Below are 288,358 nucleotides of genomic sequence, written 5' to 3'. Positions count from 1 at the left end.
GGTAACATCTCACAGCAAGAACTGGCAAATCTGGTGCAGTCCATGAGGAGGGGATGCACTGCAGTACTTAATGCAGCTGGTGGCCACACCAGATACTGACTGTTACTTTTGATTTTGACCCCACTTTTGTTCAGGGACACATTATTCCATTTCTGTTAGTCACATGTCTGCGTAACTTGTTCAGTTTATGTCTTAGTTGTTGAATCTTATGTTCATACAAATATTTTCACATGCAAAGTTTGCTGAAAATAAATGCAGTTGACAGTGAGAGTTTATTACCTACCTAGCTTACCAAAAAATGCATCATCAGCAAACATTACAGTAGAACTGAACACATGGTGCCCCTGCATTTTAATGCTTGCCTTCCAGGAAACCTAGCCAGGCAGAGACAGGAACAAACAATACGTAGCTAGCTAGCTAACTACACCAGTTTATCTAGCTACAACTAGCTATCTAGGTACACCTGTCCTTGCAGAATACTTGTTGTTCACGTATTCACAACATGTTCAGGGGGCACTGCAAACACTGATCTTGTGCAGTAGTTATCTAGTCAATAATCTAACAGCCAAGCTAGCTAAATTCAATAACTGGGCTGGCTAGTAAGATAGATAACAAGCAGCTCTTCCAAGTCAGCTAGGATTGCGATGTGTCAATGTTTTTTAGCTATCTAAAGCTGAAGTTATTCGAGTTTTATTTTCCTGACATTGTCATAGATTTTAATACAACTCCTCTTTTTTAGGTACAGGTATTCACGTATTCAAACATTCCTGAGTACTGGAAAGACCATATTTTCCAGAATACATTGACACGGTATGTAAATATATTCAAATGTATGTGTGTTTTGATTGTAGCTCACAATAGGGCTTGTAGGGCCCTATGATTTCGGAATCCAGAATACACGGTACCCCTCGGACAGGATACACAGGATATTTTTATTACACTAACCCAAAATTAGTGTGAATAATAGGTATTAGATATATACTGTATTTTAAATCAACAAAATGGATTGAACACGTTAGGCAACAAAAAGTTAACACGGAACTGCAAATGGATTTCATAGGGCCCTATTAGTGGTTTACACAATTCGTTGTCGCCCAGGCAGGTATTGATAATGTGTGTGTCTTCCTTATTTTAGAGTGAGATTGCATATGGACTGTGTTAGTAATAATGTTTAATGCTTATGTGTACACAAAAAAAATGATTTTCTCTTAATTCCATAGGGATCAGGTGCAATGTAAGATCTGTAAGATCTGCAGTTTTGCTGCTTTCAAACAAACAGAACATTTGAAGCACTATATACTGAGACATGGTCATGATCAACCACTGCCCTGCCTCCACCTAGATTGCATTTGTTCCTTCAAAACATGGGGTTCCCTTGAGGTACATTTGTCGAGGCAACATACAGCTGACAAGTCAGTAAGGCCAGGAGAGGTCTTTTCTTTTAAATGTGAAATTTGCAGAGCGTGCAGTTTTTCAATAAAAAACTATTTTTTTAAAACCTTGAAAACCATCGAAAGAAACACGAAACTGTCCTCTGCGTATTTGACAAGTGCGGATTTAGAACAAATGTATATGGTAACTTTGCATCTCATAGGAGCCGAAAAGACAATCCTCATTCTCTGGACGACTGTAGAACCGGAGTCGAACAAAAACATATTGACCATTCAAATACACAAGTCCATGAAGAGGAGGAAACTTTCAAAATGACCAGAACCAGAATTTCAAAATGACATTGAGCAAAAATTGGTCACCTTTTGCTCAAATTGGAAAGTATTTACAACGTGTCAAACAAGTGTAACATCTGAAGAGTAATGGGTGTGGAGTCAGGCGCAGAGAGCAGAAGATACGAGGGAAAAATGCTTTAATGTCCAAAACAACCAGGAACACGGACAAATGGGTGAAGCCAAAACACAGGAGCGAATACAACCCAAGGACCACTGGTAATAACCCGGACAGCGAAAACCCAATACGAAACAATACACCTCTACGTACATAGCAACAAGCCCACACAAACACAAGCGGGCTAAACAAACTTAAATAACACCAACCCCAAAACCCCAACAAGAAACAGGTGAAAACAATTAGACAAAACCAAACGAAAAGGAAAAGGGATCGGTGGCAGCTAGTAGGCTGGCGACGACGACCGCCGAGCACCACCCGAACAGGAAGGGGAGCCACCTTCGGTGATATTCGTGACAACAAGTGGATCAATGAGGTAGTAGAGGAGCTGCAGTTCATATCGTGCTCTGTGTCAGGTCCAGTCATAAAATACATTTTAAATTCCTGTTTAAGGAAACATCGCTGTGTTATTGACAATGATATAATCTCAATTTGGTTCAAGATGTCTGTGAGACAAATCCCATGAGCACAGTTTTAGGGCCGGATGGACCCCTAGCCACACCGTACAAGAGGAAGCCGTTTTTCAAGAATATATTTTCTGTGGTGGAGCCGGTAGAATATACTTGATGCAAAGAAAGGAAGAAGCTGTCAGTATGTTCCTATTCTGCAGTCACCGTTACAAGTATTGAGCAAGAAGGACATTCAGGAGAAAGCTTTAAAAAGTAGACCTATGAGTTTTTCTCGATACAAGTCTTTTTTTATGATGGCAGCCATTTTAAAGAAAATGACTCTTTATCAGGAGATGAATTAACCCTATCTTTAGTTCTCTATGTTGATGACTTTAAAGTGTGCAATCCCCTTGAAACATCCCGCGAAAAGCACAAAATCACAGGAGTCTATTAGGTTTTGGCAAATGTCCCATTACTGTTTAGGTCTGCACTCAAGTCTATTTACTTAGCTGTTCTCTGCAAGGCTGCTGATGTTGAAACATATGGATATGGGAAGGTGCTAGAGACACTTTTGAAAGATCTTGCACAATTGGAGGAGGAAGGACTTTTTATTCCTGTGCTGGGAAAGATACTGAAGGGCACTGTTGTTTGTGTGGTGGCAGATCATCTTGGAGCCCACACTATTGGTGGATTTGTAGAAAGTTTTAGTGCAACGCAGGTTCTGTTTGGCTGAGCTGTCTGAGATCCAGGTAAAATAATTGAGAACTGGGGCATTCAAACCAAGAACAAATACAGACAGTTTTAGAAAATCCCACCTTAATACATTGCTATAGTGTGAAAAAGCAGCTTTGACTGAAAAACATAAACATTTTGATGTGATGTCTGGCTATCCACCAGATGTGCTGCATGACTTCTTTGAGGGAATCCTGCCTCTGGGACTGGCACTGGCTTAAAAGTTTTAATCAAGAATAAATATTTTACTCTGTTGGAACTCAACAATCGTATCACACAGTTCCCCTATAAGTGGAGTGATAAAACTGACTGCCCACAATCAATTCCTCTTGACTTGATGAATCCAAGGAAAATAAGTATTCGAGGAAATGCTCATGAAAACTGGTGCCTACTGCGTCTGCTTCCATTCATTATAGGAACTAAAATACCTGTAGGTGAACCGTCATGGGAAATTCTTATGGACCTCAAAGATATCGTTGAACTTGTGGTTTCGCCAATTCACATAGAAGAATCAATTTGGTACCTTGACAGCAAGATATCTGAGCATAGGCATAGATTGTTAGAGGTTTATCCCCAGGATAGTCTTATCCCGAAACATAATTTCATTGAACACTACCCGCAGCTGATAAAGACATTTGGACCCCTTATGGATTTGTGGACTATGCGCTTTGAAGCTAAACACAGCTTTTTAAAGCGGATTGTTCGACAGACCAAAAGCTTTCGAAACATTTTGCTGTCTCTTGCAGTTAAGCATCAAATAATTTTGTTCAGAAGGCAAACACACTTTCCAGCGTGGTACCAACTAGTCGGTTGGAATGATCCTAACCTACAGATCCACTGGAGGTCTACCAGACTTTGTTGAAATACTTCTAATGGTCGTTGTTCATGGTGAACTTGCTTTTATTGCCAAGTGTCAGAATGATTGGTATAATGAGCACCGTAGGGGATTTGAGCTGGAATCCACACAGAAGCTTAAGGTCATTGAGCAAAAGGAATTGGCAGACATCTACCCACTAACAGCATGCGCTGTTGGCCAAAAGCGCAAGCTAACCATGAACCAGCATATTTGCCTGCAATATTAGGTAAAAATCTTTTAAGATGGAATAGTTTTAAATGTGGTGTATTTATACATGGGTTTAAAAACAATGCATTGTTCATAGAGTTCATGCCAAATTTAGTATTTGGTATAGAATAGAAATGCTTTGGTTTTTTATTATTATGAGATCTAGTAAGCAGCACTTGATATCGATTTAATGGGATACCCATGTTTGACATCATACCCATTTGATACATTTCATGCATTTTTTTCTTGACAGAATCACTTTCACTACAACAGAACAGAAATGTCTGCCAGGCTATGGGTCCTATTGGAGGGCCCTGATATCCGTAAGCTAACATTGCCTTCTGGAATCCCTGCTACTGTGGCTCAGCTTGGCTCAATTGTGCAAGAGACATTTCAGCTTCAAAAACAATTTGTCCTACAGTACATGGACGGTGAATTTGGAGATCAGTTATTTTCTTTGCAAGATACTGAAGACCTAAAGGATAAAGACACCATCAAAAATTGTTGACCTTGACCGCTCACTTCTTATTACCTGAAATGTACAAGAACTCAATAACAGCTCCACAGAGACATCGGATGAGAGGGGCTCCCTTGGATCACGTGATACTGTGATATTGTCCTCTCCAGAAAGTACCTCTTCCCAACGCTCCAGTCCGTGGCCATCCGAGTCTGAAGTTCCTCGCTTTGCTTATGATACAGAGCTCATTCTTGAGGCAGCTAATGAAGCACACATGAAGGATGGAACACTACTCAACAATCTGCCTGTGAAATCAGACGTCCTGTAAAAACTGTCTGAAAGGATCTTCCAGTTAACAGCCTATCCGTCATGTCTACCTATTTGTCAGGTTACAGAAGCTTTGGTAAAAAAGTACCCATGTCTTAAAGAGCCTGGGTCCTTCTCAGGCCTGTATGGATGGCAAACCAGCCTGAAGTATAAGATGGGCAATTACAGATCGAAACAGAGAGGAATTGGTCGCCCAGAACTGAAAGTGAACTCTGTTAAGAGAAAATCACCAGAGGACAGGCCCATTGCCAAGAACATTAAAAAAAACAAAGAAGAAGGAGGTAAATGACCTCCCACCCCACCCTGCTGGAGAAACAGATGAGACCCTGGAGAGGGAGCAAGTGGAGCTACTGGGAGAAGTACAAATACGTGACAACCACAACATTGTGTGTGCCAAAATGGCAAAGACCTTCTCATATCAAAGACAAGATGTCATTCAGGCCCTTCCTGTGAAAGACTTCAAAGAAAGATGGCCAGCCCTGTTTGAGCCCACTCAGGTAAAAAATACAGCTAAATGAAAATAGTCAATGTAGGTAAAAATTGTATATCGATATAAATATTTTGTGTTGTCTTGACCTAATATTCTAATCTACAATTAATATGCATTACAGATGAGTCTGAACATTCTCACTCTGCACAGGCTTTGGGAGGGGTTTCCTAATAGCATTCTGGCTCTCAGATCATCTTCTGTCCTCATCTGTTCAGAATTCTCTCTCTCACTCACTCAGATTAAGGAAGAGTTCAGAAGAATTACAACTGTTGCTCTTGAGTCCACCTTTATCCAGAAGCTGGACGAATATACACCAAAACTATTGGACTTATTTAAGTCCAAAGGAGGTGTTGTAAAGGCGGACATGCAGAACATCCTTGAAGTTCTGTACGGGGTATGCACAGTAACACCTTCACAATAGTATGTAGGTTATACTGTGTATTTAGTTGCCGGTATTAAATGCAAATATTTGTATAACATCATATTACAGTGCGACACCATCCAGAAAAGAAGAGACAGTGTGATCCGTATCACAGAATACATTATTTTTGTTTCCTTATTTATCTCTAAATGAGGTATCTTCCTTTCTTTCCCTCTCCCTCCTCTCAAGTTGCACAGTTAATGTAATAGCCTAGTCTGTTATTTCTTAATTTTTTCACTCAGGATGCTGACGACACCATGATCCGAGAGGACCTTGTTCAGCATGTGATGAAAGTGTTCACTGTGAAGGATCTGCACCAGAATATAGAGCATGGGATCTGCACAGGAATATAGAGCATGGGATCTGCACAGGAATATAGAGCATGGGATCTGCACAGGAATATAGAGCATGGGATCTGCACAGGAATATAGAGCATGGGATCTGCACAGGAATATAGAGCATGGGATCTGCACAGGAATATAGAGCATGGGATCTGCACAGGAATATAGAGCATGGGATCTGCACAGGAATATAGAGCATGGGATCTGCACAGGAATATAGAGCATGGGATCTGCACAGGAATATAGAGCATGGGATCTGCACAGGAATATAGAGCATGGGATCTGCACAGGAATATAGAGCATGGGATCTGCACCAGAATATAGAGCATGGGATCTGCACAGGAATATAGAGCATGGGATCTGCACAGGAATATAGAGCATGGGATCTGCACAGGAATATAGAGCATGGGATCTGCACAGGAATATAGAGCATGGGATCTGCACAGGAATATAGAGCATGGGATCTGCACCAGAATATAGAGCATGGGATCTGCACCAGAATATAGAGCATGGGATCTGCACAGGAATATAGAGCATGGGATCTGCACAGGAATATAGAGCATGGGATCTGCACAGGAATATAGAGCATGGGATCTGCACAGGAATATAGAGCATGGGATCTGCACAGGAATATAGAGCATGGGATCTGCACAGGAATATAGAGCATGGGATCTGCACAGGAATATAGAGCATGGGATCTGCACAGGAATATAGAGCATGGGATCTGCACAGGAATATAGAGCATGGGATCTGCACAGGAATATAGAGCATGGGATCTGCACAGGAATATAGAGCATGGGATCTGCACAGGAATATAGAGCATGGGATCTGCACAGGAATATAGAGCATGGGATCTGCACAGGAATATAGAGCATGGGATCTGCATCGGAATATAGAGCATGGGATCTGCACAGGAATATAGAGCATGGGATCTGCATATAGAGCATGGGATCTGCACAGGAATATAGAGCATGGGATCTGCACAGGAATATAGAGCATGGGATCTGCACAGGAATATAGAGCATGGGATCTGCACAGGAATATAGAGCATGGGATCTGCACAGGAATATAGAGCATGGGATCTGTACCAGAATATAGAGCATGGGATCTGCACAGGAATATAGAGCATGGGATCTGCACAGGAATATAGAGCATGGGATCTGCATCGAAGGAGCAGAGGTCCTGGCTGGTATTCTCAGTCTTACACGGTCATGTGCATTGCTTATTGGCCTCGTCTATGGCTTAAACCTAAGGTACCCCAAAGAACTCAAATATACCTTTGAGGTGTTACAAAAAGTATTCTTGTAACTTGATGATCTCAGGACCTCCCCACGGATCCAAGCTCTAAAGATGAAGTTACTTGTTTTCAGAGATATCTAAATATATCTATGAGATCTCTCACGCGCAAACAAAAAGGAGGTATTTGACATAAATGATGGACTTTATGAACAAATCAAAGGATTTGATGAAGCTGCATCAAAGGTAATGGATTTTTGCTATTTCACTCACAAACGGTGGTCTAAACCCTACTCAGTAAGATGAAAAAATAGTTGCTAGGTGTTAAAGGAGCTACATTTTACATGCTGCTCTTTGTCAGGTGAAATCATAAGAGACATTGTCAATTACTGTTTAAAAAACAGCTTTGTTTTAAAACTTACTCCATATGCACTAGTGGATATCTGAGATTATTTGTCAGGTGCAAGCTGTCTGGATGTAACTTTACCTAAGGAGGCAAGCTGGGGTTATACCCAGAATGCTTATACCTGTCCAAATAATATGTCCATGTGGGCTTCACTAGTGCGTATGGAGTCAGGTTTAACTTGTTAAGGCTGGGAGCAGTATTGAGTAGCTTAGGTGAATAAGGTGCCCAGAGTAAACTGTGTGCTACTCAGGCCCAGTTGCTAATATATGCATATCATTAGTATATTTGGATAGAAAACACTCTGAAGTTTCTAAAACTGTTTGAATGATGTCTGTGAGTATAACAGAACTCGTGAAAAAAATCCAACCAGGAAGTGGGAAATCTGAGGTTTGTAGTTTTTCAATTCATTGCCTATCGAATACACAGTGTCTATGGGGTCATATTGCACTTCCTAAGGCTTCCACTAGATTTAGAACCTTGCTTGATGCTTCTACTGTGAAGTGGGGGTGAATGAGCGGGGAATGAGTCAGAGGTCTGGCAGAGAGGCATGAGCTGACCACGCGCGTTCACGTGATAGTTAGTTTGCGTTCCATTGCAATTCTACAGACAAAGCAATGCTCCGGTTGGAATATTATTGATGATTTATGTTAAAAACATCCTAAAGATTGATTCTATACATTGTTTGACATGTTTCTACGGACTGTGACGGAACTTTTTGACTTTTTGTCTGCACCTAGTGATCGCGCATCATGAATTTGGATTACTGGGCTAAACGCGCAAACAAAAAGGAGGTATTTGGACATAAATGATGGACTTTATCGAACAAATCAAACATTTATTGTGGAACGGAGATTCCTGGGAGTGCATTCTGATGAAGCTCATCAAAGGTAAGTGAATATTTATAATGCTATTTCTGACTTCTGTTGACTACACAACATGGCGGATATCTGTTTGGGTTGTTTTGGTCTCTGAGCGCTGTACTCAGATTATTGCATGGTGTGCTTTTTCGGTAAAGCTTTTTTGAAATCTGACATTGGACTTGCATTAAGGAGAAGTTTATCTAAAGTTCCACACATAACACCTGCATCTTTTATCAATGTTTATTATGAGTGTTTCTGTAAATTGATGTGGCTCTCTGCAAAATCACCGGATGTTTTGGAACTACTGAACATAACGCGCCAATGTATACTGAGATTTTTTTTTATAAATATGAAGTTTATTGAACAAAACATACATGTATTGTGTAACATGAAGTCCTATGAGTGTCATCTGATGAAGATCATCAAAGGTTAGTGATTCATTTATCTCTAGTTCTGCTTTTTGTGACTCCTCTCTTTCGCTGGAAAATGGCTGTGTTTCTCTGTGACTCGGCACTCACCTAACATAATCACTTGGTGTGCTTTCGGCGTAAAGCCTTTTTGAAATCGGACACTGTGGTGGGATTAACAACTGTATCTTTAAAATGGTGTAAAATACTTGTATGTTTGAGGAATTTTAATTATGAGATTTCTGTTGTTTGAAATTGGCGCCCTGCACTTTCACTAGCTGTTGTCATATTGATCCTGTTAGCGGGATCTCAGCCCAAAGGGGATTTAAGGGACAATTTGGCAAATATTTTGTAACAATATGTGCAATGTATGTTTTGAAAACCCATGTTTTGATTAATATAAAACCGTTTGAAAGAGGTTGTATTTGAGCTAAAGTTCATATTGTGCATTGTGTAAAGTCTATTAAGACAAAGGGTAAATTTACGTTTCTGTTCAAATGTCTCTTTGTTGTTAAGGGAAACACGGACCACCAGAGAATTCTTGCCAAGCTGTACAAGATGTGAGGTCAAAGTGATAATCCCAAACTATCACCTAAAATTTGTAGTCAGGTGCAAGCTATCTGGGTGTAACTTTACCAAAGCAGGCAGGGTGTAGTTATACCTAGAATCCTTAAAGATGACAAAATAATGGGCTACCCACAAATGCCCAATGACTAGAGTTTAAGGAGCAATTTGAGATTGAAGTTTGAAGAAATTATGAAATGATAACATTTATTTAATTTAAAATAAAGGTGCTGAAGTTTGAAGTTGAACACTGTTGTTTCTTTTTGCATATTCCCTTGTATTGAAATCATATTTTTTGGTAAATTATCCCATATATTGAGGTAACTATTTGCATCAGCTTTTTAAATATAGTTGTGAGTATACAGTGCCTTGCGAAAGTATTCGGCCCCCTTGAACTTTGCGACCTTTTGCCACATTTCAGGCTTCAAACATAAAGATATAAAACTGTATTTTTTTGTGAAGAATCAACAACAAGTGGGACACAATCATGAAGTGGAACGACATTTATTGGATATTTCAAACTTTTCTAACAAAACAAAACTGAAAAATTGGGCGTGCAAAATTATTCAGCCCCCTTAAGTTAATACTTTGTAGCGCCACCTTTTGCTGCGATTACAGCTGTAAGTCGCTTGGGGTATGTCTCTCAGTTTTGCACATCGAGAGACTGAAATTTTTTCCCATTCCTCCTTGCAAAACAGCTCGAGCTCAGTGAGGTTGGATGGAGAGCATTTGTGAACAGCAGTTTTCATTTCTTTCCACAGATTCTCGATTGGATTCAGGTCTGGACTTTGACTTGGCCATTCTAACACCTGGATATGTTTATTTTTGAACCATTCCATTGTAGATTTTGCTTAATGTTTTGGATCATTGTCTTGGAAGACAAATCTCCGTCCCAGTCTCAGGTCTTTTGCAGACTCCATCAAGTTTTCTTCCAGAATGGTCCTGTATTTGGCTCCATCCATCTTCCCATCAATTTTAACCATCTTCCCTGTCCCTGCTGAAGAAAAGCAGGCCCAAACCATGATGCTGCCACCACCATGTTTGACAGTGAGGATGGTTTGTTCAGGGTGATGAGCTGTGTTGCTTTTACGCCAAACATAACGTTTTGCATTGTTGCCAAAAAGTTCCATTTTGGTTTCATCTGACCAGAGCACCTTTTTCCACATGTTTGGTGTGTCTCCCAGGTGGCTTGTGGCAAACTTTAAACGACACTTTTTATGGATATCTTTAAGAAATGGCTTTCTTCTTGCCACTCTTCCATAAAGGCCAGATTTGTGCAATATACGACTGATTGTTGTCCTATGGACAGAGTCTCCCACCTCAGCTGTAGATCTCTGCAGTTCATCCAGAGTGATCATGGGCCTCTTGGCTGCATCTCTGATCAGTCTTCTCCTTGTATGAGCTGAAAGTTTAGAGGGACGGCCAGGTCTTGGTAGATTTGCAGTGGTCTGATACTCCTTCCATTTCAATATTATCGCTTGCACAGTGCTCCTTGGGATGTTTAAAGCTTGGGAAATCTTTTTGTATCAAATCCGGCTTTAAACTTCTTCACAACAGTATCTCGGACCTGCCTGGTGTGTTCCTTGTTCTTCATGATGCTCTCTGCGCTTTTAACGGACCTCTGAGACTATCACAGTGCAGGTGCATTTATACGGAGACTTGATTACACACAGGTGGATTGTATTTATCATCATTAGTCATTTAGGTCAACATTGGATCATTCAGAGATCCTCACTGAACTTCTGGAGAGAGTTTGCTGCACTGAAAGTAAAAGGGGCTGAATAATTTTGCACGCCCAATTTTTCAGTTTTTGATTTGTTAAAAAAGTTTGAAATATCCAATAAATGTCGTTCCACTTCATGATTGTGTCCCACTTGTTGTTGATTCTTCACAAAAAAATACAGTTTTATATCTTTATGTTTGAAGCCTGAAATGTGGCAAAAGGTCGCAAAGTTCAGGGGGGCCGAATACTTTCGCAAGGCACTGTATATTTGAGTAGTAGGAACCCAATTTAAATCAATTTGACTAACCCGAGTACCATAAGTAACTGAGCAAATAACATTTGTAGATAACCCGTATAATATAAATTACGATACTGAGTAAATTCAGCAAATTAAACATATAATATTAGTTCTGTAACTGATTACATTAAGTATATCAAACTTATAACATTAGTTCTGGGACTTGAGAGGTTTAAGCAGGTCAAACAAGCAAAAACAGTTCTAAACCTGATAAAATGAAGTTGAATTGTGTCACGCCCTGACGTTAGAGCCTTTTTTTATTCTCTTTTTGGTTAGGTCAGCGTGTGACTTGGGTGGGCAAATCTATGTGTTCTATTTCTTTGTTGGCCGGGTATGGTTCCCAATCAGAGGCAGTTGTCTATCGTTGTCTCTGAATGGGGATCATATGTAGGCAGCCTGTTTTCCACCTGAGTTTGTGGGGTCTTGTTTTTGTACAGTTACTGTGTAGCCTGCAGAACGTTATGTTCGTTTATCTTTTTTTTTTTGGTGTTCATCAAAATAAAGAAAGCTGTACGCTTACCATGCTGCACCTTGGTCTCATTCCAATAACGGATGAAACAGAATGAAAGACATTTTTGAGATCCAGTTAGTTGTTTGCACTTCATATATTTGAGTTTGTAACACAATAAAAGTGAAGTTTATTATTTATTAAAATATCCTTCTTGTTGGATTTACATAAAAAGCTGATATTTTATTTAAATGTTTTACAGTTTAAATGTTTAAATGTATTTTAATTGAAAACAATCAGAAGAAGGCACATACAGTTGAAGTCGGAAGTTTGCATACATACACCTTAGACATTTAAACTCTGTTTTTCACAATTCCTGACATTTAAATCCTAGTAAAAATTCCCTGTCTTAGGTCAGTTAGGATCACAACTTTAGTAGAGAGAATGAGTAATAGTAGAGAGAACGTTTTATTTCTTTCATCACATTCCCACTGGGTCAGAAGTTTACATACACTCAATTAGTATTTGGTAACATAGACAATTTAAAGACAAACTTGGGTCAAACGTTTTGGGTAGCCTTCCACAAGCTTCCCACAATAAATTGGGTGAATTTTGGCCCATTCCTCCTGACAGAGCTGGTGTAACTGAGTCAGGTTTGTAGGCCTCCTTGCTCACACATGCTTTTTCAGTTCTGCCCACACATTTTGTATGGGATTGAGGTCAGGGCTTTGTGATGGCCACTCCAACACCTTGACTTTGTTGTCCTTAAGCCATTTTTCCACAACTTTGGAAGTATGCTTGGGGTCATAGTCCATTTGGAAGACCCATTTACGACCAAGCTTTAACTTCCTGACTGATGTCTTGAGATGTTGCTTCAGTATATCCACATCATTTTCCTGCCTCATGATGCCATCTATTTTGTGAAGTGAACCAGTCCCTCCTGAAGCAAAGCACCCCCACAACATGATGCTGCCACCCCCGTGCTTCACGGTTGGGATGGTGTTCTCCCTCTTTTTCCTCCAAACATAATGGTCATTATGGCCAAACAGATCTATTCTTGATTCATCAGACCGGAGGACTGTATGATCTTTGTTCCCATGTGCAGTTGCAAACCGTAGTCTAGCTTTTCTATGGTGGTTTTGGAGCAGTGGCTTCCTCCTTGCTGAGCGGCCTTTCAGGTTATGTCGATATAGGACTCGTTTCGCTATGGATGTAGATACTTTTGTAACTGTTTCCTCCAGCATCTTCACAAGGTCCTTTGCTGTTGTTCAGGGATTGATTTGCAGAACGCGTCTTTTTCCTGAGCGGTATGACGGCTACGTGGTCCCATGGTGTTTATACTTGTGTACTATTGTTTGTACAGATGAACGTGGCACCTTCAGGCATTTGGATATTGCTCACAAGGATGAACCAGACTTGTGGAGGTCTACAACTTTTTTCTGAGATCTTGGCTGATTTCTTTAGATTTTCCCTTGATGTCAAGCAAAGAGGCACTGAGTTCAAATCAAATCAAATCAAATTTTATTTGTCACATACACATGGTTAGCAGATGTTAATGCGAGTGTAGCGAAATGCTTGTGCTTCTAGTTCCGACAATGCAGTGATAACCAACAAGTAATCTAACTAACAATTCCAAAACTACTGTCTTATACACAGTGTAAGGGGATAAGGAATATGTACATAAGGATATATGAATGAGTGATGGTACAGAGCAGCATACAGTAGATGGTATCGAGTACAGTATATACATATGAGATGAGTATGTAGACAAAGTAAACAAAGTGGCATAGTTAAAGTGGCTAGTGACATAAGAATGCAGTCGATGATCTAGAGTACAGTATATACATATGCATATGAGATGAATAATGTAGGGTAAGTAACATTATATAAGGTAGCATTGTTTAAAGTGGCTAGTGATATATTTACATCATTTCCCATCAATTCCCATTATTAAAGTGGCTGGAGTTGGGTCAGTGTCAATGACAGTGTGTTGGCAGCAGCCACTCAATGTTAGTGATTGCTGTTTAACAGTCTGATGGCCTTGAGATAGAAGCTGTTTTTCAGTCTCTCGGTCCCAGCTTTGATGCACCTGTACTGACCTCGCCTTCTGGATGATAGCGGGGTGAACAGGCAGTGGTTCGGGTGGTTGATGTCCTTGATGATCTTTATGGCCTTCCTGTAACATCGGGTGGTGTAGGTGTCCTGGAGGGCAGGTAGTTTGCCCCGGTGATGCGTTGTGCAGACCTCACTACCCTCTGGAGAGCCTTACGGTTGAGGGCGGAGCAGTTGCCGTACCAGGCGGTGATACAGCCCGCCAGGATGCTCTCGATTGTGCATCTGTAGAAGTTTGTGAGTGCTTTTGGTGACAAGCCGAATTTCTTCAGCCTCCTGAGGTTGAAGAGGCGCTGCTGCGCCTTCTTCACGACGCTGTCAGTGTGAGTGGACCAATTCAGTTTGTCTGTGATGTATATGCCGAGGAACTTAAAACTTGCTACCCTCTCCACTACTGATCCATCGATGTGGATAGGGGGTGTTCCCTCTGCTGTTTCCTGAAGTCCACAATCATCTCCTTAGTTTTGTTGACGTTGAGTGTGAGGTTATTTTCCTGACACCACACTCCGAGGGCCCTCACCTCCTCCCTGTAGGCCGTCTCGTCGTTGTTGGTAATCAAGCCTACCACTGTTGTGTCGTCCGCAAACTTGATGATTGAGTTGGAGGCGTGCATGGCCACGCAGTCGTGGGTGAACAGGGAGTACAGGAGAGGGCTCAGAACGCACCTTGTGGGGCCCCGTGTTGAGGATCAGCGGGAGGAGATGTTGTTGCCTACCCTCACCACCTGTGGGCGGCCCGTCAGGAAGTCCAGTACCCAGTTGCACAGGGCGGGTCGAGACCCAGGGTCTCGAGCTTGATGACGAGCTTGGAGGGTACTATGGTATTGAATGCCGAGCTGTAGTCGATGAACAGCATTCTCACATAGGTATTCCTCTTGTCCAGGTGGGTTAGGGCAGTGTGCAGTGTGGTTGAGATTGCATCGTCTGTGGACCTATTTGGGCGGTAAGCAAATTGGAGTGGGTCTAGGGTGTCAGGTAGGGTGGAGGTGATATGGTCCTTGACTAGTCTCTCAAAGCACTTCATGATGACGGAAGTGAGTGCTACGGGGCGGTAGTCGTTTAGCTCAGTTACCTTAGCTTTCTTGGGAACAGGAACAATGGTGGCCCTCTTGAAGCATGTGGGAACAGCAGACTGGTATAGGGATTGATTGAATATGTCCGTAAACACACCGGCCAGCTGGTCTGCGCATGCTCTGAGGGCGCGGCTGGGGATGCCGTCTGGGCCTGCAGCCTTGCGAGGGTTAACACGTTTAACACATGTCTTACTCACCTCGGCTGCAGTGAAGGAGAGACCGCATGTTTTCGTTGCAGGCCGTGTCAGTGGCACTGTATTGTCCTCAAAGCGGGCAAAAAAGTGATTTAGTCTGCCTGGGAGCAAGACATCCTGGTCCGTGACTGGGCTGGGTTTCTTCTTGTAGTCCGTGATTGACTGTAGACCCTGCCACATGCCTCTTGTGTCTGAGCCATTGAATTGAGATTCCACTTTGTCTCTGTACTGACGCTTAGCTTGTTTAATAGCCTTGCGGAGGGAATAGCTGCATTGTTTATATTCGGACATATTACCAGAGTTTGAAGGTAGGCCTTGAAATACATCCACAGGTACTCCTCCAATTGACTCAAATGATGTCAATTTGTCTATCAGAAGCTTCTAAAGCCATGGCATCATTTTCTGGAATTTTCCAAGCTCTTTAAAGGCACAGTCAACTTAGTGTATGTAAACTTCTGACCCACTGGAATTGTGATACAGTGAATTATAAATTAAATAATCTGTCTGTAAACAATTGTTGGAAAAATTACTTGTCATGCACAATGTAAATGCCCTAACCGACTTGCCAAAACTATAGTTTGTTCACAAGAAATTTGTGGAGTTTTGAAAAATGAGTTTTAATGACTCCAACCTATGTGTATGTCAACTTCCGACTTCATCTGTAATTGTTACCCAGAAATGATTTGATATTGAAATTAAAACGTCTACATTGTACCTTTAAAACCATTTTAGATTAATCAAGTGCAGCAAGAACTTGAATGAATTTATCTTTGAATTACAATATACCAAAATGAAGGGAAACTGCATGCTTTTTTGGCAAAACACGCACAGTGAATCACGGTGAGAGAAGAAGAAAGTACAAAATACAGATGAATTCATATTTGCAGGGACACTGATCCATGCTACACCTGTTCTGTTTTATGAATAGATAGAAGATACCTTTTTGTTGTCAAATTGACCTTTAGACAAATAGCACACTGTATGGTCGTCCCACAACAATGGGAGAGGGGACTGTTTGAAAAGGAAAATAACGAGACACATAATGAGAGACACTTTCAGAGGTTTAACTGAAGGATCAAAGCGGTGAACTGTCGTGTGTATTGTTAATTCATGTAGTTGTATTGTACATGCTGTGGAACTCTGTTGTCCAATCATGGCAGCAGGAGAGTCACTCATGGCAACTGTGGTGGGTGTTTCAAACGGATTCCTACTGTTCCATTTGAATGTTTCAATTCATATCTCAACATACACCTACAGTATGTTATCCCTATTTATCTGCGCAAAACATACCGACATCATCTCAACTGAACTACACAGCTGACTTTAATGACAGCAACATCATCTGCCTAGTCAGAGTCATAGTTGATCAGATGATATATCGCTGATTCATAACCTTTACTGCTAAGCATGACACATTCATGGATCAGTTTTCATTTATGATTGACAGAAGTGGTCATATAATATGGTAAATAGACATGTTTATTATAGGACTATTTGTGCTTTATGGTGCGAAGTTCATGTTTCAAGTCATAAAATATATTTTTAGGTCAAGTAAAGATGCGTGATATGTACAACGATATGTGGACACCCCTTCAAATTAGTGGGTTCGGCTATTTCAGCCACACCCGTTGCTGACAGGTGTATAAAATCGAGCACACCGCCATGCAATCTCCACAGACAAACATTGGCAGTAGAATGGCCTCACTGAAGAGCACAGTGACTTTCAACGTGGCACCTTTCCAACAAGTCAGTTTGTCAAATTTCTGCCCTGTTAGAGATGCTCCGGTCAACTGAACGGGACCACCATGTGCTGAACCGCGTAGTGCGTAAAAATAGTGTAAAAAAACAACTAATAATGGTCTGAGGCTGTTTTTCATGGTTCGGGATAGGCCCCTTAGTTCCAGTGAAGGGAAATCTTAACTACAGCATACAATGACATTTTAGACAATTCTGTGCTTCCAACTTTGTGGCAACAGTTTGGGGCCCTTTCCTGTTTCAGCTTAGCAATTCCCCTGTGTACAAGGTGAGGTCCATACAAAAATGATTTGTCGATCGGTGTGGAAGAGCTTGACTGGCCTGCACAGAGCCCTGACCTCAACCCCATCGAACACATTTGGGATGAATTGGAACACTGACTGCGAGCCAGGCTTAATTGCCCAATATAAGCGCCCAACCTCACTAATGCTCTTGTGGCTGAATGGAAGCAAGTCCCCACAGCAATGGTTCAACATCTAGTGGAAAGCCTTCCCAGAAGAGTGGATGCTGTTATTGCAGCAAAGAGGGGACTAACCCCATATTAATGCCCATGATTTTGGAATGAGATGTTCAAACAAACAGTTGTCCACATACTTTTGGTCATATAGTGTATTTTAGATTTTCAGTGCCAGCCACAAGTGCTTGCTAGCTGGGAAATGTAAATAACACCTGTAGAACACACATTACAAAACAACTTACATGCTAAAGTAGAAAGCCATCAGTATTTCCAGTGTTGATACCTGATTCTCAGACTCAGACATTGGCTAGCTCTGTGTTTAAAGTGGGAAATTCTGCCCCATAAACGCCATGCTTGTAATTGCATTACATTGATGTCTATGTCATTAAAGTTGTTCTGCACTCTTATCTCTTTCAGTATCTTCATTGAGTATGGCTGTGGGAGAGGAAGGAGTTCTGTACTTGACGACAGAGTCCGTTTAAACTTCAGTAAACAAATAAGTCAAATTCAAACAGCTCGTAAGAGTTTATGTTGGGAAATATTATTTTGACTCCAATTATGAAGACCCTATCATTATGATTTTCCTGGCAGAGGTTGAAAACAGTCAACATGCCCTCATTATGTAGTATACGGATGTAAAGTTATATTTGGTCTGGTATTTACATTTTCCTAGTTGTGTTTGCATGCAAGTGTGTGTATATGTGTGCATAGGGGTAAGAGCAACATGTTATGATATGGGGGGAAGGTTAGTGTTAGGACATAGACAAACACACTACCCAGGATACACTTCCACACTCCATCCCCTAGGTGGCAGCGACCAGGTCTAGGTGCTGAGCCAAGGTTCGATAAGCACATCAGGTGCTGCCAATAAAGATCATCATTGAGAGTACCAGCTTGCAAGCTGTGAGGCTGCTGGTTTTGTTTGGTAGCCAAGAGGCCTTTCATTTGTTTTTGAGTCTTTAGTTTGGACATGCCTTTGGTATTTTACCTTTTTGTACATATTTATGTTTCATCACCATCTGAACAAATAATAATTTGATTCAACTGGCCGACCAAGAGGTCAAGATAGACAGAGCTGGCCCTGGACCAAGGTAATGTTGCTGTCTCCCTGGGAAAATGTACATTCAACACCTAGGCACATACAAACATTTCTCACAAAATGCACACATTCATTCAGGTTACAGACCACTAATCCTAGGACCCCTGGACAAAGTGTCTAGCTATTGGTTTTGTAACAAACACATGAACAGGAGCTGTGTGTCTATATTGCATTTCAATTCTACCAGGCACAACACAGAGCCAAACAGTCTAAAGATAGACAAACACAGAGCCAAACTGTCAAAGATAGACAAACACAGAGCCAAACTGTCAAAGATAGACAAACACAGAGCCAAACAGACTAAAGATAGACAAACACAGAGCCAAACAGACTAAAGATAGACAAGCACAGAGCCAAACAGTCTAAAGATAGACAAACACAGAGCCAAACAGACTAAAGTTAGACAAACACAGAGCCAAACAGACTAAAGATAGACAAACACAGAGCCAAACAGTCTAAAGATAGACAAACACAGAGCCAAACTGTCAAAGATAGACAAACACAGAGCCAAACTGTCAAAGATAGACAAACACAGAGCCAAACTGTCAAAGATAGACAAACACAGAGCCAAACAGACTAAAGAGACAAACACAGAGCCAAACAGACTAAAGAGACAAACACAGAGCCAAACAGACTAAAGATAGACAAACACAGAGCCAAACTGTCAAAAATAGACAAACACAGAGCCAAACAGACTAAAGATAGACAAACACAGAGCCAAACTGTCAAAGATAGACAAACACAGAGCCAAACTGTCAAAGATAGACAAACACAGAGCCAAACAGACTAAAGATAGACAAACACAGAGCCAAACAGTCTAAAGATAGACAAACACAGAGCCAAACAGTCTAAAGATAGACAAACACAGAGCCAAACAGTCTAAAGATAGACAAACACAGAGCCAAACAGTCTAAAGATAGACAAACACAGAGCCAAACAGTCTAAAGATAGACAATGAAGCACACATACACTAACACTTCAGAAATCCTTCTCTGTTGTTCTTATGCATTTGCTACCCAATGGGGCAACTGGTGAGTAAACTGGAGAAACTTGAATCCAGTATTGTTGCCATGCTGAGGGGTTGCTGTTGACCTGAGTGACTCCTGTCTGGCATGCGATGTGGGCTGCGGGATAAAAAGTGTATGACTGAGTCCTGAGTCACACCCACCTCCCTGCTTGACTAGTGTTAAAGTTTAGTTTAGTTTATTTTTTATTTATTTCACCTTTATTTAACCAGGTAAGCAAGTTGAGAACAAGTTCTCATTTACAATTGCGACCTGGCCAAGATAAAGCAAAGCAGTTCGACACATACAACGACACAGAGTTACACATGGAGTAAAACAAACATACAGTCAATAATACAGTAAAAAAAAATAAGTCTATATACAATGTGAGCAAATTAGGTGAGAAGGGAGGTAAAGGCAAAAAAGGCCATGGTGGCAAAGTAAATACAATATAGCAAGTAAAACACTGGAATGGTAGTTTTGCAATGGAAGAATGTGCAAAGTAGAAATAAAAATAATGGGGTGCAAAGGAGCAAAATAAATAAATAAATTAAATAAAGTTGGGAAAGAGGTAGTTGTTTGGGCTAAATTATAGGTGGGCTATGTACAGGTGCAGTAATCTGTAAGATGCTCTGACAGTTGGTGCTTAAAGCTAGTGAGGGAGATAAGTGTTTCCAATTTAAGAGATTTTTGTAGTTCGTTCCAGTCATTGGCAGCAGAGAACTGGAAGGAGAGGCGGCCAAAGAAAGAATTGGTTTTGGGGGTGACTAGAGAGATATACCTGCTGGAGCGTGTGCTACAGGTGGGAGATGCTATGGTGACCAGCGAGCTGAGATAAGGAGGGACTTTACCTAGCAGGGTCTTGTAGATGACATGGAGCCAGTGGGTTTGGCGACGAGTATGAAGCGAGGGCCAGCCAACGAGAGCGTACAGGTCGCAATGGTGGGTAGTATATGGGGCTTTGGTGACAAAACGGATTGCACTGTGATAGACTGCATCCAATTTGTTGAGTAGGGTATTGGAGGCTATTTTGTAAATGACATCGCCAAAGTCGAGGATTGGTAGGATGGTCAATTTTACAAGGGTATGTTTGGCAGCATGAGTGAAGGATGCTTTGTTGCGAAATAGGAAGCCAATTCTAGATTTAACTTTGGATTGGAGATGTTTGATATGGGTCTGGAAGGAGAGTTTACAGTCTAACCAGACACCTAAGTATTTGTAGTTGTCCACGTATTCTAAGTCAGAGCCGTCCAGAGTAGTGATGTTGGACAGGCGGGTAGGTGCAGGTAGCGATCGATTGAAGAGCATGCATTTAGTTTTACTTGTATTTAAGAGCAATTGGAGGCCACGGAAGGAGAGTTGTATGGCATTGAAGCTTGCCTGGAGGGTTGTTAACACAGTGTCCAAAGAAGGGCCGGAAGTATACAGAATGGTGTCGTCTGCGTAGAGGTGGATCAGAGACTCACCAGCAGCAAGAGCGACCTCATTGATGTATACAGAGAAGAGAGTCGGTCCAAGAATTGAACCCTGTGGCACCCCCATAGAGACTGCCAGAGGTCCGGACAGCAGACCCTCCGATTTGACACACTGAACTCTATCAGAGAAGTAGTTGGTGAACCAGGCGAGGCAATCATTTGAGAAACCAAGGCTGTCGAGTCTGCCGATGAGGATGCGGTGGTTGACAGAGTCGAAAGCCTTGGCCAGATCAATGAATACGGCTGCACAGTAATGTTTCTTATCGATGGCGTTTAAGATATCGTTTAGGACCTTGAGTGTGGCTGAGGTGCACCCATGACCAGCTCTGAAACCAGATTGCATAGCAGAGAAGGTATGGTGAGATTCGAAATGGTCGGTAATCTGTTTGTTGACTTGGCTTTCGAAGACCTTAGAAAGGCATGGTAGGATAGATATAGGTCTGTAGCAGTTTGGGTCAAGAGTGTCCCCCCCTTTGAAGAGGGGGATGACCGCAGCTGCTTTCCAATCTTTGGGAATCTCAGATGACACGAAAGAGAGGTTGAACAGGCTAGTAATAGGGGTGGCAACAATTTCGGCAGATAATTTTAGAAAGAAAGGGTCCAGATTGTCTAGCCCGGCTGATTTGTAGGGGTCCAGATTTTTCAGCTCTTTCAGAACTTCAGCTGAATGGATTTGGGAGAAGGAGAAATGGGGAAGGCTTGGGCGAGTTGCTGTTGGGGGTGCAGTGCTGTTGACCGGGGTAGGAGTTGCCAGGTGGAAAGCATGGCCAGCCGTAGAAAAATGCTTATTGAAATTCTCAATTATGGTGGATTTATCAGTGGCGACAGTGTTTCCTATCTTCAGTGCAGTGGGCAGCTGAGAGGAGGTGTTCTTATTCTCCATGGACTTTACAGTGTCCCAGAACTTTTAGAGTTAGTGTTGCAGGAAGCAAATTTCTGCTTGAAAAAGCTAGCCTTGGCTTTTCTAACTGCCTGTGTATAACGGTTTCTAGCTTCCCTGAACAGCTGCATATCACGGGGCTGTTCGATGCTAATGCAGAACGCCATAGGATGTTTTTGTGTTGGTTAAGGGCAGTCAGGTCTGGGGAGAACCAAGGGCTATATCTGTTCCTGGTTCTAATTTTCTTGAATGGGGCATGTTTATTTAACATTGTTAGGAAGGCATTTTTAAAAATATCCAGGCATCCTCTACTGATGGGATGAGATCAATATCCTTCCAGGACACCCCGGCCAGGTCGATTAGAAAGGCCTGCTCGCTGAAGTGTTTCAGGGAGCGTTTTACAGTGATGAGTGGAGGTCGTTTGACCGCTGACCCATTACGGATGCAGGCAATGAGGCAGTGATCGCTGAGATCTTGGTTGAAGACAGCAGAGGTGTATTTAGAGGGGAAGTTGGTTAGGATGATATCTATGAGGGTGCCCGTGTTTAAGGCTTTGGGGGTACCTGGTAGGTTCATTGATAATTTGTGTGAGATTGAGGGCATCAAGTTTAGATTGTAGGATGGCTGGGGTGTTAAGCATGTTCCAGTTTAGGTCGCCTAGCAGCACGAGCTCTGAAGATAGATGGGGGCAATCAGTTCACATATGGTGTCCAGAGCACAGCTGGGGGCAGAGGGTGGTCTATAGCAGGCGGCAACGGTGAGAGACTTGTTTTTAGAGAGGTGGATTTTTAAAAGTAGAAGTTCAAATTGTTTGGGTACAGACCTGGATAGTAGGACAGAACTCTGCAGGCTATCTTTGCAGTAGATTGCAACACCGCCCCTTTGGCAGTTCTATCTTGTCTGAAAATGTTGTATTTTGGAATTAAAATTTCTGAATTTTTGGTGGTCTTCCTAAGCCAGGATTCAGACACAGCTAGAACATCCGGGTTGGCAGAGTGTGCTAAAGCAGTGAAAAGAACAAACTTAGGGAGGAGGCTTCTAATGTTAACATGCATGAAACCAAGGCTATTACGGTTACAGAAGTCATCAAAAGAGAGCGCCTGGGGAATAGGAGTGGAGCTAGGCACTGCAGGGCCTGGATTCACCTCTACATCGCCAGAGGAACATAGGAGGAGAAGAATAAGGGTACGGCTAAAAGCAATAAGAATTGGTCGTCTAGAACGTCTGGAACAGAGAGTAAAAGGAGGTTTCTGGGGGCGATAAAATAGCATCAAGGTATAATGTACAGACAAAGGTATGTTAGGATGTGAATACAGTGGAGGTAAACCTGGGTATTGAGTGATGAAGAGAGAGATATTGTCTCTAGAAACATCATTGAAACCAGGAGATGTCATTGCATGTGTGGGTGGTGGAACTAATAAGTTGGATAATAAGTTATTAATTCAACCATTTAAAAAACAAGCACACATACAACTTGAAAAGACCATGCATGCATGTAAAATCATGGAGGATAACACATTACATTCTGGGACTTAATTCCATTGTGGTCCTCTTGAAACAAGATGGCTAGGCAAGATCCAACATGGTTGAACACAGTATGACAGCGAGATAATAAAAACAAAGAAGAAGAACATCTATCTCATTATTGCAGTTACATCATAGCGTACATTATGTTTTTATGGGCAAAGGAAACTCATTCCACTCTGAGGCTCTAGTATACAAGAAAGTACCTTTCCCAGCATTACTCCTGAACCTGTATGAGCACACAGTAGCAACACCTGATCTGGTGCTGTGATTGTGTGCATCCCTAACATGGGGAAAGTAATCAGTCAGATATCTGGGCGCAGAACCATAAATACTCCTGTAAACCAAACCCAGTCTAATCTGGGACACCCTAGCCTCAACAGGCAGCCAGTTGGGTTCCTGAAAGTAGCTCCTGCCTATGTGTGTACGTGGACTCACCTTCAATACTACCCTGATCAGCTTATTCTGGGCTATCTGGAGACACCTTCAGAAGCTTAGATAAGCCCCCAAACCAGGAATACAAGCATAGTCAAAATGGCATTGAATGAGGGCAGTGGCTAGCACTCTCATGGAGTCCTTATCAAGCAGCTTGGACTTTCACGCCAAAAACCTAGTCCTGGCATTAACCTTCCCTAGCACTTTAGTGGCCATGCTCACACCTCCAAAGCTTCCATCAAGGATGCATCCCAGGTAGCTAACATAGGTTTTAATTGTCAGCACCTCACCCCCTAACACCACTCTGTTTTCAAAGGACCTACACAATTTAGGTCTGGACCCAAGAATAATTGCCTCAGTTTTACCTATATGCAGAGATAGCTTATTATCTCCAAGCCATTTGCTGATGTTAGTAAGCTATGTGTTAAGTATGCTCTCCAACATAGTTTTACTTTTGTGGGACACCAGAAGTGTAGAGTCATCCGCATAAAGGAAAAGACGGCAAGAACAAGCATCTTTCATATTGTTTATATACAGTAAAAACAGTAGAGGTACAAGCACGCTCCCCTGCGGAATGCCGCAACTCATTGGTTTTGCCTTAGACAGTGAACCATTAACCTCTACTACTTGCTCCCTACCTGACACATAGGACTTTACCCAGTGTAGAGGGTTACCGCTTAACTCCAGTGCCTCCAGTTTGGAGATTTGGAAACGGTGGTTAACTGTATCAAAGGTCTTCCGTAGGTCAAGCAGTACCATTCCACAGAAATTTCCCTCATTAATCTCTTTCCTGAGGAAGTCAGTCAAGTAAAGTAGACAGGAATCAGTGGAGTATGTTTTTCTAAAATCTGACTGAAAATCATACACTGGACTGTGTTTGTTGACATACTCATAAATTTGCTCATGTACAACTCTCTCCAGGATCTTTGATGTTATACGGAGGATAGATACAGGCCTATAATTCCCATGGTTAGACTTTAGCTTGTTCCATGTCCCTGGGAAAGATTCAAGGGAGAGATTAACAATATGCGTAATACAAGGGACAATTTGCTCAGCATAATCTCTAAGAAACATTGCAGGAATATTATCCAGGCCTGTGGCTTTGGAGCATTTAAGCTCTGCTAGTATACTAGCTATTTTGTCTGTTGCTACCTTTGCAAAATAACTGAGAGGACAGAACTGGTGGACAACTTGCTAACCAGCTTGCTGGCAACAGAAGTTTAAAAAATAATAATTGAATTAATTGGAAACTTCTGCTTTTTCATATACCATCTCCCTCCTGATGTTCAATCCAATACTGTTTAGTTTGTTTTTATAGTACTACTACAGCCTAGTTCCATAAATTATTTCCAAAGCTTTTTAGGGTAATTTTTGTTCTCAGTGATTTTATCAGCAAAGTAACCCCTCTTAGCTTCATCCATCCTGCTCTGTGATTCATTTCTGTGATGTTAATATAGGAAAAAATATGGCTTCTCTTGAGAGTTCTTCAATTTCTTAAAGGCCTTATTCCTTGCTTTGATAGATTCTAGAATCTCATGATTAAACCAAGGTCTAGATCTCTGCTTTACCCTGACCCATCTAATGGGAGCCACCACATTCACCACATCAAGGAATCTACATTTAAAGGCTTCCGAGGCACTGTCTACCCCTACACTATCCAGCACAGGTGACCAGTCAATTTTACACACCTGCTGCATAAACATTACATTTACATTTACATTTAAGTCATTTAGCAGACGCTCTTATCCAGAGCGACTTACAAATTGGTGCATTCACCTTATGACCTCCAGTGGAACAGTAGTGCATCTAAATCTTTTCAGGGGGAGGGGGGGTGAGAGGGATTACTTTATCCTATCCTAGGTATTCCTTAAAGAGGTGGGGTTTCAGGTGTCTCCGGAAGGTGGTGATTGACTCCGCTGTCCTGGCGTCGTGAGGGAGTTTGTTCCACCATTGGGGGGCCAGAGCAGCGAACAGTTTTGACTGGGCTGAGCGGGAACTGTACTTCCTCAGTGGTAGGGAGGCGAGCAGGCCAGAGGTGGATGAACGCAGTGCCCTTGTTTGGGTGTAGGGCCTGATCAGAGCCTGGAGGTACTGAGGTGCCGTTCCCCTCACAGCTCCGTAGGCAAGCACCATGGTCTTGTAGCGGATGCGAGCTTCAACTGGAAGCCAGTGGAGGGAGCGGAGGAGCGGGGTGACGTGAGAGAACTTGGGAAGGTTGAACACCAGACGGGCTGCGGCGTTCTGGATGAGTTGTAGGGGTTTAATGGCACAGGCAGGGAGCCCAGCCAACAGCGAGTTGCAGTAATCCAGACGGGAGATGACAAGTGCCTGGATTAGGACCTGCGCCGCTTCCTGTGTGAGGCAGGGTCGTACTCTGCGGATGTTGTAGAGCATGAACCTACAGGAACGGGCCACCGCCTTGATGTTAGTTGAGAACGACAGGGTGTTGTCCAGGATCACGCCAAGGTTCTTAGCGCTCTGGGAGGAGGACACAATGGAGTTGTCAACCGTGATGGCGAGATCATGGAACGGGCAGTCCTTCCCCGGGAGGAAGAGCAGCTCCGTCTTGCCGAGGTTCAGCTTGAGGTGGTGATCCGTCATCCACACGGATATGTCTGCCAGACATGCAGAGATGCGATTCGCCACCTGGTCATCAGAAGGGGGAAAGGAGAAGATTAATTGTGTGTCGTCTGCATAGCAATGATAGGAGAGACCATGTGAGGTTATGACAGAGCCAAGTGACTTGGTGTATAGCGAGAATAGGAGAGGGCCTAGAACAGAGCCCTGGGGGACACCAGTGGTGAGAGCACGTGGTGTGGAGACGGATTCTCGCCACGCCACCTGGTAGGAGCGACCTGTCAGGTAGGACGCAATCCAAGCGTGGGCCGCGCCGGAGATGCCCAACTCGGAGAGGGTGGAGAGGAGGATCTGATGGTTCACAGTATCGAAGGCAGCCGATAGGTCTAGAAGGATGAGAGCAGAGGAGAGAGAGTTAGCTTTAGCAGTGCGGAGCGCCTCCGTGATACAGAGAAGAGCAGTCTCAGTTGAATGACTAGTCTTGAAACCTGACTGATTTGGATCAAGAAGGTCATTCTGAGAGAGATAGCGGGAGAGCTGGCCAAGGACGGCACGTTCAAGAGTTTTGGAGAGAAAAGAAAGAAGGGATACTGGTCTGTAGTTGTTGACATCGGAGGGATCGAGTGTAGGTTTTGTCAGAAGGGTGCAACTCTCGCTCTCTTGAAGACGGAAGGGACGTAGCCAGCGGTCAGGGATGAGTTGATGAGCGAGGTGAGGTAAGGGAGGAGGTCTCCGGAAATGGTCTGGAGAAGAGAGGAGGGGATAGGGTCAAGCGGGCAGGTTGTGGGGGGCGGCCGTCCGTCACAAGACGCGAGATTTCATCTGGAGAGAGGGGAGAAAGAGGTCAGAGCACAGGGTAGGGCAGTGTGAGCAGAACCAGCGGTGTCGTTTGACTTAGCAAACGAGGATCGGATGTCGTCGACCTTCTTTTCAAAATGGTTGACGAAGTCATCTGCAGAGAGGAGGAGGGGGAGGGGGAGGAGGATTCAGGAGGGAGGAGAAGGTTGCAAAGAGCTTCCTAGGGTTAGAGGCAGATGCTTGGAATTTAGAGTGGTAGAAAGTGGCTTTAGCAGCAGAGAGAGAAGAGGAAAATGTAGAGAGGAGGGAGTGAAAGGATGTCAGGTCCGCAGGGAGGCGAGTTTTCCTCCATTTCCGCTCGGCTGCCCGGAGTCCTGTTCTGTGAGCTCGCAATGAGTCGTCGAGCCACGGAGCGGGAGGGGAGGACCGAGCCGGCCTGGAGGATAGGGGACATAGAGAGTCAAAGGATGCAGAAAGGGAGGAGAGGAGGGTTGAGGAGGCAGAATCAGGAGATAGGTTGGAGAAGGTTTGAGCAGAGGGAAGAGATGATAGGATGGAAGAGGAGAGAGTAGCGGGGAGAGAGAGCGAAGGTTGGGACGGCGCGATACCATCCGAGTAGGGGCAGTGTGGGAAGTGTTGGATGAGAGCGAGAGGGAAAAGGATACAAGGTAGTGGTCGGAGACTTGGAGGGGAGTTGCAACGAGGTTAGTGGAAGAACAGCATCTAGTAAAGATGAGGTCGAGCGTATTTCCTGCCTTGTGAGTAGGGGGAAGGTGAGAGGGTGAGGTCAAAAGAGGAGAGGAGTGGAAAGAAGGAGGCAGAGAGGAATGAGTCAAAGGTAGGCGTGGGGAGGTTAAAGTCGCCCAGAACTGTGAGAGGTGAGCCGTCCTCAGGAAAGGAGCTTATCAAGGCATCAAGCTCATTGATGAACTCTCCGAGGAACCTGGAGGGCGATAAATGATAAGGATGTTAAGCTTGAAAGGGCTGGTAACTGTGACAGCATGGAATTCAAAGGAGGCGATAGACAGATGGGTAAGGGGAGAAAGAGAGAATGACCACTTGGGAGAGATGAGGATCCCGGTGCCACCACCCCGCTGACCAGAAGCTCTCGGGGTGTGCGAGAACACGTGGGCAGACGAAGAGAGAGCAGTAGGAGTAGCAGTGTTGTCTGTGGTGATCCATGTTTCCGTCAGTGCCAAGAAGTCGAGGGACTGGAGGGAGACATAGGCGGAGATGAACTCTGCCTTGTTGGCCGCAGATCGGCAGTTCCAGAGGCTACCGGAGACCTGGAACTCCACGTGGGTCGTGCGCGCTGGGACCACCAGATTAGGGTGGCCGCGGCCACGCGGTGTGGAGCGTTTGTATGGTCTGTGCAGAGAGGAGAGAACAGGGATAGACAGACACATAGTTGACAGGCTACACAAGAGGCTACGCTAATGCAAAGGAGATTGGAATGACAAGTGGACTACACGTCACGAGTGTTCAGAGAGTTAAGCTTACGTAGCAAGAATCTTATTGACTAAAATGATTAAAATTATACAGTACTGCTGAAGTAGGCTAGCTGGCAGAGGCTGCGTTGTTGACTAAGTAGGCTAGTTGGCATTGGCTGCGTTGTTGACACTACACTAATCAAGTCGTTCCGTTGAGTGTAATAGTTTCTACTGTGCTGCTATTCGGGGCTAGCTGGCTAGCTAGCAGTGTTGATTACGTTACGTTGCGTTAAAAGAACGACAATAGCTGGCTAACTAACCTAGGAAATCACTCTAGACTACACAATTATCTTTGATACAAAGACGGCTATGTAGCTAGCTATATAGCTAGCTACGATCAAACAAATCAAGCCGTTGTACTGTAATGAAATGAAATGAAAAATGTGATACTACCTGTGGAGCGAAGCGAAATGCGACCGGATTGTTGAGTGCAGAAGTTCTGTTCGGTAGACGTTGGCTAGCTGTTGGCTAGCTAGCAGAGTCTCCTATGTTAAGGACAACATAAAACTACACACTCTAAACTACACAATTATCTTGGGTACGAAGACAGCAAAGACAACTATGTAGCTAGCTAACACTACACTAATCAAGTCGTTCAGTTGAGTGTAATAGTTGTGCTGCTAATCGGTAGACGGTGGACTAGCTAACGGTGGACGTTAGCTAGCTGGCTAGCTGCAGGGCAGTGTAGACTGCGTTAGGACGACGAAGTACGATAATTACGCAATTATCTATGATACAAAGACGGCTGTGTAGCTAGCTAAGAAGAAATTGATAAGATTAGACAAATCAAACCGTTGTACTATAATGAAATGTAATGAAATGTAATACTACCTGCGGACCGAGTGCAGATGCGACCGCTCGCTCCAACCCGGAAGTGGGAAGTCATTACAACACAGTATTTTTGAATCCCCTGATTCTAACAGTTTTGTGACACTTAAATATATATTTAAATACCCTCCTTGTGCAAAACAGTAACTCTGGGTAGATGTACACAAGGAGACCACCATCGGGTGTTTTCTACAGTAGTTGGCAACCTAGAGCTCCCCAGAGAGATATAGTAACACCAGGTCTGAACTCACTGACCCATTTCTTAGTAAACGTATATCATCTTAAGTAATAGTCAAAAATAGATCCCATGGGGGAGTTGATATGGTAAAATCAAGATGCTCATGATTGTGACCCACTGGATTAGCGGTCACAGTCATCTGTAACCTAAGAATTTAAACCCTTACATAATGAGGACTGGGATCATGTTCATTGTGTGTCAATGAGGTTGGGACCCATGCTTAGCACATACAGAGACCTGGTGGAATAGGATTCTAACAGAGCTGGTGACAAGTCCTATGGGATTATGACGTGGACACCAGCCTACATAGGTATGCTTGTTCTTGCACAACACCTGTGATGGCTAGCATGTGTCTCTCTATAGGTGGTCATTAGGGAGTTGACACAGCAATAATGGAGGATACTGTCTTTCTGTTACTGTTTGATCTAATAGTGGGACAGTTGAGCGGGGCGGCTCCCTTACTGGTCTATTTTCCGTGGATGCTGATTCAGAACACGTGACGTTTACCGTTTACAAGCAGGAATTGTGTTCTAGCTTTTAGTGGACAAATAGGATGTAACTTCATCCATGTTTGTAAAAGTGGGACTTTTTGTTCTTTCATTCTTGTATTTTTAAAGATAATTTTAATTGATATATTTAAGACAAGTTTAACTCGTAATAACGGTTTGGGGTTAAAGTCACAACTTGAATAGGTGAGTGTGAAGATGGCATTTTATTGAATTCAATGCATCTTCCCTTATACAGTATATTTTAAATGTCCAATTTTGTTACATGTGTGTTAATTGGGCCCAAAACAGTGTTTTATTATTCAAGCCATTTCATATACTGTACAGTATGTACCTGTATACATTTACCATCAACTTAATTCTCAACAATCTGTAGTTTGTCTTGTAAATTTAAGTGTGTTACGTGTGTTGGCCGTGCCTAGTAATTGGCCGCACATGATCTTAATTACACACTGAGAAAAGAGGGTTCCTCAAGGGTTCTTTGGGAAGGGTAATGGTTCTATGTGGAACCATACTGACACAAAGAACCCATTGAGCCCCTGGAACCATAAGTGTGTGTCATTCCAGATAATCTAATCTGTTGTGTTATCCCATTACATTGTTTTATATGACTATGGCCTGTGAAGGTGGCTGGTGAAAGACTCACATATGACCTTGTGTCAATTGAGAACGGTTCACTAAGTCAGTGGTTCTCAATTCTCTGCTCGGCGACCCCCAGCTGTTCCAGAGCTAGCACACCTGATTCAACTTGTCAAATAACACAGTAACATTTTAACAATATAAAATGGCTAACCAGAATAAAGAATCCTGTATGGTTCTTCAAAAGGATCTAAAAAGAACCTTAGGGTTTAAAAAGAGGTTAAAATACAGACCGTGCTAAAAGGTTATTAAAACAACAAAAACCTTTCCTTCAAAGCATATAAAGGATTTAAATATATAGCATGTCTACCTCTTCCAATCATTTTTCCCACTGTTCAAACAAACACCTTTTCAAGACACACAAACATTACACACTAAAAACAAATGGTGTATCTTAATGGACTCAGTATGGCGCTATAAAGAACCCATTCCTAAGGTTCTATAAAGAAGCTTAATGGACTCAGTATGGCGCTATAAAGAACCCATTCCTAAGGTTCTATAAAGAAGCTTAATGGAATCTGTATGGCACTATAAAGAACCCATTCCTAAGGTTCTATAAAGAAGCTTAATGGACTCAGTATGGCGCTATAAAGAACCCATTCCTAAGGTTCTATAAAGAAGCTTAATGGACTCAGTATGGCGCTATAAAGAACCCATTCCTAAGGTTCTATAAAGAAGCTTAATGGAATCTGTATGGCACTATAAAGAACCCATTCCTAAGGTTCTATAAAGAAGCTTAATGGACTCAGTATGGCGCTATAAAGAACCCATTCTATAAAGAAGCTTAATGGACTCAAGGTTCTATAAAGAAGCTTAATGGACTCAGTATGGCGCTATAAAGAACCCATTCCTAAGGTTCTATAAAGAAGCTTAATGGACTCAGTATGGCGCTATAAAGAACCCATTCCTAAGGTTCTATAAAGAAGCTTAATGGAATCTGTATGGCACTATAAAGAACCCATTCCTAAGATTCTATAAAGAAGCTTAATGGACTCAGTATGGCGCTATAAAGAACCCATTCCTAAGGTTCTATAAAGAAGCTTAATGGACTCAGTATGGCGCTATAAAGAACCCATTCCTAAGATTCTATAAAGAAGCATGAATCAATAAAATCTATATAACACCAAGAAAGGGTTTCGCTATGGTTACAACCTTTTGTTGGTGCTATATAGAACACTTTTTTATGGATCTTTATAGAACCCAAGGAATCTGTTCTTTATAGCACCATACAGATTCCATTCATATCCACAATTTGTTATTAGTGTGTAGTGTTTGTGTGTCTTGAAAAGGAGTCGGTTCTGCCCTTTAATAATGTCATCCTGTGTGGGGATATAGCAGAGATCCCACTCTGAAGCTGTGATATGCCCATAGAGTATATATTGAACATTTAGCCAAATGAAAAATGGTTCATAAACTAATGTAAGAAAATTGTTATTGAAGTCATAGTTGTGCCCATATTACAGAGCAAACTGTAAAACTTCATATGACACCAATATTTGCTTATTTGCACCTACAGATTATTATTGAGTCTTTAGGGAGGTCTAGGTAAGTCCAAAATTCCAAAACTATACTAACTTTGATTCAGTGTTTCTCTATTATGCTTTAAGATACAAATGTCAAAGATATGTCAACAAACCTTTCTCCAAAGTTAAATATTGATTACATTTCATGAAAATCCCCCAAATCATCGTCTTTTTTTTCTTTCTGGTTTCGTGAGGAATTTACTGCATATGTGCCAGTCAAACCAGAAAAAAAATGAATTGCATATGTTACAAATTCATACAGACTGTGCCTGTTTATTCATACATGTGTATGGTGAACATACCTGCTAATACCATATTGAGAAATCCATTTATTTTGAAATACTGTTTATATCCAAAGACCTTTCATCTGCCATAAAACAGCTTTGTCATTGCAAGGAAGTTCACAATAAGTACTAAAAATAGCACGTTACAGGAAATATTGATTTGGCCATTGACCTGCAATTAGTAACCAAGTACAATAAATGTGTGTAAGATACTAGGTTTATCAGCAGTAAAATAATAGTCACAGAATTGCTGAGGAACTGTTCATCAATAGAGGATGTGTCAATAGTGTTCCTTAGAGTTACAGTGGAAATAATGACAGTTTGTGTTTGCTGCATACTCATACATGGAACTACTTTACTGTGTGTTGTAAAAGTGTATAGTAATTCCCCTGATCGTATAAAGATAGCAATGTCTGGATAGAGTTTTATATGATCAATCAGGACAATGGCTGAACATTCTCATTCTGATGGTATCATACAATGATGTGCAATGATTTCTTTATCTCAAGGTCACCTAAAGCTAGAGAAAATGGGGACCTTTGACTCAGGGTCATTGTACATTGATAAAACAGACTATATCAGGCGTACTTAATTTCATATTTTTTTACAACGTGCCAATGAGAATTTCTGAAGTAGTTGTCCTATCTACTGTCTGGTGTTCTATGAAATGCAATAAAACAAAGAATAAAACTATTATGGTGTGTGTTTGTGTGCCGCATGTGTGTTTGAGAAATAGAGTGAGATTTAGTATGTGATGAGTGTGTGAGGGGCTTCTTGTTAACTCTTTTCACAGCTGAAAACACCAGCGAGGCCTTTCCCACCTCCTGACAGCTGTGTTCTGCTCTGTCACGCCATGGAGGCTGGTCCTACCACTGTTCCCGAGCAGCTTCATGGAGGCCAGCCCTAACACTAACCATGTTCCCGAAGTTCCACTGTCCCCTAGCTCCACTGTTCCCGAGCAGCTTCATGGAGGCCAGCCCTAACACTAACCATGTTCCCGAGCAGCTTCATGGAGGCCAGCCCTAACACTAACCATGTTCCCGAGCAGCTTCATGGAGGCCAGCCCTAACACTAACCATGTTCCCGAGCAGCTTCATGGAGGCCAGCCCTAACACTAACAATGTTCCTGAAGTTCCACTGTCCCCTAGCTCCACTGCTCTCCAGCTCCTACAAGAGAGACCTAGACCCTTCTATTCCTCTCCCTCCATTTCTGACTTCTCCTTCTTCTCCTCCTATGTCTTCTGATCTCAGTCTTATCTCGTTTATCATTTACCTCTTTGATACTGTGCTCATTTCAAAAGTTTCCTGTTCCCCTGTCAGAGCTCACAGAGTACTCACGGAGTTATATTGCTCACATCAAAAGGAAGCCACTGGGTCCCTATGTGTCCCTTTGGGCAGAGATCTTAATCATTTCTTAGAGTGCTTGATGACCGGCCTGTCAGGGTCATTTGCATGGGTGTGTTCCCCCACTTAAGGCAGAGTACACTTGATAGTGACACACAGTAAGTACACTTGAGAGACTAACTGCTGTTGTATAGCCTTAAATAACAGCCTAAGTTAGTATATTACATTGGTTGAACAATAGCCTTTACAAAGTGATGGCTTTCAGTGGTTGATGACTTCGTACAGTAAAGTTCAACTGTCAATGTGCGTCAGTGAAAAGAGAAAAAGGTGTTACCTAAGTATGGATGTATATCAATTATCAAACATTTTGAGGTAGTTTCTGGCAACAACAAAAAATGTTTCCAACTGATTGTCAGTGCAGTGCGTGTTACCAACGTGTTTGTTTCCAGGAGTTACATTTGGATTTTGTACGTAGTGAAATGTCCCAAATTTTCTCTCAGGTCATTTTGTAATTTCCCAATGTACTCCATTCCACTTTGTTCCCTGTCAAATCGAACTGCCGTTACAGCTCATTAGCAGCTAAAATGAGACCATTCTCAGAACGTATGTTCTGTCAATAGAATCCCCAACGGGTGTCTTCTCTTCACATAAGCTTGTTGTGACAGAGTTACTCCTGCGTATCAAAAGAAGGCCGGGGTAGATAAGATGCAAGGTGTGCCATTGAACTCAACCACATGGATATTAGCGCTGCAGGGTCTTCCTGGAACACTGTGTGGACGTCTCAGCACTGAGGAGGTGTTGACTGAGATCTGTATAGCCTTGCCAAGAGAGCAGTAGAGGAATCTACTGAGCCAGACAGCAATGAAACTAACGTGGCCAGGTCAAATAGAGGTTATACTGTAGGAGAGAGTTGGGATGAGAGAAAGCACTTTGAGATGTGTGAATGCAGTTAAGAGTAGGAAGGTGAAGTTTGGGCTTCTTCATTGGTGGCCACCTTCGGACGATCTGGAGGGCAGATCTACACACACATATTCACGCACATGCACACGGACACGGACATATACACACAGGATGTCCCCATCCTTGCCAGTTCCTGCCCTGTTCCACCAGCTACTCGCTCACAACTGATGTGGCTGACATACTTGACACCTGGCAGTCCTTTACTCACGTTCCACTGTTCCTGGTTACCAGAGCAGCCTGGCTGTCTCATAACAACAACACCCACAGTGGCAATTACAGACCACTCTGCCTAGTGAAGCTCTGTGGCAGGGAAAGGAGAGGGCAAAAGATGAAGATGATGGGGAGCAAAACCTGGATGGGGAGCAAAACCTGCAGTTACTAAACAATAATCTGTGAAAGCTCACATGGGTGGTGGCCACTTGACAATGCATAAAAAGGTATCAGTGATTAGGAGATGAGTGGCTGTACATTTACTGTGTGAACAAGATACTGACCCTTGCAGCGAATATCCACTCAAAAACCTTTGGTATTTTTGAAATTAGTCCACTGTTGATACAGTCCCGATATGTTTTGCATGTCAGCAGTCAAGTTTTCAAGATATTGGACCTTCAAGAAGGAATGTGTCACCGACCACATCCTCATGATCATGCAAAATGCTGCATTTTGATGTGGCTGGTGAAACTTTGCTTCTTGAAAGTATACCAACGTTTTTGGGGTCAGTGTCTCGTTCACACAGTAAATGTGCAGCCATCCCTTTAAATATGGTGTACCTTTTAGACAGAGTTTTATCGACAGACTCACTAGAATACATCGAGAGAAGAGGTTCAGAATATTAGGGATCAATGAAAGAAAGACATCTAAATATATGCATATGTCTCTGTTTTCTTGGAGAGAGAGAGAGAGAGAGAGAGAGAGAGAGAGAGAGAGAGAGAGAGAGAGAGAGAGAGAGAGAGAGAGAGAGAGAGAGAGAGAGAGAGAGAGAGAGAGAGAGAGAGAGAGAGAGAGAGAGAGAGAGAGAGAGAGAGAGAGAGAGAGAGAGAGAGAGATGTTTATACTAAACAGTATGACTCCATATGAGGGAGGGGGAGAGAGGAAAGATATTTATGTTGGAAGAGTACTGTGAGCTGTTGAAACATCAGGTGAGCTTGACTGTTGGCCAATAGTAAAGGTTAGATGAGTCACTACACATTACGTTGGAGGGACACAAACAACACCAATAGGAAGGACGAAACCAAAACATTGACACATCTTTCAATAGGAAAATGGTACGGAGGTGGAGTTCCCTCTGTTTATTAGCCCGACTCCCGGAACTATGAGATAAAGGCAAAGACAGTATAAATACTGTCTAGACAACACTTTACAATAAATGTTGTTAAAAAGATGTTACAATAGAAGCTCTACTCATGTTTCATAACTTAGCTACATGAAGGCACCATTTGCATCCACACACAGATGTTCTGATATGATATCACTATTATTACCCACCTGCAATAATAAAAATCAAATCAAATTATATTTGTCACATGCGCCGATTACAACAGGTGTAGACTTTACCGTGAAATGCTTACTACATGCCCTTAACCAACAATGCAGTTCAATAAATGGAGTTAATTAAGAAAATATTTACTAGATAAAGTTAAAAAATTAAATAAAAAGTAACACAATATGATAACAATAACGAGGCTATATACATGGGGTACCGGTACCGAGTCAATGTGCAGGGTACAGGTTAGTCGAGGTCATTTGTACATGTAGTAGGGGTGAAGTGACTATGCATAGATAATTAACAGCAGTGTGTCAACAGAAATAGTCCGGGTGGCCATTTGACTACTGTGCGGTAGCAGAAAGAACAGTCCATGACTTGGGTGACTGGAGTCTTTGACAATTCTTGACGACTCCTCTGACACTGCCTAGTACATACGTTCTGGATGGCAGGAAGGTTGGCCCCAGTGAAGGAATGTGTCACCGACCACATCATCATGCAAAATGCTGCATTTTGATGTGGCTGGTGAAATGGGGGCCTGTTCGGCACTCCTTTTCCTGTAGTCCATGATCAGCTCCTTTGTCTCACATTGAGGGAGAGGTTGTTGTCCTGACACCACACTGCCAGGACAACAACATGCATTAAAGCGTATCCACTGCTTCACTATGGATCAACCCACTTTAGTGTGATCTCCCTCTGCTGTGATAGAAACAGGCAGGTCAGGTTCTGGTTGTCTAGACTCTAATGCATGTAAATGAGTGAATATGTCTGTGCTGTTCCCAGGGAGAGAGGGACAGTAGTGCCACTAAAGATGAGAGGGAAGATACTGGCAGCACACACAAATAAAGTCTGTCTTTATAGGGTATAAGTGGGTGATTTACAGGGTTGAGTTGGATTATCTAAATGAACAACAGAGACTGTCCTCTGGTAACGTGTGATAGTGTGTAGTGTGGGTAAGGATGAGAATTCTCTACCAGCCTAAGGCCATTGATCTAGCCATCTAAAATGTCAGTGGCACTGTCCTATGTATACCTTTTCACTCTATACACTAGTGTATTGTGATGTGTATGAGGTGCGAATTGTTCTGATTGTTTGCTGTGATTCGTTCTCACAGTGGTCTTATAACAGTGTTCATTCACACCCCCTACTGGGCATCAGAAGAATGATGGGTAGATGAATGCTGTGCATCAACTGGATTGGCCAATAATTGCATTATATTAAGCCCTTATTTAATGTGTGGGATAATTTCATTCAATAATATGTTTGCTATACAACAGAATCAAGGTTCGTAGAAGAATATGAGCATGAACCTCTGTTTTATTCAACAGGTGTTTAATTTAACAGTTTTAATGTAACGGTTTAACACATTTCACATTATTGTCCTTCACCTACTTGCCACTTACAGGAAAAAAAGGAAATATTCCCTGTGAAAATGATGATTCAGAACAAATGTATATAAAAAATACAAATTCCTTCCTACACAATCCCTCCATTCACATTGAACAATAGCTGGCCTCTTTCCTAATCTAGCTCATTATCACACAGCAAATGAATCTACTGTAAGTAAGAAACAAACACTCAATGTTCACCTAACCATAACCATATGTCAGCAGGGAGTGTTAAGGTTAGTTCCCACCGATGTTTCAGCGGGGACATGTAAAGCTGTGGAACAGGACCAGGGTCTTTCTAGGACCATACCAGGCCCGAGCCCCAGCTTTATTGTTCTAACCGAGATTGTTAAAACCTCCATGTTTCTGTGAAAAATAAGTCTCCCAGAGTGCTAGAGGTGGTCCTAATGCTATGCTGGACAGAGGCTGTAAGTCTTGCTTAATGGAAGGTCAATATTAGTGCAAAGAGCCAGCACTGTGTCCTTTTCATTTCTATACCTCTGAGAAAGGCAATACACACACACACACATTCACACTGTTACGCTCATTGATGGAAAGATCGGACCAAGGTGCAGCGTGGTTGGCGTACATCGTACATCTTACTTTACTTTATAACCACAGGGTAGCCTAGTGGTTAGAGCGTTGGACTAGTAACCGGAAGGTTGCAAGTTCAAACCCCCGAGCTGACAAGGTACAAATCTGTCGTTCTGCCCCTGAACAGGCAGTTAACCCACTGTTCCTAGGCCGTCATTGAAAATAAGAATTTGTTCTTAACTGACTTGCCTAGTTAAATAAAAGGTTAAAAAAAATAAAAATGAAATGAACACTGAAAAAAAAACAAATCGAAATGTAAAGTATAGTAGGGCTAAACAGCACAATACCAAAACAAGACCCCACAAACTACAGGTGGGAAAAGGCTGCCTAAGTATGATCCCCAATCAGAGACAACGATAGACAGCTGCCTCTGATTGGGAACCACCAACAAAGAAATAGAAAACATAGATTGCCCACCATAGTTACACACAGGTCAGGGCGTGACACACACAGCTGTCTGAAGTGGTATAAAGTGTAAGATCAGATGGACTATAGCTATTTCTGATTGGTCTGTCTATCTGTTAACTTATAGTATGTCTACGTGATGTAACAGGCTTAGTGGCGAAGGGCTCTCTCAGTCAGAACTCTAAGCCACAGGTTTTCTATTGTATTCTTCGAGGACTTCCAAGAGCATGATGGCATGGTTCCCCCTCTTGTCTCTCTTGTATCTCTATGGCTAGTCATTGTGTTCAGATTTTGATCCAGGATTCTCACAGACCAAAATCCACATTTTGATACCGAGCTCTGAAAATCATCTGGGATGATCCAATACTGACAAAATTACGTCACCATCAAAATCTACCTTTCTTTCAAGAAACGTACGGCCATAGAGTCCTATAATTCACGGCATCTCTATGCATACAGCATCGGTATACAAAGTCCTATTCATGACACAGAAAAGTCAACTTTACCCTCAGTACCCATAGTAACTGCTCTTAAAAATAGATAATACCCATGATAACCTATGCAAGCAATGAAAATGACACTCCTTGCTTTGACTGACAAACCGTTCTTCTACAGGGCCAGCTCAAAATGAACCGCAGCAAACATCTCTTGCTCTGTTTACATTCTGTTCCTGTAGCTCTGAGTAAAGGGTTAGATTCCCTACTCCACTGTTTATACTGCCTGTTTCCTGTGTGGCTGCCTGGTCAGGAGCAGGAGCCTATGGGGGGAAGACTCTCAGATACAAACCAATCAAACATAAACACCAAACAATGGGCTGAGGAATAAAGAGGTTAGGCTACAATCCCTTCTTCCCCACGCCTGATCCGACCCATCCACTGGGGGGTGTCTGTGACAGTGCCATACAAGGACGTCTGGACAGATGCCATGCCTCCATGATGCTTCTATCAGCTCATTCTGGTAGTATCCAACAACTGGACTGAAGGCCATAATTTAGCTTTCTAAGAGACCACCAGCGTAGTTGACTGAGTTCTGTGTCAGGACTCCAGAGAGTGCCTAGAATCACTAGAATCTGCAGTGTCCTTCTAGAATCTAGATACAGGCATGTGGAAATCTAATTTCCCAGTTATCCCTCCCTAGCATTGGTAAAATGGACCAAAATCAACAGATTTTTCCTGACTGCCTCCTGTGTGAGTCAGGGTCATTAATCAATATGGTGGTAATATCCCTGTTGGCATTTAGTGGCCGTGCTTGGTGTGAACGTGCCTTTAATGACAGAACTCCATGACTCTCTTGGGTCATTATGCTAAGTTGTATGTTTATGTTCACTAACTGGCCCCATGATGCCTTGCCACTAACCACAGCAGACCAGGGTTCAAATACTATTTGTTTTCTTTCAAATACGTAAGCTGTGCTTGATTGAGTTTGCCTGCTGTAATGGAGCCAGCAGTACAGTCTGCAAAAGTGCAAATCCCCCCCATTTGGCACTCCAGGCAGGCTAAAGTAAACGATAAACGTTTTTGAAAGATTTCAAATACTATTTCAACCCAATCATGGTATGGGCTTGGGCCAGGGACACATTACATTAAAACAGGGTGAATGCCATGCCAGGCAACTCTGTCAGATTGTCAGAAAAACCCAGGCAGCAGCATTAGAGAACTGTCTCTCTCTATACACCTAGGAGAACGGTTGTCTTTCTTATCAAAGCAGTAAGGACTCTGTCCACTGACTCGGTCTCTGCAGCACTCAGCAGGAGCTCAGTCTCAGTGCTTGGGTGGTCCCAGGCTTAGCCTCTGTAATGGTGGTGGAGGGGAGTCGTTCCCAGAACAAGTGGAAATGCAGTGAGAATGGTTCATTTAAAACCGAGAGGGATAACCTGATAAAACTGATGGGGCTGATAAGGCAAAGGTCGGACTTGTTTCTTGAAATGAACTGGGGGAGACAGAGAGCAAGAGAGGCATGTTAACAGCCTACACACTGCATATTTCAGAGAGGGTGTGGGGGGATGTAAACAGTAGAGGGGAAAAGAGGACAAAGGGGCTCCCCCTGCACCTTCTGTTGACCATTTCAGAACAAAGATCTCTCACTCTCCTAAAGTACTCTCCTTTCTCATAGTTTAGGATGCACAGGATGTAATGTATTTTTCTCATCCCAGAGAAATAGTTGTATACATTGTGTTTGTTTAGTTTATCACGACAGAGTTGACTCTGTTGGAGTGACCGTGTGGACCATTTCACAGGAAACCATTGTTTACTTACCATAGCTCTCTGCTAAGTCTGGAGAGCCCAGCTATCGTCACCCAGGAGCAGCTAGCTACGGGGAGCACTGGGGTCAGGTACGGGGTCAGGTAATAGGGAGCAGGGGATGATTGAGAGGGGGAGGCGAAGGTTTAGGGGTTTAGGCATTACTTGCTTCTGCTCAGCGTCTTTCCTGTCACATTCCCGTGTCCCTGACCCTAATCCAGGACACTGTTTAGGGGGGTGGGGATCGAGGAGAAAGGGTTGTTCCTTGTTCCCTACCACATTTCCTGCCGTCTACACTATGCTGGCTCTAATTGGAAATATGGGTGGCCCTGTTTATTTGCTCGGTAGAAATGCGAAAAGCGAGGTTGTATTTATATTTTCGTGGCGCGTTCTCAGCAGTGCAGCATTACAGGGCCTTCCCCAGAGATTCCATAGGGGGGGTGTGGGGGCTAGGTTCGATTAGGTCGATTTGTGTCTGTCAGGGAGTAGAAGGATAGGGGGTGGGAGGGACTAATAAAGGGGGTAAAAAGGGTTGAATGATGTCTTGGAGTCATATTGATCATTGTCACCTGTTTAGCTAGATGGATTTCTGGAATAAGATTTGGCTTTGTGAGAAGTGAGACTGCAACCAGAACAGGGTGCATCGTGGTACACCGGCAATTATCATCCATATGATTCTACATGACTAAGCATTTTCACAGAGCAAAGAATGAGTGGTTTTCTCTAAGAACATTTAGAAGGACATTTAAAAAAGAGAGGAAGGAAATGAGGGTCCCTTATTATGTCCTTGACTGGCCATGTTCTGTATACAGTACATGACATTAACACACCAATCTAAATCTATTAGAGAAGGTAATTATTCTTCACATTCTACCCCAGAATCTCTCTCTCTAATACCATAGGCACCTTATACACTACTGTACATGCGGCACCTAAGCATCAGCCCTAAGGACAGGAATAAAAGACATGTTGAGAAGAGCCATATGAGTAACTTGTTTGGTGTGTAGAACTTTGTGTATTTATCCTCTGTACAGCAGAGCCAGGACCAGGGGCTGCTGCTGCTACTGAGTGGCTTAAAAGCAGGGCTGTCCGCTGGGGCTGAGGCTGCCAAGTGCCTGGGCCAGGCTCTGGATAAAGTAAACACACACACACACTGGGGCTCTTTCCCTCTCCCATCCTCCTCCCCGGCCTGCCCATCAGCTGGAGACCACACAGCCAGACCACACAGAATCTGAGCTCGACCCAGGCCCCTCTCACGCAAAACGACCCGCAACCCGCGAGCTGTCACTCTGACCCCCCTACACACACACACACACAGACAGACAGACAGACAGACAGACAGACAGACAGACAGACAGACAGACAGACAGACAGACAGACAGACAGACAGACAGACAGACAGACAGACAGACAGACAGACAGACAGACAGACAGACAGACAGACAGACAGACAGACAGACAGACAGACAGAGACACACACACACACGTATGAGAGGAAGAGAGTGGTAGTGTATGTATTTCTGTGGTCATTACACATTGAAAAAAGTTATGAATCAGTCTATTGAAGTTGTTGTGTTGGGATTTCCTCACAAATCTATATGTCAATTCTGTCAAATATGGCCCAGAGCAGAGCTTTGGTGTTGACAGGAGAACCTCTCTTCTTGATTGATTTCATGGTCCTTCCTTTCTCTCTCTGTTTCATGGTCACATGCGAGTGGTTTCACTTGACTCATGGACCAAGAACAAATATACAACCATTGGGCTAAAATTAATTTCAAGCGTCAGATGCCGATATCTGTGATATGTAATTGGGCATCTTATTTTAAAGAGATGTTTAATTGAAGGAATTAGATTCGAAATGTGATATTTGAATAAAAATGTCACAATTTTATTATACTGGAAATGTTAGTTATATTAATACCGTAACTGGAGTACTGTGTGTGAGTATGTGCATGTAGATGATTATGTGTGGGCTTGTGTGCTGGAGGTCAGGGTGTTAGCAGACGCAGGGCTATGGGTCATTAGCAGAGATCAGAGGCTGTGTAAATGCGTTGATTGTGGGGCTCTGGCGGTCTCAGCGTAGGCTCTCATGGTGGTCATTCTGCCGCAGGGGTGCTTGTTTCTTCTCTCTCTCCAACTGTCTTTTTTACCACAGCTGACTAATCACATACTGTATCACTCCCTGCTGGTGATACCGTGTATTGCACCAGTCTTCATCTATAACACTACTGAAGAAAAACAGGATGAAATACTTCCTGACCAATTAAAGGGTAGAATCAATGTAGGGTCACTGTCCTTATAGTGTACTGTAAGGACAGTAAGTGAGTTCTGGAGTTCCTCCCACCTTATCCAAAGAGAAATCTTCTATTTTAATGAATACATTTCTGATATCACCGAGTAACTCTCCCCAAGCTCTCCACTGGCCTCAATGGACCCACATATTTTTCCCACAGTGTTTACAGAAACATCCTTCTCCTCCTCCAAAAGCCCCTGCCATCCCTTCCTAACTCTAAACAGGCAGGAGCCGGCCCCAGTCTGCACTTCTCTCTGCCAGGTAGACTAGTCTACAGTATTGTTCTGCCTGACTATCATTCCATCTGTATACACAGAGGCCTGTGGTCATTTGCGTCTTTCCCATTACATTACTGTTTTTATTATCTTCCGACAACTGTTATTGCTTTCCTGACGTTGCAGTGGAGTGGTTTGCTTTCATTGTTATCTGAAGTGGGTCAAATAAACAATCAGCGTCTGCATAACAATGCAAGGTGGTTAATTGTGGCGATAAAGTTTTGTTTGTTTCTAGTGAATTCATCATAAAGTGCCGGAGACTATTCTCATGCCACTCAGAGCTCGCTCTACAAGGGAAACATTTGTGATTCGATGAAGGAAAGTAAGAAAGGTACTTTTAACCACCGGTTTGATAACCACTGCTGTGATGTCAAACAGCTCACATTAATGCATAACTCAACACATGTAATGTATGTGCCATTACCCATCACCCACTGCTTCATGGGAGCAGGACATCTGTGATTGGCTGGTAGGTGTTGACAGGGGGGCATGTAATGTCAGACTCAGGGGTCAGAGATCATGAGCAGGGTAATGGGGTCAAGAGGTGTCAACGACCCCCTCTGACTCTGGGGCCAGCCAGACTGTTCTGGGGTTAGAGGGGATTGGTCATTTTGTCAGCACCCTGGATGTGAAACTGTGAGAAGTGTCTCGCCCTTCACCGACCCTAAACACACAGAGGTTAGTGACACAAGGGTTCAGACATACACCCACATTCATCCAAGAGGTACATGTACCTGGGTCCTCTTTATTTTGTCATCCCTGGATCAAGAAGTCCATCAACCAATCAGACAATAGTCTGCCTTGTGACATCATCAACACTTGCAGTGCTACCTGCCCCACCCCATTAATGAATTTAATATTCAAATCCGAGCCAATGTGATGATCTGTGAACAACCCAGATAAATGGCGATGGATGATCAACACACCTAAATGATGATCAAGGATCAACACTTATATGTTTATCCTATATATCAACACTAAATTAAGATCCAGTTGGTCGACTGGGCCCTGAACATTGTGTGTGTGTGTGTGTGTGTGTGTGGCTGGTATAGCTTGTACAGTTCAGGTACAGTTCAAGTTCAAGACAGTTCAAGTCTTTAACCTACAGTTCCTGTACCTTTAGAAAATCCTCTCACTGAGTGAAAGGGTTGTCTCACTCTCACTCTATTTCTCTCTGTATGTGTAGTCACCAACCATTCATGTGGTTAAGTTAAAGGTCTAGTCCAGATGGTGGATACAGAAGGGTAAAAAGTGTCCCCATACAGCCCTGTAATTTGCCATGTGTTTTGGTGCTGCTGTGACCACCCATGGAGGTATGAAAATGAAATGCAAACCACCCAGTAAGATGTCGTTCCTCCTTCACATACACAGACATGCTGTACACACACACACACATGCACGCAATTGTTCCCCTCGAATCAATTTCTGGATATTCAAGTAATTGTTACAAGCTCTTATTGAAGTATTTCTTTAAAAAAAATAACAAAAAGAGTTTCTCAGCGTAGATCGTTTGACATCTGTCATATCCAGCAGAGGTCAGTAATGTACAAACCAAATCAGTATTTAAAGAGAATCTGAATAATCTGTATCACCTTAATTGTTTTGCAATCCTTGTCTTTATCAGTAAACCATTCAGGTCACTATTAAGATGTATATTTTTTTATCACTCAGATATACATTTTTGGTTACGTTATTTATGTCAGCAGTTTATATGATAGTTTAAGAAATTGCATTGGAAATAGGAAATTACATGGTAACAGCCTTCGTAGCCTACTTCATTTTATTACATTGGGATTTTCTGAATAAAAAAACATGTTGTACCAAACAATTCCCATGCATTTTAACACATAATTTCATAGTTCGAATGAGGATATTTGCCAATGCATTGACAATAATTTCTAAAGCAATCAAAAGTCAGTACGTGGTTATCTTGTATTTCCACCAAGACATGTTTCTCTAAGATTTGAGTTATTAGCATATTAAAAGCCTCTACAGGATCGGTGCCCCCCCCCCTAATGTGATTAGCATGAGGTTGTAAATAACATGAACATTTCCCAGGATATAGACATATCTGATACGGGCAGAAAGCTTAAATTCTTGTTAATCTAACTGCACTGTCCAATTTACAGTAGCTATTACAGTGAAAGAATACTGTTTGAGGAGAGTGCACAATTATTAACTTTAAATTGTATTAATAAACCAATTAGGCACATTTGGGCAGTCTTGATACAATATTTTGAACACATATGAAATGATTCATTGGATCAGTCTAAGACTTTGCACACACATATTGCTGCCATCTAGTGGCTAAAATCTCAATTGTGCCCGGGCTGCAATAATACATTATGGCATTTCTCTTGCACTTCAAAGATGATAGTACAAATGTGTTATATTCTCCTACATTAATTTGACATTTCCACAAACACAAAAGCGTTTCCTTTCAAATGCTATGAAGAATATGCATATCTCTGCTTCAGGTCCTGAGCTACAGACAGTTAGATTTGGGCGAAAATTGAAAAGGGGTGGATCCTTAAGACATTTTAACAGCCATGGGTTAGAGACTAGTTAGAGACCGAGTCGCCCACACAGTACAGACAGTGTAATTTCTCTGTAAAGCCTGATGTGTTATGATGGTGGAACAGGTCTCTGGTCTCTGGTGCTAATGCTCTGTATCCTGTCTGTCTGTCCTTCTCAGTAACCTTGATTGAGGTGAGAGGTGTCAGGGCAGCTCATAGATGGAAAAACTCAAGCCTCAGTCTTTGCTTCCTGCGAAGGGGGGGGAAGCACCCTCTCCCCTTTGTTAGTCTGCTTGCGTTCAATCATATTCTGTAGACTAGCTGAATATAATCAGATGTGGTTGTAGATAAAATTAGATATGGTGTATTTATCGCAAGTATGTTCGAATTTCAATCAAATCCTCTCATGCTCCATCATCATAGATTGATATGTTTTTTTCTTTAAGATTTTCAGTTATTTTTGGAGAGTCGGTTTCTTTTTCTTTTTGAGTCAGTAATCTGGCAACTTTTGAAATGTATGGCTTGGGATGTTCCAAATGCATTATTTTACTGTACATTAATTAGTGTGTGTGTGTAAATCACTGATGTGACCAGATTATTACCTAGCATGTAGGTGGGGGAGTCACATGTGTTCTCCTTTCTCCTCAAATGTCAAGCTCTTAGAGCTGTGCTAGTGGTCCACCACACACACACACACACACACACATCAAGCAACAGCGACTGGGGGTCAGACCCAAACACAGACTTTTACAAGAGCAATATGAGTCTACATCAGTCAGATGGCTCTGGTTCATTTAAGTTCATACAACTTGGTAATTCCCTAAGTGTAGTCCAAATATGAACTAAATAACATTTTATTTTAGCCCAGAGAATGAGGGAGAGTGATTGGAAGAGGGGGTGGCGATTGGGGTTTCTGAATCACAGTGAGTTTGGTTTTGACGGCCCACAGTGAAAGTAAAGTGGTTAAAGTGTGAAGGAACTCACTCTTAGGGACCGAAACTGGACAGTGAGAGCGAGAGAAAAAACAGGACCCTCATCGTTACTCACACTTCAATGTACAGAACTGTCTAATTTCATGTTATTGTATGTTTATGTAGTTATGTCTACTCCTGTAGTGAGCATTGTCCACATGGGTAACACTTTAGTCAGATAACCCATGTATAGTTGCTCAACAAATTATCAATAGAGTATCAGTAGCATGTGAACTGCATGTATGTGGACTTGTAACAAGGAAGCATCTCCTTGTGTGATGCTAGCTCAGAGTGGGAAGGGAACCAACCTGAAAGCTCCTGTCTTGGCTGGCCCTACTGTACATGGAAACCACAGATAGTTTTCCTTCCCGTTAGCCTGCCCACCGGTTTCGAGTCATGGGGAAGAGGTGTGGTTTCTTCCCATCAGTGAAACATGACAATGGTGATGCTTTCCTGACAATCCTGTTCTGACAGTCACTGTCTGTACATTTGACATTACAATAACCGGTTCATAATAGCTGCTTCATACAGTAACAACCTATCGGTCAGTGTCCAAAGTTTCCAAATCATTACTTTGTACAAAATATTTTCAGTATTGATAGTAAACCTGTAAACCTTGGCTAATGGGTCAAAGACGAGAAGTGTAAATTTGGTGTCCAAAGGCCATCGATTTAACATAAAATGATAAATATATATAAATATAATATTAAATCACTCAACTCTTACCCTTCTTTTAACCCAGAAATATTTATGTTGCAAACTATTAAATAAGTCTAAGGAATGACGCTGGAGATGAGAAGCAGGTACAGGGATTCAAATATTTAATCTGGAACAGACATAGAACAAGACAGGAACTGCGTCAGCACACGGGTAACACGGACATATGACAAACAATGCAGCAGAGCTGGGGAACTGATAAATATAGGAGAGGTAATAAACAGGTAGTTGAGTGAGTCCAGGTGAGTCCAATATTGCTGAAGTGTGTGACGAGCGAAGGCAGGAATCAAACTGGACCTAAAGACAAAGGCCCAGAGTGGAGTTGTAAGTACAACCTGTCTCTTTCATATTTTAGGATCGCGCTCTCTCTCTCATATTTTAGGAGGGTAATTATTACATTTGGGCTTCACTCGATCCGAGTGACCCATTCATTTGTGTGTTTGCGTGTAGTCTGGCAATATAAGCCTCATGTCTAGGCCCTAGCGCCTCAGGGCTGAGCAGGACAGTCAAAATGGCTGACTCACTGTCTGTCTGTTGGTGGTGTTTGTCTGTCTGTCTGGCAGACTGTTTAACTCAGCTTGGTACATCACTGTCTATCTGACTAGAATCTCCTTATACGTTAGAACAAAATGGATCCCGCTCATAGCATTGCTGTTCCCTGAAACTGTCATTGTCCTCTCTTAAAAGTGTTAGGGGTAGCATTGCTCTGTGCAGGATTATTTAGGTTGGTGTGTCATTATCTTCATCTAATTTTCACCTGTACACATGTTGGATATGTATATTTCCAGTTTGGATAACTAATGTAACTCTCCCTCTGACTAAATTCAATCGCCAAGAAGGCTTCATGACATACACTTTACTTGGACTTCTCCGAAAATCCAACCTTACCTTGTAAAATGAGATTGTACTGCTCTGATTCACAGTTCAAACACGTTGGTGCAGAGTTGGTGTCTCTGGTATACAATATGTAAATGGACATCTGATCTTTCTGAAAGCGTATTGGTGTCTCTAGGTATACAATATGTAAATGGACATCTGATCTTTCTGAAAGCGTGTTGGTGTCTCTGGTATACAATATGTAAATGGACATCTGATCTTTCTGAAAGCGTGTTGGTGTCTCTGGTATACAATATGTAAATGGACATCTGATCTTTCTGAAAGCGTGTTGAGGTCTCTGGTATACAATATGTAAATGGACATCTGATCTTTCTGAAAGGGTGTTGGTGTCTCTGGTATACAATATGTAAATGGACACCTGATCTTTCTGAAAGCGTGTTGGTGTCTCTGGTATACAATATGTAAATGGCCATCTGATCTTTCTGAAAGCGTGTTGGTGTCTCTGGTATACAATATGTAAATGGACATCTGATCTTTCTGAAAGCGTGTTGGTGTCTCTGGTATACAATATGTAAATGGACATCTGATCTTTCTGAAAGCGTGTTGGTGTCTCTGGTATACAATATGTAAATGGACATCTGATCTTTCTGAAAGCGTGTTGGTGTCTCTGGTATACAATATGTAAATGGACACCTAATCTTTCTGAAAGCGTGTTGGTGTCTCTGGTATACAATATGTAAATGGACATCTGATCTTTCTGAAAGCGTGTTGGTGTCTCTGGTATACAATATGTAAATGGACACCTGATCTTTCTGAAAGCGTGTTGGTGTCTCTGGTATACAATATGATAAATAGAGAGGTATAGAGCGGGAGAGGGAGATAAATAGAGAGGTATATATAGAGAGAAATAAAGGAGGTAGATATAGAGAGGTAGAGAAATAGAGAGGTATATATTGGGATAAATAAAGGAGGTAGATATAGGGAGGAGGGATAGAGGGAGAGAGAGGTAGATCAATAGATGTATAACTTTTCATTACATTTCATTATAGTACAACGGTTTGATTTGTCTAATCTTAGCAATTTCTTCTTAGCTAGCTACATAGCCGTCTTTGTATCAAAGATAATTGCGTAATTATCGTATTTCGTCGTCCTAACGTAGTCTACACTGCTATCTGCCCAGCAGCTAGCCAGCTAGCCAGCTAGCAAACGTCCACCGTCTTCCGAATAGCAGCACTGTAAAAACTATTACACTCAACTGAACGACTTGATTAGTGTAGTGTTAGCTAGCTACATAGTTGTCTTTGCTGTCTTCGTATCCAAGATAATTGTGTAGTTTAGAGTGTGTAGTCTTAGAGTGATTATCTTAATTTACCGAGGTTAGCTAGCCAGCTATTTGTCGTCCTTAACGTAGGAGACACTGCTAGCTAGCCAACAGCTAGCCAACGTCTACCGAATAGAACTTCCTCACTCAACAACCCGGTCGCATTCCGCTTCGCTCCACAGGTAGTATCACATTTTCATCTCATTTCATTACAGTACAACGGTTTGATTTGTTTGATCGTAGCTAGCTACATAGCTAGCTACATAGCCGTCTTTGTATCAAAGATAATTGTGTAGTCTAGAGCGATTTTCTAGGTTAGCTAGCCAGCTATTGTCGTTCTTTTAACGCAACGTAACGTAATCAACACTGCTAGCTAGCCAGCTAGCCCCGAATAGCAGCACTGTAGAAACTATCACACTCAACGGAACGACTTGATTAGTGTAGTGCCAACAACGCAGCCACTGCCAGCTAGCCTACAAAGTCAACAACGCAGCCACTGCCAGCTAGCCTACTTCAGCAGTACTGTATCATTTTAATCATTTTAGTCAATAAGATTCTTGCTACGTAAGCTTAACTTTCTGAACATTCGAGACGTGTAGTCCACTTGTCATTCCAATCTCCTTTGCATTAGCGTAGCCTCTTCTGTAGCCTGTCAACTATGTGTCTGTCTATCCCTGTTCTCTCCTCTCTGCACAGACCATACAAACGCTCCACACCGCGTGGCGCGGCCACCCTAATCTGGTGGTCCCAGCGCGCACGACCCACGTGGAGTTCCAGGTCTCCGGTAGCCTCTGGAACTGGCGATCTGCGGCCAACAAGGCAGAGTTCATCTCAGCCTATGCCTCCCTCCAGTCCCTCGACTTCTTGGCACTGACGGAAACATGGATCACCACAGATAACACTGCTACTCCTACTGCTCTCTCTTCGTCCGCCCACGTGTTCTCGCACACCCCGAGAGCTTCTGGTCAGCGGGGTGGTGGCACCGGGATCCTCATCTCTCCCAAGTGGTCATTCTCTCTTTCTCCCTTACCCATCTGTCTATCGCCTCCTTTGAATTCCATGCTGTCACAGTTACCAGCCCTTTCAAGCTTAACATCCTTATCATTTATCGCCCTCCAGGTTCCCTCGGAGAGTTCATCAATGAGCTTGATGCCTTGATAAGCTCCTTTCCTGAGGACGGCTCACCTCTCACAGTTCTGGGCGACTTTAACCTCCCCACGTCTACCTTTGACTCATTCCTCTCTGCCTCCTTCTTTCCACTCCTCTCCTCTTTTGACCTCACCCTCTCACCTTCCCCCCCTACTCACAAGGCAGGCAATACGCTCGACCTCATCTTTACTAGATGCTGTTCTTCCACTAACCTCACTGCAACTCCCCTCCAAGTCTCCGACCACTACCTTGTATCCTTTTCCCTCTCGCTCTCATCCAACACTTCCCACACTGCCACTACTCGGATGGTGCCGTCCCAACCTTCGCTCTCTCTCTCCCGCTACTCTCTCCTCTTCCATCCTATCATCTCTTCCCTCTGCTCAAACCTTCTCCAACCTATCTCCTGATTCTGCCTCCTCAACCCTCCTCTCCTCCCTTTCTGCATCCTTTGACTCTCTATGTCCCCTATCCTCCAGGCCGGCTCGGTCCTCCCCTCCCGCTCCGTGGCTCGACGACTCATTGCGAGCTCACAGAACAGGGCTCCGGGCAGCCGAGCGGAAATGGGAGGAAAACTCGCCTCCCTGCGGACCTGGCATCCTTTCACTCCCTCCTCTCTACATTTTCCTCTTCTGTCTCTGCTGCTAAAGCCACTTTCTACCACTCTAAATTCCAAGCATCTGCCTCTAACCCTAGGAAGCTCTTTGCCACCTTCTCCTCCCTCCTGAATCCTCCTCCCCCTCCTCCCTCTCTGCAGATGACTTCGTCAACCATTTTGAAAAGAAGGTCGACGACATCCGATCCTCGTTTGCTAAGTCAAACGACACCGCTGGTTCTGCTCACACTGCCCTACCCTGTGCTCTGACCTCTTTCTCCCTCTCTCTCCAGATGAAATCTCGCGTCTTGTGACGGCCGGCCGCCCAACAACCTGCCCGCTTGACCCTATCCCCTCCTCTCTTCTCCAGACCATTTCCGGAGACCTTCTCCTTACCTCACCTCGCTCATCAACTCATCCCTGACCGCTGGCTACGTCCCTTCCGTCTTCAAGAGAGCGAGAGTTGCACCCTCCTGAAAAAACCTACACTCGATCCCTCCGATGTCAACAACTACAGACCAGTATCCCTTCTTTCTTTTCTCTCCAAAACTCTTGAACGTGCCGTCCTTGGCCAGCTCTCCCGCTATCTCTCTCAGAATGACCTTCTTGATCCAAATCAGTCAGGTTTCAAGACTAGTCATTCAACTGAGACTGCTCTTCTCTGTATCACGGAGGCGCTCCGCACTGCTAAAGCTAACTCTCTCTCCTCTGCTCTCATCCTTCTAGACCTATCGGCTGCCTTCGATACTGTGAACCATCAGATCCTCCTCTCCACCCTCTCCGAGTTGGGCATCTCCGGCGCGGCCCACGCTTGGATTGCGTCCTACCTGACAGGTCGCTCCTACCAGGTGGCGTGGCGAGAATCTGTCTCCTCACCACGCGCTCTCACCACTGGTGTCCCCAGGGCTCTGTTCTAGGCCCTCTCCTATTCTCGCTATACACCAAGTCACTTGGCTCTGTCATAACCTCACATGGTCTCTCCTATCATTGCTATGCAGACGACACACAATTAATCTTCTCCTTTCCCCCTTCTGATGACCAGGTGGAGAATCGCATCTCTGCATGTCTGGCAGACATATCAGTGTGGATGACGGATCACCACCTCAAGCTGAACCTCGGCAAGACGGAGCTGCTCTTCCTCCCGGGAAGGACTGCCCGTTCCATGATCTCGCCATCACGGTTGACAACTCCATTGTGTCCTCCTCCCAGAGCGCTAAGAACCTTGGCGTGATCCTGGACAACACCCTGTCGTTCTCAACTAACATCAAGGCGGTGGCCCGTTCCTGTAGGTTCATGCTCTACAACATCCGCAGAGTACGACCCTGCCTCACACAGGAAGCGGCGCAGGTCCTAATCCAGGCACTTGTCATCTCCCGTCTGGATTACTGCAACTCGCTGTTGGCTGGGCTCCCTGCCTGTGCCATTAAACCCCTACAACTCATCCAGAACGCCGCAGCCCGTCTGGTGTTCAACCTTCCCAAGTTCTCTCACGTCACCCCGCTCCTCCGCTCTCTCCACTGGCTTCCAGTTGAAGCTCGCATCCGCTACAAGACCATGGTGCTTGCCTACGGAGCTGTGAGGGGAACGGCACCTCAGTACCTCCAGGCTCTGATCAGGCCCTACACCCAAACAAGGGCACTGCGTTCATCCACCTCTGGCCTGCTCGCCTCCCTACCACTGAGGAAGTACAGTTCCCGCGCAGCCCAGTCAAAACTGTTCGCTGCTCTGGCCCCCAATGGTGGAACAAACTCCCTCACGACGCCAGGACAGCGGAGTCAATCACCACCTTCCGGAGACACCTGAAACCCCACCTCTTTAAGGAATACCTAGGATAGGATAAAGTAATCCTTCTCACCCCCCCTTAAAAGATCTAGATGCACTATTGTAAAGTGGCTGTTCCACTGGATGTCTTAAGGTGAACGCACCAATTTGTAAGTCGCTCTGGATAAGAGCGTCTGCTAAATGACTTAAATGTAAATGTAAATGTAACTGATGGTAGCAGGAGCAGGCATGACAGTACCCCCCTCACCCGGCGATACATGGGCGCTGGGCAAGCCGGCTGGGGGTAAACTCCCCACGAACCGGCAGGGGCGTGGGAGCCTGGCGAGGCGGCTGAGGCATAGGAGCCTGACGATCCAGCTGAGGCATGAACGCCTGTCGATCTCACTGTGGCGTGGAAGCCCGATGATCCGACGGAGCATGACGTGGGATGGGAACCTATGGAGCCAACCAAGGCAAGCAAACCTCTCAAGCCAGCTAGGGCGTGGAAGCCCAACGAGCTCAGCTGCGGAATCCAAGCCCGACTTCACCAACAAAACAAGAAAACTCCTGGACCGGCAGGGAGAACAAGACCTGACGATCCGGCTGAGGCCCAACGTGGGATGGGCACCTTCCGAGCCAACTGGGGCAAGGAAACCTCTCGAGCCAGCTAGGGCGTGGAAGCCCGACGAGCTGGCTAGGCACCCATGGTTCCATCAGCAGCGACCCAGGACCGACGTCACCACCAACCGGAACACCAGTACTCCCCGATGCTTTGTGTGACGGCTGAGGCATTCTGTAAGGAAAGACGCTGGAGATGAGAAGCAGGTACAGGGAGTCAAACATTTAATCGGGAACAGACATAGAACAAGACAGGAACAGCATCAGCACACGGGTAACACGGACATATGACAAACAATGCAGCAGTGGGGAACAGAGCTGGGGAACTGACACATATAGGAGATCAAATCAAAGTGTATTTGTCACGTACACCGAATACAACAGTACAATACTTACAGTGAAATGCTTACTTACAGGCTCTAACCAATAGTGCACAAAAGGTATTAGGTGAACAATAGGTAAGTAAAGAAATAAAAACAACAGTGAATAAACACTGAAAAACTGTAGCGGTAATAGACAGGTGATTGAGTGAGTCCAGTTGAGTCCAATATTGCTGAAGCGTGTGACGAGGCAAGGCAGGTGTGCGTACATGATGGTGGCAGGAGTACGTAATGCAGTACAGCCTGGTGCCCTCGAGTGTCAGGGGGGAAGAGCGGGAGCAGGCGTGACATTAAGGGAGTTATTGAGCTCTAAAGTGTCAATATATCCTCCAGTGTAATTGTCTGGGTTAAAATTCCAACAAAAAAAGTTTTTTAAATTTAGAAATTCCTCCTAAAAATATAAATGAAAACCAATAATTGTGTTAGTGTTTGTAACAATATATAGATTAATTGTATCACATACTGTATCTAAAAATTATTTTAAACTTTGATAACTTTTGTCCGGACTTTTGCGCTTCATCAATGTCATTCAGTATAACAAAGATAAAAAAACATTTTAAAGCATATCACATGATGGTAATCATGGGACAGTGTGAAGACCCATTGAAGACCCTCTATCAATGTGATGAGGTGAGTAAATCTCTCTGAAATATTTGATTTCACCTTTTCACTCTCTAGTAACAAACTTGAATGTTATTATTTTATGAAAAGCTATATTAAATATGAAAAGTAAGGATAATCTTTATAGGTCAAGGTCATTACTTTATATAGGTGGCCAAGGAACAGCCTGTTATATGTTTATGTATGAAATCCATCCTTCAGTATTACGCTTTTGTCCTTCAGCACAACAAACGTTTCGTGTTATACCACTTATACCATTTAATTTTGGATTGGAGATTATTAATGTGAGTCTGGAAGGAGAGTTTACAGTCTATTCAGACACCTAGGTATTTGTACTTGTCCACATATTCTAAGTCAGAACCGTCCAGAGTAGTGATGCTTGACGGGCGGTGGGTGTGGGCAGCGATCAGTTGAAGAGCATGCATTTAGTTTTACTAGCATTTAAGAGCAGTTAGAGGCCACGGAAGGAGTGCTCTATGGCATTGAAGATCGCTTGGAGGTTTGTTAACACAGTCCAAAGAAGGGCCATTGTCAAGGCTGTGGGTAACTGGTGAAGGAGTCAGGCGCAGGAGAGCTGAGATGCGTGGACAAGGTATTTAATACAGGATAACACCAGTATAAACACAATACTATGGTGCGGGAAAAATACCGGTACCACGAAATAAACGGGCGTAATAATAGAACCCGGCAACAATAATACCAGCCTTACAATAAAACAAACACACGCACACAAATATGGGGGAAACCAGAGGGTTAAATAATGAATATGTAATGGGGGAATTGAAACCAGGTGTGTAGAAAACAAAGACAAAACAAATGGAAAATGAAAAGTAGATCGGTGATGGCTAGACGGTCGGTGACATTGACCGCCGAACGCCGCTCGAACAAGGAGAGGGACCAAATCCGGCGGAAGTCGTGACAGTCATAAGTATACAGAATGGTGTCATCTGCGTAGAGGCGGATCAGAGAATCACCAGCAGCAAGAATTGAACCCTGTGGCACCCCACAGTAATGTCATGATATTACTTTGAGAAAGATATCCACTGTTTCGTGATGATTTTAAGCAAAACTACAGTTTTTTTGCACAATGTTTATGGAATGTTTTTAAATTAATGCTTTGTTTGAAATGTTCAATGCTGATTTAATCCTGTTGCTGCTACTAATAATAGTTTAACGGATCATTGTTGTTATTGCTGAAGGAATCATATTAAATGAATATTTGTGGGCCGTAGTGATATGTGTCATTCAGGGTAACAAAATATTGTCATACAGTATGACACCTGAATTTTATAATAAAATACAATAACTTCACTTTGTTTACTCAGAAGGACAAAAACAAATCTCAAAAGATAAGGTGAAAGATATTTTCATAGATATGTGCATTTCTTCAGTGTAAGGCAGGATGATTTTGTAAAAAACCTTCAACAAATTTTGAGATGTACCTGTGACACATCAAATATGTAGTATTCATTTTTTCTGGGTAGTTATATTTCTACCAGTCTAAGCATGGATATATAACCTTCTGATTATGAAAAAGGGCATAGAATATATATTTTTAAACAGTGTAAATCTCAATAAAAATGAATTATTATTGAATATAACTAATATAAGGGCATAGGAGACACTTTAACATAAAAACAATCCTTTTAGGGAATTGTAATAGCTATTTAATTTTTTTGCTACTTTGAAAACGTTATAGGTCTTTGACCCAAATACAGACAAACCACTAATTTCTTATATGACTAGCTAAATATTGCCTGGTGGGCTAGCTAGTTAGGCACCTTGGTTGGCTAGTTGGCTACATTACTGAATGTTTTCTAGCTAACGTTGCATCGTATCTATCTGGGGTGTAGTCAGACTTTTCCGAATGAGCTATTAGCACTAATTAGCTCAAGTTAAATATCCCTGCACTGGTGAACAAGCTAGCATGTGACCACCCGTGGGGTCTGGGGAAAGGTCTGACAACATGAACGATGAGCTAACATAACTACCTTCCGTTAGCTAAATATCCCTACCCTGGAGGGCTAACATTAGCTAGCATGTCACCATGTGGAAAGGCGAATGGTGAGCTAACATTAACTAGCCGAATAGCTAGCTCACAAAGGACAGGTGGCCACAATGTTTTTCCATACAAAACACAAATGGTTTTGTTCCACGTGTGCTTCTGTTATATATGACTAATCAAATGACCTGTGAAGTCAGTTAAACATGTCAACAGGAATGGAAATTAAGCTAGCCAAAGGCTAGTACTCTTCATACTGGGCTAGTAGACAATTTGTCAAACTAGACTGACACAGCAGTGAAATGGCTATCAGAAAATGTGGCAAACTAGCCAGACACTGCAGTGAAATTTTGTCTTTACAAACATTGCATGGCACAGAATTAGGACCTGAATGTTACCCGGGCTAGTATAAATTGCAGTCTGCTGGCCAGTGCACAAAATCCTTATTGCTGCATGTCAATACCTATCAAACGATCCCACTATCACTGTTAGTCCTCCTTAGTGACCTCACAGCTGACGGTTTTAACTTTACTCTTGAGAATTAGAATCATAGGTAGAGTTATATAGCTCATCTCAATACACCATCTCGTTGGGCAAGTAGGATTTTAGATGTGCACATAGACCAAAGCCAGGTCTATTTTACCTTTACTATAATCAAGTCTGTGGGTTATTGTTTTTTAATATAGATGTTAACATTTTAGTAATCAACTTAGCTAGCTAGTAAACATATACTTATTTTTGTCTTTCAGATGGGTGGATCAGAAACCCAGTGACAAAACTCGGGTCTGCATCTGCCATTTTCCAGTGGGAAAGAGAAATTGCCCTATATTTATCAGAAACAGTAGCTAGCTCATCCACCATGGCAGAAGAGGAAGATCCAGACTGTTGATTGGGAAACAAGAACAAACAATGAGGCATGAGGATTGGGTGTTGAGGGATCACTTGTCACATTGTCCAAGGTGGGTTTGTGTTATGATAAACAATGCATTTTCTGTCCAGATAAAGATGTTGATACGGCATTGAAAAAGACCCACCACTGACCAAATGTCCCTTTGTTTTCCAGTCCAACAGGAGTGCATCCCTCGGGCCATCCGGTGCATGGACATCCTGTGCCAGTGTGATCGGAGCACAAGCCTCCAGTTGTAGAGACTACAGCAGATCGAGCCTGTGGACGGACAGCTCATCAAATGTGATACAATATTGTGTAAAACATTGAATTTGTCGATGCATCGAAATTTTGACTATATTACCTCTTTTCCAAATGTTTTAGACATGACACGTGAAATAGGGAGCATCAGGCTCACTCCACAAGAAGCAGTGTATGATCAACACTACCCTCAGCAAGGAGATCTGATGGAAGTGATCTCTCTCTTTCACTCTGGGGGTAAGACATCATTTAAACATCACATATATATAAAGTCCCACTGTGCATTACTTTAGTTGGCTGCTTTGATGAAGACTTCTATGCAATATAACCTATTCTAGAAGCCTAGTGTGTGTATGATTTCTATTCATTGTTCACTTGTTTTTCAACAATGTCAGATACAGGCAGGGATGACTGGGGCCTTCAGCAAGTAAAACACATGGGGTAAGAAATAATTTGAACATCACAGATGTAAAATCCCACTGTGCCCATGATAAAGCTAATTACAGTGCGTTACTTTAGTTAGCTGCTTTGAGCAACACTTTAATGTAATATAACCTATTCTGGGAGCGTTGTGTGTGTATGAACTATGTGGAATATTTTTAGACCATTGGAAAAAACAGGTACTGACAGGAGGAGCAATATGAGTCTGTCAGAGGTCATCACCCTGGATGGGGATGGTGATGGTGTCGCGGCTTTCGTCGGAAGAAGAAGAGGAGTCATTGGACCAAAATGCAGTGGGGTACGTGTTCATCTTTATTACCTTAACTGACTGAACACTGAATACAAAATAACAAAAGAATACCCGAAACAGTTCAGCAAGGTGCAACCAACACTAAACAGAAAATAACCACCCACAACTAACAGTGGGAAAACAGGCTACCTAAGTATGGTTCTCAATCAGAGACAACGAAAGACAGCTGTCCCTGACAAAACATAGACATATAAACATAGAATGCCCACCCACATCACACCCTGACCAAAGAAAAAATAGAAACATACAAAGCAATCTATGGTCAGGGCGTGACAGTAGCCCCCAAAGGTGCGGACTCCGGCCGCAAAACCTGAACCTATAGGGGAGGGTCTGGGTGGGCATTACTCCGCGGTGGTGGTTCTGGTGAGGGACGTGGACGTGGACCCTGCCCCACTTCTGGCTCGGCCCACTTTAGTAATGCCTCTGGAGCGGGAACCCTCACCGCTGACCCCAGACTAAAGGACGCCACTGGACTGATGGTCGAGTCTGGAGTGAGTGGCGCCTCTGGACTGACGGGCGGCTCTTGTGCCTCTGGACTGACGGGCTACTCTAGCAGCTCCGGACTGATGGGCGGCTCTGGTAGCTCCGGACTGACGGGCAGCTCTGGCAGCTCCGGACAGGAGGGAGACTCTGGTGGCTCCGGACTGACGGGCAGCTCTGGCAGCTCCGGACAGGAGGGAGACTCTGGTGGCTCCGGACTGGAGGGAGAACCTGGAGGGAGTGGACAGAGAGACAGCCTGGTGCATGGGGTTGCCACAGGGCCCACCAGGCTGGAGAGACCTACAGGAGGCCTGGTGCGTGGAGGAGGCACCGGATGGACCGGGCTGTGGAGGAGCACTGAAGCTCTGGTATTCGCACCACTCCTCCAGGCTGGATGACCACTTTAGCCCGGACCCTCCAGAGTGCAGGCACAGGTCGAACCGGGCTGTGGGGGAGCACTGTAGGACTGGTGCATACCCCTCGCACCTCTCCCTTAGGCTCAATGCCCACATTTGCCCGGCACGGGCGGAGTGCAGGCATAGGGCGAACTGCACGAACTGTAGAGCTCAGAGACAGGATTGTGTCAAGGCACAGATCTGGGGAAAGGTACAAAAACATTTCTGCAGCATCAAACGTCCCCAGGAACACAGTGGCCTTCATCATTCTTAAATTGAAGAGGTTTGGAACCACCAAGACTCTTCCTAGAGCTGGCCATCCGCCCAAACTTAACAATCAGGGGAGAAAGGCCTTGGTCAGGGAGGTGACCAAGAACCTGCTAGTCACTCCAGAGTTTCTCTGTTGAGATGGGAGAACCTTCTAGAAGGACAACCATCTCTGCAGCACACCACCGATCAGGCCTTTATGGTAGAGTGGCCAGAAGGAACCCACTCCTCAGGAAAAAGCACATGACAGCCCGCTTGGAGTTTGCCCAAAGGCACCTAAAGGACTCTCAGACCATTACAAACAATATTCTCTGGTCTGATGAAACTAAGATTGAACACGTTGGCATGAATGCCAAGCGTCACGTCTGGAGGAAACCTGGCACCATCCCTGCTGTGAATTATGGTGGTGGCAGCATCAAGGTGCTTCAACAAAGTACTGAGTGAAGGGTCTGAATACTTCCGTAAATGCTTTTTTTTTTTTTTTTGTAAAAATATGCAAGATTTCTAAAAACCTGCTTTTGCTTTGTAATTGTGGGGTATTGTGTGTAGATTGATGAGGGGAAAAAACAATTTAATCAATTTTAGAATAAGGCTGTAACATAACATATAATGTTTAAAAGGTCAAGGGGTCTGAATACTTTCCAAATGCATTGTAGGTTCTACACTGACTGCACCTGGTTGGGCACGGCTGGCTTCCTCCACTCGCATTCCACATCCGTACGGCCGATATTGTGAACCGACACATTTGGCTGCATAGCTATACTTTTGAGCTCCACAGAGGCATTCATTCGTATGTGGTAGAGAGAATACCCTGGTCACCTATAGAGACCTGCCAAGAGGAAGGATGTGCTATATAAATAAATAAATCAAATGTATTTGATTGATGACATTACAGCTGTAGAATATTTAATAACATTTAACATAACATTTAAGTCATTTAGCAGACGCTCTTATCCAGAGCGACTTACAAATTGGTGCGTTCACCTTAAGACATCCAGTGGAACAGCCACTTTACAATAGTGCATCTAAATCTTTTAAGGGGGGGTGAGAAGGATTACTTTATCCTATCCTAGGTATTCCTGAAAGAGGTGGTTTCCGACTGGTATTATGACAGAACACTTTCCTACCTAAAAAAAACAGAGCCTAGATTGAACTACAATGCCATATTCAATGTAATCTATGTCCAAATGGTTAAACGGTTATAATTTCTAAATGACAATTCCAAGATACTGTACTTTATCATAACTTTTGATACTTACCCAGTATTTTTTTTTTTAAGGAAAAAAATAATATGCAATTTGACAGAAACAATAAGTTTTGTAATCATCAGTCAAAGAAATACATTGACAGCCAGAAAATAACTGGGTTTGTTATATATAGTCACAGTATTGTACTTACAGAGTAGGAGGTCAGAGGTCAACCCTGTTGGCTGATGGTACCGCTCAGACCAGCTCAGACCACCCCTCGGCCCTACAGACAACCTACGTTCCTTCCGTTGGGTAAACTAACAGAACAATGCATGGGCAGAGCAAAAATAAAAATACGACTTTTGCATGTCACGTTCTTTTATAGTATCAAAAGGCCAGGAAACGAGGACAAGTGCAGTTTTTCCATAAACGTTTAATTAATAACTTGGGATTTTATTACTTGACATATCAATCGTATAGTGGGAAGGATCCTATAAATCAAGACTGTGTGAATGCATGTAGCACTCGGAATAAATAAATACTGTGTCTCTGATGATTTGTCTCTAGTCATGAAACTACAATACAGATGTCTAAATAAAGTCAATTCTGAATGTCAATAGATGTTTAGGTTCATTCTCATCAATGACAACATCCCAGAACTGAATTAAGACTCATCTGTCTGGTATCCTTGGTGATCTGGTTTATGATTATATAATTGAATAAGTGGCTCTATCCTTGTAGAATGTTGTCGGCAGCATAGAACACATTGTATTGCTAAGATGCTCAAACTTAAACTTAATAGAGCTACACTCACTGACACAGGATAAACTTTATCCCTCATACCTACACTCACTGACACAGGATAACTTTAACCCTCATGCTTGCCCTCTCCAAACCGGTAAGTTGCCCCTCACTATAGCTGCACTTCTCCACATGGCCAGACTTATAGTCTTCTCCCCTTTTAATGCTCTTATGCTCATCCTTCAAAAATCCTTCATAAGGTCTGAAATAGACACCAAAGTTGACATACTGTACAAATAATGATCTAGGCTAAGTAATACTAAAATATATCTACTGCTCTGCTAACTAGCCAGCCTAAGTGTAGTCAGTGGCTAGCTAAGACCGAGAAAAGGGACGGAAGAAGTTCCACACTGTAACGTCTGCGTCCAACTCACATTCCCAAACACTTCGATCCCGGAAACGCAGACCACTTTCCATCTCACTCTCCAGATCCCAATCACTGGTATTCTAATCACCTGTTCACACACCTGCATGTCATCATCCCACACTATCTAGTTCAGTTCCTTGCACCCCATCACTGTGAGGTGTTGTTTTTTCGGAGCGCTGTTTTTTCCCGTCCTTCTCTCCTCCCGTTTTTGCCTGCCTCACTCACGACATATTTGAACTACAATTCATATTCTACCAGGCAGATGGAGTTGACAGTTTAAGGTTGTGACCATGGTGATTCCAATATTGTTGGTTTAAATCTATCAAAAGTAAGGAGCTTTACATACAGACCATGAGTGGTCTTGTTGCACTACATGTAATGATGAAATGAATAACGAGTCCAAATGTATCAAATCTCCAGACACATCCTTTAGGAACCACAGTTCTGAGATAAATATTCTTTAAGAGTCAGAAAGGGCTATTGCAAGACACTACATAAGATCATTTTCCAGTTAATATCCATTATTGACAGTTTTTGGAATTTTAAACACTTTTTTGGAGAGTTTAATATTGGGATCCTTTGCGCCGGACAAGGGCATTTCCAGGCATAGAGCTGACGTGGAATGTATAATGTTCAAAGTGTTTTTGGGGGCAAAGCTTGTGGGCCCCATGTGGTGTGTGCTACGCCAGTGTCCTCCATCACATCTAGCTGCCAAGGGGAAACAATTTGTTATAACAGCTTCCTCCCCTCCACCACTAGACAACTGATAACAACAATTTCTCTCGAATTGGAGTTGTATATTACTGGTACATGTACAGTGCATTCGGAAAGTATTCATACCCCTTGACTTTTTCCACTTTTTGTTACGTTATAGCCTTAGTATAAAATTAATATAATTGTGTTTTCCCCTCATCAATCTACACACAATAAATACCCCATAATGACAAGCAAAAAAAGAGATGTTCGATAGGGTTCAATTCCGGGTTCTGGCTGGCCCACTCAAGGACATTCAGAGACTTGTCCCGAAGCCCCTCCTGCATTGTCTTGGCTGTGTGCTTAGGGTTGTTGTCCTGTTGGAAGGTGAACCTTCGTCCCAGTCTGAGGTCCTGAGCGCTATGGAGCAGGTTTTCATCAAGGATCTCTCTGTGCTTTGCTCCATTCATCTTTCCCTCGATCCTGACTAGTCTCCCAGTACCTGCCGCTGAAAAACATCCCCACAGCATGATGCTGCCACCACCATGCTTCACAGCAGGGATGGTGCCATGTTTCCTCCAGATGTGACGCTTGGCATTCATGCCAAAGAGTTCAATCTTGGTTTCATCAGATCAGAGAATATCGTTTGTCATGGTCTGAGAGTCCTTTAGGTGCCTTTGGGCAAACTCCAAGTGGGCTGTCATGTGCCTTTTACTGAGGACTGGCTTCCTTCTGGCCAGTCTACCATAAAGGCCTGATTGGTGGAGTGCTGCATAGATGTTTGTCCTTCTGGAAGGTTCTCCCATTTCCACAAAGTAACTCTGAGCTCTGTCAAAGTGACAATCGGGTTCTTGGTCACCTCCCTGACCAAGGCCCTTTCCTCCGATTGCTCAGTTTGGCCAGGAGGCCAGCTCTAGGAAGAGTCTTGGAGGTTCCAAACCTCTTCCATTTAAGAATGATGGAGGCCACTGTGTTCTTGGGGACGTTCGATGCTGCAGAAATGTTTTTGTACCCTTCCCCAGATCTGTGCCTCGACACAATCGTCTCTGAGCTCTGAGGACAATTTCTTCAACCTCATGGCTTGGTTTTTACTCTGACATGCACTATCAACTGTGGGACTGTAGACAATTCGCCAATTTCAAGTGTCATATTAAAGGGTCTGTTTTGTATTGTGTGTAGATTCATAAGAAATAAATAATAATTGAAAACATTTTAGAATAAGGCTGTAACGTTACAAAATGTGGGAAAAGTAAAGGGGTCTGACTACTTTCCGAAAGCACTGTACACCAGGGTTGCCCTTTTTTCAATCAGTTGTGAGATGGTGAAGTAGTAGACAATAGACATATATGATTGGAAGATTATGGAGCCGGATAATCAAGAAAATAGACGAATACAATAATCGTTATTCAGTTAGGTTGCATCAAAGTTACCTATTGTTGTTCATAAATAATCAAAATATGTCAAGGGATTTGTATTCAGTGCCTGGCCTTAAGTGGAGTGAACCACTTTCATAGATTGTTTGATAAATGGGTGAAAATATACTACACAGAAATTCTCTCTGTGTGAGACACTTCAATATATCAATGATCCATTTGTATTCTTCATTCATATACATTTGGCTTCTTCTTCCTTCTCAAGTCTTAATTTCTCATAAGGGCTACTCTTCTTCCTATGCACCTGTGACTTGTGCTTCCTGCTTCTGACAGTCCCTCTCTGCTTCACATTGGTCCCCCATCACCCACCCTAAACCCTCTACCCCAAACCACATCCTATACACTGTCACCATGTCACATGCACACAAATACACATGCATCCCCCTCTCGTTGAAAGAAAATGAGAGAGAGGAGAACGAGAGAGGCTAAGTAGTGGGGTTCTCCCTCTCACACCACTATCACAGGTTAGGAGCTTTCCCATCAGCACCCACAGATGTCACAGGAATACGAGTAACACACATCACCTCATGTGATAGGCCTGCACGCCACCTCTTGTGATAGGTATTCACTTTTTCATATCATTTCATAGAACAACAAAAAAAATAGTTGATTACAAAAATAATTGTAAGGCTGTACAAACTAGGGTAGATTCTTTAAGCGCCCCCATTTTTAACATTGATCATTGGCTCAAACTGCTGACACTGACGATGGAGGCACAGTCCAGTCCTACGTTAAAATTACAGTAAGGTATTTTAGTCCAAGACCTCAGTATACTGTACACTATTCAGGAGAAGCGATGTAAAGCTCATTGGTCAATCTACATTCATGTCCATGGCTCCTGGGGCCTGTTTGTGTGTTACTCCTGCATGTGTTGCAGGGTCCTCTGGTAGTCTCCTGGAGCTAGAGTGGAGCTCTGTTGAAGGGTCCTCTGGTAGTCTCCTGGAGCTAAAGGGGAGCTCTGTTGAAGGGTCCTCTGGTAGACTCCTGGAGCCGGAAGGGAGATCTCTGTGTGTCCCTGTAGCTCATAGTCCCTCAGGCAGTGACTGCTGCTCTGCTGGCTGAAGTATATCATGCCCCTGGCAAACATGGGCTCCACCTGCAACACATGCAGGGGTCACACCATGAATGATGAAAAATGAATAAAGATTGCTCCCATTTACCTAATCTCTCTTGGGCAGATTCTGTGTGTAAACCGAGAGAATCTGTCAGGGCTGTAATCGAATGGCTGAGATAACTAGTAGCAGTTGTTTCTGTTTTGGGGTTTTCGTCTCTATTTGAAAAAATCACAATTGGGCGAAGGCGGTGCTTCAATATATACATGGGAGGGGCGGGGGGGGGATTTCAAACCTGTGTGCGCAGTAGTTAATCAGTGGAGGGGGAGACTTTCCTTTACGAGGATGGAGACATTGCTTTCTCCCTGGTACAATGGAACTTTCAATTGTTAACACGTATTGACCCAGAAGTAAATAAGGAAGCTGACCAAATTTCGCAATAATTTATTTCTGGGTAACCAAGAATAGCAAATACCAAATCTCTCCCTTCCCCTCCCCCTTGGGCCTCATTTTCAGTTTCTGAAAATGTGTAAGGTATAAGCAATATGCACTGCACTTCTTATACCTATCCAGATCCTACAGATTTGCAAACATCGATGGGATAGGGCCAAGAGAGTGGGGGAAGAATCGATTTGGACGTCTTGGTAGAGTCCTTTGTTTATCATCATGAGTAACAAGGCTATATTTTGTTTTCTTTTTATTCCAGCCTTTATCATGTTGGACTGTTATTTTAATGCACTGTTGATTCCAACCATAATAAGATAGCGAGAGTCTGTAATGTACTGTACCTGTGCTGTGATCATCTTGGCCTGGCGCTGGGTGTCCGGGTACTCGTCTCCGAAACACAGCACCACCTGGTGCCTGGGCATGGGACGGCCATGGTGGGCATACCCCTGCAGCTCTGGAAGGCAGGATGGAGGGAGTGTACAATGATTTTATCACCTTATTTCACCCACAATTCACCAATTCGACCCCCTAACAGCTGAAAACATCTACTTTGCTCATGAAGGAAGGACGTTCAGCTTGAGAGAGATGGGTATTGTGATTCAGTATCACTGCATAGAAAATGCTCAAAATAAAAGGTTCACAGAATGAGAAAGAGGAGTCAGAGAAAGCTTTTTCCAGTCATTTGCAAGGAAGTCGTTGGTGTGAAAAATGAGTGGTTCACATGTAAACTGCAGCTAGACCACAGGAGGTGGGCGGGGGCTGTTTCATGGAGACTCCACTGACAGGCCGCCGCTGAGAACGTGACAGGTCGCATACCCACTGATACCACAGCATGGAGAGGGACTTCACATTCTACAGTAGGTATCCTCACCACCATCATCAACGTTCAGCACCATCATCATCATCACAATCAGCTCACAATCAAAATACTGTTTCTCACCAGTGAGGAACTGCTGGGTGTCAAACAGCTTGCAGGTCTGTTCTTTCTCCAATTTATTGGGTTTGTCCGTGTAGGGTGCCAGCGGGCCTTCCCAGTACACTCGGCTCTGGCACAGCCGCTTGGCATAGAGCCCATCTAACGTCATCCACAGGAGCACGCCCCTCTCCAGGACGTTGGGTAGCTTCTCTGCCCCTCTCCTCTGAGACTGGGGGTAAGGGGAGGGGAACTGCACCGTCTCTGCACCACTGTACAGCCTGTCCTCGTGGCAGAGGGAGGACGGAGAGGAAGATGAGGAGGAAGAAGAGGTGATCCGGCAGCCTTCAGGACTAGAGGTGGTTACCTTCTTGACCAGAGACTCACGGTAGAACAGGGATACGTGCAGTCGGAAGTCTGGAGGAAAGAGGGGGGAAGATGTTAGAGAATGAACCAGTAAGTAAAAGTATTCAAAATGAAAGAAGATTGACAGCTGTCTGAAAACAAATGCATTCTTTCCATGTGTGAAGTCGTAATAAACATCTGAATCCATTTCTGTCCCTGCAGTCACCCATCTAAAATATCAACAACATACAGTTGAAGTCAGAAGTTTACATACACTTAAATTGTAGTCATTAAAACTCGTTTTTCAACCAATCCACACATTTCTTGTTAACAAACTGTAGTTTTGGCAAGTCGGTTAGGACATCTACTTTGTTTATGACACAAGTAATTTTTCCAACAATTGTTTACAGACCGATTATTTCACTTATAATTAACTGTATCACAATTCCAGTGGGTCAGAAGTTTACATACACTAAGCTGACTGTGCCTTTAAACAGCTTGGGAAATTCCATAAAATGATGTCATGGCTTTAGAAGCTTCTGATAGGCTAATTGACATCATTTGAGTCAATTGGAGGTGTAACTGTGGATGTATTTCAAGGCCTACCTTCAAACTCAGTGTCTCGTTGCTTGACATCAGGGGAAAATCAAAAGTAATCACCCAAAAATCAGAAAGACAATTGTAGACCTCCACAAGTCTGGTGCATCCTTGGGAGGAATTTCCAAACGCCTGAAGGTACCACGTTCATCTGCACAAACAATGGTACGCAAGTATAAACACCATGGGACCACGCAGCCGTCATACCGCTCAGGAAGGAGACACATTCTGTCTCCTAGAGATGAACGTACTTTGGTGCAAAAAGTGCAAATCAATCCCAGAACAACAGCAAAGGACCTTGTGAAGATGCTGGAGTTAACAGGTACAAAAGTATCTATATCCACAGTAAAACGAGTCCTATATCAACATAACCTGAAAGGCCTCACAGCAAGGAAGAAGCCACTGCTCCAAAACCACCATAAAAAAAAAGCCAGACTACGGTTTTCAACTGCACATGGGGACAAAGATCATACTTTTTGGAGAAATGTCCTCTGGTCTGATGAAACAAAAGTAGAACTGTTTGGCCATAATGACCATCGTTATGTTTGGAGGAAAAAGGGGGAGGCTTGCAAGCCAAAGAACACCATCCCGACTGTGAAGCATGGGGGTGGCAGCATCATGTTGTGGGAGTGCATTGCTGCAGGAGGGACTGGTGCACTTCACAAAATAGATGGCATCATGAGGTAGGAAAATGATGTGGCGATATGGAAGCAACATCTCAAGACAACAGTCAGGAAGTTAAAGCGTGGTCGCAAATGTGTCTTCCAAATGGACAATGACCCCAAGCATACTTCCAAAGTTGTGGCAAAATGGCTTAAGGACAACAAAGTCAAGGTATTGGAGTGGCCACCACAAAGCCCTGACCTCAATTCTATAGAAAATGTGTTAGCAGAACTGAAAAAGCATGTGTGAGCAAGGAGTCCTACAAACCTGACTCAGTTACACCAGCTCTGTCAGGAGGAATGGGCCAAAATTCACCCAATTTATTGTGGGAAGCTTGTGGAAGGCTACCCGAAACGTTTGACCCAAATTAGACAATTTAAAGGCGATGCTACCAAATACTAATTGAGTGCATGTAAACTTCTGACCCACTGGGAATGTGATGAAATAAATAAAAGCTGAAATAAATAATTGTCTCTACTATTATTCTGACATTTCACATTCTTAAAATAACGTGGTGATCCTAACTGACCTAAAACAGGGCATTTTTACTAGCATTAAATGTCAGGAATTGTGAAAAACTGAGTTTAAATGTATTTGTCTAAGCTGTATGTAAACTTCCGACTTCAACTGTATATGAATAGAATATCATTAATATGAGCTCTGTTTCCAGTTCCAACACTGACAAATACCTGACCATATTAAAAGCCAGATTAGGGAAGTAATTGTCCTATAGAAACAGCTTTTAGTTTCTGGTGGTTGGCAACACGAGATAATAATTCAGTACGCTCCACTACATCGTACTAATCTTGTCTTTGTGTCTATCTGTCATTATCACTGGTCAGTGGTGTGGAATTACAATACAATACACACATGCCGTGTGCACAATAACTGAAAAAGGTGTTTCGGGAATAATTCCATGATATCTTGAAGGAAATGAAAAGACTAGCAAGAAATGGTAGCAGTAGTAGCAGTAGTAGAAGTAGTAGCAGCAGTAGTAGTAGTAGTAGAAGTAGTAGCAGCAGTAGTATTAGTAGTATAGTTAGCAGTAGTAGTAGTACAAGTAGTAGGAGCAGTCGTAGCAGAAGTGGGAGTAGTAGCAGAGGCAGCAGTAGTAAATTAGTCATCTAGAAGTATAGAATAGCATGTACCAGAAAGGGTAGACATGTTGTGGTCCATTTTAAATGCTGTGGGGTGAGACTCTGAGGAAGAGTAGGAACAGAAGGAGCCAGTAAACTGATAACCTGAGGGGAGAAGATAAATAAATACTGTTGTTAACCAATGAATGGGTTTTTTCAGTGTACATATCATGGAGGATGAATTACTAGACCTTGTCTAAATAATTTCCTATCAGGAGGAACCTGACTAAAGACTATTAAATGAAGTCCTCATTATTTTGGAGAACTGGGGGTCACCAAAGCATTCACTGTCAAACTGTAGCTGTTTTAACAACTTGTGTGAGTGTGCGTCACTCAGATTAACATATGTCAAAATTTGTCATACAGACCACTGACCTATACTATAGCCTTTCATTATCTGAAACCAAGTTAACATGATAAGTAGTGAAGTATGGTGTTCACATGGCTTCATCTCTACCTGGCTCCTCTGTACTTGCACTGAAGGACATATACTGTGGAGTCTTATCTCTCCATGATATTTTCATTCCTATAATCAGTGTCTTCCCCATGGCGATGCCATATCTCACCGTTATCTGTGTGTGGCCCGGTGTGCCATGGTCGGCTGAGTGGCTGTGGGTAGTGGCACTGGCTGTACTGCAGCTCAGTGTGGGGTGGCTGGTGAAGCTGAGGCTGGTCCAGTGTGTGGCTGTAATCCCTCCACTCCTTCCTCTCCTGAGGAATCATGAATCCGCCAGACACCTGGGGACAGGCCAGGGGGAGAGGAGACAGCTGTTAGTCAGGTAGTGGTGGGTTCCTGATTCACACCCAGCAGGGAGAGAGCTGTGAAGATCTTTGAAGGTACAATTGAAGTCAGAAGTTTACATACACTGTAGTTTTGGCAAGTCGGTTAGGACAACTACTTTGTGCATGACACAAGTAATTTTTCCATCAATTGTTTAAAGAAAGATTATTTCACTTATAATTCACTGTATCACAATTCCAGTGGGTCAGAAGTTTACAAACACTAAGTTGACTGTACATTTAAACAGCTTGGAAAATTCCAGAAAAGGATGTCGTGGCTTTAGAAGCTTCCGATAGGCTAATTGACATAATTTGAGTCAATTGGAGGTGCACCTGTGGATGTATTTCAATGCCTACCTTCAAACTCAGTGTCTCTTTGCTTGACATCATGGGAAAATCAAAAGAAATCAGCCAAGACCTCAGAAAAAAATTGTAGACCTCCACAAGTCTGGTTCATCCTTGGGAGCAATTTCCAAATGCCTGAAGGTACCACGTTCATCTGTACAAACAATAGTACACAAGTATAAACACCATGGGACCACACAGCCGTCATACCGCTCAGGAAGGAGACGCGTTCTGTCTCCTAGAGATGAACGTACTTTGGACCTTGTGAAGATGCTGGAGGTAACAGGTACAAAAGTATCTAATATCCACAGTAAAACGAGTCCTATATCGACATATCCTGAAAAACCTCTCAGCAAGGAAGAAGCCACTGCTCCAAAATCGCCATAAAAAAGCCAGACTGCGGTTTTCAACTGCACATGGAGACAAAGATCGTACTCTTTGGTGAAATGTCATCTGGTCTGATGAAAAAAAATAGAACTGTTTGGCCATCATGACCATCGTTATGTTTGGAGGAAAAAGGGGGAGGCTTGCAAGCCGAAAAACACCATCCCAACCGTGAAGCACGGAGTGGCAGCATCATGTTGTGGAGGCGCATTGCTGCAGGAGGGCTTGGTGCACTTCACAAAATAGACGGCATCATGAGGTAGGAAAATGATGTGGCGATATTGAAGCAACATCTCAAGACATCATTCAGGAAGTTAATTAAAAGCTTGGTCGCAAATGGGTCTTCCAAATGGACAATGACCCCAAGCATACTTCCAAAGTTGTGGCAAAATGGCTTAAGGACAACAAAGTCAAGGTATTGGAGTGGCCATCACAAAGCCCTGACCTCAATCCCATAGAACATTTGTGGGCAGAACTGAAAAAGTGTGTGCAAGCAAGGAGGCCTACAAACCTAATTCAGTTACACCAGCTCTGTCAGGAGGAATGGGCCAAAATTCACCCAACTTATTGTTGGGAGCTTGTGGAAGGCTACCCAAAACGTTTGACCCAAGTTAAACAATTTAAAGGCACTGCTACCAAATACTAATTGAGTGTATGTAAACTTCTGACCCACTGGAAATGTGATGAAATAAATAAAAGCTGAAATAAATCATTATCTTTAATATTATTCTGACATTTCACATTCTTAAAATAAAGTGGTGACTGATCTAAGACAGGGAATTCTTTTACTTGGATTAAATGTCAGGAAAAACTGAGTTTAAATGTATTTGGCTAAGGTGTATGTAAACTTCCGACTTCAACTGTACCTGTTGCAGGGGTAAACACATGACCTTACCTGGCTCTGTAGAGATGGGTATAGAGAGTGCATAGGGTAGCTGTTGACTGAGCTCATGTGGGACGTTGTCTCTGCCATCTTGATCCCTACATTACAGAAACGTAACATTAGACATCACATCATAGAACTCTCTATGGTCTAATGCGACATTATGTGGTGGTCCCTGCAGAAATATGTATGTCCTCAATAAGAAGTCAAATCAAATTCAATTGTATTCATCTGTCAACTGTCATCCTTACAATTAGAGCCTTTTCAACAGAGTTCAAGGCCATTCAGCCTCTTCAAACAGTTGAATACAGAAACTACAGAGCCACGCGATAACAACATGTGTAAAGTGTCTCAACCCCTAGGTTGCAGGTTTGGCCTCGAAGAGTCAATCCTAACTGAGACTGCCATGTGAGAGTGACAAAGGATTCTTCTGATGGTGGAGCATTCAGCCTTTGTTATGCAAGCCTGGAGGTTAAGTATGTATGCTGTGCATTCTGCACTGGGTAACTGAAGCCTTCTAAAAAAAGTGTCAAGGCCTTTTTGGTACACACATTGGCTTCCTCTCTGCTTCCTGCCTCATCAGACGATGGGGGCTAAATGAAACATTGCCGGCTGTGTGTGTGTGTCTGCTCGGCTAGGTTCAGAGTCAGACAGCATGAGTTTGGGCTCACCCTCTATGTAAGCAGGGGGGGGGGGGGTTCTTGGGAGGGGTAGACTACAGCACTTCTCAGAAGCACAAGTTACGGCAACGCAGGTGTAACTTGAACCCTAGTGCATTATTACCTTTGACACATGAAATCTCTATCAACTGCCAGTAGCCTATATCACTTCACTATGGTACAGTACAGTACAGTCAGAACAGTAGGCATTCATGACATGGACTTCACTTTGGTAATACTACAATAAGATGAACAAAACGTGCCTCTCTTAGCTCCCTCCGGTATGATTCTGTAGACTTTGAAAGGATCGGATATGTCCAGTTGGCTTCGCTCCACCAGCTCATCAAAGTCATTGCTTTTGTTCAGAGCACATCGCAGTCTGGTCTTCCATGTGGGGGGGTCTGGTTTGTCCACTCCTTCCCTATGTTTCCCTTTGAACAATGCCCAGGCCTGCAATAATCAACAACATAATGATTTGACTTCCTCTCTGCATTCAATTTCAATTTACCTGGCGATTAGTAAGGCATTATGGGCCTGCATCAAAATCACCATGTCATGGTCTCTGCCTTGAATAAATATCCACTGCCTTGAACAAAGATCATCACTTGCTATACTGTAGTAAAAATCAACAGGTAGTCTATAGCAAATACTGTAAATTACACCAGACCAACTAGACTTGGTTTGGAGATAAATAAGTATGAATATGATTGAGTTAGCTATACTTTATGGGGTTCCTGCACACTATATTCTATATTCACGAGTTGTAAATAGTAACTTAAAAGTAGAAGAAAAACAATAGGAGAAGTCGGGTAAAGTGAAGGTGTGGGTCCTAACGCACCTTGAAGAGTGCAGCATCCTCGTCACGATTGTAATCCTGTTTGCCCGCATGTTTCCACGGAATCCTGAAAATGCTTTTCTCTTCATTCTCCCAAACCAGTCCGGGATAGATGCTGCTGTCAATCTGATCGATCAGCCACTGTCTAAGTTTCCCATTGCCACAAATCACTGACAGGCCGCTGTCCCCCTCGAAGTTCATCTCTTTCGAAAAACGCATGCAATAGAAGGATGGGCATAGTGGTTATGTGGGACCAATGAGTCGGTTATGCAATGCAAAAAAAAAAAATACATTGTTAGTTGGTGTTGAGTGATGGTGGTTAATGTTATTAGGTAAATCATGTTTTTATCAAATGTAATGCATTCATATATTATCACTGATAATTTGAGAGTATAATCATTGAGATTATTACATATGTTTAATCCCCTCCAAAAATCACAAACAATAAATAGGCCTAATTTAAGAATTAAACACTTCTGGATTTGTTGGTCATCTTGATTCAAATACAATTAAATTAATATTTTGTAGACTCATAATTGCAATCCGAAAAAAATAATGTTATAACACATGCATAAAATAAATAACGTAATAGCCTAGTGTTAACTGCATCAACATCACTGCGTTAATTTCAGGACGTTTACCCTCTCGTATGTTCACTATGAATGAGAATAAACTCCTTACCTCTAACCATGTGAGCGTCTCTGAAAAGTAATGAAATCGATCTCACCGACACTGTTCTCAAGAGAGAGCATGGGATGACCTATTCTTAAATATCTTTATGGCGGTGTCTTGACTAGGAGGAGCCTATTCACTTTATGCGTGCAGCACTATGCGCTACATTTCTTTGAAGCTTATCAGAGAACAACCTACATACAGTAAGTAGCCTACAGTAAGTGGATGGGGAATCCCTCTCGACTGGCAAACACAGGATGCAAACACAGCCATGGAATGGAACAATTACCTGCGCTCAATATCAAAACAGAAACTCCCTAAAATCGTCATTATATCAATAGATTGCGTTACCATTCTATGTTTATACTTTGAATAGTCTACTGTATTATGAATCCTAAAATATAATGTTATTGAGTTTACAGGGCATTTGGAAAGTATTCAGACCCCTTGACTTTTCCCACATTTTGTTAGTTACAGAAGTATTCTAAAATGTATTAAATGAGTTGTTTTCCTCATCAATCTACAAACAATACCCCATAAATTAAATTGATTGGACATGATTGGACAGGAAAGGCACACACCTGTCTATGTGAGGCCCCACAGTTGATAGTGCATGTCAGAGCAAAAACCAGCCATGAGGTTGAAAGGAATTGTCTGTTGAGCTCTGAGACCGGATTGTGTCAAGGCATAGGGAAGGGTACCGAAACATTTCTGTAACATTGAAGGTCCCCAATTACACAGTGGCCTCCATCATTCTTAAATGGAAGAAGTTTGGAACCACCAAGACTCTTCCTAGAGCTGGCCGCCCAGCCAAACTGAGCAATCGGGGGAGAAGAACTTGGTCAGGGAGGTGACCAAGAACCTGATGGTCACTCGGACAGAGGTCCAAAGTTCCTCTGTGGAGATGGGAGAACCTTCCAGAAAGACAACCATCTCTGCAGCACTCCACCAATCAGGCCTTTAAGGAAGAGTTGCCAGACTGAAGCCACTCCTCAGTAAAAGGCACATGACCGTTCGCTTACAGTTTGCCAAAAGCCACCTAAAGACTCTCAGACCATGAGAAACAATATTCTCTGGTCTGATGAAACCAAGATTGCACTCTTTGGCCTGAATGCCAAGCGTCACGGAAACCTGGCACAAAATCCCTACAGTGAGGCATGGTGGTGCCCACATCATGCTGTGGGGATATTTTTCAGCGGCAGGGGCTGGGAGACTAGTCAGGCACGAGGGAAAGATGAACAGAGCAAAGAACAGAGAGATCCTTGATGAAAACCTGCTCCAGAGCGCTCAGGACCTCAGACACCTTCCAACAGGACAACAACCCTAAGCACACAGCCAAGACAACGCAGGAGAGGCTTCAGCACAAGTCTCTGAACGTCCTCGAGTGGCCCAGCCAGAGCCGGGACTTGAACCCGATTAAACTGAGGAGACTTGAAAATAACTGTGCAGCGACGACGCTCCCCATCCTTCATGACAGAGCTTGAGAGGATCTGTAGAGAAGAATGGGAGAAACTCCCCAAATACAGGTGTGCAGGATTGTAGCGTCATACCCAAGAAGATTTGAGGCTGTAATAGCTGCCAAAGGTACTTCAACAAGGTACTGAGTAAAAGGTCTGAAAACCTAAGTAAATGTTGTATTTCATTTTTTATATATATATATACATTTGAAAAAAAATCTAAAAACCTGTTTTTGCTTTGTTATTATGGGGTATTGTATGTAAATTGATGAGGCGGGGAAACAATTGAATCCATTTTAGAACAAGGCTGTAACGTAACAAAATGTGGAAAAAGTCAAGGGGTCTGAACACTATCAGAATGCACTGTATATATTTTTCATAACTTTGTTATATTGCTTTTAAAATTGAATTTCTATTTAATTTAGTCAACCCTCCTGATATGGGATTACAGTATTACACTGATATAGTATATTTTAGTGGAGAAGAGTGGATTAATTTAATTAACAAATAGCCTACAATATAGCCTAAATTGGTTCTACTATGGCAATACTGCTGCCCTCCAGTGGTTGTGAAATGTGCATAACCTTAAATATCATCTGGGTCTATTTCATAGACTGTGTGATATATCTATTGGAGGTCTACACTATAGGTAAGCTGATGGGTAAGCTACAGACAAATTAAATGTAGTTACTTTTCAGAACTAGTTGCACACATGCCCAGCCCTCTCTATCCCTCCGATGCTGACAGTGAAAGTTGGCTGAAAAGGTTGTTTTTACTGCTGTCATGCAAGGCTTCCTTTGCATTAGACAAACAGGAAATAGACCCGAAACAGAGAGCACAGAGAATGTCTTTCTGTCATCACATGGTATCTGACAGCACACACAGCAGTTAATAACCATTTAATCACACAGTGACTTGAATCATTTTATTATTGCACAAAAAGCTCACAAATGGCTTCAAGAAGAAACAAATGACATGGTAACAATATTATACATTTTGAAGATTTAGAAAAGCAAGTACAAATACAGAACGTGGTATACATAGCTATATACATAAAATAGGGGTAATGAAACCAGTAGTATTAGCCATAATAAAACATCAATAAACCTTCTCAAAATGGTGCATCAATCGGCCCATCCTCCCCCAGTCTTCTCCAGCAAAGGGACAACAACAGAGAGAGAGACTGGTCCAACGGCGTACTGACAGAGAGAGAACCCCCCCCCCCCTGTTGGGACCAGAGTGGTATCATCCCACAATGCAAGACTTAAGACCTAGATAAGGGGTCTCAGGTACCCTGCAATCCTGGAGGGGTGGGCGGCTCAATATTCACCTCCACCGCCACCCCGTTGGGTTTGAGACTCCTTGTCAACAGGATGCGGATGTCGTCCTCGTCATTGAAGGGACTCTCTTTGTACTCCTGCCGAAGCCACTCCCTGTACTGGAGAGACAGACAGCAACATACAGTATGTCAATACTCTTGTCTGTTGAGACCGCTGTATTCTCTTCCTCAAGTAACTACAAGGCTACTCCACTCTCTGAAGTCTTTAATGCTTAACACATACATTTTTTATGATAAGAAACTCCTTTTTATTGAACTTCCATTCCCTCCAAGAGTGCCTGCATCTCTTACACTGCCACGTGTACCTAGACTGTACCTCCCCTGTCCTCCCTCTATCCCCCTCTGTATTGACCTGGTCAGCGTGAGTGGTCTCAAACTCCTGGAGCTGGCGCTGAAACCCCAGGTTGGGGCCAGCGCAGGGCCGGGCCACCCTCACAGCAGCCAGGGCCTCCTGCCAGCCCAGCCCTGTCACTGTCATGATGTAGGCCACCACCAGGGAGACACTCCGAGACACACCCGCCAGACTGCATGGAGAGAGGAATGGATGGTTAACCTCTTAAATGTAATGGCAAAATGTAGATTCCCGCCTAAATAGACTTACCCAAAAGTAACTGCTATTCATGTGTAATTACATGATTCCGACATGCAAAAACGTGGCATATTTGGAAAGAAGACATCTGGGAGATTTTGAGGAAATGATCAGAAGATATATAGGAGTACACAAGATCAAGTGCACACAAAATAACAGTTTTTAAAATTTTATTGACAAGCTATAAGTGAATAATTCATGACTAGAGCTGAAACACATCAGATGGCTTCTACAACATGTGAACAATATCAGAAAGCAAATGGGTTTGATAGACCTCACAACTAGAAATGGGCAGATGTTTTAGTAAGTGGTGTCAGGTGTGGACGTTTCCAAGTGTCCCTAAACCTCTCCAAAGTGGCATATGTCTGTAAATTAGATCATTCCACTGCTAGTACATATTTTCAATCCTTAAATGCTATTTGTTCATTATAAAAACACAATATCTACCATATCAACATTCAACTGTCCTTTCAACCTCTCCAAAGTGTCTGAATGCGGTAAATGCCGTTTTTGCACACTGGGGGTGCCTAAAAGTTATTGTTCTTTATAAAAACAAAATTTCTTAAACACCATCCTCTCTCAAACATTGTGGTGGTTTTGGGGGACATACAGGGGATTTCAAGTGTTTTTGTAGCCTCTCCAAAGTGCCTGAACGTTTAGCCTAGGCATATCCAATGTATTGGTCTGTGGTGGTTGTGAGGTTGCTTTGGGCCCCCAATTCAACACCAGCTGCTGTTGGAAGGCCAACTGGGAGAGAGGGATTTGACCTTTGCTTTGGCCATCTGCTTGTGGAGAATACAAGTATTTACTGTAGCAATGTCCACAAAGTGGTAAAAGAAAAGTATTATACCACTTCCTGGTCTTGTGGAGGACCTGGTAGTAGCCTATCAGAGCATCAGATAGGTCGACACCCCTCATGCTGGCATTGTAGTCCTTCACAGAAACAGGAATAGGGACATTCTTCCTCACCCATCACCCATTGACATTTTTCACGCTTCTTGAGACATGGTCGTTATTGAATTCCTTATGCTGTGTGGTGAGCATAGTTACTTCCGTAGCAGCTTGTTAGTGCTGATCCAACGTATGCCCCCCCTCTCTGCAGTCTTTTCATGTTGTTTACCTTGGTCTTGGGGAAAACGAGTCTGTTAGGACGAATGGTGACACAAGATCCTATTTTCTTTTTCAAGAGGTCTATGAAAACTATGGGCCTAGAATAAAAATGGTCCACTAAGAGCTTGTACCCACCGCCAAGTAACGGGAAGCCCATCAACTGCATAACAGAAATGGAATAATGTGTCCCTGAACCAAGGAGGGGTCAAAATCAAAAGTATCAGTCAGTATCTGGTGTGGCCACCAGCTGCATTAAGTACTGCAGTGCATCTCCTTCTAATGGACTGCACCAGATTTGCCAGTTCTTGCTGTGAGATGTTACCCCACTCTTCGACCAAGGCACCTGCAAGTTCCCAGACATTTCTGGGGGGAATGGCCCTAGCCCTCACCCTCCGATCCAACAGGTCCCAGACTTGCTCAATGGGATTGAGATCTGGGCTCTTCACTGGCCATGGCAGAACACTGACATTCCTGTCTTGCAGGAAATCGCACACAGAACGAGCAGTATGGCTGGTGGTATTGTCAGGCTGGAGGGTCATGTCAGGATGAGCCTTCAGGAAGGGTACCACATGAGGGAAGAGGATGTCTTCCCTGTAATGCACAGTGTTGAGATTGCCTTCAATGACAACATGCTCAATCTGATGATGCTGTGACACACCCCAGACCATGACGGACCCTCCACCTCCAAATCGATCTCGCTCCAAAGTACAGGCCTCGGTGTAACGCTCTTTCCTTCGACGATAAGCGTGAATCCAACCATCAACCCTGGTGAGATGAAACCGCAACTCTTCAGTGAAGAGCACTTTCTGCCAGGCCTGTCTGGTCCAGCAACGGTGGGTTTGTGCCCATAGGCGACGTTGCTGCTGGTGATGTCAGGTGAGGACCTGCCTTACAACTACAACAGGCCTACAAGCCCTCAGTCCAGCCTCTCTCAGCCTATTGCGGACAGTCTGAGCACTGATGGAGGAATTGTGCGTTCCTGGTGTAACTCGGGCAGTTGTTGTTGCCATTCTGTACCTGTCCCGCAGGTGTGATGTTCAGATGTACCGATCTTGTGCAGGTGTTGTTACACGTGGTCTGCCACTGCGAGGATGATCAGCTGTCCGTCCTGTCTCCTTATAGCACTGTCTTAGGTACGGACATTGCACAGTACGGACATTGCAATTTATTGCCCTGGCCACATCTGCAGTCCTCATGCCTCCTTGCAGCATGCCTAAGGCACGTTCACGCAGATAAGCAGGGACCCTGGGCATCTTTCTTTTGGTGTTTTTCAGAGTCAGTAGAAGGGCCTCTTTTAGTGTCCTACGTTTTCATAACTGTGACCTTAGTTGCCTACCATCTGTAAGCTGTTAGTGTCATAACGACCGTTCCACAGGTGCATGTTCATTATTTTTTTATGGTTCATTGAACAAGCATGGGAAACAGTGTTTAAACGCTTTACAATGAAGATCTGTGAGGTTATTTGGATTTTTACGAATGATCTTTGAAAGACAGGGTCCTGAAAAAGGGTTTAGATGAAAAAGTTCCACGTGTAGGCAGAGGCTGAATCATCTAGCACAAAGACCTTGTAGCCCCATTTGGTCTGCTTATTTTTCATATATCGCTTCAAGCCAATTCAAGCCTTTGAGGCAACCATGCGCTCATCTATAGATAGATTTTGAGCAGGCTGGAAGTAAGTTTTGCATACCTCCACCATGTCATGATACAGGTGCTTGACTCTTGCAAGACGATCATACCCTGCAGTCCCCTTCTGGTCATTCTCCTGATACTTTTGTGGGTCACTCATGTGAATAGTATGGTTGATGACCAAGAATCGGGTTTCACTCATGATGGAGGTGGGAAACTCGAACCGATTGAGTGGGGACTTGCTCCAGTTGTCAACTAGTCTTGATACCTTTACCAGTCCCATGTAAATCACCAATGAAGTGTAGTTGAGCATGTCACCCAAGGTGACAGGTTTTCAGGACATCTTCCTTCCCCCCTGCTGCTTCTTGTCCCCATACTTGTTGGTATTACTAATTAGTGTTCCCAGTACAGAGGTTGTAAAGTAGAGCTGAAACAGCTGTAAGGGGCTGTATGTTTCATCACTAACCAACTGTGGGCCTTTGGGTTTAAACCAAAATTGGGTTTGGGTTTAAACCAAAATTGTTCTGGTTCCTCATCATCTTCAAAGACCGTATGCCACCTGTCCTCAGTTTCCTCTCCCTCTGTTGTGCTGCTTCCACTGCCTCTCCCTCTTCTCTATTGAGGCCTAGATCTCCTCCCTGCCCCCTCACCTCCAGATTAACTTGCACAGAGGGGACTGGTGCCAGGGCCTGCAGTGGGGGTGGTAAAAGAGGAGTGGGGTCTTTGCGGAGTAGTTGTAGTAGAATCATCAGACGGGGTGATTGACACAGCAGTGGGGGTGGTAAAAGAGGAGTGGGGTCTTTGCAGAGTAGTGGTAGTAGAATCATCAGACGGGGTGATTGACACTGCAGTGGGGGTGGTTGAAGAGGAGTGGAGTCTTTGCGGAGTAGTGGTAGTAGAATCATCAGACGGGGTGATTGACACTGCAGTGGGGGTGGTAAAAGAGGAGTGGGGTCTTTGCAGAGTAGTGGTAGTAGAATCATCAGATGGGGTGATTGACACTGCAGTGGGGGTGGTAAAAGAGGAGTGGGGTCTTTGCAGAGTAGTGGTAGTAGAATCATCAGACGGGGTGATTGACACAGCAGTGGGGGTGGTAAAAGAGGAGTGGGGTCTTTGCAGAGTAGTGGTAGTAGAATCATCAGACGGGGTGATTGACACTGCAGTGGGGGTGGTAAAAGAGGAGTGGGGTCTTTGCAGAGTAGTGGTAGTAGAATCATCAGACGGGGTGATTGACACTGCAGTGGGGGTGGTTGAAGAGGAGTGGGGTCTTTGCAGAGTAGTGGTAGTAGAATCATCAGATGGGGTGATTGACACAGCACTGGGGGTGGTTGAAGAGGAGTGGGGTCTTTGCGGAGTAGTGGTAGTAGAATCATCAGACGGGGTGATTGACACTGCAGTGGGGGTGGTAAAAGAGGAGTGGGGTCTTTACGGAGTAGTGGTAGTAGAATCATCAGACGGGGGGATTGACACTGCAGTGGGGGTGGTTGAAGAGGAGTGGGGTCTTTGCAGAGTAGTGGTAGTAGAATCATCAGACGGGGTGATTGACACTGCAGTGGGGGTGGTAAAAGAGGAGTGGGGTCTTTACGGAGTAATGGTAGTAGAATTATCAGACGGGGTGATTGACACTGCAGTGGGGGTGGTTGAAGAGGAGTGGGGTCTTTGCAGAGTAGTGGTAGTAGAATCATCAGACGGGGTGATTGACACTGCAGTGGGGGTGGTAAAAGAGGAGTGGGGTCTTTACGGAGTAATGGTAGTAGAATTATCAGACGGGGTGATTGACACTGCAGTGGGGGTGGTTGAAGAGGAGTGGGGTCTTTGCAGAGTAGTGGTAGTAGAATCATCAGACGGGGTGATTGACACTGCAGTGGGGGTGGTAAAGAGGAGTGGGGTCTTTACGGAGTAATGGTAGTAGAATTATCAGACGGGGTGATTGACACTGCAGTGGGGGTGGTTGAAGAGGAGTGGGGTCTTTGCAGAGTAGTGGTAGTAGAATCATCAGACGGGGTGATTGACACTGCAGTGGGGGTGGTAAAAGAGGAGTGGGGTCTTTACGGAGTAATGGTAGTAGAATTATCAGACGGGGTGATTGACACTGCAGTGGGGGTGGTTGAAGAGGAGTGGGGTCTTTGCAGAGTAGTGGTAGTAGAATCATCAGACGGGGTGATTGACACAGCAGTGGGGGTGGTAAAAGAGGAGTGGGGTCTTTGCAGAGTAGTGGTAATAGAATCATCAGACGGGGTGATTGACACTGCAGTGGGGGTGGTAAAAGAGGAGTGGGGTCTTTACGGAGTAATGGTAGTAGAATTATCAGACGGGGTGATTGACACTGCAGTGGGGGTGGTTGAAGAGGAGTGGGGTCTTTGCAGAGTAGTGGTAGTAGAATCATCAGACGGGGTGATTGACACAGCAGTGGGGGTGGTAAAAGAGGAGTGGGGTCTTTGCAGAGTAGTGGTAGTAGAATCATCAGACGGGGTGATTGACACTGCAGTGGGGGTGGTAAAAGAGGAGTGGGGTCTTTGCAGAGTAGTGGTAGTAGAATCATCAGACGGGGTGATTGACACAGCAGTGGGGGTGGTAAAAGAGGAGTGGGGTCTTTGCAGAGTAGTGGTAGTAGAATCATCAGACGGGGTGATTGACACTGCAGTGGGGGTGGTAAAAGAGGAGTGGGGTCTTTGCAGAGTAGTGGTAGTAGAATCATCAGACGGGGTGATTGACACTGCAGTGGGGGTGGTTGAAGAGAAGTGGGGTCTTTGCAGAGTAGTGGTAGTAGAATCATCAGACGGGGTGATTGACACAGCAGTGGGGGTGGTAAAAGAGGAGTGGGGTCTTTGCAGAGTAGTGGTAGTAGAATCATCAGACGGGGTGATTGACACAGCAGTGGGGGTGGTTGAAGAGGAGTGGGGTCTTTGCAGAGTAGTGGTAGTAGAATCATCAGACGGGGTGATTGACACAGCAGTGGGGGTGGTAAAAGAGGAGTGGGGTCTTTGCAGAGTAGTGGTAATAGAATCATCAGACGGGGTGATTGACACTGCAGTGGGGGTGGTAAAAGAGGAGTGGGGTCTTTACGGAGTAATGGTAGTAGAATTATCAGACGGGGTGATTGACACTGCAGTGGGGGTGGTTGAAGAGGAGTGGGGTCTTTGCAGAGTAGTGGTAGTAGAATCATCAGGCGGGGTGATTGACACAGCAGTGGGGGTGGTAAAAGAGGAGTGGGGTCTTTGCAGAGTAGTGGTAGTAGAATCATCAGACGGGGTGATTGACACTGCAGTGGGGGTGGTAAAAGAGGAGTGGGGTCTTTGCAGAGTAGTGGTAGTAGAATCATCAGACGGGGTGATTGACACAGCAGTGGGGGTGGTAAAAGAGGAGTGGGGTCTTTGCAGAGTAGTGGTAGTAGAATCATCAGACGGGGTGATTGACACTGCAGTGGGGGTGGTAAAAGAGGAGTGGGGTCTTTGCAGAGTAGTGGTAGTAGAATCATCAGACGGGGTGATTGACACTGCAGTGGGGGTGGTAAAAGAGGAGTGGGGTCTTTGCAGAGTAGTGGTAGTAGAATCATCAGATGGGGTGATTGACACTGCAGTGGGGGTGGTTGAAGAGGAGTGGGGTCTTTGCAGAGTAGTGGTAGTAGAATCATCAGACGGGGTGATTGACACAGCAGTGGGGGTGGTAAAAGAGGAGTGGGGTCTTTACGGAGTAATGGTAGTAGAATTATCAGACGGGGTGATTGACACTGCAGTGGGGGTGGTTGAAGAGAAGTGGGGTCTTTGCAGAGTAGTGGTAGTAGAATCATCAGACGGGGTGATTGACACAGCAGTGGGGGTGGTAAAAGAGGAGTGGGGTCTTTGCAGAGTAGTGGTAGTAGAATCATCAGACGGGGTGATTGACACAGCAGTGGGGGTGGTTGAAGAGGAGTGGGGTCTTTACGGAGTAGTGGTAGTAGAATCATCAGACGGGGTGATTGACACAGCAGTGGGGGTGGTTGAAGAGGAGTGGGGTCTTTGCAGAGTAGTGGTAGTAGAATCATCAGACGGGGTGATTGACACAGCAGTGGGGGTGGTAAAAGAGGAGTGGGGTCTTTGCAGAGTAGTGGTAGTAGAATCATCAGACGGGGTGATTGACACTGCAGTGGGGGTGGTTGAAGAGGAGTGGGGTCTTTGCGGAGTAGTGGTAGTAGAATCATCAGACGGGGTGATTGACACAGCAGTGGGGTTGGTTGAAGAGGAGTGGGGTCTTTGCGGAGTAGTGGTAGTAGAATCATCAGATGGGGTGATTGACACTGCAGTGGGGGTGGTAAAAGAGGAGTGGGGTCTTTACGGAGTAGTGGTAGTAGAATCATCAGACGGGGTGATTGACACTGCAGTGGGGGTGGTAAAAGAGGAATGGGGTCTTTGCAGAGTAGTGGTAGTAGAATCATCAGATGGGGTGATTGACACTGCAGTGGGGGTGGTTGAAGAGGAGTGGGGTCTTTGCAGAGTAGTGGTAGTAGAATCATCAGACGGGGTGATTGACACAGCAGTGGGGGTGGTAAAAGAGGAGTGGGGTCTTTGCAGAGTAGTGGTAGTAGAATCATCAGACGGGGTGATTGACACTGCAGTGGGGGTGGTTGAAGAGGAGTGGGGTCTTTGCGGAGTAGTGGTAGTAGAATCATCAGACGGGGTGATTGACACAGCAGTGGGGTTGGTTGAAGAGGAGTGGGGTCTTTGCGGAGTAGTGGTAGTAGAATCATCAGATGGGGTGATTGACACTGCAGTGGGGGTGGTAAAAGAGGAGTGGGGTCTTTACGGAGTAGTGGTAGTAGAATCATCAGACGGGGTGATTGACACTGCAGTGGGGGTGGTAAAAGAGGAATGGGGTCTTTGCAGAGTAGTGGTAGTAGAATCATCAGATGGGGTGATTGACACTGCAGTGGGGGTGGTTGAAGAGGAGTGGGGTCTTTGTAGAGTAGTGGTAGTAGAATTATCAGACGGGGTGATTGACACTGCAGTGGGGGTGGTTGAAGAGGAGTGGGGTCTTTGCAGAGTAGTGGTAGTAGAATTATCAGACGGGGTGATTGACACTGCAGTGGGGGGTGGTTGAAGAGGAGTGGGGTCTTTGCAGAGTAGTGGTAGTAGAATCATCAGACGGGGTGATTGACACAGCAGTGGGGGTGGTAAAAGAGGAGTGGGGTCTTTGCAGAGTAGTGGTAGTAGAATCATCAGACGGGGTGATTGACACTGCAGTGGGGGTGGTAAAGAGGAGTGGGGTCTTTACGGAGTAGTGGTAGTAGAATCATCAGACGGGGTGATTGACACTGCAGTGGGGGTGGTAAAAGAGGAGTGGGGTCTTTACGGAGTAATGGTAGTAGAATTATCAGACGGGGTGATTGACACTGCAGTGGGGGTGGTTGAAGAGGAATGGGGTCTTTGCAGAGTAGTGGTAGTAGAATCATCAGACGGGGTGATTGACACAGCAGTGGGGGTGGTTGAAGAGGAGTGGGGTCTTTGCGGAGTAGTGGTAGTAGAATCATCAGACGGGGTGATTGACACTGCAGTGGGGGTGGTAAAAGAGGAGTGGGGTCTTTACGGAGTAATGGTAGTAGAATTATCAGACGGGGTGATTGACACTGCAGTGGGGGTGGTTGAAGAGGAGTGGGGTCTTTGCAGAGTAGTGGTAGTAGAATCATCAGACGGGGTGATTGACACTGCAGTGGGGGTGGTAAAAGAGGAGTGGGGTCTTTGCAGAGTAGTGGTAGTAGAATCATCAGACGGGGTGATTGACACAGCAGTGGGGGTGGTAAAAGAGGAGTGGGGTCTTTGCAGAGTAGTGGTAGTAGAATCATCAGACGGGGTGATTGACACTGCAGTGGGGGTGGTTGAAGAGGAGTGGGGTCTTTGCAGAGTAGTGGTAGTAGAATCATCAGACGGGGTGATTGACACAGCAGTGGGGGTGGTAAAAGAGGAGTGGGGTCTTTGCAGAGTAGTGGTAGTAGAATCATCAGACGGGGTGATTGACACTGCAGTGGGGGTGGTAAAAGAGGAGTGGGGTCTTTACGGAGTAATGGTAGTAGAATTATCAGACGGGGTGATTGACACTGCAGTGGGGGTGGTTGAAGAGGAGTGGGGTCTTTGCAGAGTAGTGGTAGTAGAATCATCAGACGGGGTGATTGACACAGCAGTGGGGGTGGTAAAAGAGGAGTGGGGTCTTTGCAGAGTAGTGGTAGTAGAATCATCAGACGGGGTGATTGACACTGCAGTGGGGGTGGTAAAAGAGGAGTGGGGTCTTTACGGAGTAGTGGTAGTAGAATTATCAGACGGGGTGATTGACACAGCAGTGGGGGTGGTTGAAGAGGAGTGGGGTCTTTGCAGAGTAGTGGTAGTAGAATCATCAGACGGGGTGATTGACACAGCAGTGGGGGTGGTAAAAAGGAGTGGGGTCTTTGCAGAGTAGTGGTAGTAGAATCATCAGACGGGGTGATTGACACAGCAGTGGGGGTGGTAAAAGAGGAGTGGGGTCTTTGCAGAGTAGTGGTAGTAGAATCATCAGACGGGGTGATTGACACTGCAGTGGGGGTGGTAAAAGAGGAGTGGGGTCTTTGCAGAGTAGTGGTAGTAGAATCATCAGACGGGGTGATTGACACTGCAGTGGGGGTGGTTGAAGAGGAGTGGGGTCTTTGCAGAGTAGTGGTAGTAGAATCATCAGATGGGGTGATTGACACTGCAGTGGGGGTGGTTGAAGAGGAGTGGGGTCTTTGCAGAGTAGTGGTAGTAGAATCATCAGATGGGGTGATTGACACAGCAGTGGGGGTGGTAAAAGAGGAGTGGGGTCTTTACGGAGTAATGGTAGTAGAATTATCAGACGGGGTGATTGACACTGCAGTGGGGGTGGTTGAAGAGGAGTGGGGTCTTTGCAGAGTAGTGGTAGTAGAATCATCAGACGGGGTGATTGACACAGCAGTGGGGGTGGTTGAAGAGGAGTGGGGTCTTTACGGAGTAGTGGTAGTAGAATCATCAGACGGGGTGATTGACACAGCAGTGGGGGTGGTTGAAGAGGAGTGGGGTCTTTGCAGAGTAGTGGTAGTAGAATCATCAGACAGGGTGATTGACACAGCAGTGGGGGTGGTAAAAGAGGAGTGGGGTCTTTGCAGAGTAGTGGTAGTAGAATCATCAGACGGGGTGATTGACACTGCAGTGGGGGTGGTTGAAGAGGAGTGGGGTCTTTGCAGAGTAGTGGTAGTAGAATCATCAGACGGGGTGATTGACACAGCAGTGGGGTTGGTTGAAGAGGAGTGGGGTCTTTGCGGAGTAGTGGTAGTAGAATCATCAGATGGGGTGATTGACACTGCAGTGGGGGTGGTAAAAGAGGAGTGGGGTCTTTACGGAGTAGTGGTAGTAGAATCATCAGACGGGGTGATTGACACTGCAGTGGGGGTGGTAAAGAGGAATGGGGTCTTTGCAGAGTAGTGGTAGTAGAATCATCAGATGGGGTGATTGACACTGCAGTGGGGGTGGTTGAAGAGGAGTGGGGTCTTTGCAGAGTAGTGGTAGTAGAATCATCAGACGGGGTGATTGACACAGCAGTGGGGGTGGTAAAAGAGGAGTGGGGTCTTTGCAGAGTAGTGGTAGTAGAATCATCAGACGGGGTGATTGACACTGCAGTGGGGGTGGTTGAAGAGGAGTGGGGTCTTTGCGGAGTAGTGGTAGTAGAATCATCAGACGGGGTGATTGACACAGCAGTGGGGTTGGTTGAAGAGGAGTGGGGTCTTTGCGGAGTAGTGGTAGTAGAATCATCAGATGGGGTGATTGACACTGCAGTGGGGGTGGTAAAAGAGGAGTGGGGTCTTTACGGAGTAGTGGTAGTAGAATCATCAGACGGGGTGATTGACACTGCAGTGGGGGTGGTAAAGAGGAATGGGGTCTTTGCAGAGTAGTGGTAGTAGAATCATCAGATGGGGTGATTGACACTGCAGTGGGGGTGGTTGAAGAGGAGTGGGGTCTTTGTAGAGTAGTGGTAGTAGAATTATCAGACGGGGTGATTGACACTGCAGTGGGGGTGGTTGAAGAGGAGTGGGGTCTTTGCAGAGTAGTGGTAGTAGAATCATCAGACGGGGTGATTGACACTGCAGTGGGGGTGGTTGAAGAGGAGTGGGGTCTTTGCAGAGTAGTGGTAGTAGAATCATCAGACGGGGTGATTGACACAGCAGTGGGGGTGGTAAAAGAGGAGTGGGGTCTTTGCAGAGTAGTGGTAGTAGAATCATCAGACGGGGTGATTGACACAGCAGTGGGGTTGGTTGAAGAGGAGTGGGGTCTTTGCGGAGTAGTGGTAGTAGAATCATCAGATGGGGTGATTGACACTGCAGTGGGGGTGGTAAAAGAGGAGTGGGGTCTTTACGGAGTAGTGGTAGTAGAATCATCAGACGGGGTGATTGACACTGCAGTGGGGGTGGTAAAAGAGGAGTGGGGTCTTTGCAGAGTAGTGGTAGTAGAATCATCAGACGGGGTGATTGACACAGCAGTGGGGGTGGTTGAAGAGGAGTGGGGTCTTTACGGAGTAGTGGTAGTAGAATCATCAGACGGGGTGATTGACACAGCAGTGGGGGTGGTTGAAGAGGAGTGGGGTCTTTGCAGAGTAGTGGTAGTAGAATCATCAGACGGGGTGATTGACACAGCAGTGGGGGTGGTAAAAGAGGAGTGGGGTCTTTGCAGAGTAGTGGTAGTAGAATCATCAGACGGGGTGATTGACACTGCAGTGGGGGTGGTTGAAGAGGAGTGGGGTCTTTGCGGAGTAGTGGTAGTAGAATCATCAGACGGGGTGATTGACACAGCAGTGGGGTTGGTTGAAGAGGAGTGGGGTCTTTGCAGAGTAGTGGTAGTAGAATCATCAGATGGGGTGATTGACACTGCAGTGGGGGTGGTAAAAGAGGAGTGGGGTCTTTACGGAGTAGTGGTAGTAGAATCATCAGACGGGGTGATTGACACAGCAGTGGGGGTGGTTGAAGAGGAGTGGGGTCTTTGCGGAGTAGTGGTAGTAGAATCATCAGACGGGGTGATTGACACAGCAGTGGGGGTGGTTGAAGAGGAGTGGGGTCTTTGCAGAGTAGTGGTAGTAGAATCATCAGACGGGGTGATTGACACAGCAGTGGGGGTGGTAAAAGAGGAGTGGGGTCTTTGCAGAGTAGTGGTAGTAGAATCATCAGACGGGGTGATTGACACAGCAGTGGGGGGTGGTTGAAGAGGAGTGGGGTCTTTACGGAGTAGTGGTAGTAGAATCATCAGATGGGGTGATTGACACAGCAGTGGGGGTGGTTGAAGAGGAGTGGGGTCTTTGCAGAGTAGTGGTAGTAGAATCATCAGACGGGGTGATTGACACAGCAGTGGGGGTGGTAAAAGAGGAGTGGGGTCTTTGCAGAGTAGTGGTAGTAGAATCATCAGACGGGTGATTGACACTGCAGTGGGGGTGGTTGAAGAGGAGTGGGGTCTTTGCGGAGTAGTGGTAGTAGAATCATCAGACGGGGTGATTGACACAGCAGTGGGGTTGGTTGAAGAGGAGTGGGGTCTTTGCGGAGTAGTGGTAGTAGAATCATCAGATGGGGTGATTGACACTGCAGTGGGGGTGGTAAAAGAGGAGTGGGGTCTTTACGGAGTAGTGGTAGTAGAATCATCAGACGGGGTGATTGACACTGCAGTGGGGGTGGTAAAAGAGGAATGGGGTCTTTGCAGAGTAGTGGTAGTAGAATCATCAGATGGGGTGATTGACACTGCAGTGGGGGTGGTTGAAGAGGAGTGGGGTCTTTGCAGAGTAGTGGTAGTAGAATCATCAGACGGGGTGATTGACACAGCAGTGGGGGTGGTAAAAGAGGAGTGGGGTCTTTGCAGAGTAGTGGTAGTAGAATCATCAGACGGGGTGATTGACACTGCAGTGGGGGTGGTTGAAGAGGAGTGGGGTCTTTGCGGAGTAGTGGTAGTAGAATCATCAGACGGGGTGATTGACACAGCAGTGGGGTTGGTTGAAGAGGAGTGGGGTCTTTGCGGAGTAGTGGTAGTAGAATCATCAGATGGGGTGATTGACACTGCAGTGGGGGTGGTAAAAGAGGAGTGGGGTCTTTACGGAGTAGTGGTAGTAGAATCATCAGACGGGGTGATTGACACTGCAGTGGGGGTGGTAAAAGAGGAATGGGGTCTTTGCAGAGTAGTGGTAGTAGAATCATCAGATGGGGTGATTGACACTGCAGTGGGGGTGGTTGAAGAGGAGTGGGGTCTTTGTAGAGTAGTGGTAGTAGAATTATCAGACGGGGTGATTGACACTGCAGTGGGGGTGGTTGAAGAGGAGTGGGGTCTTTGCAGAGTAGTGGTAGTAGAATTATCAGACGGGGTGATTGACACTGCAGTGGGGGTGGTTGAAGAGGAGTGGGGTCTTTGCAGAGTAGTGGTAGTAGAATCATCAGACGGGGTGATTGACACAGCAGTGGGGGTGGTAAAAGAGGAGTGGGGTCTTTGCAGAGTAGTGGTAGTAGAATCATCAGACGGGGTGATTGACACTGCAGTGGGGGTGGTAAAAGAGGAGTGGGGTCTTTACGGAGTAGTGGTAGTAGAATCATCAGACGGGGTGATTGACACTGCAGTGGGGGTGGTAAAAGAGGAGTGGGGTCTTTACGGAGTAATGGTAGTAGAATTATCAGACGGGGTGATTGACACTGCAGTGGGGGTGGTTGAAGAGGAGTGGGGTCTTTGCAGAGTAGTGGTAGTAGAATCATCAGACGGGGTGATTGACACAGCAGTGGGGGTGGTTGAAGAGGAGTGGGGTCTTTGCGGAGTAGTGGTAGTAGAATCATCAGACGGGGTGATTGACACTGCAGTGGGGTGGTAAAAGAGGAGTGGGGTCTTTACGGAGTAATGGTAGTAGAATTATCAGACGGGGTGATTGACACTGCAGTGGGGGTGGTAAAAGAGGAGTGGGGTCTTTGCAGAGTAGTGGTAGTAGAATCATCAGACGGGGTGATTGACACAGCAGTGGGGGTGGTAAAAAGAGGAGTGGGGTCTTTGCAGAGTAGTGGTAGTAGAATCATCAGACGGGGTGATTGACACTGCAGTGGGGGTGGTTGAAGAGGAGTGGGGTCTTTGCAGAGTAGTGGTAGTAGAATCATCAGACGGGGTGATTGACACAGCAGTGGGGGTGGTAAAAGAGGAATGGGGTCTTTGCAGAGTAGTGGTAGTAGAATCATCAGACGGGGTGATTGACACAGCAGTGGGGGTGGTTGAAGAGGAGTGGGGCCTTTGTCGAGTGGTGGATGTAGAACCACCAGAAAGGGTGATTGACACAGCAGTGGGGGGGGGGGGGGGGGACCTTGACCGTCGGGGTGGCGCTTGCAGGGAAGGGGTGGCTCCCAAAAGTCATCATCCAAATCTTCTGCATCCTCCACTCTGTGGTGAATAAAATAAAGGGATATATTGTTGTAAGACACAGAATTACAGTTGACTAAATGTACAAAACGGCATTACTGTAAAGTAAAAACACCAAGCCTAAACTTTATCTGTACAGTGACTCTCATAGAAGGTGTGAAGCACACACACAATGCAAACAGTAACACAAAGGCAGAGGTGACAACCACAAATAAACAATGGCCATGAGAGTTTAGTGGCCTCTCCAAAGTTACAAAGATGAAACTTAGAACAGCAAACAGTGAACTAATATGAAACATGGACAATAACTACTTTGGAAATATATAACATTGAAATGACTTGTTACATAGGCCTATGGTAACTAAATCCAAAGCATTTGTAAAAAAAAAAACAATACCTATAGTAAATATATAAAGTCATGAAAATAATTTACTTACAGATCTAAAAGTGGATCCAATCCTTCTAGAAAGAAATCTTCGTCGGCCAAGTCGAAATCTTCGTTCCCCTTTTTTATACACATTTTTTATTTCACCTTTATTTAACCAGGTAGGCAAGTTGAGAACACCTTTATTTAACCAGGTAGGCAAGTTGAGAACACCTTTATTTAACCAGGTAGGCAAGTTGAGAACACCTTTATTTAACCAGGTAGGCAAGTTGAGAACAAGTTCTCATTTACAATTGTGACCTGGCCAAGATAAAGCAAAGCAGTTCGACACATACAAAACAGAGTTACACATGGAGTAAAACAAACATACAGTCAATAATACAGTAGAAAAATAAGTCTATATACGACGTGAGCAAATGAGGTGAGATAGGGGAGGTAAAGGCAAAGAAAGACCATGGTGGCGAAGTAAATACAATATAGCAAGTAAAACACTGGAATGGTAGATTTGCAGTGGAAGAATGTGCGAAGTAGAAATAGAAATAATGTGGTGCAAAGGAGCAAAATAAATAAATTAATAAATATAGTAGGGGAAGAGGTACTAAATTATAGATGGGCTACGTACAGGTGCAGTAAACTGTGAGCTGCTCTGACAGCTGGTGCTGAAAGCTAGTGAGGAAGATAAGTGTTTTCAGTTTCAGAGATTTTTGTGGTTCATTCCAGTGACTGGCAGCAGAGAACTGGAATGAGAGGCGTCCAAAGGAAGAATTGGTTTTGGGGGTGACCAGAGAGATATACCTGCTGGAACATGTGCTACAGTTGGGTGGTGCTATGGTGACCAGTGAGCTGAGATAAGGGGGACTTTACCTAGCAGGGTCTTGTAGATGTCCTGGAGCCAGTGGGTTTTGTGACGAGTGTGAAGCGAGGGCCAGCCAACGAGAGCGTACACGTCGCAGTGGTGGGTAGTATATGGGGCTTTGGTGACAAAACGGATGGCACTGTGATAGACTGCATCCAATTTATTGAGTAGAGTATTGGAGGCTATTTTGTAAATGACATCGCCGAAGTCGAGGATCGATAGGATGGTCAGTTTTATGAGGCTATGTTTGGCAGCATGAGTGAAGGATGCTTTGTTGCGAAATAGGAAGCCAATTCTAGATTTAACTTTGGATTGGAGATGTTTGATGTGAGTCTGGAAGGAGAGTTTACAGTCTAACCAGACACCTAGGTATTTGTAGTTGTCCACATATTCTAAGTTAGAACCGTCCAGAGTAGTGATGCTGGACGGGCGGGCAGGTGCAGGCAGCGATCGGTTGAAGAGCATACATTTGGTTTTACTTGTAATTAAGAGCAGTTGGAGGCCACGGAAGGAGAGTTGTATGGCATTGAAGCTCGTCTGGTGGGTTGTTAACACAGTGTCCAAAGAAGGGCCAGAAGTATACAGAATGGTGTCGTCTGCGTAGAGGTGGATCAGAGACTCACCAGCAGCAAGAGCGACATCATTGATGTATACAGAGAAGAGAGTTGGCCCCAGAATTGAACCCTGTGGCACCAACATAGAGACTGCCAGACGCCCGGACAACAGGCCCGGCTGGGGGCAGAGGGTGGTCTATAGCAGGCGGCAACGGTGAGAGACTTGTTTTTAGAGAGGTGGATTTTTAAAAGTAGAAGCTCAAGTTGTTTGGGTACAGACCTGGATAGTAGGAGAGAACTCTGCAGGCTATCTCTGCAGTAGATTGCAACATCGCCCCCTTCGGCTCTTCAAATCAAATCAAATCAAATGTATTTATATAGCCCTTCGTACATCAGCTGATATCTCAAAGTGCTGTACAGAAACCCAGCCTAAAACCCCAAACAGCAAGCAATGCAGGTGTAGAAGCACAGTGGCTAGGAAAAACTCCCTAGAAAGGCCAAAACCTAGGAAGAAACCTAGAGAGGAACCAGGCTATGTGGGGTGGCCAGTCCTCTTCTGGCTGTGCCAGGTGGAGAGTATAACAGAACATGGCCAAGATGTTCAAATGTTCATAAATGACCAGCATGGTCGAATAATAATAAGGCAGAACAATTGAAACTGGAGCAGCAGCACGGCCAGGTGGACCGGGGACAGCAAGGAGTCATCATGTCAGGCTCTTCTATCTTGTCTGAAAATGTTGTAGTTAGGGATGGAGATTTCAGAGTTTTTGGTGGTCTTCCTAAGCCAGGATTGGCAGAGTGTGCTAAAGCAGTGAATAAAACAAACTTAGGGAAGAGGTTTCTAATGTTAACATGCATGAAACCAAGGCTATTACGGTTACATAAGTCATCAAAAGAGAGCGCCTGGGGAATAGGAGTGGAGCTAGGCACTGCAGGGTCTGAATTCACCTCTACATCACCAGAGTAACAGAGGAGGAGTAGGATAAGGGCACGGCTAAAAGCTATGAGAATTGGTCGTCTAGGACGTCCGGAACAGAGAGTAAAAGGAGGTTTCTGGGGGCGATAAAATAGCTATAAGATATAATGTACAGACAAAGGTATGGTAGGATGTGAATACAGTGGAGGTAAATGTAGGCATTGAGTGATGATGAGAGAGATATTGTCTCTAGAAACATAATTGAAACCAGGTGATTTCATCGCATGTGTGGGTGGTGGAACTGAAAGGTTGGATAAGGTATAATGAGCAGGGCTAGAGGCTCTACAGTAAAATAAGTCAATAAACACTAACAAGAACAGCAATGGACAAGGCATATTGACATTAAGGAGAGGCATGCTTAGTCGAGTGATCATAAGGGTCCAGTGAGTAGTGAGGTTGGTTGGGGTCACGGCGATTCAGACAGCTAGCCGGGCCATCGGTAGCAAACTGGCAGAGGATGGAGGTCTGTTTTTAGCCACCTTGTGCGTTTCCATCGGTAGATTAGTGGGGTACCGTGTGGTAGAGGGGAACAATCCAATTGGCAAAATAGATATAGTTATAGTGACCCAAGAAAATTGTCCGATAGACCTATTCAGATAGCAGCCGATAAAACAGCTAACGATTAGCGGGCCGCAGATGGGTGTTCAGGTAACGTCGCGACGGAGGGGCCAGTTGGATAACTCCCTCGGGCAGATAACGTCCGTAGTCCAGTCGTGAAGGCCCGGTGGGGCTCTGCATCGGCAGTAAAACGGGTCCGGATAGGTGATTGTAGTCCAGGAGTGGCTGATGGAACTCTTCACCTGGCTAGCTCCAGAATAATTGATGTTTGCTCCGGGACTGACGTAAGCCAATAGTCACTCGGATAGAAGCTAGCTAGCTGCAAGATCCAGGTGTAAATGTCCAGAGCTTGCGGTAGAAATCCGGGGATATGGAGAGAAAATTGGTCCGGTATGCTCTGGTCTGAGTCGCGCTATACAAAACTGGTGATAGCTTTTCGAGCTAAAGGATAGCTGATGACCACCAACCGTGGTTAGCTGAATACTAACGTTAGCCAGTAAACTGGATATCTTCTGGCTAGCTTCTATTATGAATTTCAGATTTGAGGTGAATAATACTTTTTTTTTTATTGGTGAGGCGGGTTGCAGGAGAGTGTTTTGAAGTTGAGATTTTTAGAAAAAAAGATACATAAAAAGATATGCGAAGAAAAGATGTAAATATATATTTACACGGGACACGACAAGACGAGGACAAAGGACGTCTGACTGCTATGCCATCTTGGGAATGAAGGATCCGAGTCCGACTCCAGTATTTTATTCAAAGCTTCTATGTCGGTATACTTATTCATAGTTGCTTTCTTTTTAGGTTTCTGTTCGATATTCTTAGTTTTTACCTTTTTTTACCCCTTGAGAAGCATTTTATGTTAAAGTGATGAAATCTTTTTACAATGTAATGTAGTGTGCGTCTCGTCTCTGATCCAGGTAGCAGTAGTTCGCATTTCGCATAAAAGGTTATAGGCCTTGCTTTGTCCCATCCAGGTCAACTGCATATCCCTGGAAAGCTTACCTCATTGGCTACAACACTGTCAAGGTGCCATTGTAGCCAATTCCCTGTGTAATGGATGCCTACAGCGCGTCAGCCGGCAACATCATAGTTGCCGGCTATAGTCATTCGGTGGACATTGGCCATTCGATCTTGCCATTAAGTCATACATCATCAGATAACATTGGCAATAAGCTAGATTTGCTCCTACCAACCTAGTGATTCATTTCTAATGCCCCGTGTAGCGAAAGCACAGACCAAATCAAAGCTTACCTTGTAAGACCCATGAGGATTTGGCATGGGTCCCCGTAAACCGCTACAGAGGGTAGTGCGTACGGCCCAGTACACCACTGGTGGGCAAGCTTCCTGCCATCCAGGACCTATATGACCTCGGGTGGCAGGTATCCTAGTGGTCAGAGCATTGGACTAGTAACCGGAAGGTTGCAAGATCGAATCCCCGAGCTGACAAGGTAAAAATCTGTAGTTCTGCCCCTGAACAAGGCAGTTAACCCACTGTTCCTAGGCCGTCATTGAAAATAAGAATTTGTTCTTAACTGACTTGCCAGGTAAAATAAATATAATAGGTGGTGTCAGAAGAAAGTCCATAAAATTGTCACAGACTCCAGTCACCCAAGTCATAGACTGTTTTCTCTGCTACCGCACGGCAAGCGGTACTAGGACCAAAAGGCTCCTTAACAGCCTCTACCCCCAAGCCATAAGACTGCTGAACAAATAATCAAATAGCCACCTGGACTATTACATTGACCCCCTCCATTTGTTTTTACACTGCTGCTACTCTGTTTATTATCTAAGCATAGTCACTTCACCTCTACCTACATGTACAAATTACCTCGACTAACCTGTACCCCCTCACACTGACTCGGTACCGGTACCCCCTGTATATAGCCTCGTTATTGTGTTACTTTTTATTATTTTTCCTTTACTTTATTTTGTAAATATTTTCTTAACTCATTTCAAGCATTTCACGGTAAGGTCTACACTTGTATTCGACCCATGTGACAAATAAAGTTTGATTCGATTATAATTTGTTTGATGAAAACGTTGGGTAAAATAAACATTTTGACTCTCGGCACTGGTGATCAATAACGGTAGGTCACAGGCAGATGAATAACATATCCTTATGATCTGCGGAGTCCCGGCTTTTGGTGTTTATCAGTGTATTCCGTGTTTATTCCGTTTATGCTTCACAACGCTAACCGGAATGAAGGTAGCAGCCATCTTGAAATGAGGTTATCGGCTCGGCCTGCCCTTATAAATTCGTATGCCCATATATGGTAGTAAGTCACACCAAAGACTTGAAGGCGACGATCAATAGCCAAGATACTCAGCTTTCCGCAGACGTCCTGGTTTTGCAGATAGGGTCTACCATTCTCATACCAGCCCTCAATTCAATAAAACAAATCAAATAGGGTCCCCAAATATGGGGACTTTACATTTAAGAGGGAGGGATGGATAGGAGCTGGCATGGCCATGATAGAGATAAAGGACATGGACATCTGCAGGTCATATTAATAGACAATACATTTACTTGACTTGGAAGTCAAAAATAGAGACTGTGGAGGCAACATTAGAACATTTATTTAACGGAAGGGTCTTCTGTATTCTCAGAAGACCCTCACCAGAGATACCTCAGATAGTTGAACAACACAACACATTCAAATCAAGATTGTTGTTTGGGGAAGTTCAAGAATAGCCTTCTGTGTTATCTGTCTATGTGCTGCTTACCATAGTCACACATGGGTTAACTTGTGAGCACTCAGAGATACAGAGATACAGTAACAGATGGACAAAGTTTATGACTCACCAGTGGACCAGACAGCCCTCTCCTTTCAGCCGGGACTCGTGCATGAACATGATGCTCTGTTTGAAGTGCTGTGTCCTGAGAATGACACACATACAGGTTATGTACAGTCATAAGCAGGTCATAACACAATAACAAACCAGTTACCATTCCCACAGTAGTAACACCATTGTATTTGTTGTGGAAGACAAAGCATATAGGACAAGTAACATTACATTTGCCAAAAAAGCTGTAAAACGGGCCCTCCACCCCAGTCATAGAAAGTGGGGGGATGAGTGGGTAACGACTCATAATGCTGAGAGGAGAACGACTCTTAATAATGGCTGGAGTGGAGTGAATGGAAAGGTGGAAAAACACACATGGAAACCATGTGTTTGATGTGTTCGATACTATTCCATTTATTCCCTTCCAGCCATTACTATGAGCCCATCCTCCCTAATTATGGTGCCATCAGCCACCTGTGGTGTGCGAGCAGTGAAGGGTATGGGTGAGGGGAGGGCTGTAGGGGTGAGCATTGGTGTGTTCTTCTAGGCCCTAGGGCCATCTATCTATCCTCCTGACAGGACCAGGATGAGCAAGTGGTGTCTGTCCATCTCTGGCTAGCCAGGGCCAGTTTAACATTTCACCTGCAGGTTTCACACACCTTGCTGGAGAGGCAAGGTGTGGGAGTAACAGGGGAGTTGACAGCGACATCTGGGTGCCTGGGTGTTAGTGTGTGCGTGAGTCTTTTTCGGGGGTGTTATAAAAATAGAGGCGCAGTGCAGACGGACGTGGCAACTCATAGAGAAGCAGAGACTTCCTGTTCCTTCCTGCATAGAGGACCAGGCCACCTGAACTCTATGCACTTAACCAGAGGAAATGTGTGTGTGCATTTGTGCATGTTTTTACAGCATCTATCTATCCACCTATTTATGTATGCATATGTTGGTATGTCGGTGCTCACTACATCTCTGCATGTTTATTGTCTTAATCCTAATGAGTAAAAAGCATTCCATGATTTCTCATTAGGGAAATAAGAAGCCGAATCGCCTAGTCAGCTGGTGATTTATTCAGTGCTTTGATTCACAGTCAACTGGTGAGCATGTGAAGCATATCATTTTCATATCAGGAGAACATGAACTAGAGACGCCCACACAGAGTGTGTGTGCTAGATAGAATGGATCTGACTGGTCTAGTCTGCTTCAGTCCGGTGCTGTCCTGTTCTGTATGATAGCCTTGTGTACTGTGTGGTGCTGTGTGTTGGGCTACTTACAGGTTTTGTGTGGGCAGGTCCGCTGCTGAGATGCATAGATAGGTAATCTCCTGCAGGAAAACATACAACTGTTATACGCTCTAACACAATTACAATCTAACAGGCAAAGCATGCCGACAGGATCGTTGTAAACACCACTCTGTACACACTATTACATAATGCTCTCAGTCTTACAATAACAACCATTATGTAAGCTTACACACCAGGTCCTATCCTATAGACTGTGTTTCTGATGTGGTGATTGCAGCTGTAGTAGGGAAGTAAAGGAACGGGACAGACTGTGCTAGTTTCTATAGGGAGTAGTAGAATATGAGAACACCAAATCCCACACAAGCTAGAGCCAGAGCACTGGGTCAGAAACTAAAAAGAATACTCCTCTCTACCGCCTACACCCTCCCACAGAGCTCATACAGGCTCCAACAAATGATTTCTATTGATGTAATGTGAACCTGTTTTGTTTGGGATGGGGCCTAGTCTAATATTACACACTAAGCCACATTCCCATACTGCTGTCCGGAATTTTCTGACAGGCTGGTCCAGGGGCAAACATATACCATGCTCTTATAGGAAGAGCAGTCATGGGGACTGTCAATTTATTTGCTTAACCAAACTGTGTCCGCATTCTTGAATGCAAATCTTGATTTGTCACATTAACATCCATCCAAATTGGATTTTGAAACTGGATTTTGTGTGTGCATATGCTACAGACAGGCATTAAGGAACGTGTGTTAATGCATGTGTCAGGTGTCATTAGATCACGTACATTCATATAATATCATGCTGAAAGGAGGTCTGACGCGGTATTTAGCCATTTTGATCTAGCGAATGGTCCACTGGGAATTGTTTTCTTACCGGCAGGATAGGGGCTGCACTGTCATGGATGGAGAGGATGTGTGTGATGTTGTTCCTCGCTAACTGCTCTCTGTCCCTCGCATCTAAAGGAAAACAAGTATTGAATGACAAAACACATGAATCATCTATTAAATATTCATGGAATGTTCTCAAATATGAATGTGCCACTGAAATGTACTGGAAGGGAACATGGTGAAGGGGTGTCTTCATTGGTCTTATCCTTAGCTCAAGCCTTTGACCAGTACAGCTGGGAAAAAAACACTTACCTTTGAAGTTTCCCAAGTACAAGTCAGGCAGGACCTATGGGAAGGTAAGAATTGAATATTATTGTGTGACCTGTTGTTTACATTCACCAGTGTTCTTAAACCTGACATAATTACAACAAGCATTTCATTCATTACACAAATAACTAGGCTAAGCAACAATATTACTACTTAAAACACAAGCCCCTGGGCCTATACTCCTGTGCCACTATTGACAGCAAATATATAGCCTGTGTTCTCAAGGAAAGACAACATGGAGGTGCAGAGACTGGTATTTGGTGTCAAACTAAATATACAGAGGCGAGTGAGCTCACATAACCGACACAGTTCACTCGCTACCTGCACCTACCCGCCTGTCCAACATCACTACTCTGGACGGCTCTGACTTAGAATATGTGGACAACTACAAATACTTAGGTGTCTGGTTAGACTGTAAACTCTCCTTTCAGACCCATATCAAACATCTCCAATCCAAAGTTAAATCTAGAATTGGCTTCCTATTTCGCAACAAAGCATCCTTCACTCATGCTGCCAAACATACCCTTGTAAAACTGACCATCCTACCAATCCTCGACTTTGGCGATGTCATTTACAAAATAGCCTCCAATACCCTACTCAACAAATTGGATGCAGTCTATCACAGTGCAATCCGTTTTGTCACCAAAGCCCCATATACTACCCACCATTGCGACCTGTACGCTCTCGTTGGCTGGCCCTCGCTTCATACTCGTCGCCAAACCCACTGGCTCCATGTCATCTACAAGACCCTGCTAGGTAAAGTCCCCCCTTATCTCAGCTCGCTGGTCACCATAGCATCTCCCACCTGTAGCACACGTTCCAGCAGGTATATCTCTCTAGTCACCCCCAAAACCAATTCTTTCTTTGGCCGCTTCTCCTTCCAGTTCTCTGCTGCCAATGACTGGAACGAACTACAAAAATCTCTGAAACTGGAAACACTTATCTCCCTCACTAGCTTTAAGCACTAACTGTCAGAGCAGCTTACAGATTACTGCACCTGTACATAACCCACCTATAATTTAGCCCAAACAACTACCTCTTTCCCTGCTGTATTTATTTTATTTATTTATTTTGCTCCTTTGCACCCCATTATTTTTATTTCTACTTTGCACATTCTTCCATTGCAAAACTACCATTCCAGTGTTTTACTTGCTATATTGTATTTACTTTGCCACCATGGCCTTTTTTGCCTTTACCTCCCTTCTCACCTCATTTTCTCACATTGTATATAGACTTGTTTATTATTGACTGTATGTTTGTTTTACTCCATGTGTAACTCTGTGTCGTTGTATCTGTCGAACTGCTTTGCTTTATCTTGGCCAGGTCGCAATTGTAAATGAGAACTTGTTCTCAACTTGCCTACCTGGTTAAATAAAGGTGTTCTCAACTTGCCTACCTGGTTAAATAAAGGTGTTCTCAACTTGCCTACCTGGTTAAATAAAGGTGTTCTCAACTTGCCTACCTGGTTAAATAAAGGTGAAATAAATAAATAAATAAAAAACTCTGATGATAGTGATAATAAGACATGTTAATGTAGGATCTGTGTGTGTGTGTGTATACTACCATTCAAAAGTTTGGGGTCACTTAGAAATGTCCTTGTTTTTGAAAGAAAAGCATTTTTTTGGTCCATTAAAATAACATAAAATTGATCAGAAATACAGTTGTAGACATTGTTAATGTTGTAGATGACTATTGTAGCTGGAAACGTCGTACGTCGTAATAATACTTGAAAGTACTACTTAAGTCGTTTTTTGGGTTATCTATACTTTTTACTCCATACATTTTCCATGTCACCCAAAAGTACTCGTTACATTTTGAATGCTTAGTAGAACAGGAAAATGGTTCAATTCACACACTTATCACCCCGACTGCCTCTGATCTGGAAGGCTCACTAAACACAAATGCTTTGTTTGTAAATTATGTCTGAGTGTTGGAGTGTGACCCTGGCTATCCATAACATTCCCTTTTACTTGAGTCATTGGGTACTTTTTCATCCACTGTGTGTGTGTGTGTGTGTGTTTATGTGTGCGCGTGTGTTTCTGTGTGCGTGTGTGTTTATGTGTGTGTTTGTGTTTATGTGTGTGTGTGTGTGCATGTGTGTGCGTGTGTGTGTGTTTATGTGTGTGTTTCTGTGTGCGTGTGTGTTTGTGTTTATGTGTGCATGTGTGCCTGCGTCCCTCATACCTGTCCTCCCCCATCTCAAACCCAGCTGGAATAACAGTGATGAGAGGTGCAGAAAGCGTTTCCAATTGAAATGAGTTGATGACACCTGTTGTGTACACCAAGTACCAAGCCAACATTTGAGAAGGTCAATTGCTAAAGTATCCATGATGACACGGAGCCTACAGTATGTGATAAGACACAGCAATGCATTACACCCATAAGTAATATCATCAAATGTAGCATGCTTTGATCATTTTCAACAGAAATCTGTCCAACGTGTAGCCAAGGAGTTTGTATGTAAAAGCACAACGCCTACACACCGGGTGTGTCTACTTTGATAGACAGCTAGTCATTAAAGTGTACATTGTACAGTAGCATACATACAGCGACAAACAGACACTCTTATGGCAGATGGCCTGAAGTGGAATATGCTATTATGCAATTGTGCACCGATTCAATATAAATTAGACGCAATACGTGTTCATAACACCAATAGAACACACGCATTAAACACATTTGACTACACGCGTTTGATTGACATTCTATATTCATTGAAACCCCATGTCTACAAAACTACTGTAGCCTACTCAGCGACCATGCGTAAACTTTGCTTTAGGAGCGCATGCATAGGCTGTATATCAACGAATAACATACCTTATTGAGCCCATTACCCATTCTAAACGAAGAATTCTGTAAAACCAACAAATGGAAATTACGGCATTTATTGTTGTACTCTTGTTTCGAGAAGTAGGTCTCCAACGGCTTTCCCGAGAGCTCCCCAAATTGCGAGCGATCGAGTACTCACACAGTCTGCAGCAGCGCTGTTCCCTAAAGCTCCCGATGTTTTCAATGCTTCCTGGGATATGTAGTTTTTTCTCATCTAGAGAGGCATGGTCTCTGTAAATGAAGGATGCAGGCCTACGCTTATTTTTATATTCACAATTTGTATACAGTCTATGCCACAGACTCTATGGGTAGACTTCACCGACAGTGGGCTCCAAAATGACTGGCGCCCCTGACTGACAACTCACAAACAATACTTAAATATATTTAAAATATAATTAGAGATAAACTCAAAATACCAACATGTGAGAAATACTGTACATTATTAATGTTTCAATGGAACTAACCAAAATCATACAATTATTTAATACAAAATACATTTCACCAAAATCAAGGTTTCATAATTATTAGCACTCCCCTCTCAGTTCTTAGAGCAACCACCTCTGGCAAGTATAACAGCAAGGTTAAGTAACACATTTGGAGGGATTTTGGACCATTCCTCTACACAGATCCTTTCAAGATCCTTCACATTTTTGGGTTTCGCTTATCAACTGACCTCTTCAACTCAGCCCACAGGTTTTTGATTGGATTGAGTTCCGGCGACTGAGATGGCCATGGCAGAACATTGATTTTGTTGTCACAGAACCATTTCTGTGTGGATCTTGAGGTATATTTTGGGTCATTGTCTTGTTGGAAAGTCCACCTACGGACAAGTCCCAGCCTTCTGGCAGAGGCAACCAGATTGTCAGCCAAAATGGCCTGATACTTGGTGGAATTCATTATGCCATCAATATTAACATGTGCCCCTGTACCTCTGGAATTAAAACAGCCCCAAAACCCACCACCATATTTCACCATGGGTATGAGGTGCCTCTCCTTGTATGCATCTCTGTTTTGACGCCAAACATGCAGATGCTGTATCTGACCAAAACGTTCAATTTTGGTCTCATCTGACCAGAGCACCTACTTCCAGTCATAATTGAAATGAAGTTGGGCAAACTCCAAGCGCTTGCGTCTGTGTCTTGCGGTCAGAAAGGTCTGACCCCAAGAAGCCACCAAGGCCTGCAATTATTTCACAGTGATTCTTGGGGATTTTATTGCTTCTCTCACCATCCACCTCCCTATCCTGGGGGGGGGGGTGCATTTCCATCTACCCGTGAGGCTTTCAACTGATCCATATTTTTTATCTTTAAAAAAATAATTGCCCTGACAATGCTCAGTGGTATAATACATAATTTGTGAATCTTCTTGTAGCCATTACCAGATTTATGAAGGTCTATGACCATCTGTCTCTTTTGAACTGCCAGTTATTTTGTTTTTCTTCATGGTGTTGGATGACAAAAGGATATTGCATACGTGTTACCTCATTTTTATACCCTAGTGAAACAGGAAGTGATGTAATGGCTCAATATAGTTCCTTAAGACTTAGATAAACATAAATAAGTCGAATTTAATTCCTGGTTTAATTTTGGTAGATGTCATTTACAATAATCTTTAAGGGTGCCATTAATTGTGAAACCTTGATTTGGAGGACATTGATTTTTAATTAAAACAATACATTATTTTGGTGGGTTCCATTGAAACATTAATAAAGTACAGTATTTCTCACATGTTGGTATTTTGAGTTTATCTCCATAATTATTTTCTTTATATTTTTTAAGTATTGTTTGTGCATTGCCAGTCAGGGGTGCCAGTCATTTTGGAGCCCACTGTATAGGCAATAGGCATACAGTCAAAGATCTCTCAACTCATGAATGAAGGAATGGACATAGAGTTGTTTTCTCTTGTGTCAAAACAAAAGTATTCTAATTTCACAACATACATACTCATGGGTAAAAGCCACTCACTGAACATTTTTGTTTATGATTTAAAAAAAAATAATAATAATTTCGCCTTTATTTAACCAGGTAGGCCAGTTGAGAACCAGTATTCATTTACAACTGCGACCTGGCCAAGATAACGCAAAGCAGTGTGATAAAAACAACAACACAGAGTTACAAATGGGATATACAAACGTACAGTCAATGACACAACTGAAAAATCTGTATACTGTGTGTGCAAATGAAGTAAGGAGGTAAGGCAATAAATCGGCCATAGTGGCGAAGTAATTACAATTGAGATTTTACACTGGAGTGATATGTGTGCAGATGAGGATGTGCAAGTAGAAATACTGGTGTACAAAAGAGCAGAAAAACAAAAACAAATATGGGGATGAGGTTGGTACAGTTGAAGTCAGAATTAACATACTGTACACCTTAGCAAAATACATTTCAACTCAGTTTTTCACAATTCCTGACATTTAATCCAAGTAAAAATTCCCTGTCTTAAGTCAGTTATGATCACCACTTTATTTTAAGAATGTGAAATGTCAGAATAATAGTAGAGAGAATGATTTATTTCAGCTTTTCTTTCATCACATTCCCAGTAGGTCAGAAGTTTACATACACTGAATTAGTATTTGGCAGCATTGCCTTTAAAGTTTTTAACTTGGGTCAAACGTTTCAGGCAGCCCTTCACAAGCTCCCACAATAAATTGGGTGAATTTTGGCCCATTCCTCCTGACAGAGATGGTGTAACTGAGTCAGGTTGTAAGGCCTCCTTCTGCCCACACTTTTTCTATAGGATTGAGGTCAGGACTTTGGTGATGGCCATTCCAATACCTTGACTTTGTTGTACTTAAGCCATTTTGCCTCAACTTTGGAAGTATGCTTGGGGTCATTGTCCATTTGGAAGACCCATTTGCGACCAAGCTTTAACTTCATGACCGATGTCTTGAGATGTTGCTTCAATATATCCACATAATTGTTGTTCCTCATGATGCCATCTATTTTGTGAAGTGCACCAGTCCCTCCTGCAGCAATGCAATGCTACTCCTTGCTTCACGGTTGAAATGGTAATCTTTGGCTTGCAAGCCTCCCCCTTTTTGCTTAGAACATAACGATGGTCATTATGGCCAAACAGTTCTATTTTTGTTTCATCAGACCAGAGGACAAAAAAGTACGATCTTTGTCCCCATGTGCAGTTGCAAACCATAGTCAGGCTTTTTTATGGTGGTTTTGGAGCAGTGGCTTCTTCCTTGCTGAGCGGCCTTTCAGTTTATGTCGATATACGACTCGTTTTACCATGGATATAGATACTTTTGTACCTGTTTCCTCCAGTATCTTCACAAGGTCTTTTGCTGTTGTTCCTGGATTGATTTGCACTTTTCGCACCAAAGTACATTCATCTCTAGGAGGCAGAATGCGTCTCCTTTCTGAGCGGTATGACGGCTGCATGGTCCCATGGTGTTTATACTTGCATACTATTGTTTGTACAGATTAATGTGGTACCTTCAGGCGTTTGGAAATTGCTCCCAAGGATGAACCAGACTTGTGGAGGTCTACAATTTATTTTCTGAGGTCTTGGCTGATTTATTTTGATTTTCCCATTTTCCCACTGAGTTTGAAGGTAGGCCTTGAAATACATCCACGGGTACACCTCCAATTGTCTCAAATGATGTCAATTAGCCTATCATAAGCTTCTAAAGCCATGACATAATTTTCTGTAATTTTCCAAGCTGTTTAAAGGCACAGTCAACTTAGTGTATGTAAACTCCTGAGCCACTGGAATTGTGACACAGTGAATTATAAGTTAAATAATCTGTCTGTAAACAACTGTTGGAAAAATGTATTGTGTCATGCACAAAGTAGATGTCCTAACCAACTTGCCAAAACTATAGTTTGTTAACAAGAAATGTGTGAAGTGGTTGAAAAACGAGTTTGAATGACTCCAACCTAAGTGTATGTTAACTTCCAACTTCAACTGTAGTTGATTGGATGGGCTATTTACAGATGGACTGTGTACAGCTGCAGCGATTGGTAAGCTGCTCTGACAGCTGATGCTTAAAGTTAATGAGGGAGATATAAGTCTCCAACTTCAGTGATTTTTGCAATTGGCAGCAGAGAACTGGAAGGAAAGGCGGTCAAAGGAGGTTTTGGCTTTGAGGATGACCAGTGAAATATACCTGCTGGAGTGCGTGCTACAGGTGGGTGTTGCTATGGTGACCAGTGAGCTGAGATAAGGCGGGGCTTTACCTAGCAAAGACTTATAGATGACCTGTAGCCAGTGGGTTTGGCGACGAATATGTAGCGAGGACCAGCCAACGAGAGCATACAGGTCGCAGTGGTAGGTAGTATATTGGGCTTTGGAGACAAAATGGATGGCACTGTGATAGACCGCATCCAATTTTCTGAGTAGTGTTGGAGCATTTTTGGAAAAGGAAGTCAAGTCAAGGATCGGTAGGATAGTCAGTTTTACAAGGGTATGTTTGGCAGCATGAGTGAAGGAGGCTTTGTTGTGAAATAAGAAGCCGATTCTAGATTTAATTTTGGATTGGAGATGCTTAATATGAGTCTGGAAGGAGAGTTTACAGTCTAGCCAGACACCTAGGTATTTGTAGTTGTTCACATATTCTAAGTCTGAACCGTCCAGAGTGGTGATGCTAGTCGGGGGGGGGGGGGGGGGCGGGAGCAGGCAGCGATCGGTTGATGAGCATGCATTTCATTTAACTAGCATTTAAGAGCAGTTGGATGCCACAGAAGGAGTGTTGTATGGCGTTGAAGCTAGTTTGGAGGTTTGTTAACACAGTGTCCAAAGAAGGGCCAGATGTATACAGAATGGTGCCGTCTGCTTAGAGGTGGATCAAAGAATGACCTGCAGCAAGAACGACATCATTGACATATACAGAGAAAAGAGTCTGAGAATTGAATCCTGTGGCAACCCAATAGAGACTGACAGAGTTACGGATAACAGGCCCTCCGATTTGACACACTGAACTCTATCTGAGAAGAAGTTAGTGAACCAGGCAAGGCAGTCATTAGAGAAACCAAGGCTGTTGAGTCTGCTGCTTTTGACAGAGTCTGGCCTTGGCCAGGTCGATGAAGACGGCTGCACAGTACTGTCTTTTATCGATGGCGGTTATGATATTGTTTAGGACCTTGAGTGTGGCTGAGGTGCACCCGTGACCAGCTCAGAAACCGGATTGCATAACGGAGATGTCACGACTTCCACCGAAGTTGGTCCCTCTCCTTGTTCGGGCACCGTGCGGCGGTCAAAGTCACCGACCTTCTAGCCATCGCTGCTCCTCTTTTCATGTTCCTTTGGTTTTGTCTTTTGTCTTCCATCACACCTGGTTCCAATCCCATCAATTACACGTTGTGTATTTAACCCTCTGTTCCACCTCATGTCCTTGTCGGTGATTGTTAATTGCAAGAGCTTGTGCACGTCTGTCCTGGTGTGCGTCGGGTTATGTACCCATTATTTGATTGTTCTGCTTTTCGGTTTGTGTTTAATTATTAAACTGCGCTGTTTGGAAACACAGTTTTGCTCTCCTGCGTCTGACTTCTCTGCCGCCAGTATGCAGCCTATACAGAATCACCGACCCGACTATGGAGTCAGCAGGAGCAGGTACCCCGGGTATAGGGGTGGAGGACCGCCTCCGGGAGCACGTAGGAATGCTCCACCATCTTGGCACCGCCATGGACCGCGTTGTCCAGACTATGGACCACTGGGAGTTCTTCCAGCACCTTCACCAGCACAACCGGGGTCTCCTCTGAGCGCCCCTCTTCCTCCTGGTGCCAGTGGGATTCGTCTCTCCCTGCCCCAGGAATACGACGGAAAGGCTGCAAACTGCCAGGGTTTCCTTCTTCAACTGGACCTATACCTGGCCACCGTCCACCCGGCTCCATCAGGCCATGAGAGGGTGTCCGCCCTCGTCTCGTGCCTCACCGGGAAAGCCCTGGAGTGGACCAACGCCGTGTGGAGAGAGGGAGATGCGGCGTTGGACCAGTTTGGGGAGTTCACCCGCTGTTTCCAGGGAATCTTTGACCAACCGCCCGAGGGTAGAGCGGTGGGTGAGCGCCTCTTCCATCTGAGGCAGGAGACGAGGAGCGCCCAAGAGTTCACCCTGGAGTTTAGGACCATGGCTGCCGGCGCGGGATGGAGCGACAGGGCCCTGATCGACCATTACCACTGCAGTCTGCGCGAGGATGTCCGTCGGGAGTTGGCCTGCAGAGACACAACTCTCATGTTCGACCAGCTGGTGGACTTGTCCGTCCGGCTGGTGACTTATCCGTCCGGCTGGACAACCTGCTGGCTACCCGTGGACGTTCTGATCGGGGTCTGGTGGTTCCATACTCCCGCACCCCCTCTCCAATACCCATGGAGCTAGGAGGGGCGGTGCACAGGGAGACTGGAGGGGGTTCCAGCTCGTGAAACATCTGTGGCCGCAGATGTCACACTGCCGGTCGGTGCCAGGTTGGTTCCTCTGGGGATCGAGGCAGCAGGTAGGGCGCTCTGGCATCACCCCAGGTGAGCCGGCACCATTCTCACCCAGAGCCCTCTGTTGCACAAATGTTTGTGTATGTCACTTTCCCTGAGTTTTCCCCGCATTCCCAGCATAAGGCACTCGTCGATTCCGGCGCGGCTGGGAATTTTATTGATAGAGCGTTAGCCTATAGTTCAGGGATCCCCATTGTTCCCGTGGCTGTGCCTTTCCCCGTTCACGCCTTAGATAGTCGACCATTAGGGTCAGGGTGGATTAGGGAGGTCACCGCTCCTTTGGGCATGGTGATGCAGGGGGGTCACAAGGAGAGAATTAGTCTCTTCCATATTGACTTTCCTGCGTTTCCCGTGGTGCTGGGCCTACCCTGGTTAGCTTGTCATAACCCCACTGTTTCTTGGCCACAGAGGGCTCTCACGGTGTGGTCGCGAGAGTGCTCAGGTAGGTGTTTAGGGGTTTCTGTTGGTGCTACTACGGTGGAGAGTCCAGACCAGGTCTCCACCGTGCGCATTCCCCCTGAATATGCTGATTTGGCTCTCGCCTTCTCTAAAAAGAAGGCGAATCAAATTACCACCTCATCGATGGGGCGATTGTGCGATAAATCTCCTGGTAGACGCTGCACTTGCCAGGAGTAACGTGTATCCCCTCTCACAGGCGGAGACGGAGGCTATGGAAACATATATCTCAGAATCCCTGCGTCAGGGGTACATTCGGCCCTCCAATTCACCCTCCTCCGAGTTTCTTTTTTTGTGAGGGAGATCTGCGTCCGTGTATTGACTATCGGGGTCTGAATCAGATCACTGTGAGGTATAGTTACCCGCTACCGCTCATAGCCACAGTGATTGAGTCAATGAACGCTTCTTCACCAAACTAGATCTCAGGAGCGCTTACAACCTGGTGCATATCCGGGAGGGAGACGAGTTGAAGACGGCTTTCAGTACCACCTCAGGGCACTATGAGTACCTCATCATGCCGTACGGGTTGATGAATGCGCCATCAGTCTTCCAAGCCTTTGTAGACGAGATATTCAGGGACCTGCACGGGAAGGGTGTGGTGGTGTATATTGATGACATTTTGATATACTCCGCTACACGTGCCGAGCATGTATCCCGCAGGGTGCTTTGTTGCGTGTTGGTGCATGACCTGTACGTCAAGGCTGATAAGTGCCTGTTCTTCCAACAGTCCGTCTCCTTCCTAGGGTATCGCATTTCCACCTCAGGGGTGGAGATGGAGAGTGACTGCATTTCAGCCGTGCGTAATTGGCCGACTCCCACCACGGTAAAGGAGGTGCAGCGGTTCTTAGGGTTTGCCAACTACTACCGGGGGTTTATCCGGGGTTTTGGTCAGGTAGCGGCTCCCATTACCTCACTGCTGAAGGGGGGCCCGGTACGCTTGCAGTGGTCAGCTGAGGCAGACAGGGCCTTTAGTCACCTGAGGGCTCTGTTTACCTCAGCTCCCGTGCTGGCCCATCCAGATCCCTCTTTGGCATTCATAGTGGAGGTGGATGTGTCCGAGGCTGGGATAGGAGCTGTGCTCTCTCAGCGCTCAGGTACGCCACCAAAGGTCCACCCCTGTGCCTTCTTCTCGAAGAAGCTCAGCACGGCGGAGCGAAACTATGATGTGGGGGACCGGAAGCTGTTGGCTGTCGCCAAGGCCTTGAAGGCGTGGAGACATTGGCTTGAGGGCGCTTGACACCCTTTTCTCATCTCGACTGTCCACCGCAATCTGGAGTACATCCGGGCAGCGAGGAGACTGAACCCTCGCCAGGCAAGTTGGGCCATGTTTTTCATCCGTTTTGTGTTTACCGTTTCCTACAGACCAGGCTCCCAGAACGTTAAAGCAGACGCATTGTCCCGGCTGTGTGACACAGAGGAGCAGCCCGTGGATCCCACTCCCATACTCCCCACCTCCTGCCTGGTGGCGCCGGTAGTGTGGGAGCTGGACACGGACATTGAGCAGGCGTTACGTGCGGAGCCCGCTCCCTTCCAGTGTCCCACTGGGCATCTGTACATCCCATCTGCTGTTCGTGACTGGTTGATATATTGGGCCCACATGTCACCCTCCTCTGGTCATCCTGGGATCGGTCGGACAGTGCGCTGTTTGAGCGGGAGGTACTGGTGGGCTACCTTGGCTAAGGACTTGAGTGTTTATGTTTCCTCCTGCTCGGTGTGCGCCCAGTGTAAGGCTCCGAGGCACCTACCCAGAGATAAGCTACACCCCTTACCCGTTCCACAGCGGCCTTGGTCGTACCTGTCGGTGGATTTTCTGACTGATCTTCCACTCTCACAGGGTATCACCGTGATCCTGGTCATTGTGGATAGTTTCTCTAAGTCCTGTCGTCTCCTCTCTCTGCCAGGTACCAGGCCTTGTTTACACACATCTTCCGGCACTACGGGGTGCCTGAGGATATAGTGTCTGATCGGGGTCCCCAGCTCAAGTCTAGGGTCTGGAAGGCGTTCATGGAATGTCTGGGGGTCTTGATCAGTCTTACTTCAGGGTTTCACCCTGAGAGTAATGGGCAGGTGAGAGAGTGAACCAGGATGTCGGTAGGTTTATGCGGTCCTATTACCAGTACCGGCCGGGGGAGTGGGCGGCGTTCGTGCCCTGGGCCGAGATTGTTATGCAGGTGAGTGAGGACCCAAAAGCGATTTAACAGAAACAGTGTCTTTTAATGTCCAAACAGGGAAAACATAAATCCTCAATCTTTACAGGAGATGTCCAAACAGGGAAAACATAAATCCTCTATCTTTACAGGAGAGTCCTCCTTTTAGTAGTAGAGGAGAATAGCAGGGCTAGCGGCAACAGACTGCTGGTCCCTCCGGGTAGGCGCGGGCCGTAGAGGACAGAGACACCTGCTCACACGCAGCATCTGATGAAGAGGCAGATTACGACAGGACGGGACAAGGGCAAAGCAAACAAGAATCCGACAAGGACAGAAGCAGAAACAGAGAGAGAAATAGAGACTTAATCAGAGGGCAAAAGAGGGGACAGGTGTGAGAGAGTAAACGAGGTCGTTAGGAGAATGAGGAACAGCTGGGAGCAGGAACGGAACGATAGAGAGAGAGAGAGATAGAGAGAGAGAAAGTAACCTAATATGACCAGCAGGGGGAAACAAAGAGAAGAGAAAGCACAGGGACAAGACATAACATGACAATACATGGCAGTACCCCCCCACTCACCGAGCGCCTCCTGGCGCACTCGAGGAGGAAACCTGGCGGCAACGGAGGAAATCATCGATCAGCGAACGGTCCAGCACGTCCCGAGATGGAACCCAACTCCTTTCCTCAGGACCGTACCCCTCCCAATCCACTAGGTACTGATGACCACGGCCCCGAGGACGCATGTCCATAATCTTCCGGACCCTGTAGATAGGTGCGCCCTCGACAAGGACGGGGGGGGAGACGAACGGGGGCGCGAAGAAAAGGCTTGACACAGGAGACATGGAAGACCGGGTGGACGCGACGAAGATGTCGCGGAAGAAGAAGTCGCACTGCGACAGGATTAACGACCTGAGAAATACGGAACGGACCAATGAACCGCGGGGTCAATTTGCGAGAAGCTGTCATAAGGGGAAGGTTACGAGTGGAGAGCCATACTCTCTGACCGCGACAATACCTAGGACTCTTAGTCCTACGCTTATTAGCGGCTCTCACAGTCTGCGCCCTATAACGGCAAAGTGCAGACCTGACCCTCTTCCAGGTGCGCTCGAAAACGTTGGACAAAAGCCTGAGCGGAGGGGACGCTGGACTCGGCGAGCTGGGACGAGAACAGAGGAGGCCGGTACCCGAGGCTACTCTGAAAAGGAGATCGCCCGGTCGCAGACGAAGGAAGCGAGTTGTGAGCGTATTCTGCCCAGGGGAGCTGTTCTGCCCAAGACGCAGGGTTTCGAAAGGAAAGACTGCGTAAGATGCGACCAATAGTCTGATTGGCCCGTTCTGCTTGACCGTTAGACTGGGGGTGAAAACCGGAAGAGAGACTGACGGAAGCCCCAATCAAACGGCAAAACTCCCTCCAAAATTGAGACGTGAATTGCGGACCCCTGTCCGAAACGGCGTCTGACGGAAGGCCATGAATTCTGAAAACATTCTCAATGATGATTTGTGCCGTCTCTTTAGCAGAAGGAAGCTTAGCGAGGGGAATAAAATGAGCCGCCTTAGAGAACCTATCGACAACCGTTAGAATAACAGTCTTCCCCGCTGACGAAGGCAGACCGGTAATAAAGTCTAAGGCGATGTGAGACCACGGTCGAGAGGGAATGGAAAGCGGTCTGAGACGGCCGGCAGGAGGAGAGTTACCGGACTTAGTCTGCGCGCAGTCCGAACAAGCAGCCACGAAACGACGCGTGTCACGCTCCTGAGTGGGCCACCAAAAACGCTGGCGAATAGAAGCAAGCGTACCCCGAACGCCGGGGTGGCCGGCTAACTTGGCAGAGTGAGCCCACTGGAGAACGGCCAGACGAGTAGGAACGGGAACGAAAAGAAGGTTCCTAGGACAAGCGCGCGGCGACGGAGTGTGAGTGAGTGCTTGCTTTACCTGCCTCTCAATTCCCCAGACAGTCAACCCGACAACACGCCCCTCAGGGAGAATCCCCTCGGGGTCGGTGGAGGCTACTGAAGAACTGAAGAGACGGGATAAAGCATCAGGCTTGGTGTTCTTTGAGCCCGGACGATAAGAAATAACGAACTCGAAACGAGCGAAAAACAGCGCCCAACGAGCCTGACGCGCATTAAGTCGTTTGGCAGAACGGATGTACTCAAGGTTCTTATGGTCAGTCCAAACGACAAAAGGAACGGTCGCCCCCTCCAACCACTGTCGCCATTCGCCTAGGGCTAAGCGGATGGCGAGCAGTTCGCGGTTTCCCACATCATAGTTACTATCTGACGGCGACAGGCGATGAGAAAAATACGCGCAAGGGTGGACCTTATCGTCAGAATGGGAGCGCTGGGACAGAATGGCTCCCACGCCCATCTCTGACGCGTCAACCTCGACAATGAACTGTCTAGAGACGTCAGGTGTAACAAGGATAGGAGCGGATGTAAAACGCTTCTTGAGGAGATCAAAAGCTCCCTGGGCGGAAACGGACCACTTAAAGCACGTCTTGACAGAAGTAAGGGCTGTGAGAGGAGCTGCCACCTGACCGAAATTACGAATGAAACGACAATAGAAATTCGCGAAACCGAGAAAGCGCTGCAGCTCGACACGTGACTTAGGGACGGGCCAATCGCTGACAGCTTGGACCTTAGCGGGATCCATCTGAATGCCTTCAGCGGAAATAACAGAACCGAGAAATGTGACGGAGGAGACATGAAAAGCGCACTTCTCAGCCTTCACATAAAGACAATTCTCTAAAAGGCGCTGGAGGACACGTCGAACGTGCTGAACATGAATCTGGAGTGACGGTGAAAAAATCAGGATATCGTCAAGGTAAACGAAAACAAAGATGTTCAGCATGTCTCTCAGTACATCATTAACTAATGCCTGAAAGACAGCTGGAGCGTAAGCGAGACCGAACGGCAGAACCCGGTATTCAAAGTGCCCTAACGGAGTGTTAAACGCCGTTTTCCACTCGTCCCCCTCCCTGATGCGCACGAGATGGTAAGCGTTACGAAGGTCCAACTTAGTGAAAAACCTGGCTCCCTGCAGGATCTCGAAGGCTGAAGACATAAGGGGAAGCGGATAACGATTCTTAACCGTTATGTCATTCAGCCTCGATAATCCACGCAGGGGCGCAGGGTCCCGTCCTTTTCTTAACAAAAAAACCCCGCTCCGGCGGGAGGGGAGGAAGGGACTACAGTACCGGCGTCGAGAGCTACAGACAAATAATCTTCGAGAGCCTTACGTTCGGGAGCCGACAGAGAGTATAGTCTACCCCGGGGGGGGAGTGGTACCCGGAAGGAGATCAATACTACAATCATACGACCGGTGAGGAGGAAGGGAGGTGGCCCTGGACCGACTGAAGACCGTGCGCAGATCATGATATTCCTCCGGCACCCTGTCAAATCACCAGGCTCCTCCTGTGAAGAGGGGGCAGAAGAAACAGGTGGAATAGCAGACATTAAACACTTCACATGACAAGAGACGTTCCAGGAGAGGATAGAGTTACTAGACCAATTAATAGAAGGATTATGACACACTAGCCAGGGATGGCCCAAAACAACAGGTGTAAAAGGTGAACGAAAAATCAAAAAAGAAATGGTTTCGCTATGATTACCAGAGACAGTGAGGGTTAAAGGTAGCGTTTCACGCTGAATCCTGGGGAGAGGACTACCATCCAAGGCGAACATGGCCGTGGGCTCCCTAACTGTCTGAGAGGAATGTCATGTTCCCGAGCCCAGGCTTCGTCCATAAAACAGCCCTCCGCCCCAGAGTCTATCAAGGCACTGCAGGAAGCTGCCGAACCGGTCCAGCGTAGATGGACCGACAAGGTAGTACAGGATCTTGAAGGAGAGACCTGAGTAGTAGCGCTCACCAGTAGCCCTCCGCTTACTGATGAGCTCTGGCTTTTACTGGACATGAAATGACAAAATGACCAGCGGAACCGCAATAGAGACAGAGGCGGTTGGTGATTCTCCGTTCCCTCTCCTTAGTCGAGATGCGAATACCCCCCAGCTGCATGGGCTCAGCACTTGAGCCAGTGGAGGAAGATGGTAGTGATGCGGAGAGGGGGGAAACGGATAACGCGAGCTCTCTTCCACGAGCTCGGTGACGAAGATCTACCCGTCGTTCTATGCGAATAGCGAGTTCAATCAAAGAATCCACGCTGGAAGGAACCTCCCGGGAGAGAATCTCATCCTTTACCTCCGCGTGGAGACCCTCCAGAAAACGAGCGAGCAACGCCGGCTCGTTCCAGTCACTGGAGGCAGCAAGAGTGCGAAACTCTATAGAGTAATCCGTTATGGATCGATTACCTTGACATAGGGAAGACAGGGCCCTGGAAGCTTCTTTACCAAAAACTGAACGATCAAAAACCCGTATCATCTCCTCCTTAAAGTTCTGATACTGGTTAGTACACTCAGCCCTTGCCTCCCAGATTGCCGTGCCCCACTCACGAGCCCGTCCAGTAAGGAGAGATATGACGTAGGCGATACGAGCTGTACCCCTGGAGTACGTGTTGGGCTGGAGAGAGAACACAATATCACACTGGGTGAGGAACGAGCGGCATTCAGTGGGCTCCCCAGAGTAACACGGTGGGTTATTAATTCTGGGCTCCGGAGACTCGGAAGCCCTGGAAGTAGCCGGTGGATCGAGGCGGAGATTGTGAATATGTTTCGAGAGATCGGAGACTTGGGCGGCCAGGGTCTCAACGGCATGTCGAGCAGCAGACAATTCCTGCTCGTGTCTGCCTAGCATCGCTCCCTGGATCTCGACGGCAGAGTAGAGAGGATCCGAAGTCGCTGGGTCCATTCTTGGTCGGATTCTTCTGTTATGCAGGTGAGTGAGGACCCAAAAGCGATTTAACAGAAACAGTGTCTTTTAATGTCCAAACAGGGAAAACATAAATCCTCAATCTTTACAGGAGATGTCCAAACAGGGAAAACATAAATCCTCTATCTTTACAGGAGAGTCCCCCTTTTAGTAGTAGAGGAGAATAGCAGGGCTAGCGGCAACAGACTGCTGGTCCCTCCGGGTAGGCGCGGGCCGTAGAGGACAGAGACACCTGCTCACACGCAGCATCTGATGAAGAGGCAGATTACGACAGGACGGGACAAGGGCAAAGCAAACAAGAATCCGACAAGGACAGAAGCAGAAACAGAGAGAGAAATAGAGACTTAATCAGAGGGCAAAAGAGGGGACAGGTGTGAGAGAGTAAACGAGGTCGTTAGGAGAATGAGGAACAGCTGGGAGCAGGAACGGAACGATAGAGAGAGAGAGAGATAGAGAGAGAGAAAGTAACCTAATACGACCAGCAGGGGGAAACGAAGAGAAGAGAAAGCACAGGGACAAGACATAACATGACAATACATGACAGAGATGGCACAGAACTCGCTCCGCCACTCCTCCACTAACCTCTCTCCCTTCCAGTGCTTACCGCGGTACCAGCAGGCCTTGGCATCAGGGTCAGACCGAGGTTCCTGCGGTGGACGACTGGATCAGGTGCACGGAGGAGACATGGGAAGCCGTCCGTGTCCACCTTCAGCAGGCCATGACGCTCCAAAAGAGGAATGCAGATCGCCACCGCAGTGAGACCCCGGTGTTCGCACCCCGGTGTTCTGTTTTCTGGTGGGTTTCTTGTTATTAAACTGCGCCGTTTGGAAACACCGTTTTTGCTCTCCTGGTTCTGACTTCTCTGCCGCCAGTACGCAGCCCATACAGGAGAAGATACGGTGGGATTCGAAATGGTCGGTTATCTGGCCTGTTATTAATTACAGGACTTATTTCTTATTATTTTGGAGATGAGGAAAGCAGTGAGATACTGCAAACTTATTTTATCTGTCTTCACATAAACCATTATATATATATCGTTGAATAATTGCAATCACATATCATGACCAGTAATAACATATAGAGGGATATTTGCTTTGAATGAAAGGCTTACCAAATTTATTGAGCTTTGCTGTGGGCAGAAATTGTTACAATGCTGGCCTATACAAAATAGGCATCAGGCCAGATAATAGTACATTTAGGCCTATTGCACCCATACAGTTATTGATTAAACCACTCATTCACCCAGACTCTATTACAGGCAGACAATAAGATCCAGTTAAAACAGTGGATGCCAGGGTTACTTACTGTAATGACCATGAAAGAGAACCCAGAGAAATGGCAAATGATGATGTGAAATACTTTGTTGTGGCTTTAGTGTGTGAGGACAGGCAAAGAATATAGTGAAGGTCGGGGGCATTTACAGAATATAGGCCTACTCCAGATGCATTGTAGGCTTTGGCCTAACTCTGCACATTCAGTGTAGTCTAGTCACTTCACCCAAAACCATCAGAAGCCCAAAACCTTCAGAAGTGCTACAATTCAGGTGGTTTCCCATTCTGGTTTCAGAGAAAATCTGACTTTATCAATGGATCATAATCTCTTTGTTTTTGTGAGTATGTTGCTTTAATTCAGTGTGGTTTGGCTGTGTTGAGTCATTGTGCCGGTAAGGGAAAGTGTCTTGTTATTTCCTTTTTAGTGTCTGTAAAGTACTCTGAGGTAGATTATGAAAAATGTTCAGGTTATTTCGAGGGTAGTTATTTTTACCTTTAACATATTATTGTATTTTACCTGCTGCCTGTGGGTTTCACTGCCATAGGTTTTATTGATGTACTGTATGTCATTACTTGAGAAGTCAAAAAAGTGAAAGAAGTCTTAAAAAGTCAAATTGAGACTGTCCAAAAACTAAACCATCTGGTGACAATCCTTATAAAAAATAATCTAGTGCAGTCTTTCACAATGCCATGGCTGACATATCCTTGCTCAGCACAAACCATTGTCCATCAATGGCAACTTACTTCCAGGAACAGCCAGGCTATAAGGGTAAAGTGGCCTACATGTTTCACATGTCTCTCTCTGTCTCTCTCTGTTTCTCTCTCTCTCTTTGTTTCTCTCTGTCTCTCTCTCTCTGTCTCTCTCTCTCTCTGTTTATCTCTCTCTCTCTCTCTCTCTCTCTCTCTGTCTCTCTCTCTCTCTGTTTCTCTCTCTCTCTCTCTGTCTCTCTCTCTCTCTGTTTCTCTCTCTCTCTCTCTCTTTCTCTGTCTCTCTCTGTTTCTCTCTCTCTCTGTTTCTCTCTCTCTCTGTTTCTCTGTTTCTCTCTCTCTCTCTCTCTCTCTCTCTTTCTCTGTCTCTCTCTCTCTCTGTTTCTCTCTCTCTCTCTCTCTCTCTCTGTTTCTCTCTCTCTCTCTCTCTGTTTCTCTCTCTCTCTGTTTATCTCTCTCAACACACACACAAACAAAGGGTAAAGCCCCCCAAAAGTCAGGCGATACTTGGTTGTGAATAAGGTAATGATGATCCATGTTCTCTTCTTTGGAAGATGAGCTGTGATAGAGGCATACCTCCAGTAGGCGGTGATAGTGCTTTATGTTACTGGACTATTTTTTACTTTTATGGGCTTTTGCCTCCCGATCTGACATTGGCTACTACACAATTTTATGAACATGTGAGTTGTTTTGTGACAAAAAAGTTGTCCAACTGTGTTATCATTGAGTTTAGCCTAGCCTATTGCCCAGGCTAGGAATCCGTCTTTGAACAAAATGTTCAACTCCATTCACACTTTATAATATAAACCGCAGAACAAAAACGTTGAAAATGGTAAAATAATGTTTTTCTCCTTGGACTTGTGGTTAGAGTGCCTTCCCTAAAGTCAATCCCTGGCCGAGTCAAACCAAATACTGTACAAATGGGACCTGATGTGTCGCCTCCAAACTCCAAACTCGTCATCAAGCTCGAGACCCTGGGTCTCGACCCCGCCCTGTGAAACTGGGTACTGGACTTCCTGACGGGCCGCCCCCAGGTGGTGAGGGTAGGTAACAACATCTCCACCCCGCTGATCCTCAACACTGCGGCCCCACAAGGGTGCGTTCTGAGCCCTCTCCTGTACTCCCTGTTCACCCACGACTGCGTGGCCATGCACACCTCCAACTCAATCATCAAGTTTACGGACGACAATACAGTGGAAGGCTTGATTACCAACAACGACGAGACGGCCTACAGGGAGGAGGTGAGGGCCCTCGGAGTGTGGTGTCAGGAAAATAACCTCACACTCAACGTCAACAAAACTAAGGAGATGATTGTGGACTTCAGGAAACAGCAGAGGGAGCACCCCCCTATCCACATCGATGGGACAGTAGTGGAGAGGGTAGTAAGTTTTACATTCCTCGGCGTACACAGACAAACTGAATTGGTCCACCCACACAGACAGTGTTGTGAAGAAGGCGCAGCAGTGCCTCTTCAACCTCAGGAGGCTGAAGAAATGTGGCTTGTCACCAAAAGCACTCACAAGCTTCTACAGATGCACAATCGAGAGCATCCTGCCGGGCTGTATCACCACCTGGTATGGCAACTGCTCCGCCCACAACCGTAAGGCTCTCCAGAGGGTAGTGAGGTCTGCACAACGCATCACCGGGGGCAAACTCCCTGCCCTCCAGGACACCTACACCACCCGCTGTCACATAAAGATCATCAAGGACAACAACCACCCGAGCCACTGCCTGTTCACCCCGCTATCATCCAGAAGGTGAGGTCAGTACAGGTGCATCAAAGCAGGGACTGAGAGACTGAAAAACAGCTTCTATCTCAAGGCCATCAGACTGTTAAACAGCCACCACTAACATTGAGTGGCTGCTGCCAACACGCTGACTCAACTCCAGCCACTGTAATAATGGGAATTGATGGAAATTGATGGAAAATATATCACTAGCCAATTTGAACAATGCTACTTAATATAATGTTTACTTACCCTACATTACTCATCTCATATGTATATGTATATACTGTACTCTATATCATCTACTGCCTCTTTATGTAATACATGTATCAATAGCCACTTTAAACGATGCCACTTTGTTTACATACCCTACATTACTCATCTCATATGTATGTACTGTACTCGATACCATCTACTGCATCTTGCCTATGCCGTTCTGTACCATCACTCATTCATATATCTTGATGTACATATTCTTTATCCCTTTACACTTGTGTGTATAAGGTAGTAGTTTTGGAATTGTTAGGTTAGATTACTCGTTGGTTATTACTGCATTGTCGGAACTAGAAGCACAAGCATTTCGCTACACTCGCATTAACATGTGTATGTGACAAATACATTTGATTTTTGATTTGATTCTTGGCACTCAGCATTAAGGATATAGATTGGGGGTGAAGGCCCTGCGATAGACTAGCACCCTGTCCATTCACCAAGCTCCCTCACGCTACAGAAACAGGATTTGTAGGCTCCTGCCCTATGAGCCGTTCCGGCTCGCACACGGCTACTTAAGTGCTGTAGTCAGTGACTATTTGCATATAAATCATATGCTCCTTTCTCGATTAGCTACACTGGTCTGCAACTAACTTCCACAACATATTTTTTAGTTGTTTCACTATTGCGGAAGTAAGGCAAATCCCAGAAGTATACGCCTACCCGTGGAATGAAAAGGTAGGTTATTTATCTATAATTAACGATGTAACCTACATATTTTATCCTATTGAATACATAGACCTATTTACCTTGAATATTAAACTGGATACATTATTGATGTTATCCATCCTATGTGTTGACAACTATTTAACAGAACAAGTTACAGTATTGGATTTCCGACTACGTCTTTCACCTCCATATTCAGTTTTGTATTTCGAGTCAATGTAACGCCGCTGAAGCTCCTCAGCCTACTCCTCCATTCGTTCGGAAATATATTATTGTTACTATTTACATGATGGGAGATTGTGATTGACCAGTAATAGAGCAATGTATCCATTAGTCTCGTATCAACGCTAGAAGGAAATACCCGACCGAGGACCGGGTAGCAAGCCATGGCTACTGCGCAGGACTCCATCTACATGAAATCCGCGGACCTTATCAAAAAGGAGCCTCTGGACTACGGTGGATTCGGTACAGTGTATCTGTGCTATCACAAAACCCTCGGCCAGGTGGTTATGAAGACCATCTACACCGGGCCACCGCGTAATGAGTGAGTATAATGGGCTATGGTAGAGAGGATGCCCCCTGTGTCTGTAAGTGTTGTGACTGTCACGCTCTACTGAGTTTCATATTGCAGTCTAAACCAGGGATTCCTAAACTTTTTCACTCAGGGACTCCCTTCCAGCATTGGGAGTACCAGCGGGTAGTTCTAGGCTACACTTATCCTTTCCTGTGACAGAAAGGAAGATAAAACCAGAGAAATTGGGTGTCTAAGACATGTTCCTGTAATGTCTATAGTGATAAAGTAGGCTACAGTAGGCGGCCCAGTTAATACGTAGGGATACATCTCCAAGTGAACATATTTCCCTAGCTCGTAGTCTTGACCTTGCCTTCCTCCCTCTCTCCCTCAGGGGCAGTAAGCAGTCCCTGCTAGAGGAGGGCAGCCTGATGAGCAGACTGAACCATGAACGGGTGGTCAAGCTGCTGGGGGTGATCCTGGAGGATGGGGACTACTCTCTGGTCATGGAGCTCCTCCCTAAAGGCAACCTGCTGGCTATGCTGGACCGGGTGAGAGGAGATCACAAAAACAGTTAACTTAGTCTACAATGTCACTATATGAATGAGGTTAGGTCCTGGACTCACTGCAGAGATGGAAGGTTTTCAAACAGAACTCCATATCAGATTTTCTCTATGTAATATCAACAAGCTATTTTCTCTCTGGGCAAACAACTTGAATATATGCCTGTCTTTTCTCCAGGTACCTGTGCTGATATCCATCAAGGGCAGGATCATACTGGAGATTCTGGAGGGGATGGTGTACTTGATGAAGAACCGTGTCATACACAAAGATCTCAAACCAGAAAACATACTGGTGGACAAGGATTTTCACATCAAGGTACAGCACACACTGTATAATATGCTTTATTACTGTTTATATCATTGACTTTACGGTGTGTGTGTGTGTGAAGTCCCACAAGAATAGTAAACAAAGACAAATTTGACCAATTGGTCAAATGCTATTTCTAGGTGGTTACGGTTAGAATTAGGTTTAGTGTTAGGTGAGCTAGGGTTAGGAGCTAGGGTTAAGGGTTAGGGAAAATAGGATTTTGGGACTGAATTGTGGGTCCCCCACAAGGTTAGTTATGCAAGACTGTGTGTGTGTGTATCCATGTGCATCTGTGTATTGATGTCTCTGTGTTCGATGTATGTGTATGTAATCTGTGTATGCAATGCATGTACATGTATGAATATGCATGTCTGTATCTGTGCTCCAGATTGCAGACCTGGGCCTGGCCACCTGTCAGACGTGGAGCAGGCTGACTAAGGAGGAGTCTCGCAGGCAGAGCCGGCTGGCGCGTCCTGGAGCTGGGGGAGTGGGGGGCAGGGCAGCCGGTACTCTGTGCTACATGGCTCCTGAGCACCTGGACAGCATCCACACACGCTCCTCTGAGAAGTCTGACGTCTATAGCTTCGCTATTGTCGTATGGGTCATCCTCACTGGCAGTGAGCCATATGAAAGTGAGTGTTGCTCACTCACTCTACAGAGGACTGTTGCATTCAAATGAATCTGATGCGATTTCAGCCATATATATACTGAACAAAAATGTAAATGCAACACGCAACAATTTCAAAGATTTTACTGAATTACAGTTCGTGTAAGGAAATCAATCAATTTAAATTAATTTACTGGGCCGTAATCTATAGATTTCACATGACTGGGAATACAGATATGCATCTATTCATCAGAGATACCTTCAAAAAAAACTGGTTGTGAGTATGCAGGCCATGGAAGAACTGTGACATTTTCAGCTTCCAGGAATTGTGTAGAGATCCTTGCGACATGGGGATGTGAATTATCATGCTGAAACATGAGGTGATGGCAACGGATGAATGGCACGGCAATGGGCCTCAGGATCTTTTCACAGTATCTCTGTGCATTCAAATTGCCATCGATAAAATGCAATTATGTTCATTTTCCGTAGCTTATGCCTGCCCATGCCATAACCCCATTGCCACCATGGGGCACTTTGTTCACAATGTTGACATCAGAAAACCACTAACCCACACATCGCCATACATGTGGTCTGCAGTTGTGAGGCCGGTTGGACGTACCGTCAAATGTTCTAAAACGACATTAGAGGCGGCTTATTGTGGAGAAATTAACATTTAATTATCTGGCAACAGCTCGGGTGGGCATTCATGCAGTCAGCATTGCAATTGCACACTTCCTCAACACTTGAGACATCTCTGGCGTTGTGTTGTGTGACAAAACTTCAAATTTGAGTGTGGCCGTTTATTCTCCCCAGCACAAGGTGCACCTGTGTAATGATCATGCTGTCTAATCAGCTTCTTGATATGCCACACCTGTCAGGCGGATGGATTATCTTGTCAAAGGAGAAATGCTCACTAACAGGGATAAAAAGACCATTTGTGCACATTTGAGAGAAATAAGCTTTTTGTGCGTATGGAAACTTTCTGGGATCTTTTATTTTAGCTCATGAAACCAACACTTGACATGTTGAGTACATTTTTTTGTTCAGTGTAGTTTGTGAACTCAGATATATTTTATAGTAAGAGGTCCTTTGTTCTTTTTTTTTGAATGGATAAGATTTGAGATACAATTTGAATGCACTGAATTAATATTGGATAAGTGGATTTCAGATGCTCGGAGTGAGGACCATATCTGCCAGTGTGTCCGTAAAGGTGATCGTCCTGATGAAGACCTCATCTCTGCTGATACTCCTGTAGAGATCACAGAGCTAATGAAGAGATGCTGGCATCAGGATCCAGAACTACGACCAACATTCCAAGGTGCGTGTGCATGTGTGTAGTGAGATTGAGGTACGGGAATTCCTAAACACAGTACAATGTATTACAGTATACACAATGCCAATCAATACAATGTTATTTGTATAGCACTTTGTCCCAGCATAAATCATGAAACCCAAACCTAACCCCCTTGAATAGCAAGCTCAGGTCAACAGAAGCTTGGTATCTGAAAGGTCTGGCAATAGGTAACGATGCTTCGTGGGAGGCAGGGTCACTGTTTCGAGCCGAGGTTGGGGCAAGGAGAGGGACGGAAGCAATACTGTTACACGTGTACAGACATGGCATTAAAAGGGGTGTATGTTTCTCTCACATACATACACACACACACGCACAAACGCACAAACACACACGTGTATATACACATACATACATACATACATACATACATACATACATACATACATACAGTGGGGCAAAAAAGTATTTAGTCAGCCACCAATTGTGCAAGTTCTCCCACTTAAAAAGATGAGAGGCCTGTAATTTTCATCATAGGTACACTTCAACTATGACAGACAAAATGAGGGAAAAAAATCCAGAAAATCACATTGTAGGATTTTTAATGAATTGATTTGCAAATTATGGTGGAAAATAAGTATTTGGTCAATAACAAAAGTTTATCTCAATACTTTGTTATATACCCTTTGTCATTGCCAACAGAGGTCAAACGTTTTCTGTAAGTCTTCACAAGGTTTTCACACACTGTTGCTGGTATTTTGGCCCATTCCTCCATGCAGATCTCCTCTAGAGCAGTGATGTTTTGGGGCTGTTGCTGGGCAACATGGACTTTTAACTCCCTCCAAAGATTTTCTATGGGGTTGAGATCTGGAGACTGGCTAGGCCACTCCAGGACCTTGAAATGCTTCTTACGAAGCCACACCTTCGTTGCCCGGGCGGTGTGTTTGGGATCATTGTCATGCAGAAAGACCCAGCCACGTTTCATCTTCAATGCCCTTGCTGATGGAAGGAGGTTTTCACTCAAAATCTCACGATACATGGCCCCATTCATTATTTCCTTTACACGGATCAGTCGTCCTGGTCCCTTTGCAGAAAAACAGCCCCAAAGCATGATGTTTCCACCCCCATGCTTCACAGTAGGTATGGTGTTCTTTGGATGCAACTCAGCATTCTTTGTCCTCCAAACACGACGAGTTGAGTTTTTACCAAAAAGTTATATTTTGGTTTAATCTGACTGTTACGTTTTTCTTCCGTCGAAGGAGAGTCGGACCAAAATGCAGCGTGGTAATTTCCATACATGTTTATTGAACGACAAAAACACGAACAATACAAAACAACAAACGGAACGTGAAAACCTATACAGCCTATCTGGTGACTACAAACACAGAGACAGGAACAATCACCCACAAAATACTCAAAGAATATGGCTGCCTAAATATGGTCCCCAATCAGAGACAACGAGAATCACCTGCCTCTGATTGAGAACCGCCTCAGGCAACCATAGACTTTGCTAGAACACCCCACTACGCCACAATCCCAAAACCTATGAAAAACCCCCATACATAAACACAACACAAAAAACCCATGTCACACCCTGGCCTGACCAAATAAATGAAGACAAACATAATATATTTCTACCAGGGCGTGACAGAACCTCCCCCCTAAGGTGCGGACTCCCGGACGCACATCAAAACAATAGGGAGGGTCCGGGTGGGCGTCTGTCCATGGTGGCGGCTCCGGCGCGGGACGTGGACCCCACTCTATCAATGTCTTAGTCCCTCCTCCTCGCGTCCTAGGATAGTCCACCCTCGCCGCCGACCATGGCCTAGTAGTCCTCACCCAGAACCCCACTGGACTGAGGGGCAGCTCGGGACTGAGGGTTAGCTCGGGACTGAGGGGCAGCTCGGGACTGAGGGGAAGCTCAGCACTGAGGGGAAGCTCAGCACTGAGGGGAAGCTCACACTGAGAGGAAGCCCAGCACTGAGAGGAAGCTCAGCACTGAGAGGAAGCTCAGGCAGGTAGTTGGATCCGGCAGATCCTGGCTGGCGGTTCTGGCAGATCCTGGCTGACTGGCGGATCTGGAAGAGTCTGGTTGACTGGCGGATCTGGAAGAGTCTGGTTGACTGGCGGATCTGGAAGAGTCTGGTTGACTGGCAGATCTGGAAGAGTCTGGCTGACTGGCAGATCTGGAAGAGTCTGGCTGACTGGCGGATCCTGGCAGACTGACGGATCTGGCTGCTCCATGCTGACTGGCGGCTCTGGCTGCTCCATGTAGACTGACAGCTCTGGCGGCTTCTTGCAGACTGGCATCTCTTTGCAGACTGGCAGCTCCATGCAGAATGGCAGCTCTGGCTGCTCCATGCAGACTGACAGCTCCTTGCAGACTGACAGCTCTGGCTGCTCCATGCAGACTGGCAGCTCTGGCTGCTGCATGCAGACTGACATCTCAGGCTGCTCCATGCAGACTGACAGCTCAGGCTGCTCCATGTAGGCTGACATCTCTGGCTGCTCCATGCAGACTGACATCTCTGGCTGCTCCATGCAGACTGACAGCTCTGGCTGCTCCATGCAGACTGACAGCTCTGGCTGCTCCATGCAGACTGACAGCTCAGGCTGCTCCATGCAGACTGACAGCTCAGGCTGCTCCATGCAGGCTGGCAGCTCTGGCTGCGCTGAACAGGCAGGAGACTCCAGCAGCGCTGTAGAGGAGGAAGGCTCTGGCTGCGCTGAACAGGCAGGAGACTCCAGCAGCGCTGTAGAGGAGGAAGGCTCTGACAGCACTGAACAGGCGTGAGACTCCGGTAGCACAGGAGAGGAGAAAGGCTCTGGCAGCGCTGAACAGGCGGGAGACTCCGGCAGCGCTGGAGAGGAGAAAGGCTCCGGCTGCGCTGATCAGGCGGGAGACTCCGGCAGCGCAGGAGAAGAGAAAGGCTCCGGTTGCGCTGAACAGGCGGGAGACTCCGGCAGCGCAGGAGAAGAGAAAGGCTCCGGCTGCGCTGAACAGGCGGGAGACTCCCGTCAGTGCTGGAGAGGCGAGGTGCACTGTAGGCCTGATGCGTGGTGCTGGCACTGGTGGTACTGGGCCGAGGACACGCACAGGAAGCCTGGTGCGGGGAGCTGCCACCGGAGGGCTGATGTGTGGAGGTGGCACAGGATGGGCTAGACCGTGAAGGCGTACTGGAGATCTTGAGAGCAGTGCTGGCACAGGACGTGCAAGGCTAGGGATGTGCACAGGAGGCCTGGTGCGTGAGGCTGGCACCAACTTCACCAGCCGACTAACACGCACCTCAGGACGAGTATGAAGCGCTGACCCAGGTGCCATCAAATCCCCGACACGATCAGTCGGGCGAATATCGTACCTAAAGCACCAACACAGCAACTCCCTCATAACTCTCTCCTCCACTTTCCCCATTAACTCCTTCACAGTCTCTGCTTCGCTCACCTCCAACACCGGCTCTGGTTCTGGTCTCCTCCTTGGCTCCTCACGATAAACAGGGGGAGTTGGCTCAGGTCTGAACCCTGACTCTGCCACACTCTCCCTGAGCCCCCCCCCAAGAAATGTTTGGGGCTGACTCTCGGGCTTCCTTCCGCGCCGCCGTGCTTGTCTCTCCAACTCCATTCTCATATAACCTTCTTCACACTGCTCCAGCGAATCCCAGGCGGGCTCCGGCACTCTCCCAGACCGACCACCTGTCTATTTCCTCCCAAGTAGTGTAGTCCCGATATTGTTGCTCCTGCTGCCGCTGTTGCTTCTCCTCATACCAGCGCCTCTCAGCTCTCGCCGCCTCCAGTTCTTCTTTGGGGCGGCGATATTCTCCAGGCTGATCCCAGGGTCCTTCTCTAAACAATTTGTCCTCCCATGTCCATTCCTTTTTTCGCTGCTTTTTGGTCCTGTTGTGGTGGGTGATTCTGTTACGTTTTTCTTCCGTCGAAGGAGAGTCGGACCAAAATGCAGCGTGGTAATTTCCATACATGTTTATTGAACGACAAAAACACGAACAATACAAAACAACAAACGGAACGTGAAAACCTATACAGCCTATCTGGTGACTACAAACACAGAGACAGGAACAATCACCCACAAAAAAATGTTTTTAAATAAAAAATAATTTATTATCTTCAATACCATTCATTCTTTACAACTCAAAATTTTCATACATACTCAAATAATGGTATTTTAATTTAACTAATTTAACTAAACATAAACCACAAACAAAACCTCAGGGGAGCATCTTCCCTCCCCGTCACCCTACAAAATACCTTTCCCTATCTCCCCGTCCCTAATCTATCCCCTTACAAATCTAAATGACACCCAGCCCTAAACCCCCTTCCACCTCTCCCGAGCAGCATGCTGCCCCCACTTCCTCTCCTCCCTCTTCATCCTCCCCCTCAAATCTCCTTCCACCCTCCTCACTATCCCTTCCACCCCCCAATCTTTCACTGTCTTCACCATGTTCTGCATGGCTTCCCACAGCCCCCGTTTAAAGAGACTCATGAGAAGCCAGAGCAGAAACCTGTCCCTATCCGTCCCTCTCGCTCTCCCTACACCTCTCTCTAACCTGGCCCACGTCAATACAAAATCCCCCCTTACCAAACCTAACAACACCCGTGCCCTAGCCCATACTACTCCGGCAAAGGCACAGTCCCAAAAGACATGGCGCACAGTCTCCTCCCTGCCACAAGAGGATCTTGGACAGGTGGGGGATTGCACCAAACTATACCGGTACATGATGGAACGTACCGGCAAGCACTTATGGAGGCTCAACCAATTCAGGTCCTTGAGCCTGTTGTCCAGACCCCGCGCCTGCACTCCCTCCCAGATCACTTCCGAGATGCCCACTACAGGCGTCGGACTCCCTGCCTTTCTGACCTCCTCGTACAGGTGCCTGTGATCTAAACCTACTTGGGCAACTTCAACCTCAGGGTGCGCACGCAGCCACTTGGCCGCATGACCAAAATGCCACGGCAGCTGTTCCGCCCGAGGACTCTTGTTAGACCACACCATTACGCTTCTCGCCTGATACGAGAAGAACACCCGCAGGAGGTAACCGGATGGGTGTATCACTGGATGAGCAAGCTCCGTTAACAAGAAAGAAACAAAAATTGTGTCCAGCTTGAGGGGGAAATGTGGTACCCCCCTACCTCCCTCCCCGATGGGACAGATCATGCGTGCCCTGGCGACCCACTCACACCTGCCACTCCACATGAACTGAAACACAAGCCTCACTAGTGGCCTCCTCAGACAAGCCGGCAATGGGTAGATGTACGCCAAATACAAAAGAGACGGCAACACATCCACCTTTAGGACCAGGACTTTGCCCATAAAAGACATACCTAGCCTTTCACATTGCTAGCTTCCTCTGTACCACTGCGATTCGCATGTTCCAGTTTAGCGTCGCTGAGCCGGAGGTCTCAAAATGGACCCCGAGAATCCTCAGGGCCCCCTCACAGAGAGAACCCCCCAGGCACATCCGTTCTACCACGCCATCTTCCGAAAAACTTGACGGAAGACTTTGCATGGTTCAGAACTGCTCCCGACGCTCGGGTGAAATCCCCAAAGATGGCAAGGGACCTTGTCAGGCACGAGTCCTTGCACAGCAGCAAGGAATCGACCTAACACTCTGAATAAAAAGGATCTATTCACGCGATCAAAGGCTTTCGCCTGATCTAGCGCTGCTACCATTAAAACCTGTTAGGGAAGTTGCGAATTTTCGCAGCTTTTTGTTAAAAATCGCGCAACATTTCAGCGCCCTGCTATTCATGCCAGGAATATAGTATACGCATATGATTAGTATGTGTGGATAGAAAACACTCAGACGTTTCTAAAACTGGTTAAATCACGGCTGTGACTATAACAGAACGTGCGTTTCATCGAAAAGTGCAGGAAAATCTGATCACTGAAAATGGAAATAAATATCCATGCGCTACTTCCAGGAATTGTTCAAGGTGAACCGGATTAAATGAGGCCGAGGTTGCAGTACCTACAGCTTCCACACGATGTCTAGAGTCTTGTCATTTGCTTCGGCTTTGATTCTTGGTCAAACCGACACAAGGGAACCGATTCCCTCCGGTCTCCGACCGGATGTTTTGGTTGAGATTTCTCCGGACATTTTTCCGAGACGGACACCTATAGAATTTACATCGCCTCCTGATGAATTTTATCGCTTATTAACGTGTACTAATACCTAAAGTTGCATTACAAAAGTATTTCGAAGTGTTTTGTGAAAGTTTATCATCGACTTTTTTAATTTAAAAAAATGACGTTACGTTCTAAAATGCTATTTTTTTCCGTTGTTCACACAGTATTCATAGATCGATATCTAGGCTATATTTGGACCGATTTAATCGAAAAAAGACCCAAAATGATGTTTATGGGACATCTAGGAGTGCCAAGAAAGAAGCTCGTCAAAGGTAATGAATGTTTTATATTTTATTTCTGCGTTTTGAGTAGCCCCCGGCTATCGCAAAATCTGTCGTTAGGTGACGTTGAAAAGCATTTTACAAATCTGACTCGGTGGATAGATTCACAACGAGTGTAGCTTTAATTCAGTACATTGTATGTCCATTTTAATGAAAGTTTGAGTTTTATCAACCACTATAGGTGGCGCTCTTGAACATTTCCGCTGATTGATGTTCCTACCACGGGACCACGGCCCTAACAAGTTTTAAAGGCAGTCCTCTATCTTCAACCCAAGCGATGGAGTCCCTGATTAACTGTAGGTTCCATCTAATAGAGCGGCCCTCTACCCCGCACGTCTGATCCTCATGGACGACGTAGGGAAGGGCTGTGCGCAACCGGTCTGCTAAAACCTTTGCAAGTAGCTTGTAATCTACACACAGCATGGTCAACGGCCGCCAGTTGCCAAGGTCTGTTACTTCCCCCTTCTTATATAAAAGTGACAGCACACCAACAGCCATTGATCCCCCCGGGACCCCCGTCTCAAGGATGGCCTTCAAGACTTCGAAGACCACTGGTCCAAGTATACCCCAAAACATGAGATAAAACTCAGCCGGCAGCCCATCCATCCCAGGCACCTTCCCTTTTCCCATCCTCCTAAGAGCGCTCTCAACCTCTTCTAGTGAAATCTGGGCCTCCATCACTTCTCTAATGTCCTCCGGCAACCGCCTGGACAAGTGTTCTAAAAACACATTTCCCTGCTCTACATCTATTTCCCTTTCCTTAAATAAACCTTGGAAATGATCAGTTGTCACCCTGACCATATCCTCTGGTTCTCTAACTATACTACCATTTTCTTCCCTAACGCCATGCATTACCTTCCTACTCTGTCTGGCCCTAACCGACTTAAATAACATAGCAAAACAAGTCTCATTATGTTCTAGAAAGCCACTATGCGCACGCTCCAGGAAAGCTCGAGCCTTCCGCTCCTGCAACTCCCTGAGCTGCGCCTTTAGGGTTGCGGATCTCTCCCAGTCAAACGACCCGCCGAGGTTGCCTGCCTCGTATTGGAGTTAAATTAACCTTTGGATACGATCCACCTCCCTCCTCTCCTCCCTTTTTTTCCTCTTGCAATACCCTCTTATAAAAGCCCTAATCCTCACCTTAACTAATTCCCACCACTCTAACACCCCCTCGCACATGGACCGGAGGCCTTCAAGCCTCCAAAAGAAACCATTAAACCCGTCAACAAAAGCCTGCTCCTCCAGCACATCCCGATCTAACTTCCAGTACCCCCTACCAAAGAGGCAGACTGGCGACCCCACCTGCAGGAGCACCCCGTCGTGATCCGAAAAGAAAACAGGCAACAGCCGCCCAGACAACCTACCCAAAGACCTGGGTACAAAAATATAGTCGAGCCTCCGCTCAACCCCCCTGGAGTTGCGCCATGTTGGACCGTTGTTAGGAACGCCAGCTAATACGGAGTTTTTTGTGACAAAATGTACCTTTCGATAATCCGTACATAACCTGGACATACCATCAGGTTTAGGAACTCCAAGGGCTTGAGAACTCCAAGGGCTTGAACTTGGCTTAGCCAGGTCATTCTCCAACAAATATCTCACCTCATCCCTCATTATCTTCCTCTTGGAAGCGTTGATACGATATGGGTGTTGCTTGATAGGTGCATTTCCAACATTAATGTCATGTTCCAACACATTTGTGCGATTAGGAACGTCATTAAAGAGACATGGAAAACTGTGTAGTAGCCTCACAATATCATTGGCCTGTCCATCCGTTAAATGAACCAGACCGGATTGGATAGACAGCAGCATTTCTGAGTTGGGCAATCTAACACACTGCTGCTGAGTATTGCGCAACTCCAAGCCATCAACATCATCAATATGACAGTCCACTATCATAGCAGTAGTAGCAGAGGAGACAGCAGTACCTTCCTCTGTTTTTGAACTCTCTAACTGTGTGATGGGTCGGGTGTGGTAAGCTTTCAACATGTTAATGTGACACACATGAGATTGGCGTTGTCTATCAGGAGTTTGAAGCACATAGTCAGTTTCACTTATTTTCTTTTCAATTAAATAAGGACCCGAGAAACGAGCTGACAGTGAAGATCCTGGAACAGGTAATAACACCAGTACTTGGTCACCTGGCTGTAGTGGACAAGAAACAGCCTCTTTATCATAGTGTCTTTTCATGCTCCTCTGTGAGGAAGACAGAGCTTCCTTTGCGAGAGCACAAGCTTGGTGTAGGCGCTCACGAAAGCGACTAACGTAGTCCAACACATTCTCATCTCTGGTACACAACTCTTGGGACAAGAACTGTTCTTTAAGGACTTTCATTGGTCCTCTCACTGTGTGACCAAACACCAGTTCAGCCGGGCTGAAACCTAGGGACTCCTGCACAGTTTCACGAGCAGCAAACAAAACTAGAGGAACTCCCTCATCCCAATCTTTCTCAGATTCCAAACAATATTTACGTAGCATAGACTTCAGTGTCTGATGCCATCTTTCAAGTGCACCCCGAGACTCTGGGTGATAGGCGCTTGACACACGGTGCGTAATTGAAAAGGATTTTAACACCTGCCTGAAGAGCTTGGATAGGAAATTGGTTCCTTGATCGCTTTGTACCACCCTAGGTAACCCGAATGTCGTGAAGAATTTTATTAAGGCTTTACTCACTACCGGGGCTGTAATCCTTCTCAGAGGAATGGCCTCGGGGTATCTTGTAGCCATACACATTATCGTTAACAAAAACTGGGTACCCGATTTTGTCTTCGGTAATGGTCCGACACAATCAACCACCACATGCTCGAATGGTTCACCTATGACAGGTATGGGACAAAGAGGAGCGGGAGGAATAACCTGATTTGGTTTTCCTGTTATCTGACATGTGTGGCATGTCCGACAGAACTGAGCCACATCTTGTTTTAAACCCGGCCAAAAGAAATGTCGAAGGATCCGATCATAAGTTTTTGTGATTCCTAAATGACCAGACCACTGGTGATCATGAGCAAGGGATAACACATTTTGTCGAAAGGCTGTAGGAATCACTATTTGGTAAACAGCATTCCAATCTCCATCCGCGTCAACATGGGATTTCCATTTACGCATGAGGAGATTACCATCAATGAAGTAAGCCACGTTCTTCTTCTTCACATCTTCCAATGAGACAACACTAGAAAAACATTTAGCAAGCTTTTTGTCAACCTTTTGGTTAGCAATCAGCTGCTCACGAGTGACTGGTAACTGTATTGCATCAGCAATAAGTTCAACATTCTTTGCTTCTTTCCTGGGCTGTTTGTCAGAGGTGATCAGCTTCTCAGAGGTATCACACAATCCATCTTCTTGATCAACCTCTTTGAACAGAACAGTGTTTGACAAATCTATCACGTCACCCTCTTGTCGTGCCTGAGCACGAGTGACAGCACAAGCGGGGAACACATGTGGATAACTCTGTGCCAGCTCAGTCGAGAGAGAGTGGTCACTTTTATCCAATACTTCCAATACGGGTACTACCTTTCCTCCGGCAATATCGGTACCCATTATAAAGGTCACACCTTTCACTGGCAACATAGGACGTACCCCCACTCTGAATATTCCACTGATTAACTCAGAGTGTACTTTCACAAAGTGCAATGGCACTGGGACAAAACCCATTTCAATACCCTGCACTAACACACTGGAACCACAGTATGTATCGTCAGATAAGGGCAACACATCAGACAATATAAACGACTGCGCCGCACCAGTATCTCTAAGGATTTTAACCGGTCGTTGAGACGCTTCGTCATTCGTTAGGGACACAAACCCCTCGAAAATGAATGGTTCATAACTGCGGTCGGGGACTGAGACTTTCAAACTACAGTTACCCTGAGGCACCTGTTTTGTTGCAGACCTCACAACCGTACGAATTAGAGCAACACCTGTTGGTGGCTTGGCACGAAGAGGCATCCCTTGTTTGCGTTTAAGCAGGAAGCAATCATTAATCATATGTCCTACTTTATGACAATAGAAACAGGGACGCTCATTCTTCTGGCGTGCTTGATATACTACTGCTGGCCGACTAGGGCTAAAGGTAGGAAACTCAGTGGCTCTACTCTCAGTTTGAGCCGAAAACACACTCTTGTGCGTCAACACAAACTCGTCTGCCAACACAGACGCTTCTGCCAGGGAGGATACTTTCTGTTCGTTTAGGTAAACTACAATGCGTTCGGGTAAGCAATTTTTAAACTCTTCCAACAAGATTAACTACCGGAGAGAGTTGAAATCAGTTACCTTACTAGCAGCATGCCATTTATCAAACAGATTTCCCTTGTCTCTAGCAAATTCCACATAAGTCTTACTAGAAGACTTTCTATGAGACCTAAATCTCTGTCGGTATGGCTCAGGCACAAGCTCATAGGCACGAAGAACAGTAGCTTTGACCACTTCATAATTCAAACTGTCCTCCAGAGGTAGCGCTGACAAAACCTCTTGGGCTTTACCAGTTAATTTACACTGAAGTAATAGGCACCATACCTCTTCAGGCCATTTCAATGCTATGGCTATACGCTCAAATACACAAAAATAGGAGTCAACCTCTGACTCTCTGAACAAAGGTACTAAGGCAATCTGCCTACTAATGTCAAATGTGTTTGAGGACACAGCAGGTGAGGACGGCTCACAAACAGGCATAGTAGGACCGGAGGCTAGCCTCGCTGTCTCTGCCTCCAGTTCCATCTGGCGCATTTTGAACTCCAACTGCCTTTGTTCTCTGTCTGCCTCAATTTTACACATCTCCAAATGCCGTTGTTCTCGTTCTTTTTCTGCCTCTATTTTACACATCTCCAACTGGAGAGTCTCTCGCCTAATTTGGGCTCTCTCTTCCACCTCCAGTTGGAACTGTGCTAAACGGACATCCCTCCTGGCATCACCATTTGACAGTGGGGAGAGTGGATCAAAACGGGACAATGTGGCTGGTGTCAGACACCAATGGGCTTACAGGAGCAGCAACATCCCCTACAGGGGTAGTAGGCTCAGGCAGCGGTAACACAAGCACCTGCTCTTCCAACAATACATTTAATACTAGCCATTTAACCTCCGCCTTAACTAAACTCTGCGGAATCGATACTGAATAATGGTCAGCCAAGGTCATTAAATCAACTCTACGACATTTGTCAAAAACCTCCCACGAAGGGTTATCCAAAAAGGATCTCAAATCAAAAGTAGTCATTTTACACTACTTCACAAGTGCCAAAGAAAATAGCAAACACTAATGCTACTTCAGCTATGACGCTCAACACTGAACTATACCACTACAACAATCTACATGAGCGGCATGGGTGTCAGTTATGACAGATCCCGGACGAGCCCCCACTTATGTTACGAATCCCTTTTGGCCCGACAGTCTAGGGGGGATGGTAATGAGACCCGTAACATAACTCATGCAAATTATTATTGTGACAAAGTAAAAGTGTGAACGAAATAACCACGACAACAGAAATCTACCGTCAAACTCCAGGTTTATTTATAAACACACGGTAATGGGGGGAGCAGGAAAAGGGGCTGAGCTGGACCCAAGAAAAGAAACAATAAGTATTCAAAAACACCCCTAAGCTAGACTAGCCTACTTTAACAACAGCTAACTAACTAACCAAAAATACAGTGGGTGGTCCGCCCAGTTCTAACTAGTGTATTTAACAAAGTTCACCTACGGGTAGTGTATGCCCATGGGCGACTTGTCTTGGTTTCCCCCTTTTCCCACCAGCAACAAACAAACACCATAACCAAAAACAATACTCACAGGTGATGACAAAGTGCTATGGAGGTGCTTAAACAAAAGAGAGGTTAAGACACAAAGCGAGAGTGAAACACAGAGACCTACAGACATGGCATTTACAGAGAGATTGAGCTAGAGATTGAGCTAGAGATTGAGCTTCAGAACAAACAAATGATGGGGTTTTTAAACCATGGGGAAGGAACTGTGATAGGGTAGGAAATAGGAGGAGGTGTGTCTTCTGATTGATGATTGATTGTTGACTGATTGGGGAGTGATGATTTTCACCTGTGAGGGGAGAAGGAGAGAAAAGAAACACACACACAGGATACACACACACACAGGATAACTGTATCCGTAACAACCGTCCATTTTCGGAGTAGTGTGCAGACCACCATCTACCAGACCATGGCAAGCCATTAGCCCGGCAATGGCACCTGCACTGCTATCCCCCCCATTCCTAAATCTGTATTAAAATCCCCCCCTATCACTAATTTCCTATTTGTGACACACAGGGGCGTCAGACAGTCCACCATCTCCCTCCTGTCTGCCACCATCTGTGGCCCATACACCACCACTAATCTAAATTTACAATCCCTTATCATGACATCCACCCCTATAACCCTCCCCTGCATTACCACAAAAGAATCCTCCACTTTTACCTCCCTGTGCCCACACAAAATCCCTACCCCCGATGAGTGCACCCCCAATACCCCAAACCGACTCCCCTTTGTCCCACTCCCTCTTAAACCTATTAACATCCCCTCCATCCCTCAGGTGAACCTCCTGTAAAAAACAAAAATCAAACCCCACACCCTCCAAATAACTAAAAACCGCCCTCCTCTTAACACAATCCCTTAAACCCCTTACATTTAAACTAACAAAAGTAAAATTAGACCCCATGAAAGAATAAAATAAAAACATGTAATACACTCAAATTCTAAACCCAGACAGAAAAAAAACAAAAACAGGAGACTCACCCGATGCTCCATATCTACCGGTGAGAACACCATCCGTACTCCCGACATCCCCCCCTCTTCCTCCATCTCACCAACCCAGGATGCAGGAATAGTGTTTGGCTCCCCACACTCCCCCCCCCCCCCCCCAGTGCTGCAGCTGGTTTGGAAAAAAATCGGGGAGGCTGAGTCCCCAAACAAAAAACTCCCCACCTCCTCCTGTACCCAGTCCTGAGTCTTGTTAGGTGTGTCCCCACCCAACAAAAATTGAGGGCCTGGGGAAACCAGCAGCAACCCAGAGGTTTCTCCCACCCCCATCACTCTCTTGGCCATCCCCTCCCTCTCACTGTCGGCCAATCGCACCCTCCTCTTCATTCTCTTCTTTGGTGATGGCGGCAGTGGCGAGATACCACCCTCCCCCCCCCGCCAGCTCCTCCACCATACCCCTCATCTCTTCCACCAGGGCACTTTTCCCCCAGTCCACTTGCTCTTCCACCGTCTCCTTCTCCAACACTCCTCCCTCGCTTTCTTCTCTCTCATGCTCCTCCACTCGGTTGCCTTCTTCCGCCGCTTTTCCTGGTTCTCCTACTCCCGTGCCTTCCGTTTCCTTCTCTCTTCCATCCGCCGCTTCTTGCTCCTCCTCCTTCCTTGCGGCCTTCCCCTCTGGACCTGTACTCTGGTCATGAGGCGTGCTTCCTTCCCCTCCTCTTCTTCCCCCATCCTCCGCTCCTGCTACCCCCCAGCCGCAGACGCATATGACCTCTGACGAGCCGGGCACCCCCGCCACAGGTGTGCTGACGAGCCACACCCGTGGCACGCCTTAGGCTTGTCACAATCCCTCACCTCGTGTTCCTCAGATGCACAAAATCTGCATTTTCTTGTGCTGCACGAGGCGAATATGTGGCCGTAGGCCATACAGCGCCTGCAAAATGGGGGCTGAGGTGCATAAAACAACGTCCCCCTGTCAGCCCCTAGGGAGAACATAGCAGGAGGATGGAGGTAGCCACCATGTCCCTTTGGGTCCTCCCTGAGGAAGGCCTGGAAGCCTCTCCTCCCATTCCAAAACCCTAGGGAGTCTTTGAGGTGCCTTGCTGAGGAGACGTTATCCATGTATCTCCCCAGAAAGGCCCTCACCTCTTCGTCCTTAACGTAAGGGTTGTAAATGTTGACAGTTACAACCCTAAAGTTATTCTTCGCCAGGCTCGTTATTTCATAGTGGCTCATCGGCCTCTCACCTCCCACTGCTCTTGCCCTTCTCAGGATATCATCGTGTTTCTCCTCTGTATATAGTGCCACGTCGTATGCTCCCTCCAACGAGTTGCCTTGGAAACAAAACACGTCCTTCACCGTCAGCTTTAAAATCCCCATCAATATTATCCTTCCAAAAGTTTCCCGTCCTAAAGGCTCCAACTCCTTTTCCTTCCAAGCAAACCGAATCGTGTTGGCCAGCCCAATCCCAGGGACCGACCGTGTTGATGTATTTAGCACCATCTCCGCAAGGAGAATGGCGCTCGTTCTCTTCTCTTCCAAAACAATTGAAAATAAAAAACCAAAGTGACTGAGCCTAATCTTTTTTTTTTTTTTTTTTTATAAAAATAGTTTATTATCTTCAATACCATTCATTCTTTACAACTCATAATTTACATACATACACAAATAATGGTATTTTAAATAAACTAATTAAACTAAAACATAAACCACAAACAAAACCTCAGGGGAGCATCTTCCCTCCCCGTTACCCTACAAAATACCTCTCCCTATCTCCCCGTCCCTAATCTATCCTCTTACAAATCTAAATGACACCCAGCCCTAAACCCCCCTTCCACCTCTCCCGAGCAGCATGCTGCCCCCACTTCCTCTCCTCCCTCTTCATCCTCCCCCTCAAATCTCCTTCCACCCTCCTCACTATCCCTTCCACCCCCAATCTTTCCCTGTCTTCACCATGTTCTGCCTTGCTTCCCACAGCCCCGTTTAAAGAGACTCATGAGAAGCCAGAGCAGAAACCTGTCCCTATCCGTCCCTCTCGCTCTCCCTACACCCCTCTCTAACCTGGCCCACGTCAATACAAAATCCCCTTTACCAAACCTAACAACACCCGTGCCCTAGCCCATACTACTCCGGCAAAGGCACAGTCCCAAAAGACATGGCGCACAGTCTCCTCCCTGCCACAAGAGGATCTTAGACAGGTGGGGGATTGCACCAAATTATACCGGTACAAGATGGAACGTACCGGCAAACACTTATGAAGGCTCAACCAATTCAGGTCCTTGAGCCTGTTATCCAGACCCCGCGCCTGCACTCCCTCCCAGACCACTTCCGAGATGCCCACTACAGGCGCCGGACTCCCTGCCTTTCTGACCTCCTCGTACAGGTGCCTGTGATCTAAACCTACTCGGGCAACTTCGACCTCAGGGTGCGCACGCAGCCACTTGGCCGCATGACCAAAGTGCCACGGCAGCTGTTCCGCCCGAGGACCCGTGTTAGACCACACCATTATGCTTCTCGCCTGATACGAGAAAAACACCCGCAGGAGGTAACCGGACGGGTGTATCACTGGCTGAGCAAGCTCCGTTAACAAGAAGGAAACAAAAATTGAGTCCAGCTTGAGGGGAAATGTGGTACCCCCTACCTCCCTCCCCGATGGGACAGATCATGCGTGCCCTGGCGACCCACTCGCACCTGCCACTCCACATAAACTGAAACACAAGCCTCACTAGAGGCCTCCTCAGACAAGCCGGCAATGGGTAGATGTATGCCAAATACAAAAGAGACGGCAACACATCCACCTTTAGGACCAGGACTTTGCCCATAAAAGACAAATACCTAGCTTTCCACATTGCTAGCTTCCTCTGTACCACTGCGATACGCATGTTCCAGTTTAGCGTCGCTGAGCCGGAGGTCTCAAAATGGACCCCGAGAATCCTCAGGGCCCCTCACAGAGAGATAACCCCCAGGCACATCCGTTCTACCGCGCCATCTTCCGAAAAACTTGACTGAAGACTTTGCATGGTTCAGAACTGCTCCCGACGCTCGGGTGAAATCCCCAAAGATGGCAAGGGACCTTGTCAGGCACGAGTCCTTGCACAACAGCAAGGAAGTGTCGTCGGCGTACTGCGTCATCTTAACACGCAGCCCACCACTTCCAGGGATCAGCAAACCTTCCACCCCTGTGTCTGCCCTAATGGCAGCCCCCAGAGGCTCCATGTACAGAACGAAGAGGAGAGCCGAGTGGGCACCCTGCCTGACCCCAGACGAGAGGTCAAAAACATCACCCAAGTGACTATTTACACTAACTCGGCACCCCGCTCCGACATATAATGTACGAATCCATCCTATAAACTTCTCCCCAAATCCTAATCGACCTAACACTCTGAATAAAAGGATCTATTCACGCGATCGAAGGCTTTCGCCTGATCTAGCGCTGCTACCATTAAAGGCAGACCTCTATCTTCAACCCAAGCGATGGAGTCCCTGATTAACTGTAGGTTCCATCGAATAGAGCGGCCCCTCTACCCCGCACGTCTGATCCTCATGAACGACGTAGGGAAGGGCTGTCGCAACCGGTCTGCTAAAACCTTTGCAAGTAGCTTGTAATCTACACACAGCATGGTCAACGGCCGCCAGTTGCCAAGGTCTGTTACTTCCCCTTCTTATATAAAAGTGACAGCACACCAACAGCCATTGATCCCCGGGACCCCCGTCTCAAGGATGGCCTTCAAGACTTCGAGGACCACTGGTCCAAGTATACCCCAAAACTTGAGATAAAACTCAGCCGGCAGCCCATCTATCCCAGGCACCTTCCCTTTTCCCATCCTCCTAAGAGCGCTCTCAACCTCTTCTAGTGAGATCTGGGCCTCCATCACTTCTCTAATGTCCTCCGGCAACCGCCTGGACAAGTGTTCTAAAAACACATTTCCCTGCTCTACATCTATTTCCCTTTCCTTAAATAAACCTTGGAAATGATCAGTTGTCACCCTGACCATATCCTCTGGTTCTCTAACTATACTACCATTTTCTTCCCTAACACCATGCATTACCTTCCTACTCTGTCTTGCCCTAACCAACTTAAAGAACATAGCAGAACAAGTCTCATTATGTTCTAGAAAGCCACTATGCGCTCGCTCAAGGAAAGCTCGAGCCTTCCGCTCCTGCAACTCCCTGAGCTGCGCCTTTAGGGTTGCGGATCTCTCCCAGTCAAACGACCCGCCGAGGTTGCCTGCCTCGTATTCGAGTTCAATTAACCTCTGGATACGATCCACCTCCCTCCTCTCCTCCCTTTTTTCCTCTTGCAATACCCTATTATAAAAGCCCTAATCCTCACCTTAACTAATTCCCACCACTCTAACACCCCTCGCACATGGACCGGAGGCCCTCAAGCCTCCAAAAGAAACCATAAAACCCGTCAACAAAAGCCTGCTCCTCCAGCACATCCCGATCTAGCTTCCAGTACCCTCTACCAAAGAGGCAGACTGGCGACCCCACCTGCAGGAGCACCCCGTCGTGATCCGAAAAGAAAACAGGCAACAGCCGCCCAGACAACTTACCCAAAGACCTGGGTACAAAAATATAGTCGAGCCTCCGCTCAACCCCCCTGGAGTTACGCCATGTAGGACCGTCCATTTTCGGAGTAGTGTGCAGACCACCATCTACCAGACCATGGCAAGCCATTAGCCTGGCAATGGCGCCCGCACTGCTATCCCCCCCTCTTCCTAAATCTGTATTAAAATCCCCCCTATCACTAATTTCCTATTTGTGACACACAGGGGCGTCAGACAGTCCACCATCTCCCTTCTGTCTGCCACCACCTGTGGCCCATACACCACCACTAATCTAAATTTACAATCCCTTATCGTGACATCCACCCCTATAACCCTCCCCTGCATTACCACGAAAGAATCCTCCACTTTTACCTCCCTGTGCCCACACAAAATCCCTACCCCCGATGAGTGCACCCCCCCAACACCCCAAACCGACTCCCCTTGTCCCACTCCCTCTTAAACCTAATAACATCCCCTCCATCCCTCAGGTGAACCTCCTGTAAAAACAAAAATCAAACCCCACACCCTCCAAATAACTAAAAACCGCCCTCCTCTTAACAAAATCCCTTAAACCCTTACATTTAAACTAACAAAAGTAAAATTAGACTCCATGAAAAATAAATACATGTAATACACTCAAATTCTAAACCCAGACAGAAAAAAACATAAAACAGGAGACTCACCCGATGCTCCCCTGCTCCATATCTACCGGTGAGAACACCATCCGTAATCCCGACATCCCCCTCTTCCTCCATCACACCCTCCCAGGATGCAGGAATAGTGTTTGGCTCGGAGTGCCCTGCACCCTGGGTCTACCCCGCAATCCTCCCCCTCCCCAGTGTTGCAGCTGGTTTGGAAAAAATTGGGAGGCTGAGTCCCCAAACAAAAACTCCCCACCTCCTCTTGTACCCAGTCCTGAGTCTTGTTATGTGTGTCCCCACCCAACAGAAGTTGAGGGCCTGGGGAAACCAGCAGCAACCCAGAGGTTTCTCCCGCCCCCATCACTCTCTTGGCCATCCCTTCCCCCTCACTGTCGGCCAATCGCCCCCTCCTCTTCATACTCTTCTTTGGTGATGGCGGCAGTGAAGAGATACCACCCTCCCCCTGCCAGCTCCTCCACCATACCCCTCATCTCTTCCACCATGGCACTTTCCCCCAGTCCACTTTCTCTTCCACCGTCTCCTTCTCCACCACTCCTCCCTCGCTTTCTTCTCTCTCATGCTCCTCCACTCGGTTGCCTTCTTCCGCCGCTTTTTCTGGTTCTCCTACTCCCGTGCCTTCCGTTTCCTTCTCTCTTCCATCCGCCGCTTCTGGCTCCTCCTCCTTCCTTGTGGCCTTCCCCTCTGGACCTGATCTCTGGTCATGAGGCGTGCTTCCTTCCCCTCCTCTTCTTCCCCCATCCCCCGCTCCTGCTCCCCCCCCAGCAGCAGACGCATATGACCTCTGACGGGCCGGGCACCCCCTCCACAGATGTGCTGACGAGCCACACCCATGGCACGTCTTAGGCTTGTCACAATCCCTCGCCTCGTGATCCTCAGATGCACAAAATCTGCATTTTCTTGCACTGCATGAGGCGAATATGTGACCATAGGCCATACAGCGTCTGCAAAATGGGGGCTGACGTGCATAATACAACGTCCCCTGTCAGCCCCTAGGGAGAACATAGCAGGAGGATGGAGGTAGCCACCATGTCCCCTTGGGTCCTCTCTGAGGAGGGCCTGGAAGCCTCTCCTCCCATTCCAAAACCCAAGGGAGTCTTTGAGGTGCCTAGCTGAGGAGACGTTATCCATGTATCTCCCCAGAAAAGCCCTCACCTCTTCGTCCTTAACGTAAGGGTTGTAAATGTTCACAGTTACAACCCTAAAGTTATTCTTCGCCAGGCTTGTTATTTCGTAGTGGCACATCGGCCTCTCACCTCCCACTGCTCTTGCCCTTCTCAGGATATCATCGTGTTTTTCCTCTGTATATAGTGCAACGTCGTATGCTCCCTCCAACGAGTTGCCTTGGAAACAAAACACGTCCTTCACCGTCAGCTTTAGAATCCCCATCAATATTATCCTTCCAAAGGATTCCCGTCCTAAAGGCTCAAACTCCTTTTCCTTCCAAGCAAACCGAATCGTGTTGGCCAGCCCAATCCCAGGGACCGACCGTGTTGATGTATTTAGCACCATCTCCGCAAGGAGAATGGCGCTCGTTCTCTTCTCTTCCAAAACAATTGAAAAGAAAAAACCAAGTGACTGAGCCTATCTGGTGAACTACACAGAGACAGGAACAATCACCCACGCAATACTCAAAGAATATGGCTGCCTAAATATGGTTCCCAATCAGAGACAACGAGAATCACCTGCCTCTGATTGAGAACCGCCTCAGGCAACCATAGACTTTGCTAGAACACCCCACTACGCCACAATCCCAAAACCTATGAAAAACCCCCATACATAAACACAACACAAAAAACCCATGTCACACCCTGGCCTGACCAAATAAATGAAGACAAACATAATATATTTCTACCAGGGCGTGACACTGACCATAGGACATTCTCCTAATCTTAATCTCCTAATCCAAATGCTCTCTAGCAAACTTCAGACGGGCCTGGACATGTACTGGCTTAAGCAGGGGGACACGTCTGGCACTGCAGGATTTGAGTCCCTGGCGGCGTAGTGTGTTACTGATGGTAGGCTTTGTTACTTTGGTCCCAGCTCTCTGCAGGTCATTCACTAGGTCCCCCCGTGTGGTTCTGGGATTTTTGCTCACCGTTCTTGTGATCGTTTTGACCCCACGGGGTGAGATCTTGCGTGGAGCCCCAGATCGAGGGAGATTATCAGTGGTCTTGTATGTCTTCCATTTCCTAATAATTGCTCCCACTGTTGATTTCTTCAAACCAAGCTGCTTACCTATTGCAGATTCAGTCTTCCCAGCCTGGTGCAGGTCTACAATTTTGTTTCTGGTGTCCTTAGACAGCTCTTTGGTCTTGGCCATAGTAGAGTTTGGAGTGTGACTGTTTGAGGTTGTGGACAGGTGTCTTTTATACTGATAACAAGTTCAAACAGGTGCCATTTATACAGGTAACGAGTGGAGGACAGAGGAGCCTCTTAAAGAAGAAGTTACAGGTCTGTGAGAGCCAGAAATCTTGCTTGTTTGTAGGTGACCAAATACTTATTTTCCACCATAATTTGCAAATAAATTCATTAAAAAATCCTACAATTTTTTTTCTAATTTTATCTGTCATAGTTGAAGTCTACCTATGATGAAAATTACAGGCCTCTCATCTTTTTAAGTGGGAGAATTTGCACAATTGGTGGCTGACTAAATACTTTTTTGCCCCACTATATATACATACATACATACATACATGCATACATACATACATACATACATACATACATACATACACACCGTTGAAGTTGAGAAGTTTACATACAGTTAGGTTTGAGTCATTAAAACACATTTTTCAACCACTCAACCACAACCAATTTTTTCAACAATTGTTTACAGAAAGATTATTTAACTTATAATTCACTGTATCACAATTCCAGTGGGTCAGAAGTTTACATACACTAAGTTGACTGTGCCTATAAACAGCATGAACAATTCCAGAAAATGACGTCATGGCTTTAGAAGCTTCTGATAAGCTAATTGACATCATTTGAGTCAATTGGAGGTGTACCTGTGGATGGATTTCAAGGTCTACCTTCAAACTCAGTGCTTCTTTGCTTGACATTATGGGAAAATCAAAATAAATCAACCAAGACCTCAGAAAAAATTGTAGACCTCCACAAGTCTTGTTCATCCTTGGCAGCAATTTCAAAATGCCTGAAGGTGCCACGTTCATCTGTACAAACAATAGTACGCAAGTATAAACACCATGGGACCACGTAGCCGTCATACCGCTCAGGAAGAAGACGCGTTCTCCAAATCAATCCCAGAACAACAGCAAAGGACCTTGTGAAGGTGCTGGAGGAAATATCCACAGTAAAAACGAGTCCTATATCGACATAACCTGAAAGGCCGCTCAGCAAGGAAAAAGCCACTGCTCCAAAACCTCCATAAAAAAGCCAGACTACGGTTTGCAACTGCACATGGTGACAAAGATCAACTTTTTTTCAGAAATATCCTCTTGTCTGATGAAACAAGAATACAACTGTTTGGCCAAAATGACCATCGTTATGTTTGGAGGAAAAAGGGGGAGGCTTGCTATCTGAAGAACACCATACCAACCATAAAGCACAGGGGTGTTAGCGTCATGTTGTGGGGGTGCATTGCTGCAGGCGGGCCTTCACAAAATAGATGGCATCATGAGGGAGGAAAATTACGTGGATATATGGAAGCAACATCTCAAGATATCAGCCAGGAAGTTAAAGCTTGGTCGCAAATGGGTCTTCCAAATGGACAATGACCCCAAGCATACTTCCAAAGTTGTGGCAAAATGGCTTAAGTACAACAGAGTTAAGGTATTGGAGTACCATCAAAGCCCTGACCTCAATCAAAGCCCTGACCTCACACAAAAAGTGTGGGCAGAACTGAAAAAGCGTGTGCGAGCAAGGCGGCCTACAAACCTGACTCAGTTACACCAGCTCTGTCAGGAGGAATGGGACAAAATTCACCCAATTTATTGTGGGGAGCGTGTGGAAGGCTACCCAAAATGTTTGACCCTTTTCACCTTGGAAGTAGACCAAAGTGCAGCGTGGTGAGCATACATTTCTCCTTTTATTTAAAATGTCGCCAACAAAACGAGAAACAAAAAAACAACCATGAAGCTCACAGGGCTATAGTGCCACTAACAAAGATAACTACCCACATTGAAAGGAGAGAAAAAGGGCTACCTAATATGATTCCCAATCAGAAACAATGATTGACAGCTGCCCCTGATTGAGAACCATACCCGGCCATCACATAGAAACACAAATCATAGAAATAAAGGACATATTATGCCCACACAAACCACACCCTGACCAAACCAAAAAGAGACATAAAAAAGGTTCTCTAAGGTCAGGGCGTGACAGTTACCCCCCCCCCAAAGGTGCAGACTCCGGCCGCAAAACCTGAACCTGTAGGGGAGGGTCTGGGTGGGCATCTATCCGCGGTGGCGGCTCTGGTGCGGGACGTAGAGCCCGCTCCACCTCTGGCTCACCCCGCTTTGGTGGCGCCTCTGGTGTGAGGACCCTTGCCGCCGACCCCGGACTGGGGACCCTCGCTGCGGGCCCCGGACTGGGCGCCGATGCTGGGGGCTCCGGACTGGAGGCCGACGCTGGGGGCTCTGGACTGGAGGCCGTCGCTGGAGGCTCCGGACTGGAGGCCGTCGCTGGGGGCTCCGGACTGGAGGCTCCGGACTGGAGGCCGTTGGTGGAGGCTTCGTGCCATGACTCACTGGGGGTTTCTTGCCATGGATCATCACTGGAGGCTTCGTGCCATGGATCATCACTGGAGGCTTCTTGCCATGGATCATCACTGGAGGCTTCTTGCCATGGATCATCACTGGAGGCTTCGTGCCATGGATCATCACTGGAGGCTTCGTGCCATGGATCATCACTGGAGGCTTCGTGCCATGGATCATCACTGGAGGCTTCGTGCCATGGATCATCACTGGAGGCTTCTTGCCATCGATCATCACTGGAGGCGTCTTGCCATGGATCATCACTGGAGGCTTCGTGCCATGGATCATCACTGGAGGCTTCTTGCCATGGATCATCACTGGAGGCTTCTTGCCATGGATCATCACTGGAGGCTTCTTGCCATGGATCATCACTGGAGGCTTCTTGCCATGGATCATCACTGGAGGCTGTCCCTGATATATAGAGAGAGAGACTCTCTACTCGGCACAGCATGAAGAGGACTGGCCACTCCTCAGCCTTGTTCCTCTAGGTTTCTTCCTAGGTTCCTGCCTTTCTAGGGAGTTTTCCCTAGCCACTGTGCTTCTGTAATGCTTGCTGTTTGGGGTTTTAGGCTGGGTTTCTGTATAAGCACTTTGTGACATCTGCTGATGTAAAAAGGGCTTTATAAATACATGTGATTGAATTTGCAGAGCACTTATAACTTGTACATTTCAACACATATTCAAAACTACTGCAATATGCAGCATATTGGTACATGCAGATATCTTCACAAGTCAACCTTGGACCTACGAATCAATTAGTACTGCAACAAGCATCAATTCAAGCGAGCCCATGGCATTCACAAGTCTAATGTTGCATCATGATCTAATACTGTCATGAGAATTTTCAATCCCAATGAAAATCAAATCAAATCAAATGTTATTTGTCACATACACATGGTTAGCAGATGTTAGTGCGAGTGTAGCGAAATGCTTGTGCTTCTAGTTCCGACAATGCAGTAATAACCAACAAGTAATCTAGCTAACAATTCCAAAACTACTACATTATAGACACAAGTGTAAGGGGATATGAATATGTACATAAGATATATGAATGAGTGATGGTACAGAGCGGCAAAGGCAAGATACAGTAGATGGTATTGAGTGCATCCTAAGCTACGCCTTGCTCAGACAGTCTGTGTTTTTCCACTATACAGATACATAGTTTAATCTAATTCTGACTAAAACTACACACATCATCAGATTATAATTTTATGATTCTAATAAATTTCATACAATTATAAGGTTTCAGAGTGGAATTATTTTATCATTATCTTTTATCAGACTATTCTGTGGCTGTTGCTATGTTAGTCATATGACTGCTCTGCTTTCACATGTTCTCTATACAGAGGGCTACAACACCTTCCTGCCCGTCTACAGGGAGAAGTTAGAGCCAGATGTAGAGAGGGACTCACTTGGTCTCAGAGTAAGTTGCTTGTGTGAACAAAGTGACAGCATTGTCATGAGTACATTATCGAATGAACCAAGTGCACAACAAATCAAAGACCAAAACAAATACAGTAACTAAATGAAAGATATTAATGGGTGTTTAATATTACCATAATATTACCAAATATATCATAAGGTCCATACCACTTTTTTAAACTGATCTGTTTCATTGGCATGCAGGACTTGTACGAGGGGCCAGAGGAGCTGGTGGAGAAGATGAAATCTTTATCCATGTCCCCCGAGAGCCTTAAAGCAGGTGAGCAGTCTGAGCACAACGTGAGGCAGGCTTCATGACCCTGGCCCTCTATAGCTCTCAGTCTTAGAAGTCTACACCGCTCTCTGCATCTTTATACATGACGTACACCTCCAGACCACTATGTCTTACAACTCCACTCACTGCCTTGTTAAACAGTGTCGGCGTGGTGTAGGCTTTGTCCAGTTTAATATATAATATACTTTGCCTGAGCCCACGGATCCAAAAGTTTGGACAAAGTGCACTGAACTATTGGACATGAAAGAAAAGGGATACAACAATTCAATGGGATGGGATGCACAAAGACCTTTACTTGAATTTTTCCAGTATTTTATAGGTTCGGCAAATCCCCTTATAGTTTGGGATATCTTTAAATGTACCTTCAGGGGTCATTCAATATTTATCAATAATAAAAATATGTTTCTGGCTAAAGAAACAAGACTAATAAGGGAAATCTATTAACTAATAGTACAGGTAGATTGCAATAAAAATGATAGTACAGAGATACAAAATAAGTTAGAGGAAAAACAAAAAGAACTTGTGGAACTTATTCAAGAACGATCTAATGTAATCTATTACAAAAATAAAGCAAACTGGATGGAATATGGAGAAAAATGCACAAAATTCTTCCCGAATCTCCAATACAGGAACGCTAACAAAAAGAACTGCAGAAACTCGTTACTGATGACGGAGTCATCTATGATTCTCCGAATTGTATTTTATAAGAGGAAACTAATTATTTTAGGCAGATGTTCTCTTTTCCGTCTCATCCTCTCCCACTGAATGAAGATTACGGTAAGGAATTCTTTCATAATAATATAAAAAATGGAAAATTAACAAAAATGTACAGAAAGATCAGTGCAAAGGCCAAATTACAGAGGAATAACTTTTTGAGGCTATTAAATCATTTCAGTCTGGAAAAACCCCAGGGCTTGATGGCATACCGGCAGAGGTATATCAAGTATTTTTTGATATACTAAAAGCTCCATTGTTAGATTGTTTTAACTACTCCTATAGAAATGGTAGTCTGTCAGGTACTCAGCAGGAAGGTCCGATTTCTCTATTATTAAAACAAGACCCAAATATAAAGACCCGATCTATCTAAAAAACTGGAGGCCCCTTACACTTGCAAAATGCATAGCACTCAGAGTTAAAAGGGTTTTTACCAGGTATTGTTCATCCTGATCAGACAGGTTTGTTACATGAATGATACATTGGAGATAATATACTACAACTACTAGAAATAACAGAACATCATGAAACCTATAAGCAGCCAGGAATTATATTTATAGCAGATTTTGATAAAGTAAGACTGGATTTTATTTATAAATGCCTGGATGTTTTCAATTTCATTCATTCTCTTGTAAAATGGGTAAAAAATAATGTATAGTAACCCCAGGTGTAAAATAGTAAATAACAGCTACTTCTCAGAGAGTTTTGAATTGTCAAGAGGAGTTAAACATGGGTGTCCGCTGTCACCATATATATTCATTATGGTCATCGAAATGCTAGCTATTAAAATCAGATCCAATAACAACATTAGAGGATTAGAAATCCAGGGCTTAAAAACAAAGGTGTCCATGTATGCCGATGACTCAAGTTTCATGTTAAGTCCGCAAGATAGATCCCTGCAATGTCTCATTAAAGATCTAGATAACTTTTCTGCACTCTCTGGACTACAACCTAATTATGAAATGAATTATGAAGTGTACAATATTACGTATTGGATCCTTAAAAATAAAACTTTTACATTACCTTGCAGCTTACTTATAAAATGGGCAAAATGGGCATATCACAAAAGATAGAAATAAATAAGCTCTACACAATGAATTTCAATAGAAAACTTGTAAAAATAGACAAGATCCTGCAACCATGGAGAGGTAAATAACTGTCTATTTATGGAAAAATTGCCCCGATTAACTCCTTAGTCATCTCAGTTTATTCACTTACTTATGGTGCTGCCTACTCCTGATGATTTGTTGAGCTTTTTTTCTCGCTTTATCTGGGACGCTAAACCAGACAAAATAAAACGTACCTATCTATATAATGCATAGGAATTGGGTGGGTTGAGATTGTTAATTATAAAAGCACTAAACCTCTCTCTAAAAGCTTCATTCATTCAAAAGTTTTATTTGAACCCTAAATGGTTTTCAAGTAGATTAATAAGAAAAACTCATCCATTGTTTAAAAATGGTCTTTTTGCCTTTGTGCAGATTGCCATGTCTCATTTTCGTTTAATTGAAAATGATACTTTTTTCAAAGTATCTGTCTTTTTCAAACAAGCATTGCAGAGCTGGCTACAATTTCAATTTCATCCTCCTGAAAAGATAGAACAAATATTATGGCTGAACTCAAATGTGCTGGGTGATAAAATATCTGTATTTATGGGAAAGATGATTGAAAAGGGTATTTTGTTCTTAAATGATATTGTAATGGTAGAGTTATGTCCTTCATGGAGTTATCAGAATTGTATTGGAAGGTCTGCTCATTCCAAGAGTACAACCAATTGAATACAGCATTGCCCCAAAAATGGAGGAGGCGGGTGGCAGCGGGGGGAGGTAGCGAACTGGTCTGTTTGCCCAATATAAAGGATCAAAACTGGCGGAGGAATAAAAATAGCATAAATAGGAAAGTATACCAGTTTCATTTGAGGACCAGGATGTTGACAACTGTGCCATACAGATGACAAAATAGTTGGGAAGAGATTTTTGATGTACCGATTCCATGGTACAGGGTGTATGAGTTGATATATAAAACAATGCAAGAATTCAAGACTTCGTGCTTTTCAGCTAAAATTATTTACAGAATTCTTGCCACCAATTTTTTTTTTTATATTTGGGGCGTAAAATCATCGAAGCGCCACTCTTAGTAAAAGTATTTATCTTCAACACGCAATCTGTAGATTCTATTCGATTAGATAGATTGAAATTGTACGTTAAACATATGTGAAAGATATTTGTTGTGTAGAAACACAAAGTGGGTGGCCAGCAGAGATAGATGGGATGGGCTGAGGGAAGCTGAGGGTTGGTATGTGGAATTGGAGACAAGTGGGAGTGGAGTTGTTGTGTGTGAGAGAGAATGATGGTCAAAAGATAAAGGGGGGGAAAAAAGTCTAAATAAAACATAATAAAAGTAGATTTGAATGAAACTAAGTGGTAGTGTTTTATACAACTAATCTCAAATGGTTGAGGGACAGCTATTGGGGAACTGTGGGGGGATCTTGGAGGGTTCGGGTTTCACAAGATTGTGATCATGAAAAAGGAAATGAAGACATTTTATATCACTATCATGCACACGCACCCTCACACATAAGGATGGCTCTGTTGCATGTTTGATACATGTTTGATAGTAGTAGTAGACACCCTCACACATAAGGATGGCTCTGTTGCATGTTTGATACATGTTTGATAGTGTCTTGATGCTGTAGTGTTTGTCCTTCATGTTATAATACTTTAATGTTACCACTTCCTTGTGTTTTTTGTAATAAATAATAAAACAAAATTTAAAAGACCTTTACTTGAGATCTTTGCCCGTTTCTAGATTTTCCATTCAAATCTCTCACTCTCATCAATAATCAAACCATTAATACGACAAATTGGATCTTTATACGACAACACATGGATCTTAATTTAGAATTCAGCTATTCAAAATGAACCCTCTACCCCTTCTCCCTATAGACCGGCTGGCTCCCTTACTGAGCTCAGACAGTGCTAGGGCTGTTCGTATAGAGGCTGGTCCAGTGGAGGCCTGCATCGAGGACCTGAACCTCTTCCTCCCCTGTGAGCACTCCCTTATCCAGCCAGATGTCCGGGCCCTCAGCCCCACCTCGGGCATGGAGCTCAAAATGGTCAACGAACTCTCTGCCCTGGAAGTCAAACTAGCCCAGCAGTTGGAATATCACAAATACGCCAGCTACAGCCAGATGGACCAGCTTGACTTCAGCCCCTACCATAATCCTCACCCTTCCACCCCACAGCGCCTCAGCTCACAGGACCCCACCGCCAACAGAGGGCTCCCCAAAACCCAGGCCGTCCAGCCCAGCAGCGTGGAGATGAACCCCCACCGCCGTCTTTCTAGCCTAGGAGTGTACAAGGCTGCGGACCCCTCAGGGGCCACCACACCCAGGTGCCAGCTTTCCAGCCACATGCCTGAGTCCTCCAGCAGCCCCTCTCTAAGCCAGGGCAAGTACTCCCTCCAGCAGCAGTATCCCAACGCCCAGTACCACCGCCTCCAGTCCTGGCCAGCCTACCCAGTGCCAGAGTCAGCTGCCCCAGACCTCACTGCAGAGCTGCGCCTGAACTCGTGTGCCATGGTTAGACCTCCACAGGACCCAGGTAGGGGTGAAGCACAGAGATTACAGTGCTTGATACCACTATTACCATTACTAAAGCTGATGCAGATTCCCCAATCAGCGTGATAGCGATCTACCACTTCAATTAGAAAAGCATTTATGAGAAACAGTGTGTGTGTGTGTGTGTGTGTTGGTTTCAGGAGGCCTGTTCATCCAGAATGCAAGAGGGATCCAGATAGGGAGCAACAACATACTCAGCATCAGGGACCACAAGTCTTACAGCAGGTCAGCCAGCTCTCTCTCCAATGGGGCAAACTCACACTCTCTACTCAAAGAGACCCTACAGATGAACGGTAAGAATAGAAACCTGCAAAGAGGAGCCTACTTCCTGAAAATAGACATCTTCCTATTTTTCTATGTCATGTTTTCTACTTTTAGTCCCATATTTTGTTATCTAGCCACAATATAAGGGTTCTTACATTGTTTGTTTACTGGAATGAATGGAAAGGCATCAAACACGTTGTTTCCATGTGTTTGATACCATACCAGCCATTTCAATGAGCCTGCCCTCCTATATCTCTTCCCAACAGCCTCCTCTGTTGGGGTTATAGTTGGGTTGGATAGTTCAACTAAGACCATGGGGCATTTATAACTGGTATTATTTAACAGTAAATTGCTATGTATCATTAATTGACATTAAATGATCAAAAACCCTTATATCACAGACAAGGGTCTTTAACTTCCATTTTACACAATATGTTCTGTTGTGTCCTGTCCCGTGTTCAGAGGACCAGGCAGTGACTGAAGAGCACCTTGATCTCCTGAGAGAAAACATCGGGAAGGAATGGAAGCGCTGTGCCCGTCGTCTGGGCCTGAGCGAGGTGGAGGTGGACACCATCGACCAGGACTACCATCGTGACGGATTGCCTGAGAAGGTTCACCAGATGCTGGAGCGCTGGAGGATGAAGGAGGGCTATGTGGGCTGCACAGTGGGCCAGCTCTGCAGAGCACTGGAGAACTGTGTCAAAGTAGACCTGGTAAAGAAGCTTCTTCATGCCTGCAGGACCAATACTTTTCCATAGGTACAGTAGACTATCTATTCCAGTATCCCCTACCCCTAACCCAGAGAGACTTTCTACTCCAGCACCCACCCATGAGTGTACGGGTTATATGGAACCAAACCGGCTGCACACGTGTGCCATCATGCATACATTTATTTTGTCCCCCCACATCAAATGTGATTACGACACGCAGGTTAAAATATCAAAAACTCTGAACCAATTACATTAATTTGGGGACAGGTCGAAAAGCTTTAAACATTTATGGCAATTTAGCTAGCTAGCTTACACTTGCTGTTGCTAGCTAATTTGTCCTGGGATATAAACATTGAGTTGTTAATTTATCTGAAATCCACAAGGTCCTCTACTTCGACAATTAATCTACAAATAAAAACGGTCAACCGAATCATTTCTAGTCATCTCTCCTGTCATGCCCTGACCTTAGAGATCCTTTTATGTCTCTATTTTGGTTGGGGTGGGCATTCTATGTTTTGTGTTTCTATGATTTTATATTTATATGTTTTGGCCGGGTATGGTTCTCAATCAGGGACAGCTGTCTATCGTTGTCTCTGATTGGGAACCATACTTTAGGTACCCTTTTTCCCACCTTCGTTTGTGGGAAGTTGTCTTTGTTTGTTGGCACTATTGCCTTTAGCTTCACGGTTTGTATGGTTTATTGTTGGCGTCATTCTTAAATAAAGTAAAATGTACGCTCACCACGCTGCACCTTTGTCCTCATCCTTCAACAGCCGTGACATCTCCTCCTTCTAGGCCTTTTCTTGTCTTGACTTTATATTGCGATTGGCAAGTTTCATAAATTAGGTGCATTACAGCCACTGACCTCGTTTGTCTTTCAGTAACCCACGTAGGTATAACCAAATGAGGAGATGGCACGTGGGTACCTGCTTCTATAAACCATTGAGGAGATGGGAGAGGCAGGACTTGCAGCGCAATCTGCGTCACAAATAGGACTGACTTCTATTTTAGCCCTTGGCAACGCAGACGCTCATTGGCGCGCACAAGCAGTGTGGGTGCAATAATTGAATAATATAGATTTCTAAAATGTATTTTATAACGCTTGCATTCGCAACGAGAGCGGTGTAGTCAGCCTATTATTATTTGACCATGCTGGTCATTTATGAACATTTGAACATCTTGGCCATGTTCTGTTATAATCTCCACCCGGCACAGCCAGAAGAGGACTCGCCACCCCTCAGCCTGGCTCCTCTCTAGGTTTCTTCCTAGGTTTTGGCCTTTCTAGGGAGTTTTTCCTAGCCACCATGCTTTTACACCTGCATTGCTTGCTGTTTGGGGTTTTAGGCTGGGTTTCTGTACAACACTTTGAGATATCAGCTGATGTAAGAAGTAGAGGTCGACCGATTATTATTTTCCAACGCCGATACCGATTATTGGAGGACCAAAATAAATATTTATTTATTTGTAACCAAAATAAATATTTATTTATTTGTAATAATGACAATTACAACACTACTGAATGAACACTTAACTTAATATAATACATCAATAAAATCAAGTTAGCCTGAAATAATTAAACATGTTCAATTTGGTTTAAATAATGCAAAAACAAAGTGTTGGAGAAGAAAGTAAAAGTGCAATATGTGCCATGTAAGAAAGCTAACGTTTAAGCTCCTTGCTCAGAACATGAGAATATATGAAAGCTGGTGGTTCCTTTTAACACGAGTCTTCAATATTCCCAGGTAAGAAGTTTTAGGTTGTAGTTATTATAGGACTATTTATCTCTATACCATTTGTATTTCATTAACCTTTGACTATTGGGTGTTCTTATAGACACTTTAGTATTGCCAGTGTAACAGTATAGCTTCCGTCCCTCCCCTCGCTCCTACCTGGGCTCGAACCAGGAACACCACGACAACAGCCACCCTCGAAGCAGAGCAAGGGGAATAACTACTCCAAGTCTCAGAGCGAGTGACGTTTGAAACGCTATTAGCGAGCACCCCGCTAACTAGCTAGCCATTTCACATCGGTTACACCAGCCTAATCTCGGGAGTTGGTAGGCTTGAAGTCATAAACAGCTGCTGGCAAACGCACGAAAGTGCTGTTTGAATGAATGCTTACGAGCCTGCTGCTGCCTACCATCGCTCAGTCAGACTGCTCTATCAAATCATAGACTTAGTTATAACATGATAACACACAGAAATACGAGCCTTAGATCATTAATATGGTTGATTCCGGAAACCATCGTCTCGAAAACAAGACGTTTATTCTTTCAGTGAAATATGGAACCGTTCCTTATTTTATCTAACGGGTGGCATCCATAAGTCAAAATATTCCTGTTACATTGCACAACCTTCAATGTTATGTCATAATTACGTAAAATTCTGGCAAATTAGTCGGCCCAAACTGTTGCATATACACCGACTCTGCGTGCAATGAACGCAAGAGAAGTGACACAATTTCACCTGGTTAATATTGCCTGCTAACCTGGATTTCTTTTAGCTAAATATGCAGGTTTAAAAACATATACTTCTGTGTATTGATTTTAAGAAAGGCATTGATGGTTAGGTACACATTGGAGCAACGATACGCACCGCATCGATTATATGCAATGCAGGACACGCTAGATAAACTAGTAATATCATCAACCATGTGTAGTTAACTAGTGATTATGATTGATTGATTGTTTTTTATAAGATAAGTTTAATGCTAGGTAGCAACTTACCTTGGCTTACTGCATTCGCGTAACAGGCAGGCTCCTCGTGAGGCAGGTGGTTAGAGCGTTGGACTAGTTAACTGTAAGGTTGCAAGATTGAATCCCCCGAGCTGACAAGGTACAAATCTGTCGTTCTGCCCCTGAACGAGGCAGTTAACCCACTGTTCCTAGGCCGTCATTGAAAATAAGAATGTGTTCTTAACTGACTTTCCTAGTTAAATAAAGATGTAAAAAAAAAAAAAAGCCAAATCAGTGTCCAAAAATACCGATTTCCGTTTTGTTATGAAAACTTGAAATCGACCCTAATTAATCGGCCATTCCGATTAATCGGTCGACCTCTAGTAAGAAGGGCTATATAAATACATTTGATTTGTAATTCTCAGCCCGAACCCGACAGGACCAGACCTCAAATTCTGTGAATTGATTTGGGCCGGGTGGGTTCCCGTGCTGTATTAAGAGAAAATGTACTTTGCGTGTCTGTGCATCTTTTAGCTCTTTCTCAGCACCAGCAGAGCCTGGATTCCAATATTGGCTGCGCCAGAGAAATTTGTGGCCATGATGAAACTTTTTTTCTGATGATTGAAATTTTTCTAACTTGCAATACAAATAAGCTGGAGTGTAGTCAGGAGAATGGTAATCCACAATACCACGACAGGCAGCACATCTCAGTATCAGGAGAAGCCCATATTCCAATGGCATCTTTTAATGCCTATACATTCTAACAAAATACACCCTTTGACTGCCCTGCTAATGTGCCTTGCAGGACCTTGTAAACTATCAAAAGTAGGCCAAATGTTTTCCTAATCAAACATGCATTCAAAACACGGGGCTTTTGAGTGATTATTCAAATGGATGTTTGGCAGAAAATCTAGTTATTTATTTATTGTTTAATTATTCAAGGCTCCCTTTGTTATTTCTTTTTTTTTAAATGCTTGATTGTATTTAAAGGCATGAATGACTTGTATGCTGTGGAATGACTTGAATGAATGATTGAAGTAGGCTGTTACGTTAAGACATAAAACAGGACACACTCTCACGGCTCAATGGTGGATAGATCATCTTATAAGGCTTAGGCTACTACGTGAGGCAAGAGCAAAATAATAGTCTACATTGATTAAACCCTGTTAAACTCTGAGTGGTGGTTTTGGGCCCTTACCGGGCCTGGTGAAAATAAATAATCAGAAAATAGAAAGTGACAGGCATTTTTTGGGGGGGGAAATCGAACTCAAATCTTACTGCTGGCAATGTCATAACAATCTTCTCCCCACCGCCCCCCTTAAAAGGCCATAAATCATGGTCAAGTCACCAAAAATACAAACATTTAGTTTGCATCGAAAGGGTACACCCTGATGGTCATTGTAAAGCAATGCCTTTCCTTCTCCATCCACATGACCTTCTATACATCCTCCACGCGCACCGTTTAGCTAGCTCATTGTTTACAATAGGAACAGTGAATGGGACAAGAAGTTTGAAGGTTCTTCACCTGTCTGGTTCTTATAGATATATATTTTTAAAAACTAACTTCAAAGCCTGATTGCTAAGGTAATTTTAAGATGTCAGGCTTGAAAATCCATTCAGCCATTTTGGCACAGCGACTCACTACCCAAACCAGACACAACTGGTTTTAAGTGGCAAAGAGACATATGATCTACTGCACGAACTGAGAATCAGACAGAGGATACAGTGGGGCAAAAAAGTATTTAGTCAGCCAACAATTATGTAAGTTCTCCCACTTAAAAAGATGAGAGGCCTGTAATTTAGATGCACTACTGTTCCACTGGATGTCATAAGGTGAATGCACCAATTTGTAAGTCGCTCTGGATAAGAGCGTCTGCTAAATGACTTAAATGTAAATGTAATGTAAATGTAATTTATCATAGGTACACTTCAACTATGAAAGACAAAATGAGAAAAAAATCCAGAAAATCACATTGTAGGATTTTTAATGAATTTATTTGCAAATTATGGTGGAAAATAAGTATTTGGTCAATAACGTTTATCTCAATACTTTGTTATATACCCTTTGGTGGCAATGACAGAGGTCAAACGTTTTCTGTAAGTCATCACAAGGTTTTCACGCACTTTTGCTGGTATTTTGTCCCATTCCTCCATGCAGATCTCCTCTAGAGCAGTGATGTTTTGGGGCTGTTGCTGGGCAACACGGACTTTCAACTCCTTCCAAAGATTTTCTTTGGGGTTGAGATCTGGAGACTGGCTAGGCCACTCCAGGACCTTGAAATGCTTCTTACGAAGCCACTCCTTCGTTGCCCGGGCAGTGTGTTTGGGATCATTGTCATGCTGAAAGACCCAGCCACGTTTCATCTTCAATGCCCTTGCTGATGGAAAGAGGTTTTCACTCAAAATCTCACAATACATGGCCCCATTCATTCTTTCCTTTACATGGATCAGTCGTCCTGGTCCCTTTGCAGAAAAACAGCTCCAAAGCATGATGTTTCCTCCCCCATTATTCACAGTAGGTATGGTGTTCTTTGGGTGCAACTCAGCATTCTTTGTCCTCCAAACACGACGAGTTGAGTTTTTACCAAAAAGTTATATTTTGGTTTCATCTGACCATATGACATTCTCCCAATCTTCTTCTGGATCATCCAAATGCTCTCTAGCAAACTTCAGACGGGCCTGGACATGTACTGGCTTAAAATGGGGGACACGTCTGGCACTGCAAGATTTGAGTCCCTGGCGGCGTAGTGTGTTACTGATGGTAGGCTTTGTTACTTTGGTCCCAGCTCTCTGCAGGTCATTCACTAGGTCCCCCCGTGTGGTTCTGGGATTTTTGCTCACCATTCTTGTGATCATTTTGACCCCATGGGGTGAGATCTTGCGTGGAGCCCCAGATCGAGGGAGATTATCAGTGGTCTTGTATGTCTTCCATTTCCTAATAATTGCTCCCGCTGTTGATTTCTTCAAACCAAGCTGCTTACCTATTGCAGATTCAGTCTTCCCAGCCTGGTGCAGGTCTACCATTTTATTTCTGGTGTCCTTTGACAGCTCTTTGGTCTTGGCCATAGTGGAGTTTGGAATGTGACTGTTTTGAGGTTGTGGACAGGTGTCTTTTATACTGATAACACTTTCAAACAGGTGCCATTAATACAGGTAACGAGTGGAGGACAGAAGAGCCTCTTAAAGAAGAAGATGTGATTGTCTGGATTTTTTTCTCATTTTGTCTTTCATAGTTGAAGTGTACCTATGATGAAAATTACAGGCCTCTCTCATCTTTTTAAGTGGGAGAACTTGCACAATTGGTGGCTGACTAAATACTTTTTTGACCCATTGTATATGGTATGGCAAATTGCCTAAACACTGCGTTCCAATGGGAATTGGTCCATGTTTAGAGCACCACCATTAGGTAAAAGTTTGAACAACATTTTTCTTAACTTTTTAAAAATTCCTTTTGGAACAGTAATTGGTTGAATAAAAAACATCAGCTGGCACACACCCAGAGAAAATTATTTTATGTAGACAGCAAATAAACTATAAGCTATAACAATAGAGTTGCACACTATATATAAACTCCCAGTAATTTATTGGGTGATTTCTTTTTATAGCTTATCGAACAGTAATTGGTGACATATTTATCTCAGAACTAGACGTTCAAATCTCTTATTCCTCAAAATGTGGGACCCTCCGAAAAGAAAAAGTACATTAAAGTTTTTGGGGGTCTGCTGTATCTCAGGTTCTGTAGTAGTCACATTGTTTATGATACCTGTATCTGAATCCCAGTTCTTATCTTTCTAACAGTACTATATGTGTTTGTAGGTCTTATAATTTTGAAACCGAAATGTACTTTGAGGGTAGTATACAATAGTGTGTGTCGTTTAGAAAATGCTACTAGAGGGGGTCAGAGTTTAACATTCGATAGGCTGCACTTGATTTAGACTACATTATTGCATGCTAAATTTTTCTGATCAGTGAGAGATGACCAAACAAATAAATGAGCTACCACCTTCTCTTGCCCAGCCAGAGATCAATTGACCAAATATACAGACAGAGATTCAGTGATATAAAATCACATTGATTAATTATCAGTCACAGCCTTTTGGTAGGGAGTAGGACACTGTTCATACTGTAATTATTGGTATGTTACTTTTACCATAATTCTTTTTGAATACCCAGTTATTTTTGAGTTAGCATTAAACATTGTACTCTCCCCTTTATTTTAGATTTGGACAAATAAACATTATTTGGAAAAATATGAATGTCTAACATCTGTTTCATGCTACATAGCCATGTACAGCTTAAATAAATATATTCTGTGAATCCATAAAGACAGACAAATTTTGAGGCTTGATCGAAAAGATCCATATTTAATATTTGGTCCTTTATCCTGTGTAGGTACACAGGCAATGGTGGGCTGTGGAAGCAGAGTGCTTGTGGCGAATGATCTTCTTCCGTCTGCAGTGTACAAAGATTTGCTGATACTGCACGTCTCCTGGAAAGACATGGTTGTGGTGTTACCATTTGACACTTTTGTGGAAGGGACGTAGGGAAACACACCTTTGTTGGTATCAGTGTCAACCGATTGGGACCTACAGTAAGTGTTTAGAGACAGACTAGTGTATTGTTTAGGGACAATGAGGGACTTTAGGTGCTGCTTTTGAATGGAAAGATCAGTCAACATCTGGGGGGGCTGCAGAAGTTGCCTTAGAAGGGCAGTTTTTACACATTATGTATTGTTGTGTATGGGAGATTGGGGAGAAATTGCACCATTCAATCCTTCTCATATACAACTTTACATTTACTGTCTCTAAGCGCAACCCCCTTCCTCATCTCAAAAACCTATTTGTAATCCTCCCCCAGCCCAATTACTTTGACAGATCATTCTTGTCAATTTTTGTAGACGTGTCTTTGCATTGTGTTTTGAGAATCTGCAAAGAATGAAATGGTTGTGTCATTACTATTGTCTTGATTTAATACCTTTCAGTGTCCCTTGCTTGTTTTTGTCCCACAATCTTGTTGCACTCCATAAGTGCAAGGGGTGTCCCCTCCCTCATGCCGACGCTTTGGGGTATTTTTCAGCAGGGCCTGTGGAAGGACTCCAAGTAACCGGAGTTTTACAAAGAGAAAAAGGTAAGAAGAGAACAGGGGTAGTACACTAAATTGATCACTTGGACTGGAAGGTACTCTGTGGTCCTCAGGCTAACCACCTGTAACCCCATAACACAAACAATACTCAATTCATGTTTATGCCATGTTTACTATAAATTGAGCTATTTTAGCTGTCAGCTTGTAAATATTTTTGCCACCATCCTTCACCTTGGGGTTGGAATTACATTATGTACCACCTACAACAACAATAATACACAATTGAACCACCCCACCAGTTGTATTGATCTCTATTAGACTGGCGTGCTTACCATACCTAACATGGACATCGCAATATTGTCAACATGCTGTTAGCTAGTTAGCATCACTAAATTGGCAGGATTGCTAGCCAGCTGAGAACCAACCATAAACAATTTATACACATTCATCATTACTACCAACACACCGACAGTGAGTTAGTTATATCGGCAATTCTATTTGGCTACCAGATTGAGTTAGTCTTATTTGCTAACGTTTGCTATCTTACGTTAGCCAACATTAGTCAGAGTGCAAAACTGATAGAGACATACCCCAAGCGAATTACAGCTGTAATCGCAGCAAAAGGTGGTGCTACAAAGTATTAACTTAAGGGGGCTGAATAATTTTGCACGCCCAATTTTTCAGTTTTTGATTTGTTAAAAAAGTTTGAAATATCCAATAAATGTCGTTCCACTTCATGATTGTGTCCCACTTGTTGTTGATTCTTCACAAAAAATACAGTTTTATATCTTTATATTTGAAGCCTGAAATGTGACAAAAGGTCGCAAAGTTCAAGGGGGCCGAATACTTTCGCAAGGCACTGTATGTAGCTTGTTTTTGGTCACAGGTTCATAAATGGCTGAAGAATTGCAACATTTACCTAGAGCTTTTATAGCACTGCTGGGTGATTTTAAAAAGCCATAGTCAAATCAATAACATTAATACTCTTAGCAAAAAGGTTTATTTAATTTACAATCGGTAGAAACTATTAGAATAGAAAAGGTTCAGAACTTTTGTGAAACATTAAAGCACAGCTGAAAAATATATGGCATATAGAAATCAAAACTGGATGGTGTTCAGAGATGGATGCGAGGGGTTGAGTGGGGCTGAAGGGTGGGACTAAAAACATAACAAGATAAATAATGTAAAATATATTGTGTCCGTAAAATGTGTATAGTATGTATAACATGGAAATGGAAGCCTAAGTGTTGTTGTCCATCCGTTTACTCCAATTAGGGGAGGTGTGGTAGGGTTAGGGAAAAATAAAAGGAAAATATATTTAAATATTTGATATATACTGTATATTTACCAAAAATATATGGGGAACTGGAAATGATGCAGACAATTACTTTGATGGAAGCCACAATCTATTTGCAATATTAAAGCTGATCTACCAACAAATAACAAATAAAACACATTAAGGATGGTAAAGGAAGATATCGCATTACTTCTCAGCTGATGTCTAAAATCCGTTCAGCCTGCAAATCCCTCTGATAATCTTTGCTCACCATAAGCATTATAGCCGCAAACCAATGACAGCATCTGGTTAAATCTCTGGTAGGTAGAACGGTAAAAAATAAATCATTTTCACGCTTGTTTGTAATTAGCACAGCCAGACACACCACATGGGCATGATGAAACGTTAACGAAAAACAAACAAACAAAAAAATCACTAGAGAAGTTCTGATATTACTATGTTTTGGTTTGTTTGAAGTAAACGCCATGAACCAAGTTCGTGGACATGCCCCATCTACCTAATCGAGCGGTATCTGCATTCGCTGTGAGTGCTGAACTTTGTGGTTCACTATGAGCAGTTGAATACACAGGAAGTCACGGACTACAAAAAGAAAACCAGCCAAGTCACGGACACCGACGTCACACTTCCAGCCAAACTAAACACCTTCTTTGCCCGCTTTGAAGATAATACAGTGCCACCGTCGCGGCCCGCTAACAAGGACTGCCCCCCCCCCCCCCCTTCGATGGCTGACGTGAGTAAAACATTTAAACATGTTAACCCTCGCAAGGATGCTGGCCCAGACGGCATCCCTAGCCTCATCAGAGCATGCGCAAAGCAGCTGGCTGGTGTGTTTACGGACATATTCAACCGCTCCCTATCCCAGGCTGTTGTCCCCACATGCTTCAAGATGGCTAACATTGTTCCTGTACCCAAGAAGGCAAAGAACTGCACTAAATGACTACTGCCCCGTAGCACTCACTTGTCATCATGAAGTGCTTTGAGAGACTAATCAAGGATCATATCACCTCCCCCTTACCGGCCACTCTAGACCCACTTCTGTTTGCATACCGCCCCAACAGGTCCACAGACGATGCAATCGCCATTGCACTGCACTATCCCATCTGGACAAGAGGAATACCTATGTAAGACTGCTGTTCATTGACTACAGCTCAGCATTCAACACCATAGTGCCCTCCAAGCTCATCATCAAGCTGGAGGCCCTGGCTCAACCCTGCCCTGTGCAATTGGATTCTGGACTTCCTGACGGGCCGTCCCAGATGGTGAAGGTAGGACACCTCCACTTCACTGACCCTCAACACTGGGGCCCCATAAGGGTGCGTGCTCAACCCCCTCCTGTACTCCCTGTTTACCCATGACTGTGTGGCCATGCACGCCTCCAACTCAATCATCAAGTTTGCAGACGACACAACAGTAGTGGGCTTGATTACCAACAACTACGAGACAGCCTACAGGGAGGTGAGGGCACTCGGAGTGTGGTGTCAGGAAAACAACCTCTCACTCAACTTCAACAAAACAAAAGGAGATGATTGTGGACTTCAGGAAACAGCAGAGGGAGCACCCCCCTATCCACATCGAAGGGACAGCAGTGGAGAAGGTGGAAAGTTTGATGTTCCTCGGCGTACACATCACAGACAAACTGAAATGATCCACCCACACAGACAGTGTGGTGAAGAAGGCGCAACAGTGCCTCTTCAACCGCAGGAGGCTGAAGAAATTTGGCTTGTCACCCAAAACCCTGAAACTTTTACAGATGCACAATCGAGAGCATCCTGTCGGGCTGTATCACAGCCTGGTCCGGCAATTGCACAGCCCTCAACCGCAAGGCTCTCCAGAGGGTGGTGCGATGTGCACAATGCATCACCAGGGGCAAGTACCTGCCCTCCATGACACCTACACCACCCGATGTCACAGGAAGGACAAAAAGATCAAGGACATCAACCACCCGAGCAACTGCCAGTTCACACCGCTACTGTCCAGAAGGCGAGGTCAGTACTGGTGCATCAAAGCTGGGACCGAGAGACAGCTTCTATCGCAAGGCCATCAGACTGCTTAACAGCATTCACTAACTCAGAGAGGCTGCTGCCTACATTGAGACAATCACAAGTCACTTTATACAATGCCACTCTAAATAATGCCACTTTAATAATGTTTACATTTCTTACATTACTTATCACGTTTTACAGTATTTTATACCATCTATTGCACCTTACCAATGCCGCTCGGCCATCGCTCATCCATATACTTACATGTACATATTTTCATTCACCCCTTTTAGATTTGTGTGTATTAGGTAGTTGTTGGGGAATTGTTAGATATTACTGCACTGTCGGAACTAGAAGAACAAGCATTTCGCTACACTTGCATTAACATCTGCTAACCATGTGTATATGTGACAAATAACATTTGATTTGAAGTTGAAACCGGTCCTATCTGGCCAGCCGACCGACCCTATCTGGCTTGCCGACTGTTCTTATCTTGCTGGCCGATTGGTCCAATCTGGCTACTACATGAGGGAAGAGCAAAATCCACTTGTTAAACTATATCACAACCGGCCGTGATTGGGAGTAGGGCAGCGCACAATTGGCCCAGCCGGGTTTGGCCGGTGTAGGCAGTCATTGTAAATATGAATTTGTTCTTAACTGACTTGACTAGTTAAATAAAAGGTTCAATTAAAAATGGAAAACTACATAACATTCTAATAAAATGTTCGGATCAGCTAGTATGAGCCAGCTAGAATAAAGATGATCTTGAGCACCCACCTCAACTTAGATGACATTTTGCCAGGCTAATTATGACCAAATATCCAAAAGGAGATTCGGTGAAAAATCTATCAATGTCAGATTTTGGTTATCAAGAAGAGTCTGCATGCTTGTCTCAAAGCAGCACGATGGCTCCGGCCCAACCAAAACGGTTCTGAGGTAACCACACACGACTTTGCTGTAAATTAGTATATCGGTTGGAAATGACTTTGGGAGTTTTAGTAAGCAACAATTTGATACATGCCTTCAATTGCATTAGCCTACTTTATTCCAATGTTGTCATCATTCAGTTGACTATAACAAAAGTGAGTTTCTCGCTCTGCATTTTTTTCTTGGCACAATGGCTGTTTCCTCATCTCCTCACTCTGCTGCCACTCGCCTCTGACGCATTGTTCTCAACAAAAGTTTAAAACAAATATAATCTGTTTTATAGAAATCAGGCTTTTTTTACAGGTTCGGGCTCATTTATTTTATGTAATGTCGGACCGGGGCTCAGGCTGCATTCAACTCACCGGGCTTGGTTCGGACAGGACAAAATCAGTGGTTGAGAACTCTACTAAAAGGTGTACAATCTTAATTTGTGCCAGTTTGCTACAGCAAGAAAATAATCATTACGCAGCAAAAAAATGTGAATTATTGGAATAATGTCTCAGCACCAAAGGAGTGGAATTGTGTCATTATTCTGCCAGTATAACTGACCTTGGTCTAGGAGAGCTACATGGTTTGCAGTCAGTGCACATAGAAATAATATGAACTCATTCTAATTCTATGGGTGTGCAGCCATTTGTTCTAGCTCAGCACCAACGCACTCTGATTTAAACTAATCGCGCAATCATTCAAATTGGAGACGTTGATTATTTGGGTCAGCATTAGTACAAAATTACACCATGTAAAGTAGCTTTCTAAGAACTGAAAAGAGAAGTAGAGATCCTGTGTACAACAAGCCTGTGACCAATATAGACGTTGTTGCTGTCGCCCTGCTCTCTGCTAGAGGACAGTAGACTGCATATTCCCTGCCAGTTTCCTTTCATAATCATGACGCACTGGAGGACTCCAACCTTACACTCTTTATCCAGATACAGCTGCCAGTTAGGAATTGGCTTCTCCATCCATGGACGTTTTTTTCTCCCAGTGTACGGCTAATGAAATATGAATGCTTATGAATTGAGGCAATTGCCTATTCGACAGATTAAAGGTCCTACCAATGAGCCACTGTTATTAAATCCTCTGTCTCTAGGCTAGTTTAAATGAATCGTTGTAGTGTGTTTGTAATACAGATCAGCAGACATGCATTGCAGTGGCCTCATGGGTGGAATGTTATTCATATATTTCATAACTAATAAAACATTAACACTGAAATACCAGTGTTATGTCAAACAGTTTTGTTTTATTTGAGTCTGTGATAAAGTATATACAAGTGTAATATCGGGATGCAAATTCAAAATGGAATACATTTCAACTATATTTGACATGGTACAAGAAGTTATTTTTTGTAAGCCCATAACCATGTGTGTGAGGTGTATACTTTTGTTTCAAATTAGATTTGTTTAAGACTACCAAGAAAAGGGTCACAGTTTATTTAGCACACTGCACTAAAAGGTTCATGTCTGCTATTGGACATGCGTGTCAGTGAAGTGTTTATTATGGTGTGTATGTGTTTTTACTCGTATTTGTGTGAGAGGTATCTCAAAAAGAGCTGGTGGTGCCACTTTTCACTGTCTTGTTAAATAAAGTCTGTTCCAGGAAGGTGTGTTTTGTCATAATTATGCTCACATCTAGTGGTTTGCAGTCCATGACTCACTAAACACCCCTCAGTCCTTGTAGTGAAGAAAACATTTACTTTACTGGAAATTAATTTTTGCATGATATTGTTTTTTTTCCCTTTAACAATTATTTAAAACTAACACTTATGTTAAATGTGGATCTCCCATTCTACATTACATGGGGACACAATTGTTTTTCCTGTCCCGGACAAACTCCTGGCCCCGCCCCTAATGATGAACTAGTGTGCCCAGACAGCAATAACAGAACAGGATTTGGGTAGAGCCTAGATTAACTAGTTTGCCTAGGCAGCAAAAACAGAAAATTGGGTAGAGCCCAGATTATGAAATAGTTTGCTCAGACAGCAAAAGAAACTTGGGTAGAGTGCAGATGCATGAGATTAGAAGACCATAGAGCAGCTGTGTTCAAGAAGCTTCTCCTTGGGGGTCAGACTCAACCAATCCCAGATCTATCCAACCCCAGTGGAACTCTAACCACCACATGGTTGCTGCTGTGAAACGCTTTTAATTTAATGTTTTAAAAAGGATTCGGGATAAGTAAGCGATAAGATCAACACATTGTTTAAAGACATTGATTTATGTTTCGTGGCAACCTTCCCATATTGTAATACTAATATTCTAATCAAGGCTGGAGCCTGTTGCTTTCATGAATTCCCTACGTAAACAGGATCAAATTAATCTCTGCATGAATGACTGATGACTAGATCAGCTAATGCAAACGTGGATTAGCGTCAGTTCTCCACCCAATAATTACATCCATCAATTTTAAGGTTGTTTAAATCAACATTGTTTCAGTTGCACCCAAATGATTCACTCTAAGTACAACCGTTTACTTTAACCAAGACTACAAAACAATATTTTTTTTATCTTTGCATCATTATATTCTCAAATAGGAAGTTAGTAATTAAATTAATGATTAAAACACCAGAGTTCAATAGTTACCCAGAGATAGAAGGTGCATGGCAAGTTAGTTAAGTTGTGGAAAACGGGAGGAAGGTTCAATTGCTTTGTAACAGGATTGGAGGGAATCGACATCTTGTAGATATTTTTTGGGGGGGGGACCTGTGTGATGGAAGACATCCCATGCAGATGACTGTCATGCATATTTAACAACCAGTTCACACACACACACAATGAGTCAATACCAGAAAACACATCCGTTTCTGCTTATTTTGTCCTCCCCACTCTCTGGTTGACTTTGAATTGGACTATTTGTTTAATTGCCTTGCTCACGCTCTCCCCTCTGTGTTGCACTTTTATACAGTTGTTGAATGAGTTGTTGAGTGAGTAGCGAATTCACTCATCTATTGTCATCTCTTAAAGTATCAGTATGTACATCTGTTTGATTCTCTCATCTCTTTTATACATCCAGACAACAATGTCGTTTCATGTTGAGTAAAGCCACGCTGTACTAAACCAACCTGTTATCTACATTAGTAATCCAGCATCCATGTACCTGCATTAGCAACGTGTAAACAATGGTTTAAATTGGGGTGTAGAGGAAGTTGGACTGATGTGAAAGTTGGTTCGGCTTTCCATCGTCATGTGTCCAACCAATTATTACCGCACACAGAAAACAGTATTGTACCGGTTCTTGCCAAACCATCAGGTCCTTCACTTCTGTTCCACTGTAATCTCCTCCAGCCCCCATGAATCCCTGAGGGACATCCCAAGTTTTTAATGTAGTATGTTTTAACAAAGAGTCAATGTCTATCTCGACAGATAAACACATTTTAAATTATGGAATTTATTTATATATCAACTGCAAAATATAGACCAGAGATGTAAAAAAAACTATAAAACCAGAATGAATATTTAACATTTTAGGGCCAGGCCACTTTAGCGTGTCCCGGCACCATCTCAAAGTTAATCCGAAGGTTGTCGATTTCTGAGGTCCTTTTGCTGTGCTTGGTGGCTCGCAGGGACTTCTTATGACACGCTTCCTGCTTTTTCTGCTTCCGCATCTGTTTTTGCGTCATCGACTGCAGCTGGGGCTCTGTTGAGAGCGGATCCTGAGGTGCATAAACTTTGGCTGAGGAGCTGGGGATGTTGGTACCGCCATGGCAACCTCTTGGGTAGTGTCTGAAGCACTCGAAGGCATCGCTGCACTTCTCGCAGGCGCTAGTGCAACCTCTGGACCCGCCCGGGGCTTGGCGGGCGGACGAGGTGGGGGAACAGGACTGGCCGTGGCCCGGACGTCTACAGAATGATTGGAGGCTGACCCGGACCACCAAGTGGGAGTGGCACTTCCCCACAGCGCCCGGGGAGCAGGAGCACAGGCAGCCCTTCAGAAAGGCCCTGCAAAGGCTCACTAGGTCTCGGTACATCACCCTGCGGAAGTTAGGCCTGAGCAGCAGGTAGATAATGGGGTTGTAGATGGTGGAGGACTTAGCAAACATGGCAGGCACGGCGAATGCCAAAGGTGGGATGTTATCCATGTGTCCGAACGCTGCCCACATCGACACCACGGCATAAGGGCTCCACGCTGCGAAGAAACCGATACAGACAGCGACACTCAGCTGGAGAAAAAAACATACAAAAGAAAAGGGGGGGGGAAGGAAAGAGAGCACAAATGTAAACAGTTCAACAAGGTCTATTGGCAGATGGCACTCCATACCCAACTGGCTGACTCCCAAGGATTAAATGATTGAAACAGGCCATTGAGATTCTTTTAACGTCAAGGTTTAAAGCACGGGACATCAGAGCCTACCTGACTGCCATTGATTGGATGGAGAGAGTAAAAAAACATATAGGTGAAGCATTGTTGTATGGAGCACGGCATGGCCGGGGGTTGCTGAGGAGTATTTTTCACCCCTAATAAAAGGCCTAGTTCACAGATTTTTGAAAAAAATAAAATGTAAAAGCTTTGCGGGTGAGCAGTCAATAAGTTTTGCGTTCAGCCAGTGTGATACTCTGGCTCAATTTATTTTATCTCTACATTTCCATATACGTAGGAGATTCATTTTTTTTGTTTCGGCTCATTCCAAGGGGAGGAGAGTTATAGAAGCATATGTGAGTTTTTCAAAAACTTGTGAATTTTAGACAACTATAAAAATAAATAAATATATGTATAAAAAAATAATAATAATTAAGAATTAACCCATACACACACACAATGCATTCAGCAAGTATTCAGACCTTGACCTTTTTCACATTTTGTAATAGCCTTATTCTAAAATTGATAAAATATCCCCCCATCATCATCTACACACATTACCCAATAATGACAAAGCAAAAGCAGGTTTCTCAAATGTATAAAAAAGCGGAAATACCGTATTTACATAAGTATTCTGACCCTTTGCTATGAGACTCCAAATTGAGCTCAGGTGCATCCTGTTTCCATTGATCATCCTTGAGATGTTTCTACAACTTGATTGGAGTCCACCTGTGGTAAATTCAATTGATTGGACATGATTTGGAAAAGGCACACACAGTTGACAGTTCATGTCAGAGCAAAAACCAAGCCATGAGGTCGAAGGAATTGTCTGTAGAGCTCCGAAATAGGATTGTGTCAAGGCAGAGATCCGGGGAAGAGTACCAAAAATGTCTGCGTCATTTAAGGTCCGCAAGAACACAGTGGCCTCCATCATTCTTAAATTGAAGTTTGAAACCACCAAAACTCACCCTAGAGCTGGCTGCCTGGCCAATCTGAGCAATCAGGGGAGAGGTACCTTGGTCAGGGAGGTGACCAAGAACCCGATGATCACTCTGACAGAGCTTCAGCGGTCCTCTTTGGAGATGGGAGAACCTTCCAGAAGGACAACCAACTCTGCAACACTCAACCAATCAGGCCTTTATGGTAGAGTGGCCAGACGGTAGCCACTCCTCAGTAAAAGGCACATGACACCCACTTGGAGTTTGCCAAAAGGCACCTAATGGACTCTCAGACCATGAGAATCAAGATTCTCTGGTCTGTTGAAACCAAGCATGAACTCTTTGGCATGAATGTGAAGCGTCACGTCTGGAGGAAACCAGGCACCATCCCTACGGTGAAGCATGGTGGTAGCAGCATGTTTTTCAACAGCTGCAGGGACTAATCATGGCTAGTCAGGATCGAGGTAAAGATGAATGGAGCAAAGTACAGAAAGATCCTTGATGAAAACCTGCTCCAGGGCGCTCAGGACCTCAGACCGGTGTGAAGTTTCACCTTCCAACAGGACAAGGACCCTAAGGACACATCCAAGATGACGCAGGAGTTGCTTCGGGACAAGTCTCTGAATGTCCTTGAGTGGCCCAGCCAGAGCCCCTTGAACAATGTCGAACATCTCTGTAGAGACCTGAAAATAGCTGTGCAGCAACACTCCCCATCCAACCTGACAGAGCTTGATAGGATTTGAAGAGAAGAGTGGGAGAAACTCCCAAATACAGGTGTGCCAAACTTGTAGCATCATACCCAAGAAGACTCGAGGCTGTAATCACTGCCAAAGGTGCTTCAACAAAGTACTGAGTAAAGCGTCTGAATATTTATGTAAGTGATATTTCAGTTCTTTATTTTTAATACATTTGCAAAAATGTCAACCTGTTTTGCTTTATCATTATGGGGTATTGTGTGTAGATTGAGTAAAAAAAACAATTTAATACCTTTTAGAATAAGGCTGTAACGTAACAAAATGTGGAGGAAGTCAAGGGGACTGATCACTTTCTCATAAAAGCATGTCTGACATGTATTGGTATGCACAATCGTGGATTGATTTAAACCAGTAGGAGAATCTTAAAAGTAATTATAAAACTCACAAGCAGCCAGTGCAGAGACCTTAAATCGGTATAATGTGTGTTCTCCATCTTGTCTTGGTCAGTACCCATGCTGCAGAATTCTGTATGCTTTGCAGTGTACCAATAGCTTTCTTGGATAGACCAGACACGGCCTGACTCTCCCTGTGCTTTGGCTCCAACAATAAGTACCTCAGTCTTGTCTTGATTTAGCTGGAGAAGCTTCCAGGATTTAAATCACATATACAGTCTAATTTTTCCATGGAGCTAAAATCCTCTGAAGTTCTGTATTGTCTGCGTAGCAGTGAAAATGAATGCTGTGCTTTCTGAACAGTACCAGACCCAAAATCAAACCTTGTGGAACACCACATGCGATATGCATTTGAGTTATGTTCACTAAGTGAGACAACACACAACAAATAGGTCCCGAAACCAATTTAGAACAGGACCGGAGAGGCCAACCCACCTCTCCAGTCTGTCCAGAAGGACATCATGGTCAACAGTGTTGAATGCAGCACTTAAAGTACAAGGAGAGAGAGCCGTTTGGCAAACAGTGTTGGCTCTAAGATCATTTACTTTAAGGCTGTCTCTGTGATGTGGTGGGCCCAAAAACCTGATAGGATTTTTTCTACAGTTGGCACTTAAATAATGTAGCTGTTTGAAAACCAATTGATCCAGAACTTTGCTTAAGAATGGAAGGTTGGCGATTTAGCCATTTTTTACCAGAGCTGAAGAATATAGATTACTTTTGGAGAGAGAAACAGAGGGAGATGGGGCTGAGCACTACAACGAGTCCCCTGTCTCTGAGATGCTTTGATTTGGATGGCTAGTAGATTATCCCCCAGCAGATCTGTCCTATCGCTTTGTTCCTCCAAATTAGTTTTATTCTGACCCCTGGGCCCTCTTTTTAATATGCCGATGGCGTTGGAATCAAGCCTCAGATAAGAGAGTCCCCAGCCAGTGTGTTTCCCGATAATATTTGCACCAATAATCACAGGTATGAATGGATGAGCCAGGGCCGTCACCCCTGAAGCAGGGCTGGTAGCAAGGTGAAGGTGTGTGTGTGTTCTATTGGCACATACTGTACAGGACGGAGAGGATGAGTGCTCTTATAAAGCTCTTATGGGGTGATTATACAGGAACACAGTAATGCAGGAGAGGGAGCAAAAGGACAAAATGAAGCATCATTATTGTTAGCCATTTTCTGCAGTATTAATTAGGGAATGTCTTGAGTGTACTGACTGAGCGTCCTATTCATGACATTAACCCAGACAGGACACGATACATCTGTATAGTGCCATTCTCCTATTCTCTGTCCAACTTCAAACCTCCTATTACAATATGTGAAGTGGCCCTAGTTGTGAGTATACAATAGGCAATTTAATTACTTTCCCAAAATGGATCAACCAATCATATGTATTTATCCCTTTTTAAATCAACAGTTGTCACAGCATGCTTTTACAGTACCCCTGTGAGACCACACCATGCTCACCTTCACAATAACATCCTGGATGTTGCTCATCTTGGTCTGCCGGGCCTCGTGATGCTCCATGGCCTTATGGGAGGCTCGGACCGTCATCAGGATGCCCGTGTAGGACGCCACAATGGCACAGCAGGGCACGATGTAGCACAAGACAAAGAGCACCGCCGTGTAGGAGCGGGCCACGGGATGCAGGTTGGACAGGCGCCAGTCGATGCAGCAGGCTGTGCCGTAGGGCTCCGGACCATACTCACCCCAGTGGGCCAGAGGGGAGCAGGCGAACACCAGGGCCCAAGCCCATGCACAGGCTATCAGTAGACGGCCGTGGACGGCGTTGAACCGGTTACCTGGACGGATGGATGGGGATATGGACAGTCAGTTTAAAGCTGCAATATGTAACTTATTTGGCGACCCGACCCTATTCACATAATTAGTTATAGATCTGTCATTCGCATAGAAAACAAGTCAAAGAATCCATCCATCGGTTCTATGCTTTCTGTTTCATTTTAACGGCTTTTACTTTCAGCTTTGTACACCAGCTTCAAACAGCTGAAAATATAATATTTTGGGTTATTGAAAATATATATTTCACAGCGCTTTAGATGGTGCAATGATTATCATAAACTGAAATTAGGCAAACCATTCGCATTTTAGCAACCAGGAAGTGGCAGCGTGATTTCTGCATATTGCACCTTTAATAGGGTAGCATGGTCATCATTAGAGAATCTGGGGTGGATTTGCGGAGGAACATGATGTTTCTCAAAGTGAACATGTCATAGGGTAATATTTTGAGAAGTACACATTTTTCTGAACTGTTTAATGCTACGAGGGGTTATTTCCCAATTCACAGGCCTGGATATGTATAGTGCACATGGAATTTACTAAATATATGGATAACTAACCCATGATATTACATACTAGGCCCATTTCAGAACAGCAATGAATAACTAAATTGTTCAAATTGGTTAAGTGTGTCTCGGGCTAAAACATCCAAGCAGATGCAATTTCAGTACCATTGCAAAAAATGACATTCTCAGAATTTAAAACTGAATAGCACTGTTTTTTGGCAACATCATAAGCCACACTAATTGAGTGTTGGCTAGTCGCTAGTGGACACTCATTAGGCATCATGAGTGTTTGGACACTGTGGAATTATGTAGTTCTTACATTTTCACAGTCAAATCAAAAGTCACCCACTTAGGATCAGTACATTTCAAAACTATGTCAATTCCATGGGCAAGACTAAGGCCAGGCTATTTGATAACTTACCGTAGAGAGGATAACATACTTTCACAAAACACACCATGCTCAACAGGGTGAGAGTTGTCAGACTGCAGACTCCAAACAACATGCCGCAGAACGCGTAGATCAAACACACTGTTTTCCCAAACAGCCACCTGAGAGAGGGAAGGGAGAGGAGCGAAAGGGGTAGAGGGGTAGAGACCGAGAGACGGGAGGGAGTGAAAGAGGAAAAGGAGGAAGAAAGTGTGAGAATGACCGAGACAGAAAGAAAGAGTCGGAGATGGAACACTAGTAATTTGTTTAGCACTTCACTGTGGCTTGGCAGTACTGTAAGTGGTCTTTCATGCTGAACCGAACTGCACTGTGCTGGCTTGGACATTTCCTTTTCACTTGATCCTTTCCAGGAGGTTCTAGTGGATAAGTAACCAGGTCAGCACAGTTCAGCTTGGCTGGAGTGTAAAATTGCATACAGTACCAGACCTGGGTACTTCCTAATTTTACTGTTATTTGTACAGTACCTGTGGTAGATATTTGCTAGGCTTGGCTATGTAGTGTAAACAGGTGTGTGCAGTACCTATGGTAGATGCTGGATGTGATGGCCATGGGGTAGAGGGACAGGGTTAGACTCATGTCGCTGATGGCCAGGTTGATTATGAAGAACTCAGCAGGTTTAAGCAGGTGCTTCTTCTTGTAGGAGATGTATAGCAGTGTGCTGTTGCTAAACAGAGAGCATATGCCTGCAGACCAGAGAGAGATATCACTCAGTATCCTGCTATGAGAATTACCACAGACAGACAGCTGAAGACAACAACTAGAGGTGTATACTGTTGAGGTCGGAAGTTTACATACACCTTAGCCAAATGCATTTAAACTCAGTTTCACAATTCCTGACATTCCTGTCAGAATAATAGAGTGATTTATTTCAGCTTTTATTTATTTAGTCACATTCCCAATGGGTCAGAAGTTTAAATACACGCAATTATTATTTGGTAGCATTGCCTTTAAATTGTTTAACTTGGGTCAAATGTTTTGGGTAGCCTTCCACAAGCTTCCCACAATAAGTTGGGTGAATTTTGGCCCATTCTTCCTGGCAGAGCTGGTGTAACTGAGTCAGGTTTGTTGGTCTCCTTGCTCGCACACGCTTTTTCAGTTCTGCCCACACATTTTCTATAGGATTGAGGTCAGGGCTTTGTGATGGGCACTCCAATACCTTGACTTTATTGTCCTTAAGCCATTTTGCCACAACTTTGGAAGTATGCTTGGGGTCATTGTCCATTTGGCAGACCCATTTGCGACCAAGCTTTTAACTTCCTGACTGATTTAAGATGTTGCTTCAATATATCCACATCATTTTCCTGCCTCATGATCCCATCTATTTTGTGAAGTGGACCAGTCCCTCCTGCAGCAAAGCACCCTCACAACATGATGCTGCCACCCCCTGCTTCACGGTTGGGATGGTGTTCCTCAGCTTGCAAGCCTCCCCCTTTTTCCTCCAAACATAACGATGGTCATTATGGACAAACAGTTCTATTTTTGTTTCATCAGACCAGAGGACATTTCTCAAAAAAGTACAATCTTTGTCACCACGTGCAGTTGCAAACCGTAGTCTGACTTTTTATGGCAGTTTTGGAGCAGTGACTTCTTCCTTGCAGGGCGGCCTTTCAGGTTATGTGGTTATAGACAATTTTGTACTCGTTTCCTCCAGCATCTTCACAAGGTCCTTTGCTGTTCATCTGGGATTGATTTGCACTTTTCGCACCAAAGTACGTTAATCTCTAGGAGACAGAACGTGTCTACTTCCTGGGCAGTAAAAAGACTGCGTGGTCCCATGGTGTTTATACTGGCATACTATTGTTTGTACAGATGAACGTGGTACCGTCGTGCGTTTGGAAATTGCTTCCAAGGATGAACAAGACCTGTGGAGGCCTACAAAAAAAATGCTGAGATCTTGGCTAATTTCTTTTGATTTTCCCATGATGTCAAGCAAAGAGGCACCGAGTTTGAAGGTAGGCCTTGAAAGACATCCACAGGTACACCTCCAATTGACTTAAATTGTCATTTAACCTATCAGAAGCTTCTAAAGCCATGACATAATTTGGGGGAATTTTCCAAGCTGTTTAAAGGCACAGTCAACTTAGTGTATGTAAACTTCTGACCCACTGGAATTGTGATACAGTGAATTATTAGTGAAATCTGTAAACAATTGTTGCAAAAATTACTTGCGTCACGCACAAAGTAGATGTCTTAACCGACTTGCCAAAACTAGAGTTTGTTAACAAGAAATGTGGAGTGGTTGACAAATGAGTTTTAATGACTCCAACCTAAGTGTATGTAAATTTTCAACTTCAATTGTACATACGTAGAACTAAAAATACTAGAACAGGAATGGATGTCCATTCTAGTAAATCTATTTATATGCCTAAAATCAGTACAATTAAGGAACATGTTTGAAATAAATACAAATAAATCCCAGTGTTCAGAAGAAATATTAAGTGAAGTGTTCAGAGACACTGATATGTTTTAACAGATCTCTTCAGAGCTTAATGCTATAGTCTGTATTAGATATGAAACGTTTCCAGTAATGCTTTCAAGATCAAAGCCGTCGGTGGAAAGCTAGCTAGTCAATCTGGGTGAGATTTCTACAGCGTTGTGGCCTTGGCGCACAACTCAACCATCGACAGAACTAACGCCCCACGGCCTCATCTCTTTTCAGAACCCAAGATGAGACACGTGTATTTCTGTGTGTCTTGGGGAATACAGATTCCCTCCACACTCTTACACACAAACTTAGTCCCACTGTATAGTCTGGCATCATGTTGAGTTGGTGGACATGTCTCAGCTGAAGCAGAATGATCCTCACAGCAGGAAGCTGACAGAGTAGGTCATGTTACAGTACAATAAGATTCTTCATCCTCTTGTTTCTGCCTACAGTACATTTATTTGAATTAAAGCAGCGTGGCTCTGTTTGCCGTCACAGGTGGCTAACTGGGGGTGTAAGTTAATACTTTTTGAAGAGAGAGCTTTCTTACCAAACACTGCATACACTATGGCTACTGTTATATCTGCTGCCACAGGTATGTTTGAATGGAATGCAATGTCATCAATGCTCGCTAACATGCCCATCTGAAATGGAAGAGAAGAGAGAGTTACATAGGTGTACTGAACATGATCAATACCCTCTCTCTCACCAATACGTGGAGTTGACTACATCAAAACAAGTTGGTTTCAATAAAATAAAATAAATCTATCTATCTACATCCATTCATCCTCCAAGTCATGTGGTCCAGTGATGTAAGGAAAGGCCTAGTTAAGCTGCAGCTGGCCCAGAACAGTGGCATGTCTGGCTCTTTATTGTAATCAGAGGGCTAATATAAATACTATGCATGCCAGTCTCTCTTGGCTAAGAGTTGAGGAGAGTGACTGTTTCTTATAAAAGTAGTGATGTAATGTGTTTCATGTTGTGTGCACCCCAGGAAGAGTAGCTGCTGCTTTCACAACAGCTAATGGGGATCCTGATAAAGGTTGAATACCTCACATGTCCAGTCTGTTTTCACCTTGGTTTACTGACAAGTTTCCCCTTTTCCCCCCAGTGTTGCATGCAAGCAAATCAGAGAACATCCATGACCATACATCACCAAAATGTTGTATTGTTAACAGAAAGATGACTAAGAACTATGAGTACATCCATTTCTCTGTGTATGTGAAACCATTTTTTATATATTTTTTTTACATGTATTCAATTTAGAGTTCACATGTTAACAACTACTTGTCATCTATGCATAGTCACTTGAATTAACTCTACGTGTACATACTACCTCTACTATAACCGGTGCCCCCGCACAGGCACCCACCTGTATATATTGTTACTTTTTACTGCTGCTCTTTAACAGGCAATAGCTGACACCCCCATAGCTGATGTTTTGCCGGTGTGGGATGTGGAACTGCATTGGAGGAGCTTTCCAATCGGGGAGCAACTGCTCTTGTGATTGTAATGAAGTCACACCCTCACTCGTGTTAGAAATTCAGAACGAGAACGTGTAGGTTATAGGCCTATAGAAATAATGACGCTCAAATAGAAATGAATTATTTCGTTTAATGATTTTCAATCAGCCTAATTGAGGTGTACATTACACATCCGTGTTCAACTTGTAAACAAGGATGCATTGGATGTATTATTTACTTGCAACCTCTTGGTTACTAGTCAAACGTTCTTAACCACTTGGCTACCTGCCGCCCCAAATGAGTGTTCGATGGATTTATTGGACAGAAGTCAATGCAGCTACTCTATCAAATTGGATATTTAATGTAAAGTGTAGACCATAACACGCGATTTAGAACACTGCTTTAAATCAGTCACCCTGGGGATATGTTTAATTGAAATGTCTTTACTTACAATCCAATTTAGCTCTGTTCAAGCCTTGAACGTCAACTCTGAAAGGTAATTAATTGCAGCCATGTGCTAACTCGGATTTGATGGATCTTAATGTTTTGCAGCGGAGTTTGTCACACCTGCTGTGAATAACTTTAATCCCACCGCCTATATTTTTTTCAATTCAGCGGAACTGAGATGATATGGAGTGATATTTAATATTGTGTGGGGTCTTTTTTATTAATGGCTATCCTGACAAAACAAAACTCCGTGGTTCAGATTTTTGCAAGTGTTTCGTGGAATCCTGGATTGGTTTATTATTTGAGGCATAAACCCGGTCTAGTAGTGCAAGACTTCAGGATCAGCGCTCAATTGGGTCATTATTCTCGAAGCATCAGCCCCAGTGGTGCTTGAATGAACAGCAAAACAGTTATTTTATTGACATGAAAAAATTATTCGATACCAACTCGTGCATATTCAGCTTTTAAAACTCGATGCTACAGAACTATTGAATCCCAATTTCAATAATTTCGCATGCAACAACAAAAGACGAGTAAAGTCTATTTCAAGTTCGTACCTTGTCAGAGTGTGCTGCTGGATTTAAGGTATGTTGCTTGAAAGCCCCGGAAAGTTACCTGAAAATGCTGTTATTTAGCCTCCATAATACCACATTGGTCAAGTCCAGCCGTGTGGTTACCCAGGTGGTAATTCAATTGGTTGTCAAATATGCGCAGACACAACAATAAGCTACACGGGTCTCCGAAAGGCTGAGCGCTCATAAGTGAACGGTCCTTGCGAATGTGGCATAGCACATGTATGTGAATTGGGCTATACTCATCGAAATCAGTCCTGTCCACCTTTTTAAGCTTACTAGACTTGATTTGTCAAAACATCATACTGAATTAATTTAACAGCATGAGGCTTCTGTTCATTGCTGACGTCCAGTGCAAATTCGTAGAATTCTGGAGCAACTGGGAGCCCGGGCTTTTACGCTCATTGATACTGATTCTCCAATTACCTCCCTGTGAAATCGTTTCCTGCATGCTGTGCGAGTATCTTCTGTCATATACTATGGATGTTAACACTAGTCTAATTATTCCTACAGGCCGTGTGTACTGGTCCATCACTATTTAATTGCATTCTAAATGGATTTTAATGTTCTGTAATTACATTGGACAACATTCCTAGAGGGTTCAATTGGTCAACAACTAGGGTGTTCAATACATGTTCAACTTTATAAATACATTTAAGTATTCTGATTAGGGACTATACATGATTGCGGCAGGTAGCCTAGTGGTTAGAGCGTTGGACTAGTAACAGACAGGTTAAAAAGGTAGAAATATTGTTTTTGTTCTTAACTTTTATTTATTTAACCTTTTATTTAACTAGGCAAGTCAGTTCTTCCAGTTCTCTGTTGCCAAATGATGGGAACGAACTACAAACATCTCTGAAACTGGAAACACATCTCCCTCACTAGCTTTAAGCACCAGCTGTCAGAGCATCTCACAGATTACTGCATCTGTACATAGCCCATCTATAATTTAGGCCAAACAACTACCTCTCCCCCTACTGTATTTATTTAGCTCCTTTGCACCCCATTCTCTACCTTGCACATTCTTCCACTGAAAATCTACCATTCCAGTGTTTTACTTGCTATATTGTATTTACTTCGCCACCATGGCCTTTTTTTTGCCTTTACTTCCCTTATCTCACCTCATTTGCTCACATTGTATATAGTACTTTTCTACTGTATTATTGACTGTTTGTTTTACTCCATGTGTAACTCTGTTGTGTGTCGAACTGCTTTGCTTTCTTGGCCAGGTCGCAATTGTAAATGAGAACTTGTTCTTAACTTGCCTACCTGGTTAAAAAAAAATCTAATTGGCTGACAGAAACATACCATTGACAGGGTGTTAAGGCTTCATTTATAATTTCAAACAATGCATGCAGTCATCCTCCACCCACGTCCCCACTCGATTCGAAAAACATTGACTGTATTCAATGGTTTGATCATTTTCTTTGAAATGTGCATCCCTGGGTTGCTCCTCTTTTCAGTTCGCTGCAGGTAGCGACTGGAACGAGCTGCAACAAACACTCAAACGGGACAGTTATCAATTTCTTCATTCAAGGACTCAATCACGGACACTCTTACTGACAGTTGTCTGCTTTGCGTCATGTATTGTTGTCGCTACCTTCTTGCCCTTTGTGCTGTTGTCTGTGCCCAATGTTTGTACCATATTTTGTGCCGTTACCATGTTTTGTTGCTGCCTTGCTAGTCATAGGTCTTACGTTGTCTCGTCGTGATGTGTTTTGTCCTATTTTTATTTTATTTATTATTTTCAATCCCAGCCCCCGTCCCGGCAGGAGGGCTTCGGACGTTTGGTAGGCTGGCATTACAAGAATTTGTTCGTAACCTTTATTTAACTTGGCAAATCAGTTAAAAATAATTAGGCTACAACAGAAGTTAATTGCATATCCCCCCACTTAAATCGATTCGAATGTAAGTCAAAAGCGCATACATTTTCAATTTGCCACAGAAAACGACATTGGTCATACTTTGAAATATAAGATTAATTATACTGAAACAAATTGCATCTATGGAGACCGGGGGAAGTTACCGGTTTTAAAGGTGCCACATGGTCAAGCTGACGTCTGCATTGACCGTGGAGCATTTACAGTGATATGGCTTCTGTAGAAGTCAGGCATTCTTCCTTCTTGCGCTTCCCAGCGCAGAGCTGTTGGGAAGGAAGTGAAAGTGTTTACAGGACCTCCCGCCCTCACTTGCGGTCAACCAATAATTCGTCTGCATTGTCAGTTCTATTTGTGACGCAAATCGCGCTGCAAGTCCTGCCTCTCCTTTCCCTCATTGGTTTATAGAAGCAGATGTGCCAATTCCTCATTGGTTTATACCCACGTGGGTGACTGAAAGATGAGTGAGGTCTGTGGCGGTAATGCACCTAATTTATGAAAGTTGCCAATCGCAATATAAAGTCAAGAGAAGAAAAAGCCTAGAAGGAAGAGCGATGACTAGAAATGATTCAGTTGACCATTTTATGTGTGGATTAATTGTCGGAGTAGAGGACCTTGTGCATTTCAGGTAAAGTAACAACTCAATATTTATATCCCAGGACAAATTAGCTAGCGACAGCAAGCTAGCTACAAAGGACAAATTAGCTAGCAAGTGCAAGCTAGCTAAATTGCCATAAATGTTTAATGCTTTTCGACCTGTCCCCAAATTAATATAATTGGTTCAGAGTTTGTTTTGATATATATATATATTTTTTTTTACCCCTTTTTCTCCCCAATTTCGTGGTATCCAATTGTTTTTTTAGTAGCTACTATCTTGTCTCATCGCTACAACTCCCGTACGGGCTCGGGAGAGACGAAGGTTGAAAGTCATGCGTCCTCCGATACACAATCCAACCAAGCCGCACTGCTTCTTAATACAGCGAGCATCCAACCCGGAAGCCAGCAGCACCAATGTGTCGGAGGAAACAACGTGCACCTGGCAACCTTGGTTAGCGTGCACTGCGCCCGGCCCGCCACAGGAGTCGCTGGTGCGCGATGAGACAAGGATATCCCTACCGGCCAAGCCCTCCCTAACCCGGACGACGCTAGGCCAATTGTGCGTCGTCCCACGGACCTCCCAGTCGCAGCCGGTTGCGACAGAGCCTGGACGCGAACCCAGGGTCTCTGGTGGCACAGCTGTTGTTTTGATATTTTAACCTGCGTGTTGTGATCGTGTTTGGTGTGGCGGGACAAAATACATTTATGCACGATGGCACATGCGCGCAGCCGGTTTGGGTTCCGTGTTAGCCCTTGGCAACGCAGACGCTCGCAAGCAGAGTGGGTGCAATAATTGAATAATATAGATTTCTAAATGTATTTTGCAACGCTCACGCACGCAACGCGAGTGGTGTAGTCAGCCTGTAAGGCACTGCATTGCAGTAATAGCTGTGCTACAAGAGATCCTGGTTTGAGTCCAGGCTCTGTCGCAGCCGGCCTCAACCGGGAGACGCATGGGACGGCGCACAATTGGCCAAGCGTCGTCCGGGTTTGGCCAGCAGGGATGTTTTTGTCCTTTGTCCCATCGTGCACTAGCGACTCCTATGGCGGGCCAGGCACAGTGCATGCTGACAGTCACCTGGTGTACAGTGCTCCCTCCGACTCTTTTGTGCGACTAGCTTCCGGGTTAAGCGGGCATTGTTGGTTGTGTTTCGGGGGATGCACGGCTCTCAACCTTCGCCTCTCCCGAGTCCAGACGGGAGTGGCAGAGATGGGACGAGACTGTACCAATTGGATGCCACGTAATTGGGGAGAAAATATGGAAGACCGGGGTTAAATTCCTCCAATCCTTCAATTAGTTTCTCGCACCTATTTGTATCCCCTCAGTTATGAAATGACAGTCTCAATAAAATGTCAAAATACCTCAAATGTATTTAAAATAATTTACGCAGTCATATCAATGATTTGTTAAATACATTTTACCAAAATAATGTAAGAATAAATCCAACTTAATATGTTGCTCAAAATGTCAGTATCTTTCATGACAATAACAAAAGAGAGCAAATGAGTGATTTAACTCATTAGAACTTTAGACTTTATGGTTCTTTCACACAATGTTGTATGCATGTTCTGAGGACAGACCGCTCTGGAGCTCACAGCATAGGAATAAAACCCTTTAGATACCACGATTGGATGCTAAGGCTTGAATTCACCCGCTTAGACACAGCTACTCATGCGTAGCTTGGGTAGAAAAGGATTTCTTTGTCTTCAAACTTGTTGCGTTCTGGGTTCGTTGACTTTTTAGACCTTGGCTGCAGCTTGGGTCACGTAGTCTTGTCTATAAATTCTATACTCACAGGTTTTATACCCTTGGGTCAGAAGTGGGCGTAATCACCTTTAGGGCAATTCTCCTGGCATACCAAGTTAATGAGGCAAGGTCTAGATTTGACTCAAATCCAATTTTCGACAACTAACTTCACATTTCATCTTTACCAAAACATTCCCTTTGATTTTGACATTTTCTACACAACGTACAATGTACAAACATCAAACATATACTAGGAAAACACTTCACATTACAATGTTTTCGTAATAACGTCATCTATTAACCTTCAATAACAAAACAAAAATGACATACATTTTCATATTCCATCTATTGTCATGACCACCATTGTGGCTGACAGAAACCATTGTTCCAAAGTCCCTTTAGTTAATGTTTAATGTTCTGAGGCTGGTTCTCCATAGTAACAGGACAATGGAATTTGTCTGTGGCCTAAACAGTATAAAATGGCAAATTATCAAATACATAAAACAATGTTACACACTGAGACACTTCAGAAAAATTGATCTAATTAACTAATAATGCCCAAGAAGCTGGTGTTTGGCGGATATATTGGCACAGGTGTTGTCTGTCTCAGGCCTGCAAAACGTGTCAATATTTCCTAAAAACACTGGCTTCGAGGGCATTATCACTTTTATACAACGGGTTATTAACATATTTTCATTCATGTTATTTTGATGAATTTATTCATACTATTTCTACCTTCCACAAGACATAGTCGCAAAACAAATCTACGGTTGCTACCCAAGCCGGCTGGTTGTTCGTTCTATTGGTTCGGTTGACGGAGACGCGACCCAATCGTTCAGTCTTTTGTTCTGTATCTATCGGTGCGACCCAGTCGTTCGTTCTAAATGTTTCATTGCCATACTGGCTAGCAACGTTCTTATACCTTGCTTGCTAGCTAGCCAACTACGGCTCATCTACAGTTACGTCAAACATTGCAGACAGAATAATAACAGTTGTTGCATTTGTTTAAGCTGTTTTCTAACGTTAGTGACATTTATTTGGATTCATCCATAACAGTGACCGAAAGCGGCGCGATTTCGCCTGGCATAGAAAATGTGCTCTCTCGTAAGGACAGTGTTGTTCAGAGGAGCTAGCCAACAACACAGCTAACACTAACTTCAAACTCATGCTGGAAAGACTGCAAACTAGCTGCACTTCATTTCGTTTGGCCATTTTCAATTGACATTTCTTTGTATATCCATAAAAACAATGCCAGCTGATTCATGATTTTGACTGGCTGATAAACTCTGATAAACTTTACCCATTCAGGATTAGACCCGCCTGTTGTATAATTCTGCACTAGACAGGATTCAAAACATCAGATGGGTGTTTAGAAGCTGTAGAGTGAGGAAACACCAAAGGAGAAGGTATCTAATTCTGCACTTAACAGGACTGGAAACACCTAAATAGTTTTTTTCAACCTTTCCTGTGAGTGCCCCCAGTCCCTGGAAAGGTGTTGCACAACACTTGATGAAGTGGGGTTACAACACACCATGTAATGTTTCAAAACATCTCAGGATAATGTGTACAATACTCCAGCAAAATTAAAGTTTTGTCTCCTTCAAGCTGGTGGCAGCTCAGTTTCAACTAGTTGTTACAAAGCACCTAATTTTAACAGTGTACTTGGCATTGCAGCTAAACACTGTTTGCTGAACTACACACCCTTATGTATTTATTTGGACAGTGAAGCTTAAACTTTTAATTTGGATGTATACTCCCGCCTTTTGGATTTGAGATCAAATGTTTTATATGAGGCGACCAATACAGAATGCCACTTTTGATTTTAGGGTATTTTCATATCAGCGCCTCTCTATCTCTCTACGTGTAGGCCATCTTTTTGAGGCTGTCTGGTCCAAACGAGTATGACATTGTTGTCGCCAGTAGCATTAAAGGCAAGGGAAGCCAGCGAGCATCTGGCCTCCCTTGACCAAAAAATTTTATTAAAAATGTGCCTATCAGTGTGGAGCTAAACTGAGCAAGCTCGACTGTGAATGGTCCTGGTGCACCAAAAAGTGTAAAGCGAAGCCAGCTTGGTTTTGGCATCACTCCTATCAAATCGCATTGAGAGCATACGTCATTCACAGAACTTGAATTGTTGTATCTTGTTGTGTGGTCCTGTGGTAGCTAGCTAAAATAGGCCCTTTCCTAAATTAGCCATGGATGGAAATATGGATTCGGACTTATGGTTTTACTTCATTCTCCATACTCGCCAATTATTATAATGACAATTTTGAACCAACCATTAATTCCTACATTGTTGTCCCGCTGGCCTGAGAGGATGGAAGTTCAATATGTAGCTAGATTTAGAAGGCTAATGTTAACTAGCTAAAGTTTCCCATGAATGGAAGTTTGGCTAGCGAGCAAGCATTTTAGCCAGGTAGCCTAGGACAACAAAAAATAAAAGCATTCTACTGTATGACAGAGTGATAGACCGTTTTATCAACATGAAAAAGAGGTTTGCATTAGTGTTTTTCTACAAGTAGGATGAGACATATTATTCTACTTGCAAGAACGCACATGCACACAGAAATCAGAACCATGGACAGCCACATCATATTTAGCTTACATTGATTGGCCAAAATTGTTTTGGGTATATTTTAGTTGTCACTGGATTAGACTAAGTAGAGGTGATTTGATGTTGAAATGGTGCTGGAATAGTGGAGGCAGCTCCTGTTTTCTTAGCCACTTGCAGTAACTCTGTGGTTCTTAATCAATAGTTGTTTAGTGGTCCGACAATGTCGGCAACATTAATTAACTTGCTTGGCCATGCTGTAGGTCATGTTACTGTACATGCAAATGTTTTGTGGACTTCATTGGACAAAGGTTGCTATCTGGTTTTGTGATAAAACCAAAAAGGTGTGGTTGAATTTATTCTGTCACTGTGGTTTCTTATTGTCTCTGCCTTTTAGGCCCATATATCACAGTGATTTTTACCCATGCACCGCTACTGGCTAGATGGAGACAAAATTGGAACTGCAGTACATTGTTGCAAGTGATTCTCTGCCATTGGGTGTGTTCGAGTCAAAACACCAAGATCCTGGGTCAGGCCAGCGTCTAGGATAGTCATGTATGTGCCCCTGGTTTCCAGCTAAACAGACTCAAGAAGAGTTTTCACTTATCAGTAGGATTGCAAAATTGAAAAATGAAGTAAGATTCCTGCTACATCTTTCTCAGTGTGGACCCATCACACCTTTTTTATTTGCAAAATTCCAGTAACTTTTCTAAACTTCCCAGGTTTTACAGAAATCCTAGTTGGAGGATTCCGGATTTCATCTTTATCCCATTTATTCCCTCCTGATTCAGGGAGTCTTTCAACCAGGGTTTCTGAAAAACATGGGAACTTAGAAAACATTTCTACTTGTCAGTGATTCTCCCAATTACATAATGTTAGACTAAAGTAACTAACCAGAGGGAGAGCTATCAAAAAATTTCTGGTAATTTATTCAGCAAGCAGTGGCATGCATTGATCTCTATAATGAGATGTATTCACTGACACGAGTACTGAATTTTCTCTTAAGACAGATCTGTGTGAGAACCAGTTCCAACAGGATGTGGATCCTACAGTATGATTTGTATGAAGTCCTCATCACTGTGAATTAAACATATGGCTGATCAAAATGTCTCAAGAATCCCAACTCAAATTAATATATGTTTAATTTAGTATATATCAACTGAACAAAGTTTGCATTTTTAATGTGTCCAGTGGCGAATTTAGCATGTCAATCTTTGTGGGAAAAACTTCCCAACATTGTGTTACATGCACGCCAGCAAAGCCACTACACAACACTAAACAATACATTAATTGGACTATAATGATGGCCACAAACTGGTAAGGCCTACATAAGTCCCAACAACCATCCCAACACCTTACCAATGTTACACCTGGCTAACAGCGGAGCCTTGTCTGGCAGCGAAATATTTAATTCAGCCTCATTTACTGCTTTTTACAAAAACATAGCTGATATGGCTGACTTGCTTTAACAAATGTGGTTTCTACTGACAATTGAGATGTACAACTATGTCATACGGGGACGACGAGCAGATCATTTTAAAAATGTAACTAGGCAAGTCGGTTAAGAACACATTCTTATTTACAGTGACGACCTACCTCGGCCAAACCCTTAACCAGACGACTTTGGGCCAATTGTGCGTCGCCCTATGGGACTCCCAATCACGGCCGGTTGTGATACAGCCTGGAATTGAACCAGTGTCTGTAGTGATGCCTCCAGCAATGAGATGCAATGCCTTAAACCGCTGCGCCACTTGGGAGACAAGCCGTAATTTTGATTAAGTCAATGAGTGAGCTAGGGCGGACGTAGTCAATATAACTATTTGTTCAGCACTTTTGAAATGTACAGCAACAGAATTCTGAACATGGGCCGTTCTTACAGTATTCTCCCTGTACACCAAGTCAAAACCGTAGGATAAATAAAGGGGGAATATAAGCAGACAATGAAAAATCTTACAATATAGCATGATGACATTACTCTAAAATAGGCTAGATGTGCACCACCAAGTCAGAACAGTAGGCTAAATTATGAGGGGGAAAAGGGACCAAATTCTTAGGGTGGCACATGGGCTACTAACAGCTTACTACACAACATACACTTAGTATTACTTTCTTAGCTACAGTATACATATCTCCCTGGCATAATACATAATTTATCCAGCAGCATACAAGACATTTTTGGACTCCCCTTGTTGTGCTCACTTGAACAGGATTGTGGCGTGGTGGTCCTTCGTGGGAAAAACGTTTCATCAAAGTCTGGCATTCTCTGGATTTGTGGTGCATTCAAGACAACTGGGAGCACAGAAAAACCAGGTTGAATCATAACGTTAGTGATCTTCAGGTCGGAGCTTTAGAAAGAGGCCAGAGTTCCCGACTTGGAATTCTGAGTTGCATGACCATTCAAAATGTATTTTCCCCAGTCGGAGCTCCCCCCCCCCCCGTTCCCAGTTGTTTTGAACTCAGTAGAAATCATGCTGGATTGACAGCATGGCCAATGTTGAATGTTTATCTTTTTAAACTTGGAAAGGAGACCCTTTAAACCCAGACTTGGACCACACATCCACTCCACTGAATAGCAGGCTAATGATTGCTTTGCAATGCTTGCAGTTAGCCACTGATTTCTTCCAAACCACACATTGTTGAATTTGCGATTTCCTACTTTTTGTCTAACGTTTATTTCCAATGGCCGATGAGCACCGATACATTTTATCTTTAAGTTCTCTTCATAATTTCTCTTCATACGTAAAGGATTGAAAAGGATTTGCCAGTAGTTTTTCAACTTGATTCATGATGATGATGATGACTGCTAGCTATGATTTTGAAAGTATGATGTTGACATGTTATATCTACAGTAGCTTTTGATTGGCCGTGATTTGATGTCATTTTGTCTGTGGCCAATGACCTTGAGCCGCCTTGGATGGGCATTTCTGTAACTATGGCAGTACCCAAGGTGCTTGAATTTTCGAGCTCTCCCTGTAGATTTTGCGGTGACTTAGGGTCCCCATGAGTGACACAACACTGAGCCAATCACAGCGGAACCTGAGAACATTACCAACCACTACACTCCGTATTTTCCGCTGGCTGTCCCACCACCACAGAAATCACTGAGCTAGGCTGAAACACATGCATTTTGGAGCTACCTTACTCAAGAAAAAAAGAGACCATGTTTGTCTGCGGTTTTATCACCTCAATGATTATTTTTTTTAATGCCAAAATAACATGCAAAACAGGCAAAAAAATATATTTAGTAAAAAAAAAATGTAATTTAGCTAAACTGGTGGGGCCCTCCAATGACGGGTCACCACTATTTGTGTTTCTGTTCACCAATTGATCTGCCCTTTTATTACTTAAAAATTCACAAGTTTTCATTTGAATTTGGCAAGTCAGAATTTAAATCTGACAAGACAAACATTCTGACCATCTAAAATACATTGGAGTAGCCTTTCACCCTGTTTATAAGTGCACTGCAGCCTTAGTCAAGACGTCTGAGCCATTTGGCACAGGTGGAAGTGCACTCACTATGATTCCACTCACTCTTGTTCAGACCCCACATCGACTTTTCCTCCTCAATCACTACATTACGGTAGAAAGATTTTTTTCCCCAATGTACTGCATCACAGGTATATCCCCCAGTTGTTCTACATATGGGCTGCATTTTCCACATGTCATACTAAATGCATGCCTTCAGCTAACGGCTCATGCTCCTACATGGGACCTCCATCTGCAGAACCCAAACAGCCAAGGACTAACCATGTGAAATAACCAGGGCTTTTTGAGACTGCTCATTTAAACAGCCTCCTGCCTGCCTGATCCATAGGGCTGCTGGTGAGTATATTGGGAACGGTCAGTTAATGATGGTGTGTTTTGAATACAAAGTGTCTTCTTTTAAAGGAGGCCCTCTCCGTCTCCCCTGAGTATCTCGTGCTGCTCTCCTGATTTGAAACTATCAATATTGTAGCAAACTAGGTCAAGAAAGACTAGAAGCTGTGTTTAAGAGTATAAGAGTCTGGTTTCAGTATTAGGGGTGAGGGATTTAAGGTCTTTACTATCACCTCACCCCTCACATAAAAATCATAGGTGTGACAAGAAGACAGAGCATATGAAGATTTTTCACTCTAAAGATGTGCTAAGTATGCTAAGCATTACACTCTAATGTATAGTACCAGTAGTCTGTTATTTTTGTATCTATATTATAACAAGAAATCCCTGCTGTCATGCATGTCCAGAACCTTATAGCATGTTTTATGAATGATGTTCTAAGAATAAGATGTGCTTTCTTTACTTTCGTCTGTATGCCTATGTCTTGGCTCTGTAGCCTATAGCAGTTACAGTAGGTCAAAGTGGAGAGACACAATGCCAGACGATGGTTTTCAGTAAAGGGGTTATCCTTTCTCCTCTACCCTCACAGACAATTATAGAGGTGTGAAGAAGACAGGGAAATAATGATTGGGGGTGTGACGGAAGGAGGTCATTCCGTGTTGATTGTAGGATCATTACTACATTAATATGCCAGGACTTACCACTCGGTTGAATTGAGCAGTTTTATTAGTGTATAAAAAAAGTTAAACAATTAGTCACAGTGGAAAAACATGTTGACTGCCATTCAAGGTGGAGTACGAATGAGGTTAACATCCAGAACACACAAACCTTGGCTTAGTTTGTATCCTTGGAATGACATACTGTACAAGACATACATTTCTGAGAATGACTTACTATATAGTCTAATCGGTCTTTTGAATAATAGATCGTCAAGGTAAAAGGAGATACTATAATGTACTATTGTCTCACTCCAGCCTCTCATTTGTTCTCATTCACTGTCTGTTCAACAGCAAGGCTGTTTAGGAAAACCTCCCTCCCACTCTGCAAGGCAAAGAAGGTAGTGGAATGTGTGCATTTCTTATCAACAGAATTTAAATTACAGCATTTCAGCATTTCTCACAGCGTATTTGTTATGCTACAGTTTAAAAGTAGTTACAGTCAACCTCCAAGGCTTTCTTTGGAGCTCAATATACACGTCGCATGTGGATGAGAGAAAAAGACTAGCTTATAGCCCAATTTAGAGGTTCTGTCAATGCAAATACTACAGATACTAAGTTAACAAAAGTTTGTCTCTTTCAAAACGTGTTACAATTACACAGTTTGAGGAAAAACAAATTAACTGTTTCAAAAATTATTTAAATGAAGTAAGTAATGGACTACATTTACAAACACCTTTGCTTTTTTTATCTGTGGTTTGTTACATAAAGATGCAACCACGTTTTTAAACGGAGTACATAACTTTAAATCAAATATTCACTTTGAAAGAGAACGTTACATTTTTCCTATTTATGTTTGCTGAATATGAGTACCATTTATCCATCTGCTATTGTGTCTATAAATTCCATATGGTAACTGATTGCTTTGTTCTTGTTATAACTGCTTGTGAAGCTAATCATAGGATGTAGCCAGCTTGCTTTTAATAATGTTTTTACTGAACTGGCTAGCCAGCTAGTAATGTTCTTTCTTCATTAGAATTTCAATTGTGAAACCAAAATAACACACACAGGTAGGTAGTCTAGCGGTTAGCGTGTTCGCCCAGTAACCAATAAATCGCTAGTTTGATTCCCCAAGCCGACAAGGTGAAAATTCGTACAATGTGCCCTTGAGCAAGGAACTTAACCTTAATTGTGGGGGGTGCGTGCAACTCAATATTAGGAAAGTGTTCCTAATGTTTGGTATACTCTGGATAAGCACCTACAGAATTATTAACATTACACACACGTGCAAGGACGCAGGCATGCAAATACACAAACACCCCACCTTTTTGTGACTCACTCTGTCCAAGTTTTTGAGGGGTAATAATGGCACTACATTTAGTGTTTCAAACTAATATCATTTAAGATGACGAATTGACCACACAGCACAACACAACAGAGCAAAGAATGTGCCTGTTCATGTACACTGAAAAGCAATTAACCATAAACGGAGTGGAATTTGTCACAAAGCAAACTCGGGTCCAATATCTTCAACCACAAAGAGAATTCTTTTAACAGAGTGTTTTCCATTAGTACAACAGCTTCTTCTTTTTCTTCAATCACTGTTTCCATTGTTGTGTCAGGAGTTCTATGCAAAGGAGTGCCAGCACAACAAAATCATCAGTCACAGCAAAGCCCTGGCAGAATGAAATAGACTTAAATCTTTGCTCACTACACACTGATTATACACCTGAATGAGGAGAGGAGCCAGAGGAGCACTAGGACTGACATGTAAAGGAAAAGGCAACCGGCTGTTTGTTTCGACTACTTTTGTTCATGCTGATGTTTCAGATGAAGCAAAGACATGCATTCTCTGCGTGCCTACATTTCATTCCATGGCTCATTTCACTGAAGATTCATACATAGTCTACTATTAATGGTAAAATGGCTGCTGTGCTACTAGCTCTTAGGGAACTTTGCAGTATTTTGTTATTTTATGTGTTATTCCTACATTACTGGGCCTGGACATCGTTTGTTATTACATACAGCCGGGAAGAACTTTTGGATATCAGAGCAGTGGTATTTCACCAGCATTATGACCAGGATTATGACTTTCCCGAATCGGATCCTTTGTTCGTACCCCCCAGGGCAATTGAATTGATTCCAGAGACTGATTTTAAAACACAGCCAGCGAAAAATAAGTACTCTGAGTGGACTTCTAGTCCGACTCAGGAGGCGCACACCACCCACCGCTTCTGAGTATATTACTCGCTAATGTTCAGTCTCTGGATAATAAAGTTGATGAGGTCAGGGTGAGGATTTCCTTCCAGAGAGATCCGCGATTGTAACACTCTGTTTCACGGAAACATGGCTCTCTCGGGATATACTGTCTGAGCCTGCACATCCAGTTGGGTTCTCAGTTCATTGCGCAGACAAGAATAAATATCTCTCCGGGAAGGAGGGTGGGGTGTATTAAATACTCATGGTGTGATTGAGATAACAACATACAGGATCTCAAGTCGTTTTGTTCACCCGACCTAGAATACCTCACAATTAAATGCAGATCGTATTACCTCCAAAGCGAATTCTCTCCGGTTATAGTCACAACCGTGTATATTGCCCCTCAAGCCGATACCACGACGGCCCTCAAAGAACTTCACTGGACTTTATGCAAACTGGAAACCACATTTCCTGAGGCCGCATTTTATTGTAGCTGGGGATTTTAACAAATTTGAGAAACGTTACAGGAGTTCTATTGACACATTGACTGTAGTACTCGCGCTGCTAAAACACTCAAACACTGCTACTCCAACTTCCGGGATGCCTACAAGAACCTCCCCCATCCTCCCTTCAGCAAATCTGATCACGACTCAATTTTGCTCCTCCCTTCCTATAGGCAGAAACTCAAAAAGGAAGTACCCATGCTAAGGACTATTCAACGCTAGTCTGACCAAAAAGGAATGCACGCTTCAAGATGGTTTTGAGCATGCTGACTGGATAGCTTCTGGGAACAACATAGACGAACACACTAATACGGTGACTGAGTTTATCAGGAAGTGTAAAGGAGATTGTACCCACAGACTATTTAAACCTACCCTAAACCAGAAACCATGAATAGATGGCAACATTCGCGCAAAACTGAAAGCGTGAACCATAGAATTTAACCATGGCAAGGTGACTGGGAATATGCCCGAATACAAACAGTGTAGTTATTCCCTCTAAGGAAATCAAACAGGCAAAATGTCAGTATAGACCGAGAGGAGTTGCAATTCAACAGCTCCGACATGAGATGCAGGGTCTACAGACAATCACAGACTACAAAGGGAAAATAAGCCACGTCGCGGACACTGACGTCTTTCTTCCAGACAAGCTAAACACCTTCTTTTCCCACTTTGAGGATAACACAGTGCCACCGACATGGCCCGCTACCAAGGACTGTGGGCTCTCCTCCATGGCCGACGTGAGTAAGATATTTAAGAGTGTTAACCCTCGCGAGGCTGCTGGCCCAGACATCATCCCTAGTCGCATCCTCAGACCATGCGGAGACCAGCTGGCTGGAGTGGTTACGGACATATTCAATCTCTCCCTATTCCAGTCTGCTGTCCCCACATGCTTCAAGATTTCCACCATTATTCCTGTACTCAACAAAGCACCGTAGCACTCACTTCTGTCATCATGAAGTGCTTTGAGAGACTAGTCAAGGATCATATCACCTCTACCTTACCTGTCACCATAGACCCACTTCAATTTGCTTACCGCCCCAATAGATCCACAGATGATGCAATCGCTTGCACGCCTTATCCCATCTGACAAGAGGAATACCTATGTAAGAATGCTGTTCTTTGACTTTAGCGCAGCATTCAACATCATAGTACCCTCCAAGCTCATCATTATGCTTGAGGCCCTGGGTCTGAACCCCACCCTTTGCAACTGGGTCCTGGACTTCCTGACGGGTCACCCCCAGGAGGTGAAGGCAGGAAACAACCCCTCCACTTCGCTGACCCTCAACACTGGGACCCTGCAAGGATTCGTGCTCAGCCCCTTCCCGTACTCCCTGTTCACCCATGATTGCGTGGCCACGCATGCCTCCAACTCAATCAACAGATGACGTTTGCAGACGACACAACAGTAGCAAGCCTGATTAGGTGAGGGCCCTGGGAATGTGGTGCAGGAAAATAACCTCTCACCCAACATCAAACAACAAAGGAGCTGATCGTGAACTTCAGGAAACAAAAAAATTACCCCCCCCCATCCACATTGACTGGACCGCAGCGAAGGTGGAAAGCTTCAAGTTACCTCAGCGTACATATCACTGACAAACTGAAATGGCCCACCCACACAGACAGTGTGGCGAAGAAGCTCAGGAGGTTGAAATTTGGCTTGGCTCCTAAAACCCGAAAACTTTTTTACAGATGTACAATTGAGAGCATCCTGACGGACTGTATCACCGTCTGGTACAGCAACTGCACCGGCTGCAACTGCAGGGCTCTCCAGAGGGTGGTGCTGTCTGCCCAACGCATTACCGGGGGCAAACTACCTGCCCTCCAGGACACCTACAGCACCTGGTGTCACAGGAAGGGCAAAAATATCAAGGACAATAACCACTCAAGCCACTGCCTGTTCACCCCGCTATCATTCAGAAGGCGAGGTCAGTACAGGTGCATCAAAGTTGGGACTGAGAGACTGAAAAACAGCTTCCTTATCAAGGTCATCAGACTGTTAAATAGCCATCACTAGCACGTTAGAGGCTAATGCCCTATATACATAGACTTGAAATCACTGGCCACTTTAATAACGGAACACTAGTCACTTTCATGTTTACATAGTTTGCATTACTCATCTCATATGTGTTTATACTGTATTCTATCCTATTCTACTGTATCTTAGTCTATGCCACTGACATTGCTCGTCCAAATATTTAAATATTCTTAATTCCATTCCTTTACTTCGATATGTGTGTGTATTGTTGTGAAATTGTTAGATATTACTTCTTAGATATTACTGCACTGTTGGAGCTAGAAAAATAAACATTTCGCTACACCCGCAAAAACATCTGCTAAACACGTGTATGTGACAAATAAAATTTGATAACTGGAGAGGTCCTTTGAAGATATCTTTAGATCTCTCAGATTCAGTGCTCTGACTGGACAAAGATAACAATTCCTGATTTTTGTTTAGATGTTTCCCTCAAGTAAATTCCCTTTTACTGAAATAGTGAGTTGCATGTTCTCAAGAGTCATTTAACAAAAGTCTTTTTACTTTGATTCTTTCCACTCAATGATCTTTACAAGGGAATGTTTTACAAGGGAATTTGACAATGCTCGTTATATCCCTTAACAACATCAGTGAGTAAGGATTTGACACGTGACCATGGTGGGATTTTAAACCAAAAATAGGATTCGATGAGTTCTAGCGTCTGTTGCTAGAACTTGCAAAATTCTGACTGGATCACGTAATGAACCAAAGCGTCCGTTGCTATGCTGGTTGCTTGGATCTATTTTACCTCGTAGTGGTAGCGAAGGAAGGAGGACCGGGGCAGTTCTAGTTCGATTGCACCTCTTAAACGCTCGCTCAGTTCGCGCAAAGTTATTACCTCAGAATAGCCCTTATGCACATTCAATGAACAAACGTTCTAAACACACTTCCTACCGGTGTTGCAATTTCCGGTGGCGCATACAATAGAACAGAAGTCAGTCTAGTTGTTATCGACGAAATAACGTTACCTAGAAAAAAACTGAGATAGTGGTAGTGTCTTCGGGACTTGCCTCAAATTAATATTAATGATGTACATCGAATTGTTAAATCAGACTCTAGCTAGCAAGAATTAAAACGGGTTCAAGATGTATATAGGACAATCTACCTGAGAATGTGTGTATTTTCGTTAGCAAGGCTAAGTTATGCCTGCTAGCTATATTTGCAAGATAAAAAATAATTGTTATTCATGTCTTCTACACAGTAATGTTATCTAACAAAGATACATTGACAGGGGAGATCACCGTGAGGGCTGCCTGCCACAGGTCCATGAGGAAGAGTGAAAGGCCGCACAGCATGAGAGTAGGGAAAGGTTATAGATAGCAACTAGGGACCTTGTTTAACATCTCCTGTGGGACACTGTCATCATGGTCAAAATGTGTTGGAGACAGTGTCAATGTGTAATCTTAACAATAGATAGATATTAATGATGGGTCTCAATCCCAATTTAGAATTGCCCACTTAACAGGTTATTTGGTAACGATCTGTTGATGCGGGGTGTGGTAATTTTGTTACTGAGACAATGTACTCCTGTATAGTTAAATGAACCCCAAGTTAAGAAGACTAGACACTACTATGTTAATTGTTATTTATGGGCTGCATTCAGGCCAAAGAGTTCAACCTTGATTTCATCAGACCAGAGAATCTTATCTTTAGGTGACTTTTGGCAAACATCAAGCAGGCTGTCATATGCCTTTTACTGAGGAGTGGCTTCCATCTGGCCACTCAACCATAAAGGCCTAATTGATGGAGTGCTGCAGAGATGAATGTCCTTCTGGAAGGTTCTCCCATCTCCAAAGAGGACCGCTGAAGCTCTGTCAGAGTGGCCATCAGGTTCTTGGTCACCTCCCTGACCAAGGTACCTCTCCCCTGATTGCTCAGATTGGCCAGGCAGCCAACTCTAGGGTGAGTTTTGGTGGCCACTGTGTTCTTGCGGACCTTAAATGATGCAGACATTTTTTGGTACCCTTCCCCGGATCTCTGCCTCGACACAATCCTATTTCGGAGCTCTACAGACAATTCCTTCGACCTCATGGCTTGGTTTTTGCTCTGACATGCACTGTCAACTGTAGGACCTTATATAGACAGGTGTGCTTTTCCAAATCATGTCCAATCAATTGAATTTACCACAGGTGGACTCCAATCAAGTTGTAGAAACATCAAGGATGATCAATGAAAACAGGATTGCACCTGAGCTTAATTTCAAGTCTCATAGCAAAGGTTCTGAATACTTTTGTAAATATGGTATTTTTTAATACATTTGCAAAAATGTACTTTTTTTTGCCACGCAATTGTTGTTTACCAGCTCTTTCATTATTTATTACTTTTATATCAAAAACTTTTGTAGGTATTTTTCTTAACTGCATTGATGGTTTTAAGGGCTTGTAAGTAAGCATTTCACTAAGGTCTACTACACATTTTGTATTCGGCGCATGTGAGAAATAAAATTTTATTTGACAAACATTGGCAGTATGGCCTTACTGAAGAGCTCAGTGACTTTCAATGTGGCATCATCATAGGATGCCACCTTTCCAACAATTCACTTTGTCAAATATCTGCCCTGATAGAGCTGCCCGATCAATTGTAACTGCTGTTATTGTGAAGTGGAAATGTCTAGGCACACAACAGCTCAGCATCAGTGGTAGGCCACACAAGCTCACAGAACAGGGTCGCTGATTGCTGAAACGCGTAGCACGTGTAAATTGCCTGTCCATGGTTGCAACATTCACTACCGATCTCCAAAGTGCCTCTGGAAGCAACTTCAGCACAATAACTGTTAGTCGGGATCTTCATGAAATGGGTTTCCATGGCCGAGCAGCTGCACACAAGCCTAAAATCACCATGCGCAATGCCAAGAGCCAACTGGAGTGGTGTAAAGCTGTTGGACTCTAGAGCAGTGGAAATGCATTCTCTGGAGTGATGAATCACGCTTCACCATCTGACAGTTCGTTGGACAAATCTGGGTTTGGGGGATGCCAGGAGAATGCTACCTTCTCAAATGCATAGTGCCAACGGTAAAGTTCGGTGGAGAAGGAATAATGGCCTGGGGCTGTTTTTCATGGTTCGGGCTATGCGTCTTAGTTCCAGTGAAGGGGAATCTTAACATTACAGCATACAATTATATTCTAGACGGTTCTGAACTTCCAACTTGTGGCAACTGTTTGGGGAAGGCCCTTCCTGTTTCAGCATGACAATGCCCCCTTGCACAAAGCGAGATCTATACAGAAGTGGTTTGTTGAGATTGGTGTGGAAGAACCCTGACCTTAGATGGGTTTATCACCTTTGGGATGAATTAGAACACTGACTGCGAGCCAGGCCTAATCGCCCAACATCAGTGCCCAACCTCACAAATGCTCTTGTGGCTGAATGGAAACAAGTTCCCACATCTAGTGGAAAGCCTTCCCAGAAGGCCTATCTTGTCCATATTTCAACTACCTGACTTTGTTTGAAGTAGTACTAGACCCTGCGGTTCTCAAGTGTATTTTTAAGTCAGCAAATTTCTCTGATTGTCAAATTCAAAAGTTGGTGTTTTTCTCCTAGATGTGTTTATATAGTACATTATATCAAATTCTGCATGTGGTTTATTCTACACTGAGTACACAATATTAAGAACACCTGCTTTGGCCTTACTGTTATGGTTTTTGTTGTCCTTGATGTCTTGTTTTTTTGCACTGTTTTCCTTTTGTCTTTCTCTTTTGTTGATTTTGTTGGTGGATTTTTTTCTCCCTTGGGGTGGGGGGAGGGGTCTCAGATGGTTGAGTGGTTAAAGCTAATCCAGGTGCAGGCTATGATCCCTTATTGATGTCACTTGTTAAATCCACTTCAATCAGTGTGGATGAAGGGGAGGAGACAGGTTAAATATTTTAAGCCTTGAGACAATTAAGACATGGATTTTGTACGTAAGAAATTCAGAGGGTGAATGGGCAAGACAAAAGATTGAAGTGCCTTTGAACGGGGTTTGGTAGTAGGTACCGTTTGTGTCAAACTGCAATGTTACTGGATTTTTCACGCTCAACACTATCAAGAACGGTCCACCACCCAAAGGACATCCAGGCAACTTGGCACAACAATGGGAATCATAGTCAACATGGGTCAGCATCCCTGTGGAACGCATTTGACACGAATTGAGGCTGTTCTGAGGGAAAAAGGGTGAAGGTGTTCCTAATGTTTATTATAAAACTGGTTGTTTGGATCCTGGATGCTGATTAGATGAGCAACGTTCCAAGCCGTGCCATATTGGCCAAAGACACACCTATGGTTGCTAACAGTTCAATCTGAAAATGATCACTGCGCCTCCATCAGAATATCATGTTCATGTTGCTGTCCGAATCATCTCTTGTATTTATCTCAACTCACACATTTGTCATGACTGTCCTGATCAGGTCAGGTTACAGGAGACCACAGCCCTTCAGATTATCTCTCAACCTCAACAGAGGAGAGATCTAGGGGTCTGAAGATGTGGTCTCCTGTAACCTGACCTGATCAGGTTTTATGACCCCTCACGCCCCTGGTAAATCTTAGGCCACAGACAAATTCATTTTGTCCTGTTACTATGGAGAACCAGCCTCAGAACATTAAACATGAAATAAAGGGACTTTGGAACAATAGTTTCCGTCAGCCACAATGGTGGTCATGACGATAGATGGAATATGAAAATGTATGTTGTTTTGTTATTAAAGGTTAATAGATTAATACATTATAACGCCAACAGAATTTACCTAGAATATGTTTGATGTTTATACATTGTACGTTGTGTGGAAAATGTCCAAATCAAAGAGAATGTTTTGGTAAAGATGAAATGTGAAGTTCTAGACCTTGCCTCTTAACTAGGTACGCCCAGAGAAGGGCCCTAAAGGTGGTTATGCCCACTTCTGACACGAGGGTATAAAACATGTGAGTAAAGAGTTTACAGATTAGACGACGTGACTCAAGCTGCAGCCGAGGTCTAAAAAGTCAACGAACCCAGAACACAACACAAGTTTGAAGACAAAAATATTTTTCTACCCAAGCTACGGATGAGTAGCTGTGTCCTAAGCGGGTGTCAAACCACCTAGCCTCCACCTCCCATCGAATCGTGGTATCTACACTGTTACATTCCTAAGCTGTGAGCTCTTAGCTACAGAGATGTCTGTCCTCAGAAAAGCCCTTCCAGAACAAGGGCGAGGGAACAGACTCCTAAGCCAAAAGGACACTGACATCGTGAGGACGACCAGAGAGGTGCGCCTGAGAAGTGCGTCATTGAGCAGCCTGGACGGTCTACACGGAGAATCCACAGAGACCTTTCCCACGTAATTACATCCTTATATTCTCACCCATAAGAGCAGCAGTTTGGGGCAAGGCTAGGGTTAGAATAAGCATAGCTGACAAATTCACCCAAATGTATATTTCTCTTGTATACTTTATCTTTTTCTCTCTTTTAAATCTCAATTTTTGGGTAACACGTTCCATAGTGTGTTGGCCCGTTATACTAAGTTCTAAGCAATAGCCTAGAATGTGTTTTTGTGTATCTTTTATCATCATTTTAGCTTTCTAGTAAATAAATACTCAACTAAGATTGGTGTGGTACGAACTCATTGGTGAGACCCGGGTCCGTGCAGATTCTCGGATTATACTATACGACGTTCAGAACGAGATTGTAGAGGTAACTGATTAATTAGCGGCTGTTGTAAAATCGATAATCTGATATTCTTTCAGTTCATTTGGGAAATAGAAACTCAATAAAAACGTATTTTCCCATGGTGCCCCAGGTTAATGAGTTAATAATTGCTTGATTCAGTTAATCACGCAATTAGAAACTTTTAATCATTCGATGAGCAACAGTCGTCACATTAACTAATACAATGTCACGACACATGATTTCCCCTTTTTTCCAGCCTAGCATTTATTTTGGTACAGTGGGTATTAATAAAGCCTTGCTGTCTGCCTGTTGGACCTCGGAAACAATGTTTCCTTTTGAATTTCGATCTCTGTGGAAAAGACAATTTTTTTTTTAAACCCAAACTAAATCACAAATGACCGTCAATAACATGGAAATATCCAAGTAAATGCCAGTAAGCTAGTCAACTTTAGCCAGCTAGCTTGGGTACTTGACTGCCATTGAGGTCAGAACGCTCGGATCAACCCAGTGTGCGCTCTGAACGCTCAGAGAGCGAAACTCTACATTTACAAAATAGACAATCTGACCACGCTCTGAATTGACGAACAACCCAGAGTGCACTCTAATACACTGGAGGCAATTTAGGAACGCACCCCATATCTTCTGATGGAAAAATGAAATTGTATGAATTGATTTAGGAAAATATGTAAAATGTTGCTAACAGTTTTATAAAAGCAATAAGGCACACCAGGCAGTGCTGTATCATGAATACAGTCACAGGTAAATGGGACTGTACTTATGATACAGCATTGCCTGGCGTGCTTTATTGCTTAAGTATCCTCAATATCTCAATCCAACAGTGTTTTGTATTCTGTAACTCAATTTGATTGTGCTACAGTTCCAGGGCATCACCATTCAAACACCTGGTCTTGATATGTTGGCCATCTGCTGTAGGCAGTGGTTGCTGAGCCAATAATATTTTCACATGGCAGTTCCGTTGACTACAGCATATTCATGAGGCCTATATAGGCCTAACCCATACCAGAACACACAGCAGTTCGATTTCCAACTTTCACAGCACTGCCAAGCAGATAGGACCACAGCTACCCACTGAGCTAGGCCACAACTCCGGATGTCACCAAACTACAGTGGTGATGAAACCTCCATCCACTCCCCATTACACATTCATGTAAAAATGAAGATTAATGGAAAGAATAGAGGACAAGTCCACCAGCATCCTTCCATCTACTGATCACAAGATCAATAAAAAGAGAGTGAACTGAACACACAATCAATGGCGATATAGAGGGAATGAGTGAGGCCTGGCTGAGTTAGCCTCCACACTGCAGGACTGACCGCTTGCAATTAGAGAAGACGTTATTAATATACATGAGCTGGAATCTTAAATGGCCAGATATTGACTCCAAGGCTGGCAGATAACATAGTAGCTGTAAAATATTTTCTCTGAAAATGAGGGCACTGTTTTGATATTGAACTTTAAAGCAGCCCAAGCACACAGTGTAGCTTGGAGTCAATGCAGGGTGTTCAGCAGTCACTTCTCTATAGGTATTAACTAAATAACAGTATCTCTCAGAGGCTGTGGGCTGAATGTCTAACAGTTCTCATTCCCTTACTGGTGAATAATAAATGGGAGTAAAACAAAATAAACATTGCCAGAAAATTTCAGTTTCACTTTCTGAACAGAGGAGCCTTTTTCTAAACTGTGATAATTCATAAAAGTCCCTCTTTACCGTATCAGTTAGTCTCTGTGGATGGTTTGTCCTTTTGAGTTTCAGTGTTCCTCAAGGTTCCGTTTTAGGATCACTATTGTTTTCACTATATATTCTACTTCTCGGTGATGTCATTCGGACACACAATGTCAACTTTCACTGCTATGTGGACAACACACAGCTGTACATTTAGATTAAATATGATGAAGCCCAAAAATTGCCTACCTTGGAAGCCTGTGTTTCAGACATAAGGAAGTGGATGGCGACAAAACAGAGATGTTAGTTCTAGGTCCCACGAAACAATTTTGACAATCTTTATGGTTGTACAGTTGTCTCAAATAAAACTGTGAAGGACCTCAGGGTTGCTCTGGACCCTGCTCTCTATTTTGACGAACATATCAAGAATATTTCAAGGACAGATTTTTGTCAAAAAATGCAGAAAAGCTAATCAATGCTTTTGTCACTATTAAATTAGTCTACTGCAATGCTCTACTCTCCGGCTACCTGGATAAAGCACTAAATAAATTTCAGTTGGTGCTAAACACAGCTGCTAGAATTTTGACTAGAACCAAAAAATGTGATCATATTACCCCAGTGCTAGCCTCTCTCTACACTGGCTTCCTGTTAAGGCTAGGGCTGATTTCAAGGTTTAACTGCTAACCTAAAAAATAATTACATGGGCTTCTTCCTACCTATCTATTCGATTTGTTCCTGCCGTACATACCTACACGTACGCTACGGTCACAAGACACAATTCTCCTTATTGTCCCTAGAATTTCTAAGCAAACCGCTGGAGGCTTTCTCCTATAGAGCTCAATTTGGATGGAATGGTGTGCCTACCCATGTGAGAGACACAGACTTGGTGTCAACCTTTAAGTCTTTAAATTGGCCTTAATTGCCATGTACTCTTATATTCTCCACCCGGCACAGCCAGAAGAGGACTGGCCACCCCTCATAGCCTGGTTCCTCTCTAGGTTTCTCCCTAGGTTCCTGCCTTTCCCAGAGAGTTTTTCCTAGCCACCATGCTTCTACATCTGCATTGCTTGCTGTTTGTGGTTTTAGGCTGGCTTTCTGTATAGCACTTTGACATCTGCTGAGCTCCTTAGGCCCATTGTCATGCCATACATCCACCGCTATCACCCCATGTTTCATCATGACAATGCATGGTCCCATGTCGCAAGGATCTGTACACATTTCCTCGAAGCTGAAAATGTCCCAGTTCTTCCATGGCCTGCATACTCACCAGACATGTCACCCATTGAGCATGTTTCAGTTCCTACGACAGCGTGTTTCAGTTCCTGACAATATCCAGCAACTTCTCACAGTCATTAAAGAGAAGTGGGACCACATTCCACAGGCCACAATCAACAGCCTGATCAACTCTATGCGAAGGAGATGTGTTGCGCTGCATAAGGCAAATGGTGGCCACACCAGATACTGACTGGTTTTCTGATCCACGCCTTACCTTTTTTCTTTTAAGGTATCTGTTCTCTCAATTCTCTCATGATTGTAGACCAAGGTAAACCCGATTGACGCCTACAAGAGGAAGTTGACCTCCACAGCATATCTGTCATGTGAAATCCATATTTTAGGGCCTGTTAGTTTTTTACTCTGTTTGTCAGAGAACTAGTTAAAGCTCAAACCAAGTTGATTCACCAAATGGGTCAAACAGCTGAAAAGACAGACATGTTTCCACCAGCGCAAGTATTTATACCCTCCTTTAGGCGAAGTCTCCTCCTTGCACCTCTAAATGCTACATCTTTGTTGCTAGACAGGACGTTAAGTGATGTGTAATAAAACTGTTCCTTCTCCGTTCATCTAACCTGACCTGACCCCGGCCCACCTTCGCTGTTGCACCTTCTTCCTCAAAGTCTGTGTGGGTGGACCATTTCAGTTTGTCAGTGGTGTACGCCAAGGAACTTAAAACTTCCCACCTTCTCCACTGCTGTCCTGTCAATGTGTAATGAATAGCATTCTTACATACAGTGGCTTGCGAATGTATTCACCCCCTTGGCATTTTTCCTATTTTGTTGCCTTACATCCTGGAATTAAAATATATATTTTTTTGTGGGTTTTTATTGTGAAACAAGAAACAAGACAAAAAAAACAGAACTTGAGTGTGCCTGGGGGTAGGTTTATGACAGTCATAAATACCTCTTTCCCCCTTTTTCCTCTCTACCCTACTGATGTTACATTTGCAAACCTCTGGTTAACAGAGATTCTGGGAACATCAGAAGGTGGTGGGAAATGAACTATATTCTGGTAATCCGACCAATTGAACATATGCGGTGGTACTTAATGAATATGATGTCAGTTCGGTTGTCATCTGAGACATTCTCATCAATGATAAGATGACAAACTCTACAGTGGAAAGTTTACGCATCAGAGTTATCGGATTCCCATTGAATTGTTATTCAATTTAAATGTTTGAATATGAAATTATTAGTGATGGGATGAAATGTAATTTTAGCTTCTACAATGTGAGATTTGATTTGGGTTTTCATAAGGTAGGGCTCTGCTCAATCAGTGGCCCGCTCCTGTGAAGGGACATGGGCTATAAAACCTTTCAAACACGCCCTCCTCTCCCTTCCTATATAAAGCCTTGATGACAATGTAACCTCCTGTTCCGAGGACGGTCCGCTGTCAGAATGGTTCAGATAATAACTACAGAACGAAGCCAACATCAGCGTGAGCTTTGGTTGCGAATGGTATGAACTTTGAACTCTTATTCACTACAGAAGTGATACCTCCTAGCCTTTGAGTTAGCAACAGCCGCTGCAAACGAGGGTTAGGACGGAACAGACAGAGTATCCCGTCTACCACACAACGATGTTACTACAACATATTCAATTTACCAGCAGAGACATTCTTCAAAGGACTCTGTTGGGCAACACGGACTTCCATCTACCACCAACCTACCGAAGAGTAAATATTTATTGCATTTTCCTTTTCCAAATGGGCGGTAATTTAGAATGCATAAGATACTGTATTTACGATAGCACAGCTTCGCCCTTTGTTCCTCAGTCTTCCCGCTCTTTCACTCAAACCCAGCCCCTTTTCTTTTATGTAACCAGCTTTCATATCTGTTCCGCCCGCTAGGGACCTTTTTCCTATGACGTAATTTGTAATCAAGTCATGATTTAAATATGTGTATGTGTAATTCTGTGTGATTAGTTAGGTATTTAGTAAATAAATAATTAAACCCAATTTTGTATTGCTGATTCAACTTGTTAGCCAGGGTTTGTGCAGATAACCAAGAATTTACAACTTTCAGATGAGACTGAATTAAGATGACAATTAATATTGACTGCTATTGATGTAAAATATTACTAGGTCTTTAAGAGTTTATTCGAAAGATAACAGCTCTATAAATATTATTTTGTGGTGCCCGACTCTCTAGTTAATTACATTTATATGATTAGCTCAATCAGGTAATATTAATTACGGAGAAATTATTTTATAGAATAGCATGTCATATCACTTAATCCAGGATATCCAAAGACACGACAATACTTTGTAGAGCAACCTTTTGCAGCAATTACAGCAGCAAGACTCTTGGGGTATGTCTCTATCAGCTTGGCACATCAAGCCACTTGGATTTTTGCCCATTCTTCAAGGCTAAACTGCTCCAGCTCCTTCAAGTTGGATGGGTTCCGCTGGTCTACAGAAATCTTTAAGACATACCACAGATTCTCAATCGGATTGGGGTCTGGGCTTCGACTAGGCCATTCCAAGTGATTTATATTTTTCCCCACTCAAGTGTTTCTTTAGCAGTATGCTTAGGGTCTCAGTCTCAAATCTCTGGGAGACTGAAACAGATTTCCCCCAATTTCCCTGTTCAGCGCCATCCACCATTCCTTCAATTCTGACCAGTTTCCCAGTCCCGCTGATGAAAAACATCCCCACAGCATGATGCTGCCACCACCATGCTTCACTGTGAGGATGGAGTTATCGGGATGATGAGAGGTGTTGGGTTTGTGCCTGACATAGCGTTTTCATTGATGGCCAAAAAGCTACATTTTAGTCTCATCTGAGTCTCCCACATGCCTTTTGGCATACACCAAATGTGTTTGCTTATTTTTTTCTTTAAGGAAGGGCTTTTTTATCTGGTCACTCTTCTGTAAAGCCCAGCTCTGTGGAGTGTATGGCTTAAAGTGGTCCTATGGAGTATCTGTCCAATCTCCGCTGTGGAGCTTTGCAGCTCCTTCAGGGTTATCTTTGGTCTCTTTGTTGCCTCTCTGATTAACGCCCTTCTTGCCTGGTCTGTGAGTTTTGGTGGGCGGCCCTCTCTTGGCAGGTTTGTTGTGGTGCCATATTCTTTAAAACATTTTATAATGGATTTAATGGTGCTCTGTGGGATGTTCAAAGTTTCTGATATTTTTTTTATAACCCAACCCTGATCTGTACTTCTCCAGAACTTTGTCTCTGACCTTTTTGGAGAGCTCCTTGGTCTTGATGGTGCCGCTTGCTTGGTGGTGCCCCTTGCTTTAGTGGTGTTGCAGACTTTGAGGCCTTTCAGAATACATATGCACGCACCACTTTACCTTTAAAAAAAATAAATCATTTCACTTCACCAATTTGGACTATTTTGTGTATGGGGAAAAAGAAAACTCCAAGGGGGAAGAATAATTTTGCAAGGCACTGTAGGCATTCCTCTTGTGCAGATGGGATAGGGCAGTGTGATGGCGATTGCATCGTCTGTGGACCTATTGGGGCAGTTAGCAAATTGAAGTGGGTATAGGGTGACAGGTAAGGATATGATCCTTGACTAGTTTCACGGATCCCTCTTGAACTTTCATTACGCACACCTGTTCCCTATTCCCACTGATTAGTACCTGTATAAGTATGCCTTTTGGTTTCCATCGGGCTGTCCATTATTGTTACAATGTCCGTTGCTGCGTTTGAGTACCTGTGCTGTGTATTTTGGCTTTCGTGCCATTGTGGATTGCGCAGATGATTACGGGTCTCGTCCCGTGTGTTAATGTGCGCGTGTGTTATTTATTCAAGGTACCCCTCGCTCTTTTGTTTTGGATTCCTACCCTGTGTGTTATGTGTTTGTTTGGTCTTCGTCCCCGTGCCTTTTACATTGCCTTAATTTGGGCTTAATAAAAACCTTAGGCGCAGGAATGCGTAATGTCTTGCAAATTTCTTCATACCAACATGACAAACAGTTATTTTGTTCAGTTACCTTTGCATTCTTGTGTACAGGAACAATAGTGGCCATCTTGAAACATGTGGAGCTTGAATTTGTCCATAAACACACCAGCCAGCTGGTCTGCGCATGCCTGAGGACGCGGCTACGAATGCCGTCTGGGCCGGCAGCCTTGCTAGGATTAACACGTTTAAATGTCTTACTCACATCGGCCATGGAGGAGGAGAGCTCACAGTCCTTAGTAGCTGGCCTCGTTGGTGGCACTGTGTTATCCTCAAAGCGGGCAAAGAACGTGTTTAGCTTGTCTGGCAGCAAGAAGTTGGTGGTTGTCCTTTTGTAGTCTGTGATTGTCTGGAGACCCTGTAGACCCTGCCACATATGTCTCATGTCTGAGCTGAATTGCGACTCCACTTTGTCTCGGTATTGATGTTTTGCCTGTTTGATTTCTTTACGGAGGGAATAGGAGGAATACACTGTTTGTATTCTGCCATATTCCCCATCACCTTGCCATGGTTAAATGCGGTGCTTCGTGCTTTCAGTTTTGCGTGAATGCTGCCATCTATCCACGGTTGCTCGTTAGGGTAGGTTTTAATAGTCACAATGGGTACAACACATCCTATACACTTCTTGATAAACTCAGTGAACGTCTCTGTGTACACGTCCATATTATTCCCAGAAGCTACCCGGAACATATTCCAGTCAGCGTGATCAAAACAATCTTGAAGTGTGGATTCTGATTGGTCAGACCAGCGTTGAATAGTCCTTAGCAAGGGCGCTTCCTGTTTTAGTTTCTGCCTATAGGAAGGGAGGAGCAAAATGGAGTCTTGGTCAGATTTGCCAAAAGGAGGGCAGGGGAGGGCCTTGTATGCATCCCGGAAATTAAAATAAGAATGGTCCAGTGTTTTTCCAGCACGAGTGCTACAGTCAATATGCTGAAAGAATTTAGGTAGCCTTTTCCTCAATTTGCTTTGTTAAAATCCCCAGCTACAATAAATGCAGCCTCAAGGTAAATGGTTTCCAGTTTGCATAAAGTCCAGTGAAGTTCCTTGAGGGATGTCGTGGTATCGGCTTGAGGGGGGATATACACGGCTGTGACAATAACCGAGATAATTCATTCGGCATATGATTGCCAGGAATTCTAAGTCAGCTGAACAAAAAGACTTGAGTTCTTGCATGTTCTTACAATTACACCATGAGTCATTAACCATGAAGCATACACTCCCCGCCCTTCTTCTTCCCAGAGAGATATTTATTCCTGTCAGCACGATGCACTGAGAATGTAGGTGGCTGTACAGACTGACAATATATCCCGAGAGAGCCATGTTTCCGTGAAACAGAGTATTTTACAATCCCCGATGTCTCTCTGGAAAGCAGCCCTTGCCCCGATCTCGTCAACTTTGTTATCTAGGTACTGGACATTAGCGAGTAATATACTCAGAAGCGGTGGGTGGTATGTGCGCATCCTAAGTCTGACTAGAAGACCTCTCCGACTCCCTCTTCTCCGGCGATGTTGTTTTGGGTCGGCCTCTTGAATCTGTTCAAATGCTCTAGGTGGTGCAGACAAAGGATCCACTTCGGGAAAGTCGTATTCATGGTTGCAGTGTTGGTAAGTTGACGCCGCTCTGATATCCTATAATTCTTCCCGGCTGTGTGTAATAACACATAAGATTGGGTTGAGGTCAGCTAATCACTCTCCTTCTTGGTCAAATAGCCCATACACAGCTTGGAGGTGTTTTGGGTCATTGTCCTGTTGAAAAACAAATGATAGTCCCACTAAGTGCAAACCAAATGGGATAGCGTATCACTGCAGAATGCTGTGGTAGCCATGCTGGTTAAGTGTAACTTGAATTCTAAATAAATCACTGACAGTGTCACCGGCAAAGCACCCCCACAGCATCACACCTCCTCTTCCATGCTTCATGGTGGGAACCACACATGCAGAGAACATCCGTTCACCTACTCTACGTCTCACAAAGACACGGTGGTTCGAACCAAAAATATCAAATTTGGTGTCATCAGACCAAAAGACAGATTTCCACTGGTCTAATGTTCATTGCTTGTGTTTCTCGGCCCAAGCATGTGTCTTCTTATTATTGGTGTCCTTTAGGAGTGGTTTCTTTGCATCAATTCGACCATGAAGGCCTGAACAGTTGATGTTGAGATGTGTCTGTTACTTGAACTCTGAAGCACTTATTTTGGCTGCAATCTGAGGTGCAGTTAAATGTTGATTTCTGAGGCTGGTAACTCTAATGAACTTATCCTATGCAGTAGATGTTAACTCTGGATCTTCCTTTCCTGTGGTGGTCCTTATGAGAGCCAGTTTCATCATAGCGCTTGATGGTTTTTGCGACTGCGTTTAAAGAAACTTTCAAAGTCCTTTTCCACATTCCACATCACATTTCCACATTGACTGAACTTCATGTCTTAAATTAATTATCAATTGTCGTTTCTCTTTGCTTATTTGAGCTGTTCTTGCCATAATATGGACAAATAGGGCTATTTTCTGTATAACACCCCTACCTTGTCACAACACAAATGATTGGCTCACATGCATTAAAAAGGAAGAAATTCCACAAATGAACTTTTAACAAGTCACACCTGTTAATTTAAATGCATTTCAGGTGACTACCTCAAAGCTGGTTGAGAGAATGCCAAGAGTGTGCAAAACTGTCAAGGCAAAGGGTGGCTACTTTGAAGAATCTCAAATATAAAATACACTGCTCAAAAAAATTAAGGGAACACTAAAATAGCACATCCTAGATCTGAATGAATGAAATATTCTTATTAAATACGTTTTTCTTTACATAGTTGAATGTGCTGACAACAAAATCACATGAAAAATTATCAATAGAAATCAAATTTATCAACCCATGGAGGTCTGGATTTGGAGTCACACTCAAAATTAAAGTGGAAAACCACACTACAGGCTGATCCAACTTTGATGTAATGTCCTTAAAACAAGTCAAAATGAGGCTCAGTAGTGTGTGTGGCCTCCACGTGCCTGTATGACCTCCCTACATCGCCTGGGCATGCTCCTGATGAGGTGGCGGATGGTCTCCTGAGGGATCTCCTCCCAGACCTGGACTAAAGCATCCGCCAACTCCTGGACAGTCTGTGGTGCAATGTGTCGTTGGTGGATGGAGCGAGACATGATGTCCCAGATGTGCTCAATTGGATTCAGGTCTGGGGAACGTGAGGGCCAGGCCATAGCATCAATGCCTTCCTCTTGCAGGAACTGCTGACACACTCCAGCCACATGAGGTCTAGCATTGTCTTGCATTAGGAGGAACCCAGGGCCAACCACACCAGCATATGGTCTCACAAGGGGTCTGAGGATCTCATCTCGGTACCTAATGGCAGTCAGGCTACCTCTGGCGAGCACATGGAGGGCTGGGCGGCCCCCAAAGAAATGCCACCCCACACCATGACTGACCCACCGCTAAACCGGTCATGCTGGAGGATGTTTCAGGCAGCAGAACGTTCTCCACGGCGTCTCCAGACTGTCACGTCTGTCACATGTGCACAGTGTGAACCTGCTTTCATCTGTGAAGAGCACAGGGCGCCAGTGGCGAATTTGCCAATCTTGGTGTTCTCTGGCAAATGAAAAACGTCCTGCACGGTGTTTGGCTGTATGCACAACCCCCACCTGTGGACGTCGGGCCCTCATACCACCCCCATGGAGTCTGTTTCTGACCATTTGAGCAGACGCATGCACATTTGTGGCCTGCTGGAGGTCATTTTGCAGGGCTCTGGCAGTGCTCCTCCTGCTCCTCCTTGCACAAAGGCAGAGGTAGTGGTCCTGCTGCTGGGTTGTTGCCCTCCTACGGCCTCCTCCACGTCTCCTGATGTACTGGCCTGTCTCCTGGTAGCTCCTCCATGCTCTGGACACTACGCTGACAGACACAGCAAACCTTCTTGCCACATCTCGCATTGATGTGCCATCCTGGATGACCTGAGCCACTTGTGTGGGTTGTAGACTCCGTCTCATGCTACCACTAGAGTGAAAGCACCAGCAGCATTCAAAAGTGACCAAAACATCAGCCAGGAAGCATAGGAACTGAGAAGTGGTCTGTGGTCCCCACCTGCAGAACCACTACTTTATTGGGGGTGTCCTGCTAAATGCCTATAATTTCCACCTGTTGTCTATTCCATTTGCACAACATCATGTGAAATTTATTGTCAATCAGTGTTGCTTCCTAAGTGGACAGTTTGATTTCACAGAAGTGTGATTGACTTGGAGTTACATTGTGTTGTTTAAGTGTTCCCTTTATTTTTTTGAGCAGTGTATATTTTTTATTTGTTTAACACTTTTTTTTTGGTTACTACATGATTCCATATGTGTTATTTCATAGTTTTGATGTCTTCACTATTATTCTACAATGTAGAAAATAGTAAAATACAGAAAAACCCTTGAGTTTGCGTGTCCAAACTGTACCTTCCTCATGCATGTAAATATTAACTTCTAGTATAGCAAGTATTTCAAACTAGAACCCAACAGGCCTCATTATGTATTTAAAATGTATTTAAACTTTTACTCAACTAGGCAAGTCACCCTCCCCTAACCCGGATGGCGCTGGGCCAAATGTGCTCCGCCCTATGGGACTCCTGATGATAGCCAGCTGTGATACAGCCTGGGATCGCACCAGGATCTGTAGTGACATCTCGAGCACTGAGATGCAGTGCCTTAGACTGCTGCGCCACTCGGGAGTCAATTTACTGATTTCCTTATATGAACTGTAACAGTAACTCGTGAAAATCTGAAATTGTCGCATGTTGAGTTTTATATTTTTGTTCAGTGTAAAAATAATTGGGATGTGCATTAGGATGTGCTGTTTGTTCTGTTTGGGAAGTCACCCCCTCTCTCCTCTAGGTGTGTCCCATCTGTGCTGACACTGTTTGGGGCAATGCTAGTTACTGCAGCCGAAACCTCATTGGTCACCTGGCTATCAGGCATTATTTCAGCTCTGACACCTACACGGTGAGTGTCTCATAATCTCTCTGAAGTTATGCCAAGGAGTTCCATAGAAAAAAAAATGGATGGTAAAATGGATGGTAGCCTAGAACACAATAGCCAATTTCCCTTCTAATTGCTGTGTCGTGTATTTTGTACATACCATAAACAAAGATGGTTCATGTTTGTTGATGTCCTACTTTTTACGGAATCCTCCTGTATGTTCCCAGAATGTAGGGGAGGACGATTACACCCAACTCTGCCTTGCCATTCAGCAGTCACTGCGACAAGGCACCGGCATCACAGAGTGACAACAAGGCCCTAAGAGAGCTACACATTATGTTCCAACACAATACATACCTCTTCAACCATTCCTTGCCACATCAATGATGTCTATGATGTTACTTATTGTGTGTGTATCCTGTTTCTTTTCTCTCCTTCTCCCCTCACAGGTGGCAATCATCATCATTCCCCAATCAGAAGACACACCTCCTCCTGTTTCCATTACCCAATCACATCCCCTTTCCCTTGGTTTAAAAGCCCATTCAGTTGTTTCCTCTGTGTCTCGCTCTCTGTGTCTCGCTCTCTGTGTCTCGCTCTCTGTCTCGCTCTCTGTCTCGCTCTTTGGATTGAGCTCTCTTTTGTTTTTGCAACTACATGTCACTTTGTCCCCACCTGTGAGTTTTGTTATGGTGTTTGACTGTTTGTTTGATGGTGGGAAAAGGGGGAACCAAGACAAGTTGCCTATGGGCCTACATTACCCGTAGGAAAGGGATTCGTAACAGTGTCGTATGTTCCTGGAAAGCAATTGCATATCCCGTCTGTGAGTTATTTCTCTGTATTCGATTTTCATTCCACTTTCACACAATGTGTCCATTACAGTAGGTCTAGTTCTTGGTGGGTTCTTCAAGTTAAAGTGTACAATAGAGTATGTGATTATTTACAGTTAGTCAGGCAGATCTATGTAAAGGTTCTACTCATAAAATCATGTTCACAGACCAGTTTTGCTGTGGGGCATCCAATGCTCATAGAACATGGATCTGTACCGAGTGGACAAACCATTAGGGACACTTCTTTCCATGACCTAGACTGACCAGGTGAGTACAGGTGAAAGCTATCATCCCTTATTTCACCTGTTATATCCACTTCAATCCGTGTAGATGATTTGATTAGGATCTCTTGTAGTTATAATTTGGACTAATCTTCCAAGATTCCCTAAACATTAAAATACAATTTATAATATCATCACATTTTCACATATAAAACACTGTTACAAACAACAGACAAAATACACTGACATATTGACCAGATAAATACTCTACTAGAATGATTCCTTCATCTACCATAGTATTACACAACCTTACGGTTTATTGTAATTAAATGGTTCTAAAGTATTAAGAGGAGGAAGGGGAGTGCTACTAAGGTACACAATAGTACATTTTGGTAGACAGAAGGTGCTATTTGATAAAAGGGGTGAATAAGTCATCAAAAAGAAAGGACCAAGGCACTCTTCATATAATTAATTAAAATGCCTTTATTTGTATGGCATGTTCAATAGAAACAAAGTTTTACAAATCTGACGTGTTTCGGCTGCATGGCCTTCGTCAGGGAGTACAACGAAATAATACAAGGCAGGTAGCCTTGTGGTCAATGTTGGGCAAGTAACAAAAGGTTGCTAGATCAAATCCCAGAGCTGATAAGGTACAAATCTGTCGTTCTGCCCCTGAACGTTCTGCCCCACTGTTCCTAGGCTGTCATTGTAAATAAGAATTTGTTTTTAACTGACTTGCCTAGTTAAATGAAGGTTAAATAAATAAAATATGTGTCTACTCACAATAACCTCCAATATCTTACTGAGTGAAGGGAGTAGACTAATTGGTTGACTATTGGCACGAGTAATGGGTTCTTTGCTATTGGGATTGGACACAGTTTAGCATGCTTCCATACATTTGGAAATGTCCCCCTTTCCAGTGACTAATTAAATATGTATTTCAGTGGAGCTGCAATCTGGGGAGCAGCATAGCGAAGTAAAAAATTGAAGGGGTGGAGGAAAGTTAAAGATGGATTTTTAAGCCTTGCGAACTTTTGAGACATGGCTTGTGTATGTGTGCAATTGCGGGTGAACGGGCAAGAAAATATAATTAAGTGCCTTTGAACGGGGTATGGTAGTAGGTGCCAGGCACACCGGTTTGAGTGTGTCAGGAAACTGCAACGCTGTTTTTTCCACACTCAACAGTTTCCTGTGTGTATCAAGAATGGTCCAACACCCAAAGGACATCCAGCCAACTTGAAACAACTGTGGGAAGCATTGGAATCAACATGGGCCAGCATCCCTGTGGAATGTTTTCAACATCTTGTAGAGCCTGACAAATTGAGGCTGTTCTGAGGGCAAAAGAGGGAGCAACATAACATTAGGAAGGCGTTCCTAATATGTTGTATACTCGGTGTATATTATAGAGGCTATTGCAGCACCTATCAACCAAACAGACTTTCTCTCCCTTGAGGTTCCCAATAACTGCCAGTGTGATATGCTTGTTAGCAACTGTCCTGCCATACATGTTGCTTTATTTATGTATGTCTGGTATGTGTTAGACAAATCATATAGCTAAACTGGCAAACTATTACTAATGCTGTCAATCTGGTGGTATAAAGTAGTGTCACCGTCCAGTATAAGTATTGATAATTGCAATGTAGGTTGTGACTGTTCATAACGATCTGACACTTTTTAATGATAAGACATGATTAAACACAACTAAATGTTTCCCTGTTTGAGCTTTGTGAACAATAATGCAGCAGTGTGATTTCAAATGTGATTGTTCAAGTGTATTTTGCATTAAACACTTACTTCCCTCAAACGGTTTTCTTAAATAGTATCAAGTGTCTTCACCTATATCATCTGCATATACAGTAAGGTAAAAAATGATTGTCCCCCTTAATAAAGATGAGCAAGAAAGACTGTATAAAATAAATAATACAAATATTGAGCTATGTTGTGTGCTGGAACAAATGTGGAAATTATATTTCGTACTAATAAACTCAGCAAAAAAATAAATGTCCCTTTTTCAGGACCCTGTCTTTCAAAGATAATTCGTAAAAATCCAAATAACTTCACTGATCAAGTGTAAAGGTTTCAAACACTGTTTCCCATGCTTGTTCAATTAACCATAAACAATTAATGAACATGCACCTGTGGAACGGTCATTAAGACACTAACAGCTTACAGACGTTAGGCAATTAAGGTCACAGTTACAAAAACTTAGGACACTAAAGGGGCCTTTCTACTGACTCTGGAAAAACACCAAAAGAAAGATGCCCAGGGTCCCTGCTCATCTGCGTGAATGTGCCTTAGGCATGCTGCAAGGAGGCATGAGTACTGCAGATGTGACCAGGGCAATAAATTGCAATGTCCGTACTGTGAGACACCTAAGACAGCGCTACAGGATGGACAGCTGATCGTCCTCACAAAGGCAGACCACGTGTAACAACACCTGCACAGAATCGGTACATCCGAACATCACACCTGCGGGACAGGTACAGGATGGCAACAACAACTGCCCGAGTTACACCAGGAACACACAATTCCTCCATCAGTGCTCAGACTGTCCGCAATAGGCTGAGAGAGGCTGGACTGAGGGCTTGTAGGCCTGTTGTAAGGCAGGTCCTCACCAGACATCTCCGGCAGCAACGTCGCCTGTGGGCACAAACCCATTGACGCTGGACCAGACAGGCCTGGCAAAAAGTGCTCTTCACTGATGAGTCGCGGTTTTGTCTCACCAGGAGTGATGGTCGGATTCATCTTTATAGTCGAAGGAATGAGCATTACACCGAGGCCTGTACTCTGGAGCGGGATCGATTTGGAGGTGGAGGGTCCGTCATGGTCTGGGGCGGTGTGTCACAGCATCATCGGACTGAGCTTGTTGTCATTGAAGGCAATCTCAATGCTGTGTGTAACAGGGAAGCCATCCTTCTCCCTCATGTGGTACCCTCCCTGCTGGCTCATCCTGACATGACCCTCCAGCATGACAATGCCACCAGCCATACTGCTCGTTCTGTGTGTGATTTCCTGCAAGACAGGAATGTCAGTGTTCTGCCATGGCCAGCGAAGAGCCCGGATTTCAAACCCATTGAGTACGTCTGGGACCTGTTGGATCGGAGGGTGAGGGCTAGGGCCATTACCCCCAGAAATGCCACACCAGATACTGACTGTTACTTTGATTTTGACCCCCCCCCTTTGTTCAGCGACACATTATTTCATTTATTTTAGTCACATGTCTGTGGAGACATAAAATGTATGTCTCAGTTGTTGAATCTTGTTATGTTCATACAAATATTTACACGTGAAGTTTGCTGAAAATAAATGCAGTTGACAGTGAGAGGACGTTTTTTTTTTTTTTTTTTTTTTAAAGATAGGGCTCAATTATTTTCAATAGCTTTCAATACCTCACCTTACGAGGACAACGGCACTGAGCCTTTTCATCAAATATTTTATGAGAATAGAGGTTTTGGCATCGAAAAATGGGAACAAATGCAGAAAAGTACCTCATACCTACTGGATCTTTGATGTTATGGAGCTATTTTGCTTCCACTGGCCCTGGGGCCTTTAAGGTCAACGGCATCATGAACGTTACTCAGTACCAGGACATTTTAACCAAAAACCTGGTTGCCTCTGCCAGGAGTGGATCTCCCAGTGAGACAATAACCCAAAACATACAGTACCTGTCAAAAGTTTGGACACACCTACTCATTCAAGGGTCTTCTTTATTTTGACTATTTTCTACATTGTATAATAATAGTGAAGACATCAAAACTATGAAATAACACATATGGAATCATGTAGTAACCAAACAAGTGTTAAACAAATCAAAGATATATTTCATTTCTGAGATTCTTCCAAGTAGCCACCCTTTGCCTTGATGACAGCTTTGCACACTCTTGGCATTCTCTCAATCAGCGTTATGAGGTAGTCACCTGGAATGCAATTCAAATAGCAGGTGTGCCTTGTTAAAAGTTCATTTGTGGAATTGATTTCCTTCTTAATGCGTTTGAGCTAATCAGTTGTTGTGACAAGGTTTTTTTTTTTTTATGTAACAAGTTCTTAATTCCAAACCCGGACGACTCTGGCACAATTGTGTGCCACCCTATGGGTCTCCCAATACAGCCTGGAATCTCCACCCAGCACAGCCAGAAGAGGACTGCCCACCCATCAGAGCCTGGTTCCTCTCTAGGTTTCTTCCTGGGTTCCTGACTTTCTAGAGAGTTTTTCCAAGCCACTGTGCTTCTACATCTGCATTGCTTGCTGTTTGGGGTTTAAGGCTGGGTTTCTGTACCAGGGCCTGTAATTGCGCCTAGCACTAATATGCAGTGCCGTAGACTGCTACGCCACTCGGGAGCGACAGGTAGGGGTGGTATACAGAAGATAGTTCTATTTGGTAAAAGACCCAAGTCCATATTATGGCAAGAACAGCTCAAATAAGCAAAGAGAAACAACAGTCCATCATTACTTTAAGACATGAATGTCAGTCAATCCGGAAAATGTCAAAAACTTTGAAAGTTTCTTCAAGTGCAGTCGCAAAAACCATCAAGCGCTATGATGAAACTGGCTCTCATAAGGACAGCCACAGGAAAGGAAGATCCAGTGTTACCTCTGCTGCAGAGGATAAGTTCATTAGACTTACCAGCCTCAGAAATCAGCATTTAACTGCACCTCAGACTGCAGCCAAAATAAATTCTTCACAGAGTTCAAGTAACAGACACATCTCAACATCAACTGTTCAGAGGAGACTGCGTGAATCAGGCCTTCATGGTCGAATTGATGCAAAGAAACCACTACTAAATGGCATCAATAAGAAGAAGAAAACTTGCTTGGGCCGGGAAACACGAGCGATGGAAATTAGACTGATGGAAATCTGTCCTTTGGTCCGATTAATCCAAATTTGAGTTTTGTTGGTTCCAACCGCCTTGTCTTTGTGATCTCTGCATGTGTGGTTCCCACCATGAAGCATGGAGGAGGAAGGGTGATGGTGTGCAGGTGCCCTGCTGGTAAGGAACACTTAACCAGCATGGCTACCACAGCATTCTGCAGGGATACGCCATCCCATCTGGTTTGCCCTTAGTGGGACTATAATTAGTTTTTCAACATGGCAATGACCCAAACCACACCTCCAGGCTGTGTAAGGGCTATTTGACCAAGAAGGAGAGTGATGGAATGCTGCATCAGATGACCTGGCCTCCACAATCACTCGACCTCAACCCAATTGAAATGGGCAGAGTGAAGGAAAGAGTGAAGGAAAAGCAGCCAACAAGTGCTCAGCAGATGTGGAAACTCCTTCAAGACTGTTGGAAAAGCATTCCAGGTTAAGTGACTACCTCATGAAGCTGGTTGAGAGAATGCCAAGAGTGTGCAAAGCTGTAAATGTTTTATTTGACCTTTATTTAACCAGGTAGGCCATTTGAGAAGTTCTCATTTACAAGTGCGACCTGGCCAAGATAAAGCAAAGCAGTGCGACAAAAACAACAACACACAGTTCCACATGGGATAAACAAACGTACAGTCAATAAAACAATAGAAAATCTGTATACTGTGTGTGCAAGTGAAGTAAGGAGGTAAGGCAATAAATAGGCCATAGTGGTGAAATAATTACAATTTTGCTATTTACACTGGAGTAATAGATGTGCAGGTGAAGATGTGCAAGTAGAAATACTGGTGTGTAAAAGAGCAGAAAAAACTTAAACAAATATGGGGATGAGGTAGGTAGTTGGATGGGGTATTTACAGATGGGCTGTGAACAGCTGCAGCGAGCGGTAAGCTGCTCTGACAGCCGATGCTTGAAGTTAGTGAGGGAGATATAAGTCTCCAACTTCAGTGATTTTTGAAATTCGTTCCAGTCATTGGCAGCAGAGAACTGGAAGGAAAGGCGGCCAAGGAGGTGTTGGCTTTGGGGAAGACCAGTTAAATATGCCTGCTGGAGCGCATGCTACAGGTGGGTGTTGCTATGGTGACCAGTGAGCTGAGATAAGGCAGAGATTTACCTAGCAAAGACTTATAGATGACCTGGAGCCAGTGGGTTTGGCGACGAATATGTAGTGAGGACCAGCCAACGAGAGCATACAGGTCGCAATGGTGGGTAGTATATGGGGCTTTGGTGACAAAACGGATGGCATTGTGATAGACTGCATCCAATTTGCTGAGTAGAGTGTTGGAGGCTAATTTGTAAATGACATCGCCGAAGACAAGGATCGGCAGGATATTCAGTTGTACAAGGGTATGTTTGGCAGCATGAGTGAAGGATGCTTTGTTGCGAAATAGGAAGCCAATTCTAGATTTAAAAAAATAATAATTGGAGATGCTTAAATGAGTCTTGAAGGAGAGTTTACAGTCTAGCCAGACACCTAGGGTACTTGTAGTTGTCCACATATTCTAAGTCAGAACCGTCCAGAGTAGTGATGCTAGTTGGGCGGGCGGGTGAGGGCAGCGATTGGTTAAAGAGCATGCATTTAGTTTTATTAGCATTTAAGAGCAGTTTGAGGCCACGGAAGGAGTGTTGTATGGCATTGAAGCTTGTTTGGAGGTTTATTAACACAGTGTCCTAACAAGGGCCAGATGTATACAGAATGGTGTCGTCTGCATAGAGGTGGATCAAGGACTCACCCGCAAGAAGAGCGACATCATTGATATATACAGAGAAAAGAGTCGGCCCGAGAATTGAACCCTGTGGCACCCCTATAGAGACTGACAGAGGTCCGGACAACAGGCCCTCCGATTTGACACACTGAACTCTATCTGAGAAGTAGTTAGTGAACCAGGCGAGGCAGTCATTAGAGAAACCAAGGCTATTGAGTCTGCCGATAAGAATACGATGATTGACAGAGTCTAAAGCCTTGGCCAGGTCGATGAAGAAGGCTGCAAAGTACTGTCTTTTATCGATGGCGGTTATGATATCGTTCATCAAGGAAAAGGGTGGCTACTTTGAAGAATCTCAAACATAAAATGTTTTTTTATTCATTTTTTGGTAACTACATGATTCCGTAGATGTTGTTTCATAATTTGCAAATAAATTCATAAAAAATCCTACAATGTGATTTTCTGGATTTTTTTTCTCATTTTGTCTGTCATAGTTGGAAGTGTACCTATGATTAAAATTACAGGCCTCTCTAATCTTTTTAAGTGGGAGAACTTGCACAATTGGTGGCTGACTAAATACTTTTTTTGCCCCACTGTGTGTATATATATATATATATATATATATATATATGTATATATATATATATAAAGTATACCATTTTTATTTGAGCGTACAATATAGCTCCGTATTTGTATGAAGTATTTTATACAATTTTTTGATCATCTTTATCAAGGGGGACAATCATTCTGGACCTGACTGTACATGTGTGTATGTAGAGGTGTGTGTTTATGTGCGTGTGAAAAGGTGTGTGGACAAGTCATCTGAGTCGACTGTAGGTGAATTATGACACTTTGTTTCTTGCTCTGTCAATTATTGATCTTGCCATCACATGTACTTTTATCTGGTCCATCGGACTAGCTTAGCAGCTTTTACAAGTCTGTCTGAGAGGCCAAGGCTACTAATTCTTAGTGTTCCATACTAAGGGATTCTTTGACTAGGGAGTAAACATGGGGAGGAGAACTACATATTTAGTCATCCTCCATATGTCATGGATCTTATGTGAAAATGTCTTATCTCTGGTAAGGTTATGTTGCATTTATCTGTTTATTTGTATATTGGTGAAAATGAAATACATGTCTCAAAGAAACATCAATATAGCTTTAGTACTGGTATTGACTGGTTTTATTTGTTATTGAGATACTGTAATATGATTTATGTTGACCTAATTTGCATTTTCATTTAGAATTAGTATAATGCCTCATTTGCATTGTTACAATGTTCACTCACTTTCTCTAAACAATGGTACGTTTTCCCTCTGTTGCTTGTCAGCCTGCACCAAGAGTTTTAGGTTAAGTGGATTTTCTTATTTTCTTTTCAATATTTCAAATAGAATGTCACCTATTCAAAGCTGTCATTTACTGTATGTCCTTTACATTTATTCTACAGAATATGATGTGGATGGTGGAAGGGACATGGACATCTTTGATATCAATGAAGGTTTGTCAGTTAGGATGTTACTTAATCTTGTTTCTAATAACTCACTGGGAGTTTCATAGCTGTGTGTGTGTGTGTGTGTGTGTGTGTGTGTGTGTGTGTGTGTGTGTGTGTGTGTGTGTGTGTGTGTGTGTGTGTGTGTGTGTGTGTGTGTGTGCTTGGTCCTAACAGAGGCTGGGTTAAACCTGGTGGAGGGGGATATTGAGCTTGATGAGGTGAGTTAATAAGTACTTCTGCTGGTCTTCACTTTAACAATGACATGTTATATCAAGCATAGAAATAGAAAGACAATAATGGGGAAGTTCCATTGATTGCAGACCACAGCAATTTAACTGCACCCTCATGGGCTTGGGCAATTATATTTCTATGATATCAGCTCACTGCCCAGGCTTAACAGAACTAAATGATTTATTATTTCTTTTTTTGTCAAATGTAATCTACGGCTGACTCAGAAACAAGGCCGGAATTCTATAATAGGGGATCAATACAGATGGCCAAAGACTGTTCCCTACTACTTTGAGGATGACTTGGGTAAGACCATATATGTAGATACAATATAATACATACAGTGCATTCGGAAAGTATTCAGACCCCTTGATGTTACAACCTTATTCTAAAATTAATTAATTAATAGATTAAATTACTTATTTTCCTCATCAATCTACACACAATAACCCATAATGACAAAGCGAAAACATGTTCTTAGAATTTTTTGCAAATGTATAAAAACGTACAAAACAGAAATACCTTATTTACATAACTATTCAGACCCTTTGCTACGAGACACGATATTGAGCTCAGGTGCATCCTGTTTCCATTGATCATCCTTGAGATGTTTCTACAACTTGATTGGAGTCCACCTGTGGTAAATTCAAATGATTGGACATGATTTGGAAAGACACACACCTGTTTATATAAGGTCCCACAGTTGACAGTGAAAGTCGGAGCAAAAACCAAGCCATGAGGTCAAAGGAATTGTCCGTAGAGTGCCGAGACAGGATTATTTCGAGGCACAAGGGTACCAACATTTTTCGCAGCATTGAAGTTCCCCAAGAGCACAGTGGCATCCATCATTCTTGAATGATAGAAGTTTGGAACCACCAAGAACTCTTCCTAGAGCTGGCTGCCCGGCCAAACTGAGCAATCAGGGGAGAAGGGCCTTGGTCAGGGAGGTGACCAAGAACCCGATGGTCACTCTGACAGAGCTCCAGAGTTCCTCTGTGGAGTTGGGAGAACCTTCCAGATGGACAACAAACTCTGCAGCACTCCACTCCAGGCCTTTATGGTAGAATGGCCAGACGGAAGCCTCTCCTCACTAAAAGGTACATGACAGCCTGCTTGGAGTTTGCCAAAAGGCACCTAAAGGACTCTCAGACCATGAAAAACAAGATTCTCTGGTCTGATGAAACCAATATTGAACTCTTTGCCCTGAATGCCAAGTGTCACGTTTGGAGGAAATCTGGTACCATCCCTACGGTGAAGCATTGTGGTGGTAGCATTATGCTGTGGGGATGTTTGTCAGCGGCAGGGACTGGGAGACTAGTCAGTATCAAGCGAAAGATGAAATAAGCAAAGTACAGAGAGATCCTTGATGAAAACCTTCTCCAGAGTACTCAGGACTTCAGACTGGGGCGAAGGTTCACCTTCCAACAGGACAACAACCCTAAGCACACAGTCAAGACAATGCAGGAGTGGCTTCGGAACAAGTCTCTGAATGTCCTTGAGTGGCCCAGCCAGAGCCTGGACTTGAACCCGATCTAACATCTCTGGAGAGACCTGAAAATCGCTGTGTAGTGACGCTCTCCATCCAACCTGACAGAGCTTGAGAGGATCTGCAAAGAAGAATGGGAGAAACTCCCCAAATACAGGTGTGCCAAGCTTGTAGCATCATACCCAAGGAGACCCGAGGCTGTAATCACTGCTAAAGGTGTTTTAACCAAGTACTGAGTAAAAGGTCTGAATACTTATGTAAATGTGACATTTCAGATTTACATTTGTAATATATTTGCAATTTAAAAAAAATAAATAACTGTTTTTGCTTTGTCATTATGGGGTATTGTGTGTAGCTTGATAAGGCGGAAAAAACGATTTAAACAATTTTAGAATAAGGCTGTAACGTAGGGGTCTGAATACTTTCCGAATGCACTGTACATCTACACTGAACAAAAATATAAACACATCATTTAAAGTGTTGCTTCCATGTTTCATGAGCTGAAATAAAAGATCCCAGAAATGTTGCATACGCATAAAAAGCTTATTTCTCTCAAGTTTTGTGCACAAATTTGTTTAAATCAAATCAAATGTATTTATATAGCCCTTCGTACATCAGCTGATATCTCAAAGTGCTGTACAGAAACCCAGCCTAAAACACCAAACAGTAAGCAATGCAGGTGTAGAAGCATGGCGGCTAGGAAAAACTCCCTAGAAAGGCCAAAACCTAGGAGGAAACCTAGAGAGGAACCAGGCTATGAGGGGTGGCCAGTCCTCTTCTGGCTGTGCCGGGTGGAGATTATAACAGAACATGGCCAAGATGTTCAAATGTTCATAAATGACCAGCATGGTCAAATAATAATAATCACAGTAGTTGTCGAGGGTGCAGCAAGTCAGCACCTCAGGAGTAAATGTCAGTTGGCTTTTCATAGCTGATCATTAAGAGCATCTCTACCACTCCTACTGTCTCTAGAGAGTTGAAAACAGCAGGTCTGGGACAGGTAGCACGTTCGGTGAGCACATCCCTGTTAGTGAGCATTTCTCCTTTGCCAAGATAATCTATACACCTGACAGGTGTAGCATATCAAGAAGCTGATTAAACAGCCTGATCATCACACAAGTGCACCTCGTGCTGGAGACAACAAAAGGTCACTCTAAAATGTGCTGTTTTATCCTACATGGCAATGCCACAGATTTCTCAAATTTTGAGGGAGAGTGCAATTGGCATGCTGACTGTAGGAATGTCCACCAGAGCTGTTGCCAGAGAATTCAATTTGAATTTCTTTACCATAAGCCGCCTCCAACGTTGTTTTGGAGAACATGGCAGTATGCCCAACCAGCCTCACAACCACAGACCACTTGTATGGCGTTGTGTGGGCGAGCGGTTTGCTGATGTCAATGTTGTGAACAGAGTGCCCCATGGTGGTGGGGTTAAGATATAGGCAGTTATTAGCTACAGACAACAAACACAATTGCATTTTATCAATGGCAATATGTATGCACAGAGATACCGTGATGAGATCCTGAGAGGCCATTGTTGTGCCATTCATCCACCGCTATCATGTTTCAGCATGATAATGCACAGCTCCATGTTGCAAGGATCTGTACACAATTCCTGGAAGCTGAAAATATCCCAGTTCTTCCATGGCCTGTGTACTCACCAGACATGTCACCCATTGAGCACGTTTTGGATGCTCTGGATCGATGTGTACTACAGCATGTCCCAGTTCCCGCCAATATCCAGCAACTTTGCACAGTTATTGAAGAGGAGTGGGACAACATTCCACAGGACACAGTAAACAGCCTGATCAACTCTGTGCGAAGGAGATGTGTTGCGCTGCATGAGGTAAATGGTGGTACATGCACCAGATACTGACTGGTTCTGATCCACACCCCTACCTTTTTAAAGGTATCTATGACCAACAGATGCATATCTGTCTTCTCAGTCATGTGAAATCCATAGATTAGTAAATGTTTTCAATTGACTGATTTCTTTATATGAACTGTAACTCAGTAAAGTCTTTGAGATTGCTGCGTTTATATTTTTGCTTAGTATAATACACATTCACTTTCTGAGACATGTTTTTGGTTCTAAAGGTTGACTATTTAAGAGGGGCAATACATGAATTTACGCAATGATACTATTTTATGGTCCATTGCTCGAAATAGGTCATGTGGCGTAGTCTTCAATTGAATGTGTAATTTCATGGTTACAAGACATATCTTCTATTCACAACACAGAGATCAATGCAAAAGGTGTTATCCTGAAGGCCTTTGAACAGTACCGGCTGAAGACCTGTATCGACTTCAAACCTTGGGAGGGAGAGCAGAACTACATTTCCATTTTCAAAGGAAGCGGGTACTGTAAGCTGTTATGGACTGCTCTGTTTTTATGTTGATTTATAATGTTTCTACATTGTGCTTTCAAGATACTGAACATACATGACTGCATAAAATGTATATACAGTACTAGTCAAAAGCATTCCAAGTGAAGCTGGTTGAGAGAATGCCAAGAGTGTGCAAAGCTGTCATCAAGGCAAAGGGTGGCTACTTTGAAGAATCTCAAATATAAAATATATTTTGAATTGTTTAACACATTTTTGGTTACTACATGATTCCATATGTGTTATTTCATAGTTTTGATGTCTTCACTATTATTCTACAATGTAGAAAATATTTAAAATAAAGAAGACCCTTGAATGAGTAGGTGTGTCCAAACTTTTGACAGGTACTGTATGTTTGGTGTTATTGTCTTACTAGGAGATCCACTCCTGGCAGTACACTACCGTTAAAAAGTTTGGGGTCACTTAGAAATGTCCTTGTTTTTTAAAGAAATGCATATTTTTTGGCCATTGAAATAACATAAATTTGATCAGAAATACAGTGTAGACATTGTTAATGTTGTAAATGACTATGACTGAGAAACAGACGCCTCACAAGTCGTCAACTGGCAGCTTCATTAAATAGTACCCGCAAAACACCAGTCTCAACGTCAACAGTGAAGACGCGACTTCGGGATGCTGGCCTTCTACTCCGGGATGCTGTCTGTTTTCTTTTGCCCATTAATCTTTTATTTTTATTGGCCAGTCTGAGAGATGGCTTTTTCTTTGAAACTCTGCCTAGAAGGCCAACATCCCGGAGTTGCCTCTTCACGGTTGATGTTGAGACTGGTGTTTTGCGGGAACTATTTAAAGAAGCTGCCAGTTGACGACTTGTGAGGCGTCTGTTTCTCAAACTAGATGCCCTAATGTACTTGTCCTCTTGCTCAGTTGTGCACCGGGGCCTTCCACTCCTTGTTCCATTATGGTTAGAGCCAGTGCTGTTCTGTGAAGGGAGTAGTACACAGCGTTGTACGAGATTTTCAGTTTCTTGGAAATTTCTCGCATGGAATAGCCTTAATTTCTCAGAACAAGAATAGACTGATGAGTTTCAGAAGAAAGGGCTTTGTTTCTGGCCAGTTTGTGCCTGTAGTCGAACCCACAAATGCTGATGCTCCAGATACTCAACTAGACTAAAGAAGGCCAGTTCAATTGCTTCTTTAATCAGAACAATAGTTTTCAGCTTTGCTAACATAATTGCAAAAGGGTTTTCTAATGATCAATTAGCCTTTTAAAATGATAAACTTGGATTAGCTAACACAATGTGCCATTGGAACACAGGAGTGATGGTTGCTGATAATGGGCCTCTGTATGCCTATATACATATTCCATGAAAAATCTTCAGTTTCCAGCCACAATGGTCATTTTCAACATTAACAATATCTACACTGTATTTCTGATCAATTTTATGTTATTTTAATGGACAAAAAAATGATTTTTTTTTCCAGAACAAGGACATTTCTACGTGATCCCAAACTTTTGAACGGTAGAGTATATATTTTATTTTGGAAGGATGTGCCCATGGAAAAAAAGGTTAGGCTGTAGTATAGCCTTTGAGTTTGTATTATATTAACGCTCAACAATGATTTCTGGTTGTCGCTCTTTCAGTTGTTTCTCATCTGTGGGTAACCAACATGTGGGGAAACAGAGGTTGTCCATCGGGACCAATTGTGACCGCATTGCGACCATCGAACACGAATTCCTCCATGCACTGGGTTTCTGGCATGAGCAGTCACGGTCGGACCGCGATGACTACGTCACCATCCTGTGGGACCACATCTCTGAGGGTACTGAACCTCTAAACCTATGGTAACCCTAACCATAATGCTTACCCCTAACCCTCTGACCCCAAAATGTAGGGGTTAAGGTTATGGCTAAGGTTAGGGTTGTACCAGGTAAGAGCTGTCAAATACACAAGCAGCTCCCGGCATTATACCTAAAGCAGACCTTGCCATTGGCTGCACGGAGTCGCATTAAGAGAGCCATGCAGCCTTGATTACAAGTCCGACTGTAATGTGAGATGTAATCTACACCTTGATTGTTTAGTTAAATGTTTTTCGATTTGAATGTCATTTTTTCTTTCTCGTTCTGATCTTCTGACGCGAGTGGGACGAGTGTAGTTTCGTGACAATAACCATTTTGACAGCTCTAACACAGTTACACCAGCTAAGCAAGTGTCGGATATCGCCGATTAACGCTTGATCTGATTGAATCTAGGCTATTCCCACTGGGTAAAATGGGTTTAATCAACATTTTTCCATGTCATGATTACATTTACATTTACATTTAAGTCATTTAGCAGACGCTCTTATCCAGAGCGACTTACAAATTGGTGCATTCACCTTATGACATCCAGTGGAGCAGCCACTTTACAATAGTGCATCTAAATCTTTTAAGGGGGGTGAGAAGGATTACTTTATCCTATCCTAGGTATTCCTTAAAGAGGTGGGGTTTCAGGTGTCTCCGGAAGGTGGTGATTGACTCCGCTGTCCTGGCGTCGTGAGGGAGTTTGTTCCACCATTGGGGGGCCAGAGCAGCGAACAGTTTTGACTGGGCTGAGCGGGAACTGTACTTCCTCAGTGGTAGGGAGGCGAGCAGGCCAGAGGTGGATGAACGCAGTGCCCTTGTTTGGGTGTAGGGCCTGATCAGAGCCTGGAGGTACTGAGGTGCCGTTCCCCTCACAGCTCCGTAGGCAAGCACCATGGTCTTGTAGCGGATGCGAGCTTCAACTGGAAGCCAGTGGAGAGAGCGGAGGAGCGGGGTGACGTGAGAGAACTTGGGAAGGTTGAACACCAGACGGGCTGCGGCGTTCTGGATGAGTTGTAGGGGTTTAATGGCACAGGCAGGGAGCCCAGCCAACAGCGAGTTGCAGTAATCCAGACGGGAGATGACAAGTGCCTGGATTAGGACCTGCGCCGCTTCCTGTTTGAGGCAGGGTCGTACTCTGCGGATGTTGTAGAGCATGAACCTACAGGAACGGGCCACCGCCTTGATGTTAGTTGAGAACGACAGGGTGTTGTCCAGGATCACGCCAAGGTTCTTAGCGCTCTGGGAGGAGGACACAGTGGAGTTGTCAACCGTGATGGCGAGATCATGGAACGGGCAGTCCTTCCCCGGGAGGAAGAGCAGCTCCGTCTTGCCGAGGTTCAGCTTGAGGTGGTGATCCGTCATCCACACTGATATGTCTGCCAGACATGCAGAGATGTGATTCGCCACCTGGTCATCAGAAGGGGGAAAGGAGAAGATGAATTGTGTGTCGTCTGCATAGCAGTGATAGGAGAGACCATGTGAGGTTATGACAGAGCCAAGTGACTTGGTGTATAGCGAGAATAGGAGAGGGCCTAGAACAGAGCCCTGGGGACACCAGTGGTGAGAGCACGTGGTGAGGAGACGGATTCTCGCCACGCCACCTGGTAGGAGCGACCTGTCAGGTAGGACGCAATCCAAGCGTGGGCCGCGCCGGAGATGCCCAACTCGGAGAGGGTGGAGAGGAGGATCTGATGGTTCACAGTATCGAAGGCAGCCGATAGGTCTAGAAGGATGAGAGCAGAGGAGAGAGAGTTAGCTTTAGCAGTGCGGAGCCCCTCCATGATACAGAGAAGAGCAGTCTCAGTTGAATGACTAGTCTTGAAACCTGACTGATTTGGATCAAGAAGGTCATTCTGAGAGAGATAGCGGGAGAGCTGGCCAAGGACGGCACGTTCAAGAGTTTTGGAGAGAAAAGAAAGAAGGGATACTGGTCTGTAGTTGTTGACATCGGAGGGATCGAGTGTAGTTTTTTTCAGAAGGGTGCAACTCTCGCTCTCTTGAAGACGGAAGGGACGTAGCCAGCGGTCAGGGATGAGTTGATGAGCGAGGTGAGGTAAGGGAGAAGGTCTCCGGAAATGGTCTGGAGAAGAGAGGAGGGGATAGGGTCAAGCGGGCAGGTTGTTGGGCGGCCGGCCGTCACAAGACGCGAGATTTCATCTGGAGAGAGGGGAGAAAGAGGTCAGAGCACAGGGTAGGGCAGTGTGAACCAGAACCAGCGGTGTCGTTTGACTTAGCAAACGAGGATCGGATGTCGTCGACCTTCTTTTCAAAATGGTTGACGAAGTCATCTGCAGAGAGGGAGGAGGGCGGGGGAGGGGAGGAGGATTCAGGAGGGAGGAGAAGGTGGCAAAGAGCTTCCTAGGGTTAGAGGCAGATGCTTGGAATTTAGAGTGGTAGAAAGTGGCTTTAGCAGCAGCGACAGAAGAGGAAAATGTAGAGAGGAGGGAGTGAAAGGATGCCAGGTCCGCAGGGAGGCGAGTTTTCCTCCATTTCCGCTCGGCTGCCCGGAGCCCTGTTCTGTGAGCTCGCAATGAGTCGTCGAGCCACGGAGCGGGAGGGGAGGACCGAGCCGGCCTGGAGGATAGGGGACATAGAGAGTCAAAGGATGCAGAAAGGGAGGAGAGGAGGGTTGAGGAGGCAGAATCAGGAGATAGGTTGGAGAAGGTTTGAGCAGAGGGAAGAGATGATAGGATGGAAGAGGAGAGAGTAGCGGGGAGAGAGAGCGAAGGTTGGGACGGCGCGATACCATCCGAGTAGGGGCAGTGTGGGAAGTGTTGGATGAGAGCGAGAGGGAAAAGGATACAAGGTAGTGGTCGGAGACTTGGAGGGGAGTTGCAATGAGGTTAGTGGAAGAACAGCATCTAGTAAAGATGAGGTCGAGCATATTGCCTGCCTTGTGAGTAGGGGGGAAGGTGAGAGGGTGAGGTCAAAAGAGGAGAGGAGTGGAAAGAAGGAGGCAGAGAGGAATGAGTCAAAGGTAGACGTGGGGAGGAGTTCATTCATCCAGGACCATGAGTCAAGGTCAAAACGTGGGGATGGTGGAACAAACTTCACGACGCCAGGACAAGTCAATCACCACCTTCCGGAGACACCTGAAACCCCACCTCTTTCAGGAAACTGATAAAGTAATCCTTCTCACCCCCCTTAAAAGATTTAGATGCACTATTGTAAAGTGGCTGTTCCACTGGATGTCTTAAGGTGAACCTCAGGATAAGAGCTAAATGACTTAAATGTAAATGTAAATTAAAGTCGCCCAGAACTGTGAGAGGTGAGCATCTCAGGAAAGGAGCTTATCAAGGCATCAAGCTCATTGATGAACTCTCCGAGGAACCTGGAGGGCGATAAATGATAAGGATGTTAAGCTTGAAAGGGCTGGTAACTGTGACAGCATGGAATTCAAAGGAGGCGATAGACAGATGGGTAAGGGGAGAAAGAGAGAATGACCACTTGGGAGAGATGAGGATCCCGGTGCCACCACCCCGCTGACCAGAAGCTCTCGGGGTGTGCGAGAACACATGGGCGGACGAAGAGAGAGCAGTAGGAGTAGCAGTGTTATCTGTGGTGATCCATGTTTCCGTCAGTGCCAAGAAGTCGAGGGACTGGAGGGAGGCATAGGCTGAGATGAACTCTGCCTTGTTGGCCGCAGATCGGCAGTTCCAGAGGCTACCGGAGACCTGGAACTCCACGTGGGTCGTGCGCGCTGGGATCACCAGATTAGGGTGGCCGCGGCCACGCGGTGTGGAGCGTTTGTATGGTCTGTGCAGAGAGGAGAGAACAGGGATAGACAGACACATAGTTGACAGGCTACAGAAGAGGCTACGCTAATGCAAAGGAGATTGGAATGACAAGTGGACTACACGTCTCGAATGTTCAGAAAGTTGAGCTTACGTAGCGAGAATCTTATTGACTAAAATGATTAAAAATGATACAGTACTGCTGAAGTAGGCTAGCTGGCAGTGGCTGCGTTGTTGACTTAGTAGGCTAGCTGGCAGTGGCTGCGTTGTTGATTCGGGGGCTAGCTGGCTAGCTAGCAGTGTTGATTACGTTACGTTGCGTTAAAAGAACGACAATAGCTGGCTAGGTAACCTAGAAAATCGCTCTAGACTACACAATTATCTTTGATACAGAGACGGCTATGTAGCTAGCTATGTAGCTAGCTACGATCAAACAAATCAAACCGTTGTACTGTAATGAAATGAAATGAAAATGTGATACTACCTGTGGAGCGAGGCGGAATGCGACCGGGTTGTTGAGTTCTATTCGGTAGACGTTGGCTAGCTGTTGGCTAGCTAGCAGTGTCTCCTACGTTAAGGACGACAAATAGCTGGCTAGCTAACCTCGGTAAATTAAGATAATCACTCTAAAACTACACACTCTAAACTACACAATTATCTTGGATACGAAGACAGCAAAGACAACTATGTAGCTAGCTAACACTACACTAATCAAGTCGTTCAGTTGAGGGTAATAGTTTCTACCGTGCTGCTAGTCGGTAGACGGTGGACGTTAGCTAGCTGGCTAGCTGCTGGGCAGATAGCAGTGTAGACTACGTTAGGACGACGAAATACGATAATTACGCAATTATCTTTGATACAAAGACGGCTATGTAGCTAGCTAAGAAGAAATTGCTAAGATTAGACAAATCAAACCGTTGTACTATAATGAAATGTAATGAAAAGTTATACTAGCTGCAGACCGAAGTGCGGATGCGACTGCTCGCTCCAACCCGGAAGTTGTTGGACTGAACGTGGAAAACTGATTGAATTTGTAAAAAGTCATCAACATAAATATATTTTTTTTACTCAACTTTGAACCTAAATCCAATGACATGGTGATTTCACGTTAGTTGAAAATTCAACCAAATGTAAATCAAAACTAGAAGTTGAGCTGAGGTCTGTTCTCAGTGGGGTGTTTCTTACTGTGCATGCCTGCATGTATTTGTCATCAGAAACATGGTGATTGGATTTCTCTGAATAATTTATCATCTGGACAAACAGTAATCTGTTTTCTTCCCACAAGCATATTACAATATGTCAACATAAAGTCAGATTAGTGTTAGCCTGACCAAACAGGCCCATCCACAGTGTACACTACTTGTTCATTAATCTTGACCTTTCCCAAGAGCTATAAGCTATGTGATCAGGACAAACAAATGACTTCTTGCGCTGATCGACTACCTAATTCTCTCAGACAAACAGGCAAAGGGCACCATATAAGCATCAATGGAAATTTAAAGTGAAATTTGAGATTAGTGCATGGTCTAAGTCATTAATATCAAGTCATTCATTTTGTATAATTGAAGGTGAAAGAGTAGCGATATGATTCTTAAGATTCCAGTCAGCATCTTGTCATCCACATGAAGCCCTAACCCTACAGATCTGCCATTGGAGACGTTCTTTGTCTCGCTAACATTTTGGGGTTGAAGGCTTATTACAGTACATGTCAATTCAGGAGACGAATTGAAATTCCAAGGCTAGATTTGAAGAAGTGAGTAAACTGGCTGATTTGACCTCTCCAACCCAACTGAACTCTCTCTCTCCCTCTCCCCCTCCCTCCCTCAATCAATCAATCTCCAGGTAAGGAACACAACTTCAACACGTACAATGACACCATGTCCAGTTCTCTGGGTGTCCCCTACGACTACGGTTCCATGATGCACTACAGTAAGACTGCGTTCAGGAACGGTACCGAGCCCACAATCGTCACCAAGATCCCCGCCTTCGCTGATGTCATCGGTCAGCGCATGGAGTTCAGTGATAATGACCTGCTCAAGCTACGGCGCCTCTACAACTGCAGTAAGGCTCAGTCACTTTAGGCCTCTACAACTGCAGTAAGGCTCAGTCACTTTAGGCCTCTACAACTGCAGTAAGGCTCAGTCACTTTAGGCCTCTACAACTGCAGTAAGGCTCAGTCACTTTAGGCATCTACAACTGCAGTACGACTCAGACACTTTAGGCCTCTACAACTGCAGTAAGGCTCAGTCACTTTAGGCCTCTACAACTGCAGTAAGGCTCAGTCACTTTAGGCCTCTACAACTGCAGTAAGGCTCAGTCACTTTAGGCATCTACAACTGCAGTAAGGCTCAGTCACTTACGGCCTCTACACCTGCAGTAAGGCTCAGTCACCTTAGGCCTCTACAACTGCAGTAAGGCTCAGTCACCTTAGGCCTCTACAACTGCAGTAAGGCTCAGTCACTTTAGGCCTCTACAACTGCAGTAAGGCTCAGTCACTTTAGGCATCTACAACTGCAGTAAGGCTCAGTCACTTAAGGCCTCTACACCTGCAGTAAGGCTCAGTCACTTTAGGCATCTACAACTGCAGTAAGGCTCAGTCACTTAAGGCCTCTACAGCTGCTGTAAGGCTCAGTCACTTTAGGCCTCTACAACTGTCGTAAGGCATAGGAACATTGGGCTGTATAACTGCAGTAAGACTCAGGCCATGTTCAAGAGCATCGGTCTTCTCAGTCAGTGATCAACGACTGTCTGAGCAGACTGACTGATCTATCAAGTAAGTAGTAAGACATACTCACATTGACCTGCTGATCTACTGATTTATTTGATGGAGACTGTAATTTAGTCAAACCCACAGTGCAGGAGACTTCCTTTGCTGGAATGTCACATTTCTGCTATAAAACTTGAATTACAGTGATTAGTTAGGTGATATGTTCAAAGCGAAACTCAGGATCTTTCTGCAGTGTATATTTGATTGAGAACCCTGGTGGATTATCAAACGTGGTTGGGTACATGGTACTGCATAGGTACATGGTAAACCTAGATAAAAAATGTTTACAGCAGGTCAAAGTTTTCCTATAATTGCTGTTCAGCTGATGGCGATTGCATATACGTGTCCTTTGATCCAGCACGCTCCTCCACTTTCCTGGACACCTGCGACTTTGAGAGGGAGAACATCTGTGGTATGATCCAGGGGCCGGGGGATCAGGCAGAATGGACAAGGGTGACCCAGGCGCCTGGCGGGCCCAACACGGACTACTCCAACATGGGCAAATGCACCGGTGAGCACCCCCTCAGTACACACCACAAAACAACACTATCAACCTCCCATCCTCAGTCCCTGACAGGGCAGATCACTATCAGCTCTCTTCTTATCTTACAGTCCAAAGGGTGATCAAGGTCCAGTTACAAATAACACCTAGAGTTTTCCCTGACTGTTACCTGGTTAGTAAAACTCTGAGCCCTAGTTATAGGCTAAAGTTATAGGCTGACCCTACTTAACAATCCAATGGAAAATGTATACTGGTGTCCATTGTTCACAGGCTCAGGCTACTTCATGCACTTGAGCACTGCCACAGGCAAACCAGCAGACACAGCCAGGCTGGAGAGCAGACTGCTCTACCCCAAGAGAGGCTACCAGTGCCTGCAGTTCTTCCTCTACAATGGTGGTGGCGCCAACGATCAGCTGGTGATCCTTGTCCGAGAGTACGATGAAGCCCACCCCAACGGAACCCTGCGTGTTATTCAGCCCATAGTTGGTAACATCTCTAACATATTGTCTCTAACATCTCTAACATATGGTCTCTAACATCTCTAACATATGGTCTCTAACATAGCTAACATCTCTAACATATGGTCTCTAACATAGCTAACATCTCTAACATATTGTCTCTAACATAGCTAACATCTCTAACATATGGTCTCTAACATAGCTAACATCTCTAACATATGGTCTCTAACATAGCTAACATCTCTAACATATTGTCTCTAACATCTCTAACATATGGTCTCTAACATATTGTCTCTAACATCTCTAACATATTGTCTCTAACATAGCTAACATCTCTAACATATGGTTCTAACATAGCTAACATCTCTAACATATTGTCTCTAACATCTCTAACATATGGTCTCTAACATATGGTCTCTAACATATGGTCTCTAACATAGCTAACATCTCTAACATATTGTCTCTAACATATGGTCTCTAACATAGCTAACATCTCTAACATATTGTCTCTAACATCTCTAACATATGGTCTCTAACATATGGCCTCTAACATATGGTCTCTAACATAGCTAACATCTCTAACATATTGTCTCTAACATATGGTCTCTAACATAGCTAACATCTCTAACATATTGTCTCTAACATCTCTAACATATGGTCTCTAACATCTCTAACATATGGTCTCTAACATAGCTAACATCTCTAACATATTGTCTCTAACATAGCTAACATCTCTAACATATGGTCTCTAACATAGCTAACATCTCTAACATATGGTCTCTAACATAGCTAACATCTCTAACATATGGTCTCTAACATAGCTAACATCTCTAACATATGGTCTCTGAACATAGCTAACTTCTCTAACATATTGTCTCTAACATAGCTAACATCTCTAACATATGGTCTCTAACATAGCTAACATCTCTAACATATGGTCTCTAACATATGGTCTCTAACATAGCTAACATCTCTAACATATGGTCTCTAACATAGCTAACATCTCTAACATATGGTCTCTAACATAGCTAACATCTGTTACATCAATCTATAGACATTCAAATAATCTGTTATTGGTTTACACCCATCATATTGGTTTTTCTTAACCTGTATAATGCGTATAACATATGATATACTGTAAATTCTACACAACAATATTCTCTGTAAACTTAATGGTTTCCTCTTTCTCCCAGCACCACCTCAAGACCTATGGCAACTGCACCATGTGAGCCTGAACGTGGTCAAGAAGTTCCGGGTGGTGTTCGAGGGCATCAAGGGCGACGCCCCCTCCACAGGTGGTCTCTCCCTGGACGACATCAACCTCTCTGAGACTACCTGCCCCGACCACGTGTGGCGGGTGAAGAACTTCAGCGACATCATGGAGACCACTCCTAACGACAAACCCATCTACAGCCCCCCGTTCAAGTCCAGAGAGGGCTACACCTTCCAGATGGGGCTCTACCCCAGTGGGAAGGAGGGCTATGCGGGGGAGCTTTCTGCCTACGCCCACCTGGTGACCATGTCCGGTGACACAGAGGTGCGGAAGTGGCCGTGTCCGTGGAAACAGATGACCATGATGCTGTTCGATCAGAACCCAGACATCATGAGGCGTATGAACAACCAGCGCAGTGTCACCACCGATCCTACTAAGAAACTCAGTGGTCAGTCCAGGTCCAGTATTCATTAAGCATCTTAGACTGGGAGTGTTGATCTAGGATCAGGTTCCCTCTCTCCATGTAATCTTTTTCATTATTATCTGAAAGGCTAAACTGATCCTAGGTCAGTGCCCTTCTGAAATGCCTAATTAATATAGACCAAGACAAGTGCAGAACGATTTGAAACCCAGGGATTTACTTTAACATATGGAGTTAAATTCCATTTTCAAATTAATGGAATTACCATTTTTTTCTGAGATGTTCCACCTGGTTTTGCATGGACTTAAAGTAGTAGTCTTCTTATTTCATAGATAAAGTCATGTAGAGTATATTGAGAAAGATCTGTGTTTTTACCTTTCAGGGACTTCAGAGCTGTTCTTCTGGGATGACCCTCGTAAGGTGGGCATTGAAGTGTCAGCGGCGGACGGGACCAAATATTTCCGTGGGCCGGGTGCCGGGACAACCGCGTACCTCACCCATGGCAGGGCCAAGAGCAGGGACTTCATCAAGGGGGGAGACGCCATCTTCCTGCTTACCATGGAGGGTAAGAAGTTCTGAAATGTTCCCCTGGTCCCAGATTTGTTTGTGCTGTATTGCCAACTCCTATGGTTAGCCATGACAAAATTTAGCCTGGTTCCAGATCTGTTCGTGCTGTATTGCCAACTCCTATGGTCAGTCCTGACAAAAGTTAGCCTGGTTCCAGATCTGTTCGTGCTGTATTGCCAACTCCTATGGTCAGTCCTGACAAAAGTTAGCCTGGTTCCAGATCTGTTCGTGCTGTATTGCCAACTCCTATGGTCAGTCCTGACAAAAGTTAGCCTGGTTCCAGATCTGTTCATGCTGTATTACCAACTCCTATGGTCAGTCATGACAGAAGTTAGCCTGGTTCCAGATCTGTTCGTGCTGTATTGCCAACTCCTATGGTCAGTCATGACAAAAGTTAGCCTGGTTCCAGATCTGTTCGTGCTGTATTGCCAACTCCTATGGTCAGTCCTGACAAAAGTTAGCCTGGTTCCAGATCTGTTCGTGCTGTATTGCCAACTCCTATGGTCAGTCCTGACAAAAGTTAGCCTGGTTCCATATCTGTTCTTGCTGTATTACCAACTCCTATGGTCAGTCATGACAGAAGTTAGCCTGGTTCCAGATCTGTTTGTGCTGTATTGCCAACTCCTATGGTCAGTCATGACAGAAGTTAGCCTGGTTCCAGATCTGTTCGTGCTGTATTGCCAACTCCTATGGTCAGTCCTGACAAAAGTTAGCCTGGTTCCAGATCTGTTCGTGCTGTATTGCCAACTCCTATGGTCAGTCCTGACAAAAGTTAGCCTGGTTCCAGATCTGTTTGGTCATTGTCAGTGGTGTAAGTAAAAATACTTGAAAGTAATACTTAAGTATTTTTGGGGGGTATCTGTACAACTTTGGACTTTTACTTCACTACATTCCTAAAGACAATTATGTACTTTTTACACCATACATTTTCCCTGACACCCAAAAGTACTCGTTACATTGTGAATGATTAACAGGACAGGAAAACTGTCTAATTTAAACAGGCAGAACATCCCTTCTGCCTCTGATCTGGTGGACTCACTCAACACATGGTTTGTAAATGATGTCTGAGTGTTAGAGCATGACCCTGGCTATCCGTTAAAAAACAAACAAGGAAAATGATGCCGTCTGGTTTGCGTTTATATAAGGAATTTTATATTATTTCTACTTTTACTTTTGATGCTTAAGTATATTTTAGTCATTACATTTACTTTTGACACAAATATATTTAAAACCAAGTACTTTTACTTAAGTAGTATTTTACTGGGTGACATTTTCTATTAAGGTATCTTTACTTTTACTCAAGTATGTCAATTGGGTACTTTTTTCCACCAATGGTCATTGCTGCGTTTGACACGATCACACAAACAGATCTGGGACCAGGCTACTGAAAATACCTTTTTATCAAAAACAAAAGCATTCTCTACATTCTTTGAAATCATGATACATTGTCTCTCTGTTTTTGCATAATCATGTTCAAATATACTCATCTGTATGATCCCACCAGTGGAGGCTGCTGAGGGGAGAACGGCTCATAATAATGGCTGGAACGGAACGGCATCAAACTATGTGTTTGATACAATTCCACTCATTCCTCTACAGCCATAACCACAAGCATGTCCTCCCCTATTAAGATGCCACCAGCCTCCTGTGGATCCACCATCATATCCCATTAAGGCCTAGATTCAATCAGATCAAGTTTTAACACCCGCAAGTTGCCGTTTCGGCGGTGTCAGAAGTGTTACTGCGCTAGAGCTGCTGCTCGTGTGGTCATTGTCACAAAGCCACACTTGTCCCACTCGGGTTAGAAGTTCTGCATAAGTTAGTGTAGGCTATATAGAAATAATGACACTCAAGTTGAAAATCATTAAACAAAATAAAGAGGATTTCTATCAGCCTAATCAAGTTTTAGATAACATCTCACAATTCTATTGCAAACTTGTAAATAAGGCTGCATGGGATTTCTGTTAATGCGACTCTGTGCAGCCAATGGCAATGTCCACTTTAGGTATAATGCCAGGAGCCACAGAGGTCCACAGCAGTTCCACCTCCGACACCACCAAAACAACCGCTATGAAGTGGGTCAGCTAGCCCTTACACTGCCTTGTTGATTATCATCACACTCATTCAAATAAAATCATGGGTTGTGGTTTTCCATCTATTTAAAGGTTGGCTTTGGGAAAAAATGCAAAAATAATGGCTTTAAACTACAATGGATCAATCCACCATCATACCAGGGAATTTAATGCTTAAACCCTCAAATGTATGAATAAGATATTTGGCTACAGAAGTGCCATTCTTACCAACCTCTACAGCTTCCATCCAAAAACAAATCCTTTGAAATGACGTCAACACATACTGGAAGAGTTACTGGCTAGCTAACTAACTAGCTATGCGCATGACCAGAATGACACATCGACGAACCACCAAAGGAACACTTTATTTCTGTTTGAAAATTGAGAAAGGGGCGGAGTTGGATTGTTTTTCGTGGCCAAAGTCGAATGTGATGTCCACATCACGTGATTCATTACCAATTCACGCCCATTCGCCATTTCTATAATCAATCATGCTACCCAATCCCATCCCAGTGTCTGTAGGCCAACATTAATTTCTATGTTAGTACTATGTGTACTGTACCTCATTCTCATTACATACATGCCCCCTCCCCCCAATCTTTGTCTTCAGATGTTTCACATCTTACGGTGACCCAGCCCGTACCCTCCTCCACATTGCCACCAGTCACCACGGTTACCACCGCCATATTGCCACCTACTGACCCCTGCACTAAGGTCACATGTGGGAATGAGGGCGTCTGTGTGGTGGATGCTGGAAATGCTCTTTGCAGGTGAGGACACGTTATTATCGAGGCTTGTCGCTTACACAATACAATGGTCTGAATTATATTTCTCTCTCTTTCGCTCTGTTCTTCTCTCTGCATTGATAACCACAGCTTGATTCTTTCCTTTTATTATCTTGCACCAGCTGTGCAGATACAAATAGTTCCCTCTGTTTCCTCAGAATGCTCAGTCTTACCCTTTACACATACACACAGCCCAGCAGGCAAAACTGGTTGTATAATGACATCATTACAACCAGTGTTGCCTGTGTATAGACTCCCACTTTCTTCCCCTCTGTATAGGTGAACCGTGTTAGAGCTATATTTCTCTCTCCCTATCCAGATGTGCAGTGGGTAGATAGGTGACTCTCTCTCTCGGTCCCTCTCTAGGTGTGCAGTTGGTGACGACTGGTGGTACTACGGAGAGAGTTGTCAGTATCAGGGTTCCACCCAGGACACGATGACCACAGCGCTTATAGCCTCTTTCTCTGTGCTGGGTGGCATGTTGGTGGTGACTGCAGTCAGTGTGGTGTGTGTGAAGAGGAAAAACAAGAACAGCGGAGGTGGAGGAGACCGGGGCATCACCATGTCCAATGTCACAGTCACAGGAATGTAATGTTTTCCCCCTGCCAGAACCAAAACTATTCATGGCCAGCATTAAGTAGATGAAGAAGTTAACTGCAAAAGCTACAACTCCTTCAAATATAAAATTACAAAAGATCTACTGGAAATTCCACTTATTGTCTCATCCCAATAATTATCTGCCTATCAGCCATGTATTTTGATCAGCCTGTTAATTTGACATGATTTGTAGTTTCTTTGTGTATGTAAATCTCCAACTATTTTCTTGTGTAAAAATGGTATTTTAACACTTGAAAGGGGGACGTGCTCTACCTCTCCCGCACAGGTTATTTTCATTCACCTTAACATCCCATTTTTTTGTATTTGTGTGCAAATGAAAAAAAAAATCATAAATATGCTATGAAGTGTATGTATTGTTCAGGGCATACGCTACATTAGTGTTGCTGTCATGTCATTTTCATTTCAGACTCTTAATAGTTTTCAATTGAGATAATTATATCTGAAATGTTTCTTTTTCTTCAGTTGCAGTCATGGAAGGGAAGGCATTAGGGGCATAAATATAATAAGTGGTTGTAGAGTTCGTCTGATTTTGAAATGAATGAGATGCTAATATAAACATTTGACAATATTGACCTCTTCTGGTCATAAGATGCACATACATCTGATTTTCGAACTAGGGCTCTATTCAATAAGTAGCACTGAAGTTCTGTGTTGTAGCCAGATTGACATTTAGAGGCAATGTTCCCGCGTTAGTAGACACGGCATTCACGGTAAACGCTACATGTCAGCCAAACTTCAGCTATAGAGATTGAATAGAGCCCTTACTCAAACTAGAGCTATAGTATGACACATGTGCAACAAGAGATTATCCTGCATTTCTGGATAAGAGTAATGTAAAAATGGTACATTTGAAATTGTATTGTAAAGTCTAATTGAAAGCTATCAACTATACCTTATGGCGGTTTTCGGGTTTATAGGAACTTAAAATGGTATGACCTTAATCTGCAAAATACAAGTGGGTCATACATTGAAATAGGGGAGGAATACTGAGAGAAATGATTGTATATAAATTTACACTTGTCAAACGCACACAGAGAGAATTTAAAATGTAACTATAAAATAACACTAGAACAACAAAGCTTACAAATGTAAGATTTATTATACCAAAGACAGGAACGTTTTGTGTGGTTTACTTTCCATGTGGATAATATAGCATTTGTTTGCATTACTGAACTGGACACAGTCATGCCGGTGAGAGCAGTGGGACGGAATACTGTGTGTATGTATGTTGTGAGCACATTAGAGGGAGTGCTGACTAACCAAGATGTAAGTATCAACAGAACTGAATGAAAAGAACCATGGTGAATTGTGTGTGCTTGTACTGTATAACAGGGTGGGTGTACTGTGTATGCACGTATATGTGTATTGAACATGTCTCTGAGTGTATGTGTCTACGAGAAAAAGGTGAGATCGGCGAAATCAGGTCTGACCCACACCCCCTCCACACCACTAAATCCATCCACAAACATACGGGTACACAGTTCCTTTAAAAGCATCAGTATTTCTCTTATTTACAATTCATTGGGGGGAAAAAAAATCACAATTTCTCTCAGAGAAGATTAGTAAAAGTGACTAGGTCACCATAAAGAGTATGCAACTCCTAAGAGTTAGTCTTTCAAATTTCTACAAAAATGTCTATGCCTTTTGTACAGGCCAAGAGCCATGATTTACTGAAGAAATAGAGTTTTATCAAGTGCCCCATCTACAACAGTTAAGCGTGGTATTATTGGTGTGTACCATTCAAATGTATTTCATTGATAATAAAAAAGATTGTTCTCCATGTTTCATTTAATTTTTTTTCAGCAACTTAATTTTCTTTACATGAAAAGATATGGTAAGTAAAAAAACAACGTCATCATATCCATAACTGTGTGTTGTGAGAGGCTAACCCTTCTGCAGAGAGACTAGTGTGGATTACATAGGTACTCATTGGTTCGTTGTCTAATGTAAAAACAACGTTCCGCACAGTCTGTCTGTGAGTAGTAGTGGAACTACTTTGGACCATAAAAGGTGTGTCCATAAGTAGGATACCCAATAGGGATGGGTTATCTTAAAGGGCTCATTTGCATGTCCTATTCTATAGGTCACTTTGGGGAAAGGGTTGGAGCCAGTTACAGTGCTTGGTACTCCAGTGCTGTGGTCTCAGGAAAGGGGTTGAGTGATTGTAGTCTGTAGACATCTCAGCAAGGTGCTGTTTTTCAGATACATAGGTTACTCAGCTAGTCCGAAGACTCTGTAGCGATTCTCCACTGTAGGGATTTCGGGGTGTGTCCTAATTCCCTGCAGTCCTAGTAGTCTGCAGGCTGGTCGGGGCTAGGTGTTTTCTGTTGCTTCTGCTGATGCTGTTTCATTATCTCCTTGACCTCCTCCACCAGCTCTGGAGGGATGATGAACTGGTCGTCTGGGTCGGGCTGGGCGGGTGCTGTGAAGTATCCCCCTCCCTTCTTAGATGGGACGTCTGCTGCCACCTCGATCAGGTTGTGGCTCTTCTCCTGGGGGGCCACAGAGCCGTTCCCCCTCCTCTTCCACATGGCCTTCCCGTCATCACCCGGTCTGCCGCAGCCCACTGACCAGCCCTCTTCTCTATCCTCCCTCATATCCGCCTCCACCCCTTCCTCCAGTGGTTCCGGGGTGCAGGGTGGAGGAGGTGGAGGAGGGGCCAGCAAGCGTTCCCGTCCTGACGATGATAAAGAGGCCTCAACCCTAAGGCAGTGGATGTCGGCCTCCACCTCCACTCTGCTCCCGTTGGAAAAGACCCCGGCGATGGGCTCCTCGTCCTCACTGTCCAGCCCGTTGTCAGATAGTGCGCTGGAGAAGGTGGCGCTGGACAGCTGCCTCTGGAAGGATCCGGTCAGACAGGCAGGGTGGAGAGCACAGCAGCCCCGGGCAGGGAGCTCCGAGCCTGGGTGAGGGTAGGGGCAGGGCTGGGCAGCGTGCTGGGCCTGCAGGGAGAGCTGGTTGGCCTGGTGGTGCAGGTGGAGCTGGTGGTGGTGGGGTTGTTCATGCAGCAGCCCCAGGGAACTCTGAGGGGGCTCGTCAGAGGAGGCCGTGGATCCCACCTCGCTGCTCATCTCACTAGTACTGATCTCACTGCTGATCTCACTGCAGGAGGACGGGGGGACAGGGAGGGAGCCGTCCCCTGTGGGTCGCTCCTTTATCGACGAACCCCCCGAAGAGGGGTAGCCGCCCAATACAGGGCTGGGGGGCGGCTGGTGATGGTCTCTGCAGCAGCAGCAGTCCTCACTCACAGAGAGCTGCACCACCACGGCACAGAGACTGTCGGTGCAGCCGTAGCCCTGGGCCAGCGTACACAGCTTCTTGGCTGCAGCCAGGCCGTCTGGGACATTACGCACCGCCTCCACCGCCTCCGACGGTGACACTGCATCCCACAAGCCACGGCTTCCCAGGATGAAGAACTCGTCCTGCGGGGTGAGGGTTACCGTGCAGACGTAGGGCCGTGGGATCACTGCCGGGTACAGGAAGGAATATCCCATGATACGGGTGGAGTCTGTCACTCCATTCACCTTGTTGTCCTAGAGGAGTAGAAGGAGAAGCCTACTTAAATATCCAACAGAAACCGGTATTCTGCCGTATCCCAACCCCTCGCAGAAACACACAGTATGTTGAGAGTGGGAGCTGTTTTAACACATTCCCCAATCCTCACACATACAGATTAAAGCTCAGGCCAAAATTGTATTAAAAGAGTCATTAAGTGTGGTATCAATGATGAACTTGACTTCAAAATCCCATACCCTTTGGGGTTATAGAATTGAACATGAAATGGAATTGAAGTGCATCACAAGCATTTGGAGCAGTACTTTAAATTAACATCCTCATATACACTGCCACACTCAAGCAGAATACACTCTTAACCCCTCATCCCCCTCCATACATACGCACAAACACACTTGTTTTTCTATCCTCTTGGGGTCCAACAATTTATTTCCATTCAAAATCCTATTTTCCCTAAACCTTATGCCTAACCCTAAACCTAATTGTAACCCTAACCCCTAAGATCAAAGTAGTGTTTGTCCTCGTGGGGACGTGGTAAATGTCCCCATAAGGGAAAATGTTCCTTGTTTTACTATCCTTGTGGGGACTTTTCGGGATTTCAGGTGCCCACAAGGATAGAAGAACTAGGCCACACACACACCCCTCCCTTATGTACCTCAGTGATGATGGCGTTGTGTTGTCTGATGCGTCGGTACTCTTCCTCCAGGCCTACGTTGTGCAAGAGGGAGAGGGGCAGTGGCTTGCCGTCTCGACACAGGATGGCCTGGCACTTGCCCACATTAGCAGCGGTGAGGGTGAAGCAGCCGCCCGGGTCGGTGGGGTCGTGTCTGATGTGGCACAGGGCCGCCGAGCCACCCAGCTTCTGCCCTGCCGTACCCAGCTTCCTGTGGCACAGAGAATATGAGAAGGTTGAATTTCTGATACTGTCTAAATAAGAAGTTGTGTGTATGTGTGTGTCCATACTAACCTCTGCATGACGAGGAAGGTGTTGGTCATGTAGTCTTCTTCACTCTTGGTCTTGTGTAGCTCCTCGGCCAGCACATCGTTCATGGTACACTGCAGCAGGTAGGGCACTTCCACGTTCCTATCTCCATCAAACACCCCATAGAGGGCCTCACGACTCCCACCGAAACTGTTCACCGACAGGGCAGCCACACACAGCCTGGGAGAGAGATAGGAATACACGTGCAAAACGTTAATAATATTCCCTTGAGGTTGTTGAGTGTCTAAGACTTACTGTAGCTCCACAGCCTTCGCATCTCTCTTTCACATCTGTCACACACACAAACGCATGGATGTGTGCATGCACCCACATCCCCAGCCTCTTGTTTCACACACTAACTCTACTGCCCCCACATTGACCTCACCGACTGACGCGTTCCTCTTAGTCGCCATGGTAACCATGCTTGTTTTTCACATATGAAAGCTCTCCCATGGTGACCCATATGGTTCACACATGATGTGTATGTATCATGTGTATGTTACTCACTTGTTCTTGACACCCGAGGCTTCTGTGTAACCATGACTCCACACAGCCGGCCCACCTGACGCCTCATTGGTTGAGAAGGTCGGGGGCGGGTCGATGCGGAAACAGCGGATGTTACTGCAACAAGGAGGAGAGAGGACACTTAATAAAAAGATCACAGTGCAGGAACAGGTACACAGGCAAACAAAATAATTAAATTCATCTTTACTCACAATTTGTCTACACTAATAGAAGACTTACTTGAGTTGTTCCAGGGTTTTGTGGTCCAGGTTGAGGCGAGGGTTGCCACTCAGGTCCAGCTCCTGGAGTTTAGGAGGCAGGATCTCAGGCAGGCTGATCTCACTCAGCTCATTACAGCTCAGATCTACACACTGTGGAGAGAGGAGAGGGTTAAAACACACAGAAATATACAACCATCCTCACACATGAATATACATGCATTCACACACACGCGTGCGCACGTCCTGCCTGCCTGCCTGACTGTCCTACCTTCATCTCCATAAGCTGCATGACCTCAGGGAAGACTTCTATGGTGTTGGAGTGGGCGATGAGTGTGTGCATGCGTCTGCAGTTCATGATGGTGGTGGGCACCGTCTTGAGCCTGTTCCCACTCAGGTCCACCTCCTCCAGCTCCTCCAACTTTGCCATTTTACTACAGAGGAGGAAAATCAGTGAATATGTACCTAGAAGAGACAGTATATTGTAAGTGTGCTAGAAAAAGAAAAATGAGAGTAAAAGTTATTTTATGTGTGTGTGTATACAGTATGTAGCCTACATCTATCCACTCACCTGGCAGGGAAGGTGTGCAGATAGTTGTAGGCCATGTGTAGTACTCGGAGGTGTGTGTGTCCCGTCAGTAAGGAAACACACTTATCAGTCAGTCGGTTGTTGGTGAGGTACAGTTCCTGGAGGATGCTGTTGTTCTCCTCTGATAGGCTGGAGGGAGGCAGGTGCTCGAGCTTATTGGCCGAGGCATTCAGGCACCGCAAACTGAAACAGGAAGTGAGCCCAGGTGTCAGTATTTCAACCATTACACATATTCTGCCGGTGTAATAAATTGTCAGTTAGTATTAACATGTTTAGTCAATAACTGGGTAATAATTGACCTCTTGTCATCTTGCTCCATTGAAACAAACAAAGGTCATATTTTATCTCATCAATACCAGCATGCCCTGACTAATTGACTATTTGAGGCTGTTCTGATGGCAAAAGGGAGTGCAACTCAATATTAGGAAGGTGTTCCTAATGTTTTGTACACAGTGTATGTCTATAATATTGTTTTACCTGTCAGATTTGAGGAAGAGGTTGCAGGGCAGCTCTGCTAGCTGGTTGTGTTGTACGTCTAACACCTCCAGTAGTGGGCGCTCTACTCTCTCAGGCAGCTTCTGCAGGTGGTTGTGTCCTGCACTCAGCTTCCTCAGACTGCTGCTACACAGCAACCTGCCAGTAGGGGGGAGTGGAGAGACATCAGTATCACAATCAGTAACAGTGTCACTGTAACAATGGGCTGCATCTCAATAGTCAGAGTCAGACAGGGAGAGAAACAAGAGCTGCATCTCAATAGCCTAAAAGTGGCTTCCTCTTCTCCTTTCTGCCATCTGCATTAATAAAAAAAGTTAAGAACAGGAAAGGTGAAATAACAGGGGAGGGTAGTGCTTTTATTTCCTAGGTTCACATTCACAAATTTGCAGGTTTTACTATATAATTTCTTCCTTTGTAGACAAATGTCCTCATCTGCTTGCATGCACCTCCCCTATATCAAGGTGTTTTGGAGGTTCCATTATGCACTGCACTTCTCCACATACTAACTATACCACAGGACAATAGTCTACCAGTCTAACTGTCTATCCTGCCCTCTATCCACCTTTCATAGTGACAATAGTGGTAGGTGGATCGTTTGTCCAGATCTGCAATATGCTAACTTGCAATCCTACAAAGCTGCACAAATGTTCAATATAAGTGTAGAGACCAGGTGCGTCATTGCGCATGAAAGAACAGTGAAGACATGAGACACGCAGCTCAAACAGCTTCCCTATTTATCTTGTTTAGGGACGATACAATTATCTTACCTAGACTTGCCTAGAACACATTGCAATGAATAATTGCATTATTGTTATCAAGCAAGTACAGAATTCTCCTCTAGGCTGTAAACGGCAGTGAATATGTTATTTGAATAACGGGGCAAAAGCCCTGTGATTTTAATTTGGATCAGTTGTTAGTCTACTCTCAACAGTTTATAATGGTCTCGAAAGGCAGTGTAGAAGGTCAGTCTGGCTGTGTTTTCACTTCTGATACTGAGAAATGTGCTGTTGCATCATTATTTTCCTAAATCGTCCTATAATAATCTGGCCACATACGCTCCCAGCAGGCCCAGTTATTCAGGAAAGCTTAAAGTAAAGATTCACCCATTTTGAATGTTATATTGTTTTTGGTGCATCTCTGAGCAATGTTATATTGATTCTCTGGGTCAATTCATGCTTCCATGTGTATTTGAGATATTACCATTCAAGCAGAAAGACATTTGGCTGGTACCACGTAGCATTGAGATAAAGTCGCTCTCACTAAACTGGAAGTGAATATCGAACACGACTTTTAGATCACAAAAACGTCTATCATACATGTCAGATTTTGAAGACGTCGTCTTCTCTCGAATGAGCCATTGATTATATTTTAGCGATTTTCCTACCCCGAGAAATGAGCGATTTAACAGAGGGTATGACACATTTCTCATATTTGTCTGCCTCTTCAGTCCAGGGTGCATTGCATGTTGCTGTTGTGAATGTCAGACTCCACTCTGTGAGGCACATCGATCTGCAGGTTGAACAATGAGATTGTAGACTCCTAAATTGGAATTGCAGTTTGTTTAGGAGATTTTACAGCTAATTAGTGACATGCTGATATTGACTTTGGTATTATTGTGTGTAGATACGTTTGCTAGCTAGCTCGCTACCTAGCGAGAGCATTGCATTGTGGGTTTTATAGTCAACTTGAGCTGCAACAGATTGACAATGATTTTCACATGTTGCTACCAACCTTATTATAACGACAAAATGAAACATTTGTTCACAAAAAATATTGTTCTCACATAGTGTTAAATAACACTAACTAATAGGAATGATTTTTTCGGTGGATTTTGTCCTTTAACGTGCTCTGCCTCCTCTCCAATCCGAGCGGCTATCCCTGGTGCACCTACTGTAGAACCCGTAACGCTTCAATATTGTCAAAATATTTGTCATTTCACTTTGAAAATGTATTACATTTCATGTGTGGCATAAACACAACCAGTCACAATCTTTGAAGCTGATTAGGCCACTTAAAAAGTCTCCTGTAGGCTACCTGCGTACATTCGTCCCAAATATAATTAAGCATCCAAACTTTTGCAGATTGTGGTGTTGAAAACACATACCATGATGTTGAAGCAGCCAAAGTTGGTATGCTTTGCTTATTGGTTATGGTCCATTGGCACAGATGCCTGTTGTTGGAAAATGAACCTTTTAATATAATTATAAATATAGCAGAAAAATTTGTGATGGGGAAGAAATTGCTACAGTTACGTATCTGGATATTATTTTTGACAATATATAGTATTGACAATATCGCAATATTATTTTGGCGCTAGTTGCCTTTACCTGCACCAAAACTCCTTCATACTGTAGCCTGTTCTCCATCTTCTTTAAATAGGGAGCCCATGTGTTTTCAGCACATTCATTTCCATGGCTGAACTCATTTTCTTGACCCTCTGTAGCAAATCGCAATAAAATCCCGGTATCGAATCGCAATACATATAGAACCATGAGAATAGCAATACATACTGTATTATATCGGCACCTAGGTATCGTGATAATATTGTACCGTGAGGTCCCTGGCTATTCGCCGCCCTAATAAAAATGATCATTCTCTGCAGCAGGCTCTGATCGTAGTGTACAGAGCATTCGGAAAGTATTCAGACCCTTTTCCCACATTTTGTTATGTTACAGGCTTATTCTAAAATGGATTAAACAGGCAAAACCTCAAGCTTCTGGCCCGTAGCCCCGCACAGCATCGACGGCGCCACAAAAGCTGAAGTGGCAAAGTCAATATCCACATTTATAAACGCAGAGCTGCTACAGTTGTTACTTGTCGTCGTAAACATCATTTTCAATTCATTATATGAGGGGGAAGGGTGTGCACATTTATTTGATTTTTTTAACAGTACAAGGGGAGAGTCATTTGAAACTATTTTAAATGTTGGGTGGGGGGCACCTCCAGTTGGACCAGCCCTCCCCAGTAAATGGCCCTCGAAATATTTATTTTCAACCCCCCCCCCCCCAAAAAAAATATTTATTTGTACATTTGAAATTTTTGGGGAACTCAGTCGGGGTTTTCAACTTACTGTTGCGAGATAGAATAGTACAATATCTAAATTTGGTTGTGCAGCAGCAGTTTTTACATTGCTATACTAGAGGTCAGCTATCTAAACTTGTTGTCATGGTTGAATTACCGTCCGGGGGGGGCCCCCATTGATTTTGTTAGTCAATCTCAGTCAGAAAACTGCAAACATTTCTCTCCACCCTATGGCAAAATTGCAGGAAATAAGCTAGCGAATTACATGAAATTAGTTATAAAATTGCTAAATCTTCTCTCTACCCCATGGTAAAATATATAGAATTGCAGAAAACGTTGATTAAACTACAACATTTTCTATATACCCCATGGCAAAATGTGCAGAATTGCATAAAATTAACTCTAAAATGTGAAAAAATGTTCTCCTCTGTCAAGAGGGAGGGCACTAAGATGTTTTTCTCACAATGTGGGGAGGGGGGGATAGAAAAAGAGAGTTAGAGAGAATGGGATGGTTGGGACTATCAGGTTGATCTATTGTGCTTGGTGAGGGACAGTACTGTCCATGAGCAGGGCACACAGATATGCAATATTCCATTTACTTTCATTGTTCTATACACAATGCTATGTGGCTGGAGGAGTCAATGAGACCACTGGCTGTGTCTGAACAGTTTGAACGAGCATCCTTGTTTCCTTTCCTTGTGTCCTTCCCTCCATGATCACTGATCTGGCAGGACATGAGAGGTTGAATCAACATGGTGGAATACCCAGCCAGTGCTTTGACATTAGTGATTATGAATGGAAGCAGACAAGCTGTTTAAGATAATTGAGAAAGAGCCATTGGGAGAATAGAAAGATAGATTTGACAGTAGTGAGACATTGGGAGCAGGGAACATGGAGAGAAACTGACTATGCTGTGAGAGAGAATGTGAGTGAAAGAGAGATATAATGGGAGAGAGTGATAGAGAGACCGACCGTGCTGGGAGCTCAGTAACAAGGTTGTGGCTGAGGTCCAGAACTTCTAATTTCTTTATCTCACACAGCCACTCTGGGACAGCCTCCATACGATTCCTACAGAAAGAGAGAGGGTGCGAGAGAGAGAGAGGGGTCAGGTTTGAGGAGACTGTGAGAATGTTGGGTTTAACCTCTTACAGTTGCTGCTCCATATGCGATATGTGACTAGAATGGTGTTGTAAACAACAGTCAACTTTCAGGGACATAAACATGTCTTATATCATCAGAAAGGTTAAATGATTGCTAATCTAACTGCAGTTTCCAATTTACAGTAGTTATTACAGTGAAAAAAAGGCCATGCTATTGTTTGAGGATAGTGCACAACAACAAAACACTTTTACCAAGGCAACTGGTTTAATAAATTCACCTCTGACGGTAAATAAGGTACTTACATTCAGTATTCTTGCTCTGATTTGTCACCCTGAGGGTCGCAGATATAAAATATAGGATAGTTTTGTTTGATAAAATATATTTTTTATATCCTAACACGATCCATGTTGTATGCAGTGTTTTGCATGAATTTCAACTCTTTCAACAAAACAACTTATGAACTCTAATCGGAAAAACATTGTTTAACCTGGTCAAATTCAGTTTCAGTGCAATCCTCAGACACTCTAGAAGGCAAACAAACGTGTTTCATCATTCTACATTACATATTGGCTACACAACACGTCAATTAGCCCATGAAGGTCAGCCATCATTACGTACCAATGAGACTAGCGGTGGTCACTTGATTGACAGTGTCTTGGTCCAATGTCCACCTATCATTTTGAAACATAGCTATCTAGATAGCCAATGAGCTGGACATTCCAGCAGTATGTGAACACCCTTTCTATGACAAACAGCCATCATGCTAGAGCTGTGCACAACAGTGTTCATTCTAAGGGTGAAATCAAACAGGTAGTTTAAGTTACGCAGCGGTTCGTTCTCTTCCACAAGTGGTTTTGGAAGGAAAATATCCACTTTTAGATAGTAAAATACGTTTTTGCTTCTCATGCTAATGCAGTTGTTCAAATGGTTGCATATATATATATATATATATATATATATATATATATATACACATACACATTTCAACCACTCCACAAATTTCTTGTTAACAAATTATAGTTTTGGCAAGTCATTTTTCAACCAATTGTTTACAAACAGATTATTTCAGTTAATCACAATTCCAGTGGGTCAGAAGATTACATACACTAAATTGACTGTGCCTTTAAACAGCTTGGAACATTCCCGAAAATGATGTCATGGCTTTAGAAGCTTCTGATAGGCTAATTGACATCATTTGAGTCAATTGGAGGTGTACCTGTGGATGTATTTCAAGGCCTACCTTCAAACTCAGTGCCTCTTTGCTTGACATCATGGGAAAATCAAAAGAAATCAGCCAAGACCTCAGAATTTTTTTTAGACCTCCACAAGTCTGGTTCAATTTCCAAATGCTTGAAGGTACCACGTTCATCTCTACAAACAATAGTACGCAAGTATAAACACCATGGGACCACGCAGCCATCATTCCACTCAGGAAGAAGATGCGTTCTGTCTCTTAGAGATGAACGTACTTTGGTGCGAAAAGTGTAAATCAATCCCAGAACAGCAACGGACCTTGTGAAGATGCTGGAGTTAACAGGTACAAAAGTATCTATATCCACAGTAAAACGAGTCCTATATCGACATAACCTGAAAGGCTGCTCAGCAAGGAGGAAGCCACTGCTCCAAAACCAACATAAAAAAGCCAGACTACGGTTTGCAACTGCACATGGGGACAAAGATGGTACTTTTTGGAGAAATGTCCTCTGGTCTGTTGAAACAAAAATAGAACTGTTTGGCCATAATGACCATCGTTATGTTTGGAGGAAAAAGGGGGAGGCTTGCAAGCCAAAGAACACCATCCCAACCATGAAGCACGGGGGTGGCAGCATCAAGTTGTGAGGGTGCTTTGCTGCAGGAGGGACTAGTGCACTTCACAAAATAGATGGCACCATGAGGAAGAACAATTATGTGGATATATTGAAGCAACATCAAGACATCAGTCAGGAAGTTAAAGCTTGGTAGCAAATGGGTCTGCCAAATGGACAATGATCCCAAGCATACTTCCGAAGTTGTGGCAAAATGGTTTAAGGACAACAAAGTCAAGGTATTGGAGTGGCCATTACAAAGCCCTGACCTCAATCCTATAGAACATTTGTGGGGAGAACTGAAAATGCGTGTGCGAGCAAGGAGGCCTACAAACCTGACTCAGTTACACCAGCTCTGTCAGGAGGAATGGGACAAAATTCACCCAACTTATTGTAGGGAGCTTGTGGAAGGCTACCCAAAATGTTTGACACAAGTTAAACAATTTAAAGGCAATGATACCAAATACTAATTGAGTGTATGTAAACTTCTGACCCACTGGGAATGTGATAAAAGAAATAAAAGCTGAAATAAATCATTCTCTCTAGTATTATTCTGACATTTCCCATTCTTTAAAATAAGGTGGTGATCCTAACTGACCTAAGACAGGGAATTTTTTACTAGGATTAAATGTCAGGAATTGTGAAAAACCGATTAAATGTATGTAAACGTCTGACTTCAACTGTATATGTTTTTAGATATGTGTTGTGTATTTGATGCAGGGCTCATCCGTAGAAGTATTTAATGCCGGGCTCACCCCCTGTTAAAATAAAGGTTCAATAAAATAAGTAATAGTAAACTTGAGTTCTAGTGGTAGCATTTTTTAAAGTTCTCTACAGCTATGTACTAGAAAATGTATCAATTGACCAATTTGGGCAAACTCGTGAGGGACACCTGAGAGACTTCATACTAAATATTATGTAGCTCTCTCATTCTTGAATGTATGTTGTGGGCAACTTCTAAAGTATCCTTCCTATCTCAATGTATGGCCTTTCCTTCGCATTTCAGAGATGAGGCAACAAATAGAAAAATAGAAAACACTTTGTTTTTACCAGATCTATTGTGTTACATTAATGTCACGTCTCCACAAACGTCAAAGTGTTTCCTTTCGAATAGTATCAAGAATATGCATATCCTTGCTTCAGGTCCAGAGCTACATGCAGTTAGATTTGGGTATGTCATTTTAGGCGGAAACTGAGATGAAGGGTCCTATCCAGAGGAGGTTTTAAGAGAGTTTGTGTATTTTCAGCAATGTTGAGTGTGTTTATATGAGGGCATTGACCTCACCTGGAGATGTCCATGTAGGTGAGGTTGGATGGCACTGGACTGACATCTAGCTCCTGTAGATCTGTAGAAGACAAACAAGAGCACTAAACCACCAGCATGTGTGACATGACAAATGGAACCAGATACTGTAGCTAGGTAGTGACAGAGAAATGCAGTGACGGAGATTGAGAATGACACAGGCTATTTACATATCTAGGATCAGTTTCAACTCCCCCAATCCTAACCGTAATTGTTGGTGTGGAAAATGCTAAACTGACCCAAGATCAGTGTCTAGGGGCAACTTCAACCTACACTATTACAAGTACAGCAGGCATAGATGGACTCTAACTGGGGACTCACCGTTGTTCTGTGCGTAGACAGCCTTGAGCATAGAGCCCTTGGCCTTGAGGGTGACAATGTGGTTCCTCTCACAGTGGAGGACCTCCAGGTGGGGAAACAGGGAGGCATCCAGCTCCTCCAGCCCGTTGTCACGCACATCCAGCTGGGTCACGTGTCTCAGCAGGTCTGGCTCGTCTGGAACCACCACCCGGATCTTATTTAGCCTGATGGCACAGAGGTCAGAGCTCTCACATAACTGTACAGTAGGCAGTATGGTCCGTAGCATAATTAACCCTCCGGACACAGACGTCAGATCAAAATCAATGTCTGTATGGATGGATACTTGATCGAGTTGTCAACTGAAGGGAATTCGATTTGAAATCAACTTTGATGACCGGTTGTCATTTTGTGATTGACACCTGAGTTTTATTGAAATTAACACATGAAGTATATTGAATCAATCTTCAATAGATGGTCTGATATTTCATATAGGATGTGTGACTTAACAAAGGTAGTGAGGTCCTCTCCTATACTTCAGGTTTAAGGTCTGACCTCAACGGCCCTATCAGTGTGTATTCACCATCAGGGTTACTCATTAACTGACCTGACACTTGGCACATTTCTACGTTTTTTTGTACAAGACTGGAAAAAGCTGCACCCACCGACAAAAAGAACAGAACAGACCACATCTCACCATCATCATCTCTATCTACACTCATGTGTGATCTTTGGTCCTGAGCTTGAGAACATGATCTAGAGAAAATACACATTATCTCCTAACACTGTGAGGAGTGATGTATTAACTAGACAAATAATGTTAAGTCACTCAAGGCCTGCTCTTTGCCAAGCAGGAGGGAGAACACCGCTCTAGTAATAATTACGAGACTTTCCGAACTGACTCTGTTTAGCCTGGTTCTTTTCCCAGCTAATTGTCTGTTTAGGGTGGTTCTGTTCCATACTGACTGTTTGTTTAGCCTGATTCTGTGAGATCATCTGATCCTAGATCTGTGGTTAAAGGCAACATGTACCTTGACCTCTGTGTCTTTGCCCGTTTAGTCTGGTTCTGTCCCATACCGATTGTCTGTTTAGCCTGGTTCTGTTTCATAGTGACTGTCTGTTTGTCTGGTTTTCGACTCAAACAGTATAGCTTCCTCTCAGTTTGAGTTGTGCAATAGAGAGATGCTGTAACTCCAGTCAAACGTGTCTACACATGGATGGGATTATAAGCATTGTGTGATTATATTGTGACCAAAATCAGTGAGATGAAATGTTTCCCTCCAGGTGTTTAGACGTGATTCCGGCTAGGTATACATTGTGATCAGATCACAAGACGCTTGGTGTTCATCTTGTGACCAAGTCTCCATGCATCTGCCATTTCTGTACATGCAATGGGAAGAAAGTGGGACACCAGATGGTTTGGGCTGGGTGCAAAGCCTGTTATCTGCATGTTATGAAGATACACTGTGACTGGAGATAGGATCTGAATAAAGAGTGCAAGAGTGTCTCTGCCTGCTTGCCTGTCTATCTACCTAGCCGCATACCGTAGGTCGACATGTTTGAACCGGAGCAGTCTGAAGCTCTGCAGCACCAGTGTGTCCAGGCTGTTTCCAGCCATACACAGTCTCTCCATGGAGGTCAGCCGCTCCAGCACCTGGGGCACGTGGGTAAACTGGTTGAAGGACAGGCCCAGGTAGCCCAGTCTCTGGAGAGAGCCCAGCTCACTGGGTAACTCACTCAGACAGTTACCGTCCAGGAGAAACGTCTGCAGACTGAAGGGAGGGAGAGAGAGAGACAGAAGGGAGAGCATGGTGTGAGTAGATAGCACTTTAACTTCATGTGAAAAACTTTAATGCATCAGAATGACTCTGCACATAGAATAAGCGTTATATAGTTCAGAGAGGGCGCGGGTGCCCCCAGCTTTAAAAAGTTAGGAGCACAACAAAACATTTACGGAGCACCAGAAAATAATAATACATGTTTTATTTGATTGCATATAGCCTCTATTAGGCTTATACTGTATGAATTAAAGCTACTTTGGAAGTACACATTGTACCCTAGTATCATATATGTAACCCTGTAAAGACATTTTTATACAAAAACCTGTCATTGAAGTTACAAAATTCATTGGTGGAATATTAGGTTTCTACATCGTGTACAAGCACTATTTATATATTGATGCATTACATTGAAAATTGAACACCGCCTCTTTAAGAAAGTCAAGTTTGTGAGTGACAATATCCAAGAGATCTGTCATTCATTAATTTCCTATGACAGAGGGTTTACTCTGCCCAAAATCTATTCATGAAAATAAGTCCACAAAGTGCACAATTTTGGTATGTTGGATGATGAGTGTCGAATTTGGGCAACAAAACATGTAATCTCTAATTTTCTACATGAACCTTATTTGATCGAATATAAGTTTCATAATGGTTAGGTTGTTGCAAATGCACTGAATTAAGGGGACGCACGTGCCATTTCAGAAACGTTATATCCGAGTGGTGCTGATTGTTCACACGCGTATTTCCCATATAGACACATCCAATGTGTTTCAATCAAATCAAGTACATGCACTGAGCTTGTCTGATGCTTTAAGCGCACTGTATGATGAAATAATTAAGACACAAATTACTTGAGGGAGTCCGACCGCAATTGATTTGATTGTGCTTGGGCCGCGCTCAGACTTGCTGCGCTGTGTTTTAAAAAAATGACAGCGATTGACTGTTACTAGCACGGGTTGCCTCTCTCCTCCATGCTGCAGCGACCACCACATAACAGCACCGTCACACTGTCCGTGTTGCTGAAGCTGCAACATAATTACATACATTTCTGACTGAAACTATCTGTTACTGAAATCCCTAATTTGAGAGAACACACAATTTTGTGATTCAAAATGTGTAAAAAATAAATTAAAAATCAACCAAGATCCACAAAAAAAGGACCTTGTGCATGTTAAGTAAAATAACAACCCAATGTTTATATTCCAGGTCAAATTAGCTGGCAACAGCAAGCTAGCTACATGTCTATGAATGGTTCATATGTGTTTCGACCTGTCTCCAAATGAATATAGTTGGTTCAGAGTTCGTTTTGATATTTCAACTTCAACCTGCGTGTCCTGATGACGTCTGGTGTGGATGGACAAAATCAACGTGTAAATGGGGTCAGCCATATGACAATTAGACCCGATTGCGTTTTTCTGCGCATGAGCTTAGCTAGCCAATGTCGCCATGACATCGCCTACAAGCGTTACTGGGAATTTCTATTGAAGAAGCAGTTTCTGCCCATCTCCATACTGTTCTGTCTTTGCTATCACTTTTTATTTCTGTGCCCCACATGTTTGGATGTACTGGTAATGTAACCAGGTTGTTAATTAACTAAAGAAGCTAAAGAAGTAACATGACTGAACAAGGTGTCAAATAATGCCCAGGAGCAGTTTTAGAACGGCCCGCAACATGGTTTATGAATGTAAAACATTGCGCTGGTAATATGGGTCATATCTTTTGAAATGTTTGCGCTAGAAACAAACTTTTCTTTTTGGTAATGGTGCAGCCTTCACAGTAACACATTGCCTCTATGGCACTCTGGAACAACGGTTCAGCGAAGCCTAACCATTACAACAATTATTATATGGGTAAAATGTTTTCTCGCACGGGTGCTCCCAAAACATCAGGCAGCACAGCAAAATATATAGGATTATATACAACCAAAATGGTCGCACTTTTAGAGCCCCGAGTACAAATCAGTTCAGATTTGTCTGACATTTCTCTTGTTCTTTCAGGAATCCCTGTCCAATGCATGGTGATCAAGTACAAATCAAAAGAGCTTCATTAAACTGTTAAGTCCCTTTTGAACACCGTTCTTCACCACATTCTGATACGAAGGTCAACCTCGCTACAGCCAGTAGGTGGCAGCATTAGCATTGAGGCCGAGAGGGCTTATTGGGGAAACCATAGGCTGTTTTCCAGATCCTTCCATCATATGAGAGGAGAGGTGCTCAGCTATGCTGCTGCTGAGAGGAAGCACGCATCACCTTATCACAGTCTCTCTCTCCTGTCCTAGATTAATGCCCCACTCTGAACTACTATCCATTTTCCCCTGTCAGATCATCAGACAATAACCTCTTAAATATTTATTGTATTTCATATATTCATAACATTTCAGAGAGCCTCCTGACAGTGTCTGGAGTAGATGGAAACTGACCCTAACCACTGATACAGGGTCAAATATGTCTTCTTCTTTAGGAGGTTAGGGGTGAGGTCATCTGATCCTAGAACTGTGGTTAAGGGTGACATTACCTCGACATCTATGTATATTCCCTCTGACCCCTTGTATATGTGTCCCAAATATCACCCCATGAAGTTAACTCAGGCTCTGGTCTGAAGCATCACACACTATGGTAAATAGGGTGCCATGGGAAGGAGCCTGTGTCTCTGTATATGCCCCCTGACCCCTAGACACTTCTGGAATCTTACTTGGTCATGGATCCCACAGCTTGGTCCACATTGGTCAGGTAGTTACAGCTGAGGTTGACCTCGGTGAGGGTGGAGATGTCACAGATGGCCATGGGGAACTGACCCAGCTGGTTATTAGACAGGTTGAGGCTCCGCAAACGAGAGAACCTGTCAGAGAGATATAGAAGAGAGGGGTGGTGGTGAGATGAGAGCGAAAAGAGATGTGGGTAGAGAGAAAGAAGTCAGCGGTCTGACTCCATGTCAGCGGTCTGACTCAACAGTTGAAAAGGAAATAGAAACAGAACCTTCAGCACATCATAGTGGAAACCTTCACATTGTCATGTTGAGAACAAGCAGAGCTTGTTGTCAGTAGCAACATCAGAGGCAAGTGGCATTTGGCTTAATGTCCTATAGTAGATCAGTGACCTTCAGTCAAGTCATCCCTAGGGGACGGGAGGATATATAACCCACCCCACATGGGCCGTTTGCCATGTTAGCATCAAAGCTGATAACCTCACAGACAAGTCTGCTGCCTTTTAGTCTGGTAATGCATTCAATTGCACACACACACACACACACACACACACACACACACACACAAATACACCCACATGCTCGCAGGCAGGCACGCACACACGTGCACACACACTCGCAGGCAGGCACGCACACACACGCTCGCAGGCAGGCAGGCAGGCACACCCTTCATCATTTGTTAGGAGGGAAAGGGAAGCTAGATGACAGGGGTACTGATTTGCATGGCAATTTAATTCCAGCTAAGTGAGGGAGGCCAGGAGGCTGGGACAGAGAGGGAGAGAGAGAGAGAGAAAAGACTACCTGTGTAGTCATCATCTCACACCATCTTTTTCCATTACTACCATTCCTCTCGCTCTCCACTATTGTATATACCATACTCATTAGTACAAAACTGTCTGTGTCTGACCAGCAGGGATGCTCTGTAGCAATTAAACTCTCATACATAAACAACCACATCTTTTAGGCACCAAACTAGCAGCTTTTCATCTGTCATGTCTGTCTTTTAAAATGGTAATTATCCCCAGAATATGAAACGGCAAATCATTATATGCCATGCCAGAGCCTCATTTCATCTTGAACCTGTCGGTCCTGGCACATACAGATGTTCTCTCATTATTTGATCAGTCTGTTGTTGTAACAGGAAATGTAAACTTGTAGTATATTAAAGGCTTCTAAAGTTTCTAATTTCCACTTAATTGTCAGACTTGATTTGCCCTAACAAAAAAATGTATCAACCCCTACAAAAATGTCCATGAGTTATTATCCACATAATATTTCACATTTCCTGTTGCTGAAAGATTATTTTCCTGCTGTGAGAAGCTGGTCAAATGAAGAGAGCAAATGTGTATTCAGAGTCGGAAGGGCAAATTCACACACTACTCTAATCTGCAATGATCAAACAGGAACCCACTGTTTCAGGATTCTCCAGGCCCCAGTTCTGCAGCCTTCAACCAACCTCACACACACACAACCCAATCTACTCTCTCACACACATACAATTCCCCACTCTGCTCTTCTCTCAGAGTACAAGGACACGCACGTGCAGTTAAATGGCAAATCATTTTCTGGCTAGTATCCTAAAATGGGCTGTGACTGGTGTGCGAGCACACACACACACACACACACACACACACACTGTCCAGTACGTCTTGGCTGTATGCTTTAATCTGGGGCTAGCCACTGCTGAGTCTGTTCCGGTATTCAGGGATGGAAAGATGGATGGAAAGAGAGCCTGGACGTGACACGGGCTTTTGGACGTTAACAAGGCGACACTCCATTTGAACTCCTCCTTCACATTTACTGGATTGGTTGGACAGTGCAGGACCTTCTCAGACATTTTTTTCTTCAGGTCAAGACCAGTATGTGGGGGATCTACTTTCAGGCGTTTCTTTTACACCTGCTATGTTAGGTTCATCTGGGGCCAGATGGTGCCCTCTGAGGAGTACTGAGAGGGAGAGTGAAGGAGGGAGGCAGGCCATATTAAAAGCCTCCCTGCAGAGGCAGACAGGTCTGGGCTACTCTAGTAGACAAACCAACCCAACTAGGCCCTGTCCTGACCAACCCAGCTCAGGCCAGCCTTACCCTGCCCAGCTCTACTAGGCCTTGTCCTAAACCAACTGACTGACACTACCTTATTCATTCATCTTAAGCCCAGCACTATTCTGACAATTCCACTCCAATTTAGGCTAGTCCAGTCTAGTCGAGCACAGTCTAGCTTCAGCCCTACCTTATTGTGGCCCAGCCAAACCATGCTATACCCAGATCCGTCAAGGCAGTGCAACCTTACCAGGCCAAGCCTAGTACCAGGCCATAAAACTCATCTCATATAATTCCAGCCCAGACCTTTCCCCTGGATGGTACCACCTACCTCTGTAGCTGGTGTAGACGGTGGTCTGTGGGGAGGAAGTTGTGTTTGAGGTTGAGGTGGGTGAGGTCCTGGCTGTAGAAGAGGTTGGGAGGCAGCTGCTCCAGACTGCAGCAGGACAAGTCCACAGAGTTGATCCTCTGGGACACCATCTGACTCACCGGGGGAGGGGATGGAAAGAAAGGGAAACCTGGTGTCAAACATGATTATCTCCACTGCTGGGATGTGTGTGTGTCAAGCTTTTTAAAATGAGAAAGTCAGGATGTCAACCGTGAGTGAGACAGGACCAAACAGGCCACATACTATCTACAGCACATCTACTGCTGTCTGTCATAGTGGCCCATCCTACTGCATACTTAATCCAGTTCCGCAATACTCGCCTTACCTCCGTACTCTACAATACTCCCCACACTGAACATGATTAACTAGCTACTCTACAGTCTGTGATTTGTGCTTGTGCCACTCCTCCTAGTTCCAGGTTCTATTCTGAGTGTTCCCCTGGGCTTCCATGACATGCTCGTCCCTGATAATATTTAGAAAATAGGTTTTCTGGCTTTGGCCTACATCACTTTGGATGAGGAAGAGGAAAGATCATGAGAGAGTGAGTATATATGTGTTACACCTCTGGAAGCTATTGTGGATCTCATATTGTGCCACTCAGAGCTGTACTCCTCTGCACACTGTGTGAATGTACCTTGGCTGCGTGTCTATGCCAGCGCAGGTGTTCAGTGAAGCTGTCAAAGCTGACATAGTAGGTCTGGCTCTGGGGCCCTGCTGAGCTGAACAACAGGGAGTGGCTGTGCTTCTTCACCTCCTCCACCTGCACACACACCGGTGTTAGGGCAAGAGAAAACACACACACACACACACACACACACACACTTCAGGGTAAGACATACAGCTGAATTCGGAAGTTTACATACACTTAGGTTGTCATTAAAACTTGTTTTTCAACCACTCCACAAATTTCTTGTTAACAACCTATAGTTTTGGCAAGTCGGTTAGAACATCTATTTGGTCCCTGAGCCAAGTCATTTTTCCAACAATTGTTTACAGACAGATTATTTCACTTATAATTCACTGTATCACAATTCCAGTGCGTCAGAAGTTTACATACACTAAGTTGACTGCATATAAACAGCTTGGACAATTCCAGAAAATTATGTTGAGGCTTTAGAAGCTTCTGATAGGCTAATTAACATCATTTGAGTCAATTGGAGATGTACCTGTGGATGTATTTCAAGGCCTACCTTCAAACTCAGTGCCTCTTTGCTTGTCTCAAAAACAAAATTGTAGATCTCCAAGTCTGGTTCATCCTTGTGAGCAATTTCCAATTTCCTGAAGGTACCACGTTCATCTGTACAAGCAATAGTATGCAAGTATAGACACCATACGACCACGCAGCCGTCTTACCGCTCAGGAAGGAGACGCGTTCTGTCTCCTAGAGATGAACATACTTTGGTGTGAAAAGTGCAAATCAATCCCAGAACAACAGCAAAAGGACCTTGTGAAGATGCTGTAGGAAACGGGTACAAAAGTATCTATATCCACAGGAAAATGAGTCCTATATCGACATAACCTGAAAGGCCGCTCAGCAAGGAAGAAGCCACTGCTCCAAAACCAACAAACAAGCCAGACTACGGTTTGCAACTGCACATGGGGACAAAGACTGTACTTTTTGGAGAAATGTCTTCTGGTCTGATGAAACAAAAATAGAACTGTTTGGCCATAATGACCACCGTTATGTTTGGAGGAAATAGGGGGAGGCTCGCAAGTGAAGAACACCATCCCAACAGTGAAGCACGGGGGTGGCAGCATCATGTTGTGGGGGTGCTTTGCTGCAGGAGGGACTGGTGCACTTCACAAAATAGATGGCATCATGAGGAGGGAACAATTATATGGAAATTTGAAGCAACATCAAGACATCAGTCAGTTCAAGCTTGGTAGCAAATGGGTCTTCCAAATGGACAATGACCCCAAGCATACTTCCAAAGTTGTGGCAAAATGGCTTAAGGACAACAAAGTCAAGGTATTGGAGTGGCCATCAAAGCCCTGACCTCAATCCTATAGATAATGTGCGGGCAGAACTGAAAAAGTGTGCACGAGCAAGGAGGCCTACAAACATGACTCAGTTACACCAGCTCTGTCAAGAGGAATGGGCCAAAATTCACCAAACTTATTTTGGGAAGCTTGTGGAAGGCTACCCAAAACATTTGACCCAAGTTAAACAATTTAAAGGCAATGCTACCAAATACTAATTGAGTGTATGTAAACTTCTGACTCAATGGGAATGTGATGAAAGAAAAAAAGCTGAAATAAATCAGTCTACTATTCTGACATTTCACATTCTTAAAATAATGTGGTGATCGTAACTGACCTAAGACAGGGGATTTTTACTAGGATAAGATGTCAGGAATTGTGAAAAACTGAGTTTAAATGTATTTGGCTAAGGTGTATGTACACTTCCGACTTCAACTGTACACACAATGTAAGATAAATAGAAGATGAACAGACATTTGTATGACCATTGGCTGAAAACAAATAGAGTTTGACAAGACACAAGACAACATACACACCTTTTAGGTTTAGACACACAGGCTAAACATCTTTAGGGGCACTGACTGAACAAAGAACACACACACAGACGCCCACACTGAGGGAGAGATCATTTGTGTGACTGTTCTTGTCTCAGTGTACCAGTGTATTGTTATTTGTCATGTTTTTGTGGACCCAAGGAAGAGTAACTGCTGTTTCGGCAAAAGCTAACAGGGATCCGAATAAACCAATAATAACCCAGGGACTTTTCAGTAGACCAGACAATCCCTATTTGTGAATCTCTTCTATTTAACAGATCATGGCTCTGTTTAGTGACATCAGCAGCAGAGATTAAGATGTTCATATTAAATGGCCTTAGTCTGCAATTTTCCGTCAAGCGTAAATATAGACACACACGAACATGTATGCACATGTAGATAGGATTATAATTGCATACGCAAACACACACATACGGTACATGCACTCATGCACACACACACTGTGGAGATGAATGGTGATCTAGAGGTTGTGTCTTGTGCATTACATGATGTTTGAGCTGTGGATGTGGTGGGATGTGGACAGTCCTTTGTATAGCTAGCTACAGTGTGAGGCAGGGTGATCGAAAGCCTCTTTCAGGAGGGCCCTTAGGGCTGATTCAATGGGCCGGTCTATCCTTCCCTGCTGCTGATACACAGCCATAAAGCCATAAAGGGATAACAGCCATTAACCAACGGCAACCTCCCTAATTCCCCTTTTGGAATGAGAAATGCCAAGCCAGAAAATGTATTTATAGGGAAACTAGGCAGAACCACGATAAGACTTAAATTGGAAGACAAGGTAAATAGGCTGAGAATTCATTGAGGGTATAGAGTACTTCATCATGTGGGGAAAACAGATAAGAAATAAGACGTTGGAAGAGTTAACATTGATTTGCAATGATGGCTTATTGGCCCTTCACCAGGATTCTGTCCCTGAGTTGATTAAAGACTGTTGATTTATCTCTATGATTGCACACTGATGACACACAAATGAAGACAAATGGAAATGGAATAGGAAAGTTGGCGATGACACAGTAAAGGGAGGTTTGTTGAAACTTTGTGATTCTACTGAATGGGGATGTCTATTTTAGTCATTCTATTTCTATGGGGTAAGTAACAGCAGTCCGTGTCTTACTGTACCTTTCCTCCGATGAGGGGCAGGATGTGCATCTTGCCCGTGTGGCTGTCTTTGACGGAGGAGACGATGAGGCAGGTGCCACACAGGATGACCTGGCGTCTGGTCCACCGGTTTACTGGTAGCAGGAGTTTCCCTTTGCGGACGTTATAGGTCCCCGACAGCTGCACGCGCTCCGAGCTCTCAATGCTGTGGGGCTTCCCTGGAACATACACAAGGAGAGGGAGTTAGCATAGTTAGCATCCAGCTAACATAAAACACAGCTGAGGGGGATACAGTTAGCATCCAGCTAACTCAAAACAGGGCCAGTAGCACAGAGACCTGAGTGCTGCCTCAGTACTTAAAGTATCTATTAGCCTGATGCTAATAAAGTGACATAGTAATAATGTATTACTATAAAGAAAAATAATAATATTTTTTTATGTACATACAGTACATATAATATACACTTATTGTACAAAACATTAACGACACCTGCTCTTCCCATGCCATAGACTGACAAGGTGAATCCAGGTGAAAGCTATGCTCCCTTATTGATGTCACCTGTTAAATACACTTCAATCAGTGTAGATGAAGGGGAGGAGACAGGTTAAAGAAGGATTTTTAAGCCTTGAGACATTTGAGACATGGCTTTTGTATGTGTGCCATTCAGAGGTTGAATGGGCAAGACAAAATACACTGCTCAAAAAAATAAAGGGAACACTTAAACAACACAATGTAACTCCAAGTCAATCACACTTCTGTGAAATCAAACTGTCCACATAGGAAGCAACACTGATTGACAATACATTTCACATGATGTTTTGCAAATGGAATAGACAACAGGTGGAAATTATAGGCAATTAGCAAGACAACCCCATTAAAGGAGTGGTTCTGCAGGTGGGGACCACAGACCACTTCTCAGTTCCTATGCTTTCTGGCTGATGTTTTGGTCACTTTGAATGTTGGCGGTGCTTTCACTCTAGTGGTAGCATGAGACGGAGTCTACAACCCACACAAGTGGCTCAGGTAGTGCAGCTCATCCAGGATGGCACATCAATGCGAGCTGTGGCAAGAAAGTTTGCTGTGTCTGTCAGCGTAGTGTCCAGAGCATGGAGGGGCTACCAGGAGACAGGCCAGTACATCAGGAGACGTGGAGGAGGCCGTAGGAGGGCAACAACCCAGCAGCAGGACCGCTACCTCTGCCTTTGTGCAAGGAGGAGCAGGAGGAGCACTGCCAGAGCCCTGCAAAATTACCTCCAGCAGGCCACAAATGTGCATGTGTCTGCTCAAACGGTCAGAAACAGACTCCATGAGGGTGGTATGAGGGCCCGACGTCCACAGGTGGGGGTTGTGCATACAGCCCAACACCGTGCAGGACGTTTTTCATTTGCCAGAGAACACCAAGATGGGCAAATTCGCCACGGGCGCCCTGTGCTCCTCACAGATGAAAGCAGGTTCACACTGAGCACATGTGACAGGCGTGACAGTCTGGAGAACGTTCTGCTGCCTGCAACATCCTCCAGCATGAACGGTTTGGCGGTGGGTCAGTCATGGTGTGGGGGGCCACCATGTGCTCGCCAGAGGTAACCTGACTGCCATTAGGTACCGAGATGAGATCCTCAGACCCCTCGTGAGACCATATGCTGGTGCGGTTGGCAATGGGTTCCTCCTAATGCAAGACAATGCTAGACCTCATGTGGCTGGAATGTGTCAGCAGTTCCTGCAAGAGGAAGGCATTGATGCTATGGACTGGCCCGCCCGTTCCACAGTCCTGAATCCAATTGAGCACATCTGGGACATCATGTCTCGCTCCATCCACCAACGCCACATTGCACCACATACTGTCCAGGAGTTGGCGGATGCTTTAGTCCAGGTCTGGGAGGAGATCCCTCAGGAGACCATCCGCCACCTCATCAGGAGCATGCCCAGCCATTGTTGGGAGGTCATACAGGCACGTGGAGGCCACACACACTACTGAGCCTCATTTTGACTTGTTTTAAGGACATTACATCAAAGTTGGATCAGCTTGTAGTGTGGTTTTCCACTTTAATTTTCAGTGTGACTCCAAATCCAGACCTCCATGGGTTGATAAATTTGATTTCCATTGATAATTTTTCTGTGATTTTGTTGTCAGCATATTCAACTATGTAAAGAAATAAGTATTTAATAAGAATATTTCATTCATTCAGATCTAGGATGTATTATTTTACTGTTCCCTTTATTTCTTTGAGCAGTGTATTTAAGTGCCTTTGAACGGAGTATGGTAGTAGGTGCCACTGGTTTGTCTCAAGAACTGCAACGCTGCTGGGTTTTTCACACTCAACAGTTCCCATGTGTATCAAGATGGTCCACCACCTTAAGGACATCCAGTCAACTTGTCACAACTGTGGGAAGCATTGGAGTCAACATGGACCAGCATCCCTGTGGAACGCTTTCGACACCTTGTAGAGTCCCATGCCCCGATTAATTGAGGCTGTAAAAAGGGTATGCAACTCAATATTAGCAAGGTGTCCTTAATGTTTTGTACACTCAGTATATATTCTCACTCAGTGTTTTTACTCTGTATTTACTCTGTACTCTCTAAGCACACAGTCAACACTGAGATAAGAATAGTTTAATAGTGTAGTAGCCTAAAACTCAGCACACAGTCAACACAACGCTGGGTTAGCATAAGCACTAAACAGTCAGCAGCATGAAGCATTTGGCGCTGAATAGCTTTTTTTCCCCTAACAGTGATAGTCAGATTATAGATTGGATGATGACAGGTGCTCTCCTCTACTTCAACACTAATTTGTTCTATCAGTCTTTGAGCTGTCTTTATTCCTTTCATAAATCCATCCATCTGTTCATTTCCCTTCTGTGACTCTCTCGCTCATAGAACCCTTTATACAGAACCCTTTTTTCTAAGAGGGAAAGCGCTAGAGAGAGACGGCAGTGTCATACTACGAGGTAAGTACTAACTAAGTACCAGGACAAGCTCTTACATGCAGACTAACACAGGAGGCTGCTGTACAGACTAACACAGGAGGCTGCTGTACAGACTAACACAGGAGGCTTGCTGTACAGACTAACACAGGAGGCTGCTGTACAGACTAACACAGGAGGCTGCTGTACAGACTAACACAGGAGGCTGCTGTACAGACTAACACAGGAGGCTGCTGTACAGACTAACACAGGAGGCTGCTGTACAGACTAACACAGGAGGCTGCTGTACAGACTAACACAGGAGGCTGCTGTACAGACTAACACAGGAGGCTGCTGTACAGACTAACACAGGAGGCTGCTGTACAGACTAACACAGGAGGCTGCTGTACAGACTAACACAGGAGGCTGCTGTACAGACTAACACAGGAGGCTGCTGTACAGACTAACACAGGAGGCTGCTGTACAGACTAACACAGGAGGCTGCTGTACAGACTAACACAGGAGGCTGCTGTACAGACTAACACAGGAGGCTGCTGTACAGACTAACACAGGAGGCTGCTGTACAGACTAACACAGGAGGCTGCTGTACAGACTAACACAGGAGGCTTGCTGTACAGACTAACACAGGAGGCTTGCTGTACAGACTAACACAGGAGGCTTGCTGTACAGACTAACACAGGAGGCTTGCTGTACAGACTAACACAGGAGGCTTGCTGTACAGACTAACACAGGAGGCTTGCTGTACAGACTAACACAGGAGGCTGCTGTACAGACTAACACAGGAGGCTGCTGTACAGACTAACACAGGAAGCTGCTGTACAGACTAACACAGGAGGCTTGCTGTACAGACTAACACAGGAGGCTGCTGTACAGACTAACACAGGAGGCTTGCTGTACAGACTAACACAGGAGGCTGCTGTACAGACTAACACAGGAGGCTTGCTGTACAGACTAACACAGGAGGCTTGCTGTACAGACTAACACAGGAGGCTTGCTGTACAGACTAACACAGGAGGCTTGCTGTACAGACTAACACAGGAGGCTTGCTGTACAGACTAACACAGGAGGCTTGCTGTACAGACTAACACAGGAGGCTTGCTGTACAGACTAACACAGGAGGCTTGCTGTACAGACTAACACAGGAGGCTTGCTGTACAGACTAACACAGGAGGCTTGCTGTACAGACGAATAATGTGTTGTATTGTCGTGGTAGAGTAGTGTGTAATAATGTGGTATGTGTTGTATGTTATTGTGATTGGACCCCAGGATCCAGAATAAAAAACATATACAAAATTACTGAAGTAGTCTTGATATTGTCAGAGATCAAGGGGGACATTAAAGCATTAGAATATTCAAACTAAGGTTGAAAAATTCATTCACTGAGGAAGACCTCATGTTCTGAAAAACAAACTGAGAAAAGGGCAAAATAGTTGGAATAATGAGCTACTGTGATGAGCATGTTTTCCCTCTGCATCATTACTATTCAGTGACCTTAACTAAATTCTTTGATCTCATTTTCAGGTTGAAATCAAATCAATAACCTACTTTGCAAATGGACATCTGCCTGGTAAAATACTGAGTGTGTGGTAAAGTACAGTACAGAGGTAGTGTTCCAGTAACTCACTAGCTGGGGTTTACAGTTCAGAAGTGATGCACCTCACCTCTTTACAGTGCAACCCAGTTCATTTTCATTCTTGAGCTTTCGAGTGGGAGGAGACATTGTTGGAATAAACAAATGATTTATCAGCTTTAGACTCAATATGTCACATGGTCAATCTCACTGTACTTCGGGCCTTACTGGAACACTTTCTCTTGAACATACGCATATGTGAAAACACACACAAACAACCCAAACCTCACACACACCCTATACACTCGTGCTCAACAAACACAAAAACACACAGTCGCCACCCACCGACGCAAGCACTCACTCACTCTGTGACAGTGGTAAACCGTCTCCATGTGCATCAGAGCTTTGTGGGTCTGTCTGTGTGTAGACCAGACCACTACCCTGGCTGTGTGGGGCTCCTATGTGAGCATAGTGTTTACATGGGGCCCAGGGGTGGAAACTTCTTGACATCACCATTGGCGGAGAACAATATGCTAATTCAGTGGTCGCATTTAGTCTCATGCTGGAATCAAACCCACAACCCTGGTGGTGCAAGAACCATGCTCTAACCAACCGAGCCATCGGAGCAAGGACAACTGCATGTGTTAGGCCATGTGTATATTCAACTGAAAGGTAGACCTTGGTGATGGAAGCAATGCAAGGCCTTAGGTCAAAAGGACACCAAGGCCTTGGTTTTGTGCATGTGGGGGGTTCTAGGAGTCTGTTGAGGTGCTTTGGGACACATGTGAGAGTAGGGAGTGGTGTGTGTTTGGGGTGTTTGTTGCCGGTTTCTCAGGACGGCTTCCTTCACCTTCCACCAAGCTCAGGAAAGGCCTTCGTTTCCCCTTTCCACCCCAACACACACTAACTTCAAGACACATGGCCAAATCCAGACACATATTCATGGCTTGTATGGCACAAAGCATAGTAATGCAGGGAGGTTTAAGCTAATCCCAGATCTTACCCGGTAACAACTTCTCATATTTAAGTGTGTAAGCCCCTCCCCTGTGTGATAACCAGGCCACTTCCCTTACCACCGGTCCTCCTCACTACACACGTATAATCAGGCTGACCCGCTAATGAAACAAGACACTGCAGCACAGACACCTCCACCACTGGGCCTGGGCATGCTGTACTACAGGGCTCTGACCCATATTACACACCACACACCTGGCTGGGAATGACAACAAGCCCCACTTACTTACAATGAATGCTATGGTGCTGTGGACCGGGACAGATGAGAAATGTATTGCTAAAGTAGTGTAAAGGAGGGTTTGTGTTCAGGCTACAACCGTCTCCTGCTGCCGGGTCTTGGCTGCCTCTTACAGCAGTGTGCATCCCAAATGGCACCCTATTCCCTATATAGTGCCCTGGTCAAAAGTAGTGCACTATTGTCGGAATAGTTTGCCATTTGTGACGCATCCTCTGTCCTCCTGTATGAGATTGATATGATCTGAGGTGTTGTATCGAGGCCTTTCTCACTGCTGAGGAGCTGGAGAGAGACATCCTCTGTCCTCCTGTATGAGATTGATATGATCTGAGGTGTTGTATCGAGGCCTTTCTCACTGCTGAGGAGCTGGAGAGAGACATCCTCTGTCCTCCTGTATGAGATTGATATGATCTGAGGTGTTGTATCGAGGCCTTTCTCACTGCTGAGGAGCTGGAGAGAGACATCCTCTGTCCTCCTGTATGAGATTGATATGATCTGAGGTGTTGTATCAAGGCCTTTCTCACTGCTGAGGAGCTGGAGAGAGACATCCTCTGTCCTCCTGTATGAGATTGATATGATCTGAGGTGTTGTATCGAGGCCTTTCTCACTGCTGAGGAGCTGGAGAGAGACATCCTCTGTCCTCCTGTATGAGATTGATATGATCTGAGGTGTTGTATCAAGGCCTTTCTCACTGCTGAGGAGCGGGAGAGACATCCTCTGTCCTCCTGTATGAGATTGATATGATCTGAGGTGTTGTATCAAGGCCTTTCTCACTGCTGAGGAGCTGGAGAGAGACATCCTCTGTCCTCCTGTATGAGATTGATATGATCTGAGGTGTTGTATCGACGCCTTTCTCACTGCTGAGGAGCTGGAGAGAGACATCCTCTGTCCTCCTGTATGAGATTGATATGATCTGAGGTGTTGTATCGAGGCCTTTCTCACTACTGAGGAGCTGGAGAGAGACATCCTCTGTCCTCCTGTATGAGATTGATATGATCTGAGGTGTTGTATCGAGGCCTTTCTCACTGCTGAGGAGCTGGAGAGAGACATCCTCTGTCCTCCTGTATGAGATTGATATGATCTGAGGTGTTGTATCAAGGCCTTTCTCACTGCTGAGGAGCTGGAGAGAGACATCCTCTGTCCTCCTGTATGAGATTGATATGATCTGAGGTGTTGTATCAAGGCCTTTCTCACTGCTGAGGAGCTGGAGAGAGACATCCTCTGTCCTCCTGTATGAGATTGATATGATCTGAGGTGTTGTATCGAGGCCTTTCTCACTGCTGAGGAGCTGGAGAGAGACATCCTCTGTCCTCCTGTATGAGATTGATATGATCTGAGGTGTTGTATCGAGGCCTTTCTCACTGCTGAGGAGCTGGAGAGAGACATCCTCTGTCCTCCTGTATGAGATTGATATGATCTGAGGTGTTGTATCAAGGCCTTTCTCACTGCTGAGGAGCTGGAGAGAGACATCCTCTGTCCTCCTGTATGAGATTGATATGATCTGAGGTGTTGTATCAAGGCCTTTCTCACTGCTGAGGAGCTGGAGAGAGACATCCTCTGTCCTCCTGTATGAGATTGATATGATCTGAGGTGTTGTATCGAGGCCTTTCTCACTGCTGAGGAGCTGGAGAGAGACATCCTCTGTCCTCCTGTATGAGATTGATATGATCTGAGGTGTTGTATCGAGGCCTTTCTCACTGCTGAGGAGCTGGAGAGAGACATCCTCTGTCCTCCTGTATGAGATTGATATGATCTGAGGTGTTGTATCGAGGCCTTTCTCACTGCTGAGGAGCTGGAGAGAGACATCCTCTGTCCTCCTGTATGAGATTGATATGATCTGAGGTGTTGTATCGAGGCCTTTCTCACTGCTGAGGAGCTGGAGAGAGACATCCTCTGTCCTCCTGTATGAGATTGATATGATCTGAGGTGTTGTATCAAGGCCTTTCTCACTGCTGAGGAGCTGGAGAGAGACATCCTCTGTCCTCCTGTATGAGATTGATATGATCTGAGGTGTTGTATCGAGGCCTTTCTCACTGCTGAGGAGCGGGAGAGACGCATCACTGTCGAAGAGTGTTCAAAATAATACAGCTACTGTAGTACATCCTTCAGAGGCTTTTTATTATCATCAACCTATGTTTGATGACTGTTGTTTTCCACCACTGACAGTGAAAAGGAGTAATGAGATTTTGAAGAAGGTAAGAAAGAGAGGAAGTGAGTAACAGCCAACATATGAGGGAGAGTGAAAAAGAAATTGAGGCATCAAAGCCAAAGGAACTGAATAACATCAAGAAATGTTACAGATGCAAGTAAAGAAGTATGGCAACCTACCAAAAAACTATTGGACAACCACAAATTCAATCCCTTTTAGACAACTTCCTGGTCAAAACATTTCACTGTAATAGTGAAGGTGTAAACTTGGCAGTAGAAAACCTAAACAGTATATTTGACCTCTCAACTTCCCTCTCAAATCTAAGAATTTCAAACAGAACAACGGCAAAAATGTATAACAATGACAAATGGTTTGATGAAGACTGCAAAAACCTAAAGAAATGAACAAACTTACCCAACCAAAAACATAAAGACCCCGAGCCTACGCCTTCACTATGGCGAATCACAAACAAAACAGAAATACAGTACGGAAAATGAAGGAACAGCACATCAGAAATCAGCTCAATGTAATTGAAGAATCCATAGACTCTAACCACTTCTGGAAAACAGTAAAAAAACAACATCCCCCTCTCCTGACACTATCAACATACAGCTAGCTGGTTATATGCTGCACCGGCAGGAAAGAACAGGTAAGACAAGGGGCGGTGGACTATATATATATATATATCTAAGGAAGTCTTGCGCTACTGCTCGCCTGAGGTAGAGTATCTCATGATAAACTGTAGACCACACTATCTACCTAGAGAGTTTATCTGTATTTTTCGTAGCTGTTTACATACCACCACAGACTGAGGCTGGCACTAAGACAGCATTGAATGAGCTGTAGTCTGACATAAGCAAACAACAAAACGCAAGCAAAAAACAAAACGCTCACCCAGAGGCGGCGCTCCTAGTAGCCGGGGAATTTAATGCAGGGACACTTAAATCTGTTTTACCAAATTTCTAACAGCATGTTAAATGTGCAACCACAGGAAAAAAAAACTCTGGATGACTGTTACTCCACACACAGAGATACAGTTAAAGTCAGACGTTTACATACATCTTAGCCAAATACATTTAAACTCAGTTTTTCACAATTCCTGACATTTAAACCAAGTAAAAAATCCCTGTCTTAGGTCAGTTAGGATCACCACTTATTTTTAAAATGTGAAATGTCAGAATAATAGTAGAGAGATTTATTTATTTCAGCTTTTATTTCTTTCGTCACATTCCCAGTGGGTCCGAAGTTTACATATACTCAATTAGAATTTGGTAGCATTGCCTTTAAATTGTTTAACTTAGGTCAACCATTTTGGGTAGCCTTCCACAAGCTTCCCAAAATAAGTTGGGTGAATTTTGGCCCGTTCCTCCACACAGAGTTGGTGTAACTGAGTCCTGTTTGTAGGCCTCTTCGCTCGCACACGCTTTTTCAATTCTGCCCACAAATCTTCTATGGGATTGAGGTCAGGGTTTTGTGATGGCTACTCCAATACCTTGACTTTGTTGTCCTTAAGCCATTTTGCCACAACTTTGGAAGTATGCTTGGGGTCATTGTCCATTTGGAAGACCCATTTGGACCAAGCTTTAACGTCATGACTGTCATGATGTCTTGAGATGTTGCTTCAATATATCCATATATTTGTTCTCCCTCATGATGCCATCTATTTTGTGAAGTGCACCAGTCCCTCCTGCTGCAAAGCACCCCCACAACATGATGCTGCCACCCCCATGCTTCACGGTTGGGATGGTGTTCTTTCCCTGCAAGCCTTCCCCTTTTTCCTCCAAACATAACGATGGTCATTATGGCCAAACAGTTCTATTTTTGTTTAATCAAACCAGAGGACATTTCTCCAAAAAGTATGATATTTGTCCCCATGTGCAGTTGCAAACCGTAGCCTAGCTTTTTTATGGCGGTTTTGGAGCAGTGGCTTCTTCCTTGCTGAGCGGCCTTTCAGGTTATGTCAATATAGGACTCGTTTTACTGTGGATATAGATACTTTTGTACCGGTTCCCTCTAGAATCTTCACAAGGTCCTTTGTTGTTGTTCTGGGATTGATTTGCACTTTCACACCAAAGTATGTTCATCTCTAGGAGACAGAACGCGTCTACTTCCTGAGTGGAATGATGGCTGCGTGGTCCTATGGTGTTTATACTTGCGTACTATTGTTTGTACAGATGAACGTGGTACCTTCAGGTGTTTGGAAATTGCTCCCAAGGATGTACCAGACTTGTGGAGGTCTAAAAAATAAATAAATATGAGGTCTTGGCTGATTTCCTTTGATTTTCCAATGATGTCATGCAAAGATGCACTGAGTTTGAAGGTAGGCCTTGAAATACATCCACAGGTACACCTCCAATTGACTCAAATGATGTTAATTAGCCTATCAGAAGCTTCTAAAGCCATGACAGTATTTTCTGGAATTTTCCAAGCTGTCAACTTAGTGTATGTAAACTTGTGTCATGCACAAAGTAGATGTCCTAACCGACTTGCCAACACTATAGTTTGTTAACAAGAAATTTGTGGAATGGTTGAAAAACTAATTTTAATGACTCCAACCTAAGTATATGTAAACTTCCGACTTCAACTGTACATATAAAGCTCTCCCTCACCCTCCATTTGCCAAATCTGACCATATTTCTATCATCCTGATTCCTGCTTCGAGGCAAATAACACTGAAACATGCATGAGAGCACCAGCTGTTCTGGAAGACTGTGATTATGCTCTCCGCAGCCGATGTAAGACCTTAAAACAGGTCAACATTCACAAGGCCGCAGGGCCAGATGGATTACCAGGACGTGTACTGCAAGCAAGTGTCTTCACTGACATTTTCAACCTGTCTCTGTCCGAGTTTGTAATAGCAACATGTTTTAAGCAGACCACCATAGTGCTTGTGCCCAAGAGCACTAAGGTAACCTGCCTAAATGACTAGCACTCACGTCTGTAGCCATGAAGTGCTTTGAAAGGCTGGTCATGGCTCACATAAACATCATTATCCCAGAAACTCTAGACCCACTCCAATTTGCATACCGCCCAAACAGATCCACATATGATGCAATCTCTATTGCACTCCACACTGCCCTTTCCCACCTGGACAAAAGGAATGCCTATGTGAGAATGCTATTCGTTGATTACAGCTCTGCGTTCAACACCATTGTGCCCTCAAAGCTCATCAATAAGCTAAGGACCCTGGGACTAAACACCTCCCTCTGCAACTGGATCCTGGGCCACCCTCAGATGGTAAGGGTAGGTAACAACACATCCGCCACGCTGATCCTCAACACAGGGGCCCCTCAGGGGTGCGTTCTCAGTCCCTTCCTGTACACTCTGTTCACTCATGACTGCATGGCCAGGCACGACTCCAACACCATCATTAAGTTTGATGATGACAACAGTGCCTGATCACCGACAACAATGAGACAGCCTATAGGGAGGAGGTCAGAGACCTGGCTGTGTGGTGCCAGGACAACAACCTCTCAATGAACACCTAACCAAAAGGCTACCCAGACTATTTGCATTACTCCCCTCTTTTACACCACTGCTTCTCTCGGTTGTAATCATCTGTGTATAGTCACTTTAATAACTCTACCTTCATGTACATATTACCTCAACTAACCGGTGTCAAATTGGCTTTTTACCAAATTACCGTATGACAGAGCAAGTATTTACCCTGCACACCCTAATTGACAAACAAACAAACCAAAACGAAGGCAAAGTCTTCACATGCTTCGTTGATTTAAAAAAAAACTTTTGACTAAATTTTGTATAAGGGTCTGCTATGCACATTGATGTAAAGTGTTGTTGGGGGGAAAACATGCCACATTATAAAATCCATGTACAAACAACAAGTGTGTGTTTAAAATTATTTGAAAAAACACATTTATTTCCACATGCCATTGGGTGAGACAGGGATGCAGCTTAAGCCCCACCCTCTTCAACATGTATATCAACGAATTGGCAAGGGCACTAGAACAGTGCAGACAAGGCAAGAAAGGCCTTCTATGCTATCAAAAAGAACATTACATCCGACATACCAATTAGGATCTGGCAAAAAATACTTGAATCAGTTATCGAACCCATTGCCAACCCATTGGTTGTGAGGTCTGGGGCCCACTCACCGACCAATAATTCACAAAATGGGACAAACACCCAATTGAGACTCTGTATGCAGAATTTTGCAAAAATATACTTAATGTACAACGCAAACCGCAAACAATGTATGCAGAGCAGAATGAGGACTATACCCACTAGTTCTCAACATCCAGAATATTGCTGTTCAATTCTACAACCACCTAAAAGGAAGTGACGCCCACACATTCCACCACAAAGCCCTCACCTATAGAGAGATTAATGTAGAGAAGAGTCCCCTCAGCCAGCTGGTTCTGGGGATCAGTTCACAAACACAAACAGACCTCACAGAGCCCCAGGACAGAAACACATTTCGACCCAACCAAATTTTGAGAAAGCAAAAAGTGAACTATTTGACACACTGGAAATAATCAAAACATAGCAAATTGGAATGCTATCTGGCCCTAAACAGAGAGTACACAGTGGCAGAATACCTGACCACTGTGACGGAGCCTAAATGAAGAAAATCCTCGCCTATGTACAGACTCAGTGAGCATAGCCTTGCTATTGAGAGACGCCGCCATAGCCTGCCTCCTCTTGAGAACCAGGTCTGCCTATGTCCCCATGCCTGCCCACAAAATGAGGTGGATAATCAGATACACATCCTATCCTGCCAAATGTATGACCATATTCGAGACACATTTCCCTCAAACAATTCAAAAACAAACCCAATTTTGATAAGAGTTTATCTATTGGGTAAAATACCACAGTGTGCCATCACAGCACCTGTTGCCAAAAGAAAAGGGCAACCAGTGAAGAACAAACACCATTGAAAATATAACCCATATTTATGTTTATTTATTTCACCCTTTGTACTTGAACTATTTGCAGATCATTACAACACTGTATATAGCCATTATATGACATTACAACACTGTATATAGCCATTATATGACATTACAACACTGTATATAGCCATTATATGACATAACAACACTGTATATAGCCATGATATGACATAACAACACTGTATATAGCCATGATATGACATTACAACACTGTATATAGCCATTATATGACATTACAACACTGTATATAGCCATGATATGACATTACAACACTGTATATAGCCATGATATGACATTACAACACTGTATATAGCCATTATATGACATTACAACACTGTATATAGCCATGATATGACATTACAACACTGTATATAGCCATGATATGACATTACAACACTGTATATAGCCATTATATGACATTACAACACTGTATATAGCCATTATATGACATTACAACACTGTATATAGCCATTATATGACATTACAACACTGTATATAGCCATGATATGACATTACAACACTGTATATAGCCATGATATGACATTACAACACTGTATATAGCCATTATATGACATTACAACACTGTATATAGCCATTATATGACATTACAACACTGTATATAGCCATTATATGACATTACAACACTGTATATAGCCATGATATGACATTACAACACTGTATATAGCCATGATATGACATTACAACACTGTATATAGCCATTATATGACATTACAACACTGTATATAGCCATTATATGACATTACAACAATGTATATAGCCATTATATGACATTACAACACTGTCTATAGCCATTATATGACATTACAACACTGTCTATAGCCATTATATGACATTACAACACTGTCTATAGCCATTATATGACATTACAACACTGTATATAGCCATTATATGACATTACAACACTGTATATAGCCATTATATGACATTACAACACTGTATATAGCCATTATATGACATTACAACACTGTATATAGCCATTATATGACATTACAACACTGTCTATAGCCATTATATGACATTACAACACTGTCTATAGCCATTATATGACATTACAACACTGTTTATAGCCATTATATGACATTACAACACTGTCTATAGCCATTATATGACATTACAACACTGTCTATAGCCGTTATATGACATTACAACACTGTCTATAGCCGTTATATGACATTACAACACTGTCTATAGCCGTTATATGACATTACAACACTGTCTATAGCCGTTATATGACATTACAACACTGTATATAGCCGTTATATGACATTACAACACTGTATATAGCCGTTATATGACATTACAACACTGTATATAGCCGTTATATGACATTACAACACTGTATATAGCCATTATATGACATTACAACACTGTATATAGCCATTATATGACATTACAACACTGTATATAGCCATTATATGACATTACATCACTGTATATAGCCATTATATGACATTACAACACTGTATATAGCCATTATATGACATTACATCACTGTATATAGCCATTATATGACATTACAACACTGTATATAGCCATTATATGACATTACAACACTGTATATAGCCATTATATGACATTACAACACTGTATATAGCCATTATATGACATTACAACACTGTATATAGCCATTATATGACATTACAACACTGTATATAGCCATTATATGACATTACAACACTGTATATAGCCGGTATATGACATTACAACACTGTATATAGCCATTATATGACATTACAACACTGTATATAGCCATTATATGACATTACAACACTGTATATAGCCATTATATGACATTACAACACTGTATATAGCCATTATATGACATCACAACACTGTATATAGCCATTATATGACATTACAACACTGTATATAGCCGTTATATGACATTACAACACTGTATATAGCCATTATATGACATTACAACACTGTATATAGCCGTTATATGACATTACAACACTGTATATAGCCGTTATATGACATTACAACACTGTATATAGCCGTTATATGACATTACAACACTGTATATAGCCGGTATATGACATTACAACACTGTATATAGCCATTATATGACATTACAACACTGTATATAGCCATTATATGACATTACATCACTGTATATAGCCATTATATGACATTACAACACTGTATATAGCCGTTATATGACATTACAACACTGTATATAGCCGGTATATGACATTACAACACTGTATATAGCCATTATATGACATTACAACACTGTATATAGCCGTTATATGACATTACAACACTGTATATAGCCGTTATATGACATTACAACACTGTATATAGCCATTATATGACATTACATCACTGTATATAGCCGTTATATGACATTACAACACTGTATATAGCCATTATATGACATTACAACACTGTATATAGCCATTATATGGCATTACAACACTGTATATAGCCGTTATATGACATTACAACACTGTATATAGCCATTATATGACATTACAACACTGTATATAGCCATTATATGACATTACAACACTGTATATAGCCGTTATATGACATTACAACACTGTATATAGCCGGTATATGACATTACAACACTGTATATAGCCATTATATGACATTTGAAATGTCTCGATTCCTTTGGAACTTTTGTGAGTGTAATGTTTCCTGTTCATTTTTTAAATGGTTTATTTCACTATTTCACTTGATTTATCAATGTAAACATGTTTCCTATGCCAATAAAGCCCTTTGAATTGAGAGAGCGATGGACAGAGGGAGCAGGGCAGAGACAGACAGAGGGGCCTCCCTCTCTGTGAAGAACCGCTGTCAGTGCTGGGTGTGCGCTCAGGTAGGACACACACACGCACGCACACGTAGCTGTAGCGGTGGTGAAGACCATACAAGGTGACACGCTGCTAGGGACAATTAGCGTGTGGGCCAAGGTAGCGCTATTATACTGACCTCTTCCCATCTGCCAGCCTGGTGGGCTGGTGCAACATCTTACAACCTTTCCACAACCGTGGGACAACCTTCAGGACTATCTACCATACTGCACTGTGTGTGTGTGCACCTTCAGGACTATCTATCATACTGTGTGTGTGTGTGTGTCTAGTACTTAGTACATAGCTAAGTAAGTAGGCAACCGTTAGGGAGACACTATTGCTTTTAGGGAGTGATTTTCAACAGGGTCTGAGAGGTCTGTGACTCCACACTTTCATAGCTTCTAAAAGCCCTAATCCTTCATTAGTAGCTTCTTAATCCCCTAGACATCCTCTTTAAAAGTTCCCAGTTCTCACACAAAGAGTCTGTACAGAACATTTACAGGGGGTTGCCTATAATGCTAGTGTGTGTGTGTTTGCACGCGTGCATTTATTTTCTTTGGGAGAGCATTGACAACTGCCCCAGTCTCTCTAGGCTAGGCTGAGTGAGCCCTAATCCTTCATTAGTAGCTTCTTAATCCCCTAGACATCCTCTTTAAAAGTTCCCAGTTCTCGCACAAAGAGTCTGTACAGAACATTTACAGGGGGTTGCCTATAATGCTAGTGTGTGTGTGTTTGCACGCGTGCATTTATTTTCTTTGGGAGAGCATTGACAACTGCCCCAGTCTCTCTAGGCTAGGCTGAGTGACATTTGGTTTAGTGCTCTGACAGCTCCCGTCTCCTGTCACACAGACAGAACAGCATTACAGCCAGGGAGCATCACTGTCAGCTCAGAGCGTCTCTAGACATGTTCTAGGATGCCATCCAAAAGACCTTCCTCTCCTCCTGTTTCACCTTCATTTCCTCTCCTCTCCCCTGCTCCTCCCCTTCAACCCCAGTATTCTCCTCTCCTCTCTTCCCTCTGCTCTCCTCTTCCTTCTCCCCTCTCCCTCTCCTCTCTTCTGCTCCCCTCCCCCTCTCCTCTCTTCTGCTCCCCTCCCCTCCCTTTTCCCTCTCCTCTCTTCCCTCTGCTCTCCTCTTCCTTCTCCCCTCTCCCTCTCCTCTCTTCTGCTCCCCTCCCCTCCCTTTTCCCTCTCCTCTCTTCCCTCTGCTCTCCTCTTCCTTCTCCCCTTTCCCTCTCCTCTCTTCTGCTCCCCTCCCCTCCCTTTCCTCTCCTCCCCTCTTCCTCTCCCTCTCCCTTTCTGCTCCCCTCTCCACTCTCCTGTCTTTCTGCTCCCCTCCCCTCTCCTGTCTTTCTGCTCCCCCTCTCCTGTCTTTCTGCTCCCCTCTCCCCCTGTCTTTCTGCTCCCCTCTCCTGTCTTTCTGCTCCCCTCTCCTGTCTTTCTGCTCCCCTCTCCTGTCTTTCTGCTCCCCTCTCCTGTCTTTCTGCTCCCCTCTCCTGTCTTTCTGCTCCCCTCTTTCTGCTCCCCTCTCCTGTCTTTCTGCTCCCCTCTCCTGTCTTTCTGCTCCCCTCTCCCCTATCCTGTCTTTCTGCTCCCCTCTCCCCTCTCCTGTCTTTCTGCTCCCCTCTCCCCTCTTTCTGCTCCCCTCTCCCCTCTCCTGTCTTTCTGCTCCCCTCTCCCCTCTCCTGTCTTTCTGCTCCCCTCTCCCCTCTCCTGTCTTTCTGCTCCCCTCTCCCCTCTTTCTGCTCCCCTCTTTCTGCTCCCCTCTCCTGTCTTTCTGCTCCCCTCTCCTGTCTTTCTGCTCCCCTCTCCTGTCTTTCTGCTCCCCTCTTTCTGCTCCCCTCTCCTGTCTTTCTGCTCCCCTCTCCTGTCTTTCTGCTCCCCTCTCCCCTCTCCTGTCTTTCTGCTCCCCTCTCCCCTCTCCTGTCTTTCTGCTCCCCTCTCCTGTCTTTCTGCTCCCCTCTCCCTCTCTTTCTGCTCCCCTCTCCCCTCTCCTGTCTTTCTGCTCCCCTCTCCCCTCTCCTGTCTTTCTGCTCCCCTCTCCCTCTTTCTGCTCCCCCCCTCTTTCTGCTCCCCTCTCCTGTCTTTCTGCTCCCCTCTCCTGTCTTTCTGCTCCCCTCTCCTGTCTTTCTGCTCCCCCTCCTTTCTGCTCCCCCCTCTTTCTGCTCCCCTCTCCTGTCTTTCTGCTCCCCCTCTCCCCTCTCCTGTCTTTCTGCTCCCCTCTCCCCTCTCCTGTCTTTCTGCTCCCCTCTCCCCTCTCCTGTCTTTCTGCTCCCCTCTCCCCTCTCCTGTCTTTCTGCTCCCCTCTCCTCTTCCCTCCTCACTTCCCTCCCTCCCCCCTCTTCTCTCCCCTTCCTCTGCTTTCCTCTCCTCTCCCTCCTCTCCTCCCCCCTGCTCTTCTCTCCCCTCCGCTCTCCCCTCCTCTTCTTCCCTTTCCTCTCCTCTCTTACCACAGGAGCAGGGGACAATCTGCCATGGCGCAGGTGACCATGAAACCTCCATGTCTAATCAAGAGGACAGAGGAGGAGGATTAATGATTTGATGGATGTCATGGAGGAATCCTGGTGACTCAACTCAGATCCAGGGTTTGATGAGGAAGACACACATATGCGCACACACACGCCAAACAAATACATTTACTAGAATTCAGTACAAAGAAACAATAGATAAGCAATATACAGAAAGTTAACTTTGAAACTGTTCAAATGACATCCAGATCAACAGAACATTCACAATCAAAACATTACCCTTACATGCTGACCAGACCAGACACGTCGTGTGCGCGAGCGTCGCAAAATAAATGTAGAAATCCATGTTATTCAATTATTGCACCCACACTGCTCGCGTGCGCCAACGAGCGTCTGCGACGCCAAGGGCTAAAATAGAACTCCTTTCTATTTCTGACGCAGATCGCGCTGAAAGTCCTGCCTCTCCCATCTCATCATTGGTTTATAGAAGCAGCTACCCACGTGCCATCTCCTCATTGGTTATACCCACGTGGGTGATTGAAAGACGAACTGTTTTGCCGGTCTTTGTGGTAATACTATGGAAGTTTAGATGCGATCACCATATAAGTTCAAAGATGAAAAAGCCTGGAAGGAGAAGAGATGACTAGAAATGATTCGGTTGGCTTTGGTTTTATGTGTGGATTAAATGTCAGAGTAGAGGACCTTGTGCATTTCAGGTAAAATAACAACTCAATGTTTATATCCCAGGACAAATTAGCTAGCAACAGCAAGCTAGCTAAATAGGACAAATTAGCTAGCAAGTGCAAGCTAACTAGATAAATTGCCATACATGTTTAATGCTTTTCGACCTGTCCCTAAATTAATGTCATTGGTTCACAGTTTGTTTCGATATTTTAACCTGCGTGTCGTGATCGCGTTTGGTGTAGGGGGACAAAATAAATGTATGCATGATGGCGCACGATGGCGCAGCTGGTTTATGTTCCATGTTAGAGTACAGAACAGACTCCTGTTATTCCAGTGGAGGTGTTTTCCCAGCAGGTCAGTGCAGTGGCCACTAGGGGGCAGCTGGTTTGGGTTCCATGTTAGAGTACAGAACAGACTCCTGTTATTCCAGTGGAGGTGTTTTCCCAGCAGGTCAGTGCAGTGCCAGTGCAGTGCCACTAGGGGCAGAATGGGGGTGAGTTCCTGCCTGGGAGACGACATGGAAGCCAGAGTGTTGTGTAGCGCTGAATAATCTTTGTTCGACTGCAGCCTTTGGCCCACTTTCATGTTTACTGATGATTTTGTGGGTTTATTTAACAGCAATGCGTAAGACGCACAACGTGGATATCTACCACACACACACTTGGCCTCCCTGACCTAGTATGCATCTATGTCCATTTAGAAGAAGTAGGCAGAGAAAAGGGATGTCATGCTACAGACTTCCACTTCATGGCTGACTAGTGGGACTGGAGAACACACACACGATTCTATTCTAGTTCTATTCCATCCAGAGGAAGAGGGGAAACATTTAAATGCCATCAGAATCAAATATAATAGTAGTCTGTCTATAGTGCAGTCTCTTCGACCCCTACCTACATATACAAATGACCTCGGCTAACCTGAACCCCCACGTTGCTTTGCTATTTTGTGTTACTTTTTATTATTTTTTACATTAGTTTATTTTGTCAATATTTTCTTAACTCTTCTTGAACTGCACTGTCGGTTAAGGGCTTGTAAGTAAGGATTTCACAGTAAGGTGAACACTTGTTGTATTCGGCGCATGTGACAAATAAAGTTGTCAGGGAGGCACCTTTCAGTCCCTTCCAGCACTATTTATAATTCAAATACTGTACAAAAACGTCAGATCAACCAGCTCTTTTATATACCTAATGTCTATTCTTCAGAATATTCCTGAGGGTGAAGGGAACCTTTTCAGTGACCATCAATCTAGATCAAGTAAAGTAGTCCGATTAGGAGTGCCTGAACTGACACGGTAGTGTATTAGGTGTGTACTGATCGAGATTTTCTGAGATACTGAAACAGTCGTGCATTCCCTGAACAGTGTTCTGAATCCCAATTTGAGCGGGGCGAACATGACAGATGATCTGGTTGCTATGACATCATTACAGCTGTTTACTGTGACATCATTACAACTGGTTGAAATGTGGTTGTAAAAGAGGATTTTCCTCAGTGATTCCCTCCAATGAAAGTGTGGGAGGTTGATGTGATGTGCGTGTGATGCATGTGTGTGCTCCCCTCTCCTGACTCCCATTGTTATGCAACGAGCATGTTATGAAACCTTACATTTGAAACACAAGCCCTTTGAACACACACACAGACACACACACACACACACACACACACACACACACACACACACACACAGAGCTCTCAGCATAGTCTTCAGTGACAGAGGCCTGTGTGTTTGTGTGTGTAATCTGTGTGTTCTTGTTTGTGCATGTGTAAGGGCTATTTGACAAAGAAGGAGCGTGAGGGAGTGCAGCATCAGATGACCTGGCCTCCACAATCACCCGACCTCAACCCAATTGAGATGGTTTTGGATGAGTTGGATCTCAGAGTGAAGGAAAAGCAGCCAACAAGTGCTCAACATATGTGAGAACTCCTTCAAGACTGTTGGAAAAGCATTCCAGATGAAGCTGGTTGAAAGAATGCCAAGAGTGTGCAAAGCTGTCATCAAGGCAAAGGGTAGGTACTTTGAAGAATCTAAAATCTAACAAATATTTTGATTTGTCTAACACTTTTTTGGTTACTACATGATTCCATGTGTTATTTCATAGTTTTGATGTCTTCACTATTATTCTACAATGTAGAAAATAAAGAAAAACCCTTGAATGAGTAGGTGTGTCTAAACTTTTGAATGGTACTGTATATATTTTTTACAAATTGATACTTGGAGTCAAAGTATTGATTTAATATTATCTAAAATAACATTGTGATATGTAACTGTATCGAAAGTCTATTTGATGGAAACATCTCTGGTGGGAAAATGTGAATTTTGTTTTATGCAGGTTTTAGAAT

The 288,358-nt window shown here is 44.1% G+C and overlaps 6 protein-coding genes and 1 long non-coding RNA gene across 10 annotated transcripts in view; 3 read left to right on the top strand and 4 right to left on the bottom strand.

Moving 5' to 3' along the window:
- The first annotated feature begins 58,173 nt into the window (after positions 1 to 58,173).
- On the top strand, positions 58,174 to 59,006 carry LOC115114018 (uncharacterized). The gene is made up of 3 exons (XR_003861181.1): positions 58,174 to 58,377; positions 58,482 to 58,802; positions 58,961 to 59,006. It is a non-coding gene; the product is annotated as an uncharacterized LOC115114018 (long non-coding RNA).
- Positions 59,007 to 62,060: 3,054 nt separating this feature from the next.
- On the bottom strand, positions 62,061 to 74,776 carry LOC115114529 (interferon regulatory factor 4-like). 3 transcript variants are annotated; one of them, XM_029642835.2, is made up of 9 exons: positions 74,660 to 74,776; positions 73,982 to 74,181; positions 73,407 to 73,593; positions 72,497 to 72,582; positions 70,659 to 70,830; positions 70,105 to 70,197; positions 67,379 to 67,768; positions 66,780 to 66,892; positions 62,061 to 66,035 (listed from the first exon to the last, which is right to left on the bottom strand). In XM_029642835.2, exons 1-9 carry the CDS (start codon positions 74,667 to 74,669, stop codon positions 65,796 to 65,798), a joined length of 1,491 nt encoding a protein of 496 aa, XP_029498695.1. In that variant the 5' UTR covers positions 74,670 to 74,776; the 3' UTR covers positions 62,061 to 65,795. The 3 variants fall into 3 exon arrangements, with proteins under 3 accessions (XP_029498695.1, XP_029498696.1, XP_064869541.1); XM_029642836.2 differs by lacking the exon at positions 70,105 to 70,197; XM_065013469.1 differs by lacking the exon at positions 74,660 to 74,776 and having other exon boundaries at positions 73,982 to 74,212.
- A 2,242-nt stretch (positions 74,777 to 77,018) lies between these two features.
- Positions 77,019 to 103,831, bottom strand: dusp22b (dual specificity phosphatase 22b). 2 transcript variants are annotated; one of them, XM_029642833.2, is made up of 7 exons: positions 103,632 to 103,831; positions 100,649 to 100,682; positions 100,383 to 100,465; positions 99,531 to 99,580; positions 98,282 to 98,356; positions 77,799 to 77,970; positions 77,019 to 77,545 (listed from the first exon to the last, which is right to left on the bottom strand). In XM_029642833.2, the coding sequence occupies exons 1-7, from the start codon at positions 103,704 to 103,706 to the stop codon at positions 77,393 to 77,395; spliced, it is 642 nt and encodes a 213-aa protein (XP_029498693.1). In that variant the 5' UTR covers positions 103,707 to 103,831; the 3' UTR covers positions 77,019 to 77,392. The 2 variants fall into 2 exon arrangements, with proteins under 2 accessions (XP_029498693.1, XP_029498694.1); XM_029642834.2 differs by lacking the exon at positions 103,632 to 103,831 and adding an exon at positions 103,481 to 103,625.
- A 17,950-nt stretch (positions 103,832 to 121,781) lies between these two features.
- Positions 121,782 to 163,828, top strand: LOC115114526 (receptor-interacting serine/threonine-protein kinase 1-like). Its single transcript, XM_029642832.2, has 12 exons — positions 121,782 to 122,007; positions 122,330 to 122,539; positions 122,901 to 123,057; positions 123,248 to 123,385; positions 123,765 to 124,008; positions 125,152 to 125,301; positions 149,658 to 149,734; positions 149,938 to 150,013; positions 153,688 to 154,344; positions 154,502 to 154,654; positions 155,088 to 155,383; positions 162,402 to 163,828. The coding sequence occupies exons 2-11, from the start codon at positions 122,382 to 122,384 to the stop codon at positions 155,381 to 155,383; spliced, it is 2,106 nt and encodes a 701-aa protein (XP_029498692.1). The 5' UTR covers positions 121,782 to 122,007; positions 122,330 to 122,381; the 3' UTR covers positions 162,402 to 163,828.
- A 6,489-nt stretch (positions 163,829 to 170,317) lies between these two features.
- On the bottom strand, positions 170,318 to 181,668 carry LOC115113966 (opsin-5-like). The gene is made up of 6 exons (XM_029641900.1): positions 181,307 to 181,668; positions 179,390 to 179,483; positions 176,935 to 177,097; positions 176,388 to 176,515; positions 175,131 to 175,465; positions 170,318 to 171,447 (listed from the first exon to the last, which is right to left on the bottom strand). Exons 2-6 carry the CDS (start codon positions 179,481 to 179,483, stop codon positions 170,752 to 170,754), a joined length of 1,416 nt encoding a protein of 471 aa, XP_029497760.1. The 5' UTR covers positions 181,307 to 181,668; the 3' UTR covers positions 170,318 to 170,751.
- A 41,590-nt stretch (positions 181,669 to 223,258) lies between these two features.
- Positions 223,259 to 244,655, top strand: mep1bb (meprin A subunit beta b). The gene is made up of 14 exons (XM_029642830.2): positions 223,259 to 223,426; positions 223,677 to 223,695; positions 223,794 to 223,844; positions 224,013 to 224,056; positions 224,294 to 224,372; positions 227,793 to 227,910; positions 229,538 to 229,716; positions 235,315 to 235,533; positions 236,598 to 236,750; positions 237,012 to 237,227; positions 238,393 to 238,860; positions 239,216 to 239,398; positions 242,083 to 242,242; positions 242,624 to 244,655. The coding sequence occupies exons 1-14, from the start codon at positions 223,355 to 223,357 to the stop codon at positions 242,847 to 242,849; spliced, it is 2,187 nt and encodes a 728-aa protein (XP_029498690.1). The 5' UTR covers positions 223,259 to 223,354; the 3' UTR covers positions 242,850 to 244,655.
- LOC115114524 (PH domain leucine-rich repeat protein phosphatase 1-like) overlaps positions 243,956 to 288,358 on the bottom strand; it is an 82,592-nt gene continuing 38,189 nt past the window's right edge. The window contains exons 2-17 of the mRNA XM_029642829.2: positions 267,266 to 267,462; positions 264,247 to 264,372; positions 263,556 to 263,704; positions 261,176 to 261,322; positions 258,248 to 258,475; positions 256,728 to 256,930; positions 256,389 to 256,449; positions 253,170 to 253,265; positions 249,159 to 249,314; positions 248,664 to 248,864; positions 248,364 to 248,526; positions 248,115 to 248,245; positions 247,878 to 247,991; positions 247,356 to 247,550; positions 247,044 to 247,272; positions 243,956 to 246,408 (exon numbers count right to left, since the gene is read on the bottom strand). Coding sequence (XP_029498689.1) covers positions 245,164 to 246,408; positions 247,044 to 247,272; positions 247,356 to 247,550; positions 247,878 to 247,991; positions 248,115 to 248,245; positions 248,364 to 248,526; positions 248,664 to 248,864; positions 249,159 to 249,314; positions 253,170 to 253,265; positions 256,389 to 256,449; positions 256,728 to 256,930; positions 258,248 to 258,475; positions 261,176 to 261,322; positions 263,556 to 263,704; positions 264,247 to 264,372; positions 267,266 to 267,462 — 3,641 coding nt within the window. The 3' untranslated portion in view covers positions 243,956 to 245,163. The remainder of the gene's footprint in view (positions 246,409 to 247,043; positions 247,273 to 247,355; positions 247,551 to 247,877; positions 247,992 to 248,114; positions 248,246 to 248,363; positions 248,527 to 248,663; positions 248,865 to 249,158; positions 249,315 to 253,169; positions 253,266 to 256,388; positions 256,450 to 256,727; positions 256,931 to 258,247; positions 258,476 to 261,175; positions 261,323 to 263,555; positions 263,705 to 264,246; positions 264,373 to 267,265; positions 267,463 to 288,358) is intronic.

This window comes from Oncorhynchus nerka, linkage group LG9b (assembly GCF_034236695.1).
Source record: "Oncorhynchus nerka isolate Pitt River linkage group LG9b, Oner_Uvic_2.0, whole genome shotgun sequence".
Taxonomy (NCBI): Eukaryota; Metazoa; Chordata; class Actinopteri; order Salmoniformes; family Salmonidae; genus Oncorhynchus; species Oncorhynchus nerka.
The sequence above is the reverse complement of the archived record's forward strand: the minus strand, read 5'-3'. Positions and strand labels throughout refer to the sequence as shown.

What these genes read in the sequence shown, in the direction of transcription:
- LOC115114529 (XM_065013469.1), bottom strand. Translation starts at nt 74,197, where the DNA reads ATGCGTTTTTCGAAAGAGATGAACTTCGAGGGGGACAGCGGCCTGTCA. An exon ending in ACCGGAGGGAGCTAAGAGAG is followed by an intron (nt 72,583 to 73,406) that starts GCACGTTTTGTT and finishes TCTGTAATGTAG; the next exon opens with GGATCAAGATGGCAGAGACA. An exon ending in CCAAGATGATCACAGCACAG is followed by an intron (nt 66,036 to 66,779) that starts GTACAGTACATT and finishes CATGTGTTGCAG; the next exon opens with GTGGAGCCCATGTTTGCCAG.
- dusp22b (XM_029642833.2), bottom strand. Translation starts at nt 103,706, where the DNA reads ATGAGAAAAAACTACATATCCCAGGAAGCATTGAAAACATCGGGAGCT. An exon ending in ACAGCGCTGCTGCAGACTGT is followed by an intron (nt 100,683 to 103,631) that starts GTGAGTACTCGA and finishes ACCTTCCCATAG; the next exon opens with GTCCTGCCTGACTTGTACTT. An exon ending in GTGCAGCCCCTATCCTGCCG is followed by an intron (nt 99,581 to 100,382) that starts GTAAGAAAACAA and finishes GTTTTCCTGCAG; the next exon opens with GAGATTACCTATCTATGCAT.
- LOC115114526 (XM_029642832.2), top strand. Translation starts at nt 122,382, where the DNA reads ATGGCTACTGCGCAGGACTCCATCTACATGAAATCCGCGGACCTTATC. An exon ending in ACTACGACCAACATTCCAAG is followed by an intron (nt 125,302 to 149,657) that starts GTGCGTGTGCAT and finishes TTCTCTATACAG; the next exon opens with AGGGCTACAACACCTTCCTG. An exon ending in TAGACCTCCACAGGACCCAG is followed by an intron (nt 154,345 to 154,501) that starts GTAGGGGTGAAG and finishes TGTTGGTTTCAG; the next exon opens with GAGGCCTGTTCATCCAGAAT.
- LOC115113966 (XM_029641900.1), bottom strand. Translation starts at nt 179,483, where the DNA reads ATGGGCATGTTAGCGAGCATTGATGACATTGCATTCCATTCAAACATA. An exon ending in ACATCCAGCATCTACCATAG is followed by an intron (nt 176,516 to 176,934) that starts GTACTGCACACA and finishes TCCCTCTCTCAG; the next exon opens with GTGGCTGTTTGGGAAAACAG. An exon ending in TCCAGGATGTTATTGTGAAG is followed by an intron (nt 171,448 to 175,130) that starts GTGAGCATGGTG and finishes TTTTTTCTCCAG; the next exon opens with CTGAGTGTCGCTGTCTGTAT.
- mep1bb (XM_029642830.2), top strand. Translation starts at nt 223,355, where the DNA reads ATGGGGAGGAGAACTACATATTTAGTCATCCTCCATATGTCATGGATC. An exon ending in GGGATATTGAGCTTGATGAG is followed by an intron (nt 224,057 to 224,293) that starts GTGAGTTAATAA and finishes CGGCTGACTCAG; the next exon opens with AAACAAGGCCGGAATTCTAT. An exon ending in TGTTATTCAGCCCATAGTTG is followed by an intron (nt 237,228 to 238,392) that starts GTAACATCTCTA and finishes TCTTTCTCCCAG; the next exon opens with CACCACCTCAAGACCTATGG.